This window comes from Rattus norvegicus, chromosome 6, assembly GCF_021556685.1.
Source record: "Rattus norvegicus strain SHRSP/BbbUtx chromosome 6, alternate assembly SHRSP_T2T, whole genome shotgun sequence".
NCBI lineage: Eukaryota > Metazoa > Chordata > Mammalia > Rodentia > Muridae > Rattus > Rattus norvegicus.
Window position 1 is genome coordinate 97,049,622 of NC_141539.1, and position 259,469 is coordinate 97,309,090.

The 259,469-nt window shown below is 43.8% G+C and overlaps 1 protein-coding gene, 1 long non-coding RNA gene and 2 pseudogenes across 3 annotated transcripts; 1 reads left to right on the forward strand and 3 right to left on the reverse strand.

The window, feature by feature from the left end:
* Window positions 1-14,629: 14,629 nt before the first annotated feature.
* Rtn1 (reticulon 1) lies at window positions 14,630-234,941 on the reverse strand. Of its 2 annotated transcripts, NM_053865.2 has the most exon segments (9): window positions 14,632-15,435; window positions 22,109-22,167; window positions 22,253-22,299; window positions 22,765-22,834; window positions 25,160-25,298; window positions 29,641-29,848; window positions 117,544-118,302; window positions 123,476-124,249; window positions 234,297-234,941. In NM_053865.2, coding segments are annotated over 9 exon segments (2,340 nt in total). In that variant the 5' UTR covers window positions 234,538-234,941; the 3' UTR covers window positions 14,632-15,392.
* On the forward strand, window positions 43,519-46,983 carry LOC148005306 (uncharacterized). Its single transcript, XR_015623114.1, has 4 exons — window positions 43,519-43,579; window positions 44,353-44,427; window positions 44,596-44,684; window positions 45,078-46,983. It is a non-coding gene; the product is annotated as an uncharacterized LOC148005306 (long non-coding RNA).
* Window positions 68,511-106,688, reverse strand: Ppid-ps7 (peptidylprolyl isomerase D, pseudogene 7; annotated as a pseudogene).
* A 21,115-nt stretch (window positions 234,942-256,056) lies between the features above and the next one.
* On the reverse strand, window positions 256,057-256,449 carry Rpl36a-ps20 (ribosomal protein L36A, pseudogene 20; annotated as a pseudogene).
* Between the last annotated feature and the right edge of the window lie 3,020 nt (window positions 256,450-259,469).

The following is a 259,469-nucleotide window of genomic DNA, read 5'->3' on the forward strand; positions in this document are numbered from 1 at the left end:
AGTTGTTTTTATAAGAGTTGCCTTGATCACAGTGTCTGTTCACAGCAGTAAAACCCTAACTAAGACACACTCCTTTATATATATGATAAACAAGCTGAAAAGAAATTAGGGAAACAATATCTTTTACAATAGTCACAGATAATATACAATATCTTGGTGTGACTCTAACTAAGCAAGTGAAAGACCTATATGACAAGAACTTCAAGTCTCTGAGGAAAGAAATTGAAGAAGACCTCAGAAAATGGAAAAATCTCCCATGCTCACAGATTGGTAGGATTAACATAATAAAAATGGCCATCTTACCAACAGCAATCTACAGATTCAATGTAGTTCCTATAAAATTACAACACAATTCTTTACAGACCTTGAAAAAACAATTTTCAACTTCATATGGAAAAACAAAAACTCAGGATGTCTAAAACAATCCTGAAAAATAAAAGAACTTCTTGGGGAATCAACCTCTCTGACCTCAAGCTGTACTACAGAGCAATAGTGATAAAAGAAACTTCACAGTATTGGTATAGGAACAGACAATTTGATCAATGGAGTCAAAATGAAGACTGAAATAAACTCTCACACCTATGGACTCTTGGCTTTTGACAAAGAAGCCAAAACAACATAATGGAAAAAAGAAAGCATTTTCAACTAAGGATGCTGGACTAACTGAATGTCTGCATGTAGAAGAATGCAAATGGATCCATATTTATCACTCTGTAAAGAACTCAAGTCTAAGTGTATAAAATAACTCAAATCAAGACCAGATACAATAAATTTAATAAAAATGTAAATAACCTTGAAGTCATTGGTACAGGAAGTAATTTCTTGAACAGAACACCAATGGCTCAGGCTCTAAGGTCACCATAAATGATAAATGGGAGCTCATGAAACTGCAAAGCTTCTGTAAGGCAGAGGACATCAACAATAGGACAAAACTGCAGCCTAAAGACTGGGAAAGGATCTTCACCAACCCTACTTTTAACAGAAGGCTAATATCCAAAATGTTTTAAGAACTCAAGGAGTTAGACACCAACAATTCAAACATGCTCTGTAGGGTACAGAGCTAAGCAAAAATTTTGACAGAGGAATCTCGAATGGCCAAGAGTCACTTAAAGAAACGTTCAGTGCCCTTAGTTACCATGGAAATGCAAATCAAAATGACCCTGAGATTCCTTCTGACACCCATCAGAATGGCTAAGTTCAAACTCTCGAGTGAGAGCACATACTTGTGAGGATGGAGCAAGGGGGCACTTCCCTTTGCTGGTCAGAGTGCAAACTTGTACCACCACTCTGGAAATCAATTTGGCAGCTTCTTAGAAAACTTGGAATAGCTCCACCTTAAGACCCATCTATACCACTCCTGGGCATATACCTAAAATATGCCCCCACTATACCATGGGGCATTTGCTCAACTATGTTCATAGTAGCTCTATTCCTAAGCTGGAAACAGCCTAGATATCCCTTAAATGAAGAATGGATAAAGAAAATGTGGTACATCTACAGAATGGAATATTATTCAGATATTAAAAACAAAGGCATCATGGATTTTGCAGGCAGATTGATGGAACTGGAGAAGATCATCCTGAGTGAGGTAACCCAAAGACACATATGGTATGTACTTACTTATAAGTGGGCAGTAGTCATAAAGTGCAGGACAACCATGCTACAATCCACAGACTCAAAGAAACTGGGTAATAAGGGGGTCCCAAGGGAGGAGGCCTAACTCTCACTCGGAAGGGAAACTAAATAGTTATCAGAGGTGGATGGGGAGAGGGAACTGGGTAAGAGGGGGGTAGGAGAGGAATGGAGATGGTGATCAGTGTTCAGAGCATTGGAGAAGGTTGGGAATGAGAATGGAAATTGACAGAGGGGGCTTCTTTGGTGATTAGATGGAGGTCTGGGAGCGAGAGGATATGGGAAGATTATGGGGGTGACCCTAGCTAAGATTCCTACTAGAGAGTGATATGGAGGCTGAAGTGGACACCTCCTAAAGCTAGGCAGGACTTCAGATGAAGAAGGGGGCAGGGCATCTGTCCACCCACAAAACCCTCAACTCAAAATTTGTCTTGTCGACAGGCTGTGCATGGATAAAGATGGAGCAAAGACTGAGGGGACGGCCAACCAATGCTCGCCCCAACCTGAGACCCATGCCGTGTGGGAGAGCCAACCCCGACACTGTTAATGATACTCTGCTGTGTTTGCTGATTGGAACCTAACATAACTGTCTCCTGAGAGGCTTCATTCAACAGCAGACAGAAGCAGATTCAGAGACCCACAGTCAAACATCGGGTGGAGCTTGGGGAGTCGTGGGGAAGACTGGAGGATAGAAGTGAGTACACTGGAGGGGTCAGGGACGTCACAAGAAGACCCAGAGTCAACTGACCTAGGACCATAGGGGTGCACACAGGCTGGGCCACCGATCAGGGAACATGTAGGAGTTGGACCCTGACCCCTACACACTTACAGCAAATGTGCTGGTTGGACTTCATGTGGGTCCCCTCACAAATAGAGTAGAGGCACTGCCTATCTGGTTGGGCCTCAGTGAAAGAGGATCTGGCTAGTCCTACTGGCACTGGATGCTTCAGGGTGGGGTGGTCCCCAGGGAGGAGCTCCCCTTCTCTGAACAGGAGAGAAAGAGACAACGGAGGGAGGGATTTGTAAGAGTGAGACTGTGAGGAGAAAAAGGAGATGTAAAATGAACCAAAAAAGAAAGAAAGAAAAAGAAAGAAAGAAACTCTCATTTATTTCATGAAATTCCAAAATTAGCTCATTTTCTGTCATCTCTATCAAAGAAAATATGTTCAAACTAACTCAAGCACATCCTTAATTATTGGTCTTTATGTAATATACTAAGTAGACACATTTGAACAATTCGAGAGACAATTTAGTCAGGAAAAAAAAAGGCAAGGCTCTTTCCATAATCACACAACAAACTTTTGTTAAATTAAACTTAGAATCTTAAATTTAAAAAGCTTTAAACAAGGGTCTGGGGAGATAGCGCAGATAGCAAAGTGCTTGCTGAAAAGGTGTAAGGATCCATATTCAATTCCTAGAACCCATACTTAAAGCCAGTCATGGTGGTGTAAATCTCTGGGGCTCGCTGGCTGGCTAGTCTAGCCGAATCGGTATGCCACAGGTCCCCAAAACACGGTAGATGGCTCCAAAAGAACCAAGGTTATCCTTTGGTTTCTACATACACGTGCATACAAACACCTCCTCCCACCCCCGCACAAACAAACAAACATATGCATGTACACGCACAGGGGCACTGACCAACTAAACATGTTAAAATGCAGGACACAATAGAGGTTAAAGCTTACCTGCATACGCAAATAAAATGGGAACAGCAAGTAGCAAGAAAACAACCGAAAGCACACAATGCAGCTGCACACTCATTGTGCTGGTGTGGAATTTATTGACACTGCCCTTGGAACCTGTTTCCTTGCATAGACCTGGCACCTCTAAGCCAAGCCGAAACTTCTTGTGTATTTCCAAACCGTAGACTAGACCAAGCCAAGGTAGATGCACCAACATCTCACATATACACAATGATTGTCGGCTTCAGTTCTTTGGGTTGTTTCTCTGGATTCACGATGACCCAGTGCCGGACCAGGCTCAGGTCTTCATGGGAAGATAGACTTGAAGCAAACTGAGTCTCGGCCATGCTCACTCCAATCTCTGCAAGTCTAGCATCGTTCCCTATTCCAACTAGTGTTCAGCCACTACAGTCCTTTTATCTTTCTGTTCTACCACCTTTAACTTGTTGTCTCATCCTCACAGTCACTAATGGCTGTGCAGCCCCAGATATTCTTGCACAAAGCATGAAAAACAGAAAATTCTCGAGTGTGAAAGTTCCACATCCCTTTCTTTAAGGAAGGAACTATACTTACCACCTCACGTTTCCTAGTCTTGGTGGCCAGAACGGAATCGCAAGGCTACCACAAAGGGACATTAGAACAGTGACAGTCTGCACTGTCATCTCTGTGGAATGCAGGAAATAAGAAACTTGATTTATCTATACAAAACTTCAAAACTAATGAGACTCTAGCAGATGTTTGCCTCTTAACAAAACTGTGCTAACGTGTGATATAAGGATTGTTGTTTTAAACTTTTTAATGAACCTGTGGAGTTTGTGATGTGTTTGTAAAAAGATAAAGAGAGGGGGGACATGTTCTTTGGAAGTACAGTAAGGTATGACCTCAGCATGAGCCACATGATGGTATAGTTTATTCAGGGCATGGGGAGGGGAGTTCAGAGGGTAGTAAAGGCAGAGAGAGGGAGAGAGAGAGAGAGAGAGAGAGAGAGAGAGAGAGAGAGAGAGAGAGAGAGAGAGAGAGGGAGGAGAGGGCAAGCAGCCCCTTTTATAGTGTCAGGCATACCTCGCTGTTGCCAGGTAACTGTGGGGCAGAGATTAGACAGAATGCTAACAACTAGTGACAGATAATGAGTGTCTAATTAGATAACTAGTCTTAATGGAAACACATATAAACATTTCTGCTGGAACTTCTTATTCAATTTGTGATTTAAATTTATGTTTTGAACTTGTCATGAATTTCTTTAAGAAAAAAGGATCAAATAGAATATCATGTGATCATGTATCCTGAGAAAATATAAGAACTAAGAATGGAAATAGATGGATAGGTTTTTTTTTTTCTTAACACAGGCTTCTCTCATTCAACCAAACAAAATAACTCCTCCTCTTTCTTTCTCTCATAAGTAAAAAATCTGAGCTTCTTTTAAAAGTAAGTGCTTCTTTCTGGGAGTTTTCTTTTTCTTTTTTTTTTAATTATTTTTTCTAGGATATTCGTCTAGTATTTACATTTCAAATGTTATCCTTTTTCTCCTCTTCTCCCATATCCCCTCTACCTGCTTCTATGAAGACGCTCCCACTCCCACCCAACACCTTGACATTCCCCTACACTGGGGAAACAAGCCTTCACAGGACCAAGAGCTTTTCCTCCTATAGTGCTGGACAATGCCATCCTCTGTCACATACGTGGCTGGAGTCAGGGGTCCTTCCATGTATACTCATTGGTTGGTGGTTTAGTCCCTGGGAGCTCTGGTGGGGTTTGGTTGGTTGATATTGTTGTTCTTCCTATGGTGTTGCAAACCCCTTCAGCTCCTTCAGTTTTTTTTCTCTAACTCCTCCATTGGTGTCTCCTTTTCAGTCCAATGATTAGCTGCAACCATCCTCATCTGTATCTGTAGGGCTCTCAGAGCCTCTCAGGAGACACCCATATCAGGCTCCTGTCAACAAGCACTTCTTGGCATCAGCAATAGTGACTGGGTTTGGTGGCAGAATATGGGATGGATCCCCAGGTGGGGCAGTCTCTGGATGACCTTTTCATCAGTCCCTGCTCCACTCTGTCCCTGTATTTCCTCCCATGAAAATTTTGATCTTCCTTTTTCTTGAGCTTCATATGATCTGTGAATTTTTTTCTTAGGTATTCCAAGCTTTTGGGCTATTATCCACTTATCAGTGAGTGCATACCCTGTGTGTTCTTTTGTGACTGGGTTACCTTATTCAGTATGATATTTTCTAGTTCCATCCATTTGCCTAAGAATTTCATACAGTCATTGTTTTTAATAGCTGAGTAGCCTCCATTGGGTAAATACATTTTCTGTACCCATTCCTCTGTTGAAGGACATCTGGGTTGGTTCTGTAAGGCAAAGGACACTGTCAATAGGACAAAATGGCAACCAACAGATTGGGAAAAGGTCTTTAACAATCCTACATGTGATATAGGGCTAATATCTAACATATATAAAGAACTCAAGAAGTTAGACTCCAGAGAATCAAATAATCATATTGAGAAATGGGGTACAGAGCAAAACAAAGAAGTCTCAACTGAGGAATACCGAATAGCCAAGAAGGACCTAAAGAAATGTTCAACATCTGTAGTCATCAGGGAAATGCAAATCAAAACAACCCTGAGATTCCACCTCACACCAGTCAGAATGGCTAAGATCAAAAACTCAGGGTATGACAGATGCTGGCGAGGATGTAGAGAAAGAGGAACACTCCTCCATTGTTGGTGGGATTGCAAGCTGGTACAACCACTCTAGAAATTAGTCTGGGGGTTCCTCAGAAAACTGGACATAGTACTACTGGAGTCTCAGCTGTACTACTCCTGGGCATATACCCAAAAGATGCTCCAACATATAACAAGGACACATGCTCCATTATGTTCATAGCAGCCTTATTTATAATAGCCAGAAGCTGGAAAGAACTCTGGGAGGTTTTTTTTTTTTTTTTTTTTTTTTTTTCCAGCTGAGACTTTCTCTAGCTGAGGAGAAGCAGTGAAGTACCTGCCGGAAAAGAACAGAACAGTCTTTACTTAATCCCCTGCTGTTAAACCACAGGTATTAACCACCAAACCCAGCGGGGTTTTCAGCCACAGAATAAGTAAGAGAGTATTAAGTCTCTGGAAGCCATCAGCTTCCAGTATCCAGTACAGTTAGAGAGTTAAAAGGTCAGAGATCATCAGTCCTTTGGCTGTGGTCCAGCTCTGTGTCTCACTTCAGACCTGCGTTTTCCTCAAGCTGGAGCAGGTCTCCTCTGGTGGTTATTTAGCAAGTGTGATGTGTGCGAACAGCTGCAGTAACAAAGCTGGGGAATTCGGTTATGTCCATGCCATATCTCCCTGGTGGTGGGGACTGCCTGCAGGGTTCTGAGACAGAATCTCAGGACAGACTGACAATAGGCCGCTCTGTTATCACGTGCAGGCTTGGCTGCACGTGAGCCACCACCAGGCTGATTTAGATACTCACTGTGTGTCGGCAAGGCTGGATGTTGTGTCTAGGACAGAGCATATATGTCAAGGAAGACCTATAGATGGTGCCAGGGATGGGTCAGACCGGAGTGCAGAGTCAGGTGGAGGAAAAATATGAGTAAGATGAGGGGGGACCTGGAGCTGTCAACTGTCTGTCCTCAGAGGTCCCTCTTTCCTAGAGACCTCCCCATTCCAGGGACTGAGGGTTGAAGAACTTGACGTTCCCTAAAAGTTCACTTCTCACACAGTCAGATGTGTTGGGTTTTTACTGTACACAAAATATTCTGCCTCTTTGAGTAAACACATGGGTAAGATTCAGTTCCTGTTACTGAGAAAATGGCCTTGAAGTGAGGAAAAGACCTTTCAACTACCGTACCTCCCTACAAGCAGGGTAGCGGAAGTACCCTGGAAAACACTCATGCCTGCAGGAACTCACACTCTCCAAAAACAACACACACACACACACCAAAAACAAACAAACAAGCAACAGTGGCCTCTGTGACTTCATCATAGCTCTGTGGGGTTACTTATAATTATCTTTTTTAAAAGGAAAATTTCATTTAAATTTGTCATGTGTCTAGTGAGAGGTGAAGCAGGATTCCAGCCAGAGCTGTGAGAGGGTCATAATAAACTCACTGGGAAGGGTCTTCCTTGAATTCAAACCAAGAAGGCGGGTTTAAAGCTGCAGGCAGAGCTGCCCTGTCTGAATGCAGCCAGGGACAGAGGAAGTCGCTCCCTGCGGCATCTGCTTATTTCTGGTAGAGGTGCGGACAGGATAGAGCATCAGTTGCAGGGATAAGGACCCTTGTCAAGTGAGCTCTTGCAGACTAATCAGAAAGTAAACTGGGACAGAAACAGCCAGTGCTGCAGTTAGCAAGGCTCCCTCACCTCAGCCATCTGAGATCCCTCGAGATCAGGCTGCTCCCTCAATGAGAAAGGTAGTGAGAAGTATTTTAAAAACGTCCCTACCATTTCACGGATGTTTCTAACCCTTGGACTCTTTAAATATAAGGGCTATCAGTTTTAAAAGTCATTTCCATTTAATACTTATCCTTGAAACGTGTACCAGATTAGATTATCCTTTTGAAGGTGGTTCAGTAGTTATAAACTTCCTACCTGAGGGGACACAGGATGACCTCCGTGTGTGGATGCAGTTGATTGCTCCTGGAGCTCACTCCTGTCTGCCATGGCTGCCTCTCACCTCATGCCTAGTTTGCTCTTATGACATCTATGCCGCCCCTTCCCTTCCTCACCAAATACTGTCGTTTGCATGGTCTTAACTCCAGGGAGTCGCTGGCAGATGTTCGCTCTCTGAGTGGTAGAAACGAAGTGGTGAATTGTTAAAAAGTGGGGCCTCTGGCAAGGTGATGAGAGGGCCCCTCCCTTCCTTCTGGCTTCCTGGTAATGAGACTTTCCTTTCCTGTGCTCCTGTCATGATAAGGACTTGGCTATGATGTATCTAGCCAAGAACAGCCTCGGCAAGACGGAAACTGTGCTGTGTGGACTCTGGGCCTCTGAAAATGACCTCTTTCGCCATGAATGTCATGCACAGAGGCGTAGAGGTCAGAGGTTAACACTGTATCAGTCGAGTCTCTCTTGCACTTAGTTTTTGAATCGGGGTTTCTCACTGAACCTGGAGCTTATCTGTTCAGCAAGCCTTAGGGAAACCCGTCCATCTCCCACACACTGGAGTGTAAGTGTGTGTCACTAGCCTGGCTTTTCTACACAGGTGCTGGGGATCAGACTGTATGTAATAGATGCTTGTATTAGGGTTCTCTAGAGGAACAGATCCAATAAAATGAATATGCAAATATATGTATGTATACAATTTATTATATCAGTTTTTGTAGAAATAGTAACAGCTGAATCACACTGAAGAGTCTGAGGAACCTGTAGTTGCTCAGTCCTGGAGGTCAGGTACCTCTGCAGTTCCAATCTGGTGCAGAAAACCTGGAGGGTTCCAAGAGAACTGCCAGTCCTCAGGCGCTGATGGAAGGACAGAAATGCTGGTTCTAGGGAGGCAGCAGCAATAGCATGATAATCACCATCATCATCATCACCATCACTACCACCACCACCATCACCATCACCACCACCACCATCATCACCATCATCATCACCATCACATCATTACCATCATCATCACCATCATCACCACCACCACCATCATCATCACATCAGCCCCACAATGCCACCATCATCACCATGACCATCACCATCACCACCACCATTACCATCACCATCATCACCATTACCATCACCAACACATTGTCACCATCATCACCATGACAACATCACCACTACCACCATCTTCATCATGTCATCACCTTCACCATCATCACCATCACCATCATCACCACTACCATCACCATCACTATTACATGATCACCATCATCATCACCACCACCATCACATCACATTGTCACCATCATCACCATGACATCATCACCATCACCATCACCATCACCATCACCATCACCATCACCATCACCATCACCATCACCATCACCAGCAGGAGGACCAGCAGGGACCAGAGCAACATCAGTGACAACAGTAGTAGCAGGGGCAGTGGTGAGTTAACTCAGCTGTGATAGGGATCCACACGAGGAAAGGGTGGTAATCTCCCTTCTGACCTTTCCTTTTCTATTTGAGCTGCAACCCAAAGGTGCTGTCTACATTTGGGGTGAGCCTTCCCCCATCAATTAAGACATTTAAGTTCCTCAGTGGAAGATCCCTACTGGGCTGGTTCTAACTTGTGTTAAGCCAGTTACCACAATGCCTAAAATACTGTTGAAGAAATGACAGAAAAATTAATGTCTTTGTAAATTTTTAAAACATAGAGTTCAAAGTCTGCAGTTTAGACTTTATTAGAAGGGGAAAAAGACACGGGGAAAGGAATCTCTTCACAATCTACAACACTAACTTCATAGGTCAGCCAACGTCCTACTTAGGGTCACTGTTGCTGCGATGAGGCACCATGACAGGAACAATTCAGGAAGGAAAGGTTTTATTGGTTCATGCTTCCAGATTGCAGTTCACCACTGAAGGAAGTCGGGACAGGAACCCAAAGGGTGCAGGGAACCAAAGGCAGGAGCTTTAGCTTGTGTCAGGTGGACGTGAAATTATGCAACACAGAACATATGGAGGTCAAAAGTGAGGTATTACAACTGTAATCCCAACACTTGGGAGGCTGAGACAGCAGGAGGCCAGCCTGGGCTACAGAGTAAAGTCCAGTCTCCAAAAGTGTCATTATAACCATCAATTAAAAAAAACACTAAGTAGGCAAAAGCTGACATTCTGCCGATCTTTATGAGACACCCCCAATGCTTACGATTTGAGTCTGTGACCTTAATCTTTGCCAAGATTATTATGCCGTGAGCACGTGTAAGAGGATAACTCAGTCAGCCTGTTTTCCGGTTATGAGTTTGTCTCAGCTCTGTGGGGTGATGAGCTTCTGGGATTAATGAATGATGTCACCATGTTTTCTCTGCTCTGTCTTCTTTTCCTGTCGCAGTGTGGATGCGTGTTCTAGATTGGGGGGACTGTGCATATAAAATTAAACCATTACGTAAAACCCCTTAAGATTTGTGCTTTCTCTCCTGACTCACAGCAGAACTATTATGTAACAACTGCGTTCATCCCTCTCTAGTTGTGAAGGTCCGAATGAGAAAGGTGTCTGTTAAAATTCCCTTACATTCTTCCCATAAATATCCCCTGATGGTTCATATATGTTGCCAGGTTTCTACTGACAGAAATCAAAGAATCTTGCTGAGGAAACATGGTTCTTAAGATGCAGAGACTGTAGCAGACTAGAGGAAAGGCTTCGTGTACACAGCTCAACTTATAAACCAGAAAGGCAGACCTCCTAGTCCTTAATTTGGCTTCCACCAGCCGGGCAAACATTGCTCCAAGTTTAGCATCCAGAGAGTAATATAGAACCTTTAATCTTGAAGGATTTTGAAATTTTAGTTAGATATGTTTATGAGAAACTCATTCTACACCGTGCCTGGCTGTAAGAGACTATATCAGTCCTACAAATGTTCACCTCGATAGTCTTAAAACAGCCTTGCTACCTAAGAAAGTATGTCGCTTAACTAATAATTTAGATGTATCATGTATAATGCCCAATTTAGAGATTAAAGAATAAAACTTAAAAACAGGTCCTGTTTCCGCCCCTGAAAACAGAAAACAGGAGAGACCTTTTGATCAACATACATACATACATACATACATACATACATACATACATACATACATACATACATATATACATGCACACACACACACACACACACACACACACACACACACACACACACACACCCTGTTAGAGAGGCCAGGAGGAAACACTTGGTCCAGCATGGTCTGCCCTGTGACAGGTAAAGGTCCTACTTAAGTTGGGACTCAGCTGGGACAGCTCAGAGAGCCTACACAGTGTGCCTATCTCAGAGTGGGCAATGGCGTCCTTGGACAGCTGCATTTTTGCTGGGGACACATTGTGTGCTCTCACACGCAATGGCTGCTCTTTCCTAACCAGGGAAATGAGAAAAGCACAAGCCACAGAGTGAAGAAAGGAAAGGAAGACAAGACAAATGTGTCCTGGTGATACTGTCTTGCGGCAATCCTCCTGTGACTTCGGGGCACTTGGACGTTGGCATTGACAGACTGTGCACTGCAGAGTTTCTAGGAAGTTTGATGGACGCCACCTGAGAAAATGACCTCCTATGGCTTCACTGTAGAGCAGTGGTCCTCACCCTTCCTAATGCCGTGACCCTTCAATACAGTTCCCCATGTTGTGGTGACCCCAACCATAAAATTATTTTCATTGCTACTTTGTAAGTGTAATTGGCTTTGTTATGAATCACAATGTAAATAATTGTACTTACTGATGGTCTTAGGCGACCTCTGTGAAAGGGGCGTGGAACCCACAGGTTGAGAACCACTACTTTAGAGACGTCACATACAGTGGTAATTTGTGATTATGGGAATTCATATGCTAAGGCTCCACTTTTGCCCTTGTGTTTCAGAAATAAGAGAAAGGTGAACCAGAAGCTCTGATAAGCTGGCGCCCAGGGAGAGGAAAGGAAACACCACCAAATTCAGCTGAAGCACTTAAACTTCAATTTTTCTAAGTGATCCCTGGAGTACCTGAAATGATTTTTCATGATAGTTCAGAAAACGGTGAAAGTTGCACATGCTGGACTTCCTCCCTAACCTTCCTGGCTCCTTCCTCTGATGAGGAAGCTCCCTTTGGCACTGGGTGGGGGGAAATCATAGCAAGCTTTACTCTGCTGTGGTCAAGGAAAACCATCAGTATAAAAATGCCCAAGTGATCTTTATTCAAATGGTACATTTCTCAGTTGAATTATAACTTAATTGGGATGTAGGTGTGATTGAATAGTCTCAAATACCCCCTCATTTAAATAAGAGCATAGAAAGAGCAAAAGATGTGTCATATCCCACCACCTCTATTGCTGGAGTGCTCCACGAGGCATACAGCACCTTCTCATGTATCTACCTCCGCCCACTCACCTCCTTTCAGAAGCAGCCAAGGTTTTATGGTTCACAGCTGGAGCCGTCTCATTTCCTCTGGGCTTCCAGAAGCTCTCCTTGCTGCCCTCTTCCTACCTGCCCACTGGGTCTCCAAACTATTTCTGCTGTATCCACTATCACATTAGCCAATGTTCGCTATATATGACACGTGACATGCCCAAAGTCCTATCAAACCTTACATTCACGTCAGTCATTTCTTTTCTTTTCTTTTCTTTTCTTTTTTTTTTTTTTTTTTTTTTTTTTGGAGCTGGGGACTGAACCCAGGGCCTTGCGCTTGCTAGGCAAGCGCTCTACCACTGAGCTAAATCCCCAACCCCACGTCAGTCATCTCTGTGAGCCTGATCTTTCCTCTCAGGCATCTTCTCCACCACTGCTGCTAAATGAGGTGCCTAACTAGATCCTCTCAAAGAGGTGGGAATGGGATTCTAGACCAACTGGAAAAATGAAATCCTGTGACCAGTGACACTGATGGTCAGTTCTGTACAATAAAACCACCTAGATTCTAGGTCCTGAAAGAAGAAACTGAGTGCTCAAAGGCTTGAGATTGGAAACCTACAGAAAGACTAAACCCATTTATTGATGAATAAATTCTGTTTTATTTTTCCCTTTGGGTGTTGGAGATTGAAGCCAGGTCCTCACACAGGTAGATATGCTCTGTGACTCAGCTATACAAGCTTAGCCCAAGAAATCGTCTGTATTATTAAACATTAAAAAATAATCAGTCACCAATTTAGGCTTATTATCTTCCCTCCCTCAGTCCAGCTCTTCCGGGCTCTCCAGCTGGAAAATGCTTTATTTTTTTTTTTGTTCTGCTGGCCTGATAAAGCTCTGGGGTTAGAGAGAGGGCAGTGAATTAATTACCTAGGGTGTGAATACAAGCAGGCAGCCATTCTCAAGGTAAACTTTGGTCTTGAAACTCTACATCAAATCAATCACCAGCTTCTGTCCAATCATCCTCTGCATTATCTCTTAGGTACACCCCTACCATGTCGGTGATTGACATGCTAGTCAGGAGAAAGGCGAATGCTGAATGCCTCCTTTCCTTTGTCATCACAGCTCCACTGATCCCTGTTTGTGTTAGAGTCCTGTCACAGTGATCTCCTATATCAATCTCCAGTGTCGGGGACTAGTTTTAAAGGCCTGGAATCCTCCATTACTGCCAGTGAAAGAATGCACTTGGCCTTGCCATTCCTACAACCCCACCCACCAGCTTGGCTTACTGCTGTTTTCTACATACGCCAAATTCTTCCTTGTCATGATTCCTTCTCTATGTTCTTGCCTAATCCTGTTGAAGTTCAGAACCTGGCCACACAGATGCTCCCTGAGCATCCTTCTCTGGGCTGGAGCTTGAATGGCAGCTCTGGTTTCATGGTATCTGTTGTCAAGTTAGTGCTTGCACGTAAGCACTGTCCTTCTTCCCCCAACTGAGGTGCCAGCTTCATGGCTCTTTCCACGATGTCAAGACACCCTTGTTGTCTTTATGTCACTTTGCTAAATAAGTAAGCAATTAGACCCACTTGTAATGCCTGAGGGAAGATTTTTCCCAATGTCTCCTCCCATTGATAGTCATTTCAACCGGTGCTTTCCCATCTCTTCCTCTTGGACTTCAGAGGCTAGCCAGGAAACAGGGCGTGTGAAAGAAAGGCTGAGGATGAAGCCCAGGAGAGTGCTTGCCTAGCATGCATGGGCTCTGCTTCCCAGTAAACCAGTCACAGTGTCACTCACCTGGAATCTGAGTAGTTGGAAGGTAGAGGCCAAAGGATCAGGAGTTCAAGCTCATGTCTGGCTACATAATAGAGGAAGGCTAGCCTGGACTACATGGATCCCTGTCCCCACCCTCTCAAAACTTCGAATGATTTTTTTTTTACAAGAGGTCAGTCACTGGAAAATTTAGCGGGTGGGTACAGGAACTATGGACTTTGACCCAGTGCCCTACTTATTATGTTCTCTACACAGCAGGATCTCAAAGGGCACTTGGCAACAGGATGAGTTCATGACCTCTGCAAAGGCTTTATGTCAGTGTTGTGCTTTACGAGATGATGAATGTTTATGTAAGGCTTGTAGAAACTGCAAAGTATCCACACTGACCCATCAGAGCACAATATAAATAACTTTTCCGTGGCGATTTCTAATATTAACACAATGAAGCTGTGACCCAAGCTGGGGCTGGACCCTGAGGTTCTGGAGATGGGAGCAAGTTGAACACCTGATCTCAGTCCCCCTGGCTCCTCCTCAAGTGACTTCCTCTTTATGACTTTTCTGGCTTTTTCATTTTCCAGTAAGATCATCAAAGACAGGGAGAAGTGTTTACATTGAGTCACATTTATTGATGCATTCAGTATCAAGTACATAAGTGCAAATACCCAGAGTCTGTGATTGAGTCCGTTAGGAACTACAGAGGAAGAAATACAAATCGTAATAAAGTCAACATGCTGGCACTTTAGTTACCATACATGTAAATCAGCCCAGGCATCCCATACAATAAAAGTACTGTGCGTTCATTTTTGGATTTATTCTTTAATTCGATCATTCTTAGTTATACAAAACGGATCACCATATACACGGTCAACTGTTTTATATTAATTTTTATGTTCTGTGTGGGGGGGGGTAAAATGCTAAAACATTGGCCTATGATTCTATATAGTGTTATTAGAGATGAATCCAACCAGCAACCCAAGGACATGATAAGCGACCCACTATGTGTCAGCGCACTTGGCAAGAAGGGCCTAGCCACAGGGACAGTAGAAGCCACAGAAGCATTGCAGGGGGAGGACAGCAAGGGACGAAGGAGAACGTGAGCTCTCACCATCATGCACTTTTTTTTTTTTTAGCAACACAAAATTAAAAACCACATCTAACACACTCTATACTTTAGTGCTTGACAAGGGGCGGGGGGGACTCAAATATCCTAAGAGTACAGGAAAAGACTGAAAACACCTGTCTCGAAGTTTGCCTCTAAGATTATGGTACTGGGGAAGGGAAACAATCAATTCGCAGTAACGAGGAAGGAGAGAGCTGTTACCACTCCAGACACCCCCATTCATGTCCGGCTTCTCCTGGGGCAACCATCTACTCAGCATGCCTCTTGGCGCCGGGGATTTTAGCCTGGATCCTACAAAGGCACAAATCAAAGGATTACATCGCAAATGGTATCCATGAAACTACTTCGTGTATTCACTAAGTGGCTTTCCTCTCTGAGTAGTTAAATAGCAAGATTACTCGAGAAAACATAGTGTTCTACATGGGTCTCCAGAAACACTTACAAAGCTAAGCAAAGGAACTGAAAGTTGAATGGTGCCAGACGAGAGAGCTGCATTCTCTAGCCCAGCTACTTCATAGATTGAATGGCCGACTTGCTTCTTTCACAGATACAGAAGTTGTGATAGTTATCACTGGCTACTTAGTTCTGGGCAGTTCTGAAAGATGAGGAGGGCATAATGGCGACACCAGGAAGACGAAGAAAAACTGAGAGGGGTCCTGGCAAAGGAATCTCTTTACCACCCTTTCACAAAATACCCAGAACTGGAACTAAGCCTGGGCCCTAGCCAGATACTGCTACTCATTCATTGAATGAACCTTCCTCACAGCTTAGAGCCTCCATCCCCCCTTGCTCTCTCTCTCTCTCTCTCTCTCTCTCTCTCTCTCTCTCTGTGTACATACATGTGTGGTATATATGTGAGTGGGGATGTGTGCTGAGACAAGAGGCCAATTTCTGGTGACGTTCTTCAGTTGCTTTCCACCTTGTCTTTTGAGACAGGTTCTGCCACTGGCCTGAGGTGTTCCATTAGGCTGGGTTGGCTGTCGAATCCCAGGAATGGGCCCGGCTTTGCCTCACCAGCACCGGGATTATAAGAGCTCACTACCATGCCTGATTTACCTTAACCTGGCTCTTATGCTTGGGCAGCAAAGAACTTACTGAGTTCTCTCCCTGGAAAACTCTTTAGCATGTGGGTGACCAGATATTGTCAAGGCTCCTAAAATTCTGTACTGCAGCCATTGTTCTGGTGTGTCCGTTATCATTTTAGGATTCTAGAAAGGCTTTGTTTATTGATTTGAAGCCTATGAGTTCAATTTGCAGACCTGGCTTGTCACCTCCCTCGTCACCTCATCAAGGGACTTCCGTGGAGCTTTCCTTCTCATCGAGATTGGAGAGAGTGAAATAAACTAGGGGACAGGACGTTCAGATGGTGACAAATGCTATGAAACAATACAAGACAACGTGATAGGAAGTGAGGGGGAGTTGTGGGGAAGTGGGTGGAGCCCACTTTAGAAATAATGATCTAAGAAACAGATGCCCAAAACACAAGCAGGAGCCAGCCGGCAACGATCTGCAGGCTTGGGGCAGAGAAAGCAGAGTACAGAGACCTTGAAGGAGCTTAGAGGTTGAGGGGGCAGGTCTGAAAAGCAGGCAGTGACCCAGTTGTGTTAGAACTTAGGGAGTATGGTAAAGGGTTTAAACTCTATTCTGGGTGATGGGAAGCCATTGACAAACCAGGAAAAGTGCTGATGCTGCCTGATTCATGTTCTGTAAAGAATCACAATGATCTCTGTGTGGAAAATAAACAGGGAGATGGGAGCAGAAACAATCCTGGGAGGACAAGCTACGGAAGTAAGGTGTCAGATGGTGACTGCCAGGACCACGTGGTAGACACGGGATAGGCATGGAATAGGTGAGGTGTGAGTTGGAGATGGGGATGGACAGCTCTGTTGATGGACCGGACACTGAACGGGCAGGACAAAGAGAGCCAATGGGGTAGACCTTATGGGCTGAGTAACAATGAGCATGATAATGGCGTTCATCAAGATGGCGGGGACAGAAGGCAAGAGGGCTCTGAGCTCTAACAGCACGATACTTGGCCATGTGGGTCTGAGATGTCTGTGGCTATGTCTAATAAGTGGGAAGGAAAGGTGAGTCTCAGCACAGGAGGTCAGGTGAAGACACAAGGATGGAGCCCTTGGTCTGGAGGCAACATGTGAGGCTATGGGTCCAGTTGAGAGGCTGGTGGGAAGAAGGGGATCGGAGGGAGCACAATGACGGTGGCCCACTGACTTCTGCTTGGATACTTGACTGTCAAGGAGATCAGCACTCCATGAGGCGGCAATTTCCTTGCTAAGCCACTTTATAATTATTGCTACTTTCCCTCCTGTGTCACACAAATCTAGAAGCTGGAATTTTCACTTACTGTTCCAGGGAGGGAAGGAGGGAAGGGGGGAAGGAAGGAAGGAAGGAAACTCATTCCTTCATAGAGCCAGACTTCCAGATTCCTGAAGATGGCTATTGTATCCTTTCAAGAGTAAACGTCTGTAGTGAGTGATGTTGGGTCTCCTGCCAGACTGCCAACACCTCCGTACCCCACTCATCTTTGTGGCGTTACTCTGTCATGTCAGTGAATGTTTTAAAATGTTGAATTCTGCCACACATGGTGGTGTGGCTATTCAAGAGGCTGAGGCAGAGACGTGTTCAAGGCTAGCCTCTGCAATTTAAGAGTCTGTCTCAAAATCAGGGTAAAAGGCATGAGGCTGTAGCTCAGTGGTAGAGCGCTTATACTAGTGAGCCTGGGGATCAAGCCGTCGGTATGCAAATGAGTCCAGTCCTGAAGTCTGTGGAGCCCAGACATGGAGTGGGGGATAGAGTAAGCATGGTCTGTTCAGATTTGGGAGTCAGTCTTGCATCAGTAGCATCTAAACTTGCACCCACTTTAGGAGTTGCCACAGCATATCACTAACCCATACTTGGCTGGGACTGATGAACCAATTCAAACTTCATCTCTGTGTCTCAGCCCCTCCACACCTACTCTGTCCTCTATTAGGAAAGCTGGCCCTGGGGAATCTAAACACGGGGCTCTTCTTCCCCTGATGCCTCATTTTTCTCACTCTGGTTTAGGATTGTAACTTAGTCAAGATCTCTGGGTTTGTTTTGAATCTCGGGCTAGCCCATGTCTGGAACTGCTTTTACTCCGAGCTTTGTGCCAGCCACCGAGAGCTTTGGTGTTCATCACTGATTTCTCTCTGCACAGTCGTGAGAAGTGAGGCCTAAGGTGACAGATGGGCACACGGCAGGCAGATGTGATAGGGAAATGGATGTCTTTTTCCATTCACTGTTTGCTATTTCAGCCTTCTTGGGGTCTACAAATGGCGTGATTGACCTTACTATATGGGTCTGTTTTCTACACAAGAATGAGAAACCTTGACCTGTGAAATTAGAACAGCTATGGCCAGAGGAATCCATAGCCTCGCTCCACTTAGGGACAACATTCTGAGTGCATACATTTTACTAGAAACTAGGCTCTCAATTCTTCCTTTTTATTTGAAAACTAGGACACCTCATGCTTAGTTTTGTTATTCAGGGAGCTCTAGTCATGGAATTACTAATAACACCCAGAGATGTTGGGCAAAAAATGTGAGCACTTGTAGCTGCTTAGGCTGAAATTCATGTAACTGTATAGGGGTCTGTAACCCACCTGGTTCTATAGGGTTCTGTAACCCACCTGGTTCTATAAGGGGCTGTAACCCACCTGGTTCTATAGAGGGCTGTAACCCACTTGCCTCTATAGGGAGCTGTAACCCACCTGACTTTCTATAGGGGGCTGTAACCCACCTGACTCTATAGGGAGCTGTAACCCACCTGACTCTATAGGGGGCTGTAACCCACCTGGTTCTATAGGGGAGCTGTAACCCACCTGGTTCTATAGGGGGCTGTAACCCACCTGACTCTATAGGGAGCTATAACCCACCTGACTCTCTATAGGGGGCTGTAACCCACCTGGTTCTATAGGGGGCTGTAATCCACCTGAATCTATAGGGGGCTGTAACCCACCTTGTTCTATAGGAGGGCTGTAACCCACCTGGCTCTATAGGGAGCTATAACCCATCTGACTCTCTATAGGGGGCTGTAACCCACCTGGTTCTATAGGGGGATATAATCCACCTGACTCTCTATAGGGACTGTAACCCACCTGGTTCTATAAGGGGCTATAACCCACCTGACTCTATAGGGGGCTGTATTTTCTTAAGATTTCTAGAGCTCTCACACCTTTCATTTCTTTTGTAATACTTACTTAGAGCCTTGTAATTGGAGACTTCTCACTGCCCCTCTCACTTTCCAAACTCTAAGTCTTAGTAAGCCTTAGCCCCTGTGGTGGTTTGGGTGTGATATTGCTCCCGTAGACTCACATTGAATGTTTGGTCTCCACCTGATTAGCCATTTGGGAAGGCTATGGAATCTTTCAGAGATGGAGCCTTGTTGAAGGAAGTGTATCATTAGGGTGCAGGCTTAAAGGTCTATAACCTGGCCCTCGCTTCCCGGCTTCTCTCTCATATAGGGATGAAAATGTGATCAGTCGGCCTCCTGTGTGTCTGTGGCTTCTCTGACTATCTCTATGTCTTCCCCACTACGATGGACCCTATATCTCTGGAACCTAAAGCCAAAGCAAACTCATTCCTCCTCCAAGCAGCTTTCAGAGACCATAAAGCTCCCCGAGAGCAGTGCAAACTCCTTTTCTGGAGTTACTCTAACAGGCAATTAGACTTTCAGAGGGTGAAGAGGCCTAAGCAGCAGGATCCTAAGGAATTTTTCTCAGTCTTCAGTGCTGGGCATCACAGGCTATTGGTGAACGCTTGTTTTTTCCTTTCTGATGAGAACTATATAGCTTATCCAGTTTCCCTTTTTGCTTTGGCTACCAGGAAATGCAGCCAACCTAATCTAATTTCACGTATAGAAGCCCTATTCTCATGGGTCGCATGCTTTCAGAGCTTTGATTTTCAACTATAATCTAACAATTAAACTACATGCGTATGCATATGCATATTTATCTTGAATGGTGATAGCCTCTGAGTTGACACCAAGGGCCATTCCGAGTGTGCTCATCTCCTGGCCTTAGCCTTTCTGTACTTTTGCCTCTCATTTAAGCTGCAGGACAGTGGCCAACTCACCCGCTGAGCATGATCAACATTTCTGTGTTTTTCTATGTGCTTAGACCATTTCTTCTTGCAGTGTCTTTCTCCTTACTATCCTCTGTGTGGATGCTTATTCCCACTTCAGGGCCTGAAATGGTGCTCGACCTTAGGGCTTTCCAGTATCCACTCTCAGAGCTGCTGTGTTCTCATCGCTCTGACTTTAGAATTACACACGGCTCTTTGTAGCATTTACATTGCCTCGTGCTTATTCCTTTATAACTTCATTTACACCAACAGCCCGAGGACTCCTGTTGAGTTGGACTCAACCATTTTCATGCCTTCTGTGTCACCACAGCAACACAGGCAATTGTCTCTTTGGAACTAAGTATCCAACCTTCACCCCACCCCCACCCTCAGCAACAAAATGAGTAGATAGAATTTCCTCAAGACCATCTAACAGAAAGAATATCATACAATTTTAGCCCAAAACTTCTAGTTCCAGCTGCCAAATTCCCACTCGGGTTTTCTGTGTGCTATAATTTTTAAGCATAGTTCTAGCTTCCCAAGAGTTACCTAGGGACTTCACTGAAACATAAATTATAGGTCGTCAACTCTAGAAATTCTAATACTGTAGGCTTGTTTTGGGTCTCGGGAGTCTCTTGCCTTTGAACTGACTCGACTTGAGTGCTAGCACTTCTCATGCTATGCCATCCTGCCATTTCGTCTCATTGAACGATGGCTGTTTCATTCGTCATCTATTTTTTTCATTATGCTGGTGACACATGGGTCCCAGGAGGGTGTTTTCAGGCATCCCCTGAAATTATGAATTGGGCTGAGAATGCCACATCTCCAAACTGTGCATGGAACCCCAACATAGCTCTGCATGACTTTAAGGAAGAGAGTATAAAATAAACACGTGGGGAAGCGGTGCTCAGGAAAAGTCAAAATGTTCTGTACAAGGAGAGAGGATGACAGCTGCAGGCCTGAGCTACGATAACAGGGCAGAAGGACACAGAAGTAACGACTCTCCCTGTGGTTTTGTTGTCATATAGCGTTGATGTCTGAAGCGCCTAGGTCTGATCACCATCTAGGCTTAGCCGTATTTATCTGATTACTAAATGGAGTTAATGTCGATGGAGTCTGATCCTTCGGTAAAGTGAGTCTGTAGCTGAAGGAGAGTCCAACATTTAGGTTAAAAGATCCTAACAAGGCACTTGTCACAGCAGGCGGCAACAGGCCTTAAAACGTGAAGGTGAGAGCTGTGGAAATCAGTAAGCTAAATGACTGCATTAGCTGTGGGCATAGGAACCTGACATTTTCATCTCTGAGTATCTTACAGGCAGCTCCACAGAGCAGGGTCTGTTAGAGGCAGAAGGCACAAAACAAATACAAACTCATGCCATTAAAAGAGTGTAGCAAAAAATATTTAGGTAAATTATTCATGTATTCTAAAGCTTTAAGGTGACTTTACGGATTTAAAATTGGTAGGGTTCACTGTTCAAAAGACTGCAGGTGTTTATTAAGTGTTTTTATTTCAATGTGACTGTTCATTTAACATTTTCTGAATTACGGTTCTTTTCTTCCCTCCTCCATCTCGGTCTTGATCATGGGCCAGCCCTTGAGGGGAGTTCAGTATAACTAAACTTGTTAAAATAGATTCATTATGATCTCTGAAATAAGCTACTGAAGGTTTATTTTAATTGAGGGTTTGAAAGTTATACTTATTTTTTGAAAAATTTTAATTTCGATGAGGGTGAATGTATGACTCAAAGGAGTAAAGCACAACTCAAGCCTGTTCTTTCTCTACCTCTTCGTTACATCTAACCAATCCACTCCCAGGCTTGCTTCAGACCACGATTCCTTTTCATGAACTGCAACATGTAACTTACTTTGCCACAACGGTGTTTATGTGAGTCCTCACAAGTCCCAGATATTGGTCAACCTGTGCCTACAAAGAGAAAGAAATCATGAGCACACCCAAAGACCACGAGGGCAAAATTTCACAAGAGTGTCTGACCCCACATACAACTTACCTGGTGCTTAACATATACCACAGGTAGAGTAAACATCGAAACCACAGCTGGAGTGAAAAAAAAAAAAAAGGAAAAGAAAAAACCATTAGAACCATCATACCATTAGAGCTTTGAGAAATATCAACAGGGCAAGCTTACAGATTCATTCTGCATAGTCATGAGACTGCAGCATTACTTGGGAAAAAATTGGCATTGTAGATCAAAGATGGCAGGGCATAAGAAAACCAAATATAATGTTATATCTATAGATAATGAGGGTGCCCTGTGCCCTTTCAAGGTAACAGTTGATCCATCCATAGCTGCCACCGAAGATGTATATATCCCAGAGGCAAATTTTGTGATGTGATTGGAGGAAAAATAAAACATTGAAAAGTCCATTGTTAAATGGCCTACAAGATACTCTCGACTTGGGGGGAGTCTGATGCTTATTCCTAGCAATCCACCGAGAAGCTGGAAGCTGACAGCTATGGAAGCATCGCACCTGGCAGTCCATGGAACCCAGGAGCCCTTACCCATAAGCAGCAGGGTCAGGCCATTGAAGAGTGCGCCAACGTAGGTCAGGAGCCACATGAGGACTGCAAACTGAAGAATGAAAGCCCGTCAGAGAGCCCACCACGACCCCTCTCAAACGGGAGCCGTGTCTTTTCTGAGGTAGGATCTGAATTGTTCTAGCTAACATTTCAACTTTGACCCCTTCAGACTAGAATGAGCCACAACAGGCAATGGATTCTTGGGAAATGATTTTTGACAGGAAGTAAGAGTGCAGAAAGGTGTCTAAAGCTCACCATCCTGGTCCCTTGGAGACCTGGGATCATGCTGCTGTTAAGGGACCCAGTGAAATCAGAGGTTAAGCTAGGCATTTGGCAAGCTGCAGCTCTTGGCTGCTTTACAAGGGCCCAGGGTTTAAGAAGGGTTTTTACATCTTTAAATGGTCAAATTAAATGATAAATGTATTCAATGATTTGTAAGCTTACATTAACTTTAATTTCTAGTGTTCATCAATAAAGTTTTGTTGACACAGTCATAGCCCTTCACTGACGGGCTATCTTTTGCTGTTTTTGTGCTGTAGTTGCCTAAGCTGTGTAGAATAACACCGTCTAAAGCCACAGATGTGCAGGGTAAGAGATGCTGCCAGAAGCTGCAGATATGAGTTGACCTTTACAGAAGCGGTTTGCTGACCTCTGTTCTGGCCCACAATTATTACAAATACAAGCACAGCCGGCAATTGTCATCTCCTGACATGTCTCAGTATTTGTCAATATCCTCTTCCTGGGATGCAGCTTGTAGGTCAGGCCTGCACCCCGCACTTCTTCCTCTGAATCACCATAAACAATTATTCGTCGGTCCCCTGCACGAAGCACTCCTTAAGGACAGGACACTCACACCCACCTCCCCTCCTGCCCCCCCCACTCTGCTCATGGGCTTGCTGAGTTCTGTTTCAGTGACTCGGATTTTTACCAGGAAGTCACAGGGAGGTCCATGCAACCTGTTTAAAGAAACCCAGGAGGTCAGTGTTTCTCAACCTGTGGGTCTCAACCCCCAAGACCATTGGAAAACACAGATTTTTACATTGTGACTCATAACAGTAGCAAAATTACAGTTATGAAATAAAAACAAAAATAATTTTATGGTTGTGGATTACCACAGCGTGAGGATAAAGGGGCACAGCTGTAGGAGGAGTGAAAACCACTACCCTAGAGGGAGTGAGACTACCTGGAATAAAGCCTGTGTGTGTGCGTGCGTGTGTGCGTGTGTGCGTGTGTGTGCGCGTGTGTGTGCGTGTGTGTGTGGGTCTGTGTGTGTGTGTTTGTGTGTGTGGGTGTGTGTGCGTGGGTCTGTGTGTGTATGTGTGTGTGTGTGCGTGCGTGCGTGTGTGTATGTGGGTGTGTGTGTGTGCGTGTGTGTATGTGTGGGTCTGTGTGTGTGTGTGTGGTGTGTCTATCTGTGTGTGTGTGTGTGTGTGCATGTGTGTGTGTGGGTCTGTGTGTGTGGGGGGTCTGTGTGTGTGGTGTGTCTATCTGTGTGTGTGTGCGTGTGTGTGCGTGTGTGTGTGTGTGTGGGTCTGTGTGTGTGTGTGTGTGCCTATCTGTGTGTGTGTGCATGTGTGTGTGCATGTGGTGTATCTGTCTGTTTGCGCACGCATGCGCGCGCGCGCGTGTGTGTGTGTGTCTGTCTGTCTCTCTGTGTCTGTCTGTCTGTGTGTGTCTGTGTGTATGTATATCTGTGTGTCTGCCTGTGTATGTCTGTGTGTCTATGTCTGTGTGTGTCTGGCTGTGTGTGTGTGCGTCTGTGTGTTTGTCTGTGTTTGTTGTGTTTGTGTGTGTCAGTGTGTGTCTGTGTGTGTCTGTGTGTGTCTGTGTGTCTGTATGTATGTGTATGTCTGTGTGTGTGTCTGTATGGGTGTGTTTCTATGTTTGTGTTCATATCTGTGTGTGTGTGTGTATGTGTGTGTGTGTGTGCCTGTGCCTGTGCCTGTGCCTGTGTGTGATGTTCTGTGCTGGGCACGGATCTTCCAATAGATGCTTAACCTGAGTAGTTCTGGGGGGGCTTACTATTAGAATTCTCCAGAGAGCATACATGTTCCTTGAATATTCCTAAACATGATTAATTAGGAGATTGAATCTACATCCTCCCATGTAAAATGTCCAGAATGATCTAACCTAGGTTTGATCCTGGTTCTTCCAAATATAGCTGGGGGACCCTGGATAAATGCCTAAATGTCTCTTCTCGGAGCCAGTTTAGTCCTGTCATCGAGGCGACTACCCTGGATGAGGTTCATGACCCCACACACCTGGAGACGCTCGGACCCTGACTAAAACTTGCTTGGTTGGCTCTGAGCTGTAGCTGCCTACTGTAGTCTTCCCTGAGGGGACCTGGGCTGTAAGGCCAGAGGAGGAAGCACCATACTTTTAAGGAATCCACCAGGTCCTGGACCAGGAAGAGCCTCCGTAGCTCCTTCAGAGTGCTGTTCACGTATAGCTGCAGGCAGTCTGTGTACTTCTGGATCTGCTCCTGGGACAGGGTGATCTCCAGCTCCAGGTAGGCCCTGTCAACAAACCATCCCAAGAGAACGCCATTAGAGGGTTGAACACAGGCTGCTGCACCCCAGGGCCAAGAGAGTGCTAGTCACACTGGGAGGACTGTGGCTGGGTCGCCTCTGAAGGTTATGACTGTTGGCTGTGGGACAACATTCACACGGGCCTTCTGTACACCGGGAGTGCAGGCTTTCTGACCCTCTGGGGGCTTCGTGATTCTATCTACAAGACATGGTATTAAAGGATGAACTGGTAACTCAGAAGCCAGGAAGGACCGAGGAACACTGGTGAAGTCCACTCTTCACTGATTTTACCACACTTGACCTACAAAGGAGTGAGTGTCTCCTTTAGATACTGCAGCCACCTGAAAACCCCAGCTGCCAAACTGTTCCTTGACAAACTCTAAGAATTTCTGTTCTAGTTCTGAAGCTGCCTTCCAGATTTCTCTAGAGAACAATGGTAGCTCCAGTGGCCTTATTGAACATTCATTGGCCCTGGTGAATGATGGCTTCAGCAAGGAGGGCTTTGTTTTCATTTGTTCAAGTGGTTAGACTTAACTCAATACTAAATAAAATATAGAATATATTCATAAACTACATAAAAATACAACATATTTGTATAATATACATAAGCTTTCCATGCTTGACCACACTCCCCCACCGAGCTCTGTCTTGTCCCCCCCCCGCCCCCCTATCTGAAGACAGCTCTAGACTGCCTGCCTAGCCTGGATTTCTCAAAGGCAGGTGATGACAGGCAGGGAGCGTTAGGCAGCCTTTGTTCTGCACTGTATGGAGGGTCTGTACTCCTCCAGAACTCTGTGCTGAAATCCTCACTCTTAATGCGGCCGACATTATCAGCCAGGTACTTTGTAAGGTGATTATTTAAGAGGATGAGACCCTCTTGAATGAGACTAGTGGTCATAAGAACCCATTTAATCGTCTTTATTGGAGCCCCAGAGAACTCTTGATGCCTTGTGAGGACCAAACAAAAAGATAACAGTCTGTAATTCGACCACAGAGCACTTTGGTTACAGATTTAGCACAAAAGGGAAAAATGTTGGTTTTTTTAATCATTTAATCCAATGAGTTTATGGTACTTGGTTATAAAAACCTGTACTGGCTGGTGTTGTGTGTCAACGTGACACAAGCTGGAGTTATCACGGAGAAGGAGCCTCAGCTGAGGAAATACTTCCATGAGACCCAGCTGTAAGGCATTTTCTCAATTAGTGATCAAACCGGGAGGGCCCATTGTGGGTGGGGCCGTCCCTGGGCTGGTGGTCTTGAGTTCTATAAGAGAGCAAGCTGAGAAAGCCAGGGGAAGCAAGCCAGTAAGTAATATCCCTCCATGGCCTCTGCATCAGCTCCTGACCTGCTTGAGTTCCAGTCCTGACTTCCTTTGGTGATGAACAGCAATGTGGAAGCTGAATAAACCCTTTCCTCCCCATCTTGCTTCTTGGTCATGATGTTTGTGTAGGAATAGAAACCCCGACTAAGACACAACCTAAACTGACTTGGGAGTTTATATTTAAATATTAAGGCTTTTCTCTCCTTGGAAGAAACACACAAAAAATACTGATTTGTCTGGATAGTGTGATGTGATAAAAAAAAAATACAGAATCAGGTATTGCCTTTGCTCATACAACTGACTAGTCTGAAGGAATTTTAAACTTTAAATCTGCCTGCTAAAGAACGATAAAATAATGAGGCTAAGTGTAGCTCTAGACTATTGTCCCTGTACCTGGGTATGAAAAGAAACAAGCCAAATGGGACCTAAGTCCCCCACAGCTCATCCTTGGGGACAAGTACAGGTCTGTTCCAGAGAGAATGCAGTAGAATGTGGAGGAGCCTGGCTGGCTAAGGACAGAGGCAGAGGCAGAGGAAAGAGTGAATGAAGATGAGGACTTGGGTTGTTGAGAACAAACAAAGGAAATGCATTCTAAGTGCTACCATTTTGTTTTCAGACTCCACTTAATCATAGGGAGAAACTAAATTCAAGGTCCCGGGTCCTAGGGGATCTGACGGCTTCCCTATAGCTGAACAGCTTCTGTTGTAAACAGTTGTCTGAGTCCAGACATCTCAGGGACAACTTCTACATCTTGCCAGCAGGGTCAAACAAGTTCATGTTCCAAGGCCTGGGAATGAACTCCTACCCCACTTCTCCAAATGTTTCCTTGTCTGTTAACTGATAAAGAATATAGAAATTGCTGTTATGGAAAACAAGGTGTATGTTATAAAAATATATAACCAACTGCCTGTTATGCCCTAATTAACTACATGCAGCTGTCCATCTGCTGTCCCCTTATCACTCTGAGCTCTGGGCCTGATGTCTAAGACAATGATTTAAGGACCTTGAAGCCAGGTTCCCGGGATGCAGTCCAGTCTCCAGTGGGTATTCCCTTGCTTGACCCATAGTGTCAAATACAATCGTATACCACTGCAGTGTACTCCAGCTCACTCCTCTTTTCATGCTCGCATCCTTTAAAAATGCTGTACAATCTCCCTTCCGGGATGTGGTTCAGATTCCAAACTGGCTGCCTCCTTGAGCATTCAGAAAATAAAGCTTTCATTTTTTAAGCATCTATCTCCAAAGAGGGTTTTCTCAGCTTCCCCTCCGATCTCAGCATTGGCCATGCTACTACCATTGAAACCTGGATTGTTATGTGTCGCTAGGAACAAAGGCGACCCCTGGGTATGGGGACATGTGAAACCCAGATGGCCCAGTAAGGCGGCATCAGAAGGAAGTCCCACGATTGTACCATGGGAGGACATCATGAAACGCCACCGATGTGCATCCTATCATCGTGTTAGGCACTGAGATCAGGGCCAAGACCATGAGAAGGGCTGTCTGACAAGCAGCCTTCAGGCTGTCCAGTCCACCCCAGTGGACATTTTCTTTGCTGAGGCTCTGCTGCAGCTGAGGTTTTAACTGAGCTGACAGATGGGGCAGAGTAAGGGTTCATGCAGAAGTGGCACTGGTGAACGCTGCAGATTGGCCCGGAGCCCTGCTGCAGTATCCTCTTCATGGCTCACCCAGGTCTCAGCACTGTCCCTCAAACATGAGATGAGCACAGTGTAGTGGAGCCAATGGCCGGTAGGCAGGTGTGTGTGCCACTCGTACTGGATTCTGTGAGCAGCCAGACTCGCCACTGAGGTTGGATGGAGTAGTTTACTCCGGTAGAGTTGGTTGGGTGCCACCTGGTAGTCTAACACTGCTCTCTGTGGATATTTTAAATATCTACACAGTTCATAGGTAGCCCTGAAAAGGTGGGGAGAGGAGACTGAACAGACCGCTTAGCAGTTAAGAGAGCTTTGTGCTCTTACAGAGAAGCAGCGTTCAGTTAGTTCCCAGAACTCACAACCACCTGTAACTCCAGCGGAACCAACGCCTCTGGCCTCTATGGGCACCCGCATGCACGTGCCTGTGTGAACATGGATGCATGCATGTTCATCATGTGCACATGCACACACACACACACACACACACACACACACACACACACACACTCGCAGAGTTAATTAGAAATAAAAATTTTAAAAAGATAAAACAAACTTTTCTCCCTTTCAATATCCATTCTAACTCGATTTTCCCTGCATGCAGATGGGATGGGGGAGAGGCTGTGGTGAGATTTCTAATCAGTCTTGCACCACCCAGAAGGTTGGGGCTTTAAATAAAAACCCCAGCGCCCTGTCCTCATATTGTGGTATTTACTGGCCATGTGACCTTGACTGTGCCATCTCACTTCTTGGAACCACAGTGTTTCCAACTGTAAATAGGGATCACGGTGCCTGCCCTGCCTTCCTTATGAAGGTGGATGGATTAAGCAGTCCTTGAAATTCTCTCTTTAAGTGAAAAGAGAAAAGAAAATAAAAAACACAAGATTGGGAAAGATGGCTCAGAGGTTGAGAGCACTGGTTGCTCTTTCCGAGGACCCGGGCTCCATTCCCAGCACCTACACGGTGGCTATAACCATTTATAGCCCTTGTTCTAGAGGATCCAACAGACACTCACATGGTACACACACATGCAAGTGAAACATTTACACACAGAAAGTAAAATAAATCTAAAAAAATTTTTTTAAAAAAAGCATTACACATAGATAATGGGTGATTATTTTTGGAATGCAGTAGTGTTTTGATAAGAATGACTTTGTTACAGAACCCACCAGCAACCTTAGATAGTAAAACTGGGGGTTCTGGAAAAGTCTAGGAGGTTTCTGGAGTTGCAGCGAACCATGCCCCAGTTTCCTGTGAGCTAGCAATAAGACAGGGGGTGGGATGGGGGTGGGGCAGGAGGCGGGGATCGGGGTTGGGGCCAGAGAGGCAGGGTGAGGGCTAGCCAGACTGGGCCACTCACTTGAAAGGGTGACCCTCATCTGTTTTCTGCACAGCTTGTAGAACGGACTTGTAGATGCGGAAGCTGATGGTGGCAGAGAGGGCAGCCAGGGCCAGGTAGGCGACGACGCTCACAACGCTGAACTGGGTCAGGGAGAAGAGCAGCAGCAGGAAGCTCCCGAACACAATCCCCGTCTGCTTGATGTCCCGCCAGTACAGAAGGTCAATAGCTGTGGAAGGGAACAGAGACACACATAGCACACGACTCTGGCAGGACCCAGGCAAGCGAGGGGTATTTTGCTGCTGCTGCGTGGGCTGCAGTCTCCCACCTGGCGTTTGGATCTCTAGAGGGCCGTGAGGAGAGAGATGGCGACACCATTTGGATTTGGAAGACTCCCCAGTGCCGAGAATAGTTCACAGATTTGCAGCCATGGCCCCAGTGGGCAAGCATATCGCGATGGTGCATCGCTATGCTTCCCCCTGATCACTCTGATTATAAGCATAACTGGATGCTTATATTTGGTCTCAACAGAGGCCGGCAGAGGCACAGATTAGCTGCCACTGAGAAGGCAGCAAGGAAGTAGACTTTGGAAAGGAGGCTGGTGCCTTTGGAAGGAAAGTAGGGGTGACCTCAGCCAATACCACATCCCCATGAACAAAATCAGTTTTCTTCCAAAATCCAGGAGATGCTGAGGTATAGGGCTGTGCAACAAGCCCTGACTTGTCTCAGGGGGCTGCAAGGCAAGCAGCTCCTTCCTCCAGCCTAACGGGTCCCCAGCAACGTGACACCAGAGAGAAAATGCCCTCCTTATCAAACAACTTGTACCATCACTGCAGTCCCTCGATGGCTTCAACACACAGTTGCCAGCAGTCATTTGTTTGAAAACAGAGCGAGTCCCTTTCTCTTATGACACTTCTCTGATACAAGTTGACATTTGCAGACCTGGGGGTTGCACCCAGGGCCTCTCAGGTGTGAGCAAGGCATTTAACCTAACCATTGAGCTATCTCTTAGACCTCTTTAATTTTTTATTTTATTATAATTAAAGGACTGTGCCACCAGCCCCACTGGGATTAAACTTCTGTGGTGGTTGGAATGAGAAAGGCCATCCTAAGTTGGCCTTCATACATTTGGACCCTTGGTTCCTAGTGGTGGAACTGTTTGGGGAGCATTAGGAGGTGTGGCCTTCTTAGAGGAAGTGTGTCACTGGGGGCCGGTTTTGAGGTTTCAAAAGCCCACACCTTTCCCAGTGTCTCCTCCTTTGCCTCCTACTTATGGATAAGGATGTAGCCCTCAGCTACTGCTCCAGCACCATTCCTGCCTTCAGCCATGCTCCCCATTATGACAGTCATGGACAGTAACGCCCTGGAGCCATGAGCATCGTGTGAGTCTAAATGTGAAACCTATTTATGTTTCATATCTAACATGTACACAGTGTGAAGGTCATTTTAGACAGGAAAGCATTTCTGTGTGGGCTACAGAGTTTCATGGTGTGGAATTTACCATTTGTAGCATATCCTGAGTTGTGTATGTTGAAGACGATCAACCTGTGCCATGCCTGCTGACAATCAAGGGCTAATGAGGTGACATGGGAACATTGTACCGCAGAGAGCTAAACCCTCCTCCCAGCAGACTTGTCTCAGGAGGCTGCAAGGGAGGAGGCTCCTTCCTCCAGCCTCACAGGTCCCCAGCAATGTGACACCGGAGAGAAAATGCCCTCCTTATCAATCGACTTGTACCATCCCTGTGGTCCCTGGATGGCTTCAACACACAGTTGTCAGCAGACAACCATTTGTTTGGAAACAGAGCGAGTCCCTTTCTCTTATGACACTTGTCTAATACAAGAGGCAGAGGATATAAGAGGAAAAGCTCAAAAGCATGTTTGGGGAGGGAACACGGATTTTTATTTTCTTTTTAGAAGTAAGGTCAGGGCCCAAGTCCACACCAGAAGCCCTTACTGTGCTAAAGCCTCTTTCTACCTAATCACCTGTCACACTGATTGATTATTAGAAATAATAATAATATTTAATATTAATAGACTTTTGCCTCAAAGTCTATGTCATCATTGTCTTCATGTTTTAAATGCCAGGATGCCAGAACCAGACACATGAAAAGATTTGCTTTTCCTTTACGATGTGGAAGGGAACATAGACACCACAGCACTCACATGATCCACCTAAATAATTTTCCTTTCAGAAGAGGGCCAAAGTACAATGTTTTTAGGTGCAGAAGACCTTTGGGGAGAAATGCTCTGTGAAATCCTGCAGCCCTGAAAACAGGTGACAGAGTGGGAGAGGCCAAGATCTCCACATGGCCCGGCTCCTCTTGGCAGGCCTAGAGGCAATAGGGCCAAGGAGGCCTGGGTGGAGTCTAAACCAGCCAGGCTGAAGGGCTGAGAGTGTGGGGAGCCTCCAACAGCTCCATTCATTGAGCTAGTGCCCCACTGAGGAAGAACCAAACACCAGGCTTTGTGTTGGGAGACAGGGCCACCTGAAGTGTGAAAATGGAGGTTTTACAGTTACAAATACAGTTACAAAAGAGTGAATAATCTCTTTAAGGGTTGGCAGCAAAGTATCATGGGGCAGGCACGTGGTGATAAGGACACCTTGTAAGGAAGCCTGAGTTCTCCTGGAGGACTGGGAGAGAACTGGGGGATGGTGGCTCACACAACCCTGTGGTTGGTGAAGGAGTATGAGAAGGTCTGCAAGAAAAAAAGAGATCGGATTAGCCACTTCGATTTGAATCCCCACTGAATTCGCTAAACACTTGTCAGTATAGGTTCCCCCCTAGAAAAGCCTTCTATACCTTTGGCTACCTGTTAAACAGAGCCAAGAGAGGCTGCACCCACTCTGGGGCAGTCATGGAGGAATCTGTAGGCAGAGAGGTTAACTGAGTCCACGTGTTTGGTGACCAGCCAGTTGCTCTGCCCCTTGATTTAAAATTATAAGAAGCTTCTATTTAGGTACTAAAGCAGAACCACTTCATGATTAAATTTGATACTTTCTCTCAAACAAAACAGTTTTTTCACTTTCTGATAAATGATGCCTTAATTCATGCAAAATTTATTTTGGGCCACATGATTATATTTTAAACAGATTTAACAAGTGGCTATTTAGATGGGTTGTTTTTCTTTTAGTGGAATAAAGTCCTTATCATATCTTTTGATCACTGGTTTTCTAATAAGCACAGGAATCAAGCAAAATGTTCTTTCTGCATTTTACAGGATGCAAAGGTCTAGCAGGGAAGACTGGACAGTCTCTTGAACAAACCCAACACGAGGTCAGTTCTGTCTGTGTTGCAGGAGGAGCTCTGAGTGGAGTCTGAGGTTGTGGTAGTCCTGGAGTGGATGAAGGAAGAAGTGGGGGGGGTGCTTGATGAATTTGGGGCACAGTTTGTTATAGGCGTGGGGTGGATAAAGGGAACTTTATGCAGGATTAGAGTTAATGAGAGAGGAGACTCTGCAGGGAGAAGGGAGGAGTTACAGATGAGAGCACCACTTTAAAATCCAGTGAGAGAGAGAGGTGAGCATCACTAATAAAAAGAGGAATAATAAGACGATGCTTGTTTAAGCCCCTAGAGTCTGACACAAGATTTGGAGGTAGAGCTGCGGCCTTGGGCATGATGAGACCGGAATCACAGAAAAATATGACAATCGTACGCAAAGCTAATTGTTTTTTAAAAGCTTGAAAGTTTAATGCTCTTTTACGGTTCTGTCACAGTGGCCTCAGGTTAACATGGCATTTGATGTCATATATGCAGAGTTATTCAGGTGTCTGTCTACACACAGCGGGTAGTTGGAAACTTGATAAGCTGGCAGAACTGAAATTTGATAAATAGAATAGATCATTTGACATAGAGTGCATTGGGAATAGAACAAAACAGTTGAGGGCCTGGGAGTGGTGGAAATCTCTGAGAAGTAGGAGGCTAAGGAACTCAAAAGGATGAAGCAATATGGCAGAAGTGCGGCTACAAAGAGTCCTGGGGACTGGAAGAGGTAGACAGCACTGTAGATCTCAGTGTCTGTGAAGACAGAAGCTTCTGGGCATTCCCTGGGAACTAGGGAAGATCCATGAAGGGAGTGAGGACTGGGAAAAAGCTTCTGGGTCTGGAGACTAGAAGGTCGTGTGGTGCTGTGAAGGGGTCTGGGCAGGAGCAGCCAGGCAGAGTAGTAAGGGGCTAGGGAAGTGGAAATCCAGACGAACAGAGAGTATGGCCTTCCAAGCAGTGGGGGCCATGTGCACTGCTCAGCCTTCTGATTGAGAAAGAGCTGGGATTCTAGTAAAATGGATGGGCAAAGAAACAACAGGTGGTGGAACAAGGACTCAGGGAAGATGGGATGAATTAGGCATCACCTTTCTTCTCAAGGAAAGAAAGGGACAAGAGACTTTTGGAAAAGAAGCAGAAACTTTAAATGTGTTCTACATGTGGCTGACATGATATTTCCATTGGATGGTTCTGCTATATAGCAAGGACTCCAAAAGGGATGAATGAAAAGATTGACAAAGGGTAGAGGGCAAGGACTCTGGTTGATGCGGGCAACAGGGTTCCATTTGAGATGCTATGGTCAGAAGCTACAGGGCTGACCCTGTCTGTCATACAGTACACAGGGAGGACACTGAAACTTAGGGGTCAGAATTGAACGTGGTCATAGCTGGGGTCCAGGCTTACAGCTGGAGACAGGTGAACTGGGAGAGTAGCAGTGGCCATGTAAGGCCAGAGTGGGGCCAATGGTTCTGTGTTTGGAGGATGGCGGAGATGATGGGTGGGTGGCGATGAAGCTGAATCTCAGAAGAGAACACCTGTGCTCTATTTTCCAAATGCCAACTTTGCAGATTTGATTTTTGAGGGGAATGATGTGAATTTCTTAGCAAGCTTCATAGTATCTGCTATGGCTTTAATATAGCTTTTCCCCCCTGAGATTCACTTTAGAACTGAATCCCCATTGTGAAGTTTAAGAGGGTAAAAACCTTAATCCAACTACAGGATTTAGAAGTGGAGGAATAGAGAAGGGATTAGGATAAAATTAAATAAGCCCTCAGAGGGGAGCCACCAGTGGCTTTATGAGACAGGAGAGACCAAGACACACATGCACCAGTATGTCTCCTTTCTCATCGCTGACACCCTTGTAGCACCTCAGGGCTCTGCCAGCAAGAAGGCCATTGGTAGGTCAACTGTGACCTGTAGAATTGTATGCGCACACAAGCTTTCCTTTACAAGTTACCGGGACCGTGCTCCTGGGTTATGAACAGCACAAAGGAGAGTATGCCACAGTGGGTCCAGATTTGTTGGTCCTTGAATAAAGTTCCCCTAGCAATCCTACAACTGCAGTGACCTCAAGTTCCTTGGGTACAGCAAAGCAGAGATAGTTTCCCTCTTTTAATATTTGCGTGCAGAAAAATGGATGGGGGAGTTAAACAAGTGGAGCACACATTCTCTGAGCATGCTCACAAGGACAGGGACGTGACTACGTCACTTTGACAATTCTAATAATTAAGGCTACTTTACTGAAAACCAGGAGGCAACACACTGGATTTGAAAGGACGACTCAGTGGGTTCTGTCGTCAGTTTGATAAAGGGCTAGGTTTGGTAGTCACATCTTCTGCCTTATACCACAGGCATGGTGGTGCACAGCCACCGGGGACTAAGAACCAATGCTGTCAAAGACGAAACAAAAGATCTGAAGAATCTCAATATCAAACATCAAACCGGTGAGCCAATACCTTCTAGAATCTCACGAAAATCAAACCAAACCAAAACCTGGAAAGACAGTGAGAGTAGCGTTCCATGATTACAATGATGGGAACTTAAACTCTATGTCAGTTTTTCTTGAGAGGAAGCCCTTTACTGTGGTCTAAATACTTTTGGCTTGGAAATATTTTAGATGCACACAGTTTTATGATCCCAGTAGTGGCTGTGGTATTCAGAAAGTTTATTAAAAATGTATAAGCAAAGAAAACAGTAGTGCAACCATCCATATTTTATTTATAAAGCAGAATGTGGCATAAGTAAATATAAAGTGGCAATAAATTAAACAATTGCCTGCACCATTGATCCATTTCTGTAGCCAAGGCTGACCTTGAACTCACTAAGTAGGCAAGGCTGGCCTTGGATGCCTGCTCCTCCTGCCGCTGCCTCCCAGTGCATACACTATCATCCCCAGCTGCCACCCCAGTCCAGAAAAGATCATGGGCACCATTGAATCACAAGCCAATGCTACTTTATATAAGGCCAACTAGAAGTGTGAGAAAGAAACATTGTAGAAGCATCAGTATTTCAAACAGAATCCCTAACAAAAATCTGATATTGATGGTTACCAACTTCCTCATGAGAGCTGGCGGAAGGCTACACAAGCCTAGGTTCCCTCCAAGCCAGTGTTCAAAGAAATGATGGGAGAGCCAGTTTCTGACTAATGTTCATTAGGCCAGCAATACATTACCATTGAGTGTGGCACAGAGACACTAAATAACTTTCCCCCTCAATCCCTCCACTTCACTTTAAACAGGAGAATCGTAATAGAAGTGTGGCTGAGTACTTAACACTCAAACTCAGACCTTCAAAGGTGACGCCTTTTAGTGGAATAAACAGTGAATTTCAGGGAACTCCAGGAGCCCCTAGCCCAGCTGGGAAGCTGCTGGCAGAACTCCTGATACTTTTCTTCATTCCACCTAAGCAAAGCCAAGCTAGCTGTCAAGAAAAAATGCCAACACATTTCTAGATGTTTCAGTAACCCTGTGGATGATCTGAGAGGGAAGGTATGGGAAACTCAGCACTTCCTACACACGGTCAAAGGGCCCAGTATTTAATCCACTCTAAATGAACTTTGGAGGAACAATGGAAAATAAAGGCTTTCATTGTCAAAGCCACAGCCAACAGCAATGTCTGGTACCTTTCTTCCGTGGATGAAGACAGCTATGGTATGATTCCCACTTGCTGCTTCTTGGCTTGGGAGGAAGGAACTACTAGACGTTTAAGAAGGCCCTACCATTTCCCCGAGGGTGATCCTGACTCTTGTCTGCCAGCTGGAATCAATACTTCCTGTCTCACCTTCCTATGGGGGGAGCTTGATCCAGGACAACTAGGTCCAGGGTCTCCATGAAAGGACCTGGCCAGAAAGTGAAGCCCTGTGGGATGCACACATCAAAACAAGCCAGCCAGCGTCACTTCCTTCTATATCTTCAGTCAAGTCAAGGCAAAGACTGTGTGAAGGAAGCATGGTGGCTGAGGCGGTAGGAGGAGGCTCCAAGGCTCAGAGTATTGAGTGTCTTTCGACTTTTTGACTAGATCAAAATGTAAAACTTTGTTCATCCGGTATGTTGCTCATCAACCACAATTAGTCACAAGATCTTAAAGCTATTCCACCAGAAAGACAGCAGAAACTATTCCTTGAACTAAAACTAAAAAGTATGAAGAGGGATTATTTCTCATCATATTTGGTCCCATTTGTTAAATTACTGTGCTCATATTTTACCTCTCTCCTTCAAGAATCTATTTAACAAACTACAGAGCCGTAACCCTCGAATCTGGTGATAGCTGACACTTGATTGATGCTAGCTGTTGCCTAGTCAGATAATATCTTTATTTGTTTTGTTTATTTTGATATATGCTATTACTTTGGTTGGCCTAGAACTCGCTATGGAGCCATGGTAGCCTCAAAGTCATGGACCTTCTCCTGCCTCCATTCTGAGTGCTAGGATTGTAGGTGTGAGCCATGGTGTTAGGCCCAGAATACATGTTTTAGAGAATCATTAGCATCAAGTTTTCAGCCTTGTTTTGGGAGTTGAATTAGAAGGAAGCCATGTTTTCCAAAATGGCTGCTGGAGTTTCAAAGTAGCTTCAAGAAGAATGGTATGAAAGTCCAGGTGGGAGGCAAAGGCATGCGTCCTGGAGGCTGGGAGAGGGGGAATTGTGGTTCATGCGTGCGTGCACATGTGTGTGTGTGTGTGTGTGTGTGTGTGTGTGTGTGTGTGTGTATGTGTGTGTATGTGTGTGTGTGTGTGTGTGTGTGTGTGTGTGTGTGTGTGTAGTGTGTGTAACTCTTTTTCAAGGGGACGATATCCTGGAAACCATACACTCAAGGTCTTATGCTTTTTTTTTCCTTGCTGGGTTCTGTGGATTTTAAAACTTAATATTATAAACTAATTTAAAACATTACTCCACACTTGTGTACCAAGAAAGACGTTCTAAAAATAAAGAAGGCCCGATACCAGGCCCTCTATTATATACACTCTTCATGCCTCAGGCATAGCACAGGGCTGCCATTTTTAATGGAGTAAGCAGTAACTGAGGAAAATCTGAGAACTAGAACAGACAAGAAGACAAAGAGATCAGCATTTCCGTCAAAAAATCTTATCCATTTAAAATAATTATTTTAAAAATAGATATTGTAGGAAGTCCATCTGGGAAGCTTAAACTGAAACATGATTTTAAAAGATTCTAACTTGTAAATATTTATCATGGTATTATTCATAATTCTAGGAATAGCTCGTGCTGTAAAAGAACATATATCTGAAGTTCCTAATTCTTTCAGTCCCATGTCAGTTTCTTACGTCAAATCATTTTAAATTGTTTTTGAGCTGGGCATGGTGGCATACACCTTTGATCCAAGCACTCAGGAAGCGGATGGATATGTGAGTTGGAGGCCATCTTGGTCTGAAAAGCAAGTTCTAGGACAGACAGGGCTACACAGAGAAACCCTATCTCAGACAAAAAATATTTTTGAGATCTCTATATTTCATTTTATAAAACCCCCTTTTCTCTGTATGCCTAGCCTTTACTTCATGTTTACGATGTACATACCTGGAGGCATTTGCAGAGGCAGCTAGACAGCTACATTAGACAATACGCAGCAAGCATTCACACTGATTAACTCTGGGAGGTAGGAATTGGGGGATTTGTGGCTTTTATTGAAGTCTTTTGGCAAAAGTAAAAATTCATAGTGTACATGCATCTCTGTCAAAGAAAGAAACAAGAGCCATTTCTGTCTCAAACCCTACCTCCTTACAAAGTTTCTCTTGACAATGATGGGATACTGTAAAAAAGAGAACATCTGTTTTTTCAGTGGATCCGACTGCCTGGATAATACACATTTGAAATATTATCTGAGTACCTAGAGTTTTCCTTTACTAAGGAGCGTCTCAGCGCCAACCCAGCAGTGCCCATGGGATCTCATTAGAAGCTGCCCCAGGGAGGAGTTTGCTGTACAGAGCTGTGCTGTAGTATTTGGCACATGCTAATAATGAGTCTAAGTACAAAGCCGCCTTCAGACCGGCCTGCCTCTATGTGTAAATGCAAAACTGTCTCCTATTGATGTGTGGGTTCTTACATGTGCACAGGTGCCTGCATGTGTGTCCTGGTGTGGAGGCTGGAGCGCAATCTCTGGTCTTGCTCCTTTGGCACCGGCCATCTCATTTTTTTGAGACAAGGTCTTTCACTGGGAACTGCAGTTCATTGAGTAGGTTGGTCTGGCTGGCCAGTAATCTTTGGGGACCCGCTTGTCTCCACCTCCCCAACGCTGCAGTTACGAGATGACACTGAGCTTTTTAACATAACTTGGGAGATCATTCTTGCTTATGCTCATGCTTACGGCGGCAGCAAACACCTTATCAGTTATTTCTCCAGCCTTTAAATGCAATTTAAAGAAATGACTTTCAGTTTCTGTGGCTACAATATGTGTCTGCCTGTATTGTGGGATGCTTGGGTCTTTAATAAAGGTTTTGGCTACCAACATTTAGATCGGACAATCCTGAAGCATTTCCATAGAGCACTGTAGGCCACCCCAGAGCATTCAAAATGACTTCACTTTGAAAGAATAACTAAATACGTCATTTAAAAGGTTGCATGTTGGTGGAGCCATCGCACAACAAAGGAGGTGAGCCTTTGCACCAAGGCACATAACAGATCGCCAAAACACACGCCACTACAGATGCTACCCATTCGATTTGTTGAACACAGTGAAGTCTAGAGCAGGGAGATGGGCAGGGGTCTTCAGAGTGCAGGCAGATTCCACGGGCGAGTGTTACTCGTTAGTCTCTGTCTCCCTGGCATGGGATCATTGGGATTTAAGCCATGTGGTTAAATACCAATATAAGGCAAATTACTGATCCTCTCAGTCTTAAGGCCTGAATTCCCTGCCCAACACAAAGAGAGGAGTGTCATGGAGGCTTAGGACCAAGAGGTACAGCCACTGACAAGTTGCTAACATTTATAAGTATTTAGAAGGGTCCATCTGTGATGGTGGGGACAATGATATGAGCGGAGCACGGGCCCTGTGTGACTGCTGGATGTCGCTCTGTCTGTGAGGAAGGGCCCATGTGAACATATCTCAGCGAGGTGGACGGCAGCTCACCTTCTGCCACTCAGCATCCGTGAGGGGGTGGTGAGTGTTGGGAGGTGAAGTGCTTGGATGACAGACAGAGAGAGCCCCATTAATATTGAATTTACTGCTTCTCATGGGATCCTGGGTAAGCTTGATTTAACTTCTTAGAGTCTCCCACTGTCCAAGAGTCAACCAGAAATCTGAAGGAGGATGCTAGGCAAAATGGAAACGTGTGCCTATGAGGAGCGCTCACCATTAGACAGGCAGCTCGTCTGTAGATAAATCAGGGAGGAAAGCATGCTCTGCCTCAGAGGCAGATGGCAGAACAGTGGGAAGCATGGCTCGGGGCTGTTGCCAGCTGTGCACCTGACAGAAGCCTCATCTATCACCTCCAAGATGAAAATGTGAAAACCCTTACACCCAGGGCTTGAGATCATCTGACCAAATCAGTAAAACAGCCTCATAAACATCGAGATTGTTGGAAATTATAAGATTGTTGGAAATTATAAGATTAGCTCTGTTAGGAAACTGAACCTAAATCCTGTAAATTTTAGATTTTTAAATTTTTTGTTTGTTTTTATTTTGTTTTGTGTTTTGAGATAGGGTCTCACGGGCTAGCCTTGACCTCACTGTGTGAGCATAGCTTCCTTGAACCCCTGTCTCTATATATCCTAATGCTGGGATGGCAATGTCTGACATAGTCTCTTCTGTGAGCACTGTTGCTGTTTGTGACACAGTCCAGGGCGAGCTTTACCCTATTGTCTTCGTGCTTCTATCTCTTCACTGATGGCATTATAGGCATGAGCTGCCATTCATGACTGTCTTTCACTGCCATCATATATGCCATACACAGACAGACAGACAGACATACACACACACACACAACTCATGCACTCTAGTTTTATAATACTTTTCAGTGAAATAATTCAGTAGTGTAATTCATAGATGAAAATTATTGTAAGGATACAGAGGGAAATTGTAATGATGCAGAGGAAGCCTTAAAGATCATGTGTTTCCTGTCTAGGCAAAGCTTCTCTCAACATTTCCAGAGGACATCTGGACATTTTCAGCAGTGTCTACTCTCTTCTACCCATGTGGCAGCCACTCCTAGGTCACACCCATGCCGTTTGTATACTGAGTTCTGCTGGCCTAAGAGTTGGGCACACTAAGAATTCCAGTACACCAGTGGCTTCAACCCCACATACATATTATGCTCAGCTCTAGGGGAGGGGCCCAGCATCCTTTGTGAAGTGTCTTGGTGCAGCTGGGGATTAGAAGAATTTGCTTTAAATGATAGGGGACTGGAGTGAAGATGTGTTTAGAATCTACTGTGGCTTAGTCTATGATGAAAGTTCCCACAGGGGGACCCGACAAAGGAGTAATTCATTCTTAGCGCCACGGCTGTTTGGTGTCGCTGAACTCTCTATCTAGCCATTAGTCAATTTTCAAGTTAATGGCTTTGTTCTATTTGAGGAAAGGAAATCAATGAATCTAATGACAATCAAAGGTCACTGGGAATAAAGACTCTTCGGTAACTCAGAATTAATCTCCACGAGTAGCTGTATGGTTGGAAAGAGACACAATTGCCTTCAGAGGGCAAGTTATTGGATTTTATGCCGATTCCTGATTATTAAAAAATCCATTTTAAAATTTAAAGTAAGCCCTTTAATTTAAATGCAAAACCCTTAGGGCTGTGCTGCTATAACATTCTCTACAAATAAAACACACCACCTGCCATCTTTCCACGTCTACCTCTGTTAAAAATAGAAGACACTCGGAGTCAAACCCTAATTACCAGTCTTCCCATCCATCTACACTTGGTATCCTATGGCGGCACAGTTGTAGAGTGTGTGCATCCAGCTGATGGGTCTAAGCACATGCTCCCCGAAGGAAATGACACAATGCATCTTCACAGCCCCTGCTCCTGTTCAATGTGTGCTATTCCATGTGGCTGCCATCATTTTCTGAAATTGCATCCCCTGACTGCGTATTTCTTATTTATTGGCGTTTAAATTTATGGCCCACCTATTTCCTTTTGACAGTCATATTTCTAATAGCCCCACATGATTTGAAGTAGACTACTGTATTTCATGCCACCGACATCCAGTTCAACAAACAAGAGCCAAGCTACCGTGCATTTAATTCTGAGATTTGCGTTTTTGTCTTTTCTGAAGAAAAAAGAAAAGAAAAAACCCTACACAACTATTAAAGATGAAAGGAACATTTTTTTCCGACTAAAAGAAGAAGAAGAAGAAAAGAGAAACGAAGAAAGAAGGAAGGTATAAAAAGCCACCACTCTTGAGTGCTCTTGGTCCCCAAGGATGCTGCAAACGCCTGCAGGTTCCATCAACGTGCCTTCTTCAGGACCGTATTTGTTAAATAGCAAAAGGCATTGGATCTGACCAACCCCTGACTTCACCCCATACAACTCATTCTAGTAAATTCTCCCTCCTTCTCATGCATGGTGAGCAAGGTGAGGGAGAAAATCTTAATGTAACAAAGGAGAGACCGATGTGTGAGACAGGAGGCTGAATAAAAATGGCTGAAAAGCAAGCAAGGCTGGAGGGCGGCCACACCCAGTGCTAATATGGACCGTTTCTAAACAGATCTGTTAGACCCCAGGGCAGCTGCCACCTCTTTGTTACTCCCCTCCATTTATTTCACTGAAAGCCATTGTTAATAAATAAATGGTATAGGATATTCCAATGACAGTTGCAAACACAGAAATATTTCAAAGTGATCCACCCTAATAAGTGGCTACGCCATCACAGTTTCAGGATTTGGAGAGCTAGTCTGCATTTCCAGCTTCCTTTGTGTGAGCACAAATAACGAGCCTGGAATGGGTGTGTCCCTCCTCAGGATGCCCTCTCGGTTAATGGCTCTGATCTCAACCTTTGGGCAGAAATAAATGCACTGGTATACAGAAAAAATAAGGAGGCACTTTAGCTCCGCGGCTGAGAGATTAAACAAGTCCTGAATGATCAGGCCAGGAAAGCTCCCGGAGGAGGCAAATGATGCATTATTTACAATACCACAATACACAAGAAAACAAAGGGGTGAACTGGGAGGGGATAAAGGCGGGGGGGGGGCAAATACCATACATGTCGATTTTGCAAGAACAGGTTTACTCCCCCCCACCCCCCCCCGCAGAAAGCTCCTGGGTGTAAAGCATGCATAGGTCCCACAGGTGAAATGATGCACAATGGCCGTGTCCACATCGCGGTTCCGCGTGCGCCGCAGGCATGCACTACCGAAATAAAGAGAATACCCTGACTTTTCCAGTTGCTCCACACACAGTCCATCTTGGTGGAATCGGCAGTGGCCTGCATGGTGCGGGCTTGGCGGGCTCGCCGTGGCTCTCCTCCAGTCGCTGAGCTTGCACTCTGCGTCGCTGCCCGGCTGCGGCGGCGGTGGGCTCTGGTGGCCGCGCGGCTGCAGACTGAAGCTGCCCCGGGCGCGCGCGCAAGGGGCGGGCGGGCACGAGCGCCGCAGAGCGCGACAGCGAATCAGCGCGGTCCCGGAACCGCCGGCGCGCGCGCGCTGCTGCTGCTGCGGCTGCTCAACCGGACCGCGGCGCGGGCTGGGCAGCCTTGAGAGGGCTGCCCCCAGGATGGTAGAGCAGGCGAAGAGGCGCGAGCACAGGCTAGGTGTGGGGGCGGATGGCGGAAGGAGGGGAGAAGGGAGGAAGCAAAGGAACGCCTGCGTGGAGATGGCAGCTAAGGAGACCAGGGCTATTCCTAACCAGTGTGATGCATATTCTAGAAATTTCTTAGAAACATGAAACCTGTTGGCCAAGACGTGTGACGGTACAGATGCCAAGCTTACTGCATAATGCCCACTAGTCCTCACTGTTAGCTCGCCTCTGCTGTCCCCAATTCTAAAAATGTTGGCCCCAGATTGCTGCCCGAGTCTTCCAAAGGAATGGCAAATTCTTTTTGTTTGGAATATTGCACAATTATCTAAAACCTTGTGACTAAGATTGTGGCTACCATCCTGCTATTGTCCAAGCAACGATCACTGGGTAGAATCTTACTGTAGTCCCAAAGGACTGTAATTCTCCACTACTTGTAGACTGAATGAATGAATATTAGAATGTGGGGCTTGGAAGCTCCAGGTTGAAGCCCATAAGTGCTGCCACATCACATAGATAGGGTCATTGGTAATTGGCAGGGTTCATCAGTGTGGGGGACATTCAAATAGAACTCATAGAAGCAGAGGACTTTCTGTCAACGATGTTACCCTTTGTGGTCGATCACTGTAAGGGAGGGGTCTGGAGGTGTGTATAATTTGACAGATAAAGTTGATTTCCAAGAACAGCTAGCCAGAGATTTCAGGAGTCCCAATCCAAATGTATGTGTAGAAGAAAGAGAACGCTGGTCAGCGTAACTAACTGGATTTGTGACACGGCATGCTTCCACAGTAAATTCTTTATCAGAATATACGAAAAGATCTTGGGAATCTGAATCGGACAGAGAAATGTTTTGATGAGGAAAAGGTAAGACAGCATGAATAGGAATGGGATGTGGCTCTGTTTGGAATGGGGGTCCATTCAGGGACAAGGCAAACTGAAGACAGAGATGTTCTGCCCTGTGGGCCATGGAACAGTATCAGAGGAAGAGTTCTTAGCCACCAAAGCTACATGTCCTGTTCTGTTTTCCCACAGCACGGTCTTTCCTGTCTCGAACACTTCTCTCTCCCTCCTGAAGGAGTGGACCCTTCTAGATGCCTCTCCAGCTCTCCAAGGAAGTCTAGGTAGACTCAACTTAACATTTGCATAGCCTGTATTGGCAAAGGGCTAAGGTGGGTTGTGCTTATAGACACAATTTCTTCTTCATGTTTAGGAGGATGTGGTCTTTAAAATGAGATCTTCGGGATGATACGTATTCTTCTCAGAATACAAGGTTCCAAAGTGACCAGCTGGGTCCCTCTGTCTATGACTGTAGCATCTGAAGCTATGCCCGAGGAAGCTTAGTAATTTTGGGTGTCATTCCTGGGCAGCTGACCTCTCCCACCAGGGATGAGTATGGGGCTTCTACAGAACTGATGACACGTTACGACAAAGCCCTTTTCAGAATTCACCTCTAGAGGTGTGGTGGCCTTGTTTTATGTCTCCATCTTCATCCTATTTCTTTCTTCATTCCACAGCCAGCCATTGTTGGGAATTCAGTCAGCAGGTTCCTGGAAAGTCTGCTAACCCTGAGCTCATCAGCACCAAAGTCTCCTTGTCCGATGCAGACTCAGAATGGAGAGGGCTGGACAGGAGTTGCCAGGAGTCTGTTGATGCCCCAGCCACTCCTCAGTCTTTGGACCCTGGGCCACTAGGAGGCACTGCCAGTTCAACAACAGCCTCAGGATTGCTTCTAGGTGAAGTTGCCAGTGGTACCTTCCCTCTAGTAGAGGGACAGTAGAGAAATAGCCAAGTTCTCAGTGTTCTCACACATTCCTGGCAAATCTGTATTTTGCTAATCAGACTGAATAGTGTGCATTGCTAAGCTCAGCAGGAAAGATGAGTTCAGAACATCCCTAGCAGAGAACAGATGTCAGGGCAAGCCTTTCTCAACCAGAGGACGTCATGTCAGAATCCTTGGGCCACACTTTTTTTTTATTGGAAAGTTGGAGCAGTCACAAACCTGACTTAGAAACATCGGTTTAGCTGAACGACCACGTTTTTCTCAGTCGTGTCAACTCTGAGGACAGCAGTTTGATGGTTTGTGGAAGTAAGGTTGTCTGGTTGTTGAAGGTTAGCGAAGAAAGACTTCCAATTGCTACCAGTGGTACAAGAAGTGAGACACTTCAGACTGAGACACAGGAAATAGAGAGACAGAAATAAACTTAAGGGGAGATCACTGGACTCAGACTCTTTGACCCACAAATTCCTTAAATCCACATGAACTGCATGTCAGCATTGGGCATCTCTGGACTCCTGCAGTACACATGAAGCTCTAGCTTTACATGTTTGCCACTATGAAGTAAGACCTACTTCCCACAAACGTGGCAAACAAATGCTTTCTCTGCTTGCATCCACACAGAATTGATGGGCAGCTCTTGCCAAGTTCGAAGCAATAAAACGGGTACAAAAGATATGTAAATTTCCTTAAGAGGTGAAAGCAAACCAGGAAGCAGAGAAAGCTTGTTAGAGGCAGGCAGGAACTGCCACAGCCTTCGAGCCGGCAGGGAACAGAAGGGCTTTTTCCACAGCCAGCTCAGAACTCTCTCGGGTTAGGTGCCTGCCAGGAAAGGAAGTGATTTCTTTAGTTTTCAAGATGAAATCGTGCGTTACGCAGTCTGTTTTGAAGAAAAGGAAAACAGTCGGATTCTGTAATCTCATCCCAGATTCAGATAAACGCTGGGGGCTGCTGTGCCTACAGTGACTGTGTGCTGTCTGTCTCCCAGTGCTCCAGCATTTTACTGCTGGAAAACAGCACCACCTACACTGATAGATTTATTCAACAAATATTTATCTGAGCACTTACGGCGTGGTCAACACTGTTCTGGACACAGAACAGAACTCTCAACTCTCAAAATTCCCTGTGCTATGGTATGGACAAGACAGATGACAATGGAAATGCTAAATCCACAACAGGCGCTTGTAGACAAATGTATCAGAAAATAAAGCAGGTCCAAAGGAGAGAGAATGGGGGTGTGGATGTCTGTTATGTTATAAGGAGGGTCAGCAAGGGCCTATCTCATAAGGGAAAGCTGGAGCAGGCACTTCAAGAATAGGAAAAGGCCCTGTTGTGTCAATCCTGGAACTTGGGAAGCTTAGGCAAGACAGTGAGTGTGAGGCCAGCTGGGGCTACATAGCGAGAGCTTGTTTCAGGAAAAACAGGAAGGACAAATAAGAGAAAAAAAAGGGAGGGAAAGAGGGAAAAGGGAGGGAAGAAAGGAGAGGGAGGGAGGAAAAGAAAGCAAAAGAGCAGAAGAGATGATTAAGATGAGGGGAAGGATATTCAGAGATGAGGTTTTGTGCCAGTATGAATAACTGTCAGCCCATATCAACCACTCTCCTAGAACATCTTGATTTTTTTTTGATGCTCTCAAAATCTTGCAATTGGAAGTAAAGACACAGAAGTAAAAATAAACTTCATTATGATCAAAGAACACTGAGGATTTGGCTATATTCGGCTATACGAAATAAGATTTAAAGAGACCTCCAGACTGGTCCTTAACTGCTGTAACAAGGTAGTGCACGAATTGATATTGTATAGACTGAGGCGATGATTAGCACTTGTAATTCGGGAAACGTGTTTCCATGTATTCTGGGTTACATCATCCCTGGGGCGGTGGCGGAGAACGTGACTTTGATTTCTGGATTTGTTCTTTCACCCATTCATTTGATCTACAGATATTTGTAGAGGCCATACTAAGCATGTGTTTCTAACTACAAAGGGAGCTACTCACTGGGAGGATATGAGGTAGCTGCTTGAAGAGGGGGAGTGGATGCACAGGCCAGAGGGGTGGGGAGAGGAGCTTTCAGGACGCATCTGAGTGTAGGGGACGACTCTGCTGAGTGCTGGGGAGAACTAGCACCACCACTTTGAATGATGGGAGTTTTCCTGGCAGACAAATATGAAATTATAACTACAGGCATGTGGAAGGGTCATGTTACCAGGGAAGGAGGAAAAGACTCTGGAGTTTTAAGTAGGAGACTCACTGAAGAGGATGAGTAATGGGCCCACATAAGACCTCACAGATGAAGGACCTCAATTCTAGGACCTATGATGATCACTCAACTCCTCAGCGGGACAATCAATACCATGACCCATGACGTACTGAGACTGAAAGATTCAAGCCAAGGCGACGGAGGGAGAGCTCACTCAGCAGGAGTGAGTGGGGTTAGCATCTCAATTCTGGGGCCCTACCTTAAAGGGGGTGCTAGAAGGGGCCCATGGGACACATGGTTCTCATCAAAACTGGGAGAAAGATGAAGCATAAGTAGGAGGCAGATTATTCTCTAAAACTACTCTGCCTACAGGTGGTCTCTCACAGAATGAGAACAGATTGACATTACTGTTCACACGTGTCGAGGAGCCAGAGTTGTTATTCAGAACTCTGCATCCAGCAAAGCTCAGGATAAAGTTTCAAGTATCCAGGGAATGAGAACGGCTGGCCCTCAGACACCAGAAGATAAACGTACCGAAGCGGTGACTTCATTCGAACAGGAAGAAATGAGGTCATGGGAATGCTAGTCGGCATAGCAATGAGATAGTAGTGGCTTCACTCCTTACCCTAACCCTGTCTAACCCTAACCCTAACCCTAACCCTAACCCTGTCTAACCCTAACCCTGTCTAACCCTAACCCTGTCTAACCCTAACCCTTACCCTAACCCTGTCTAACCCTAACCCTTACCCTAACCCTGTCTAACCCTAACCCTTACCCTAACCCTGTCTAACCCTAACCCTAACCCTAACCCTAACCCTAACCCTAACCCTAACCCTGTCTAACTCTTACCCTTACCTTAACCCTGTCTAAACCTAACCCTAACCCTAACCCTATCTAACCCTAACTCTAACCCTAACCCTAATCCTTACCCTAACCCTGTCTAACCCTAACCCTAACCCCTAACTCCAACCCTAGCCCCAACCCTAACCTATGACATGTCTAGCCTCAGGTTCTTGGCCCAATGGTACCAATTATGGGTTTCACTTGTGCTGTAGGACTTAGGTCCGAGCAGAAAGTGGTAGATCTCTTCACTATTGTGCCACTGCTATACCAATGAGATATCTTGCCAGGCCAGTCATTGCTGTAGCTTACAGGGCTCAGGACCGATGACCCTGACAGTTTCTTCTCTCCAGTAGCATTCGTGTCTAGTACTGTTAAAGCTATTTAGTAAAGACAAAGCTTCCAGGTCACTTCCATGTTCTAGGACTCAGGAAGGTGGTGTCTTTTAGCAAGAAGGTCTCACCATCAAGTTCTAGGGGATATAATTATATATATATATATAATATATATTATATAATATATATGTGTGTATGTATGTTTATGTATGTGTATATATACACACACACACACAAATGCACATACTTACAAACACATTCTCTCTCTCTCTCTCTCTCTCTCTCTCTCTCTCTCTCTCTCTCTGGCTCAGGGCTCAACTGTGGAAGAAGGAGTGTAGGAGCCAGAGATGGTAAATACATACAAGGAAGCAGTGTTCTCGGGACACAATAGGGTGGCTGCACATATGGACTTACAGAAGCTATGGCATCATGCACAATGCTCAAGCCAGAACAAATCTGAGAGAGGGCAGAGGGTGGGGAGTCGTACACATGAAGCCTGTCCCTAATGGAGTCAATTAGCAATTGGTATCTACTGGGAAAGGAGTTGGTTTTCTTTAAGAGCAGGGAAATCATTCTCCCATGGGAGGCCACACAGTTATGAATATATGGGTATCGCAGACTCAAATGAAAGAAAGAACAGAAAGGGGGGGCTGGGGAGGAGGAGAATGTGGTATAAAATTCTCAAAAATTAATTTAAAAAATGATTGGGGGCTTGGAAAATGGCTCTGTGTGCTTAAGAGCATTTGCTGCTCTTGCTGAGGTCCTAAGTCCCCAGTCTTGAACACAACGGCTAGTGACTGTCCGGGAGTCCTGACATCCTCCTTCGGCCTCTGTGGGGCACTACAGCATTGCTCACAGGTGCTATTCACATCGACCTGCAGATGTGTGATACCCACGGAGAAAAATTGTTGGTGGTTAGTCTGGAGGAGTCTTTAAAAGAAGGGGAGAACTAAAACAGAAAGTGAAAGCAGGAAAGCAGTTGAGGAAAGCTGCTACAGTACTTGATTTGCTAGGGGGAATATTAACTCTAGACTCTGATGAGTCAGATTTGTGCATTTAGTATCTATGAACCAAACCTATAAGAAAACCGCCATTATGACATAACTTCATATGAAAGAGGTGGATGGATAACAGAATCAAGTCAGTCGAATACACAGAGACAGAAAGGGTCTTCCAGGATGGAAAGCAGAAATATAAGTTATTAAAAAGGCATTGGAATATGCCTGGGCAGAGCCTGCTAAGAAACCAGAGGCTATCAAGTCGATTAAAACGAAATGAGCTGAAGGATGCTTAATGAAGAAAAGTCGGGTGCATTATTTAAATAAAGAGTCAGAAATGGAACTGGCAAAGGCTGCAGCAAGTTCGAGAGTCTTCACAAGTGATTTTCCCAAGTTTGTTTGACTTGTGCTGTTTGGAGACTCCTGAGTTTTTTATATCACTGTCATGTCCCTTTTCGAATATAAAAGCTCTATCATTTCTCCTCTCTTTATATTTGTATTTTTCTATGTGTTTATTTACTTACCAATGTGTGCATGTGCATGCACGGGCACATGTGGGCAGGTGTGTCCGTGTTGACAGAGGACATCCCAGCTCTCGTTGCTCAAAAGCCATCCACTTTGTTTTCTGAGACGGGGGCCTTTAACTGGCTAGAAGCTAGCTGACTGCTAGCAAGCCTCAGGGATCTCTCCAGTGGGGGGAACCACAAGGCACCACACAGCTGGCTTTTAAAATGGGTTCTGGGGGTTGAACACAGGGTCATTCCCTGTGCTGTCTTCTCAGCCCGTACCCTGTCTTACTAAACTGGCTACAGCTTGCACAGAAACAATGACTAGAAATGGGAATGGACTTTGTCTTTCTTCTGAATTACAGGGTAGACATGTTCAAACCGAGTGTGGCGTTGGCTTTAAATATTTTGCTCAGATTTATGGGAGTAAGGAAATGTCACTCTAGTTCTGACTTTCTGAACTCATGATACATTTTAGCAAACATCCTTTCTGTAGCTACTGAAATGAATATATGTGTTTCTCTGGTATTATATAATGTAGACATTGATAAAATGTTTATTCCTAGACTCAACTTTATTGAGTCTTAAATGTGATACCCTTTACTATACTGCTCAATTAAGGTTTGATTTGGTAAACTTTCTTGTGCAATTGTTGTATTTGTACTATGTACACTACCAGAGCCACCACCCCTTGTCCTCCTCCTCCTCTTCCTTGTGTTCTTTTGGAAATATATGTCTTTTTAGTTTGATTAGAGTCACACTAGCGTCAGTAGTCAAGTTGGGAAATGTTACTTTTTGGAAGTGCTTGTGTAAAACAGAGGTCCCTAGTGTAATATTGCAAAGAATTCATCACTTAGCCCACCTGGGTCTAGCTGACTCAGTAATTCTTCAATAAGGCACGAGATGATCCTGTATTCCAGTTTCTGATTATGGTAATTTTGGTTGGTTTTATCCAAGTAAATTTATATATTAAAAAATACTGTTGAACTGGGAATATAGCACAGTGATAAGGAGGCTGCTTAGTGTGTGTGTGTGTGTGTGTGTGTGTGTGTGTGTGTGTGTGTACGTGGATGTGTGCGTGTGCCTGTGTGTGTATTCACAAGTTCAAGTCCTAGCATTTCAAAAGAAAAATATCATTAAGTTTATTGGCATAAATGACTCATAACCCACTTCTAACATTTTCAGTAATCTGAAAGTGCTTCTATCCTGTCTGCCCTTCGACTGTGATGCTGTCTCATCATCTCTGCTCCCTTCTTGATCATCTGGTTAGGAATTTCTCAATATTGTAAATTTATTTTAAAGAATTATATTCCTACCTGTTGTTTTTCCTTTGTATATTTGCTTTGCATTTTATTTAATTACTATTATTTTTAATTTGCTTCAGTTTTACCAGCCCCTTCAAATGAAAGCATATCGTTTTCAGCTTTTTTAAAAACCTAGTTGTGTTTATTTAAAACTGCACAGTTTGAGGCTGGAAAGATGGGCCTGCAGTTAAGAACATTTCTCTCTTCTAGAGAAAGAAATTCTGTTCCCAGCAATGGGTAGCTAAAAACTGCCTATAATTCCAGCTCCAGGGGATCTTACGCCCTCTTCAGGCCTCTATTGGTACTGCATGCATGTGCACAGACCCACACAAAGACACACATAGTGAAAAATATATATTTTTAAAAGGACCCATAAAATTTAAAACTATACATTTTCCCCCCAAGCACAATTTTAGCCACATCCGTAAACTGTAATATATTGTGTTGATGTTACAGGGAGTTCATAATATTTTCTATTACTCATTGCAATTTTTTCCTTTGGCCCATCAATAATGTAATATTATAAACAATTGAACATTTTTCTATCTCTCTTGCTGATTTTATGCTAATTAATTTGCAGTTGATAAATAAATTCTATAGAGCTATAACCCACTGAAACTTTTTACAGCTTTATGTCCTTGAATGTGATCAACTATGAAACCTACGATTCCTTCTTCCTGCCTGTCACCACACCCACTCCATTTCTCTCTCTCTCTCTCTCTCTCTCTCTCTTTCTTTCTTTCCTCCTTCCTTCCTTCCTTCCTTCCTTCCTTCCTTCCTTTCTTTCCCAGCTTTAAAGAGCATCAAATGTATTTCGTTCATTTCTTCTCCTCTAATGGCTTTATAATTCTATCTTTTAATCTTTATTTTAATTTATTATTTGTATGTGTGTGTGCGTGAACGCCTGTGTGCATGTCCGAGTGTGTGTATGAACTTGCACGCTTACTTGCAGAAGTGGTTGTCCTGTCCTTAGGAGCTGAGGTCACAGGCAGTTGTGAGATGCTGGGTGACGATGCTGAACTCAGGCCCCTGCAAGAGCAGCAAGTGCTCTTATCTGCTGCTGGACCATTTTCAAGCCCCAGTACCTAGCTCAACACTTCAGTGATTGTCACAGAAACTGTGATGTTCACTCCTAGCTTGTTACAGTCCATCTTGAATATGTAGCTGCATTTTCCTGTACAATATAAAACTCTTAGGCAGCAAACTGCATGTGATGCCTGCTGCCCTTCAACTATTATGTATGTTATAAACAAGAAGTCCTATAATTTTGTGCCCTCAAGAAAAACTTTAACAGTATTTCTTCCAACTACACTATCAGATTTCCACCTAAAATTGTTTGCTGTGTGTCTTTGTTATGTATTTGTTGTGTGTCTTTGTTGTCATGTGTTTGCTGTGTGTCTTTGTTATGTCATATGTTTGTTGTGTGTCTTTGTTATGTTGTGTGTTTCTGCTATGTGTTATGTGTTTTATGTGTTATCTTTCATTTTCAAGGCTAAAGAATTTTATTTATTACTTCTCTTAATTTGGGTCATGAAAATCACTTAGCTCAGATTTTGTCTGATATCTTCATTTGACCTCCATTTTTAAATTGTAGTTTCACTGGGCAAAGAGCTTTGAATCAGCACAGTTTTTACAGGACCCCCAAAGTGAGTCCAGTTCCAGAGTATGCACACAGCACACATACATAAATGCAGGCAAAATAATTTTGCATAGAACAAAATGAATAGAAAAAAGTTTAAAATTTCATCCTGCCAGCATCTGGTCTTTGTACTTCCAGTTGAAAAGTCAAGTGCATTTTCTTGTTGCTTCTGGTGGACTATATCTTCTGGCCTTTAAAAAAGATTTTATTTTCAGCTTTTTTTTCCAGTTTGATTATGATAATCTTAAGATTTTCTAAGGTTCTATTGAGTTTCAGATCTGTAAATAAATAATTTTTACCTATTTTGGAGGAAAAAGTCTTAATGTTGGAATGAACAATCTTGGTTGTTAACGTGTCAGGACTGACAGTCACCATGCAAACAACCTCTAGATGTGTCTGCAAGAGACTTTTCTAGATTAGGTTAATTGGGGGAGGGGACAAGCCCTCCCTAAATGTGGGCAGTTCCAGCTCGTGGGTTAGGATCTGTGACTGAATCGGAAACAGAAATGGAGCTGAGCCGCTGTATTGAGCGTCTCTCGGCGTCCTGACTGGGGACACACTGTGACTGTGACCAGCTTCTTCAAGCTCCAGCCACTGTCTCTTCCCTGCAGTCGTGGACTGTGTTCTCCAACTGTGAGTAAGCCCCTCCTTTCCTAAGTTGCCTTGGTCACTTAGCAAAGGAGCAAGCAACTGATAATGTGCGTGCCTTCTTCACTCCTTCTGAGCCATTGTCTTTTCTCCTCTAAACCCAGTGACTGAAACTGTTTCAAACACAGCCTCTACTTCATTTCGGTTTTCGTGCTTTTATTGCTTCTATTCACTACTTCGGACAATCACTGTCTCCGAGTTCACAGGTTCTGACCTCTGTTGTTCAACATCTTGTTAAACGTTATAAGTTGTGAAGTCAGAAATTTTGTTACTCCTAGGAATTTAACGTTTGTAGATGGAAATTTCCAACTTTTTCTACCTTCTTTCACATATCTATAAAAGTTCTTTTTAAAGCCTTCTGTTTGCTGTCTGCAGTATGTGTCTCATCTGTGTGTCTGCTTATTCTCTCTCTCTCTCTCTCTCTCTCTCTCTCTCATTGCCTGTATGTTTTTGCCTCTTACATGCCCACACATACTTTATAGAATAAAGAACAAGGTGTGTATAAGACAGTCATGAAGACTGACAGTTGATGCTATTTGCCTCCAGAAAAACTTTACCCTTTCTTTACTACTCAACAGAAAACATTGTTGTTCAAGGTCAGAGACTGAACTGAGCCCTGGTGAGTTGGTTTGAGATGGGGTCTCAGCAGGTATCCTAGACTGGCCTCCAAAATTTCTTTGTCACTAAGTGGCCAAGTGTCTGAGTTAGGGTTTCTATTTCTGTGACCAGACACTACAACCAAAGCAACTCTTATAAAGGAAACTATTTAATTCAGGGCTTGCTTGGAGCTTCAGAAGTGAGCCCATTATCACCACAGCCAGAAATGCAGAGGCAGGCGAGCATGGAGCTGGGACAGCAGTTGAGAGCTTTACACACTGATCCGTAGGTGCAGGCAGGGAGAGAGAGACTGGGCCTGGTGTGGGGGATTCTGAAACCTCAAAGCTCACTCACTCACAGTGACATACCTCTTCCAACAAGGCCAGTACCTTCTGATCCACCCTAAGTAGGTCACTGCCCGAAAACCAAGCCTTCAGATATATGAGGCTACTCTCACTCAATCCACCACACCAAGGATGAGTTGAAACTTTTGATTCTCTTGTTTCTCAGAGTTTCAGCTTTAAATGGATGCTACCTATCTCTGATTTCAATTGCCTTGTGGATGGCTTTGTGCTATGCCATCATTGTAGCAACATGGAAACGTTTGCTTCTGACCCACAGTAAACAGAAGCTGTTGGTCTTGTATGCCACCCCAGTACTTTGCAGAGCTCCTCAAGTTTCCTATGTGCTGTGGTATCAAGATGTAACACACAGAAGATTCATAAGGTCTATCTCACTTAGCATAGTCCTACCTATAGGCCACCATATTAGTTACTTCTCTGTTGCTGAGAGCAAACACCATACCCAAGGCAACTGTAATGGCTTGTATGTGCTTGGCCCACAGAGTGGCACTATTAAGAGGTGTGGCCCTGTTGGAGTAGGTGTGTCACTGTGGGTGTGGACTTTAAGACCCTCATCCTAGCTGCCTGGAAGTCAGTATTTTCCTAGCAGACTTCAGATGAAGATGTAGAACTCTCAGCCCCTCCTGCATCATGCCTGCCTGGATGCTGCCACGCTCCTGCCTTGATGATAATGGACTGAACCTCTGAACTTGTAAGCCAGCCCCAATTAAATGTTGTCCTTATAAGAGCTGCCACAGTCATGGTGTCTGTTCACAGCAGTATAACCCTAAGTAAGACAGCAACTTTTAGAAGAGTATATTTGGGCTTATGGTTTCAGGGAAGTGCATCAGAGGTAGCAGGCATGCTACTGGGGCAGGAAGCTGAGAGCTCCCATCCTCACCTGCAAATACAAAGCAGAGGAAGCAAGCTGGAAGCGGCCTGAGGACTTTCATCTCAAAGCCTGTCCCCACTGACATACTTCCTTCAGCAAAGTTGCAGCACCAAAACCTCTCCCAGAGAGTACCATTGACTGGGAACTAAATGTTCCATGTCTGAGACTATGGGGACATTTCTCATTCAAACCACCACAGCCACAGCTGATACTTGGTGCCTTAGTTTGATATCTGCTTCTACAGAAGAACACACATGTCTACCTGCGTGCAGCTGCCTTATCTGTTAAATATTAAAACTTAACAGTGGCTCATAACTTTAACTTGAGCTATTGTTCCTTGTCCTGACCAAAAAAAAAACTTGTTGTACTTTGTCAAGGGCCTCAGGGACTCTGGAGATCCCTTAGCCTCCTTGCTTCTAGTCCCAGCCTATCAGCTTAAAGGTCAGACAGCACTGCTTTGACTAGATAGCCTATACGTTGTAAATGTTACAAATATACTTGTCTGTTCTTTTTTAAGATTTATTTATTATATACACTATAGCTGTCTTCAGACACACCAGAAGAGGGCATCAGATCCCATTACAGATGATTGTGAGCCACCATGTGGTTGCTGGGATTTGAACTCAGGATCTCTGGAAGAGCTATCAGTGCTCTTAACCACTAAGTCATCTCTCCAGCCCCTGCCGTTTTTCCCATATAAAAACCTGGTTCTGAGGACTGCCCAGGGTTGCAGTTTTGGATCCCAACTCCTGGCTGCATTCCTGGTGAGTCAGTCTTGGAGTGTGTGTTCAATAAACCTTACTGAGACTGGTGTCTGAGTGGTTTGTGTGGCTCTTCCTGGACCCTAACATTGTCTATTGAACTTCAGTTGGTCTCGGTCATTAACCCTCACACCACCTCACACTTCACAGACGTGACTGTGCCTCCATCTGACCATTTCCCTAGCAGCTAGAGAAGAAAGGACGACACACTGCTCCTCACCCCTCCTGGAGATAAGAAGTCTACGTTTAAGACATTTAAAACACCAAGTAATAAGCATTCAAAAAATTACTTGATTAAGGAAAACTGTATTGGAATTAAAAATTTTTTAGAAAGCATTGAAATGCCACACACATGTCACACAGAATAAAACTGAAGGGACATTTTGTTAGCCATTATGTCGTCGAATGCATGCATCAGAGAAGAAAGCAGATAGGAAATTAATGTAGAGCATTAGACGTAGAAGAGGTAAGTGTGCATGATGGATGCGGGAGGAAATCAGAAAGACAATAACAGCACTCTAGGAAGCAGTGCTAGAATCTCAGAGACCGCTCTCCTACTGCCCTGCAGAACGCTGGACAGACCAGCACCAGCAGCTCTTCTCGTGTCCGTGATCAAACTCCAGCAAGTGATGCTCTCTACACTGGACAAGCTGATGGGAAATCTTAAAATCCAAAATGAAGTAACATAATAACAAACCAAAGTCTACAAAATAAGTCCCAAATCCCCGAGGCAGATGGCAAACACACACACACACACACACACACACACACACACACACACACACACACAGAGAGAGAGAGAGAGAGAGAGAGAGAGAGAGAGAGAGAGAGAGAGAGTTTCCTCTGTGTTCCCACAGAAGGATATTCTAAAGTAGAATAGTATTACTACAGACCTGTAGAATGTCAGAACAAAGCTCTGACATCATCAAATGCTGGCTAAGATGTGTTTAGCTGGGACTCCCATTTGCCCTTGAAAGCACAACATGGTGCAGATGCTTTGGGAGACGGTCAGCAGTGTCCCGTCAGAGCACCTCCCTGTACAGTCAGCAGTTGTGATCTCTGACATTTACCTCAGGATGAAGTGACGCACACTCCACACCCTGCACACACGTATTCAGAGTGGTTTCATTTATTCTTCACTAGAAGGATAGGGAAACGAGGTATTATTCAACACTACTTCTGAAAAGAACCATCTCTTACATCATCAAAGGACATGGAGGTTAATTGTCTTATCACCAAGCTAAAGAAGCCGATCTTTATGCTGTATGATTCTAACTGCATGGTGTTTTCAATGCCAAAACACAACGAAACAGTCAATGATCAGTGGCTGCCAGATACATGAGGCAGAAAGGATAAATAGATGGTGCATCGAGTACTGTCTATGGAGCTATAATGTCATACAGCATCACTGTAACTTCGTCCCAAACTGCAGAATGCACAACACGAGAGGGACCGCCTGTGTAAACTGTGGGCTCCGGGTGATTATGAAGAGCCAGCATGCGTTCAACACAACAAATGTGCCTCCCTCTCAGGCAGGGGCTGTTGCTAATGGGAAGGCTATGTGTGCACCAGACAGGATACATAGAGGAACTGGCTGTATTTTATTTGTGTGTGTGTTGGCAGAGAACCTAAAATAGCTTGTTTTTAAAAAGTCTAGGGCTAGGGAGATGGCTCAGCTGTCACAGAGCCTGCCTTGAAAACACAAATGGCTGAGCTTGAGCCCCGGAAGCAATGTTAAAGGTCTGGCCTGGTGAACCATGCTTGTGAATCAGCGCTGGCAAGACAGACACGGGTGGATTCCTGGACCTCACTGGCTTCCTTGGTGAGAGACAGCTGAGTAAAAGACTGTTCTGATTGGGAAAAAAGGGCAGGGGAATGGCATCTACATGTGAGGAATGGCCCCTGAGGTTGTCTTCTGGCCTCCATAGGCACAGGCATACCACAGGCAAACATCTACAAATTCTAGTAATAAAAACCAGAAAATTACAATAAACCAACAGCTGAAAATAAAATACGAAGACTAAGGCCATGGAAAAAGAGAAATATTTTTCAGCATGAAAAGGATTATGTCTTTGCATATAACTTTTAAACTGTAGGAATGTACCCTTACATACTTGGTAATAAAATAGACAATTTAGACATAATGTATGTTTTACTAAAAATTTAACTTACCAAAACAAACTCAAGAAGAACTTAAAATCAAATATGGACATTGTCATGGCTTCTAAATAAAAAGCAATTGCTTTGTAAGGCTGAGAAGACAAAGTGATATAGATTATGTTTGTGATAAGGGGCCTTTATTGAGAATATACAAATAACTTTTTTTTTTGGTTCTTTTTTTCGGAGCTGGGGACCGAACCGAGGGCCTTGCGCTTCCTAGGCAAGCGCTCTACCACTGAGCTAAATCCCCAACCCCGAGAATATACAAATAACTTTTACACGTAATCGGTTAAGACAGGTTCAGTTACAAATGGACAGTGACACTTCTCCAAGGAAGATGACTAAGTGTCACCTGAAAAGATACTTTGTCAGCCCCGTCAGCCCGTGAGCCAGCACTTGGCACTCATCTCAGTGTGAGTCAGCAAAGGAAAGTGCCAAGTGTTGACAAGGGCAAGGAGCAACTGGAACGTTTGCACCTGGTGGCGGGAATGTGGAGTTGCACAGTCACTCTGTAAAACCGCCTGGCAGGTCCTCAGTTACAGTGACCCAGTGTTTCCACTGGGGCATTTATATCCAACAGCACTGAAAACATGCACGCACAAGATGCATGAGTAATCAGTCAGAGCTGCTCTGTTTACCACAGTCAACATCAGCCAAACTATCACCCATCAGTCATGGGCTGAGCCAATCCGTGTATGCAGACTATGGAACACTTCTCAGCCAGAACTTAGCTGCCCAATGTTGTTGGGCCCTACCTTGGTGTTTCCCTCCCCCCTCGCTGAGCCTTTTTAGCCTGCTATAGCAAGAAATTGTTTACACCCTTGGCAGCTGCTCTTAGCCCCTGATTTGGGGCTGGGATTCTCCATGGCACCCTTCCTCCCCACCAAGCCTTCCTGCTTGTTGTTAAGCAGTTGTTTATGCCCTTGATTGGGCCGGAACTTTTACCACACAGACTTTTCCTGTTTTCCTGGTTGGGGATTTTCACCTGGTATATAAGGAGATCTCAGTAAAGCCTTGCTGGCACTCGCTGAAAACTGGTGATCCGTGTACTTGATTTATTTCAATCCCACAGACCTATGCCCAATATTCATACACTGGCGGCACAGGCATTGACATCTGGAGGTTCCACCGAGATCGGGAAAGAGAGGACCAATTGACCGGATCGTTCCAAAAGGCCGGCCGGCAAGGAAGCGGAATGTATTGGGGACAAGCGGCGACCACGGGGCAAAACTGGAAGTAGTGCTACAAAGGTTTTGTCTTAGCCATGGGAACTACAAGTTCCTTGTTATTGGTCGTAGATCAGCTTGTAAGTTTACTCAAACAACAAGGTACTGGTGTTAAGGTAAAGACAGCCCAAGATTTTGTTAAAACTATAGAACAAGTCAGTCCTTGGTTTATAGCTAGTGGCGGTTTGAATATTCCAGATTGGAAACAGGTTAAAAGGGATTTACAGAAGGCCCTCCAAGATGGGGGATCAGAGAGCATTCCAATTGCTACCTTTTCCTTATGGAGGTTAGTGAAGGACGCTTTACTTAGTGAAAATGCGAGGGTCAAAGAACAGATGATGGAAATTGAAAGGACATTTGGGACTGCACAGGATGAACATACTAAAGAGTCAATTTGTAGGGACAGCAGTGACTCTGATTCAACTTCCTGTGAGTCTGATACAGATGAGGAGATAACATTGGAGAGGGAGATTGAGAAATTGAGGGGGAAATTGAGAAAATGTCGGAATCAAAGAAAAAAGGGAAGAGAGGAGTTATTCCCTCCACTGGGGCCCTCGCCAACCCCCGCTTATGATGATTATCTCTTTGATGAGGAACGGAGAATTGTATCTTCTGAATCTCCACTTAGGGGAGTAATATTCCGACCCTCAAGAAGTAAAAATATTTATCCAGTCATGGAGGTCCCTAATCCTGGCCATCCAGATCAGATGGTTCGACAGCACATTGCACTCTCATTTAAGGAGTTGAAGGCCCTTAAAGAAGCAGTATCGTCCTATGGGGCCCTAGCTCCCTTCACTATGGCCATGCTCGAGTCCTACACCAATTCCAACTTGACACCTAGTGATTGGCAACAGCTTTGCCGCGCAGTTCTCAGCGGTGGGGATTATCTTTTGTGGAGGAGTGAATATCAAGAACAATGTCTTGCCACTGCCAGGCTTAATGCCCAGGCTGGCCATGGCAATAGAAATTTGGAAATGTTAACTGGCACAGGTCAATATGTTGCTTTACATATACAGATTAACTGTGATCCCGCTGTATATCTTCAAATTGCCACAGCGGCCATCAGAGCTTGGAAGTCCCTTCCCAATAAGGCAACAGGAGATCAGCTGTCAAGGGTTATTCAGGGGCCATCAGAACCTTTCCAAGAATTTGTAGACAGATTGTTACAATTGGCAGGGAAGCTCTTTGGGGATGCAGATACTGCTATGCCTGTAGTGAAACAATTGGCTTTTGAGAATGCTAATAAGTGTTGTAAGGAGGCTATCCGGCCTCATAGATCTAAAAGCCTAAATGATTATATCAAGGTTTGCAAGGAAATTGACGGAGTTTATCATGTGGGCCAGGTGATGGCAGCTGCCATTCAAAAGGGGGACCACAGAAGCAAGACATGTTTCTCCTATGGGCAGGTGGGGCACTTTAGAAGAGAATGTCCTAAGAATAAGGTTATTAATGGACCAGGATTGTGCCCGCGATGCCGTAAAGGTCATCATTGGAGGAACGAATGCTGCTCCAAGATGGATGTTGAGGGGCGCCCTCTCCCACTGTCGGGAAACGGGCAACAGGGCCTGCTCCGGGGTCCCCAAACCAGAGCCATGAATACTGCCACCTCACATCCAATTCATTTCCCCCCTCAAAACAACCCCTTTATGTCCAAGACCTTATCAGAGGCACCCCAGGAAGTGAGGGATTAGACTTCTGTTCCTCCAGCAGGGCAGTGTTAACACCTCAAATGGGTCCGCAAGCCTTAGGGAAGAGGGTATATGGGCCGCTGCCTTTTGGCAGTTTGGGCCTTCTTTTAGGACGCAGTAGTGCCCTCTTGAAGGGAATCAGAATACTGCCCGGGGTCGTCGATGCCGATTACACAGGAGAAATTAAAATCATGGTCTCTGTCGATAGGGGTGTGATAGTTCTCCCCCAGGGAGACCATATAGCTCAGCTTATATTATTCCCTCAATTCAACACTGATAATCCAGTAAGGAAATTCAGCAGAGGGAATCAAGGATTTGGCTCCACTGGTATTAGCGCCTTTTGGGCTTCCTCTTTGGCAGAGCGGCCCATACTGACCTTGTGGATTGAATGCAAGGCCTTCAAGGGAATATTAGATACTGGAGCAGACTCCACAGTCATTTCTAAGAGTTTCTGGCCTAAGGCATGGCCACTGGACACTATGCAGTTACTACTGCAGGGAATTGGCACTGCTTCAGCCCCCTTTAGGAGTAGTAAAATACTTAAATGGAAAGATGAGGAAGGACATATGGGATATTTTCAACCCTTTGTCATCGATAATATTCCTGTTACTCTATGGGGAAGGGATGTTCTTCATGATATGGGAGCTGTCTTGACTACACAACCTGCTCAAACAATGATGAAAAGTATTGGGAGGAGCCCAGGTAGGGGACTGGAAAAAAATTTTTTACAGGAAAAATCCTACAGTATTAATGAGGAAAAACAGATTATACACCATCCTTGGGACAAGAGTAGCCTGGGAAATTTATCTTAAGGGCCACTGCTAAACAGCCTCCAAGCATTCGACCTTTACCCACTGCATGGAATTCTAATAAACCAGTGTGGGTCAGGCAGTGGTCCTTATCCAAGGGAACTGGAGGCAGCTCATCTTTAGTGCAGGAACAACTTGAAGCAGGACATATAGTTCCATCTACATCTCCCTGGAAGACTCCTATCTTTGTGATCAAGAAAAAATCAGGAAAATGGCGTCTTTTGCAAGATCTTAGAGAAGTCAATAAGACTATGGAACCTATGGGGGCCACACAACCTGGCCTTCCCTTCCCTGTAGCAATTTCTAAATCTTGGTTCATGTTAATTATTGATTTAAAAGATTGCTTTTTTTACTATCCCTTTGTACCCTAAAGATTGTAAAAGATTTGCCTTCAGTGAGCCTTCAACTAATTTCAAGGAACCGGCCCATCGCTTTCATTGGGTAGTTTTACCTCAGGGTATGGCTAATAGCCCCACCCTTTTCAAATTTATGTTGCTGCTGCCCTAAGGCCCCTTAGGGATAGATGTCCTCAGTTGTATATTGTTCATACATGGATGATATCTTACTGTCAGGGCCCAGTAAAACTGAGGTACTAGAGGCCTTTGCAGACCTTCGGGAGGATTTGCAATCAGCGGGATTGGTCCTTGCCCCTGAGAAAATACAACAGAATTTCCCTTATCAATATTTAGGACATCACTTACTGCAAAAGGGAATAAAACCATTACGATTACAAATTAGATTAGATAAATTGAAAACCTTAAATGATTTCCAAAAATTACTAGGAGATATAAATTGACTTCGCCCCTCATTACATCTTGGTACAGCACAGCTAAAACTGTTATTTGAAATTTTGAAGGGAGAACCTTTTCCAACTTCCTTAAGAACTTTAACACCTGAAGGCCATAAGTGTTTAGAGCTAGTACAAGATGCTTTGGAGAAAGCTCATCTTAATTATATTGATTAAAACAAGCCCTTTTCCTTGATTATTTTTGCATCCTCACATTCCCCAACTGGACTTTTTTGGCAGGATGGTCCCCTATTATGGGTCCATTCTCAGGTCTCTCCAGCCAAGGTGGTGATGGCCTATTACCAGGCAGTGGTGCAATTACTTTTTTTTTTCTTTTTTCTTTTTTTCGGAGCTGGGGACTGAACCCAGGGCCTTGCGCTTGCTAGGCAAGCGCTCTATCACTGAGCTAAATCCCCAACCCCGTGCAATTACTTTTTAAGGCTCAAAAAATGAATATTCAGGTCTTTGGGGTAGAGCCTAAATTTATTATTCTACCTTACAATCAAGAACAGGTAAATAATTTGATTAGAACTTTTGATGATTGGTCTATTTTTTCATGTTCCACTACTAGTCAATTTGATAACCATTATCCTGAAAATAAAATTTGTCAGTTTTTTAAGTTTCATCCTGTGATCTTTCCCTCTACAGTCAAAAATCAGCCTTTAAGTAAAGCTAGATTAGTTTTCACTGATGGTTCTTCTAAGGGATACGCTGTGGTTCTTTCAGAGGGCAAAGTGGAGGAAATGATGCTTGATTCCACCTCAGCACAATTGGCCGAATTAAAGGCCCTTCTTTTGGCACTATCCTTGTTTCCTGAAGAGCCGTGCAATATTTATACCGATAGTGTTTATGTATTTAATATTATTTTACCTTTGGAAACTGCTGCAAATGTTGCTCCTGTGTCTCCTACTTGCTCTTGTCCTTAGCAAGTGCAGGCATTATTGTGGTGATGCAGAGAGCCTATTTATGTAGGGCATATCAGAGGTCATTCTGGATCGGCTGGCCCCTTGGCAGAAGGTAATGCTGCTGCTGATCTGTACACTAGGCCACAATTTGTAGCTGTAACCCTTGATTCTTATGATTTGGCCCTTCATGTACATAGAAAATTTCATATAAATTCGCAATCTTTAAAACATCGGACAGGCTGCACCAAGGAGCAAGCTGTTCAGATAGTTACTCAGTGTCCTTCGTGTGCTCCGTTAATGCCTTCACTCATTCTGGGCGTCACTCCTAGGGGATTGATGGCCAATGACATTTGGCAAATGGATGTCACACATGTACCTTCTTTTGGGAAATTGAAATATGGCCATGTGTCCATAGACATCTATTCAGGATTGATCTTTGCTTCTGCTCACAGTGGAGAAAAGATCAAAGATGTGAAAGGCCATTGTTTATAAGCCTTTGCCTTTATGAATGTGCCTAGGCAAATAAAAACTGATAATGGACCAGCATATACCAGCAAAACATTTCAACAATTTTGTGCTTATTTCGATGTCCTTCATAAAACCGGTACCCCTTACAATTCTCAAGGTCAAGCAATTGTAGAGCGAGCCCATTTAACCATAAAAAACCAACTTGGAAGACTAAAAGAGGGAGAGTATACAGCCCTCCTACTAAATTATCAACTATTTTTTATATCTTAAATTTTTTAATTGTGGACAAGACTGGTCTCTCAGCGGCTGACAGGCACTGGAAGAAGGACAGAGCACATAATGGTTTAGTTAAATGGAAAGATCTGGCTTCAGGAGCCTGGAAGGGGCCTGACCCCATCTTAGTCAGCGTGAGAGGATCAGCTTGAATCTTTCCCAAGAATGCTGAGGCTCCTGTTTGGGTCCCTGAGCGTTGTGTGAGTCCGGTGGATGACAGTCCACCTAGGGATATACTAAAACTTCATGAAGAATCTCCTGATCCTGATGCCAGTGGGAATGCATAACAGAACACAGCCCGCTGTTACCACAACAGACCACACATCAGGCAAAATGGCAGCTCGCACAAGGGTAAAACGAATGATTCTCAACCTTACTTTTATCTTAAAGGATAGTCTATGTTTTGTTAAGATTTTTATAAAGCCTCGTTAAATAGCTCCTTTTTTCATTCATGTTTACTTTTGGTAATGTTTCCATAGCTGATTTAAGTATTACTGTTACCAATGCTAGTGTTAATAGGTTTGAGAGATGTTTTGTACCCCATTAGTCTTGTTAGAAATGGTAGTTATCTGCCTCCTAGACCAGCACATAGGTGCTGGCCTAAAACCTCTAAGTACTGCCTCTTGAAGTGTATCTGAATTTTTGAAACCTCACATTTTTGCCCAAATGAGAAGAGTAAACATTTTCTAAAATCTGTGCCATGTGTGTTGGCACCCCTTTTTCCTTTTTGGTTTGGAATGGGGCTGGGACAATGTAAAGGGAGGAGATTCTCAATTGTTCTTCCAGGTCCATTCCTACCGACCAGTTGCTGGTAACAAAAGGATTCTACATGGATTGTTCGAGTTCCTGGTGTGATCCCCGTACCTCTGGATAAAGGTTGATTCCAGTGGTACTTTACAGGCATAAAAGAGACTTTGGCATTACTGTGACAGTCATTGCTACCATCACCATTTCAGCCACTGCTGCTACAGTGGCTGGTGTGGCCATATATCAATTGGCAGCTGTCGTTGGGACTGTGGGACTATGGATACATTCTGGAGAAGTCGTCACGGCATTGACTATAGCATTAATATTCAGATTCAGTTGGTCATTCTTCATCTCAACCAACAAACTGTTCTCAAGTGGACTTCCTCTGTGAAACCCATGTTATATCTTGTTCTGACTTTTACCATTTTACGTGTGTAACCCCTGTTAAGGTCCTTAATAGCAGCAAGGCTGTTGGGGATGAATGCTTATCTTGATTGCTCGCTCTTAACAGCTGCCCTTGGGCTGTTTTAGAGTACCAACAGATCCCGTCTCAGGCTGAAACCAAACAGGTTTGGTTTTCATTGGCCGGGAATAATCCATTGGCTCAAATTAGGCTCAGTTTGTATGACAAGTAGTTAGCCAAAGACGGTCAACCTTCTGGGACCATACTCTCCTAAGACAGAAAATCCAGAGGCAGGCAGGATTTTCAGAGACGGGAAAGAGTTTTGGAACCCCAGATTGATCCTAAGACAGGTGCTACTTAAAAAAATAAAAGAGGGAGAATTGTTGGGCCCTACCTTGGTGTTTCCCTCCCCCCTCGCTGAGCCTCTTTAGCCTGCTATAGCAAGAAATTGTTTACACCCTTGGCAGCTGCTCTTAGCCCCTGATTTGGGGCTGGGATTCTCCATGGCACCCTTCCTCCCCACCAAGCCTTCCTGCTTGTTGTTAAGCAGTTGTTTATGCCCTTGATTGGGCCGGAACTTTTACCACACAGACTTCCTGTTTTCCTGGTGGGGCCGGATTTTCACCTCACAGACTTTTCCTGTTTTCCTGGTTGGGGATTTTCACCTGGTATATAAGGAGATCTCAGTAAAGCCTTGCTGGCACTCGCTGAAAACTGGTGATCCATGTACTGGATTTATTTCAATCCCGCAGACCTATGCCCAATATTCATACACTGGCGGCGCAGGCGTCGACACAACGTAACTCCATTCTGTCCTGGTTTTAGCTAATTACCTAACTGCCCCAGCCTGGGCCAAGCACATCCATGTGGCCGTACAGGCAGCTTGGGGAGGCAGCTTGTTTCACAATGGGAAATAAATTTGTTTAATAAACCGAACTGAATCTTTCGAAACGTCTCCCCCTGGTGGGATGTGATTGTGTGTTTGGGCTTTATCAATTCCTACCCTGCCTGCACCAGGGGCTGAGAGATCTCTGGGGAAGCCTCTTCTGATTGGAGACTTGGCTCTATAAGAAGGAAGCACTGTGGGAGCTAAAAGGTGGACAAGTCTTGAAGATGTAAGAGTGGGAGCCAGCACCATCGAGGTTGCTTCAGCAATTCTGTGTACATGAAATCCTCAGGTGAGGCAGGCAGGATAGGAAGTAGACTGGGCCAAGGATGGGAAATGAAATGTGACGGCTGACAGACAGGGTTTCTTTTGAGGAAAATGAACTGCTTTGAAATTGGATGGTCACGTAACTTTGTGACTAGACCGAATATAGATCATTTACATTCTGTTAAAAATGGGTGTTTTGGGGTCTGTGAAACAGTTCTCATAAGACAAAATCAGAAACAAGGAGGGAAAAATGAAAAAAGAGCCATCTCTAGGAGGCTTCAGCCATGTACCTAGAACAGTACAGGCTACAATCCAGCTTCATTTGCCAACCTGCTGGGCACGATCTGCCAGGGGCAGCCTGGCAGCATTAAAGAGCAGCCTGGATTTCTGCTTAACTCAGTCCCAGGCTGGCTTTGTTCTCCAGCCCAGTCGCTAACAGCACACAGCTTCTGGCACAGGGGGCGATGCCTTTCCTAAGCCCCTGGGCACCCCCAGCTTCCAGCTCTCCTGTTCCTGGCCTCCTTCCGGGCACCCCTCTAAGAAACCCCCCACTGGGCTTCCCAGGTTCATAACTGGGGTTGGTTTCTGAGGTCCGCAGGTCCCACCAATCATTCCTCATCGATGGCTCACACCACATCCCTGCCCTCTGCCCAGGGGGATGCCTGACATTTGCCAGTCACTGGTTGGTTCACAGGAAAGAGCACAGTCTTTGCTTTGTTTTTGTTCTTCTTTCAAGCACAGATAAAATATGTTATGGGCGATGTGGTTGGAAAGAGGGAAGAAGGTGAGAAGCGACAAAAAGTTTCCAAAATATCCATTCCAAAATACAATACAGTAGGACAAAACATGTGTAAGAAGGCTAATGTCAGTTTGCAACCCCATAGAAAGAACATCAATATTGGTCCAGACCTGCCTCTCCCCAAGCTCCCAGAGAGTAAACCACCAATCAATGAGTACACACGGAGGGACCCACGGCTCCAGCTCCATATGCAGTAGAGGTTGGCATTGTCTGGCATCAATAGGAAAAGAAGCCCTTGGTCCTATGAAAGCTCATTTCCCCAGTGTAGGGGAAGGTCAGAACATTGAAGTGGGAGGGGTTGAATAGGAGTGAGAGCATCTTCTTGGAAGCTGTGAGGAGGAGAGGGGAGATGAGAGAGAGGGTAAATGGGAATACACTTGAACTGTAAATACATAAAATATCCAATAAAAATAATAAAAAAGAAAAGAAAAAAAAGAAGGCTAATGTCAGTTATATTGATGGGACTGGACAAACAGCACTCTGATAAGCCAAATGAATATCAGACTATTAAAACCTTATCATATGCTAATCATTCTTATTTTCTTCATCGTGTATTTTGATATCTTTTTTTTTACTATACACCTCCTCTGTGCACATTAGCTATTCACTTTTCTTGTCTTTTCTTTTCTTTTTTTAATTCGTAACACTTTATTAAGAAGGAACCGGTCAGCACTGCTATGTAAACAACGACAAAGATCAAGGGAAACACATCAGGGATCATGTAGACAGTAATATACATTGTCCTTTATATTATCAATGTATAATAGTTAAGGAAACTTTAATCCTTATTAAGCAAACATTTTTGCATACCCTGCCTTCTCTTTATCTTTCTGTGCCTTTATCATTTGTTTGACTTTAAGCAATTCTGCCTGGATAGCTTTATCTCCTGGGGCTATTTCCTGTGCCTTCTTAAGATCAGCTTAATCATATGCTTGATCATATTCTTTCAATCCTTGCTATCCTTGCGCTTTTCCTTATGGTGCTTTAGTGTTTGAAGGGTCCATTTCAAGAGCCTCCAAGCGACTGTCAATTGCCCCCTGCTAATTTGACATCTTCAATTTGCAAGCGCCAACATTCAGCACACAACTTAAGGTTAGAGGTTGCAGTCTGGATAGATCTGCTTTCTCAATAACAGCCTTTGAACAATCCATGTACCTTAAAACCTTTAATAATTTTTTAATAGCCATCTCCCAGTTCTGAGACTTGAAAAAAAGTATTTCCAATGTTTTTTCAAGTCTTCAGATATTAATAAAATTTAATCTACATCTTCTAAATCTGTATCTGCATCCTTGGGGAAATCTGGCTGATTATCCCAGAGCCATCTTTGGGGAATATTCCCTAGTCATCCCCTTCCTTCAATTCTCCACATTCTGCAATAACAGAGTTTGGCAGGTTTTCCACCATTCACTTCTACGTTTTTAAGCATCCTTGCCACACCTAGTCCTTTTATTACTTGACCAAATACCACACGTTTCCCATCCACATGAGGAGTTGGACCTGTTGTGATAAAGAACTGAAGACCATTTGTATTGGGGCCTCCATTTGCCATGCTCAGCAAACCCTCCCAATCATGTTTATAATGAAGATTCTCATCTTCAAATTTTTCACCATAAATACTTTCTCCACCTGTCCCATTCTGATTTGAGAAGTCTCCACCCTGAATCACAAATTTCTTAATAATTTTGTGGAAAGGACATCCTTTAAAATGCAGAGGTTTCCCAGCTGTCGATCCAGTGTCCTTTTCTCCTGTACACTGTGCACAAAAATTTTCTGCAGTTTTAGGAACAATATCTGCAAACAATTCTAAAACAATTCATCCAACTCGCTCCCTGCCGATGTCCACATCAAAGAAGACTCGTGGGTTCTTGGAATTGCAAGGCTGCTGGGGATGATGGGTGGGACATCTTCACTGCTGGCGTTGGAAAGCGGGACACAAGTGCCTCGTGCGCAAGAGGAGCTCAAACTCTACCGCATGTCTCTCATGTTTCTCCTAATAATCTTCATTTAGCTACATGCCTTTTAAGTTAGAAGTCTGATTGCATATATCAATTGGACACAGTAGTGGGGTGTGTTCTGGATTATGCACATATAGCAGGCCCTGACTAAATGCAGCCCCCTTCTCTCCTCTGCCTTTAGCAATGACCATTCCGTATCAGTTCAACGTCTTGTTACATTTGTCATCAGCTTCCACCTGCGGGAGAGAACATGTCAGACCCAGTTTCCTGTCCTTAGGCTCCATCCATTTCATGGCAAATAACATGATTTTATTCATCTTGGTGACTGAATAAAATTCTATGGTGCATCTATATGCTGCATTATATATAATACATATTATAGATGTTAATAATTGTGTATAGTATAGGGTAAATATTATATATACCATATATGCAGTATATATATGCAGCAAACCCAGTCATCCCGAATCTCTTTGCTCTGCTGGTTTTGCTCCCATTGGAACCATTCAGAACTGGTGTTGTTGCATTCTATGCTGATCTAATTTTAGAGTTTTAGGCACTTCGCCCTGTTCTCCACCATGACTGCAGTCATTTGCTTTCCTACTGGTGGTGTATAGCTCCCTTTGCTCAGCTGGTTTGTTTGTTTGTAACAACCACTCTAACCAGCGTGTGATGATTACGGAAGAGAATGCTCTTCCCAATGGCTGGCTAATTTCTTAAGAGTAAAATTACTTCCTTGCAAACAGAATTCATATACACAAGCTAAACTCACACACCTAGACAATATTTCTTCTCCCTATATTTCCCCATGCCTAGGTATGACTCAGTCAAAGCTCACCATTGTCCAAAACCCTCTAGAATACTTTACAATAACTAGTCCTAAGCTGCTCCCTCTGCTGGGCTTCCCCTCCCAATGCCTTTTCCTTGTTGGTTCTGTCTCTTGATCAAAACAAAATGCATTCCTATGGCCCTATGTGATGAGGTATGTCCCTTTCCCTAGGTCTTGTTAGTCTAATTCTTCTAATGCCATCAATCTCTTATCAGTGAGTTCCCTCTACAACTTTAAACACTAATCACACATGTGACCTCATGTTTCTGAGCCACTCGTGTGATTAAAACATTCTCTGGTCAACTCTGTCTGCTATGGTTTGATTCTGAAATCCCCACCCCTCTTACAGGCTTACGTTTTGAGTGCTTGGGTCCTGGATTGTGTGTAGGATGATTCTGTGGAGTCTGTAGGAAGTGGGGCCTGGGTGGCTGAATTGAAACAGTAGGGACAGGCCTGGCCTACTATGACAGACTGAGTCACTGGAAGTCTTGAGCTAAAATAAACCATTTGCCCTTAGTTGCTTGCCAAGTCTCTGGTCACAGTGATAAGTAACACACTATGAACTAGATTCAATTGTGGAGATTAGGAGACAGCCTTTATCAATGCATTATTGATATCTTTCAAAATGTAGTGTCCTAACATTCATAAGAAAAAGCTTAATTTAAAAATTCTTCTGCTGACAGTTCTTGGATGGTGTATTCTGTGTCTGGGTTATGGATGTAAACATTGCTCAGCTCAGGGGTGGTTCTATAGTTCACACTGATACTGACTGATTCTTCTCTCATCTGCCAGCCCAAGCTTTCCTAGTAATAGACATACTGGGTAAGCATCAGGGTGGCCTGGTTGAACATTTTTCCTTGTGTCCTTGGCACAGGGAGGAGCAACACCTCCTCCTAGCTATGGATGAGTTAGGAATGCTCTGTGAAGGCCATCACTGACCATCTTGACAGAGTGCAACAGCCACCAGAATAACCGAATGGGTGCTTACTATGAAAAATTGCTTTGTACATCAATGTAAGCTAAACATTTTCAATAAATCATCTCAGAAGGGAGAGGCTGATTTTGAAGCAGCGTCCCGCTGCATAAAGTCATCAAAAGGGTCTCTTTTGCTGAACGTGCATTAATGAACAAAGACTGGAAACTAGATTGAAAATAATGATCTCATTAAACATTAACAGCGCAGTGGTAGAGTTTTGCAGACAGTTGCAACTTTGCAAACTTCCCCTAATCTAGGGAGTTCTTCTAATTTTTTTTAAAGTAATAATCTTAAAGTTTGGGAAGCTACCCAAGCAGCAGTGAATTTTTTTTTTCCCCTCAGAGAACGCACGAATTCACAAAGCCAACCTCACTATTTAAGGCGAAGAACTTCAGGAGTGCATTTGTGTTAGGAAAAAAAGTAAGAAGACAAAAATGGTGGATTATTGCAAAAGTGCTGTGGGCAAGCCCACTCTAAAATCCAGTAGCACGCACCCCAGGAGCTCAAAAGGAACAGAAGCAGTAAGATTGTGTGGGTTTGCCTCCTGAAGATGAGCATGCACACACCAAGCACCACACACACACACACACACACACACACACACACACACACACACATTTAATAATTGCTCAGTGTCTGTGTTCAGGAGATAGACTGATCTAGAAGTTTCAGAAGTCAGAAATGCATTTCTTCTTTCATAATAGTGGAAATAGCATGTCCTAGCTCATGTTGAGTGACTCAAAGATGTTTACAAGCAAGTTCCTTAAGTCTTGAACGTAAAAAACCATGACCAGATGATATTCGTTCAGCAAAACTTAGTCTTCTCTGCTAGTGTGTTTTCCTCAAAGATAGCGACATCCAAAGGCAGTAATATGCAGTAACTTTTGGAGGTGATCTGAGAGTCACTTCAGAATGCATTTAGTAAGAAATGGCTTCCTTGAAATGCTTTCAAAGCAACTCTCACTAAAATACTGATGAATTTGGAAAGTTCCGCACACATGACATTCTTTTAAAAACTTTCAGTTCTAAGCTACCTCACATGCCTGGAGGCGGTGTCCTTACTGACCAACACACCGAGCACAGCCGTCACACAATCTCCTCACTTTTAAGTGGCTGCAGTGTTGACTCACTATTCTGGTCACTGTACAGGGGTGCAGAAATGCATACATAGCAGGAGAAAGGGCTGTTATCTAAGATTTGAAAAGGCATTTGTCTTTCAAACTTATGAAAAGGCCACACTTCTGAGAAAATGCCAAGAGTCACTGCCCTTTTCTTTACCTTCTCACTGTATTTGAGGAGGAGGATTTCAGATCTAAGTTTGTCTGGCTTCAGAGCTCCTTGTGGCCCCAGGCTGCATTACCATCTACTGACATTTCCTAACCACCACACACTCTCTGTGCCCGGGAGGTCAGAGTGCAGACAAGAGTCTGCAGAATTGATCCCAGGGAGGCCCGGGTCCAGACTGGGGAACAGCACCAAGGCTATTCCCTCAGCATGTCATGGAGCTGGTCATGGAGCAGCTCGCCTGGACTCAGGGGGAACTGATGTGTGGTTGTACTTCAGCTGCTCCTACACACTGAACAGGAACCTCGCGTACTGTACTTCTGACATCCGAGTCCGATTCCTGCCTTTTCCTTTCTTGAAATAGGCACCATGTAGCTACAACCTATTATCACCGGGATGGCAGAGTGGTCTTTACAAGTCTCTCAAGTCGGCCTTCCTTCTCTCTGGGCTTTGGAATGGAATCTAGTTTGGGCAAATGCAGCAGTGAGTTGGACAGAGTCCTGACACGACTACTTACCAGCATCACTATTTACATCCTCTGCCTTTTCTGACCCTAGCTAGGTTCATCACTAGGAAACGGGAGGTATAGCACACATAGATAAATGACAGAAATTTAAATGTAGATTTACCAGAGGATGACTGACAGCCAGGAAAATACTATGCTACTGTAGCTCGAACCAGGGCAGGGAAGTTCTAAGAGGGACTGGGAGTTTAGCTCAGTCAGTAAACTATGAGAACCCGAGCTGGATCCTCAGAACTCACATTAAAAAAAAAGCCTGCGTGGTACTTATTAATCCCACCAGTGGTACCCACCAGTGAAGAATAGGACTGTTGTTTTTTAACAAAATCTCAATCTTTCGGTTTTACCAATGAAGCCTCAGGAGCCAGATGCTGGGGTGAAAGCTTAGTAGCTCAGAGAGGCAGAGAAAGCACTCAATTGACCAGCCTCCTCAGCCTACATCCCGACAGGAATGCCCTTCTTTCACAGTCTCGCGACCTCCTTGACAAGGAGTGTCCCTGCCCTTCTACTTCCTGTTCCTCTCTAGATCCCTCCTCCTGACTTCCTCTTACTCTCTATGGTTTTGTCTTACTAATCCTAGGTTCACTTCTTGTCAACTGGTTGCTTGCTCTGCTTCTTGACCTGTGGTTGGCTTTATTCAATCCTGTCTACACTATTCAAGCAGAAAGCTCTTGGATTAAAGGTGTGTTCTAGGGCTGAGCCACACCACAACCAAAACAGATTTTTCCGCAGTACGATCAAATATCACGGAACATGAGGCACGGGCAGATCTCTGGAGCTCACTGTTTGGCAAGCCTAGTCTGTTACTGAGTGAACCCCAGACCAGTGAGAGACTGCTGGAAAAAATAATGTTACGTTTGAAAAAACTGAGCTTGTCACCAGGCTTCCACATATACACAGGTGTGTGCATACTTGTGTACCAGCATGTACACGAGTGCTCACACACATGAATAAAAACACTTACAGTTCTAAGGGGAATTACTATATTGTTTCTTTACATCATATGAACACACCATGGGGAAAATAATTTTATAATTGATATTCAAGTTAAGTGTTGACTTGCTTAAGCTGTATATTTTATTAGATAATGATGCTTACTTTATTCATTATATATTGAATGGATATTAAATAATACAAAACTTTTCTTTTTTGTCTTAACTGCTTTTCTTAAGAAAGAAGCTTAAAGTAAATTTTGACATAAAATTAGAGAATGTACTCTAACTGAATCCCTTTTCCTTTTGTGATTTGCATTCTCTGTCTTCTTAACTTTCACTTTTGAAATTGTAGCATTTACTGAAAAACTTGTAATTGTAAGAAATAACACAAAGATACCCTTCCCACATGTTATGCAGTTTCTTTCAGCCAGTGCTGACATTTTGCAAAATCAACTATTTTGACTTACAGTGACAAAATGCCTCACAGAAAGTTTGCCTTCTCGTTTCAGAAGTTTCTGGCATAGTTGCTTGGTTTTCATACACTCGGCTAAACACCATGAGTGGGGCATGGGGCGGTATAGATGGCTGTCTGCATCAAGGGAGACCAGGAAGCAGAGAGAACTAGGAAGTAGCTGGGTGGAGTGTTCTACCAAGAACACACCTCTAGTGACCTATTTCCTTCAGAAGACCTCTCAAGGTCTCCAGAAACTCTCAAAATAGTGTCACCAAATAGGGTACAAGTCTTCAAAACATAGACTGTGGGGGAACATTTCAGATTCAAATGACAATTGAACAATAATCTCATAACTGGGGCATGGATAGTGAATCAGTTCCCAGTTGAGATTCAGTTTTTCTAGCCTTGTATCCTTGTACTCAACCCTCCCACCCCGTGTGTGTGTGTGTGTGTGTGTGTGTCTGTGTGTGTGTCTGTGTGTGTGTGTGAGTGTGTGTGAGTGTGTGTGAGTGTGTGTGAGTCTGAGTGTGTGAGTGTGAGTGTGTGTGTATGAGTGTGTGTGTAAGTGTGTGCATATGTGTGCATGAGTGTGTGTGTGAGTGTGTGTGTATGGGTGTGAGTGTAAGAGTGTGTGTGTGTGAGCATATGTCTGTGTGTTAAATTCTCTACCACATTATTGTCTATAGAGCTATCACCTATTCAGTTTCCATCAGGTAAGCAAAGTTCCCAAATGGTTCCCACACCACAAGATCTCTGCCTTTATAGAACCACACCCATTTTATCCCCATCCTCCTGTGTGTCTTGTTTTCTGCACGAGTTGGAAGTTCACAAGAGAGGGATTTGCTGTTTTAGAGAAAATGTTATATCTTCATCATACTTTCTGGTTGTGTCAGTTAACCTGGCCAGAGAGCTACCTGCGTGAGGCTTTCCAAGCTGTGGCAAACGTGTTTGTGCTCTGCACATGTTCTGAGTTTTAACTGAGCCAGGAGCTGAGGAATGTGTCATGCTCTTGTCACGTGCTAAGAGCAGCAGCAATGAGGGTGAATACAGACAGGTGTTCTACAATTGGGTGGTGGAATGTAAAGGGGCGAATGGCACACATCGGTTTATTCTAAATGTCTGGGTTCCAGTTGGTATTAAGGGACACAGCTGGAAGAGATGATTTAAAGGCAGTGAAAGGTGGCCACTTTCTAAAACATCTTGAGCTCAAGCCAGGTGAGGATATATAAAAAGGACATCCAAAAGAAAGCCAAGCGTAAAAGCTGTGTGTGTGTGTGTGTGTGTGTGTGTGTGTGTGTGTGTGTGTGTATGTGTGTGTGTGTGTGTGAATACAGGTGTGCATTATGTGTACTTACAGGTGCGTATGCAAGCTTGCACATGCCTGTTAAGGCCTAAGCTTGACGTCTGTAATCTTCCTCGGCCACTCTGCCTCTTTTTGTCATTTTGTATTGATAGACATTGTTTTGCATGTGTGTAGGTACACATATCTGCATGTGTGTATTCATGAGTCTGTGCTCTCAGAAGAATCACCCTCCACTGCTCTTACACTTTATGCACTGAGGCAGGGTCTCTTGGTGAAACCCAGAGCTAGCTATAACTAGTCTCATTAGCCAGCTTGCTTTGGGAATACCTTGACTCAACCTCCCAAGGCTTTGGTGGTTTGCATGAAAATGGCCCCCATAGACCCACAGGGAGTGGCACTATTGAGAGGCGTGGCCTTGTTGGAGAAAATGAGTTGCTAAGGGTGGGCTTTGAGGTTTCTGATGCTCAAATCAGGTCTAGTGTCACTCTTTCTTTCTGATGCCTGCTGATCCAGATGTAGAGCTCTCAGCTACCTCTCCAGCACCTGCCTGCATGCCACCGTGCTCCCCATCGTGACAATAATGAAGTAAACCTCTGAACTGCAAGCCAGCCCCGATGAAATATTTTCCTTCATAAGAGTTGCCATGATCATGGTATCTGTTCACAGCAGTAAAGCCCCAAGACAAAGGCATAACACCATGTACTCAGCATTTACATAGGTTCCTGGGCATCCCAATGCCAATCTGCCCATGCTCGCCCTTGCATAGCATGGCTTGGCTTTTGTCATAGGTGCCTTAGATTGCTCACGACAGTTTCTTCAGACAGTTGCTATCCTTTGGAGATTAAAAACAATAAAGACACAAGAAATGGCCAAGTTTGCTTTCTAGGAGACACAAGAGAGATTTAAGAGTGGAATAATGCATTAAGTAGATAAGATTAAGAACTGTAGAGAAACTAAAGAAAATAAAGTGAAAAGATTGATTGTACTTTTTGTTTTTTGTTTTATTTTTTGTTTTGTTATTTTTTTGGAGACAGAGGTCTCCTGTATCCAGGCTGGCCTCGAACTCACTATATAGCCAAAGACAGTCTGAACTTCTCATCTTCTTCTGTTTCCTGAGTGCTGAGATTACAGGTGTGCAGCATTCAGCCCAGTTTCTGTGGTGCTGGAGAGCAATTCTAGAACTTCATGAATCTTGGGTAAGCACTCTGCCAGCTGAGCTACATCCTCAGCCTAAGATGAGAGATCACTAATCACAAAACAAAGCTAATAAACAAACAAGAACCCGACCTTAAGGAGGAAGACGATAGAAGGACAAAGGATGGGGCATTGTTATTTTGGCAAAGAAAGCTGTGGCCCTGGGTCATACAGGAAATGGGGGTGGGAGGGAGACACACACCTGTCCTTCTCTTGAGTCTGCTAAACACTTGCTCATTGCTCACCTATGCCTGGCTTCAGGAGGTCACTGAATCAGAAAGCATGACCCCGTTCAAGACCAAGGGAGCAGTGACCAGCTATCCCCCTCAGGAAAAGTAGAAACATTGGTTTTAGTTTTTGCTTGGAAATTTCCTAGCAAAACCTAACAGCCCATTTCTGTCTCTTGGTGTTCAGTGTCCCCTAAAATAGTATTTCTTACAAAAATAACACACTTTCCCCACTCTGAGCATCTTGGCGTCTAAATGCTATTCTAAGCATTTTAGAAGGATAAATTAGTCAATGCTATTTACAACAATGACTGCCATGCTGTGGGCCGAGATAGCTTCGCTCGGATTGCCAAGAAGAGAACAAGGCTGCCTTACAAATGCTGGAAAGCAAGCCGAGGGGATAAGTCCAGCTTGGAGAAGATGTGGAAGGCAGCCAGTGCTAGTGGTGGAGAGGGCTGCAACGGAAGTATGAAAAGGGTCTTCCCTGACGTTTTATCTAAAGATTACATGCTACTGATAAAGCCTCTCGGTGCCATCATTTTAGCTACTCCTTCCTGACCTTCTGAGAACAAATAGAAAACCCAAACTTTCCCTTGCTTCAAGAGCGTGGGACTAGTCTTTGTTCAGTGTATGTCTTAGTTCTACAGTGTGAGAAATAAAAGTGGATTTCCACACCTGGATCATTGCTGATAAGACACACTGGCTCAGACAAAAACACAGCGAAGGGCAGGCTTTTCTGTATCCTTTAGCTCCTCCTTTGTCAATGCTGAAGGCTGCTTTCCCCATGCTGGGGCCTCAGAGCTGAAGGCTCTGTGCTGGGCGACCAGGCACTGAGGCAGGAATCTCATTGTCTCCACTGTGTTTGGGACTGCAGACATGGGAAAGGCTAGTGTGCTGCTCCCTCAGATCAACAGTTTCAAAAGCATCAGAGGCCATTAGTAAAATGACTGATTCTGGATGGCTTACGAAATCAGAAGTGGGGACTGGAAATCTGCCATTCACAGGGCTCCTGGGTCCTCCTTTGCACATGTAACTTTAAAGATCACGGTCAGAGGCACATGGACTACGTATATAAATCTTTCTCAATCCTTGAGTTCAAAGGTGAATTCTAAGAATCAGTAGAGGGCATCTGAATCATGTTGGCTCCCAGAGTTTGAAGAGAGAGATCGGATTGCAAGGCAAAACGGTATTTGGAAAAGATGCACTAACATGGTCAGAATTAACATTGGTCTGACTAATGAGACATAAACTGTGTCATTAAAGTCTGGGGCTTGCCTAGGGACTTGAGTAATTCACACTGCAAATGTTACCTATTGCCAAAGGCATTGGAAGCTCCAGGTATCCCGAATATGATACAGTTTTCTGTAGATTCCACATAGATATTGGACTGAATATTGTAACCTTTTCTTATTTTTGTTTTGGGTATGTTAGGTTTGCTTGTTTGTTGCACATGTGTGCAGGCAGTTATACAAACAGAGAGAAGAAAAAAGGAAGGAAGGAAGAAGGAAAAGAATGAAAGAAAGAAAAGAAAGAGAGAAAGAGGAAGGAATGAAGGAAGGAAGGAAGGAAAGAAGGAAGGAAGGAAGGAAGAGGAAAGAACACAGCTAGAGCTGCTGGGCTGGCAAGATGTTTCATAGGGTGAAGGCAATTGCTTTCAAGCCTGACAACCTGAGTTCAATCCCTGGAACTCACACGGTACAAGCAGAAAAATGACTCCTATAAACTGTAAGCCTTCTGCCTTCTATGGGAATATTGTGTCATATGCATACAGGTACTTTCACCCCAATAAGCAAACAAATATTTAAAACAAACCCTAGATCCACAGAGTCTAAACTAAGGCTTGCATACTGTAAATCTCACAGTGTTGTACAATCTCCACAGAGTAGCAAGAGTGCAATTCTCCCCCAACTGCTGCATACCCAGAATCCTCTGGGATGCATCTGACAAAGCATGGCTGTCTCCATGGTACCTGTCACCATGGCAGCTGAGAGCACTCCTGATGGAACCACCAAGTCACTAAGAAAGCTCTTGGCTATGCCTCCTAGCAGCTTTGCTCCTGGATACATGGAACACTTTTTGTTGTTTGTGTTTCGAGGTAGTCACAAAAGTCTTCCAAAGTAGATAACTGCTGCTAAATGTGCTTAATTGCTGTTGTGCAAAATCCAAAATAACAAAACCCCTTTTAATACCAGTCAGAGATGTATCTCTCTCTCTCTCTCTCTCTCTCTCTCTCTCTCTCTCTCTCTCTCTCTCCCTCCCTCTCTCTCTCTCAATCTCTCTCTCTGTGTGTGTGTATATGTGTGCTCACAGACACCCACAGGCCCTCGGGTCCTCCTCTGCATATGTAACAGAGGCACATGGACTATGTATCTAAATCTATCTCAGTCCTTGAGCTCAATGGTGAATTCTAAGAAGTATCTGAATCATGTTGGCTTTCAGAGTTTGGACAGGGAGAGATGGGGTTGCAAGGATAATATATGCATGCATGGAGTGGATGTGTGAGTGCAGGAGTGTGCATGCCATTGAGTGCATATGCAGTATAAATGCAGGAGTGGGCATGCCATTGTGTGCATATGGAGGTGTGAGTGCAGGAGTGTGCATGACATTGTGTGTATATGGAGGTGTGAGTGCAGGAGTGTGCACTCCACCGTGTGTATATGCAGGTGAGAGACAATTTTGTAAAGCCATTTCTCTCTTTCTGCCTTAATGTGGGTTCTAGGGATCAAATTTGTGCAGCCGGACTTGTATAGCAAGTCCTGGCACCAGCTCAGTCACCTGACCACTCTCTTGCTTCCTTTCAGAAGAGCAATTCCAAAGTAACTCATATAAACCCTGTATTAAGGTTCTTTGAATAAAGATTGGATATGGACAGAGACAGAAGTTACCATTTATAGGAAAGCTACTTTAACATTAACTTTAAATGATCGATATGTTTATGCAATACATACAGGGGTAGTTCTAATTCTCCAGGGCCCTAGGTACAGGGTTTATAATGTGCTTCATATTTAGCGTTAGAATAGAGACAGTAACGAAGGGGAAATTTCTGGTTTCTTTGGAGACTCAGTTGTGTGAGGTGATTTTTCTGGAGACTCTTATGAAAGGATGTTTTGCTGAGGCAGACACGTGGTGTTTTAAAGGCAGTTGCCTGGAAAAGGAGCATGTGACTCCTCCAGCAGACTCTAGAGAGGACACGTGCTGTTTGGCACGGGTGTGAGTGTAACCCAACAGGCAGTGGATGGTGCGGTGGCATTGGTTTGCCTCGCTTTCTCTGCTGACTTTGTAGAGATAAAGGCACCAAAGAACTTCCCATGATACTCCATCGGCTTCTTGCCACTTCTGCGGACTTGGGATGATTGACAGAATCTCACAGTTTCTTCTGGGTTGACCTGATGTTGCTGATTCATGAAAGGTGTTTACAAGTGAATAGAGCTAACCCTGCCGATTCCTGGGAACTGAACCACTGATATCCTGCCGACAAAGATCGGAATCACCGAAAAGAACTCTTTCTAAACAGGTCCACATCCTCCTTTGCCCTATTAACCTTTCCTCTCCACTACCTCTGGTGGGTGGTGGTCTAAAAGGGAGGTTAGAGTGTTTAAGAACCCTTCTTAAAGTAGGCTTTGAAAAATCTAAGCCTATACAGAAACAGGACTGAAGGTTACCCCGAGCGACTGCATTATAGATGACAATTCTATTTATATATTTTATATTTATAGTGTATACCTAATGCTATCCTTTTATTTTCTCTGCCTCTCTTTTTATCCTCAGTATCCATAACTCTAACAAGAGATCAAGGACTTAGCGTTTCAGTTTTTCCTTTCTTCTTTTGCTGTTTTGTTTTTTGACACAGGGTCTTATGTAACCGAGGCAGGCCTTGAACTCCTCCTGGGTCTTTCTCTCAAGTGCTGGGATTTCAGGCATGTGTCCATGCCTGACCCTCATTGTTTCTCATGTGACCTTTGTTTCCTTTATGATTTACAGTCCCTCAAGATTTAGGAATTGGATTTGCCATAAGAGAGAATCACAACAGTTTGTTTCTGTGGAACAATGTTTTCCTAGAACCCAAAAATCAGAAGTCCCTAAAACATATATGCTTCGTACATGGTGCTGAAAATACAAAGGGGTTGAACAGAGGTGGCCAGACGGCTCAGTGGGTAAGCACACTGGCTGCTCTTGCAGAGGACCCAGGTACAGGCTCCAGTACGCACATGGTGGCTCGCAACCATCTGCAACCCCAGTTCCAGGGATCCAGTGCCCTCTTCTGGCCCCTTTGAGCACTGCATGCATGTGGTGCACAGACATTCATGCAGGCAAAACACCGATATGCATAAAATAATGAAATGGAAATGGACAGAAGTTCTGGGAACGTGCTGAAATGTGGGAGAGAAGAGTGGATCCTGTCTCAGTTCCTCAAGGGCCCTGTGGTTAAAGTGATAGGCCAAGGAGTCCGCTGCAGTCCATGCGATCTGCAGTCGCCCCCAACCCCCGGACCTTTTACCTAATAGAACCTTCTTTACTCAGCACTTAAGATACAGGCAATGGGAGGGAGGAGCAGAACAATGAGGCTTTGGTTCTGAGAGTGGCAGAGCTTGTTTCTGTAGAAGAGACAGGAAGTCAAGTGACTCAAAATACTCGGGATACACACTGGTTGAAATATAACCCGGCCAACTCAGCCCCCTTCTCCGGGCATCTCTCAGTTTACACTGTGACGCCTCCCAAATGTAATCCTGCATTCTTTCCATGGGAAATGGCTAGCTGGCACGTCTCTTCTTCCCCCTGAATGATTACGCTAATCTGTTTAAACGTGTACAAAGGTGGCATTAACTTTTATAAATTAACAGCCACCGCTCTTTTTAAATCTACTTCCGACTCAGCCTTAGATAAGGAACATGGAAATAGAGCATTTGTGGTCTGAGTGATGAGGAAAAGCAAACTCTGCCGTTTTGAAAAGATGAGGTCAGCACAAATGCTGTTTATTAAGTATCCGGAGCTAGGATTTCCTTTTCTTCTTTTTCTTTTTTGAATATATATATTTCAATATATAATTATATATTTTTATATGCATCATATTTTTTAATATATATTATATAATTTATTATATTACTTATATTATTATTATTTATATAAACTTGAAAGATGTTTACTTAGGCTACACTTTCTGGCCAGTCCTGAGACACTTTCCTGAGATGTAGCTGCCGTGGGAGTAGATGTCACAGTGAGTTTTAACCGCAACTCCTGAAAACGTTCTTTGTTCCCCTGCCAGGTGAGGCAGTTGCTGACCTGCTTGTTTGGTCCAACTTCCTGCAGGGGTAGGTGCCCAGCCCTGTGGTCGCCTCTCTAAAGGCTCCTCTCTTCTCTAATTCCCTGACCTCAGTCTCAGGTAGTCGAGTTTATTAAAAGTGCTCTTGGCTTTCGTCTGGAATTAAAAAGACCGATTAACTATCTAATTTCCTCTTGGGCTTTCGGTTCCCATCGTTAGGAAGACTATCCCTGTGTTTTGTTAGTCTTTGTGCAGTCCTTATTATCAGGGACTATGTTTTGAATTATTTGCTTATGGTTTTGGTGACTGAAATTCTGAGGGCTCTAAATATACAATAAATGACTGCCTTGCAAAGGTATGGTTACACACCAGAAGAAGAACGCAAGCCTCCCCTCCACCACCACCACCACCACCACCACCACCTCCACCACCACCACCACCACCACCACCACCACCTCCACCACCACCTCCACCACCACCACCACCTCCACCACCACCACCACCTCCACCACCACCATCACCACCACCACCATCACCACCACCACCACCTCCACCACCACCACCACCACCACCACCTCCACCACCACCACCACCACCACCACCTCCACCACCACCATCACCACCACCACCACCACCATCACCACCACCACCACCACCACCACCACCTCCACCACCACCTCCACCACCACTGTCTTCCACCCTCCTCCTTACTTTCTGTTTTTCACTTATAGTTATTAGTTTTCATTAAATGATCTGTTTCGCAACTATTTACAGATTTGTTCATTTTGTTTAATAACTTTTGTATAAAAAGTATAAAACTAAGGCATGAATTTGAGAGTGAGGGGACACTAGAGGAGTCAGCGTGGAGAGGGTGGAAGTGATGTGAACACAGGACACTTCGAATCAATGGAAAGGTCACAGTTCAGACTTTGAAGTTGGATTGCACTGAATGCCTCTTGCGCCTGCAGCTCTGTTAAGCTGACTGACTGTCAGTGACTCAGAAATCATCTGTACGATAAAGTTGAAAACCCTAAAGCACTTTTACCACTGCTCATTTTCTTTCTAGGACTGGCTTTACCCATCAATTCTGGTGTCTAGATTTATAAGATTCCAGGAGCCACAATGAAGGCTTCTCTGGTTTATCCATTGGGTGATTTTAAAGCTTATATTTACAGAATTAGAGAATAACTAAATAATAATCTGAGGTATTATATTATCCACATATCACTGCATGACAAACAAGATTCAGAATGGTATATAGTAAATCCCCTATTGCAGTATAACATAGTCTTATCTCTTAGACCATATTTACCAAACCAGGATGTTTAGACTCATGGAAGAGAGGAACCTCTGCTTGCTCCAACAGAAGACAACTTTCCACATCTGTTGGGTCATCCTAGACTTGCTTCAGTGTTTTTAAGTGGATGCCTGGATGTGGAGACACATGCATCTGTGTGCATACGTGCTCTCACATGAGTGTCTGTGTACTTGTGTAGAGGTGTGTCTTCCTCCATGGGTTTCCACCTTGTGTCTAAGGGCAGGGTCTCTTGCTGAACTCAGAGCTGCTCGTTGGCTCTTCTGGGTAGCCATCTTGTCTGGGATTCCATAGCTTCACCTCCTGGAGGTTGAGATAAAACATGGGCAGCCACATGCACATTGTAGGTTGGGGCTGGGATCCAAACTGTAACTTTTGTCTACAAGCGCCTTACCTTGCGGGCTGTCCCCTCAAGGGATATAAGCCATCCTCTCACAGGGCTTTTAACGATAAATCTCAGCTACCACTTCTCTTCATGTTTTATTCTAATTTCCTTGATTTTTTTTCTTAACAAGATGGCTTTCTTCATAATTTATTTTTTTCTGAGGTATAGGTGACTTAAAATATCAGACTGTATGTCATATGGATTTTGCATATATAAACATTGGTCTGGGCAGGTATAGAAGTCTGGGTTTAAGGACATTTCTCCACACAAATCTGAGATCTTCTGCAATGGCTTCCCACACACAGAGTTGCTGCTGAGATGGTGTTATGGATCCTCATTTGTTACTCTCCTTACTGCAGAGTCTCCTATAACAGATCTCTCTCTCTCTCTCTCTCTCTCTCTCTCTCTCTCTCCTTTTTCTTTTTTGTTCTTTTTTCTTTTCTTTTATTGGATATTTTCTTTACTTACATTTCAAATGTTATCCCATTTCCCAGTTTCCCCTCCGGAAACCCCCACTCCAACCCCCCTCCTCTGCCTCTATGAGGGTGCTCCCCTACCCACCCCCTCTACCCTCCCCTCCCTGACATTCCCCTACACTGGGGCAAGGAGCCTTCACAGGACCAAGGGCCTCTCCTTCCATCGATGCCTGACAATGCCATCTTCTGCTACATATGTAGCTGGAGCCATGTGTCTCCCATGTGTACTCTTTGGTTGGTGGTTTAGTCCCTGGGAGCTCTGAGGGGTCTCGTCTGTTAATATTGTTGTTCTTATGGGATTGCAAACCCCTTTAGCTACTTCAGTCCTTTCTCTAATTCCTCCATTGAGGACCCTGTGCTCAGTTCAATGGTTGACTGTGAAAATCCCTGTTAGGAGCCATAACAGGACAAGCTAATAACTAGTGGGTGATCATCCTGAGATGGCCAGCCTCCGATTATTATATAGTCTGCGACTGGTTCACCCTTATTAAGCAAGGCTGTAAGGTATTCATTTTAGAAAAGATTCCTGCTATTAAAATGATTTTCCTGTTGTTATTATTACACATATATATCAATCATTAAGTAATAGCACACCCCTTAGAGCAGATCTCTGCAAATCTTCGGAGATGTACTGTCTCGTAGTGATGCTATATAGACAAATAAATGACTTCTTTAGTCTTAATGATGATCCTGTAAGAATTCCTAAATTATATCAATGATTATTAAGCTCTTTTATAGTGGGACTGCTATTAAGTCTCTTTCTGTAGTCAAAACTGCAGTGAGAACTCTGCCAGTCTCCCAGGTGTCACCAGTCAATTGTTCTTAGATGGTAACCTGACTTTCTCCTACTCAGAAAACATTCCAAGAGTTTGTAAAACAATTAACCAAAGGTCATAAAAAAGGAACTAACGATTTATTATAGGTGCCAGGACAGGGGATAAAATGTTGACTGGGTTTATCTATACAAAACTTCACTTATAACTTAGTTGTGATTCTAAACCTTCAGTGAACCTGTGGAGCTGTGACAGGTGATGGATGGTTAGCCAGACAATTACTCCTGATGGATATGCATGTAAACATTCTCTGTTGTAAACTTCTATTTCAATTTATGATTTAATCTTTCATGTGAACTTGTGATGAACTTCGTAACACATGATCATGTATTCTGAAAGATGTTTAAGTGCTGAGGACAAAGAGAAGAGACAGAAGGAGAAAGACAGAAGGACAGAGAGTGAAGGACTGAGCTGGAGGGGACAGAACACAGAAGGACTGAGCTGGAGAGGGACTGAACTGAAGAGTCATGTTTGAGCTAAGGAGAACTGGGCTAAGTAGAACTAAACTGAAAAGATCTGGGCTGAGAAGAAATGCAGAGAAGAATAACTTAGAGACTATAGGTAACATAAGAGAGCAATGTGTAGAATGCAGAGGAAAAGAGTAAAAAAGAAGCTGGAGAGAACAGAAGGTGCAGGCAGGTTTTTCCTTACCATGGGACAGAACAGGTCATTTCTCAATAGCAACGTAGGCTTAGTCTTATTAAAAGGAACAAGCCTTTTCTCTTACAAACTTGGGTTTAATTCACTTAGCATTAAAAGGGTAGAAGCTATGTAATAAAGATTGGAGCTCATCTTATCCAGAATGAATGAGTTCTTTCTGCACTGGTGCTTGGTCTTTTGCTCCATATGCATATGTAAGTATGAATGTGTATGTAAGTATGTAATTATGAGAATGTATGCATATGTGTGTGTAAGAATGTAATTGTGATAATGTATGCAAGCTGGACCCAACTGATCTGGTGGAAATGTATTGATGCACACTTATAAATCTATGTATGAAATTATATGTTTATGCATATTTGGCTATGTAGAAGCTTTTCCTTCTGCAAGTGCTATTCACTTCTCTTGGTTCAATAGAAGTCTGTTGCTCCAAACTTCCCCCTAGCCTGACAAGCAAGAGGCATAGGGACAAAAGGTAAAAGGCTCCAGCAAGTAATCCTCTACTTTATCTCCTGCTGTTTTAGAATGAGGTGCTAAATGCCAGAGACTGCAGTTTCTGGCCTCAGATAAACACAGAAGGCAGGTCAGTTACAATAGCAGAGACTAGTGACTTAGACATAGATAAGTAGATCAGCTACAGTAACATAGTAACTTAGACTTAGATAAGTAAACTCATTATTACACAGCAACCCTAAGTATCTCGTAAGACAAAGTCTTACCCTCCGCCGATGCTCTTTTCCCTGCACTGCCTCAAGAAGAACCAACATGAGAAAGAAGACCTTCGTTGGGGCAGCACATCCCCATCTTTATTTGTCAGGTTCTGGATGAGCCTCTCAGGTGACAGCTATATCAGGCTCCTGTCAACAAGCACTTCTGGTATCTGCAATAGTGTCTGGGTTTTGTGATTGTATATGGGCAGGATCCCCAGGTGGAGCAGTCTCTGGATGGCCATTCCTTCAGTCTCTCATACACACTTTGTCTCTGTTTCTTCCTATGAGTATTTTGTTCCCCAGAGCTCTCTATAGACTAAAATCTCATTGCACTATGTCTGGTATGGTGTATGCCTCTTTCCATAAACTTTTCTAACATAGGTTTCCACATGAAGGAAGTGGTTGTCAATGTCAGCTACACCTGCACATGTCATCTCTCATGTTTTTTTATTGATCTGTGATGATCTGATAGATCTATGATCTATCATCAACTATGATCAGGTCCCAATCTAAGCTAACTGAATCAGCAGAAGAATCACGGTGAATGGTGTCTGGCTTCCAATGACGTTACAACTTGTTAAACCCAGCATTATTTGAAATACATTATGTCGAGAGTGTATTAGCACACCTACCCTACTGACATGCTAGCTCATCAATACAGGATACAAACTGCTGTCCTCGTGGTCACACAGCTGACTTGGGAAGGCAACTTGCTCTACCCTTTAGAGCCCAGAGGATGTGACCACAAGCTGCCTGCCCAGGAACAAATCTGATTCAATGGTTTCTTGCTTTTGCACCACCTTAAAGTTAATGGTCCTGACATTGGGAGGCTATCTGTGTTGCCTTAAAGCTCCTTAGGTGAGCTACATGTAGTCATGTTGAGAAACACAGCTGGGTGGAACAATTGCAAGGGGTAGTTTCCCTTTTACCAGAGCAAAGGGGGAAGTGTTTGGAAAGAGTTTAGAATATCCTATTTCTGGAGCGGAATGTTTCCTGTCTTTTCATCTCTCTTCACTACCTGCTATGGAGAATTCTCTCCATCACCACTGTCACTGCTTCCCAGAGGAGGCAGTTCCCCTACTAATATCCTCTCTGGTAGGACAAACACCTTTCGCAAGAAAGAATTCTCTGTAGTTAGCTAAAGAACTCATGTTTCACTACCTGGGGGTGAGGGTAGCTTTGAACCTTCTTTTCCCGGGTTCACTAGGACTGTGGGGAGCTTCTGCCGGCATGTTTTGTTACAGTTTGCATCAAGCAGGAGTCTCTCTGCCCTTTAGGATGACCTGTAGTTATGGCTGCTGCCCTGGCTTGGCTCCCACTGATGTTCTGCTACTCAGCTTTACCTGTTACCTGCTGTTTGGTGTTCTGGACTTCACCACTGAGTTTACTACTTCCTATTTCCAGTATTTACAGAAATTTATTGTCTGAACTAGTGGTTCTCCACCTTCCTAATGTTGCAACCCATTAATACAGTTCCTCAGATTGTAGTGACCCCTCGACCATAAAATTATTTTTTGTTACTTCATATCTGTAATTTGGCTACTATTATGAATTGTATTGTAAATATATGATAGACCCTATCATCAGGATCGCCACCCACAGATTGAGCACCACTGGTCTAAAGTTTATTTCTACCACCTCAATGAGTAGATGGAAGGAGTGCCTGAATTTCCTGTTTTGTTATCCTGAGCCAAGATTCCCACAAGCCTCTGTGTGGTTTCATTAATACATATCTGCTCCTGGCTTTCCTACAAATTAATTTTAATATTGGGCAAACCATTTTAACATCCTTGTCTTAACTTCAATTTTTGAAGTGAATTTTTTCCCCTAGTATCCCTGCTTAAGGATTCTACCATTTTCTTTAGTGTCATAAGACTTCTTCCTTATCTGGGAACAGGGAATTCTGCATAAAATGCCCAAATATTGCCTTAGTACAGAAGAGCAGCATCTACATCTAAGAGCAGCAGACATCATCCTATTAGAAGCCTGAAGGCTCTCTGCCTTTTTGTCCAAGGATGAGTGAGTGGTGGCCAGGGCAGCCCTCCAGCAGATGCACACTTGTTAATAAGCAGACTCCCCACTGAAAGTAGCTGAAAGAGGCTAATGGTCAGGTCACAACCCTGGTGAGCTAGTGATGGACACAGGATTTGGTGGCCACATGGGTCCTGTTAGAGGACTCTTAATCTGAGAACAGAATACCAAGTCAAAGCTGTGAAAAGATGGGGATGTAGCTTAGTGGTAGAACACTTGCCTAGCACAGCACGGAGTGTGGTTCCAGTGTGGTTGGTAAGAATGGCCAGAGAATGGACTAATAAGAGCCCCACCCCCACACTGTGCAAAAGGAGCCCTGGGGTTGGAATAACTGTGTGCTAGAGACCCAGGAGGCCCGTGTCAGGGCAGAGTGGTGGAGAAGAAGTGAGGTGGGGCCACACTCAGTTGGGAGTTTGGGTTTTGTTCCTACAGCACTGGGTGGACAACACAGGCTTTCAAACTGGCTGCTGAGGTCTCAGTGGCACTCATCTAGTAGGGGACCTGAGCAGAAGCAGGCAGGTCACTAAGAGATAATGAGTGGCCCTTTAGAAGAAGGTATTTGGTTCTGAGTGAAGGTATATGCTCCCTATTCATATGCTGAGATCCTAATGTCTGAAATTACAATATTAACAGGTAAGGCCTTGGCATGTAAGTGGGTGTTAAGGGGAGAGGACTGTGAATGGGTTTGGTGCCTTTATAAACAATGCAAGGGCTTCCTCAGCTCTGACATGTGACCAGCTGCAAACCAGTAAACAAATCTCACTACACACCAGTTCTCCTGGCACCTTGCTTTTGACTGTCTCAGCCTCCAGGTCTGTGAGAAACAAATCTCTGTGGCCCAAGGCACCCAGCCTATGATACTTCGCCCCCGGGGACTGATACGGCAAAGACGGCATTGTTAAGAGCAAAGGCAAATGTTTGCACAGTTCATCTTTCCAGCATCTGCTAGAATATTTGTGAGCAGTTCTCTGCTTATTTAATCCACTTGGCTCCTGGCTTTCACTTCCCAGTGTGAAACAGTAACTCCTGACTCCAGGCTCCATTCAATACTCTGGCGTGTTGCTATCCAGAGCTGGTCCCCCACTACACACACCCCTCCCTGTGGCTTACTTTCCCCTATGATGCTCCAGACAATGTTACCATAGAAAATTGCACAGGACAAAAGACCCTGAGTGTCCACAGGGAGCTGTGTATAGCACAGCAGGTCACTGAGTTCAGCCAAACAGGAAGTGTGATGCACCATGGCGATGCAGCCAAAGATGACTTTGTTCCAATGGAATCTGCTCAGGAACAGACTGATTCTAAATTCCCTTTCTGTTGTCCACACTCTTACTTGGTTAAAAGTGGGCGTGTCGGAAAGAAAATGGTCTACTGGAGACCTGAAACTTTCTTCCTTTCTTTCTCTTTTTCTTTCTTTTTTGGCCGAGAATGTTTTGTCTTTTCATACAATATATTCTGACCACAGTCTCTCCTTCCCCACTCCCCTAGGTCCTTCCCATCCACACAATTCCATGACTTCTTCCTCTCTCTCTCTGTAGAAAACAAACAGGCAAGCAAACTCATAATAACAATAATAAAAACCAGAGAAAAATAACAAAAAGAATGCACAAGAAACTCCCCCTGAAAAAACCCAAAACCCATAAAAACACAGAATTGGAAAACCATAATATATAAGTAGAAGGTCTTTAAGATTGACACTTTAATTCTAAATATCATTTTTCTGTATGGAGTCCCACCGTCCTTTGCCTCCTTACCCAGACATTGTAGGACTCTTCTGTCATTCTCCTATTAGATACTCACTATTTCTTTTTAAAAATAATGGTATTTTTGCTTTGCTTTGCTTTTATTATAGTCCATTCTTAGGGAAAGTAATTCTAGCAAGGCAGTTAACAACAGTTGATCTCGATCAGGGCTGGGGAGACTGCTCAGCCAGTAAAGGGATTTCCCTACAAGCACAAAGAACTGAGATCCATTCCTAGAATCCATCTCAAAACAAAGCCAGGAGGCTGGACATGGAGGTACGTGTTTACAGTCCCAAAGCTGGTGAGATGGCTATTGTGGTTTGAATAAAAGTGACCCTCATAGGCCCATAGGGAGATGTGGCCTTATTGGAGTAGGTGTGGCCTTGTTGAAGGAAGTATGTTACTAAGGGCAGGCTTTGAGGTGTCAGATGGTCAAGCCGGGCCCAGTGTGGCAACCTCTTCCTGCTGCCTACAGATCCAGATGTAGAACCCTCAGTTTCTTCTCTAGTGCCACATCTGCCTGCATGCTGCCATCCTTCCAGCTATGATGATAATGGACTAAACCTCTGAACTGTAAGCCACCCCCAATGAAGTGTTTTCCTTTATAAGAGTTGCTGTGGTTGTGACATCTCTTCACAGCAATAAAACCCTACCTAAGACACTGGCGTTGGCAAGTCCCAGGTCATTCAAATACTCTGACTCTGGGGAGGGAGGAGGGAGATGGGCTGGGTGTGATGGAACACACCTCTATACTCCCAGCAGAAGTGGACCTCTTTGAATTCAAAGCCAGCCTGGTCTATTTAGCCAGTTCTAGACTAGGTAAGGCTACAGAGTGAGACCCTGTCCAAAACAAACAAACAAACAAACAAACAAACAAAACACCAAAAAACAAAATCGTTGGATAGCTCCTGAGGAATGACATCAAAGGTGGTTCTCTGGCTTCCATATTCATACATGTGCACACACACTCCTTGACATGTATGCACCATAACATACACAGAGGGAGGGAGGGAGAGGGAGAGGTAGAAGAGGAGAGAGAGAGAGAGAGAGAGAGAGAGAGAGAGAGAGAGAGAGAGAGAGAGAGAGAGAATGCTCAGGAGTTGGCTTATCTGGAAACAAGAACATCATTGATTGAGACAGGTGGGAGGAAGGGGCAAATTATTCCAGTGGATGGAAAAGTTTAGCAAATACCGTAGAAATGGAAGGGAGAAACAGCCGCCATGAGTGTAAACACATGATGGATTAATTTACGCTCACAGCACTTCTGGTTGGAAAGTCAAACTCCCATCACAACATATTTCATATGACAAAGGGCACTTAAATATCTTCTCAGGAAACACTAATTGCAGGCTTCTGCGAATACTGCTAGAGATGTGCATGTTGCAAACCCATTGAAACACAGCAATTAAAGCTGAGAAAATGCTGCATGGTGTCTTAATAATTTCAAAGCTTCAGATTGAAAATAAAATTCCTATGGTTTCCTTATATCTTCTCTGCCACTTAAAATTGATTGCTAAGCATTCAACATGATGGATTAATTTATAGTTAGGATAATTTTCTGGCCACTTAGCTCAACAGAACCTGACAACACTGTAAACTTATACCAGCTGCTAGGTCCCACCCAGGAATCAGCCCAGGGGATGCCACAGAAAGGCAAAGGAGGCTGGGAAATCTCAGAAGCTCATCTATAAACGGGGGAAGTCTTTCAGGAGAGTGGTTGAAGTCTGAGGTGGACAGCAAACATCAGTCTAGAGTTAAAGAGTGGGGAATGACCAGCATGCAACTTTCTCCCCCCAACCCCCCACACTTCTATGTCCCCCTTTTTTTTTATAGAAAAAAAGCAACACCAACCTCCCAGGGCAACACCAGAGCATTCCTTCTCTGTCCAAGACAAAGACATAGAGAGGTCCATAGAGAGGCAGAGACAGTCAGTGGTACCACAAATGGGCGACAGTGGAGGTGACCAGTATGAGGCCATGTGAAGGTCAACGTTAGCCCCATAACAGCAGAAGCCTCTCTTGGGTGAGAGCATTTGTTCAATCCTTCCATAGGTTTACTATGTGGGGATGGACGTTAGTCTCTCAAGGTTGATAAAGATCTAACTGATGAAACCATGAGATAAAAGAGATCAATCAAAAATTGAACTTGGAAATTTAAAGCCTGCACTGACTCTCGGGTCAAACGCATTAAATTAGTGAATACAATTTAAATATCACTATAGACTCAAATTAAGGAAAAAAACTTTATGCCCAACAGGTAGCAGACACTTCATTTTCTTCAGGCATGCAGGAAGAGAAAACACCTGAGTCTGAATGGTGGCGAAAATGAGTGTTGAACTGTGTGTGAGTTTTAATTACACCTGTGAGGAAATAGGAAAGGGTAACAAATGTTCTGTGCTTCCTACTCAAGTGTTACAAAAGCATCGATGACATCCGTGTATGAAGAACCCAATGGCACAAGGGGACAGCAAGAGAAGAGGAAGAACATTGGAGGCTGAGCTGTGGTTTTGTTTTTGAAAGAAACAAAGTGCTGTATGGAAGCCAAATAGGGAACTGTGGATACAATAGAGGTCCCGGGTCTCAGTGTGCGCAACTCTAGGCTGATAGTTAGAAACCAGATAAACAAATACATTTGGTAAAATAAATGTATATATATTATATATAATATTTTAATATATAATATATATAACATGTATATAGTATATATTAAAATACTAAAATTTGTACAGAAGTGACATTGAAGTGTTACATGGAACAATGGCCATTGGGAATGACATTGTCACGGTAACAGAGACTTCCTCTATGAAGGAGACCCATAGATTCAGGTAGTTTCACGATTCGGTTCTACCATGCTGTCAAAGATCAGATATTCTTTTACACAAGTTGCTCCAAAAGCAGACAAAGAGGGAAAACGACCCAGGTCAGTCTATCCTATAGGTACAGTCTTGGTTCCAAAATGGGAGGCCAGTACAAGAAAGAGTAACTGTAGATTTCAGTCACTGACACACAGTGTAAGGCAAAAAGCTGCCAGGGGCAGGCCCAGGGGAGCCAGACTGCAGCAAGGGGACACCATGAATGCTAGAAGCATGATCAAATTCAGTGTACATGGCTGTCATAAGGCTTAGGTGACTTAACACACACCATGTCCTTGGCTAATGTTTGATATGGGGCAAATGTTCTATAATTATAACTAATCCTGATGTGGATGTCAAAATAACAAAAAAAATCTTAGTGAATAACAGAATGTATGGAAGCAAATTAATGCTTTATTTCAAAAAGGCAAAATGGGTTAATGTTAGGAAATCTGCCAGTGTAATTCAGAGCATCGATTAGCCAAAACATGATCGCATGGCTATAGGAATAGATCAGACAGAGTGCCTAAAGCTAAACATGTATCTGGGACTAAAAATAGCATGGTGGTAGAAATATAGAAAATGTCTTTGATAAAGACTATCAGTCAAATTATTCACATAGTATTTAGTGGAGAAACTTTGAATGTATTTCTTTTATTGCAAGAAATAAAAGAAGTGTTGAACCACATACATTCAGTGTAATACTGGAGGTCATAGTCAATGCAATCAGACAAGAATAAGAAACAGTATATAATCATATATAAATATAGCATTACTATTATAGTAATGTCTGTTCCCTCCAGGTAAGGAGAGATTAAACATCATCACTGAGTATATGTTATAATCATGTACAGAAATCTTCAAAGGTTCAGAAGATGAACACTTAGACTACTTTGGCAAATATGAGGTACAGATGTCCATGCATATGTGTGTGTGCACGCATGTGCACACATACGCACGCGCGTGCGCACACACACGCGCGCACACACACACACACACACACACACACACACACACCATTCTTCTTTACTGAGAATATCCAGTGAGAATTTTGATGCATTTACACAGTGACTGAGATTAGTGAAATTAATCTGACTAGGCATAAAGACTTTACATAAGCAAACTTGAACTCCACTAAGTGCCCGTCACCCCAAGACTCAAAAGCAGGGATATAAGGCATGCATGAACAAGAAACTTAACTATGTAATAATGTCCATCCCCTCCAGGGAAATGTTCAGGGCAACAATCTACAAACTGTACTTTAAAATTTACAGTAAAAAGAAAGAACCATGTAATATGTAGCCAGTTACAGAAAGGGGAAGACAGTAGACTTTGGCAAGTATTGAGACAAACAGCAATAATAAACATAAATGTGGTTCTGATACAGGAGCCACACACCAAGGAAAGAGAATTAGGTGTTCATAAGTGGGATCATAGGAATAGGCGCTTGAGAGCTGACAGAGGTGCTTCTACAGTTCAGTGTGGGAACAGTCGGCCGTCCCACAGAGTCTGTGGAGAGAACCCAATATGCAAAGAAAAGAATAGAGAATTCACCTTCTGCTATGCTCAAAGCTTCAACTGCACAGGCATTACTGAATCAAATCTGAAGGCAGTGGTTCTCAACCTTCATAATGCCGTGACCCCCTAAAACAGTTCCTCAATCATAAAATTACCTCAGTTACTCCTTCACAACTGGAATTTTGCTGCTGTTGTAAATCGTAATGAAAATAGCTGTATTTTCAGATGGTCTTAGGTGACCCCTGTGAATGGGTTATTTGACTGCCAAAGGGGTCACGACCCACAGGTTGAGAACTGCTGGCCTAGCTGTTAAAAGAAACTGCAAAAAGAAATGGAAATGACTTCTGGGCTTTGAAACTTTCTCCAAACCAAAAAGAACAAACCACAGAGTGAAGAATTTCTGTTCAACAAATGGCTTAATGGAGTTAACAAGCAGGCGTCAAACTAGAAGGTCTAAACCAATAATAATGATAATAATAATAATAATAATAATAATAATAATAATAATAATAATAGAAGAGAATGAGCAGGAACCCCCTGGCTGATAGGGAAGGAAAGTGGAAAGCCTGAGTGTAATTAGCCAGCTGAAGTACAATTAGCCCAGTGAAGGAGCAAATGTGTGAAGAGATGCTCATGTTCCTTAGTAACTAAGGGGGCCCGGGGGCGGGGAGAGAAAGGGAGGGAGAAATACTCCTGCTTCTATTAGAGCAACAGAAGTCTGAAATTCAAATATCAACTGCTGACAAGAATGTTTCCTTGCTGGTGTGGATATAAATGGAACCTGGCAATCTGATGAGGTAAATTCGGCAGTTTGAGGGTAAATCGTGTATATAAGCCACTAATGAGGTAGCGATTCATTGTGTGTAATATGGTGTACATGAATTCTGCTGTAGTTTATATAACATTTGTATAAAATACCTTTAAGTTATTTTTTATTTGAAAATTTATGTAATCAATTTTGGTCATACTCTTTCCTTTCCCCCAACTCCTCCCAGACCCCAACTTCATGCTTTTTCTCCTTCTCTCAAAGAAAGGAAAAGAAGAAAAACAAAACAAAAAACCCAAGATATCAAAATAAACAAACTATTAAAAAATAGCTCTAAGCAAGCAAAAACAATAAAGCAAGGTAAAACCAATGGGGTCTTTTTTTTTTTTTTTTTTTTTTTTTTGTCCAACTACCTCTGGGCATGAGCCCTGCCCTGGGTGTGGTAGGATAGGCCTAGTACTCCTCCGTTGGGGAAAATTTCCCTTTCCCAGAAGGTATCAGTTACATGTAGCTTCTTTGTTAGGCTGAGACTTCGTTTCCACCTTCCCTTCTCAGTGCTGGGCTTTCTTTGCTAGTTTGCCTGGGCTATTTATAGCACTGTCGCGTGGGTGGTGCTGAGCAGCTGGAAGCCACCTGGGAACCTACAGTAACATCTAATGGCTGCACAGGAAGAGACCTTACACAATTCTCAAGACAAAGACAAGTAACAAAATAACAAACAAACTACTGTGGTAAACCTATGTATTCAAGAAGAAATATTTATCTTCGTTACAATTGAAAACATATCCTACCTCCTCCCTGCTTTCTTTTGCTGAGGCAAGGTCTTGCCATGTAGCAGGCTGACCTTGAACAATCCTTCCTCCAGTCCCCATGTGGGTTACAGGTATGTGCCACCACACCAGGCACTCAAACCTATTTCTTAAAAACAACAACAAAAATCCACCTTGTATACTTATAAAACATAACCAACCCTATCATTTGGATCAGCAAGAACTGAGCAGATTAGCCTCCAACTGGTCTTCCTGACAGAGCGATGCCATGTTATAAATGTCTCAGTAATGTGGAACACTGAAGATTAGGACAGAGTTAGCAAGTAGCTTTGTGGAAGTCAGAATAAACTGTTCAGCTAGGTTTCTAACAACTCTGTTTAGCTTTGAACTTTCTACTGCTAAGTGTAATTTAGTGCCTGCATTTACCTGCCAACTGGTAGTCAAGGTCGTGTAGCTTTATGCTGACACAGCAGGGCACACTTTCCAAAGCTACAGGGTCATTGCTAAATGCCATAAACACCCCAGACAGAATGAATAGCTTGCTCCACACCTTTGCGTCTTCAGATGGCTTACTGCCCAAGGCACTCACTCATTCTTCACTAAGCCAAGGCACCACAGTAAAGATTAGTATTACAATGTAATAAAAGAACAAATGCTTGTGTGTTCTCAGATTTTTGTTGGGAGAGAAGGAAGACAATTTGTTGTTGTCTTTTTTATAAAGGACTAAAATCTTTTGCAGATTGACTGTGTGTATAGAAACACAAAATGGAAACTATCACTCACTAAAGCTGCATGAGTTGATTCCTGGGGGCAGGCCTGCAGGCCCATGGCAAACTCACAAGTGTGAGTTACAGATCTCTAGCAGGCTGTGGAGCCCACTGTGACTGCCAGGATGCTAAAGGACCCAATCTAGACAGGAGCTCTTCCTCCTACACAAAAGACTTCCCCATAAAGCAAGAAAGACAGGCTACCAAGAAGGAGGCCTCCAGGATTTTCTGCTTTGGACCCCTAATCCTAAGGATCTCTTTTGAGAGTTTCCTAGTCACTCCTGCAGAGGGAAAAACATGAAGACACAAGGCACAGAAAAATCGAAAGGGGCCCTGACGTAGCTCAGTGAGCAGAGTGCTTGTTTGGTGTGCACAAAGCCTGGGGTCTGACCCCGAGTGTCTCGAAGAATCTAACTGTGTTTGATGCTGTACACCTGCAAGGAGACTGGAAGTTCAGGGCTGACCTCATCTACGTGAGTTTAAAGGCAACTTGGAATACACGAGACCCATGTCTCAAAACAAAATAAAACAAAACACCCAAACAGAAAGAATAGAAGAAAGGAAGAAAGGGAGGGGGAGAGGAGGAGAGGGAGGAAGGGAGGGAGGAAGGAAGGAAAAAGAAGCAAAAGCAAAAAGTTAAATAGATTACCCCTTTCTGGAAAACGAGATTGCTGTCATGTTACAACTTAACCAAGTACAGGTCTGCCAACTGAACATATTAATTATAAAGTCTCGAGATTCTGGTTCACTTGTTCTTTAAGGGGTAAGAAATTAGGAAAATGACACTTTGATTTCCCAGGAATCTCACTGATTCTCCTTCTATTCCTCTTAAAAGTGTCTTTTCTTTCAAAGGTTGACTCAAATATCATCTCAGCTGGTTGGCACCACTGACCACCTCAGGTATATCCTGGCCTCTCTGTGCTTCCTGTCCAAACATACTCTACTGTACTTGTGCCATTTGATGGGTATCTTGCTTCCTCTGTAGAGTGGTGATCCCAGAATCCCACCTCTGAATTCATCCCATTGCAAAGTATGTGCTGACTATGTTTACAGAGTTAGTTTTAAGTTTGAGGAAAAGTTTCTAGGAGCTACAGTAGGGTTTCAGTTCTACAGTGTGTATATGTGGTGTGATCATGTGTGTGAAACTATATGTGCATACGTGGATGCTGTAGGGAAGAGAGGGCAGTCAGAGTTCTTCAGATGCTCCCCCACCTTACCCCTTTGAGGCAGAATCTCTCACAGGCCAAGAATGCACTAAGTAGGTTAGACTGGCTCTCCCGTGAATCCGAGATTGACTTATACTCTGGTTCCTCAGTGCTGAGATTGCAAGCATGGGTCCCACACTTGGTCTATGGTTTCTTTCTTTTTACAAAAAACAAAACAACCATTCTGAGGCTTGAACTACTGTTCTCATGCTTGCAAGGCAAGAACCGTACTAGCTCAGGTCTATTCCCAGCCTGGATTTGAGTTCTTAGGAAGTCTTATAGAGGTGGCAGGGACAGCAATTGCATTGAGACTCCTAAATATTTTTAAATGACACTGATGAGATAAAGTAGAGCAGTGAACAAGTGCAAGGTCCAGTGGTTCTTTACCCACTGTTTTTCTTAAAGGTGGAGGACCTGGAACTGGATTTAGGAACTTGTACACTGTAGGCAAGTACTCTGCCACTGGGCTATGCTCTCCGCTCAACATTTTATTAACTTGTTTTCCATTTTTGAAGCAGAAGCTCACTAAGTTGACAGGCTGGCCTTGAACTTGCGATCTTTCCTAAGCTTTTCAAGTTTCTGTGGATTAGTAGGTTCTAATACTTCTTAGAAACATTTTCTGTTTGGGGCATCTCATAATTCAGAGGCTGAAAAGAACTAGAGGACATGAAAGGGATATACAAAAGGTAATTAATGCTAAGTGAATCTGACTTGAAGCCATGAGAAAGTGAAAACATAATTCACAGAATAAGAGAAAACATCTGATTGATCCAGAATATGTAAAAAGTTCTTGTAGTTCAACGACGGTATTAACCCCATTTGAAAATGGCCAAACATGAGTGAATTCTACAAAGAAATGTAAACAGCTGAAGAGTACATGAGAAAATGTTCAGAAACCATAAGTCATGAGCAAAATGCAAATCAAAACCCCTAACATGAGTCGTCTATGTATTTGTGTGTATATGTACATGTGTACATATAATCTGTCTGTGAGGATGCAGACAAACTAGACTCCTGGTACATTGTAAAATAGTGAAGCTACCTTGTTTCTTTCCATGTTTCACTTCCTGAAAAGCTGTAATAAATGATATTAAATAAGGACAGATGTGCAAATCAGAAGAAAGAAACAAAACCTGAAGAGCCTACATTTACATTGTGTTAAATATAGTTTCCTCGGGATCCAGGAGTGTAACAGGCCCACTGCTAGATTAAGTACATGAAATCATGTATCCTCACAGTTATTGAAAATAGTAAAAAAAATGGGAAAATTCCATTCAAATGATGGGGTAAGTACAGCATGTTACTCTAATGGAGTGATAGTCAACTATAAGAGTGTTGTATTGATACCTGCTACAAATGATGGTTAAGAGGAACAAATTAGATATGAATGAGCACATCTTATTTGACTCCATCTATCTGAAATACACACATGAGGGGCCACTATGAAGAACTAGAAGGTAGATTAGTGATTTGTGGGCCCTATGTGAGAGGAGGAAGGGGAATAGGAGCTAAAGGGCAGAGAGCTTCTGTCAGCAATACTGGAAATGCTCTCAGGCTGCACTGTGGTGACAGTAATGTAAGTGAAGAAACAGCCCGAGGACTATGGATGTCAGAATGGTGGATTCTCCAGTTTGTGAATTGTGTCTGAATAGAGCTGTTACAAAACTTCACCAGCTGTGGTCTGCTGGTCCCGACTGGTTCCAGTTCAGACATAGCTGCCTGTTCTCTCACTCAGTTCATGTGTGGACTCACCAGAGCGGATTCAATGTTTTCGAAGATAATTTTCAGGAGAAAAAAACCTCCCTCTTTGAAAAGATGTACTTTTCACATGGATCGTAGAGTTCCAGAAAGAGTTGTCAGCAGCGAGAGGATTTGCATCAACACTTCTGCTTGGACAAGAGCACTACTGAATTTTACAAGAGTGTAACAGACCCAACAGAGCCGAGACCTTAGCACAAATGAGGGAAGTACCATTCAGACCATAAGACTCAACTTGTGGACAGCACCACCCGCCAAAAACAAACACACAAAAAAACACACAAAAAAACCGAGAACACAGACCTAATCCATCAAAGCCCACAGGTCTGGGGAAGCCTAATGGACTAACCTTGCTCTTTGGCTTCTGTAGTTCTCCTTCTGACTAACTGATCTCGCTAACTGAAGTATGTCAACTCCGGGTGTTTTTTGTGCCTAAAGGCTCATCGTGAGAGAAAAGACTACACTAGGATTCCAGATACCCGGTGCAGCCACTGGCCAGCCAATAAAGACTGTCTTTTGGGTTGAAACTATGTCTGACTGGTCTTCTCTGGTGGATACCACACAACAGAATGACAATGGAGGTTATCAAGAATTCTTGTGGAAAGGTGTTTATGAGTAAATGAGAGAACTTAACTGTTCCTTCCAGTGGGCACTGTACTGTCCCTGAAGCCTATATAAGAGAAAAAAAAAAACCCTTGTCAGTAAGTCTTACTAAAGTGGGGTTGTTTTTCTTTGAGGGTTTCTCAGTCATTTCCATCTACTGTAAATAGTATTCTCTCCAGTGTTTGAGACCTAATTATTCACCTAAAACATTTAAAGAATGTCAACACATTTTTCCTACCAAATTGGGCTAAATTCAGCCTTTTGGTAATCATTCTTGTGGTAACTTTATGCAGTCTCGGAGTTTTAGATAACATTTTCTGAGGCTGTTCAAGCCAAAGCACAGGGAGTCACTACTTGTTCTTTCCCAATCATCAAGGCGTGTTACCAGCTCTACCCTCATCACATCTCCGAGATTAGACTGTGGTTTCCCTTCTCCACTGCTGCCCACGCTGACCGCCATCCCCTCGAGGATCCTGGAAATATCTACTGAGTATCTCCCCGGTTTTGCCCTTATCCCTCCTCAGTGTGCTCGCTGCACAGTGACCAGACAGCCCAGCGAAATCTACAGCTGCAAGTCCTTCAGAAATGTGTGGTCCCAGCATAAGACCTCTGATCATGGATCTTCACTTCAGGAATCTATGCCCGCAAGAAAAGTCAGACCTCTGCCAGATTTAAAGATCTACTGAAAGACTGCAAAACTGCAAAACCCCATGCAGTGTTTAACAGCATTTGGTGTGGGTAAGCTCTTCTTTCTGTCTCTGGGACGATGGAATGAATGGGCACTTAGGGTTTATCGTCAGGGGAAGGGGAAACAGAAATGCTCAAAGTTTGAAACTTGCCAACACCAGAAGGCCGGAGTTCTTGAGGCTTCAGAAGCCCAGTTACTAGGTCCTGAATGGTAGCACACATCTCCACTGCAGAGACTGTGCAGTGAACTGAACGCTGACTTCTTGGTTTTAGTTCAGTGTTGTCTGCACAGGCAGTAGAGATGTGATGGATCTTGGGGATGCCATCTAACTGCCAGCCACTGAGAGAAATGCCAGTGGGGCAGCCAGAGACACGTCGTGCTGGCCCTGGAGGCTGCTGTTGCTGTTGGCTAACACCACGATTGGTAGGAAAGCCTACCTCTCTGGAAAGTTGTGCCTCCAATCAAGCGCAGTGTTTGCTGCCAACGGTGCCCACTGAGCTGGGGGTAATCGGAAAACCAGGTCCTCATCATAAGTTCTCAGTGAGATGAAGTTTTTGCAGCTTTTATTGGCCAAACAAATATTTTTCTGGCTCTAAGAAGTGGTATAAAATGAGAGAAAGTGCTCTGCGTAGTCAGAAGAGTAGGACTGACTTAAACCTCCTTTGTGTCTGGAGTTATCGTATTAAAAACATTCCCAAGAGCAGGTGATAAGAGGACATGAACACTTCCCCCTGATCCCCAAACTCAATTTGACTTTGGCTTTTGCGCAGGTCACTACAGGTTCCTGGACTGAGGCTGTGGAGTCTGTACAATCCAACAAGAACACACGGCTTCCTCCAGCCCCCCCCCCCCACCCCACTTTGTACCTGTCGCCTGATGGCCTCTGTGGAGGTTAAGTGTTTAGTTTCAATCATACAGAGGTCTGTTGCATTTCTCAAGCTGTGCAGTAACTCCAAATGTACCCCATAGTGGGGAGAAACCAGGTAGAAAACACATTTGCCCCACCCTAGTAGTGTGTTATCATTTCAGCATCTGAAACTGGGACTCCGGCTATTGAAGCAATGATTCTTTCTGTGTTCATAACCCCTCCCCAGTAAGCCTAACAAACACTGTTATTATTTTTGGACAACCTAATCTCTTCCTTTGAAGTAAAGGGAACAGGAAGAAAGATGGGATCAATATTCCATTCCTAATCCTCCCTGCCCCCAGATTTTGGAAGCTGTGGCTAGTAAGTACAGTAAGAGGACAGGACAGATACATCTCAGTGTTGTACTGTAAGTCAGCCGCACAGACAGGGCTGGGGTAAGTGTGGCCTTCAGTGTGCCTGTAAAGTTTTGTGACATCATTTTTAGGTGCATGTCTCTGCCAGTGTCTTGTTGCAAGGACTGTGTCTTGTTCATCTCGGTTTCCTCAGCTCCCACCCAGTAATTCATACATACTTGATTCTGGAGTCCATGAAAGCGTGGGCATATACATCCATAGGCAAACACATACAGTCACATAAATAAAGATGAGCCTGCGTGACCTGCTTATGATTCTGATTGCTTGACCCTAGAACTTCCTACCTAATGATAGAAATATTAGTTTTCTCATGGTGTTCAATGTTCAACCCAACTTGACTCAAAAGCTAGCAAGAGAAATGAACCATACTGCTTATACCTCTGAAATCCAGTAGCCATTAAAACGGAAACCCCTGGTAATGGGAAACGGTCAAAATGGTGTGTGACATAATTATAGGGATGTCCTGCAGTGGGTTGAGAACTGGTGAAACATCGCACGAGCAGCAGCTCCTGCAGAGTGTGTTGTGGAGAGCTCTGAAGTGAATGCAGCAAGGACTTAGGCGGACACAGGCAGGCAGACACCTCTGTGTGTAGCGATGGGTGAAGTCCAGTTCACCCATTTCAGGGGACAATGAAAATGTGTGGATTTGAATGACCGGCTTGGTTTCCTGTCTGTGTGATGTTCCTGGAAGACGCTGAAATACAGTTACAGAGCTCGCAACGGGATGTGTCTGTATCGACCAAGAACCTCAAGACAGGCTTGTTGAACAACACACGGGTTGTCCTTCTTAACAATCTTTACACTGGAGATGTGCATTCCAGTATTTTAACTTTATTGTCTGTTGGGTCTTCTTTAACTACCCTATTTAAAACAGTCCCCTTGGGCCTATTTACTTTTTAAAAGATAGAGTGTCACTTTGTCACTGAAGCCTATGCCTAACCTGTCATCCTTCCTGTGCTAGCTCTACAGGTGACGCCCACCGTGCCTGGATCTATTCTAATTCACACTGCCCTTGACCACTTTGTCCTGAGTTCTATGGGTTCATTTGTGTGTATACATTACTCTCCTCCATTGATAGACCATCAAGGCAGCGGGGTGTCTCTCTGTTCCCCACTCCCTCCACTCTAATGTCTTCTAAAAAGCCCGGTGTGCACTCCGTTCTTACTAACTGGCAAATGTTCACTCACTGAGAGTCAGACTGCTATTTCAGATAAAGCAAAGGGGCTGAGGGATGCACTGACTGCTTAGTTATGTCACACGCACGCACATCCTTCCTGCAGCTGAAGCACAAGTCTCTGGGAAAGGTATGCCGAGAGCCAAGAGAACGTGTTCTTTGGACAGCAGCCCCAGGCAGTGAGGAGTGTGGAAGGCTTGGGAAAAGACTGCTGTGTTCTACTGAGATGGAGTTGCTGCAAGGAAGCCAGATGGGCTTGAATGCCATGGAACTTACAGCAGATGGCACTCAAATATTAAGCTAGCGTTTGCTTATGCTCCAAGATGAGCTATCTGAAGCCGGTTACATGTCTATTTAGAAACAAGCAGATAGAAAAATAAATCTGGTATCGCTAAAGTTTTCTGCTAAAAGCAAACCTAAGAGCTATCACCCAATGTACTTTCCTTACAAAGGAAATGTTGATATTATTCAGGTTGGGTTAAGTCTAACAAAACCACCCAGAATAGGACAGGAGGAACCCACTCTCCCCGGAACCTGTTCAGAAACTGGCTCAGTGTGATGACGCCGTGGAAACCTGCTCCTGTGAGTTCCATGGTAACAGTGGCAGTCCTCAGACAAACACTTCACTAAACAGCTTTGTTTTTCTCCTTTCTAACTACCTTTGTGTGATATTTTTGGACAATGTTGAAATACAAACAGCACTGAGTAAGCTGTAAACACGCTGTTCCAAACGCCTCAGCTTCAGATCGGGTGTTTGTCAGTGTCTCACTAACCCATGGTGGTGACTCCGCTGGTAACCCGGAAGCATCCAGCTCTCTGGGGGATGCCCCAGGATCTCTTGTCAGCTGAAAGTTAGACTCAGTGACATAAACTGCAGGAGCCACCCAGCTGGAGGAGAAGATACTCTCAAGACTTATAAGCAGGGTGAAGTCACAAGCCCAGTGGCCAGCTACTCTGCATATTTAAGGCTTCTTCCCCAGACAGGAGTCGTGGAATATTCTCTGACTTTCTCATTGAATCAGATGTATAAAGACTGTAAAATCTTGGTCACCAAAAAGTCAAGGGTAGAAATAATAAGGGGGTCATACGACCGCGGGGATAGTGAAGAATCTCACCAGCTATCCTGTATGTATGAAAATTTTCTTGATAAAAGTATTTGTCACGGACAACGGAGCCCCATCTAATAGTTGAGTAGCGCAGCGAGCATCCTCGTGTTTTCTGTTGTTATTTAAGACACATTTGCCCACATGCTAATTAAAAATAGATCAACTGAGAGGGGAAATCGGATGACTATTGGAGAAATATAACCTATTTATCCAGTAGTTCTGAGGTTATGCAGGAAAAATGTTTCTGGTTTTGGGTGTGCCCATTGAAACATTGAGGAGGAGACATTTCCATAACAGCAACTTAATCTTAAAATTCTTCCACCAAAACCAACACAACCAACGTGACAGGATCCTACTGTTAAATTTTGCTGACTTATAAATGAAAATTCATTCTGTTATTCTAATCTGTGAGTGAGATTTTGCTTGGGGATCTGTTTTAAGTATCTCAGCATATAGATTGCAGAGACTCATTCCAAATCGTAAGCCAGGGTCAGGTATTGGAAGGGTCAGACTTTACCTGCCACCAAAATATCGTGTTGTTAATGGGTGGCAGTTCCTTGTCAGTGCATCTCAGATCCTGTCATGGTTTTGAAAAGGTGTGATGTGGGTTAAGAGGAAACATCAAATAATCAAGTCCTTCCTATAGTAACATCTCCTCACCCCACCACTGAGACAAGAAGTTCTGTGTGCAGTCTATTTCCTACTTGCTACATCGCACCATCCAAAGATTTCCCAGAACTGGAAGCACAAGCAAGTTCATTTTCTATTTAAGATAACCGAAAGGGGTTTCCTGTGCAGTTTTTATGAATGGAGTAGCAGTTTTATGTGACAAACTCTTATCTAAAGGAGTTATTCCGCATGTGTTATTGTGAGAACACTAAATCCTGCCTCAGTATTAGCCAAATGTCTCTGGAATACCTGTTTACCAGAGGGTAGCATTCCTGAAAGACAATGCAGAACAGTTCTTTGTGTTCGAAACTGCTTATTTGGGGGTGAGGTTGGGAGGGAAGCACCCTGCCACGTGTCACACTGGATTCAATCAAGTCATCAAAGGGAGATCGTGATGTCCTGTCTGTAAAGTTTCTACTGCCTTACAGCTGTCTGGCCACAGCTGGTAAAAACAGAGTAAGGGCTCAGGCTAAAAGCTAAGCCCAAGTAGGCAGCTGTGCCGGGTGGGTTTCACCAGATCCTGACACAGTGGTTAGTTCATACCTCTCATCGTTTGGGGGAATAGGAATGAGGAGGGTGTCAAAGGGCAGGCTGCTGAGTGGCGTGGCGGCTGTGAGTGTGGCTACCATGGCAGTATTCTGTAGCATCAAGTCAGCCTCGGGAGCACTTGGCCAGAAGGCTCATCCACCAAGGACAGCCCCCTTGCAACTTCACAGCCTCCTGTGTCCTTAAACAGCCTGTGACCTGAGCATGTAGCATTTTAGCTAGTACAGAAAACACAGCCCAATTAAAAAATGGGAGCGTAATTGCTGTGATTTATGATGTTCCAGTTCTATCAACCTGACTACTTCAAAGGCATCACTCTGCTTAATCTCATTACTATTCCAGAGAAGACAAGCATTTGCCATCTTTTATACATGGCTTTGGAAGTTTTGGGCCAGTAAGTGATAGATGGGGATTCACAGCCAACTCTGTCTTAGTCTAGAATCACTACGTCATACACCAAATCTCTATAATCACCTCAATAACAAACTTGGCTTTTCGTAAGGTTCTTCTGTATTCAGAATACCAAAAACAATTCATTGAGAGAGTTTTCCATTGTATGGAGGGTATAAAACTTCAGGAGGTTACCCTTGTACACAAATGTTCTCCAGGTTCAGTTCAGCAAAGAAAAGGTTAAATGTTGGCCCACAGTGATGCCACCTTGGCTTGTTCCCTTGCCCTTTCCAGAGCTGATCACCCTGGAGGAATACAGCCAAGAGGCAAAGTCCTTCTCTGGTAACAGCAGGTGATCCCCACACAGTGTTCTCTTCTTAATTGGCCCATTGTCCTTTAAACTTTCACTGGATGCAACTGCATTTAAATGGGCTTAGCAGAGAGAACAAAAGCTACAAAGCACACAGGCATTCAGTAAGGATCCACAGCACACATCAGTCTACAGCACACATCAGTCTACAGCACACATCAGCAACTACACCTCCATTCCAGGGTGATTATTTCCATTTCATTTGCTTGTCAAATGTTTGAGAAGCCACTCCCTAGGAGGCTCCATTACAGAAGGCAGGGATAGCACAGTGAATAAAGGATTGATTTTAGAGTTTAAAGACACAAGCAGTAAGCAGTCAAGCAGACCACTGGGTGAAAAGCGTTGGGGAAGCTCAAGCAAGAGATCAATGCACCAGAAGAAGTGCTGGCTTCCTGTGGGAGCTCTGTATTATGGTGAGTCTGGTTGCTGCTGATTCTGGCAGGCAAACCATGCTCTCGGTCCATTTCTGTTGCTACGATTAAGTACCCTAGCCACCAGCAACTTTGGGGAGGAAGGACTTGTTTGACTTATGGTTCCATTCCATTGTTCAGGGACATCAAGGTATAAACCCAAAGCATCACCCATAGTCAGAGAAATGGTGTTGCCCACTATGGGTGTGGGTCTTCCTTCATTGAGATAAGGAACAAATTGAAGATCACAAGAACTTACACAGCATAGATTAGATTAACTTGGTGATTGTGAACTCTAACTAGACAAATACTGGCCTATGGAGGTTGGTCAGAGAAAAATTAGAAGGTGGATATTTCCATTACAACCACTGGATGGCAACAGACATTAGCAGTCTGTTAACCTACACACACACACACACACACACACACACACACACACACACACACACACACCCCAATTCTGCTTTAATTGACTTCCTCTGGAATTTTTGATGGAGAATAGAATCTCCTAGAGTTCTCAGGGACAGGTAAATAACAGTGAATTCAAAGGTCAACGAGTTTGGTTTTCAAACACATATATTTTGTTTTTGCAACGTTTCATATTCGAGGAAATCTCCTACAAGATCTCAGTACTCAGCCAAGAGTTTTTGTAAAGCGGTAGTGCCTGCTCGAGTGGAAGCTTTAAGCCAGAAAGCCGTATTTACGAGAATACGCAGTTTTGAACTGGATTATTCGTTAGTGGTGGTGAGGTCTCTGACTGATAATAAAATCATCTTTTCTACTTACAACTTATCCCTCAGCAAAACCCTACCCTCAAACACTAGCTGTGATTAAGAAGAGACCAGCATTATTGAGGCAAACTCTTCTGAGCGTATTTCCTCGGGGTCAGCGCACCATGACTATGGTTCCCAGGAAGCTGAGGCTGCCCCTCACACTGGCACTCAAAGGTGGCACTGGCTCTGAAGCCATGAGGGGCCATGGAGAACATCTGAGGCTCAGCTCCAGGACAGGTCAGGAGAGGCCATGGGTGCACGTGCTGCCTCAGTTGAACTAAAAGTCACAGGATTGAAAGAGCCATGAAGAGGAACTGAGGCTTTGTGCCATGTACCTGACTGAGAGTCCCTGAAGAGAGCCCAGCAGGGGGTACTGAGGAAAGCGCAGCTCAGCTGTAACAGAGACCCCAGCGCTGCGAAGTCAGTCTCATAGGAAGACCAGCACAGGCAGCAGCAGCTGCAGAGTGGAGCTGGCCTCAGCCTACGAGGCAAGCCATGCTCGGTAGCAAGACCTTCCGGGCCTTGGAGATGGTGACACCCAGAAGACTAATGCAGACTTGCACTGCTGTGCTTTGGTTTTGTCTGATTTGAATGTAACGAGACCCTGGCTTTTCCTTCTTGGAGTAAGAAAGTAGTGTCTAACATGGTTTTGTTTTAGAGTTCAGAGATATGGAACTTTGAGGAGAGACTGTGGATAATAGACTGTCTACTTTATAGAGGGGTTTTAACTTTAAAAAAGACTTTGGATGTTTTCAAGAGACTGAACTTTTAAGGTGTTTGAAAAATTAAAGACTGTGGGACGTTTAAAAGTTGAAATGTTTTGAATTTCAATACTGATATTAATATGAGATCTTGTGAATGCACAAGAAAGAAAAGGTTATAGGGGATTACGTGATTCGTTTGTGTGTTGAGTCGACAAGGGGTCAATTGTGCTGGCTGCATTTTGTCAGCTTGACACAAATGTAGGCACACCTGCAAAGAGGGAATCTTCGTTGACGAATGCTTCCATAAGACTGGCTTGTAGGCCAGTCTGGATGGGGTGGGGGATTTCTAGATTAATGATCGATGTGGGAGGGCCCAGTGCATTGTGGGCAGGTTGTCCTGGATGACACAAGGAAGCAGGTAGAACAAGTCATGAAGGGCAAGCCAAACAGTAGCATTTTTCCACTGACTGGGCTTCAGGTCCGGCCTCCAGGTTCCAGTCTTCAGTTCCTGCCCTGAAACTTCCCTCAGCAATGAACTAGGACTCCGAGAATTGTAAGTTAAAATAAACCCCTTTGTCCCCCAAGTTGCTTTTGGTCATAGTGTTTTATTTATTTATTTTATTTATTGTAGCAATAGACACCCTAAGATATTGTTAGGTATAACTTTTACTTATATCAGAACTGTACTTTAGATATTCTGGAGCCTGGTAGTTTCCTGGCCCTACACAAGCTTGTATAAAACTCTTAAAAAAAACTTAGCTATCTATAATCCTTCATGGTGTGCCACATTTAAACTCCAAAGGGCCAAATATGGCCCTTGTTCTAGCTTTAGTGTGAGTCACCAAAATAACAAAGTCACCTAAATGCAATACCCGCCGCTGACTGACACACACACACACACACACACACACACACACACACACACACACACACGAGGGTCAGATGGCTACAGCAGTAACACACCTAACTTTAGAGGCATTTCTTCTGTATAACTGTGTTTGCATCTGTAACCACTGTGTTAGCAAACTCTGAAATATCATTTAGGAGATTTTAGGGATCAAATCTCTTCCCCTGATGCAAAGTAAGTCCTGTTCATTAATGTCCCAAAGGGCTCCAACCCATTCGCTCCTCCCTGCTCATTGCTGTTCCTTCCTCTCATCTACCACCATCTTGCTCTGGCAATAGCTTCTCATTATCTTCTATCTTCCAACTTGTCTTTCCCCAAACCTTCCTCCCTAACATCACCAATACGTAAAAGGCTAAGAAAGTCATTTCCTAGTTTGAACTCTTCCACATATGCTGAGAAGGCTTGGGAAAGACACAACTCTGCACACAATGTGAGCAAGGAAGAGCACCACAGCCAACCAACCTTTTCTGGACACTGCCTTGCCTGCGTACCCTGCTTTATCATTTCTTCTTAGCTTCTACAATATGCCCAGAACGTTTCTGCCTTTGGCCTTTTCACTTTCTGCCTTTAACCAGCTCTTGCCATAATCAATTCTTCTGTTGCCTCATCTCTACAATCTTCTCTGACTTCCATATCAATCACTGGATGCCACCCTGGCCAGGCGCTCTCTTATATAACTCTGAAGATTCTTTCTTTTTCAAGGTCTGCCCTTCTCAGACATTAACCCAAACCAAACAAAGGATCTACTCACATCTGCCTTGGTTGTTGCTACACTGGTTGTGTTACACCTGTAGTAGCCATATTGTTTGAGTCAAAGGAAGGATGAGAAAAATGAAGGCCTTCCTTTGGAATGGCTGGCATATCTTTGAATGAAATGTATGCTGTCTGAATTTCAAGAGTGTTTTGTGTGCTCACAAAGGTGAACCTTAGAGGTGGGCCTATTGGTATCTTGATTTTAGCATAAAAGGAGGCAAATATTCCAAAGGGATGGGAGAATCCCCTGGAACCTCATTTGACTCTGAAAATTAGAAGTATGTCCTCTTAGCCCTGTAAGTGAAGATAATGTATACAAAGGACAAAGAGGCATTATTCATTGGAGGAACCAAAATGTTTGCTATTTGTGAACTATTTCCATGGACACGTTCCAGACTGACTTGTATCCATCTTAGTAGCTAGCCCATTCCTTTCCATGCCCAGACAAGATTTATTAATGAGTTGGGGCTTGTTATAGCTCAAGATTTGACAGTGAAATATTACAGCATACAAGAACCATACCCTGAGGAGGAAGTGTCAAGACTGTCCTATAATTAATAAATGTCAGAGGCTACCACAGTTTGGAGAAATTTTATCCATCTCTGAGAAGGACATCTCCCCCAGTCCCCTGGGGCCAACGTTTTAAAAATATCGATCCACATGCAATTTGAGCAATGTTAACCTTGTGTCTACTTTATGAAGAAAAGCCAGCAAATGGAAGCCAACAGATAGAGCTGGCTACTGCCAGTCTCATTCCAGGGATATTCAGAGGAGGGCCCCTTCTATCACTGGGAAAAGCCACATGAATTAGCTTAGGTACTCCAAATGGTCTAGGTTGGGAAACCTGATGTCTCTAGGTATTTGTATGTCTGCAATAAGCATCACGGATCTTGACGTGATTGGCTCTGGGTGAATGAACTAAGAGACTCTCCTGGGTGGGCCTGGGAAAACATTTCTGGGAAAGACTGAGTTAGGAAAACTCCCTATCAGAGAAAGCAGCATCTTCCAGTGGCAACCTAGTCACGAAGAATCCCAAGGACGAGCAAGGCATCTTGCTTCTGCTTCTTGCTGTTGGGTGTTTGTCCTGTTACTGTCATCAGAATCCAGCTTCTTTAGCCTTCCCATGTGAGCTGAAGAAAGCGGCTCCCTAGTAAACCTCTCTATGTTCAGTGCCAGATCGGGGCAACTGAGGCACACAGGCTCTTGACTTCCTTGGTGTGCAGACAGCCACTGTGAGGCCACTCAGTGCCTAGTCTATGAGTCACTCTAGTAAGTCACCTTATGTAATACATATTCATTGTATTGTTCTTCCCCTCTGGAGAACCCTGGCTGATATACTTGCTCACACTGACACAACAGCCAGGCTGCATCAGGGAATTGCTGCTCCATCTCGATGAAAACTGACAGGAAGTAGCCACTGTAGAACAGTGTCAGACCTCCGGCTGGTGCTGAAATTTCTACCGTGAAAGGAAGAGATTTTCCAAGAATCTTTAGGGCCAGATTTGCTAACGCAATTCCACAGAAGCTAGTAAGTATGATGACTTGGTTTTAGAATTACCAGTAGAAGAAGAGACGGGTCGTGCTGACTTTGGTTCTCTCCCAGATATTGTGGGACAGACACCATCAAAGACCTCATCTGTGTGAGGAGACCCCACCTGGCAGCCTTCCTGTGAACACTACCTTTCCTGCCATAGTTTCCTTCCAAACTCAGGCTGTGCGGCTGGATGCCATAGAGGGGAAGAGGCTGCAGACGGAGGCCTGCTGCACCCCTCTTCCTGGGGTACAGGGCAGGCGCTGCTCTATCCAGAAGAGAGAACCATCCGAGAGCCTCTGGTAGCTCTCTAGAAACACATGTGCCAGAGGCATCCTCCTTGTAATGCGTGTTGCTGTCCCGCCCCGCTGCTGAGCTTGCTGGGGAAATAAAACAATTCTCAAGCTCTAGTGTATCCATTTTAAGTTCGTATTTAGGTCTTTGCTCATTCTCATTCTGTAATTTCAGCGTAGAGACAGGGCAGGAACATGAACTTTTAACAACACTGCAGGCGTCAGGCAACCATGAAGGAACAGCTGGCAGAAGGCAGTGTTTCTCAAACCACATGACTGGGTGCACTCTTGACCGTTCTATAGTGGTGGTTGTTATATTGTGGATGGCTATTTTGATGGCGTTTTCAGATATTAGGGACATTCTGGATCACTCGGGGGGATAGTTTTATAGACAAACACTGTGCAGACACCAATGTGTTTACATTTGGGTCAGCAGAGAGTGGTTCCAGCTTTACCTCAAGATGAATCCCTGATATCACCCCCTCGAACCCCACTACATCTTCATCCCCCTGTGGGTGGAAATGTTCCTCGAACGACTTTTATTATTACCAACAATGCTTTATGAAGGATACTTACATGTGTATCCAATATCACACACACACACACACACACACACACACACACACACACACACACACAGAGCTGCCTGCAGTCGGATTTAAGACAGCAATAGCTATTATCAAGTATCCTCATAAGATCTTCTTTTCAGCAGGGCTAAATAGGACCCAGGGCCTTATGAATGTCAGACAAGCTCTCTACCACTGAGTTGCAAACCCGGCCCTAAACCAGTGTTTCAAATGTGAGAGTTGTAATCGTGAGGAATGAGTAGAACTTATATAACATCACTTTATTTGCTCCAGAATGAAAAAAAAAAAGGCAGAAAGGAGAGATTTGGACAAATAATATGGATTAATTGAATTCAGGAAGTCCTACCAGTTATCCAACCACAGGGAGGAAATAGACTTGGAGCTCAAAAGAGAAGATGTCTTCAAAGCAAGAAACTGGGAATTTACCACTAAAAGCCCAGAAGGGAGGTTAACCTGGGATCGAGGGCCCGAAGGAGGAAAAGAGGTAAGGACAGAACACTGGAACGCCTCCAGGGTGACTGAATAGGGCAAAAAAGATGGGAAAGAGGTTGAGAAGATAGGAGTGAGGAAGGAGAAGCACCAGGGCAATGAGAAAGGAAATCCTGAGGAGTGGGGGGGGGATGATCTCCCTTTACCTAACTGTTCCATGGGATGGTATAAAGCTCAGCCTGGTAGCACAGACCTGTAATCAAATGCTTGGGTGCGTGAAGCAGAATTGTGAGTTCAGAGTCTGCCTGGATTGCAGAGTCGTTTTAAGCCCAGCCTGGGCAAATTGGTGAGACCCTGCCTCAGAAAAAGTAATAAAAGTAATTAAACTTTATCAAATAATATACTCAATATTACATTATTTGTATGAAAATCAATGCAAAATTACTCATTATTTTCTTAACCAATATTTTGCTTCTTATAACTAAATTTTTAAGTGTGCGTGTGAGTGTGTGTGTGTATGTGTATGTGTGAGTGTGTGTGTGTCTGTGTGTGTGAGTGTGTGTGTGAGTGTGTGTGTGAGTGTGTGTGTCTGTGAGTGTGTGTGTGAGTGTGTGTGTATGTGTATGTGTGTGTGTCTGTGAGTATGTGTGTCTGTGTATGTGTGAGTGTGTGTGTGAGTGTGTGTGTGTATGTGTATGTGTGTGTGTCTGTGAGTGTGTGTCTGTGTATGTGTGAGTGTGTATGTGTGTGTCTGTGTGTGTGAGTGTGTGTGTCTGTGTGTGTGTGAATGTGTGTGTATGTGTGTGTATGTGTGTGTGTCTGTGTGTGTATGTATGTGTGTATGTGTGTGTATGTATGTGTGTGTGTGTATGTGTGTGTGTCTGTGTGTGTGTGTCTGTGTGTGTATGTCTGTGTGTATGTGTGTGTGTGTGTGTGTGTGTGTGTGTGTGTGTGTGTGTGTGACTTCATTGCCCTTGGAGGCCAGAAGAGGGATGCCTGGAGCTGGAGATACATACGGGAGCTTGTAAGCCACCCAACCTAGGGGCTGGAAACTGAGCAATAAACACTCTTATCCACTGCACCGTCTTTCCAGCCCCATAACCAGTATTGTTTTTCTGCTTGCTTGCTTGCTTTTAATTGAAAGTATTTTTTCCATACACCATTTTAATAAGATAGATCAGGACTGCACTGTTATATTTCCAGAGGGGACAAGAAAACTTAGCCAGAAAAGTGGCAATGGGTTTGACAATCTGTGAGTCAGTCTGGTTTGCAGTAGAACAGGCTTAGGTGGCACTGTGACAACCGACTGCCCTAGCCCAGCACTAACCTATCCCCATAAGTCATGGTTGCTGCTAAATGATTGACCAAGGATTTTTAAAATTAGCCTTTCATTTGCACATTCCTGAGAGTCCAGACAACCTTGCAGGGATGAAAACTCATCTCCCCACTTCATAGTCTGAGGGCACTAACAGACTGTTCTTGAGGAGCGGAGGACGAGAACACAGCACAGGAGGGCAGGCTTGCACAGGAGGGAAATGGAACACAAAGAAAAATATTTTCTCTCCAGTTCTATGGCTGCAGAGGGCTCTGAAGGGTGAGAAAGCTCCTAATCAGACCTGGGACCAGTAAACCTGGTGCCCTGTGTCTTATACCATGATGCCATTGGGTGGCTGAGTCTTAGTCTAAATGTTTCAAAGCCCTGGGATGCAGAGTCGGCACCCATGAGTCTAGTCTGAAGCCTGAGACGCACAAACCCAAATACATCTGCTACTGAGGCTTCATTGGACACAACCTGGAAACCAAGAAGCAGACTTTACTTCACAGTTAAGGGCAGTCATGCTTCCTTAAGCACCGACCTGCTGGCCGGCGGCACTGGTTAAGAACAGCCTAGGGGCAGCTCTGCAGCAGGAGACTTTCTGGACTGCTGAAATGGAGCTGCACAGACCAAAGGGAACCTCAAAGCTCCAATAGCCCTCTGCTGGTACTGCGTCATCCACAAGGGGCCTCCAGGGCTTGGCTTCCCCAGAGTGGGGAGCAGCTGTGCATTACAGTGGAAGACTAGATTTCAAAAGACCCCTCAGGGAAGGAGCGAGCCGAGGTTATTCACCCTGAGACCCCCTCAATCTTTTGAAAAGACTACGACTACCTCCTCGCCAGTGTCTACATTTAGCAACAGACGGTAAGCTATATGGGGCAACTTGCACAGAGAGCTGAGTTGTGCCAAATTGGTCATAAAAGGCGCACTCAGGCCCTTGCATCTAGAACTCCAGCTTTACTGATCTTCAGCAGATGTCTGCTAACAGCCCCAGATGTTGTGCTTGTCTCTCGGATTTGAGAAGGAAATGGGCCCGCAAATGTCCCCTTTCTCTTCAGTCCTCAGATTAATTTATTTATCTTGAAGATAAACGTGTTTGATTAGCATTGTGAACATAGTGACTGTCTCAGGAACATTAGGGGCTAAAGTGAAGACATGCCCGTCACATGTTACATGACATGAACACAGGCAGGCATGACTCTAGCTCTACCATTGCAGGCTTTCATGCCAGTGCTGTTACACTGCACTGCAAACCCCAGGACTCCTCCCTATGCCAGTCTGAGTGGTCACAAAATAACTTAAATTAGTTCAACAGCCGCCAAACAAACACGCACTCTTACTCTTAAGTTGACTCCAAGTGTCTTCCCATCGCGTGCACGTAGTGTGGAAGTAATTATTTGGATAATTAAGAGTCAACAGGCTGGGGATGTTGCTCAGTGGCCTGGGTTGATCCACAAACTGGGGTGGGGCCAAGTTATCTTGGCCTCTACAGCCATTTAATGAGGTAATCTTGTGATTTCATTCTTCCGGATCCTTCTATTCCAGCATGATCATCTCAATGTTTTGTGTGTTGGTTTTGTAATAAGAAAAAGGCTATTCTCTATTTTTGTACGAGACACTAAAGGTTAGCAAAGGCTAAACCCAAGAGGGTATACCTATGAAGTCATTTATAGTCAAAGGGCAAAAGAATTGTCAAGAAACCAAGAGTGGAGAAGACGGATGGCAGAGACCCTGGGGCAAAGGTGTGCTCTGAGGGTGAGCAGCGCCTCAGCTAGTCACCTGGTTCTTCTCTCTCTGAAGTCCATTCAGAGTCTGTAACCAGGTGTGGTGGGCAACTCGAGATACTTAAAAATCTCCTTTCTACCCACAGATTCTAGATGATAAAACACTGACTTCTTTCATTTGAAGACTTTCTCAGAGAGAGAACCTAACGACTAAAGTAAAATAATTCTAAATCATAAGCAACTTTAAAAACTACTGGGTGTTATTAGGTGCCGCTGGGGGACAGAAGAAACTGTGTAAGCAATTTTGGTGGCTGTCTTTCCTGATTATCTAGAACTCAAAAGTCAAAATGCTCCCTCCTTGGGTATGCCGAGCTGCACATGGCCCATTTGGGCAAAACTGAGCTAAAGGCGGGTTTAGGCATGAAGGGACCTTGCCACCCCTCATCTTTAAATAGGTAGAAACTGGAAACAAGCCTGGACAGTTCCAAGCAGAGCTTCGATTTTCCACAGAGATTGCCAGCCCTGGAGTGGCAGAAAGGATGGGGTCTCCGATTCAGGTCCCAGGGAACACATAAACCTCTTGTGCTCAGGGCATGGAAAGAGAAAAGATGCTTGACCCACAGGGAAACAGACTACAATGGCCATGGGCTACCGATCCCAGACCCCTATCACGGTGACAGATACCTCAGGGCAACCAGGGAGGACTCTGGCGGGACAACCCTGCTTGGACCAGAAAAGCTGCCCCCCTTTACCTTTTTGCTTGTTGAAGAAAGGCAGAGGGGGCACGAGGTCAGAACCAAGTGGTCCAGGAATTTCGGTGGCCGCGGGACTTTGGCTGGAACTCACAGCTTCCTCTTCAGGCTTCTGCTGCTGTGACTTGGGCGGCTCTGGGACCGGGGCTCCATCACCTGATGATGGCTCTGGGCGGGACTGGAGGGTGACAGGGGTGAAGCTGAGCATCGGGTCAGGTTCCACAGGGCCTTGGTGGCTGGGCGCTCGCTCTTCGGTGGCCCGAGAGCTTGTCTCTTCGCGGATGGCATCCAGGACGCCCGGTTTCATCGGGGGCGAGTCCTGCTCGCGCTTGGGGCTCTCCTCTGAGGCCGAGGAGGCATCGCAGGACTCGATGATGAGCTCGCTGTCCAGCTCGGCCTCCCGCTCCTCCCGCAGGATGCTGTACTGGATAGATGGAGAGGCAGGAGAGGGAGGCGGGCCCGACACGTGGCCGAAGCTCACATAGCCAGAGGGTAGCGCATCCTCAGAGGCCATGGGGTCCTCTGACACCAGTTCAATTTCTGAGTCTCCGGACTCCGCACTGCTGGCCTCCTGGTCCAGGGAGCTGGGGATTGTGGGCAGCCCGGACCTGGCCTTGACTTTGGGTCTGTCGGCCGCCTGGCCCACTGGCCTTGGACTCTCGGTTGTTTCATATGATAACCCCTTTGCTTCTTTAATGGCAGCAATCAACTCATCCTCGGAGACGCTGCCTTTCCCCTGGGACTCTGCAGCAGATGGTTCTGTACTCCCACAGAGCGAAGAAGAGCCAGAGAGGCACACACACGGACAGACAGATGGACACAGAGAAAAGAAATAAAACAAAATTCCATTAGGGGAGATGTTTTGTCGTTGCTTGAGAAACACACATCTCATTAGTACAGAAATAGTCTGTTTCCAGGGCTTGGCTGAAAGACAAGCCACCTAAACTAAGGCTAATTACTGTTGCGGCCCAATTAATTCACATACCTATTCGTCTTAATCTAGCTGTTTTAAAAAGTGACCCTGCCACTTAGCAACAGAATCTTGGCTGTTTTGTTGCACCAAAGATACTAGAAGTCATTTTAATTTCTGATTCATTCCCTCGAGGGAGTTTCTCAGCTTCATGGACTTCATCAGATAATCAAATGTACATGTATCCCTAATCGAGTCCGCCAACATCAAGAGATCTGAAAGTTGACCCTCCCCCATGCCCATGGCTGCCCACTCCTTCTCCATTAAGAGAGGACAGGCTCCGGCTAGACTTCTGAGCTTTACATTTCTCGTGAGAAGGTTTTTATTTTTAAAGCCTAAAACTCAAAGGTTTTGCCACACGCACCCCCCCCCCCCCAGAGATTTACCAGCTCTACCATCTCATGGGACTGCAGCTGTGGTGGCCCAGCCCACTGCTCTGCTTTGCCCACCCCCTCTTGAGAAGACACCAACTCAGAGTCACCTCAGTCCCCAGGGCAAATGTCTGCCTTCTGCCTGATGTTCCTCCAGATGGCCTGGAGGCCACACTGCCAACCCTGCTGAGCTTGGCTGTTGGATCACCATGGCAACAGGGTTCGGGAGTTTGGTACTATTTTGCTATAGAGCAGGCAGGGCCATTCTTCTGGGTACCTTACACATCATCTTTGGGCCTTGTGTGGCAAGAACTGACCAACCAAAGCTTCCTGCAGAATATTAGGGTCGCTGTGGGGTTCTAGGGAGGTGAGATGATCATATTATATTGTTCATGGCTACCTCATCTGTGGCTGTAGGATTCTAGAGTTTTAGAATTCTCTACAAAGCAAGACCAACTTTACCCTATGCATCACCCATCTGTTAAGCGGAGTCGAAAGTTCAATGGCAAGGGGTCCCTTCACACAGTAGGTTGTGTAACAAGTGCATGGAGGGTGATGGCAAGTGCCAGGCGGGGAAAGCAGAGTAGGTAAGGGATGAGGCTTCAGCTTTAAGTGAGTCAGAGGGGCTTCTGTGAGAGGCGGGCCTAGATTTAACCCTTCATTTCCAAAGGAAAAATGTGCTGAGCAGTGTGAAACCCTGCAGGTGGTAGTCGCAATGATCTATCAATACCAAAAGGAGGTCATGGTGTCTGGAAGGACTTATAAATACGGGGGTATGGTAGAAGAGGTGGAGACAGTGTGGGCATGTCAGTCATGAGGTTTTTCTCTCATGGAACTAGCAATCACCAGAGTAGAGAAATAATATGCTCTGTTTGAAGTGTCTTAAAACAACTGTTTCCCCTGAATACATATATACAAGTAACGGTATATGGACCAAACAGCTTATATTTAGGAATATATATGTGGAGAGATATATATGCATGCATTAACAATTAGTGGGAAAGGTATGAATTGGAAGTAGAGCTGGAAGGGGCACAAGGGAGACCTTGGAGGGAGGAAAGGGATGGGAGAAGTGTGACTGTATTATTATCCCAAAAATAAAACTCAAAAAGCAAAGCAACTGCTTCGACCTCTCAAACTTTTTGACAGTTGTCATTGTACTACCTCAAATCGCTTTTGTCATAGTTCACTGTCTTTAGTGAGCCATGTGCTTAAGTCCTTGCTATGGTTCCAAACAAAATAGTAGTGTAGAAGTTACATGAGGTTATGTTTACATGGTGAGCTAAGGGTGAGGAGGGAGGGAGGGGGACTGAGGGCACCAATGGAGACATGGTCTATGTCTTCAGAGTATGGTGTTGCTACGAGCCACCACCATAGCTCCACCTGTGAGTATCCGCTGGGTGACAGGCACTTAATATACTGTGCTTACAACCTTGGGGCAATGGCTTGTGCCACTGTGTAATAACATTCCACTAGCACGTCTCTCTCTTTGGTCCAGTCCTATCATTTTGCATGTATTCTGCACTTCGTCCAAGATCCCTCAACCCTGGTTCAGTCAATAGGAAAAGCTGAAGGAAGGAGATGCTGCGGTGTTCATAGCTCCCTGTATCCTTTGAAGTTCTAGCTCTTAATGAGTTTCTGAGTCACTTCCTCCTACTCTGCTTGCTCCAGGGATATTAATGACTCCTTAGCATTAAGGTCTTGCTGTTGCCTATTGGTTCTCTTAACCATCTCCACACCCATGTAAATGGCCCAGTCTCAGTCTCTTCAGTTACAGCCTCTGAGTGTATTGCTGGTGTCCTGGCAGAAATGACTTGCCTTGAATCTAAATGTGTGTCATTCTGTTTCAAACTCTTTTGTTGTTTCATGTGCCCCAAGTTTTCCCTGTTTTAAGGAAGCACAGGTCTGAGATGGGACCGGTCATAGTTTGAAAATGAAGAGAGGAAAAGTGGTTGGTTAATCATATGCAAAAGGATGAAGCCAGTTCCCTCCCTCGTGCACCTGGAAACCTTCAGATGAAATGGTGACCTAAATAAGAGATGGTAACAACACCAGTACCCCTTAACTAATAAGTGGATAGATTAAATATGATATGGCCTTACGGTGGAATATTGTTTGGCCATAAAAGGGAGGGAGGCAGTGAAATACTGGGGCATGACAAAACATACCTCGTGCTACTGTGCTAAGTGAAAAGAGTCATGGTGAGCTGCAATATTGTAATATTATGTTTATATAATGGTTTAGAATAAGCAAATGCATAGAGAGAGAATGTGGATGGATGGCTTCAGAGAATGGGAGAGCTGGAAGGTGATGTTGCTGTTGGGCATCAATCTCTGTGCATGATGATGCAGGGCGGCTTCTCACTGGAACCTAGAGCTTGCCAGCTCAGCTAGTCCAGCTAGTGTATACTAATTCCCTGCCCCCATTCCTCAAACACTGTGATTATGGTGCTGTAGGCTGACATGCCCTCCCAGCCAGCATCTATGTGGGTGGGAGGGCTCTTCCTCACTGAACCATCTCCCCAGTGCGGAACCATGGTCTTTCACCACAGCTCATATCTGAGCTCTGCAGCTCAGGGTTGCCTTCAGACATTTTAAGTAAATAGGAGAAGGTCTGAGCAGACCTCAGACATTGACTCCTGTAACTGTGCATGTGACACTAACAGTTGAATGGATGGTTCTCCCAGATTGGCTGGTCGGTTTAGCAAGTAAAAATACAGGCCATTGCCTTCGGTTGCCTCCTAGAATGTAAGGGCTATGTCTGGAGATATCATATATTTCTGACCAGGAAGAGGGAGTGGCCCAGAAGCTGCTTCATAATATCCAAAGGTGCTCTGTAACCCAACAAGGAACAAAGCAATCAATGGTTCCCCACTGCTTTAAGGCTGCAAACCACAACATTGACCTGCACAGCAAAATGCCCTCAGAGGTGCAGTGGTGCTATTTCTGTCTTGGAGGTAACCAAAAGCTATCTAACTGAACTTAAGGTCTGCTCAGAAGGAGGGAAAACATATGCCTGGAAGCCCAGCCAACTAATTGCCTGTAGCTAAAAAGGTCATAGACCCTAGAGGTCAAGCCTCTCTTTCTTGAATATACCTAGTTCGAAGGCTGCCGCTGATATCTTCCTACATTAATATAGTTTCTAACTGTATTCCACATTCTTTTCTTTATACCCACAGTTAAGTGTAGCACTCACTGCTCACCAAAGAAGCAAATGGAGGCTTGCACAGAAGTCCACAACTGGTCCAAAATACAGGGAACAAATTACCATGGGGATCCAAGTTCCATTTAGTATGTCTGCAATCCATCCCTACACCTAAGGCTCGGGGAACATCATGGAAGATTCAGCAGAAACATAACCGCCAAGGGAACAGGATGTCTTTTTTGAGACACTTATGAAATTTCAGTTACACAGCTGCCTAGACAAGACCTGCACTATGACAGCACCAGGTAACATACCAGCATGGACTAGGGGATTTCAAAAGTTCCCAACCCTAGATAAAAAGCTACAAACAGCTGGCACAGTGTGGTCTCCTAGGAATGCTGAATATGCAGGAGCTTAGCTGGGTTAAGTTTTCTCTCCCTCTCTCTCTCTTTCACGTACGCACGCATGCACGCTCCTGCTCTCTCATCTATATCCCCTTCTCTCATCTCTCTCATCTCTCAATCCCTTCCTCTTCCCCCTCCCTGTGAGTACAGATTGCATAACTCTGTGCGTGTGTGTGTGTGTGTGTGTGTGTGTGTGTGTGTGTGTGTGTGTGTAGTGTGCAGAGTCTAGGGTACAACCTCAGGTGTTGTTTCTCAGAAGTCATCCACTTTATTTTGTTTTACCCTGAGATAAGTTTCTTGCTGAGACTTGGGGCTGCCAGTTCAGCAGGACTGGCTGATCAGCAGCTCTGGGATCCTCCTGTCTCAGCTTCTCTAGAGCTAGGATTCCAAGAATATGACATCATGCCTATCTTTTTTTTTTTTTTTTTTTTTGTCTAGGTGCTAGGGGGTTGGACTCGGGTCCTCATGCTAATGTTCAGGTACTTTTACTTACTAAGCTCTCGTCCCAAACCCGAGAATTTCCTCTTTTGATCAAAGCTATTTCTCAGATTCATATATGCAATGATATATTCAAGAACTAAAGGGAGTAATGTAACAGTGCTGGGATTGAAGGGAGCAGGGAGGATCATCTGTCTCTGAGGTTTTCTTTTCTTGCCTCTACCACCCCAAAGGAGCCTGATCCCTTCTTACTCCAACTTTCTGTTACACAGATTCAGAGCCTGTGTTGGGCATATTACATGTCCTGGACAAGGTAGCCCAGTCAAGGTGCTCTCCCTACAATGCCTCCAAAAGACCTAGTGGACCATGGGAGAAGTGCTAATCTCTAAACAGTGGAACCTCCCGGCTCTGAAATTCGTGAAATCCTTACCACCACCAGCCCACCCCTCAAATAAAGAAGAGACATGTTATAAAGAATACCCAACAGGACTTTAAGGGAAGGCAAGCATTTTCTATGCAAGTCTTCATTCCTTCATGCTTGGGAACTTCAGCCTGCCACAGACTGGGGTTTCCCAAAGTGAAGAATTACCAATGCCTTTCTTTACCTGTTCCAGAAGATGGAGGAGTGACAGATCCTGGGCTGTCATCTTCAGGCTCTGAGACAGTCACAGTGGGAACTGTGTCAGGACTTGGCTTTAGACACAGGTCTTGCTTCTCGGGGATTGTCTCATGTGTGGCAGTCATGACAGGAGGTCCGATTTCCGTCAGTGTGATCTTGACAGGGGCAGTGACCAGAGACATCCTGTGTTGCTCATCAGAAAGCTCATCTATGTAAGGAGCAAAGGTAGATTCTTCAAATAAGTTGTCCTTGATGAGCTTCCCCTCCACAGGAGATGGCTGGTTAGGTGCATGGACCCCTTCTGGTTTTGTGGAGACTTCAGAGTCCTTGTCTTTAAAGTCCAAGTCTTTGTCTTCTAGCCCAGGGGATTGCTCCTCCTGGCCTTTTGCCTCCTGTGGCCTGGTTATGTCAATATATTTACAGGCCTCTGCTTTCATCTGGTCTAGGGGGTCAGCTAGGATCTTGTTCACCTCAGTGGACTCAGCAGGAGTCATCTCTATTCCAGAATCAGAACTCAATAAGCCATGTGGCTCCGTCCCAGGCACTTCTGGTAAAGAGGGTCCGGGGGTCCCCAGCTCCTCAGGACTCTCGGAAGTGGTGATGTGACCATTTTCTTTCTGAAGAATTCCAGTAAAGTATGCAGAGTCCTCTCGAGGTGGATAACAGATGTCAGAAATCAGGGATGTGTAACATGCCCCTTCCCCATCTTTTAGTGTTGGAGAGGAAGAGTGATCGAGGGCATCAGGAACAGCTGCCACACCTGTCAATCAAAGTAACAGCAGACCATGAGGAAACTCCTGGCTAGAGGTTTCTCTCCTGCCTAATCCACCAGGACCCCACCATCACCACCACTGAGAAAACACAACATCCTTCATCAAGACAGTGGGACACCTGCATGCTAATTTTCCTTGTGTACCCGATAGTCTCCAACTCTGGTATTTTTCAGGCAACAGACACCAGCATGTCACTGTATTTCAACAACTGGTACCTTAATATATTCTAACTTCATTGAATTAGTTTTAACAAAACAGAAACTCCTCACATCTATATTCTTAATAATAGGCCCTGAAGCAGGGTACAAACGGAAGTGACTATGAGTTTATGAACTGATCAATGGTGTAGACAGCTGGGAAGGGTCTGCTCACAGGGGCTCACACATCTGTGCTTCAAAGGACTCTGGGGTCTGCTCTTGTACTTAGGGCTCCTGCTGACTTCAGAGTAAGCCCATCCGTTGTCTACAGGGAAATGGTACTCCTAGTTTGGAGCCTCATCCCAAAGCGTGCTTCCCTCAGTAGCCTGCTTCTGTATTCCTCCAGTTCCCCCTCAATGGCTTCTCCGTGTTTGTTCCAGTGAGCTCATTAGCCTCTACGAACACCAACGCATCACACTGGGAATTCCTTCCTTCCACTGGTGTTAAGGAGGAAACAAGTTGGTAGATTTGACTTTCCAGACTGTTTCCCTCGGGTCTTCTTTCCTACCCACCACTCACTCCCACCCCCAACAAGGCATCAATTATTAGGAGAAGAGGCCAGTGAGGTGGCTTAGCAAGTAAAGTCACTTGCCACCAAGCTCAATGACCCGAATTCTATCTGCAGGAACCAGACAGTGAAAGAAGAGAACAACCTCCCACAAGTTGTCCTCTGAGGTCCACAGCAATGTGTAACTCCCAACATAATAAAATCATCCCATCATCATCATCATCACAATCATCACCACCACCACCACCACCACCACCATCATCACCATCATCATCATTATCACCATCATCACCACCACCACCACCACCATCATCATCACCATCATCATCATCACCACCATCATCACCATCATCATCATCACCACCATCATCACCATCATCATCATTATCACCATCATCATCATTATCACCATCATCATCACCACCACCACCACCATCATCATCACCACCACCACCACCATCATCATCATCATTTTTATTTTGAGGAGGAGGGAAAAGCTTCTACATTTTGCTGCAAAACACTGCAAATAGAAGCAAATAAATGTCAATAAACATTTATATGCCAGGCAATGGGGTGTTGACCCGATTCTTTCTTACAACAGTTTTATATATTAAACCTGAGTCTCAATGTCTACACATAAATAAACTATACACATGTGTAAACACACACACACACACACACACACACACACACACACACACACACACACATAGCATGTATAATATGAAAATCCTAGGCACACCCAAAGAATAGAGCAGACAAAGTCACCATCTTCTGTGACAGTGACCATTGGGGAATACCTGTAAAATACCTCACACTACCATGAAAAATAAGTCAGAAACAAGCAGTGTCTCACATGGTGAATGTCTGGCCTGTGGGGCAGGCGGTAGCAAGCTTGATGAAGTTAGGGCCTGAAGCACATCCATGGGAAGTTTGGCAGCTGCTTTCAAGTGCCCAATACTGAAAGCTACCTTTAGTTAGAGCATGCAACTTCCCACACCCCACAGCGAGCCCTCTGGTTGTAGAAGGAACAATGCAAAGACCAACACAGGAAGCACAATGCCATAGAGGTTCTGCTCTCATTAGATGACACCAACCTGGGTAGACCGAGAAAGTCAAGCACATAGATGTGGAAGCAGTCTCTGACCGGTGCACTGGTGAGTGACTGCAAAGAAAGGCGCACTCTGCAATATCTAATTTCAAATTTGTATTTTTTCACCATGCCCTCTCTGTGTCTCTGTGTATCTCTATGTCTCTTTCTCTGTCTCTCTTTCTGTCTCTCTGTGTCTGTCTCTCTGTCTCTCTGTGTCTGTCTCTGTCTCTCTGTGTCTATGTCTCTCTGTCTGTCTGTCTCTCTGTCTCTGTCTCTGTCTCTCTCTTTAAGCAAGCTTCCCCAAAGAACCCTTGCTTTTGCTTCTGAAGTGCTGGGAATATTTCAAATTGTGTGATGAGTTTCTTTAGCCTTTGGTGGTTTCTGTGCACCTTTAGAGGGGTGTCATCTCCCTTCCCTTTTGTGTCTTTTTCTATTCACTCACCCTACTCTATTTTCTCTATTGCTCTAATACTTATGCCGAGTCTTACTCCTTTCAATCCTACCCTTACTCAGCCCCTCCTCCTTCCCCGATCCTGTTCGTCTTTCCAGAAAGCCCACTGTGTGCTTTCATGTCTGTATTTGTAATAATCCAATGAGTTTCACTAGAATTGCTTATAGGATCATGGGTAAGAGGTGTTTACACTTACATAGGCACCTAGCCAGTGAACTGTACCTGAAACCCTCATATGGTGGGAAGTAAGGATGGGTGGATCCCAATTGCTCTTAGGTTACCCTGCCTTGCCTAGCGAGGGGTACTGACCCTCATGAGCTACGCTGCCATCACATTGGTTATAGCTTTAACATATAAATGTTGGGTGTATGAACATTCACACCATAGCATTAATGGCGCCCACAGAACCTTCTATGGTTCTTCCTCCTCATTCTTATACCACGGTGTTTATAGTGATCACACGGTATGGCTTACCCTTACACAAGGCCATGATACCTTGTAGACTAGTCTGCTCCTGGAGTTGGAGGCTCACGACTGGCATATTGTATTATATGGTAGACATCTATATAAATGAATAAATAAATGGATAGGCCAACCAATAAATCAATGACTAGAGTAAGTTACAAAGAGTAGATTTTAGTCTTGTGTGTGGAAACCCGTGAATGGCTGTGAGTTATCCAGCAATGGAGCAAGTGTGATCCCAGTAGGTAGTCTGACAAAGAGAGGAACCTCGACTTTGTGAAGAGTTGCATGGGACAACCATGCTGAGCCCCTTGGACTTCTTGTGAATTTTGTACTAAATGATGCTCACCATACCCTGACATGACGTCCTTCCTCCATCCGTTCCCCTAGAACAGAGTCAGTTGTCCTGGCTGCATGTTAAAAGAAGGAACAGAGTCTAAAATCGGCAGGCAGGATTTAAGAGAGCATGTAAACAAAATCAACAATGGGGAGAACTTTCTGAGCCAGCCAGCCTGATCTTACTCCAAGGCTCTTAATCTTAATTAGGAGAGCATTTGCACCACTGAAAATACAACCAGCCCTAGGAGCAGGAAGGGTAATAGTCACTGTGAGAAGTCCAATGCTTGTAAAACTTACAAAACTTATTATAGTCCCAAATACCAACAATGCAACAGAGACAGAAAGAAACTCAATCCAGAATCCTAAAGAGTTAAGAAGGCTGAAATCGTAAACAAATTCCCACCAATTCCCACTGAAACAGAAACAGTCCTACATGAGGGTTGAGAGCTGAGTGGCTGGGAAGGAAGCCGGGTTATTTCCTGCCACACATGGAATGGTTGTGCATGGACACCTGCTAATGCTTTTTTTTTTTATCTTTATTAACTTGGGCATTTCTTATTTATATTTCTATTGTCATTCCCTTTCCCTGTTTCCCGGCCAACATGCCCTTAACCCCTCCCCACTTCTCTGTGGGTGTTCCTCTCTCCATCCTTCCCCCATTACTGCCCTCCCCCCACCAATCATGTTCACTGGGGGTTCAGTCTTGGCAGGACCAAGGGCCTCCCCTTCCACCGGTGCTCTTACTAGGCTATTCATTGCTACCTACGAGGTTGAAGCCCAGGGTCAGTCCATGTATAGTCTTTGGGTAGTGGCTTAGTCCCTGGAAGCTCTGGTTGGTTGGCATTGTTGTTCATATGGAGTCTCAAGCCCCTTTAAGCTCCTTCAGTCCTTTCTCTGATTCCTTCAACGGGGGTCCCGTTCTCAGTTCAGTGGTTTGCTGCTGGCATTCGCCTAGGTATTTGCTGTATTCTGGCTGTGTCTCTCAGGACAGATCTACATTCAGTTCCTGTCGGCCTGCACTTCTTTGCTTTATCCATCTTATCTAGTTTGGTGGCTGTATATGTATGGGCCACATGTGAAGCATTTGCATTTTGGTCATCCTTCTTGAGTTTCATGGTTCTGTGCATCTAGGGTAATTCGAGCATTTGGGTTAATATCCACTTATCAAAGAGAGCATAAATGTGTGTTTTCAGAAAATTGGACATTAAACTACCTGAGGACCCAGCTATACCTCTCTTGGGCATATACCCAAAAGATGCCCCAACATATAACAAAGACACATATTCCACTATGTTCATAGCAGCCTTATTTATAATAGCCAGAAGCTGGAAAGAACCCAGATGCCCTTCAACAGAGGAATGGATACAGAAAATGTGGTACATCTACACAATGGAATATTACTCAGCTATTAAAAACAACGACTTTATGAAATTCGTAGGCAAATGGATGGAACTGCTAATGCTTTTTGTTTGCTTTGTTTTCTGGAGTTTTTTTTTTTTATGACTGAGAAAGTTTCCAGGAAAATTTAAGTGTGTATCTCAGCGGAATAGATCTCCCCCACAGAAAATAAATGCAAAATCTCTGAGGAGAGACATGCTCTACCCCACGAAAACAAAAAGCAACAATAGAGATTTGTTGTGATGTACGGAATCAAAATATCATTCTAGGTTATAACGTAAGCTGCTGAGGAGAACACTGCTGTATAATAGCCTATAATCTATTGCTGGAATACACTTTTTCATGGGTTGAATTTTGTAATTTTTCCAATATTTCAAATTGTTAGCACACATGTTTTAATTTGTTATACCACATATTTCAACTTCACATCAGTTCCAAAAATCATTGGTATAAATAAATTGTGTTCATATGCACGGAGAGTTCTTTCATTTTCTAGTCTTAGAGAAGCTCATCTGTGAGAGTATAATGACGCCATTTCAACCTCTCCCCTTCTAACGCCTCTGTGTCCCTCCATTCAAATCCATGAATTTGATTTGAATCGTCAAATTATTACAATTTCTCAATTATTCTCAGTTCAATTATTACAAATACATGTGTATGTTACATAATATACAGAATGTTATATAACACATAAAATATCAGGTAAAGCACACACCTGAGTTTGTGTGCGTGTGTGTGCGTGCGTGTGTGCCTGTGTGAGTTTGTGTGTGTGTGTGTGTGCATGCATGTGTGCGTGTGTGTGTGTGTGCGTGTGTCCTCTCGCTGTTGCTCATATGTACATGCTTAAGGATGGCTGCTTGGGATAAGCTGCCATGGTTTGTCTCTGGAGAAACTGATTCTCTCTCAGCATCCATAAATTTCACAAGGCTGTTATTATGTAGGGGTGTGGCCCTGTGAGATACACCCCCTCCATATTAACATGTCATCTGGGGCCTTGTCATTGTGTAGGTCCTGCTGGGGGCCAGTGTTGAGATTTCACGGGTGCAGCTTGCCTGTGATATGCAGAAGACACTGTTTCATGCCAGATACCCTTCTCCTCTGGCTCTTGCTGTCTTTCTGCCCCCCTTTCCATGATATTCCCTGAGCCTCACTGATGGGGACTGTGGTAGATGTACCAGCTCGGGCCGGACGCTCAACCTCGGTGGTTTTCTCCATTTGACCACATGGATGTCTATGGATTTGTGTAATGGTTTCCATCTGCGGCAGAAAGAAACTCCTTTGGTTCAGGGCAAGAATTACACGTACTTGTGGCTATAAGGGTAAGTATTTAGAATGCAGTTAGGAATTATACCAGTGTAAGAAAGTAGCAGTAGCAGGTTCTCCTCTAGGGCCCATGACCTCTCCAGCCAGGAGCAATTAGCTGGGTTTGCAATACCAGACATGAATTCCATCCTATTGAGCAAGCCTTGAGGCCAATGAGATGGCTGTTGGCTACCCACTACCCTAATCCCATGATATAAATGGCACTATTGCACTCTTGGGAATATCCTGTCATCCTAGTCATTGTTGTGGTTTGAAGGCTTTGGGGAGAACTATTGGTCCTTGGTCTCCCTTGGGCGGCTTGCATAGGAGCCTTAGAAACTATGAGAGTCAGTCCTGAGGGAGGAAGCTTTCAGGTCAGTTCCAGTTTGATTCCTCCAGCATTAGAGTCTAACCCTTCAAGTTCCGGGAAGCAACTAAAGCAAACAGCCTATACTTTTTGGGGATTCTCCCTCTGTATTGTCCCCTTAGCCTCTTTCCTGTTAGCTTTTTTCCAGGTCACTATTTTCCAGGTCCCCTTCACTGCACCTGTGCCCTCTCTAGAGCTCCCCCCAGCCTGTTGTCACTCCAGAGTCAGTCCTCAATACCTAAAGGTTGTTAGCTAAGAATCACAATAAGAGAGAACATACAGGTTGGTCTTTTGGTGTCAATACATCATTTTCTCATTCTACTCATTAACCGGAAAATCTCATGCTTTCATTTTTCTTTCCAGCAGAGAATGCGATTTGTGAGTATAGCACTCTTTCATTATCTGTTTATCAGCTGAAGGCTGTTTCTGTTGTTTCCCTTTTGAGGCTATTGTAAGCAGAGTAGCACTGAACTTGGTTGAGCGAGCACCAGTGGAGGAGACTATCGAGTCCTTTAGGATATGCCAAGAAGTGGCATGGTAGGGAGATACAAATTAAAACTCCTTCAGGAGTTCTTCTCACCCCAGACAGAAGGGCTAAGGTAAGGAAAACATCTGAAATCAAGTGCTGGTGGGAATGGGGGTCAGAAACTCTCACTCACTATTGTGAGATTACAAAGTGCAGGGGAAGCCACTACAGAAAGTGATGTGGAGAAGATTCAAAATGCTAAAGCCAGACCCCATTGTATAAAGAGTTTGCAGTTAGCTTGAATGAGTAGTTTTACTTTTTTAAATTGGATATTTTATATATTTACATTTCAAATGTTATCCCCTTTCTCCCTCTCCCATCTCTCTACCCCCTTCTTCTAGGAAGATGTTGCCACTCCCACCTCAACACCCTGGTATTCTCCTACACTGGGAAAACAAGCTTTCACAGGACCAAGGACCTCTCCTCCAATTGATGCTAGACAATGCCATCCTCTGCAACATATGCTGCTGGAGCCATGGGTCCCTCCTTGTGTACTCTTTGGTTGGTGGGTTAGTCCCTGGGAGCTCTGGGAGCTCTGGTTGGTTGATATTGTTGTTCTTTATATGGGGTTGCAAACCCCTTCGGCTCTTTCAGTCCTTTCTCTAACTCCTCCATTGGGGACCCTGTGCTAACTCTGATGGCTAGCAAGTATCCTCATCTGTATCAGTAAGGCTCTGGCAGAGCCTCTCAGAAGACAACCATATCAGGCTCCTGTCAGCATGCACTTCTTGGCATCCACAATAGTGTCTGGGTTTGGTGGCTGCATGTGTGATGGATCCCCAGGTGGGGCAGTCATGGGATGGAAGGAAAGGATGACCTTTCCTTCAGTCTCTGTATTTCCTCCTGTAAGTATTTTGTTCCCCATTCTAAGAAGAACTGAAGAATTCACATTTTGGTCTTCCTTCTTCTTGAGCTTCATGTGGTCTGTGAATTGTATCTTCGATATTCCGAGCTTTGGAGCTAATATCCACTTATCAGTGGGTGTTCTTCTGTGATAGGATTGCCTCACTCAGGATGATATTCTCTAGTTCCACCCATTTGCCTGAAAGTTCATGAAGTCATTGTTTTTGATGGCTGAGTAATATTCCATTGTGTAGATGTACCACATTTTCTGTATCCATTCCTCTGTTGAAGGGCATCTGGGTTCTTTCCAGCTTCTGGCTATTATAAATAAGGCTGCTATGAACATAGTGGAATATGTGTCCTTGTTATATGTTGGAGAATCTTTCAGATATATGCCCGGGAGTGGTATAGCTGGGTCTTCAGGTTGTACTATGCCCAATTTTCTGAGGAACTGACAGACTAATTTCCAGAGTGGTTGTACCAGCTTGCAAACCCACTTACAATGGAGGAGTGTTCCTCTTTCTCCACATCCTCATCAGCATCGCCTGAGTTTTTGATCTTAGCCATATCTGACTGGTGTGAGGTGGAATCTCAGGGTTGTTTGATTTGCATTTCCCTGATGATTAAGGATGTTGAACATTTCTTTAGGTGCTTCTCAGCCATTCGGCATTCCTCAGCTGAGAATAGCTCTGTACCTCATCTTTTGATATGGTTATTTGAATCTCTGGAGTCTAACTTCCTGAGTTCTTTGTATATTTTGAATATTTGCCCTCTATCTGATGTAGGATTGGTAAAGGTCTTTTCTCAATCTATTGGTTCCCATTTTATCCTATTGACAGTGTCTACCTTACAGAAGCTTTGCAGTTTTATGATGTCCCATTTGTCGATTCTTGATCTTAGAGCATACGTCATTGGTGTTCTTTTCAGGAAATCTTCCCCTGTGCCCATGTGTTCAAGACTCTTCCCCACTTTTTCCTCTATTAGTTTCAGTGTATCTGGTTTTATGTGGAGGTCTTTGATCCACTTGAGTTTTGTACAAGGAGATAAGAATGGGTCAATTTGCATTCTTCTACATGCTGACCTCCAGTTGAACTAGCACCATTTGTTGAAAATGCTGCCTTTTTCCATTGGATGGTTTTAGCTCCTTTTTCAAAGATCAAGTGACCATAGGTGTGTGGGTTCATTTCTGGGTCTTCAATTCTATTCCACTGGTCTATCTGCCTGTCTCTGTACCAATACCATGCAGTTTTTATCACTATTGCTCTGTAATACTGCTTGAGGTCAGGAATGGTGATTCCCTCAGAAGTTCTTTTATTGATGAGAATAGTTTTTGCTATCCTGGGTTTTTTTTTCTGTTATTCTTCATAGAGTTCTTTGTAACTCTATGAAGAATTGAGTTGGAATTTTGATGAGGATTTCATTGAAAATGGATGGATGGATGTTTTGTGTATATGGATGTCTGTTCACCACGTCTGCTTTGCCCATAAAGGCCAGAAGAGAGTGCAAGATCTCTTGAACCATAGTTAGAGATGGCTGTGAGCCACCATGTGGGTGCAGAGAATCATACCCAGAAGCCCCTGGAGAGCAACAAGCATGCTCTTAACCACCAAGTCAGCCCCAGTCTTAAGCATTTGAATGATCCATGTGGTAGAGCTTCCTCACCTCAGGCCACTGACACTCATGCAAACTAATCTATCACAATATATGTATATAAATGTGTACATATGTATGTGTGTGAATGCATGACACTAATATAGACATATGTAGTAGGCTAGATAAGAAAATCACCTTTATTTGGTAAATTTGTATTTAACAGCATGTCTGCATTGGTCCCCAGTTAGTAGTGCTGTTTGGAGAGGTTCAGGAGGTGTGGCCTTGTTGTAGGAAATGAGTCAGTGGGTGTTGGATTGAGAGCTTAGAGACTCCAGTCATTTTGATTTAACTCTCTTTACTTCCTATGGGGTTCAAGATGTAAGCCCTCACCTGCCTGCTCCTGCCCCATGCCTTTACTAGGCATCATGGGCTCTATGCTCTGGAATCATAAACCCAAATAAACCCTTTCTTCTATAAGTTGCCTTGGCCATGCTGTTTTATCATAGCAACAGAAAAGTCACTAACACAGAATTCTAATTCAATTTATGCTTATCTTTGTGGCTGTTCAGTTTGACTCTGTGAGCATCCATTATCTGGGTTGGCTAGGACATGAAAATCCTGAAGCACCCTTATAATTGAAAAGAAGTCCTTTCTGTTCATCTGCACTTTCAAAAGATAAAGTATCTTGAGATGTCTGTACCTTAGGTACCTGTACACACAAGGTCAAAAGGGAGCTTTCCTGTAACAATATCTCAGAAGACCACCTTTAAAAAGCTGGGTGAAAACATTCACCAACAAAGTAACATGCATTTCTGTAGCTTGCTTTTTTGCCCTGTTCCATCAGGGATACATTTGTCTGCCCCTAACTTTTGTTTCCTGACTGCTCTCACTGCTGTTCTCAGGTGCTTGTTTGCATGGGTGTGGACTGCCGTCATGTCTTACTGTGTAAAGTAGGATATAAGGCCTCACAAATACATCTCTTTTAAAAATATAAGATGGCAGCTCAGATCTCTGCATAAATGCCTTTTAAAGAAATTTTAGAATGTGGTAAGGCATTATGCTCTGCTAGCAAAGTGGTGGTGGTGGATTCTTTTCTAAGTCTGTAGCCTCACTAGCTCTAGGAAGCTGGCTAGGTCTCCAGTACCAGGGGTGGGTCCCCCTATCAAGTGGGTGTTACATCTAACTGGACAGTTGTTGGTTGTCATTGACGTGTGAGTGCTCCTTATTGTGCCCTTATGCACATGTCACCACGTTAGTTATTGTCATCGTTCATGGGTGCTGCAGCTGGGCTGAACTGTCTAACAGCTTTCCTCTCTTAGCAGCTCATGCAGCATTTTCTGGAAGCTATGCAACAAGGAGGAGGCTTTCAGGTTAGATCCAGTTCAAATCATCTTAAATCCTGTGCCCTAACCTAAGTGTACAGTGTCTTCAGTAATAGGGGCCCACCCTCAACCCCTGAGGCCATCAAGGGCTATATCTATAATGTGTTTTGTTTGGAGAGTCGCTTGATCAACTGTGATCTGTCAGAAATTGGATTACTCATACCTGGTACTGGGAATTCTGTTAGTTTGTTCTTGTGGGGAGCACGTTCAGCCCAAGTGGCTTCACTTCCTTATAATTTTAGTAAATATAAAATAATATATCCTTAGGGGCTTTGTTAACGTGGAAAGGATAGAACTTCATGTAGTCGCAATCTTAGATAAAGAACTAGAGACAGCTTGGACGGTCTATCTGGGAGATGCGTCTCCTTATTGGTTAGCATCAGCTCTGACACCATAAACACCCCAACAATAAAAACACACAGCAGGGTGTCTGTATGCATCTCTGTGTATGCGTATGTATGTGTGTTTGTGTGTTAACAATAATAATCAAAGAAAAAGGAGTTATCATCTTGAGAGTAGATGGGGAAATAGGGGTTTGAGGGAGGGTGACTGGAAGGAGAACAGGGAGAGAACAGTGATTTAACTCCATTTCAATTTAAAGAACATTTAAAAAGTTAAATATCTGATGGCAAATGAATGGGTAAAAAAGAATGGATAAAAAATGTGGTGCATTTACACAATAAAATATTGCCCAGCTGTTAAAAAGAAACAGAATCATGAAGTTTGCAGGTAAATTTAGGGAGCTAGAAAAAAATAATCCCAAGTGAGTTCACCCTGACTTAAAAAGACAAATATACTATGTATTCGCTTACATATGAATGTTAGCTCTGAGGTGTTTCATATGCAGGGTACAGTCCACACAACCACAGAAGTCAGGCATGGAGTAAGGGACTGGGGGTGGGGGAAGGATTTCCAGAGGAAGAAGAAACAGAATAGACATTTATGAGGAGGCAGAGTGGGGACTAGAATGGGAAGGTTCCATGGAGGGGAGAGAAAGGGGGAGTAACGCTGAAACTAAGGACCGTTGAGGGGTTATACAGAGGACTAATACAGGGGGAGCTTCTGAAATATACACGTATGAAGGTGACCTACATGAGATTGCAAATTAGAGGAACAGTCGAGCCTTAACTAGTGCCTCTCTCCACTGAATGAACCTCCGGTGGCAGGAATGCATTACATTTCACTGATTTTTTATTTTTATTTTTGGCCAAAAGGGGCCCATGGAAACCTCCCAAACAGACGAGGCTATTGGTCGCTCTCCACAAACTGATGGTAAGACCCTATTGCTGAAGGTAACATTTGTGTAACTCATTGAACACAAAGAATTTGGGCTGGTGGCTACCTAGACTCTTCATCCTGACTGACCATCAGTGCTCATGGCCCTGGGAGGTACTCGGCACCCTGCAAGAGAAGAAAGGTGAACACCAGTCTAGCTACAAACCCTTCGTTCTACCATGGTGACCTGCCTGCGAGATGTGCTGGTGCAGCAGTGGCACGGAAGTTATGGGAGTAACCAACCATTATCTGATTGGATTTAAGGCCCACTCCATAGATATAACCCATGGTTGACACTGCTCAGATGGCCTAGATCCTGAGACTAGACAGAACATGGACCTATGGGGACAGCCACATTCTACTGTCCTGCCAAAGGAATACAGCAATAAAGTGGCTCCTAACGACATTTTGCTATACTCGTAGATCAGTGCCTTGCTCAGCCATCATCAGAGAAGCTTCCTCCTGCAGAAGACAGAACAAACACAGAGACCCACAACTGGACAATGGGCAGAGAATGAGAGACTTTGGAACACTTAGTCCTAAATGGGACAGCTCCATTCAGGGAACTCTGTGGAAGAGAGGCAGAAAGACAGTAAGAATGAGCATGGATTAAAGATACCAAGGAAACAAGGCCTTTCTAGACACAGCAGGACTAATGCACACATGAACTCACAGAGACTGTCCCAGCACTCACAGGGCCTAAATAGGTCTAAGCCACACAGAGAGAGTGGATACAAGTCTCCATTCCAACCAAGAAGCTATCTCTAATGGACAACTGCTAAGAGCAGGGAAGTGGTTTTCTCCAGTGGCATCTTACTGGGTATGCGAATGGCATGTAAGGGCAGGCCCCATGCCCAGCAGGAGATGGCTGCTACAATGAATTCAGTGGCATTTTGGAGGGTTTCTGTCTTGTAATGTTTTGTGGAGGTTTTTATTTTCCTATAGGGCTTTTGCTTATATTTATGGTTTTCAGTTTTGCGTTTTTATGGAACCTCTCTGTGTGCAAACATGTGCACCTCTGCATGTGTGTGTTTCTCCTGTTTCTTGGGCTCTTTCTGTTTGTTTTACTTGTCTGTTTTCTAATGAGAGAAAGAAAGAAAGGGTGTGGCTTTGGGTGGGAAGAAAGGCGGTGAGGATCTGGGAGGAGTTGGGGGGAGGGGAAACTATGATGAGAACATAATGAATGAAAAAAAAAACTACTTCCAATGAAAAGTAAAATTACAAATAAAAAGCTCACTGTTTCCATAAAGAGAATAAATTGGAATAATATTTTTCTATGTGACATGTAATTGATTTAATTCTTTCTTTAGGATAATTTGTAAAACTATACTAGTAAAATTTTAAAATACATAATTCCAGTGCATACTTACATGCATATATTATATAATTATCAGAATCTAATGTGTTTAAGTTTGAAATCGTGATACGGATAAGAAGGAGAGAAAGGAGAATCAAAGAAGTAAATTTTGTTTGAAAATGCCCACCCCCTCACCCCCAAAGCTTAACACGCCACTTCCTAGTCTTTCAGCAAATTTCTATAAATCTAAAGAACTAAAACAGACATTAGTATAAAATCATTTTATCTAATACACAAATAAATTTTTCTGCATATTTCAAATTTGAAAGTTATCTAGACACCCCTAACAATTAAATTATATTTTTAGACTGATATTATGAAGGTTTTTATTTTTCTGTATTTCATGTTTCAAGAAGTTCTTCAACGCTCTGGATTATGGCATTTAGAACTGTCATTTAGAATTGTCATTTAGAAATATTGCCCAAGCTGTGTAAAGCACATTCTTTATTCTTTTCATGTTTTTCATATGTTTTAGAAAGGGCCGGGCTAGAATCACAAGAAGAATGCTGACGGAGCCAAGCACGCACTTTGCATGTAGCCATGTCTTATTTCCTCTGAGCAAATGCCCTGGAATTTTCTCCATTCTTGAATCTGGGATTTTTAAGTATTATGCGGTGCCTATTCGATGGGACTCTTTCAAACAGAACACTCTCTGGACAGCAAATTATGAGCCAGCAGAGTCCTGTGGGGATTGTTGGCACAGAGCAGGAGAACTGAGCCTTGAGGCTCTGGAAAGCCAATTAATTCTTGTCAGTGCTTCCCGCAGAGCTGGCAGATGTGGGCACTGAGGTATCCAGCTCGAGCATCTGCCCAGGTAGGATTCTGTCCTGTTACACTCTTAAATACAAATCTGTGTGATAAAGGTGCTTTTCCTATCCGGCCTACTATATGTGCATACATTACTGTTATATATGCACGCACATACATGTATACATATAATATGAGGGAGCTTCTAGGAGATTAGTGTGTGCAAGTCGCCATGGGCCAGGTAGGGAAGATCTAGCACAAAGAAAATGAACGTGAACGTGTCTGAGGGACCATGCACTAATGGGACACGGTGGGGGAGGGGGGTGAAATTAATCTGAGATGCAAGATGTCACAATCGTTAGTGGCTCCCACATGGGCCTGCTGGGAGGACTGCCTCTGTGAACCTCCTGTAACTCTCCTGTAGCTCGCTTTTCTCTGTGTTGTGTTTGAGGGTTTTGTGTTATATTTACAAATTTCCTTGCCCCTTAGTGGTTCTTTCATCTTGCTCCTGACCCCCACATTCTAGATAAACCCCTTAAAGAAAAATATTTTCCATGTACAGAGATTCCTCCAAACATCTGAGCTCAGCATCTCCTTTGCGGAATTTAGAAACCTAGTTTATGCAGAGGCCGATCGATCTCCATCAGAGTAAGTGTGTGAACAGACGCCCCTGCAGATGGAAGCCAGGCAGAAGGGCCAAGAAAATTCTGTGACCTGAAAGCATTTGGAATGACAATTTCCAAATTTTCATTTTACAATTTTAGAGAAGTGCTTCTAACAGACATAGAAAGATCCACAGGTCACAATTTTTAGTCAAAGAATGAAAACAAACTGAATCATTTGCTACCTCCCCATCCCCCCAACCTCTCTCTCTCTCTCTCTCTCTCTCTCTCTCTCTCTCTCTCTCTCTCTCTCTCTGTGTGTGTGTGTGTGTGTGTGTGTGTGTATGTGTGTACAGACAGGCAAGCACAGAGGATGGGTATTTGACTTAGTCCTATTCCATGTTTAATTCTCTAGCTGCAGAAGAATAGGACAAAGGTGACTTCCTGAACCAATTGTGCTTTCCCCACCTTGCTCCCAGTCTCAAACCTTTAGTCCTAAATCCACAGCTCCATGCTGAATCCTCTTGAAATGGAGCTAAATTCCAATGGGTAGCCACTGGAATTTAGACACCGCTTAGACAATTTGAATTCCAGCGGTGACAATCTGGGCAATTTGTCTTCTTAGAGCTTCAATTAATCAGTCTTTAAAACGGGAAGAGTAGTAATAGTGTCACCTTTCTGAGCTACTATTGGAATTAAATGAGATATGATACTTTAGCTCTTTCAGACACATAGTATACACTCAATAAATCAGAACTATTGATTTTATTATCTGTTTTGCAGGAAGGACATTAGGCATCTGCAGCACACTAATGCCCATTGGCTAGTTGCTTTATCTCTAATAATATGCTCTCGGGGTAGCTTGTACCAGAAGGTGATCCTTGCTTGTTGCTCTCTGGCATCTGCCTTGGATGCTAAATTCCCCGGAGGACAAAGCCACACTGCTCTGCATGACTGCCTGGGCTAGAAATGACAGGGGCATGGGCTCTGTTACCAACATACAGATGATTGTGTTGAACAGGACAACTTGAAAATTACCAAGAATTTGGTAAGGTACAGGGAAGGAATGTGGGTGTTCGACAGTAAGATTTCTCCATTCTGAGCAGAGTCCATTCTCCTCACAGGAGCTGAGAAGTGGGGCCCAAGGTTTATGGTGATAGTTCAGTAACTCTGTACAGTCCCATGTCACTCAGAGACATAGAGAATGCTGGCAAAGAGAGGCTAATGACACCAGAAGGTTCACTAGAGAAGCATCTGTAACACCTTTCTCCCGAAGTTACAAAAATAGACGGCCAAGAGTGCCGGGAAGAATGGAAGCACTGTTAATGGGCATAAACTGACACACAGGTTAAAAACATGGCTGAAGGGCGAGAGTGTGTGATTGGGGTGAGCATGCACTCATTTCCCAGGCTCCGCTGCCTTAGGCCTCCAGGTGATGGAAGGCTGTGCCTTCTCCAGGGTCAGGCAGAGGCACTGGGTCTGAGCACTCCCTAGTCTTGGAGCAAAGGACAGTGGGATACGGAGGTTGACAGAGCCCTCTGTGAAGGATGGGTCAGCCAGAGAAGCCTCTATGTCGTCTACCCAACGTTCTCTCGTAATTCAGCATCTTGTGGCTTAACCTGACAAGGGGCACTGAGAACCCTAGGCACATTCGCTCTCTGCTAGCTTTACTATGGGACAAATAAACAGAACAACATGGTTTTTCTTTTTACCAAGCCTGCCTGAGACTCCAAGCCAAGACCAACAACATTCTTGGGAGGTTAAGGGTGAGCACCTTTCTTCTTTCTCTCCATAGCTCATGGCTTTCTTTAAGGCTTGTCTGCTAGTCCCATACAACTGGTTTAGCTCTGGGGATTATAAAATTCATGTTCAATAAAAACTGACTTGAAAGATTTCTTTTTATTCCTGTGAAACACCAGTGAGTTTTTTGTTTGTTTGTTTCTGTTTTTGTATTTTTTTGCATGGAAAGTTTTCAATTTAGGAAAAAATAATATCTGTCTGAGGAAAAACTCAGCCTAACAGTCAGCTCACACCCAGTGTCTTGGAGTTCTCAGTGAGACAGAGAGCTGCCCAGAGCTGAGTACAGTAGAAGAGGTCCTGGGGGCTTGAAAGGTGGGTGCATTTGTTTATTGTTGGGGTTCCCTTGTTCAATACTTTTTGCCTGCTATTTAAACATGGGAATGTGATTCCATGACCCTCTATGATAGATATCATTATTTTGGAGGTGGTAGTGGAAATCAATATATATATAAATTTATTTAGATCTCAAGAAAGGTCCCCTACAACTCTCATAGACTTTCCATTGATATTACAAATCCACTTACTCACAGGATGCAGTTGAGCACAGTTTTAAATGTTCAGAGTTATGTGACCACTCTACTCCCTTCTAATTTATCCTGCTTCTGTGTTTTCAATATATAGAGAGTACTAAGTTATCTCTACCATAGAAAGAACTGTCTATCACCTTTTGGGGCAAAAATAAAGGCAGTTAATAACCATCTAAGTGGACTTAAGGCTCACTCAACAGGAGAGAAATCATGTCTGGTACTGGAAACCTAGCCAGATTCCCAGGGCTAGTGAGATCATGGACTTTAGAAAAAAATCTGCAGCCACTTTGCTAGGCCAGCATAATTCCATAGTACATTCTAAATCTCAATCTTACATCACAGATAAATGTAGTTATCTCTCCTCATCAAAAAAGCCTCTCTTTACAGCAAATGGAGACCATCACAGTAAACCACTGGACACAATACAGAGATAAGAGATCATGTGAAGGCTAGCCTGAACAGATACAGTTACATCACAGTCCTACATGTATGGCTCAGGGGATGTGTTAATGTACAAGAGGGAGATTTTCATAGGGTCCCACCCCTAGGAAAAAAAATTCACAAACAACTCCTGTTGAGAGAAGTAGAATTAGCTTCTCCAAGTGATTGATGAACTCCCCTCTTATTGTTTGTTCAATGTTTGGTGGAATCACGTACATACAAACAGCACTAACAGGACCAGTATTTATGCTTGTAACACACACACACACACACACACACACACACACACTAATGATAATTAAAGAAAACAGAAGATATCAACTTAACTTGAGAGTGGGTGGGGACAGGGGACAGGTTTGAAGGAGGGCTGGGGAAGGCTGAAAGAAGGAAAGGGAGTAGAAAAATAATTTTATTTGAATTAAAAAAAACATTTGTGTGACAAGGCAGGACATGTTGTCTGATACAGAGTGGCATGGTGAGAGGTGCGGTGTTGTGTACTTTGGGTTGTGACAACCTGTTGCTGAAACTTCACAGGTGACAGAAGATTTGACTGGAGATGGGTCCCCATCGAATCACTGTGCTCCAACGAGGCATTAAGCCCTCAGGAAGAGCCCAGGATGCTCACGTGCAATGGGAGGTAGCAGTAACTCTGTGCTTGCTATGTGCTACATGAGACACTTAACTGGGTCACCTCATTCCCTCCTTAGCTATCTGCAGAGATTACAGGCTGTACCACCACGCCTGGAGGAGGCGTTCCGAGGCAGTCAGGTCCAGCCCGTCTCTGAAATAACTGGAGCCTGGAGCATTTAGTGAACTTGCTTGATGAACACAGCCCAATGTGCAAACCCAGAACTCAAGGTTCTGGGCCATTGGCCCAGAGCTGATGCTAACAGCACTGTCCTTCGGAACTTCTGTGGATCATTGGTGGCAGCTTCTTAAGCAAAGCCAAATGGCTCTGGATTTAGAATCACACCCCAGCTAATGACGGCAGTCGTGAAGGACTCAGACTTTGCTAGTCAATGTCCCATGCTTAGGAGAACTTGTCATTCCAACAGGAAAACGTACTGCAGGATTCATGCACATTAAAGTGGATTTCAAAAGCTCATAGGCTGAACACCTTCATGAGCTACCTCTACAGGAAGACAGCTTTGTTTTTAAACCGAGTTACTGTCAGTTTCACCACTCTGCCCTGGTACAGCAAATGCTTTTTTCCTAGAGTTTTCAGAATCTAACTCTCATGCTCTGCTAGTCATGAGACACTTGAAAAATTGACTTGGGGCTTTAAGCATTCCTCATTTTAAACATGACTTTGTGTTGGAATACAGGTTATAAAAGTAGAAATGGGTGAATGACATCTTGGGACAAATTTGCATGAACCTAGAATTCAGGATGCACAGTACTTGTTTTTTTGTTTTTTGTTTGTGTTTTTTTTTTTGGTTCTTTTTTTCGGAGCTGGGGACCGAACACACACACACACACACACACACACACACACACACTAAAACTAAAGTTAGGAGGGAATGTCGCTTAGTGGCCAGGTACTTGCCTAACACATGGAAGGCTGTGGGCTCATCACGGTGCTTTAAAAAGAATATATTCATTATATAATATATAATTTATTCTATAAATACATATAAACATATGCTAAAGAATTTTTTAGCTATATAAATTATAAATTCATTTATATAAATAAAATTACATATAATTTTAAAATTATAACATTATAAGCATACATCATATAGTATATATGCATATAATTTATTCTAATATGTGGATAGAAAATGGAGTCTGGTCTAAACAAAGCCATACTAATCAAGGAAAATTGAGATGATTCATGCCCTCTACCAACAGCATCATTCATTTTACTCCTCTGAGCTATCTGGTACAGGCCAAGGTAAACTGCGTGTCTATAACAGGACAATAACTCAGCCATTGTTGTGGCCTGAGCTCAGAACTATTGATCCAAGTGGCTCTCAGTGCTCAGGAGATCCTCCTACTTTCTTTTATCTTGAGGAATGCTAGGGTGGTGAGTTACAAAAGCAGGCCTCCAAACACACATCCTTTCTCACAATAATGCAAAATTTCTACTTCAATCAGCTACACATTTCAAAGTAGTCACTGAAATGCTGCCTACTGATGTGAGCTACTTGGCAGTCAACAAGAATACAGTGCGATTTTAGGGATTTTAGGGACAGGGATGAAGGTGGCTGTTGTGACGAATGTGAGACCTGTAGTGGATCTCACAAAAGATGATTCTGGGTAGTAGAGGGAATCTGCAACAGCCATTTGAGGAGCAGAACCAATAGCAAAGACAGAGACAACAGTACATGGTGCCCAGGGAGGAATCTCGATTTAATAGGAGAGCCGGAGAAGTGGTGGGAACCGCGGCCAAGAGCAGAGGCCAGGAGCATGGGCTGGCCTGAGAACGGCAGTGCAGGTCAGGGACCCGAGATCGATTTAGAACCCAAATGCGATGCAACTGGACAATCCAAAAATAAATCACCTTCATGGGAGGGCTAAGAATCAGCGTTGGGTGTCTTGACAAATAAACTTGCGGGTTTTAATTCTTTTTCACATGACACACATAATTCTCTTTTGTGTATTGTGTGCCACGGTGTCTGTGTGGAGGACAGTGTTCGACCTTGGATGCTGTCCTTGTTTGAGGGAGGAGCTCTTCATTAAGCCACCGTGTACAGCTGAGCTAGCCGCCTCGTAAGTGTCCCCGCTCCATTGCCCTGTGTCTGCCTCTCATCTTGCCACGGGAGCCCCGGATAGCAGGCGCTCATTGTACCGCACCTGGACTGGTGTGCGCGCCGAGGATTCGGCTCCACGTCTTCATACTTAACGGTAGTCACTCTCTTTACAGAGTCACCTCCCCAGCTCATTGTTTAAATGTACATGGAAGCACGTAAGCTGAAAAATGAAGTCCCCATCCCTACCTTCATCCCTCAGAAATAACAAACACACTGTCTGCATCATTAAAAACATCTTATTTGAGCGCAAGGCCCTGGGTTCGGTCCCCAGCTCCGAAAAAAAGAACCAAAAAAAAAAAATATAGAAATCTGCCTTACATGTTCAGAAGTCCCTACCCCATGAAAAGGATGGTCTCCGATTTTTTTTTAACTTTGTAATTATATTTATGTACAGAAAACTTAGTGTACATTTAACCCAGCTTAGTGGCGAGTTCTTTAGCCTTTGCCTTTTCCAGCTTGGCAATGCGAGCCACAGACTTAGGACCCAGGACGTTGCCTCCCCAGTGGTGACAGATCTCATCATATCTGTCATTATAATTGGTCCTAACAGCTTACACCAGCTTAGTCAGAGCACCCTTGTCTTCCGAGTTCACCTGTGTGAAGGCAACAGTGGTGCACGTCTTCCTGTGGACCAGGCGCCCCAGCCTGGCCTTTCCCTTGATGATGCAGTAGGGCACCCCCATCTTTCGACAAAGGGCAGGCAGGAAAACCACCAGCTCTATGGGGTCTACATCATGGGCAATCACCACCAGCTGAGCCTTCTTGTTCTCCACCAAGGTGGTGACTGTTTTGATCCCTGGTGAGGACAGGTGGTTGGGACGTCCCCTTTGCCAGCAGCTTTCTTCTCAGCGCGGGCCAGCAGCCTCTGCTTCTTCTCCTGCTTTGTCTCTGGCCTGTACTTGTGGGCAAGCTTAAGCAGCTGAGTCACTGTTTGCCTGACCAGGGCCTGGGTGAGCTGGTTAATGGCAGGAGGTACTGTGAGCCGCTTATAGAGGATGGCTCTTTGCCGCTGCAGCCTGTAGCGGGGTCATTTGACGAAGCACATGAGATCTCTTTTGGGCTGGATGTCCTGCCCAATGCCGAAGTTCTTAGGCCTTTTCTCAAACAAAGGATTGACCACCTTTTTGGCCTCTTGTTTCTTGACCACAGTGGGGGCCGGGGCCACCTTCTTCCCCTTGGCCTTCTTTCCTTTGGGCATCTTACTCGGCTGGAGGAGAGAGCTGTCTCCAATTGTTGTAAGCACCTCTACTTCTATTGGACACTCACAAATGTTGACACTAGTTGTCCTACTGTGATGCGTAACAACTCAGTGAGCCTCTTTGGACATTCAGAAAGAACATCTGACTTTCTACTCTCCTACTCCACACGGCTTGTCAACGCCTCCTCTTTGCACTATAGTTGTATTTTAAAAGCACCTCCTCTTTTTGTTACACTTTGTACTTGAAGGAAAACAAAACAGCAAAAACTAGGATTCAACAAGGCTTTGAGAAAACAGCAGTTCAAGTAGATACAATGGACAGGTGCTGACTGCCCACCAGGGCTTGCTTTTCAGTACAAACTGGAGCTGGACTCAAGGGAGAGGATTCATTCTCAGACTAGAGAAAGAGCCAGCCCAGCCTTTCCCCCCCCCCCCAGGGGGGGGGGGCTGGGAACATGTGCCTGGTTAGAAACTGTCAAAAGAACTCTTTTTTTTTGTCGTTGTTGCTTCGGTTTTTGAGGCAGAGTTTCTTTACATAGCTCAGGTTAGCCTCCGGCTCTCAATTCTCCACCTCAGCGCCTGGGATGATAAAACTACAGTCATGTGTCACCACTCCGGCTTGAGCTCAGTCTTGGGGGATGTGGAGGGTTTCTGGACCTTCTGGGTAAGTGGTGACTTTCTAAGGACAAAGTACTGACGCTTGTTCAGCACATGCATTCAGGTGACCCTCTGAATGTCAACATTTTACATCTCGACTTTGGGCACCAAACTCAGCCGTCTCTTCTGAGAAGTCTGAAGGGAGTCTGTCCTGTCTGAGCGCACACACAAAGGTTATAAACAAGCCAGTGTGTGTGTGAATGATTTCAGTGTCCTAGGTAAAACCATGAATGAGCGAGAACACACAAAGCAAACCATTGTTCCTTGTCCTGGGAGATCTCACAAAATGTAGGCAGAAAAACAAAGCCAAAGGGGTCCTGGAAAGGATCCAGTGAGCTGACATATTTGTCAGTAACGCAATACTGGTGTTGCATGCACATGGGATTTTCTTTAAAGTCCTTAAAAAATCTCAGGGGGCCATTATCTCCCGTGTCTGATATTACAAATCCTCTGTTCCTAACTCCTAACAATGGGCTTTGTCCCAGTCCCAGACTTAAACAGATTACAAACAAAATTCAGTTCCGTTTTAAATTTTTCTTATTTTATTTACAGTTAGCTCAACTTTTATCTGTTTATCAACACAGACCGATTTTTGACCGACATCCAAGGACACATATTACCGTAGTTTTATCACTGCAGGAGCAGAGGCAGGAAAATTAACAGCTGGGGGCTAACAGCCGGAGTGGAAAGGGGAAAGGCAAAAGGGGAAAGGCAGCTGATCCACTTTTTCTCTGAAAGGGTAAACACAGGCCCTAGTTGATGTGTATCTTTTTGTTGCCCTTTTTACCTTGGACTCACACAGGTTCTTCACAATGCACGTTTTTTATCTCCCTGCAAGTTCGTAAGGTCAGTGTCCCCAAGTTTTGGAAAGAAAGAAAGAAAAGCAATCTGCTTGCTTCTTAACTGCCTGTCCTTGTTTGCCAAGAAACCCCAGGGCGACGTGAGGTTTAAAATGATACAGACATTTGTGGAAAGTTAACTTGAGTTTCTTCTCTGCAAGATGACCATATATCATTTATTCTTATAGATTTGTGTCATACTTAAGGCTGTTTCCTGGCTGGGAAGAAGAAAGACAGCTTTTTCTGGTACTTGCAGCAGACTTCTCTGTGCTGAGTACTTGGAGTCTGGGGATGGCAACCAGCAAAGGGTGGAAATGCCAAAGACTGTGAACAGTGTGACGTTATTTGTGCTGCCAGTGTTTGGATTTTTAACTTAAGTCATGCAGTAGTTTATCAAGAGGCATCAGGTATCTGCATGCGAGCTACTTACAGCCAAGTTTCTGGGTTGTTACAGCAAATTAAGTAGATAATATTTAGACCCATTTAAACAAAGGCAGAATAAGCAGACATAGCAGACCCTTTAATTGCCTCTCTCCCACCCTGTCCTTCTTCCCAGTAATAACAGTGCTCCCCCCACCTCGTCCACACCAAGAACTTTGAGCATAGGGCTACCTGGCTTAGGATCGCACACCAGTGATGGCTTCATTGTCAACTTGACCCAATCTAAGGACAGCTGGGAAGAGAATCTCCGAAGGGCTGTCTGGATCAGGCTGCCCTGGAGCGGTGACTGCCATAATTAAGTTGATTGGTGTGGGCAGGGCCAGCATCATTCCCTAAGCCCAGGGTCTTGGGCTGTCTGGAAGTAAGACACTGAGCTAAGCACAAGCAAACAAGGGAGCTGGTGTGCATCATTCGCTTCTCTCTCCTCTTCATTGTAGATAGTGTGAGTGTAGTGTGACTAACTTGGAAGTTCCTCTCTTCCCCACAACGATGGGCTTTAACCTGAAATTATACGATGAAGCAAACCCCTCTCTCCTCTGAGATGCAGGGCGGTTTATCACAACAACAGAAATAAAGCTACAACAACTCAGCTTTCTCCGATCAGTGCATATGACTGGTGTGAACGCAAGTGGTGTGTGCTGCTTTTGAATGGAATCGTTAAAGAAGAGAGTGGCTGCTATTGTGGTCTTCAGTCTAGCTGCTAGGTCATGAGTGTGGCCCTGTGGAGCTAGCTATGACATCACAGTTAAAGTACCTCATGTGATGAGCAATCAGTCAGGAAGAGTATGGAGCCCTGGGTGACGTCATATGGCAGAGTTGCACACACACACACACACACACACACACACACACACACACACACATACACACACCATACACATCACATATATACACACCACATATATACACACACATACACCACACACATACACACACACCACATTTATACACACACAAATACACATACATACACCACACACATACATACACATACCACATATATACACACAAATATACGTACACACACCATATACATTACATATACACACACACAAGTACACATACACATACCACACATACACACACCATACACATCACATATATACTACCACATATATACACACACAAATACACATACATACACCACACACATATACACACATTTATACACACACAAATACACATACACACACCACACACATATACACACACATTTATACACACACAAATACACATACACACACCATACACATCACATATACAGACACACACAAGTACACATACACATACCAGACACACACATCACATATATATATATATATACACACACCACACACATACACACACACATCCCACACCACACCACTCATCTGCACCTCTGGATTGAGAAATAAAAAAGTTCTAGCTGCTTAGCCAATATCCTAGGAGATACAAGAATATATAAAAATAAAGACAATTGTAGTAAGTGCTCTGAAGGAAGCAAGCCAGGAGATAAGAGAAAGAACAAAGAGGTTATCGGCAGGGAGGGTGGATTACTTCAGAGAAGGAATCCTGTCTTGGGGCTGGAGAGATAGTGAACAGTTGTTGTTCTTGCACGGGTCCAGGGTTTCAGGCCCAGTATTCACATGGCTGCTCACAGCCAAGGTATCTGACACCCTCTTATGACCCCACAGACACCAGGCACATACATCTCATGGTACACACACACCCATGAAGACAAAACACTAATACATATGAAGTAAAATAAATAAATTAACAAATAAATAAATAAAAATTAAAGCCATTTCTTTTCTAAGGAGGTGACATTTAAGATGAGATCTAAGGGCTGGGTATGCTGGTGTATATCTTTAGTCTCAGTGCTGGGGGTGGAGAGGAGACAGGCTATCTGTGAGTTCAAGGCCAGTCTGGTCTCTACCCTGAACTCTGTCTGCAGCACAGGGGCTGGGCTGCGCTCCCCCAGACATTTTGTTTACCTGCCCCCTTTTCTACCTTTGGGCATCCTGGCTGCTGTGTCCTGGTTCCCCTGCCTCCCCTCTGCCTTCCTCTCCCCATGCTCCTCACATGGCTCACAGGGTCATATCCACCCTGGATTCTCCCAGATGTATCTGCCTCTGGTTGTTCTCTCCTTTTTATCTGCAACAAACTTTCTCCTCCAGCATACCTACGAGCATTCATACCCCTTCCCTTCTCTCCTCCCCTGCCCTCCTATCTTCTCCCCTCCTCTTCTCTCCCCTTCCCTCCCCTTCCCTTTCTTTATTTCTCCCCACTCATATATGACTTGGTTTTCCCCTACACATTCATTAGTAAAGGAAGGGAAGACCTCTCTTGGGTACCAGTGAGCATTCAATGAAAACATCACTAGCCAGAAAGCCTTTTAACGGGAGACCACACCCACCTGCTCTGCACTACAATCTTCTCAGTGTTTCTTAGAACACAATTAGCAGATGCACGGTGAGAAGATGCTTTTTGCAGTGCTCTCTGGATGAAGTCGGGAGTGATGTGCAGTGAGCATTCCTGCCCGTATTAACAGGAAGATGAATATGAAGAAATTCATTACCAAGCCTCGTTAAAAATGGAATACATTTTTTAATGGATGCTACCTCTTGGCAATAAGTCATACGACCTCTAGTAATATGGAGTTGATTTTTAAAAAACCTGCTGGAATTCTCAAAGAGACACCCTTTCCCCCTGCAGGATCCTCCCATAAGGTTGTGGCTGAGCAGAAAGCTAGAATGCTGACACAGGTTCTCGTAAGAGCTGCTCACTCGGGAGACTTTGCTTAGCATTGACAGGGGAACGGAACAAAGACAAAAGGTTCACTTCTTGCTCCTTTTATTAGGCAAAGTCTGTGCATACCCTGGCAATGTCCAACCTAGGCACAAGGGTCTCTCAGCTGCCTCAAGGGACAAAGGTGCGGATATTCATTACATGGTCACTGAGAACCCATCTGTGGACCATAGCTTGGCACACACTTGGTAACTCCCAGGTGACTAAGGCAGTCAGTCCTTTGCCCTCCGAGCATTTACAGCACATGGGTAGCAGCTACTGGGAAGGAACATGAAGACGCAGGATGAGGAGGGCACTGTGGGAGCAGGAGGTAAGGAGGGGGCTTCTGGTTGTGGGACATGGAGTGGTTTCTCAGATCTGGGATTTCAACAGCAGCAGCACAAAGAAGCCCCATCTTCCCCAGACAGAGGGTAGGGTTTCAGCAAACCTGCGGGAAATCTATTGTCTTCAAAAGAAGTCTAGCTAAAGTATTTGACATTACAGGAAGGAACCCCACAAAATAACAGACCAAACCCCCACTATTTATGACTGAGTCCATTTTGTTTGGCAGTCTGGGCTTTGAGAAGTCATCTTTGTCAGTTCAGTATACACTTGGACTCTCCTCACTTCGATGGTTCAGAATTTAGCACATGCCGTGGAGAACCTTACTTGTATGGTAAGGTTTTGTGTGAATATGTATCTCTGAACTGTTTTTGTAACTTGGAGTCTCAATTAATTGAAATTAGGGTTGATCAGACCAATTTATTCTATGTAAAAACACAATTTTTCAGCCTGGCTTATTTCCTCGGAGATTTTCCACCTTTGAGTGTTTGAAAAAGAATATAGCAACTTTCCTTCCTTGATCGCTATTATCCAATACCAACCTGACCTGTATTTTTAATTACCTCCCTCATGGCTGTGATGGATGTGTGACAACCCGTATACACTCTCAACCCTCATCTGGCATCTTGGTCCATACTTACAAAGTGGTTGGGCAAGAGAACAGGGAACCACCTGTGGCTGTGAACGGGTGAAAAATAATCCGGAGTTTCTGATAAGCCCTTGTCTGAACTTCCTGTAGGAAGCTCAGACACTGCTTTGTAAGGTGCCAAGCTGGCTCCTTACCTTCTACAAAACCAAAAACCCAAATGCGTCTGCGAGCACCACAGAGGTACGTGAATCATAAGCACGGAGAAAATGTCATGCCTAAATTAGGTCTTATCATCAAATAGTATTTATTAAACACCCACATCCCATGTACACATGGCAGTGTGTGAGGGATGGTGGCGGCAGAATATGGAATCTTCAGCTGCAAAAATACTTCATAATAAAATACCAACCAGCTGCTGGAGGTCATAAAGATAGTCTTCACTGCAAATATACCCACCAGAAATTTACAGCAAGCCGCGTGATGGGGTAGCGTCTCCCATATGGTGAAGCCTCTGATGAAGTGCTTCATGTCTGGGTACCCTTGTCAGTAAATAAAAGGCTTATAGATAATTCCAGCTATGCGTCTTCTGGATATGATATGACTTTCCCAGAAGAAGTACTCATGTGTACTTCATGGCATTTTATACCATGCTTTTGAAAATTATGAGACAATTAGACACACCATTAGAAATAACATCTCCATGTACGTTACCAAAGTCCCATTTTATTTTAGAATCTCCATTGCACTATTAAATATTTACTGCTATTGTGTTTTATAATTACTTGTGAGGATATGTGCACTAAAAGAATTCATAAAAGCTGAACAAATTGTACGTTTGAAAACAATAGCACTGGAATCACTTTTTATAGCGAAAGGCTTAAAGTACACACAAGTGAAAACTAAAACTGTTCCCCACAACTGGTGCGCTGTCATCTACAGCACAGCAGAACAAAATCTGTTTGGCTCATGCCATGCATCTAACTTTCAAAAGATTAACTGTATGAATCAATCTTTTAGACAGATCCTGAGCTGTTTTTAAATCTGAATGAGTGTGACATTCTTCCTGAATTTTGGGCCCTTTAAGCTCATTTTACAAATGCATTTATTAGGTGTCGATTCCGTTGATCAGTGTATCTGCATATACATTCACCTGCTTTTAATGTGCTGGGTGCCTTGATGAGTGATGTGACAGTGACAGAGGGATTAGAAGGAAAGTAGCCAGATCTCGTCCTGTGTCATTAGAGTCTTTGGTTCTTTTACTGGTACAACCCATTAAGAGCATCTTGAACAATCAACTAAGGACCCCACTTGGCCATTTTAAAGAAGGAAACTTTGAATCTCAGAAAGAATGCGACTAGGTAACACAGAGGAGACCTCAGGCCACCCTCCTGTGATCTCTTTGTGAACACAAGCTGAATGTAAAGGCCCAGCCTGTAAGTAGAGTGCTTTTCTATAGCGTTTACTTAGACAAGGGGCCTGATCTACCCCATTTTGTACAGCATCTGCTAGTGAGCAGCAAGCACAACTGTAAAACAGCAGAGCCACTGACTAGGTGATTTGTTGTATATTAATACCATGGCAACATTTTTAACCAAGGATGCCGTTCTTCACTTTAAAATATTCCATATCAGTCCTTGGTTGTATTACCAGCTCCTTAAGTGTTTATTTAAAGGAGCTTCTCACATAAGCATATCAGGAAAGGAAGTCCAAATCTACATATGTCTTCTTAGTTCAGAACTACGGCAGTTTCTATTTGATTGCAGAAAAAAAACAAACTTTGTTTTTTTGTTTTTTTTTGGTTTTTTTTTGTTTTGTTTTTTTTTTTTTTTTTTTTTTTTAGAAAACATTGCCTTGTCAAGCTTAAGAAAACAAAACCTAAAGCTACTTTCATACCATGTGGTCTCTGGCTATGGCTCCAGAGCAAGTGCCAGAATATTCCCTGAACGCTGCATGCCCTCCGCTTTTGGGAGCTAATTTCTAATAATCAAGCAGACTCAAAAAGAGAGGGTTCCTTAAAGCCTGAGCAATGTTTGTTTACAGATAACAAATGCCCATGTGGAATTAAGTCTTCTACTCTGATGGTTTGTAGCTTGGTGGAGGAAGTGGCACTACTAAGAGGTATGGTCCTGTTGGAGTAGGTGTGTCACTGTGGATGTGGGCTTAAGACCCTCATCCTAGCTGCCTTCAAGTCAGTATTCTGCTAGCAACCTTCAGGTGAAGATGTAGAACTCTCAGCTCTGCCTGCACCATGCCTGCCTGGATGTTGCCATGCTCTACCTTGATGACAATGGACTGACCCTCTGAACCTGTAATCCAGCCCCAACTAAATGTTGTCTTTTATAAGACTTGCCTTGGTCATGGTGTCTGTCCACAGCAGTAAAACCCTAACTAAGACATCTACTATCACACAAACTCACTTTCCCAACAATTTGCACACACATTTTTCCATTGGTTGACAGTCTCTAGAAGATAGTAGTCCACCTAAGTTAGCAATTCCTGCTGCTTTGTCTCAGACCCAAGGAGGGTTGAGATGACAGAGTTCACAGCCTATAGAACACAACCACTTCTCAGTTCCTTAAGGGCTGCTTTCTCCTAGCTTCCCCTTCTTTGTTATACCCCACGTCCGACAGCCTCAGAAACTGTCTTACCCAAGAGGAGATGGAGAAAAAGATAAGAGACAAAGAAAGAGAGGCTTCATCCACCCTCTAGTATTCATTTCCAGAAAGAGGTATCTAGATGGACAATGGCTACAGCGACAGAATGACTTCAGATTATCTGGGTATTGTGTTCAGATCTGCCTTTCTTCCTCTCTCCTGTATGAATAAGGAGTTACTGGTATCCCTCTAGGACTACATGATTAACACAAGAGTGCATTGTGCTTACTAGAAAGCAACTTGTGCTTTCAAATCTTGGGACAGGCAGCCATACTGGTAAAGTTCTACTTACATAAGTTATGGATGCTCCAGATGCCAGAGTTGAAACCCAAAGCAACTGCTCAGTTAATAAAGACACGATGGGGGTCTGCTTTGCTATTGAAAAACAGAAGTGTGTTCCTTACGAAGCTGACTTTAAAAGCCTGTGGACTCCCCATCTCAAAACAAAAGTCTGTATCTCTCTTTAGACTGTGGGATGAATTCTGAATAAAGAGGTGCATAAGGTGGCCCCCAGACTATAAAACACTGCCGATGATTACAGTTGGCTCTGAAGAGCTGGTTTCTCACAACCTCTGCAGTGTCTGCTCTTGCCCTGCTGTTTTAGGCTGTTTTAGCTGTGTTGATGTGGGCAAAATTGAGAGTCCAAGTAATGAGGAAGATAATTCAAGCCGAAAAGTATGGCTGAGAAAGAAGCCATCTGGCCGCCTTACTCTACACAATTAATGTTGGTTTGTAATCGCCCAGTTCTATGTTGTCTTTTTGTTTCTCCCCAAAGGCCTCAGATGAAAACCTGTGATGTAATGAGATTCAAATCAAGTCCACAGAGAACTTCCTATTCATATGTTCTCTCGATGCTCTCTCCTGAATAGACTATGGTCAAGTTGGATAAACCTGACCACAACCACGCACCGTCACAGTGTTGAGACCTGAGGAGCAGCATGGCAGTACCAGCCAAGACAAGTTCACAAAATGGCTTCAGACTTTTCCACAAGTGGAAGCCACCCCTGAAAGGTGTCCCTTGATAATCAAAGCATCATCTTTTTCTTAAGTATGGAAATGGCGAAGATTGCAATCAACTTCTTCATTGGTTAGAACTTATACCTCAGGGAGGAATTGCTGCAGTCACAAATAAAACCTCCTTTGAGTCAGCAGAGACAGCTGGCTGTCCACCTACCATGCTGTACACCTTCCCATATGCTGAAGTGTGTCAGAACATTGCAAAGCAAACATTTCTCTGCTGCCATTTTTCTTGCTTCCTCAGTTTTGACAAGGTCCATAAATAAAATAGGACCTTCCTGTCTTCTGGAGGGGGTGGGGGACAGCAACTTCTTCTATGGTCTCATTTCCTCTTGCACAGAAGATGCTGAGCCAAGCTATCTATTTATTGGGTTATAGCCTCTACATTAGAAGCCATCCTACGACCATTATTGATAGACTGTATTTAGTGAGTGAACGTTTAATATGAGTTTGTGTGCACCCCACTTAGGAAGACTAACATGTCAACACCATCATATGGATTCTTCAGGATGGGAGCCTCAGTAATGGAATTTGGTCCTAATTTGCAGGAGCATGTAGACCCTTTCTAGTAATCCCCTCTGAAAGCATGCAAGATCTTGGAGGAAAAAAGAAATGGCAGGCCTGTGACCCACTGTTTGCTCTTGGCTTAAAGGCATGCTCTAAGATTTTTGGGACACTGTGTTTGTTTTACCCAGTGTGCTGGTTTGTTTTTGTTGCTGTTGCTTGTCAGCTTGACATAAGGTGGAGTCATCTGGAAAGAGGAAGCCTGAGTTTCAGAACTGTCTCCATCAGCCTGGGCTATGGGCAAGTCTGTGGGGGCATGTATATGTTTGATAACTGATGTGAGTGAGTGGTGTCATCCCAGGGCAGATGGTCCTTGGTTATATAAGAAATGACTCAAGTAGCCACAGAGAGCAAGCCAGTCAGCAGGGTTCCTCCATGGTCTCTGCTTCAGTTCCTGCCGACAGGTTCCTGCCTTGAGCTCCTCCTGCCCTGATTTCCCTTCATGCAAACTGTAAGTTGAATGCTGAAATAAATCTCTTCTCCCCAAGTTACTTCTGGTCATAATGTTTATCACTGCAATGGAAGGCAATCCAGGATAACCGTCCTTCACACTGATCTAGACATCCCCACAGAACTTGCCTGCTCTCATAGCCAGGGGTACTCACAAATGGGAACTAGAAGACATTGTACTTGCTATAACCATAACGCCATGACCACATGTTATTTTAACAGTATCTCTGTTGAAGTTCATGCCACCCTCTGGCTTTGTAGTCTAATTGCTATAGCAACTGGTACAGACTTTTGGTCATCTCTTCCCTTTGGTCTTTACCAGGGTGTCACTCTTCGAAGCCATCTCATTGTGGAACAAAAATTGAAGTCTCCTTTCAGATGAAAAAAGTTTCAGCAGTGGGCTCTGGTTCAATGGTTCTTTGTTCCCATAAAGGAGGGCACAGAGGACTAGACTGATGTCTTTCCTGGGGGAAGGGAGTGAACGATGAAGGGCCTGACACATTCCTTTAGTAAAATGCCATTGCTTCCCCTTCCCTCTGTGCAGCTCTTTCTCTGTAATTCTAAGATAGAGGCAGGCAAGACAAGGAAAGCCAACACTTTGCATCTTTCCTTTGCAGGCAGGCAGCCTCTGCTTGTCTCTCCTGCTCCCTGCTGCTCCTTGTCTGATCTCTGACCCCAGGCACTGGCTTTCCTTCAGGTTCTTGAAATGCTGGCTTCTGATGGATTTTTGCTCACTCAATCCCCTGTGGGGAAAATATGACTTTAATCCTTTTACATAAGGGAGTTTTCCCAACCTCCATTGCCTCCAGAGAGGTTCTGACTTCTCTGATCTTGCCCCTAGAGGCTGTGCTTTAAAGTGACCACAGTCACCATTTTATGTTTCTGTGGTTATTTGTGTTTTTCTTTAGGTAGACTATGTGCTGACATCTCAGAGAGTCATGTCTGGTTGTGCTCACCATGGTATTGTCAGTTCTGTGTTGAATCAATAAATAACATTGGTTAATTTCCAGAAAGTCCCTTGCTACGTTTTTTGAAGCTCAGTTTCTTTAAAATGTGGCACTACGTGTTGTGGTGTGATAAGTGATTTGTCTAGGTTATGGAGTGGTTAACTTTAACTGTATTTGTTAACATGGAGGGCATTAGAGGAGCACACCTCTGGAGAAGAACACAGGCTGAGTGCCAGCATTCCTTCAAGATGTGACCATATGTGAGGGAGTAGCCTCAGGTTCCTGCCTCCACAGGTGACAGCTACTCCCACTGTCATGTAAGGATTTCAGTTGTGACACGCCAGACCTTCAAACCAAGAAACAAAGTAAGCCCTTCCACCTAAGTTGCTTCCATCAGAGTGGGCAGTAAGTAAAGCACAGTAAGAGATAGCACCCGAGAGCACATTTGTCATACATTCCTCTAATATTTAGGGAGCATAGAGCATGCTTTGCTCTGTGTAAGACATAAGAATAAAACTGCAAATAAGGCACTGTGCTTTCAGGGACATCTGGTCGACCCAAGTGGAGAGGTGTACAAACAAATCCATTAAGCAGACTATTGAACAGTTTGGGATGTCTGTCCAGTACATAGCAGACAAATGGAGAAGGCTGGCATCTTTATTGAAGGGCAAGGAATCCTGATAATAAGCACAAACCCCTCAGTGATGAAGCCATCAAAGGGACCTGTCAAGGGAAGGTGCAAAGGACAGGGAACGAGGCTCCTGTCACACAGCACACAGCTCAGAGGTATGAGATCAGAGGTAAGGAGGTGGGGAAGAAGTGGGCTTGGTCAGAGGGAGAGGACTCCATGCATCACAGAAGGAACACGGATAATGTGGGACTCACTGAAGGGACTTAAGCAAAGAAAAGGTTCTGATCAGATTTCAGAGCGGTTACTCTTGGAAGTAGGAGGTAATAGGCAGATTGGGGACCATCTACAAGATTGACTGATAGAAAGAGCAGCAGGTACAGCAGTGGAGACAGAGGAGCAACAATGAGAACCAGGAGGAGGACATCTGTGCTGCGGATAGAGAGAAGGGGAGCCAGACATTGCTAGGGGAAGAGAGATGGATGGATTTCACAGCGATTAGGTGAGAAAGCAGACAGTGGCGAAGATTCTGGGAGACCTCCAAGGTTTTGGTATAGCCAGTTAGGAAGATGGCAACACATCCTGCTCTCACACAAAGGGGAGAGTTTTGAGATGACAAAAAATAAATTTCCCCGGGACCCATATTGTTCTGAGTGCTTGAGAATCCTACCAGAGTTGCCCACTGGGCTGGCCAAGTGTTGGTAGGTGGGGTTACAGCTGTGAATCAGGTCAAGAGGAGACACTGCAGAGAGGATGGAGGAACTCCCCAGGAACCAAACCTACATTTTTGGTAAACACATTTTAGACTCAGAAGCTAAAGCCAACCAAGGAGACAGTTTCCCACTATTTTTCTTCTAAGTAATAAGGCATGGAAAGCAGTGCCTACCAGGAAAAGAAAATCTTTCTACTCCCAGTAAATTGCATTGTCATGGCATTTTGCACATGTACCATAAGCAGGCAGTCCAGTGATAATGAGAATTCACCCAACCTCCTATGAGAACTGGCTTCAACTCCAGGCATAGGCGCTTAAATTGCCTGTAGGTTGCTAAGTTTTTCAACAATTGCTCAAGACTTTCTCCATTGCCTTTCTTCCTCCACTGGCCTCCTTCTGTAGTATCGAAGGAGAACATTAAGGTGAAGATGCTAAATGATTTGGCAAGGATGACATCATAAATCAGTAGCAGGGCAGACTCGTCAAGTTGCCTCTCCTACTCTTAAGCTCCTCTGAGACTTAAAAAGAAACACCCAGCTATAACTCTGTACTAATTGGTATTTCCTGTCCATTCTGGGCCTTGATCCTTCATTCAATACTCTATGGCAGGCACTGTGTGGGCCCTAAGGATGAAAGATGAAACACATGATCCTTGTGCTTGAAGTGGTGGGAGGCTGGACTAGCAGCCAATTAAGAGACACTCTTAGTGCCATGAATGAAATGCTATGGCTACCACCAATGACAGAGAAGGATGCTAAACTCTACCCCAAAGTCCGGAAAGGAGGCTTGAGACCAACAGGGTTTGTGCCAAAGTCTAGTTTTGTCTTAACATGCAAATCCATAAAGGCAAAGAAATTCAGATTAGTAAAAACGTATGTGGTTAATGTTCACAAGGACAACTTGTTATTTAAAGGCAACTCCGTTTCAGTTCAGTTCTTCTCATTGCTTTTCACAAACAAAGGGCTGAGAAAGCTGCAGGTTGCAAATTAATAGGATGCAAGGGATAGGGACATGGAGCCTCTTATACTCAGGTTGCACCTCCCCTCGCTCATGCAGCACCATTACCGGATGCTGCACCAGGACTTGACAGCGTCATGGAAGGTATTTATGATATAGGCTTAATCAGCATATAATAATGCATACCACAAACATTCCATTGCTGTTCTGACTCTCCCAGAACTTGAAGTCTATACAGAGTCTGCAACTGAGGCAACAGTGTCTGGACTGGGTCTCATAAATTATGGGTTAGGAGCTAGGACTCTGATCTTTCTGAGGTCAAACCCCATGGCCCTGACTTGGTCTATTTTGGTTTGCTCTAAAAGAGTACTACAGCTGGCCATGGTGGTACGGACCTTAAATTCCATCATTTTGGAGGCTGAGATGTGAGGAACATGGGTTTAAGGTCAGAGTCTCAGAGACCCAATCTTGGGGGGGGGCAAACTCATGAGGAAATACCTCCATTCTGGGGGCAAGGAGTGTAAACTGAAGGGCTCTACATGGTGAGAGTCTTCTAGCTGCCTTAATCATCAGAGAGCAAAGGAGAGGGGATGTGCAAGTTCAGGTCTCTCTTTGTGAAACCATTAATCCCAACACGGGCAAGCATGGTCATGACCACATCTAACCCTGATTTCCCCTGAAAGGCGTCATCTTCAAACATCATCAACATATAAATTTGGGGACTATGTCCCCAGCACAGGAACTTAGGTGCATATACTTGAAGCAACCCAGTCTCCCCTCACTTAGCTGCCTCCATTCTACCTGTTCACCCGACAAAGATCAGAGCAGACTTGAACTATGTTCATACCCTGTTGCTGGAGGCAACACCTACAGGACTCACTAGACCTGGACATACCAAGCTGGAGCATACACAGAGCTGTCTGTCATTCCTATGAGCTAGCATCTTTGGCACAGGAAGGTACTCCGTAGGCTACCCAAGGAGAAAGGAAACACCAGGCCAGCTATAAACCCTTTGAACCACAATGGTGTCCTGCCTGCAAGTTAGGCTAAGGCAATGGTAGCACAAGGTTTATGAGAATAACCAACTTGGATTCTTCCAGCAACACTGATTTCAGTTCTTCCTTCTTAAGTCTCATTTTTCCATCATGTGAGTTAATTTTAGTGCCTAATCACAGAAGCTCATTGCTAACACCCATAAGACAAATTATAACAAAAGCGAAACCCTTCAGATCTGGATGCCAAGATAAATGTTGTCATCTGGTATTCTGTCTCTACCTAAATACATTTGTTTCTTTCCCATCTGTTTGGAAACTTATTTAAGCAAATTAACATTTCTCTCAAAATTAATCTGGCTTGCATATCAAATGGAAAATATTTTTATTTGAAGAAACCTACTTTTCCTTGTCACTTACCTTCCCTTATACCTCTGCTCAGACCACTGTTATGCCCAGTACCCAGAGAAACATATATTTATTTGCAAGTTTTTTTAAGTTAATTTTATAAAAAACAAACAAACAAACAAACAAACAAATAAAAAAAAACCCGAGGCTCAGAAGGCAGCGTTAACTTGCTTAAAGTCGTGAAGTTAGTGCCGCTGTAATGTGACTGGAATTTCATTCCTCAGAGGCAGGGCAGACTCCACTTACCCCTTTCGTTCACCCATAAAGGTCAAAACAATATTGCTATTTGGCTCTGGCCCCAGGATTAGAGTCATTGGTGGTCTTTTTTACTAAATGATATCTCAGGGTAATTTGAGAACCCCAGTACTCCCTGGGTATGGGAAATACTCGATAGGCCGTCCATGAACACAGATTATTTCTTTCTAAAAGTCTCTTTACACTTCATCTTTCTGGTCAGGAAGAACAGAGACTCCCCTTGATGCCCTCTGATCAGTAAGCAAGATGGTATAGCCAATAGTTCCCTACCTTGCCACTTAGAACGCAGACTCCTAGCGCTTAGGGACTTCAGAAAGTGTGTGAAAACTTCAAAGCCAGCCTGAGCTGACTAGAGAATTCTAAGCCAGTCTGAGCTATGAGATTCTGTGTTTTTGAAAAGTTGAAAGAAAAGCCCATCATCAGAGGCTAACATGCCATGAGGAACCACAGGCAGCACAAGACGGAAAAAGTCAGCACCTGGTAAGGGATCTCCCCCTCCATTAGTCTAAGCTAATCCAGTTGGAATCCTGTCCCAAGCAGAAGGTCAGGGAAAATGGAGAGGGCTGGTCCCTACCACACCTCGTGCCATGACTATTGTTATTCCTATTATACATTGCCAGCTACCATACATAAGGAAAATGATAGTGAAAATTAAAATACTTCAGATCTGGATGGCCCAGCAACTTTTGTTGTTTGATACAAGGCAGTTTTGTATCCTGGGAAGATAGAAAAGGATACAAAAGAATAAATCTTACTTGCTACTCTGTAACTTTGGGAGCATTCTTTGAGAGACATAGGACCAGAATGACTGGCTTTGGGAAGGTATTCTGTGGGTTTAGGATGGGGGGCAGGTGGGTGGGGTCAGGAATAGTTAATGAGAAAACATGAGTGTGCAGAGGGGAGGAGAGGATGGAGGGGGAAAAACCAAAAGACTAAAGCTCACAATGTATGGAAAATTTGCCTTTAATTTCTGCCCAGAGTCTGAATATGTAAAACGTACATCAGCGTGAATTCTCCTTTTATGAGAATTTATAAAACTCATGAGAGGGTTTCCTGAGAGGAACAAAAGGAAGGGATGGGGAGACTTGCCTGGAGCTGCATTGTAGCTGTGAGAGTTGCCCTGTCAGAATAGCAATAAGATGATCAACACTGAAAATCACCTTTGAAGTACTGAAAATAGCCTGGGTATTGACTACAAAAGCAGGCGATTAGAAATTCTTTAGGAAAAGTAAGGACAGGGCAGGGCAGCGCTTAGGGGAGCCTTGGCTGCCTGTGTCTCACTGAGGACAGTTACTTCAGGTAGCCCTCTGCTAACAAGAGAGTTCTGCCCCCACCCCACAAAGTAAACCAACCAACCAACAAACAAAATGTGTCTGGGAACCCAAAAAACATACCCCATCAAGAAAAATCAGTTACAGATGATGAGCTCTCCTTGGCCTACTGTTATGGCTTTGCTATTGGCTTGCATGTTTCAGCAGTTGATCCTGAGATGCTGGTGCTGTGTGGAAGGTTGTAGAACTTTGGGGAGCATGGGCTAGTTACTTAGTGCGTTTCCGTGTGTGGGCCTCGAAAGTGAATATCCATGTATGGTTCTAACTAGAGCTCTCTGCTTCCTAAGACAATGCAAAGTGTGGAGCCCCAGTCCAAAGCTCTTGCCCACACGGACTGACCCACTCCCATAACTAGGAGCGCCCTGATTGGTGGACTGACACTCGATGAAAGAGTGAGTCAGAATAAACCCATCTTCCCTTAAGTCAGGTACTTGACCTCAGTAACGTAAAGGACTCAGCACGCGGGGCGTTGGGCTTTCCTGGGAAGGTGTTGGGAGCTTGGGTCAAAGCTGCAGAGGCTCCACAGCTGGTGCTGGGGGTCTGGAGTCAGAGCCTTCCACCTACTCAGAGGTCCTGGGCAAGAAACCACAGCCCTGTAGTCCTCAGTTTGCTCTTTGATCTGGTTTGTAATGGTTGTGTATGTAGCACCAGTGTCATAGGTCCATAGGGGGAATAATGAAGACTGTGGGCATTAGGTAGTCAGCATAGCTTCCCCTGACCCATGGGCCAGCACTTGGCAGATACATTAACTACTACTGGGCAGCTTTGCCCGTCAGGGTGAGTCCAGGACTAAAGAAAAGGCCATGGGAGTGGTATACTTGTCCTCTCCCAATTGGGGGGAAGTAGATGGAGACTTTGTGGGGAAAGTAGACAGAACTGCAGTTTGGGGAGGTGAGGAAGGGGACAGTGGCAGGCCTGTGAGCCTGAAGTTCCATGTAGACTGAGAGATTTGTTGATCCCTGCACATACACAAGATAAAAAGGCCTCTACACGCACACTGAATTAGCGTCCGTCATGCTACTGTGGGCACAGTGCAAGATGGGGCAAATTAAGGCAAGAAAGGTTTGTTTGGGCCATTATTTTAGAAGACCCCAGTGAATTATGAGATGGAAGGCATAGTAGTGTTCTTGGGAGTGGGGGTTTTCAACAAGGGACTTGCTCACGTAGTGGCAGACCAGGAAGCGGAGAGTGTCCAGAACTAAAAACCATGTTAATACTTTCCCTTCTCCTACAGCCCTAACTCTGCCTACTAGGCCAGACCTCAAGTGTTCCTCAGCCTTGCAAAATATTTCCACCCATTAAAGATCAAGTGTCCAGACACCGGCGGATCCCGGACCGCAGCAGCTCTCTGCTCCCAAACCCCGTGGGAGAGAGACCTCACCGCCTGATCAGGTGGGCACTCCTGAGGCTGCAGAGCGGAGGAGACCACCAACACTGCCCACCCCTGCCCACATCCCTGGCCCAAGAGGCAACTGTATAAGGCCTCTGGGTTCCCATAGGGGAGGGCCCGGGAGCGGCAGGACCCCTGCGTCTGAGACACTGCCGGAACCTGAAGGAAACAGACCGGATAAACAGTTCTCTGCAACCAAATCCCGTGGGAGGGAGAGCTGAACCTTCAGACAGGCGGACACGCCTGGGAAACCAGAAGAGACTGCACTCTGTGCACATCCAGGCGCCAGAGGAAAACACCAAACGTCATCTGAAACCCTGGTGCACAGAGGCTCCCGGAAGGAGCGGCACAGATTTTCCCGGTTGCTGCCACAGCGGAGAGGACTTAGGCAGTACCCCACGAGCAAACTTGAGCCTTGGAACCACAGGTAGGACCAACTTTTCCCCTGCAAGAAACCTGCCTGGTGAACTCAAGACACAGGCCCACAGGAACAGCTGAAGACCTGTAGAGAGGAAAAACTACACGCCCGAAAGCAGAACACTCTGTCCCCATAACTGGCTGAAAGAAAACAGGAAAACAGGTCTACAGCACTCCTGACACACAGGTTATAGGACAGTCTAGCCACTGTCAGAAATAGCAGAACAAAGTAACACTAGAGATAATCTGATGGCGAGAGGCAAGCGCAGGAACCCAAGCAACAGAAACCAAGACTACATGGCATCATCGGAGCAAAATTCTCCCACCAAAGCAAACACGGAATATCCAAACACACCAGAAAAGCAAGACCTAGTTTCAAAATCATATTTGATCATGATGCTGGAGGACTTCAAGAAAGACATAAAGAACTCCCTTAGAGAACAAGTAGAAGCCTACAGAGAGGAATCGCAAAAATCCCTGAAAGAATTCCAGGAAAACACAATCAAACAGTTGAAGGAATTAAAAATGGAAATAGAAGCAATCAAGAAAGAACACATGGAAACAACCCTGGACATAGAAAATCAAAAGAAAAGACAAGGAGCTGTAGATACAAGCTTCACCAACAGAATTCAAGAGATGGAAGAGAGAATCTCGGGAGCAGAAGATTCCATAGAAATCATTGACTCAACTGTCAAAGATAATGTAAAGCGGAAAAAGCTACTGGTCCAAAACATACAGGAAATCCAGGACTCAATGAGAAGATCAAACCTAAGGATAATAGGTATAGAAGAGAGTGAAGACTCCCAGCTCAAAGGACCAGTAAATATCTTCAACAAAATCATAGAAGAAAACTTCCCTAACCTAAAAAAAGAGATACCCATAGGCATACAAGAAGCCTACAGAACTCCAAATAGATTGGACCAGAAAAGAAACACCTCCCGTCACATAATTGTCAAAACACCAAACGCACAAAATAAAGAAAGAATATTAAAAGCAGTAAGGGAAAAAGGTCAAGTAACATATAAAGGCAGACCTATCAGAATCACACCAGACTTTTCACCAGAAACTATGAAGGCCAGAAGATCCTGGACAGATGTCATACAGACCCTAAGAGAACACAAATGCCAGCCCAGGTTACCGTATCCTGCAAAACTCTCAATGAACATAGATGGAGAAACCAAGATATTCCATGACAAAACCAAATTTACACAATATCTTTCTACAAGTCCAGCACTACAAAGGATAATAAAGGGTAAAGCCCAACATAAGGAGGCAAGCTATACCCTAGAAGCAAGAAACTAATCATCTTGGCAACAAAACAAAGAGAATGAAAGCACACAAACATAACCTCACTTCCAAATATGAATATAACGGGAAGCAATAATCACTATTCCTTAATATCTCTCAATATCAATGGCCTCAACTCCCCAATAAAAAGACATAGATTAACAAACTGGATACGCAACGAGGACCCTGCATTCTGCTGCCTACAGGAAACACACCTCAGAGACAAAGACAGACATTACCTCAGAGTGAAAGGCTGGAAAACAATTTTCCAAGCAAATGGTCAGAAGAAGCAAGCTGGAGTAGCCATTCTAATATCAAATAAAATCAATTTTCAACTAAAAGTCATCAAAAAAGATAAGGAAGGACACTTCATATTCATCAAAGGAAAAATCCACCAAGATGAACTCTCAATCCTAAATATCTATGCCCCAAATACAAGGGCACCTACATATGTAAAAGAAACCTTACTAAAGCTCAAAACACACATTGCACCTCACACAATAATAGTGGGAGATTTCAACACCCCACTCTCATCAATGGACAGATCATGGAAACAGAAATTAAACAGAGATGTAGACAGACTAAGAGAAGTCATGAGCCAAATGGACTTAACGGATATTTATAGAACATTCTATCCTAAAGCAAAAGGATATACCTTCTTCTCAGCTCCTCATGGTACTTTCTCCAAAATTGACCATATAATTGGTCAAAAAACGGGCCTCAACAGGTACAGAAAGATAGAAATAATCCCATGCGTGCTATCGGACCACCACGGCCTAAAACTGGTCTTCAATAACAATAAGGGAAGAATGCCCACATATACGTGGAAATTGAACAATGCTCTACTCAATGATAACCTGGTCAAGGAAGAAATAAAGAAAGAAATTAAAAACTTTTTAGAATTTAATGAAAATGAAGGTACAACATACCCAAACTTATGGGACACAATGAAAGCTGTGCTAAGAGGAAAACTCATAGCGCTGAGTGCCTGCAGAAAGAAACAGGAAAGAGCATATGTCAGCAGCTTGACAGCACACCTAAAAGCTCTAGAACAAAAAGAAGCAAATACACCCAGGAGGAGTAGAAGGCAGGAAATAATCAAACTCAGAGCTGAAATCAACCAAGTAGAAACAAAAAGGACCATAGAAAGAATCAACAGAACCAAAAGTTGGTTCTTTGAGAAAATCAACAAGATAGATAAACCCTTAGCCAGACTAACGAGAGGACAAAGAGAGTGCGTCCAAATCAACAAAATCAGAAATGAAAAGGGAGACATAACTACAGATTCAGAGGAAATTCAAAAAATCATCAGATCTTACTATAAAAACCTATATTCAACAAAACTTGAAAATCTTCAGGAAATGGACAATTTCCTAGACAGATACCAGGTATCGAAGTTAAACCAGGAACAGATAAACCAGTTAAACAACCCCATAACTCCTAAGGAAATAGAAGCAGTCATTAAAGGTCTCCCAACCAAAAAGAGCCCAGGTCCAGACGGGTTTAGTGCAGAATTCTATCAAACCTTCATAGAAGACCTTATACCAATATTATCCAAACTATTCCACAAAATTGAAACAGATGGAGCCCTACCGAATTCCTTCTATGAAGCCACAATTACTCTTATACCTAAACCACACAAAGACCCAACAAAGAAAGAGAACTTCAGACCAATTTCCCTTATGAATATCGACGCAAAAATACTCAATAAAATTCTGGCAAACCGAATTCAAGAGCACATCAAAACAATCATCCACCATGATCAAGTAGGCTTCATCCCAGGCATGCAGGGATGGTTTAATATAAGGAAAACCATCAACGTGATCCATCATATAAACAAACTGAAAGAACAGAACCACATGATCATTTCATTAGATGCTGAGAAAGCATTTGACAAAATTCAACACCCCTTCATGATAAAAGTCCTGGAAAGAATAGGTATTCAAGGCCCATACCTAAACATAGTAAAAGCCATATACAGCAAACCAGTTGCTAACATTAAACTAAATGGAGAGAAACTTGAAGCAATCCCACTAAAATCAGGGACTAGACAAGGCTGCCCACTCTCTCCCTACTTATTCAATATAGTTCTTGAAGTTCTAGCCAGAGCAATCAGACAACAAAAGGAGATCAAGGGGATACAGATCGGAAAAGAAGAGGTCAAAATATCACTATTTGCAGACGACATGATAGTATATTTAAGTGATCCCAAAAGTTCCACCAGAGAACTACTAAAGCTGATAAACAACTTCAGCAAAGTGGCTGGGTATAAAATTAACTCAAATAAATCAGTTGCCTTCCTCTATACAAAAGAGAAACAAGCCGAGAAAGAAATTAGGGAAACGACACCCTTCATAATAGACCCAAATAATATAAAGTACCTCGGTGTGACTTTAACCAAGCAAGTAAAAGATCTGTACAATAAGAACTTCAAGACACTGAGGAAAGAAATTGAAGAAGACCTCAGAAGATGGAAAGATCTCCCATGCTCATGGATTGGCAGGATTAATATAGTAAAAATGGCCATTTTACCAAAAGCAATCTACAGATTCAATGCAATCCCCATCAAAATACCAATCCAATTCTTCAAAGAGTTAGACAGAACAATTTGCAAATTCATCTGGAATAACAAAAAACCCAGGATAGCTAAAGCTATCCTCAACAATAAGAGGACTTCAGGGGGAATCACTATCCCTGAACTCAAGCAGTATTACAGAGCAATAGTGATAAAAACTGCATGGTATTGGTACAGAGACAGACAGATAGACCAATGGAATAGAATTGAAGACCCAGAAATGAACCCACACACCTATGGTCACTTGATTTTTGACAAAGGAGCCAAAACCATCCAATGGAAAAAAGATAACATTTTCAGCAAATGGTGCTGGTTCAACTGGAGGGCAACATGTAGAAGAATGCAGATCGATCCATGCTTATCACCCTGTACAAAGCTTAAGTCCAAGTGGATCAAGGACCTCCACATCAAACCAGACACACTCAAACTAATAGAAGAAAAACTAGGGAAGCATCTGGAACACATGGGCACTGGAAAAAATTTCCTGAACAAAACACCAATGGCTTATGCTCTAAGATCAAGAATCGACAAATGGGATCTCATAAAACTGCAAAGCTTCTGTAAGGCAAAGGACACTGTGGTTAGGACAAAACGACAACCAACAGATTGGGAAAAGATCTTTACCAATCCTATAACAGATAGAGGCCTTATATCCAAAATATACAAAGAACTCAAGAAGTTAGACCGCAGGGAAACAAATAACCCTATTAAAAATGGGGTTCAGAGCTGAACAAAGAATTCACAGCTGAGGAATGCCGAATGGCTGAGAAACACCTAAAGAAATGTTCAACATCTTTAGTCATAAGGGAAATGCAAATCAAAACAACCCTGAGATTTCACCTCACACCAGTGAGAATGGCTAAGATCAAAAACTCAGGTGACAGCAGATGCTGGCGAGGATGTGGAGAAAGAGGAACACTCCTCCATTGTTGGTGGGATTGCAGACTGGTAAAACCATTCTGGAAATCAGTCTGGAGGTTCCTCAGAAAATTGGACATTGAACTGCCTGAGGATCCAGCCATACCTCTCTTGGGCATATACCCAAAAGATGCCTCAACATATAAAAGAGACACGTGCTCCACTATGTTCATCGCAGCCTTATTTATAATAGCCAGAAACTGGAAAGAACCCAGATGCCCTTCAACAGAGGAATGGATACAGAAAATGTGGTACATCTACACAATGGAATATTACTCAGCTATCAAAAACAACGAGTTTATGAAATTCGTAGGCAAATGGTTAGAACTGGAAAATATCATCCTGAGTGAGCTAACCCACTCACAGAAAGACATACATGGTATGCACTCATTGATAAGTGGCTATTAGCCCAAATGCTTGAATTACCCTAGATCCCTAGAACAAACGAAACTCAAGACGGATGATCAAAATGTGAATGCTTCACTCCTTCTTTAAATGAGGAAAAAGAATACCCTTGGCAGGGAAGGGAGAGGCAAAGATTAAAACAGAGACTGAAGGAACACCCATTCAGAGCCTGCCCCACAGGTGGCCCATACATATACAGCCACCCAATTAGACAAGATGGATGAAGCAAAGAAGTGCAGACCGACAGGAGCCGGATGTAGATCGCTCCTGAGAGACACAGCCAGAATACAGCAAATACAGAGGCGAATGCCAGCAGCAAACCACTGAACTGAGAATAGGTCCCCCGTTGAAGGAATCAGAGAAAGAACTGGAAGAGCTTGAAGGTGCTCGAGACCCCAAAAGTACAACAATGTCAAGCAACCAGAGCTTCCAGGGACTAAGCCACTACCTAAAGACTATACATGGACTGACCCTGGACTCTGTCCCCATAGGTAGCAATGAATATCCTAGTAAGAGCACCAGTGGAAGGGGAAGCCCTGGGTCCTGCTAAGACTGAACCCCCAGTGAACTAGACTATGCGGGGAGGGTGGCAATGGGGGGAGGTTTGGGAGGGGAACACCCACAAGGAAGGGGAGGGGGGAGGGTGATGTCTGTCCGGAAACCGGGAAAGGGAATAACACTTGAAATGTATATAAGAAATACTCAAGATAATAAAAAAAAAAAAAAAAAAAAGATCAAGTGTCCAGAACATATACCTGTGGGAGACAGTTCATATTCAACCATAGGGTTTCTCTCGTGGCTCCCATAGGCCCTTGGTCATTTCATAACACAAAATGCCTTCAATATAACATCAAGAGACCCGCTCGGGTCCACTTCACTACATGCCTATAGCTTTTTGCAGCAGACAGCTCATGTTTCTGGAATGTCCTACAGTCTAGGGTCTCCACTGAAAGCCAGATCCCACTCGGAGAGTCTTTGTGAAGAACCTGGCACTGCTCTGCCTTCCCTGGCTTTTGTCTGCAGCTTTGGTACAGGCTCTGTGTAAGTCCTCTCTCTCGGATGGCAGCAAAACCAGCACCGTATGGATGATGCTCATGTCCTCTGGGGCTCTTCACTTTTGAGTCTTTTAAAATATATATTTCTTATACTTTAACCTATCTGTCTTTGTCTTTAACCAATGCTGTGTATGGATAGTCCTGATGTATTGAACTGGATTTTCTCCTTTGTAAGGTGATCTGTCTTGTGTGTAAATGACTCCTAAGGGTCTCACTCTTTACCTTCAGAGCTTAATCACACATTGAAATTTCTTATTTTCTCCCTGTTTGATAGATACCTCTTGTTTCCCATTTCCCACACTTTAAAGTTACGTGTAGCTGAAAGCAACCATTGAGGTAATATACTTCCTTGTCGTGACTAGTCTTTGGCTTGAATCGATGCCTTGGAACAAGCTGTGGTCAGTTTGCTTTTCTGCATTGTAGGTGATCTATGTGTAAGATACCGGAAGAATTAATTCTCTACCTCCAAAGCACAGTCTCCTTCTCTCCTTGGCATTCTCTGCCTTTCTTTTTATTGCATTTTAGAAACCTTCCTACTTGTTGTTGTCGTGTATGTGTGCATGTGTGCGTGCGTGCGTGTGTGTGTGTGTGTGTGTGTGTGTGTGTGTGTATGTGTGTGTGTGTGTGCGTGCGGGTTTCCTACTTGCTCCCAGTTAGCCTGAACATATCTGCCAAGACCCAGTAATTGCCCTTGGTTCTCCTTATCTTTTTCTTATTTTGTTTGTTTTCTGTTATGTTTGTTGATTTGAAGCTGGGTCTCACTATGTAGCACAGTCTGGCTTCTAATTCCCAGGAATCTTCCGATCTTCCTTCAGATGTCAGCATTCCAGTCATGTACACTATGCCTGGCACTTCTTCACCCTTTATTTCCAGTCTGAAGGTTGAGATTTCAAGATTTATCCTAGGACAACTCTGCTTACAGTCTGGGCAGTCATAACTAGTAGAACTGATCTTTACATTCCTCTATGTGTCCTCAAAGACAGACTGTGCATTGGACCAATTGGGATTGGCCACTCTAAGTCATCCTAGGCCAAGGGACATTAGCCTCACTGTGGTACTCCTGAACAAATCCAGGAATGCATTATCAAGAAGGGGTGTTATTTCTATTTTCCCTTCCTGTCTACTAGGGCCTACCCCACTCTCTCCCTTAATAGGAGGCCAAATGGAATCTTTGGTACAATAAGATGTGTGCTTGATCTCATTGACACCTCCCTGTGGTCTAACAATCAAACCACTTATTGGCCTCCTTCACCAGGCCTTCCTCTCCTCAGGCACTTTGTTCTAGCTCCTGTCTCTACCAAGCTCAGTCCTGAAAATGGTTTCAAAACCTACTGCATTGAGGTTCCTTTGTATTTCCTGTCACTTAAGTTTCATCAGAAAAACCAAGGTGTAGTCAGTGCGCGCGCGCACACACACACACACACACACACACACACACACACACACACACACACACACACACACACACACACACTGGCTATCCTGGAACTCTGTAGACCAGGCTGGCCTTGAACTCATTGATCTGCCTGCCTCTGCCTCTATGCTAGGATTAAAGGCATGCACAGCCTAAATGATCAGCTGTCAATATATTTTTGACACAGATACAATGATTGCCATCATGTACTCAAAACCTCAAAAGCAGGACACTTTCTTCGGAAGCTTTCCAGGAAATAGCAGGAGGTAGCAAGAAATGGTTCTTTTTCAGACTTCATGGGAGTCCCAAGAAATATTTTTCTGTCTCTCCAAGGAAAGTTAAAGGGGAACTTGCTTCTGCAATCCCTAGAATGAACACAAGTTATTTTCTAATTCTGTATGGTATCAAGATCATGATACTAACTATTCCCACTGTTTTACTCCAGTCAAAAAGTTCCTCCACAGGCTGCAAGAGCCCCAGGTTATATGTGTAAAGTCCTAATCTTGTCTTTCCAACATTACCCCAGTAACTGACCCTGTTAACTCTGCACACAGAGTTGCCAAAGTACAAAGCATTCTCCACACCCCTGTGCCTGGGAAGCTCTGTGTTCCCAGGGCTGCTTGTTTTCAGTACTAGACATTGTTGAGATACTTCCTAGCACTTCTTTCCCACTGAGGAGTGGTCAGGAACCTTGAGCTAGATTGATGACTCCCACTAGTCCCACTCAGGGTGTTACCATTCCCTTGACAATGGTTGCTGATACACGAAAACAAGGCAATAAGTACAGTGAGTGATTTGGGTATTGGTAGTTAATTCAAATATGAGTTAGCATGACCTAAACTCATACCAGCCATAGTGAACTCAACTGCTTTGCTAAATAATCATTGAACAACTGTTCTGTCTCTACTGATGCTAAGAAAATTCATGTAGCTTCAGGAGCAAGCTACTTATTACTAGCAGTGTCTTGCAACTTAGGCAAGTAATATAATGATGGTAGGAGTCATAGCAGCCATAAAGGTAGGCTACACCATGGATCAAGTTACCCCTAAAGCCTGCCCTCTCTAGACTTCCTAGTTTTAACAGCTGTAAGCTTCCTTATTGTTTTGACCATTCTGAATTCAGTTTCTATTGTTTGCAACACAGAAATACTTGACTAGCACATCTCTCTTCTGTCTCCTTCTTATCCTGAAATAAAGTTTTAGACCATGTAATAAAGATCCAAAAGATCAGTGCTAATATGTTAGTTTCATGATGTTAGACCTGAGTTTTCTTGTGTGCCCTAACACCTAATATGTTAGTACTGTACAACTGAGGCAGCTAGGAACTAAGTCTGAAAGATACAGACAGGAACAAAGACGGCATTCCATTTTCTCTTTTAAAAGGCACCATTCAGAAGTCACCTAGAGTCTTATTCGGTTGACCTGTTGATTGGTGTTTGGCCACATTTAGCTGCCAGAAAGGTTATTGTTCTAGAGCTCTCTGGAATAAGCTCTCCGACGCCAATCAGAACAGAATACAAGAGATGTCACCCATGGACCAAAGTCAGGAAAGTTCCCGAAAGGCTTCAATGCCAGGTCCGGCTTATATTCTCACTTTATTCTCTAAAACCACAAGGTGGGGTGGGCAAGCAAGTGAGATCTTACAGCTGAGTAAGCGGCAGTGAGCAGGTTGTTAAGGGCAACGGTCCATTGTTTCAGCAGTTTCTCTAGGTCACTCCGTTCCAGGTAACAAGTGAAGTCATCCTTGGCAAACAGGAAGTACAAGCAGTGCTAAGTAAACCACTAAGTCAATAAGTCAGTATCTAACAATTGGTCTTTTCTGCCTTATTCTATTTCACTATGATACGCTGTCTTTGTCTGGGCAGCTATCTTTGTCCAGCTTAAAAATTCTCTACTGTAAAAGAAGATCGGGTGCTGGGAGACCTCTATTCTCTTAATCAGTGACAAGGGTTCTGTTTTTACTAATGCTAAGAAAATCCATGTAGCAGCGTTACCCACCTCCTATGACCGACCAAATCCTTTCCATGTGTTCTTTTAATCTGAGATTGTGTCTCTTTCAACTTAGCAACTGTCAATCCAAAGTACTGAGTTCTACATAAATTTAATTCCATAGTGCACGTCTGTTTGTGTGTGCCATGGTTAAACTTCAAACACTGGCTTATGTTGGTAAACTGCAATTAAGACAAGTTGCTGTCACTTGCTGCACTGAAGACAAAATGGATAGTGATATAACTAGGGTCACCCTCTTTCCCAAGGCTGGAGAAGGTGCATTGGTCTTCAGCCGTTTTGGAGAACTGTGCCAATATTAACTACAGGGACAATCAACAATGCTAGCAGATGTTCAGTAAAACATAATGGGTCAACCTTAACACTGATGCTTGTTGCAGATGTAGCATATAGGAATCTGGGTTAACATTAAATGCACACAGTAGTAACTTGCTGATGGATATCAAAGGACCAAGCTCTTCTAGTCCCCATATCCAATATAGGCCTGCTCATGGATACAATATACTTTAGGGATAAGGAAAATATGAGAATTGGGTTAATAACAAATCATTAAAATAATCTATAGGAACCCAAAAGTTATATTAACAGCTAAATGTATTCTACACATTCTTGGGTAGAACAAGGGCAGATGAAAATGACAAAACACGTTCCCTATCCCATGCCATGCAATCTGATGTTATAGGCTGTACAGAACCTTTAATAACGTTTTATTCTTATTTGTGTGAGTGCGCATGTGTGTGCACGTTGGGATGCCACATGAATGCAGGGACTCACGAGGCCAGAAGAAGGCATCCAATACCCTGAAGTTGCTACAGGTCATGTGAGCCACCCAAAGTGAATGATGGGAAGCAAAGTCTGGATCTCCCAGAAGAGAGGCAAGTGCTCTTAAGCCCTGGGACATCCTCTAGCTTTGTTCATAGCATTTTAGTTTATTTAAAGCATTCAGTGACCCCATTGTGAACAGGGAAATAGCCCTACTTCTTAGCAGGGCATATAGTAGTTACATCAATTCTACACAAGCTCGGACTCCACTAGCATATTCCCAGACTGCATTACTCCCATCACTCCACTACTTGGCACATGAACCATCTGTTTTGTCTCACATATTCATGCCACTCTGTAAAATCCTGTCTTGGCCAGGAATTGTCTCCTGGGATAATGAATCCCTATTCAGACTTCAAAGTTCAGCTCAGTATACCCACCATTGTAAAGACAGTTTTCCTCTATTTAATATTAAATATCTCTTATAGTTCTCCCATCAACTTCAGTGTTTTACTTTGTCCTATTGACAGTGTCTAGCACAGTGCTTTGCACAAATTAGTTCACTAAAGGTTTGCTGTTGATCAGATGTGCTAAGTTTATACAGGAACTCAGTGTATCTATCGCTTACAAATTCTATCACTTACAAATAACACCTCCAAATTCTAAAAGAGTCACTTGGATTCTGCGAGCCCTTTCTCTGATGTTTGAATTAATGTGAGTTCATAATCCACTGAGGATTCTTTAGAAAGCTTTATTATTTACTGTCCATGAAACTGTTTGAACTTCTTATTCCAGGTAACAAATGACTGAGAAATACAAAACAAATCTTTATTGCTGCCATTCACACCATTTTATGAGTGAATCCTATAATCATACAGAAAAAGAAAACCCCCCAGCAACTGTCTTGGGATCCCAGTTCCACTGGTAATGTAACTTTCTTTACCTGGGAAAATCAACACTGATCCCTAAACAGGGAGCCTGTGTATTCTACTAAGAAAAGGCAGTATGAATCTGACAATCTCGAAGCTAGAGTCCTTTTTCTGGAGGTCTTCAGAGGTCCAGCAACCAGAACCTAAGATTTAGTGCTCAGACAATGCTCCCCGGCACAGGCAGAGGCAGGTCCCTGGAGGTGTTTCAGGCTAATTAACTGCCCTCACTCAGTCTCTGACTCTGGGGCTGAAAGCTTATTATTAGAGTTCTTTATCTGGCTAAAAGGCATTGTGTTCATTTGTTCCTTGCAGAGAAGATAGAGCATAAAATCTTATTTAAAATGCAACCCTTTCAGTTTACTTATTGTTGCCCAATGGAGCAGGGTTCTAAAATGACAAGGAGCAGAGACTTGAAGATGTGTGTTCCTGAGTCCAGAGCAAGTCACTGACTTGCTGCATGCTTTGGGTGGCTAGTTTTCTAAGCTTCAGTTACGCTGCGAAATGGGAATATGAAGAATGCTTCCAGGGGATGAGAGATGGCTCCGTGGTTAAGAGTCCTTGCTCTTGCAAAGGATCCTCTCAGGTTTGATTCCCAGCACCCACATGGTGGCTCACAGCCATCCATAACTTTGGTCACAGAAAATCCACCTCCCTCTTCTGAATTCTGAGGGCGCCAGGCATACATGCAAGCAAGCACTCATCAATTTAAAAAAAGCAAATCTTTAAGAAAGAAGAATGTGTCTAAAATTATGAGGATTATATAAGGAAAATATAAACCTTTAGCATACATGGCTCATAGCAAATAGAAAATAATGTTATTGTGTTATTGCTATGACCAAGAAAGGGCTTTGCTTTGAAAAGGCACCAACATCTTCTCCATGAAGTCTAAAATAAAATACTAAACACTAAACCATAAACATGTGAAATATGTTCCTTCCTATAAAGATTGAGTGTCATTGTATTTTCATGATAAAACCATGCAATATAGCACACCCCTGGAATAAAGGGGGCTATATCTATTGGCCCAGCAGAAGAGGCCAAGAATCATGACTGCTTCTCCCATCAAAATATATACAATGCCTTTTTTTTTAAATCGCAGCACAAAATCCACTAGGCAGCTCCAGTCATTACAAAGAAGCAAAGGGAGGCTCACCAGAGGAGTCTCACATGAATGAAAGCCTTTCTCTGAGGCTACACTCACCTGTTTGCTAAGCAGGCAAACTAGGTCTTAGTCCCTGAAATTTTATATGAATTTCATATTGCCATTGTAACAACATGTGAAAATGTGGTGGCTTAAATGACAAGCATAATTATGGAGCTCAGAAGCCCTACGATCAAGCTGTGGGCAAGACTGGGGTCTTCCTAGTGGTGCTGGGTCACACTCCACTCTTCTCTTCCCTGTGTTCTGAAGCTGGCTGCCTCCTCCTGTCTCGTGGCCATACACTGCCCTTATAGTTAACACCATAGGAGTGTCTAGTCTCCCTAACTAGGGTCTCTGTTTCCATCCTCACATCTCTTGCTGTCACTGGTCCTCCTCCCTTCCTCTCTCAAGAATTCCTGTGATTATGTTGGATCCTCCTGGGAATTTCCATGTTTTAGTGTCTTGAATACAAACTACGAAGTCTTTGTTGTCACATCAAGCAGGTTTCACAGATTAGGGTTTGGATTCCTTTGGGGGGATGGCACTTGCCCATCTACTTCATAATGATAATTCATGGGTAAAACCTTTCAAAAACCAGGGACCTAAAAAGTCAGATAAACTATTGAACCAGCAATGGTGAAGAATTTTGACCCCCTTAGTAGTAGATATCTGCTGAGCTCATTCACAGTTCTCAGATTTGTCAAGCAATTGGACATCTCATTGTCTAAAAAAAATGTATGAATTAATTTCTCTCTGCTGTAATCAAATTGATTATGTCTTGACTGCATACATACACAGTCCTAATCATGTGAGTTTTTCCTAATGGAAGGTAGAGTATCTTTTTGTGGTTTCAGATGTAAAGAAAAGAATATGAAACGGTCTTCAAAATGAGTTTTAAAATGAAGCTAAAATGATGTAGTTATTCTGAATTGAAACATGTTTTCTGAAATCAGCCATACTCGGCAAAGTTCTCTTGTACATATTATCCCTTCTGGGAAGAATTCTTACCACGTAGAGAGCACCGAGAGAACATGGTTCATGTTTAAGCGTCAAAGACAGATCTGGGTCATCTGCAAAATCATAAATTTTCTCAAAACTGTAAGACAGTCCGGGTTATAAAGCAACCAAGGAAATTGAATTTCAAAGCCAAAGCCCACAAAGAGAGAGTGGGATGTATGAGCCTGCTCATCTGTGACAGAGCATGGGAGGAAGAGACAGCCACCACACAAAAAGGGTAAATCATCTGGAGGCTTAACAAATTTGAATACAAGCTGGCGCATCATTTCAGAACTGGGGCCCCAGGCACACAGAGTTCTCATTCTTCTCCATCAACCCATACTGGATGCTCATGGGGAAGATCCAGAAAAGGAAAGAAGAGTAGAGAAAGCCTTTGGTGGCCAAGTGGTGAGCTCCTGGGGTGGGTTGGGAAGGCCTATGTGAAATACAGCCCCATTTCTTCTCTCCCAGGGTGGAGGGGATGAGCTCTTAAAGTGCTGAGGGACAGGACAAGACACCTTCCCCCACTGTCAGGATTCAAGGGGGGAAAAACTATCTTGTCTGTGGAAAGTACAGAAATTAGGTTCTTGTGCTCAGAGGGAGAGAAAGTTCTTTCAGGACTAGCATCCTACATCCAAACAGGTCTGCTCTCTAGGGCAGTGCTGAGGGCATGTGGGAGAGGGTCCTTAGCTTCTCCTAGCCTGCCAAATGCTACAAGGCAGATTTTGGTAGCCAAAAGTAGAGGGGCAGGAACCTTAAGAAAGAGTTTCCTTTAAATTCTAGCTTAGAGAACTTGACTAAAGCTAAAGTTGGAACGGAAGAACCTTACATCCACCCCCAACAAGTTGATACCAAGTCAAAAGCAAAAGGAATTCTGCCAGTAGGGGAGGACTGAGGATGTGGGACAGGCATGCAGACCCTGCTGGAACCTTGTGTCAGTAGATGACCATGGGACACAGTGGGACACAGGGGACAACAGAACTCAGGGAAGTCTGGGAGTCAGGGGTGGTAACTATGGAAACAGAACCCAAGCTTAGTCCAAGCACCAGGATTGACTCAACTCTTCACACAAGAGAAACACAGTCATTTCTGGGCAGGACTCCATATTTACTTCTTTCTCTGTATTTCTTCTTTATATTTTGCATTTATTCAAAACTTAAAGAAAAGAAAAAACACAATTTTAAGTAGTTGAAAATAAACCATGAGTAAGGCATCGAAGGGAACAGACTTGGTAGCAGCACAAAATGTCAGAATAAGAGAACTTTGCCGAGATCAGTGTAACAAAAGATCTAGTGGGAAAGGCTGAACGGAGGAAATTTGGACAGAGAGGTGGGAAATGTTAACAGTACTTAAAATGTAAATGATAGAAGTCAAAGATGCTTAAAGGGGCTGCAAGGTGGCTCAGCTGCTGAGAGCAGGCATTGCTGTAGCAGAGGACCTGAATTCCTGGTACCCCATAGTTGGCAGCTTACAGCCACCTGTAACTACAGGTCCAGAGGATCAGACAGGCCCTCTCTGGGAATCCACATACCGAACAAATCCATACATATATGCACATAACTAAAAGCAAATATTTTTAAAGTGCGTTTGTAAACCTTTATCAAGTTCACCAGCTTCCTAGACACAACTGAGGAACAAAAACGGATGTGAACTGGAAGTAGGGAAGCAGAAGTTACTCAAGTTGACATATAGTCACTAACAGTGGTGGGACAGATAGACAGGACATCCAAGATCTGTGAGACAATGTAAAAGATAGTTGATACAGAAGGAGAAAAAAAGAGTATGAAGAGAGAAGGAAGGCATCTGGAAAGATAATAGCTGGAAAATTTTCAACCTCAATAAAGACAAGCAAACAAAAGATCTCACTTGGCCATGCCACAGTCAGGTGGCTGAGAACAGGACCAAAGTGTGGTCAGCATCTGAGAACAGATAGAGTTGCCGGATCACAGTAGCAAACCTGAGAACCATGGTGACCTCCACAGCAGACACGGGACATCCACCTTTCAGTCCGAAAAGAAGGAAAAGAGTCCAAACTTCTAAATTCAAGACAAATGGAGGCAAAACACCCTGACCCCCACCCCCACCCCCACCCCCACCCCCAGCCGACACTGCCCCTGGCAACCTACACCCATAAGAACTCAGTTATAGCAGATAAGTAACCAAAGGTACCCAGAGTTCTCCAGGAGGGAGATAAAGTATGAAAATTCAGAATGCAAATTCAGATGTTCCCTAGAAAGATCCCTAGAAATGGTCAAAGTGAGAGTAAACAACAATCTTGAGAGTCATTTTAAAGCAGCGATTTGAAACCTGTGAGTCTCCACCCCTCTGGGGGTCAAATGACCCTTTAACAGGGTCACCTATGGCCACCGGAAAACAAAGACATTTATATTACGATTCATAACAGTAGCAAAATTACAGTTATGAAGTAGCAACAGAAATGATTATATTGTGGTTCACAACATGAAGAACTGTTTTAAAGGTTGCAGCATTAGGAAGGCTGAGAACCATTGTTTTAAAGGATAACTGTCTAAAACAGGAACAAGGACTGACTCTTCAAGATCGCAGCAGACGTGTCCGGTCAGTGGGAATGTACTGTTCTTGCAAGGAGTGGAACACGTGTATTCACGTGTATGCACTTTGTGTATGCACATTGAGGGTTGTGTTGTTGCAGGAGTTTGTGCATCTGTGTGGAGGCCAGAGGCTGATGTCAGATGTTTTCTCGGATCACCCTGGCTTCCTTTTTGAGACAGGATCTCTCACCGAACCCCAAGCTTACCAGATCACCAAGGTTAGCTGGTCAGTGAGCTTCTGTAACTCTCCATGCCACACCTAGGTGCTGAAGAGCCAAACCGAGTCCTAATGCTTGGATGGCAAACACTTGTCCAGTAACTGACCCATCTCTTGGGAAATAGAATCTCAACCAGTTGACGGCATGTTGTATCTGAAGAGATCCAATATTATTATAGGGCAGACTGTGTGATATTAGAGAAAGTTCCAGGGTTTTTAGTCTCACGTAGCTCTGTAAGAAAATAGCAGTCCATGGGGGAAATACATAAACAGAAGCATCCACAAACCAAATGCATTTGTGGTCAGACAGAACTTAGCAAACCCCTCAGACCTACTAATGCCCATTCTGTCTTGGGCAGCGCTTCCCAAGGATAGTTGCATATGGGAGCCTCTAACTACTCACCTGGGCTTCTGTGTTCTGAGGGATGTGGGCTTGGGACTGATGCTTGCACAGACACACTATGGACAGCTTGAAGTTGATGAAGCAACTGCTGTAGTGACTGCGTAAAGTTGAGCGTATTTTGCTCTTTAACTCCAGTTACTCAAAACTGAAGTTTTTAAAAACCGTGACTGAATAACATTTTTATAAACAGGATTATGGCTTCTCCAGAGGTAGGGCCCAGGACACTGCTGTTTGGAGGGTGGGGCCCCACACAGACTGGCAGCATCACTTAGAACCTAGTAGGATGTGGTCATCCTGATCCTACCTCTGTGGCACTCCATTCCACTTCGGCAGGGTGGAATGCGACTTCGCTTTTGTTTAGAGATGACTTCAGTTTCTCTAAATCTGTATCTCCATCTTAGCTCTGAGTATATCTGGGTTTATGTTTGTTTCGGTGTTTGATGGAAAGCTTTTGGCCAAGTTTGGCTGTTAGTGTACTCTATTCACACTTGATGCCTGTATTTAACTTGATACAGATCAGCATGGGGTTGTTAGTGGTGCACTTAATATTCATAGATGTCATGTTAAAGACTTTTTTTTTAGTTGCCATTTTCAACATCCAAGTGACTACAGTAAAGGCGAAGTCGTCTGTGTCAGCCAAGAACTCTACTACTCGGGGAAGCTTCCTGGGCCTTGACTTCCTGGTACATGCTTAAAAAACAAAGAAAAATCAGACTCGCCAGAACAGGCAGAAGATCTGATTATACTAGGGAGTTGTTTCTCCCCAACCAAAATCACGTGATAATCTTGCTAAATAAACCAGAACCATGTGCCACTTTTGGCCTGTCTAGAAGTAATACATAGCTATTTATGGAAGAACTCATACCCACATGGAGGAGAAACGCTAGGTGCTTTACAGGTGACATTTAGCTCTCCTCGGCTTTCACTGCTCCACAAAGAGAGCCCATGCAACAATCCACCATGCCCCTGGTGAGAGCAACGAACAAAACATGTCATTTGCTCTCAGAGTAACGCACAGGCCCAAGCAGGAAATAGCTAGCTATCTAAATGAAATCATGAAGACAGGATGTCTCCTTCTCTCCTTTGACTAAACGCAGCTGGAGCCAGGACACCTGTAACCAGAGTCCCCAGAACTGCTACTGTGGCTGGCTCTCCGAATTGTCTGTTAAGGAGACAAAATGGGAGTCTCTCCCGCACAAGTTGGCCTACGAGCCTTGAAGCTACTCTGAGGCGTGTGCTGCCTTTCCCAGATAGTAATCTGATCCACCTGTACAAAGGATTCCAACGTGTTGAGGACATTTTCATCCCTCAGGAAGGGAGCTAGCGTCTCGGAATGAATGGCCTACTTCCCTCAGAAGCCAGGTCTTCACAGTCAGAGTGAAGAATTAGGGCAATGATACAGATTAATTCAGGCCACCCAAATCCACATTGGCCTGAATTATTGCAGTTAAGAAGCGCCATTCTTTGCAGGGTCTGGTCCCTGTGTGGCTCAGCGGGACTGAGGTACCCAGCACTCCTAGCTTGAGAACTCAGCATCATTTACAGCCTCAGACAAACCAAGCAGTGTAAGGAGTAACTCGACCTACTTACATCCTTTCTGCTCGGATTCATTACCTGCTGCTTCCTGTTCTGACTGGCTCTGTCCTCCCTCAGCTTCACACCCTGTCCCCCGAGGGAGCAAGGAAGGAGGAGGTAGGGGTTTTCACCTATTACTTGTGTATTCAGAAATCCGAGGCCCGGTGTCTCAATTGTCTGTGTGTGACTAAGGCTCCTCTCTTACATTGAGAATTTATTTATTTGTGCAACTTTTTTAGAACGGTTTTTGGTTTGCAGAGTTGTAAAGACCAAGCTCTACAACTGGTCTCTCCTAATGTTAACAGGTTGCATTATTAGGCCAAATTTTCTACAATTAGTGAATCAATACTGACATAAAATTTGAACTTAAACCCATAATTTTTCACATTTCCTTTTGGTTCCCTGTGTGTGCACGTGTGCGTGTGTGTGTATGTGTGAGTGTGTGCATGTGTGCATGTGTATGTGTGCATGTGTGTATGTGTGTATATGCGTGTGTATGCGTGTGTGCCTGTGTGTGTGCATGTGTGTGTGAGTGTGTGTGCACACATAAGTGTGTTTGTATATGTAGAGGCCTGAGGTTGATGTTCAGTGTCTTTCTCAGTCACTTCTCATCTCTTTCTTTAGTCTTCCACTGAACCTGGTCTCAGGAAATGGCTAGACTACTTGGTCAGTGGGCTGCAGGGTTGCCTCTCACACCTCTGCAGACTCCACATTTTCCTGCGAGTGCTGCAGATCCAGCTATCAGCCACGATGCTTTGCTTTGCTTGGCTTGGCTTTCAGGCGCTCTACATTCTTAGGCGCTGCAGTTTTGTGATGGCCCCGTCAGTGGACTGCACAACGCCTCCCATTTAGTGCCTGTCTTGTGGTTTTTCTCGTGATCACCCTGGGATTCCAGATGTAGGAATGGATTGCATGGATATGGCGTCAAACTTATACTTAGCTTGATGAATATACTTATTCGTGATACTGAATGGCGTCTCACTGGAGGTAAGACTTGCCAGATGCTTGCACTACACAGATGTGGGCAGAAATCCTTAAGACCATGCTGACAGATCATGAGTCAGATTTCGAGCTACTAATCTATGTAAAATATAATTTAAGAACTAGCCCATTCAAGTAATCATCTTCAAAGGAAGTAGAGAATACTCACCTCCTTGACTACAAACACTTCAGTGTGAACCTGAAAGGCTGTCCACAACCTTATTCCACAGCATTTAAAAATGTGTGTTGCGAGGCCATCAGAATTACTGTATTAAGCAACTAAGAAGTTGAAAGGCAGCCCCCAGTCACACTGACAGAAGGGCTTCCTTCTAGAAATGCAGTGAAGCGCTGTGGGTTTTGATCAGTGTCGTGGAAATACAAGGTGCTTTTGAACCCCTGAAGTCAGGAGAACGTGGCAGGGTGACCACCAACTGGGTTTTGCTGATTACTGAGAAGCATTGAATTTGAAGACATTGTGGCATATGACTGAGGTTTCCTCAGACAGTGATTTTTTTTTCCCAGTGGCTGCCACTAAGGCACAGTAAACAGAGAATTAGGGTGTCAGAAAGGAGCCTCTTACTTGGGAGTCTGGTTCGGGCATCTCATAAGCTGAGAAGCAAGAGTTCCTGTGCAATGGAGAGCATGTGGCATAAAGGTGACCAACACGAGATAATATTCCCTTCCTACAGCAGATCTTATGCTACATATCGATTGACGGCCATCCCTCCACCATTCCTCCTGGGAATCTCAGACGCGGCTGTAAACATTGCTCACAGTGGAGATTGCCTTCCCTCCTGTACTCCTATGATTAATTGATTTGCATTATCAACTGCGGTCTTGCTAGGCACCCTTCAGAAACAACCTGGCACCTCATTTAGGTTTATCAGCAGTCCTTTGAAGATAAAGCTGGACGCTCTACCCTGATCTCCTGTCATAGTAAAAATGAAGTGTCATGCTCTCAGAGGACCCCAAGCACATGCTTTCTGGGGTGTCTTACTTTTCCCTGTGTTCATTCTCTCTCTCTCTCTCTCTCTCTCTCTCTCTCTCTCTCTCTCTCTCTCTCTCTCTCTCTCTCTCTCCCCTCCCTCCCTTATGCCTCTCCCTTCCCCTCTCCTTCCTCTCCCTCCCCTTTTCTCCTCTGCCTCTGCCTCTGCCTCTCCCTCTCTCTCTCCTACTGCTTGAAATCTATACTTTAAATGCCTTTCAACAAATCCCAGCTCTGTTTCATAATGTCTCATCCTGAAACTCTTTTTTTTGCAGTGAAGCAATGAATCCTGGGTTTTCTGAATTAATTTCTCACACTGCAGCAGGTAACTATGGACACATCACTAGCCCCAAGCAGCTCACAAATCAGAGCAATGGCTTCACACAGGGAGGCCACAGGAGTTATCTCCATGGGGGGATTTTCAAATACACTAAACACAATCTTGTCTTACAAACTCAGTGCTTCTCACGAGTGTGGAATGTTCTTTAACAACCTGTTGATATGGTTAAGTGTCTTCCTTCAGGACTCTGTTCAGGGAGCCTTCCGCAGGAAGATCTTTCTAAATCCCCTCTACTGTTGTCTCCTTCGGGTCACCTTCCCTGGAGACTGGAGACTCGATGTCTTTGTTTACTATACTCTCAGTTCCACAGTGAAACCTTCACAACCACCACACCCGTGGATTCTACCCTGCATCCATTCCACAGTACGTGTTAGCAGAGAATTTGGGTTTGTAGGAATAAACAAGTCAAAGTCTTTCCAGCCAGAGAGCATAAGAGATACTGGCTTTGTCTGGCTAGGTCCTCACCTCTAAACATCCCAACGGGTCTCAATACCAACATGGCAGCCCACCTGTCTCCCTCAGGGCCCTGAGAGGAAAACGTTAGAACAGTAACAGTAAACTAAAATCTCTGGTGAGCTCAGTAACTGTGAGCTACATCCACCTTTTCCTCCAAGGCACAGTCTCATAATCCCCCGGTTGCTCGACAGGGGTTAGACCAAAGAATGCTCTCAAACAATTCTTCCATAGAAGTCTGTATTCTATGTCTTACTCAGAAGTCTGTGGCTGGGCAGAAAGCTCCAGGTTTTTACAGTTGAGGGAGGCACTGTGATTTCCACAAAATTAGGTACTGTCCCAAAATTAAATCAAAGAAGACTCGGAAAGGAAACAGCGCAGAACAGAGAAGAATGGCTTTCATCTTGTCTATTGGATTCAGTGCTACTCGTGGGCTTCATAAAGTCAGGGCCAGAAATGTACACAATGGGTGATGTGGATTATAAACATAGTTAATTACGTATTTGGTTTAATAACACTGTAAAACATGGGCTATAAAATTATATTTCTTTCTCTACTCATTATTATGTATCTTTCTTCTCAGCCTCAAGCCGAGGAGATCTCGGTTTTGATCATAATCTAGCAGGGGGAAAAGGGATTGATTGCAAATTGTAATAGATTTTTGCATTTTACTTTTTGATGCTAATTTTTTAAAATGAGATTTCAGATTTGGCTGAGGCTCTAAATGGTTGAAAACAAAAGAATATCGAATTGTCAAAAATTCTAAATGTTTTTTTTTTTAAAAAAGAAGAAAGAAAACACAAAGCAAGGCAAAACAAACAGAAACCAGTTTTGTCATTCTATCCCTAATTCATTCGGTATGACAAAGGTGTTCAAGCTGAAAAGGCTTCAACGTCGTAGGAAGGCACAGGTATGGCTTCCCAGCACCCAGAGGGCTTCTGGGAGAGCTCGGGCATGCCACATATAAATTCCAGCGCGTGGGAGCACTGTGGACCATGAGAGACAGTTCATGGCTACAGAATGGAGAACTGAGTTTTGGGTGAACCCTGAGGGTGTATTCCCTTCTGCTACAGCCAAGGGAAAGTCAACCCACTATCATCTGGGATCCATCCCTGAAGGTCTGAAGGTCACCCTAGAACTGCCTAGAGATTTCGGCAACATCAAGGTAGAGCTGATCTGCAGGGTGTGGGCATCCTGGAGAAGGCGAAGAGCCCGGACCGGAGGACTATAAAGAAGGGCGGAGGCCATAACACTTCCGGAAAGCTTTAAACCTCTGCTGAGGCAGGGAAGCCACTATACTGAAGCCACAGCCTTTCGCAGCAGCTCGCCCTTAAGCCCTTAAGGAAACCACTGGGGTCTGTCCCTGTCTCACGTCCCCTACTTTATGCTGGATGCACAAGCTACCCTAGGCCATGGCAGAACTGACTCTTCCAGCAGCCTGGTCTCTTCCACAACTCTCACGAGGAGGAGCCTGGTGTGGTGGGAACGCTTTGACTTTAGATAAGACTGGACGGAGTGAGATGGCATAGGACCTGTGAACCGCGAGTGTTTGTCACTACAGTGAAGAGAGGAAGTTTTGTTTCCCTAGACCATGGGAAAGTTGTAGGAGCCATTGTAAAATTCATCCACAGAGGAGGAACCAGTCCATTGAGGCAGATGGGAGGGGAGGGGTGACTGGGAAGTTAGAATAAAACCACTTCTGCTTGAACCCTGAGGGTGTATTCTAAGGTACGTTAGTTAGATTTTCTTGGAGTACTTCAAGTATTTTCATCACTAGAAGGATGCTGAGATTTCTACTCATTTTAGACCAGGGAGTAAGGTTCGGGTGGAAAAAAAAAGTCTTTAAGTTTATGTTGCACCAAACACAAGCAATAATTACACAAATGAAAGGCTTGGTGGGATGTGGGGATCCACAGAAGCCTAATTAGTGAATCTGCTAATTGTCCTTCCTTGTAAGGGTAAGTTTTCCATGTTTAGCACAAAAGCTGGAAGGTAGGAGAAGGGACAATATATGCTGACTCGGGGCCTGATCCAGTCACTGCAAACCGGATCTCACCTCAGGGATCTTGCTCACCCCTGGATTGTCAACAGCCAATCGCGGGTGGGAGAGGGGCTCATGGGGCTTTCCCTCTTTCTTTCAGGCTATTGATAACTGGGGGAGTCTGGGGGAGTCATTGCTTTCAATTGTGCACCAATAAGACAGTATCCACAATTTGAGGGGATGCAACTTTTAAAAATACATATCACAAAATAGTAGTCTCTGCTTGATTATTTTGAAGGGAAAATTTCTGAAATGAGCACTTAGATTTCCTCACAGAGAGTATTTTTAAAATATTTCCAGCTGCCTGTAGTCACTTGTCAATAAATATTCACAGCATCCTCACTTCATTCCTTGTTTGGTTCCCAGAGCAGGAAAAGAGTCTCCATGTGCCTCCTGCATTCCCCCAGATCTCCGTAGGTAGATGCTGCCGCTTGCACGAATATTCATCTAGCAAACGGCCTTGAAAGAGGGCCTGGCTCCTAGGCAGGAGGCAGGTTTGCTCCCCAGATGTGATATGAAAGTGTCTCGGTCTGGGGCAAAGTCTGGTCAGGTCTGCTAGTAACCTATTAGAGGATGAGAGGTTTCCTGAGCGTCTAGTTCCCCAGCTGCGAGGCATAACCCCTGTGAGCACAGCATCCACCTGACCTGTATGGCTCTCAGCTCACTCGGCTGGAATAAAATGGTCACAGGGAACTGATAGGAAGAACAAGTTCACGTTGCCAGCTGTGCAGGCCTCGGCCTCTGGCTCAGACGTTACCTGTCTCCTGCCAGCCTGCAGATTAACGTGTGAGCGGGCAAGCAGGGTGGAATCCCAGGCTTCACAGTGTTGACCATTCTGTCTCAAAGAGTCAAAATGAGCAAAAATACAAAAAGATGTGGTATCTGAAGCAATAAAAAGTATGCTTAAGGAGGGACACTGGAGACAGGCTCCCAAATGAGGGTGATATACAAATAGGATATTTTCCCTTGGAAGGAGCCAGCCAGGAGAGGAACGGGGCAAGCACACTCACAGTTACGATAGTAAGAAAATGCAGCGTATATAGGGAAGTGGATGAATCACTGGCTGCATGAACCCAGGTTGACCCCAAACAGGGCTGAAACAACAGCTGGAGTCCAGATCAAAACCCCTTATGTCACACCAGGAGCCTGGATTTTAGTTGTAGCCCAGTAATCTCTAGAAGGAACACACAAAGCCATCCACCACCGCTGCGCTGGAGGAGGTGCCTTAGAATTGCAAGGCAAGTCCTTATTGGAAAATAGCTTTATTAACGTCTGTTGTGTGATTGTGTGGGGAGACGCTAACTGATGCCTACTCACCCGAGATCGGGCACCAAGGATAGGCTAAAGCATCATTCCACCCAAGTCTATCCTGGCTGATGGATGAGTCTACCTACAGAGCAGGGTTATCGACGGGATCCTGGATGACCCCGAAGCATGCACATCACCAAAAAGTCTCATCCCAGCATAGCTACATAGATAGAGCCTCCCCTTCGGTTAGCCTCCTACACTGTACTTTATCTTACCCTCTTCACACTTACTTCTAGATCAGCAGAACCTGTGCAACTTGGGCAGAATTACATACAAGCCAGGGTCATCTGGGAAGACAGAGCCTCAAGTAAGAAAAATGCCTCCATCTAATTGGCCTGTAGGCAAGTCAATGGGGCATTTTCTTGATTAATTGTTGCTGTGGTAGGAACTGGCCCAGTGTGAGTAGTGCTACCCCTGGGCAGATGGCTGTGGATTGTATAAAAAGGCAATCTGAACCAGTCACAGAGAGCAACCCACAAGCAAGAGCCACCCACAAGCGGTGTTCCTCTGCGGCCTCTGTTTCAGTTCTTACTTTCTGGTTCCTGCCTGGAGCTCCTGCTGTAGCTTGAGCCGTGACCTGGAAGCCAAATTGGTCGTAAGCTGAATAAGCCCTCTTTGCCCTAAGTTGCTTTTGGTCATGGTGTTTATCACAGCAGTAGAGAACAAACTTGAATAGTGCTGGGATCTAATCTGTGTGTGACCCATGCACACAGGATGCCTGGTGCATCTCAGACATCATCTCCACAAAGCACACATTATATATAAAAGGTTGCAAAGGTACCCTGGCACTCAGCATCCAGAAAATAAAATCCAAGGAGGTAAATATGAGGAGACTCTCATTGTACATATATCAAGGCAGAAAACAAAGACAACCCCAGAGTGGGCATTAAGAGTTCCCATATTAAATAAGCAGGAAAACTGAATGAGGTAGCTATGTGTGGCCAAGGTAGGGCCCACAGAGATGTCAGACCAGTGTCCTGGGGTCCCATTGTGTCCCTCAATGCAGCTCTACAGCTAGGAGGACAGGCTCTGAAGTCAGAATCTTGCTTCCCCTACAAGAAGCTAATAGAGAGGAAAAACTAAGCAAACAGAGCTCTTAGAGCCCCACTGGCTCTTAAATGGTTTCAACCCATTTACTCATTCTTGCAAACGCCACTGTGTCTGATCATCCGTGGCTTTAACAAGCCAGTGTGGTGCTGACTTCCACACTATCCATTGGGTAAACCCTGATTAGGAACGCTGAAAATTAATCTCTGAATGATCTCATTCAACCAGGAGAGTAAAGCAACCTGAATGGTTTTAGGCTACTCCAGGCAGCCCAAACAAAGAAAGAGAACGTTCACAGCTCAGAAGGACTGCCATGTTCTTGCTGGGGTAATTTTACCCTGATAAGGAGAAGTTGGCCCTGTTTGTGTTCCGCCTGATTTTCTCAGACATGGTATTTCAGGACTTTTGCTCTGTGATTACAAGAATCAGCTACTTTGTGAAAATAGCAGAGCTAGACTCTAAGATTATGCATTGCTCACAGCAGTGTGCACGTGTGCTCGAGCTATTTTATATTGCTCAGGACTCTGCCTTGTGCATTATTCATGGGCTCCGAGCAGGGCCTGTAATAAATCACCACTGAGATGCAATCTCTTGGAAGGAGACAGCTCTTATTTACTCTAAAAAGCCATTTATTCCTAGAGCTTCTCTTTAAGGCCACTGTCCGGGGCACTGGCGACCCTCTGTGTCTATCCTCTATCCTCCTGCACATGGCACTAAGGACAGCTTAGTTCTTCAACTTCAAACACAAGGAGCAGTGCCTCCTTTGGATTTCATACTTTGGAGGTGGTAGTCCTGGAAGGTCTAGCATTTGGGTTCAGAACTGAGTCTCCTGCCAGCTGCAGGGGGCCCTGCCTCTGTCACTTCCTTGGACACTCACTCATCTCCATTTGGATGCTGTGGTCCCAGCAGCACCTTCTTTCTTTGCCAAGATTCTTAGAGGAGAGTTTGTTTACACTGTCTTCACTTCCTCAACTGCTCAACCAATGGCAGGCACATCTGCAAATGGTCTCCATGGAAACCTGCCTTCTATGTGGCCTAGAAGATGCACAGAGCTGGCCTGAGGACGACTCCTTCCTCCTCACAGCTCTTGCAGCCTTTCTCTCATCCCCCACAGAGTTCACACTGCTCCATTCCCCACCCTAGCCCTCTGTTCTGCCTTTTGAAAACCCTCCCTCCCTTCTTTCTTTCTTCATCCTTCCTACAGTGCCAATCCCCAGACCTCGAAGAAGACCTAAGTCTGCAACTGTCTCCAGTAATCCATTATTTCATTAGGGCTTTAGTTGTGTGTGTCCCTCCTGCCACTGCCCAGGGCCCCACTGCTGTTAGCGGTACCTCCTGTCCCTACCTCTGTGACACTCAGGTGCACCTCTGTGCAGTGTTCCCTCAGTAAATCACGATCCATGTAGGGTACTCAGCATCCTGATATACACAGGCAGTTTCTCCCTGACATCAGAATGTCGGGGATTCTTGTCTCTCTTCTGGTTTTATGATTTGCTCTCATTCTTTCTGCCCAAGTCTAGAGAAAAGGGTACGCAAACACCCACACAAACACACTCGGATGCTTAATCACTGCCAATCCGGACCTTTTGTTGTAATGAATAAAATAACCATTTCCTGGGAAGCCCCTGTCTGCTCTGTCCACCCCACTAGCACTTTGTCCAGCTCTCTGTTGCAATAGATCTGACCTGCTGGCAGTACAGCATAATTGTCTGTCTCTCCAGGTTCCAGGGAGCTCCTGGGAAAGGAGAAAGGAGGAATCAAGCTTTCTACTCTATCTCCAGCAATTTGTCTTGTGCCATGCATAGAGACCTTAATCAATATTTATTTCTCATGGAAATTTCGATAGAGGATTCAATCCAAGAAAAGCAGGCTATAATTAATATCAACATAGAACTCAGATGCCAGGGGATAGGATCAATGTACAAAACACCCGTAGCCCAGGGCCTTGCTTTGTATGCATGTGTCTAAAGGCAGCTAATGGCCTGAGGAGGAGTCTGTGGTGAACTGAAGAGAGCGGGGCAAGGCATCTTATGAAATACGTCTGCTTTAAAAGCAGTAGTCAAATATGGATCTCAAGTAGTAGCATAAATATGCCCACTTACTCAAGACATTGCCTCTAAGTGCCTACATATGAGGGCAGAGGGCACTCAGGTTGGGAGAGTGGTGGTCCTGATTTCATTCATAGGGTCCCTTTAGTGATGAATGAAGACACTATTAGTGAGGAGAGGGGGAGCTGGTCTAACTGCAAGCTTCCGTAAGCTCTGTAAAGAAAAGGCGAGGTTGGCAGGATGGCATGAGGCTGGCTGCAGGAGGAACAGGCAACATCATGCTGGATAGGACCATGCATGGCTAGCAGTGGGGGAGTGTGCCTCCTAGGTAGGGTTTTGGTTTGGTTTGGTTGGTTTGTTCTGATGGGGTTCTGGTATACATCCCAGGCTGGCCTCAAATGTGATTCCCCCGACCTTAGCCCTCTGAATGCTACAGATATTTGTCATTTCACCCAGCTGGGCTGGCTTTCTACAAAGTCACCAAGTAACCCTAGGTTCAACTCCAATGTCTGTCAAAACAGCCCTGTATCAAACAAATGCAGCAAAGTGGATCATAAAGAAGATAGCTTCCATGTTTGTTTGCAGAAAACCTTTTAAGGGCCCTGCTTAGTAAATGTGACACGATACCTTTTGATGCATCCTTTTCAATGGAAAACAGCGAATAAACTAACATTTACCTAACGACTTCTCCCACTGACTTCTTAGCCTTGAAGAACAATTCTGAAGAGTTCGCATAGTGTCCCTGTGACCCTTGACCATTCTGGCCTCCCCATCCCCTGCTTACCGGGTCAGCACTGTGCCTGTTGCTCAGGGTGCTGTCAGCTTCACTGTCTGCTGTATTTTTGTTAGGTAAACAGATATTCAGTGGTGCCTAATTCTTGCTTGTTGCAATATTTAACACTTCTGGAAAGCTGATTTAATGTGTTTTCTTCCTGTGTGTCACCTTGAACAGGTTAGTCACCTCCTCTGAGCTAAGGGCTCTTCACATGCCGTGGTGGGGAACAGTTGCAGACCCTGTTTCTGCAGTGCTGTTTAAGAGCAAAATAAAATGATGTTCTCAGAATATTCTGTGTCCGTTAACTCACGCTCAAGTTAGTGCTCCTTCTGTGCCAGCCCTGTCTGAGGTGTGGTTTATCATAGGATCTACTTACATGGAGGACCTAAAAAGGCTGGGTACCGAGTCTGGTTACCAGGACGGGAGGGTAGGGGAGATGCTGATGAGAAAGACAAACTTTCAATTGTAATGTAAGTAAGCTTTGGACGTTTAATGTAGTGTATTACATATTATAGTACATATTCTTTATTAAATAGAACGTATTTGATATAACACATAATACACTATAATGATAGGCTACAGCGTCTGTGGTTAGTAAAAATACTTAGACGCTTGAAATCCTCTGAGCAACTAAATCTTAGGTGTTCTCACTACACTGAAGTCAAATAAATGCAAGTGGCAGCTCTGTAAATGGTGAATGTGCTCGCTGACCTGATTGTATGATGATTTAGCCATATGCCCTTGTGTCACAAAATTTAAATATATTCCATTTTATCTGCCAATTACATTACTATAAACCTGGGAAAATAAAACATGCCACTAAAAATGATCTATTATTGTCAAAATGCATGAACTTTCTGCTTTTGTTGATGAGGTTTGTTCAATAAAAGTTGGCAAAAATTCTTCCAAATTCCTACACGTGGAACTCTCAGCATAAACCATGTCCTAGTCTGACCGCTTGTTTTGACCTCACAGGGAAGACTGAGGAGCCCTCCTCTCTGTTCTCCTGTAATACTCAGGCCATTGTGCTTTGCCTTCCTTAGACAGAGCCTGAAGATTAGGCTGTTTCCTGTACTGCACTGGGGAACTGTTTAACCCTTGGTGTGCTGGCTAGTTTTATGTCAACTTGATACAAGCTAAGATGAGCCTTAATGTGAGATTATTGCCCAGCCCGTTTTGGTGGGTCATCGCTCTGGTCCTGTACTCAATAATAAAGCAGAATGAGAAAGCCACAGGGAGCAAGAAAGTAAGCAGCATCCTCCAAGGCCTCTGCATCAGCTCCTGCCTCCAGATTCCTACCCTGTTCGAGTGCCTGTCCTGACTTCCTTTGATGATGAACAGCACTGTGGATACAGAAGCCAAATAAACCCTCCCCTCCCTCAGGTGCTTCGCTCATGGTGTTCTTTCAAAATAACAGTAACCCTAAGATGCTTAGAATTCTGCAGAGGTCCCCGCAATAAGATGGAAATGATGCCATCAGCCATCCTTAGCTCAAACATCTGTAGTCAGGATCACGTGCAAGAAAGGTGCCAATTTCTCTTTAAACTATTTTATTTTAGTTTTATTATTATCAGTGTGTGAGTGCACACGCAGGCGCACGCTTGCAACAGTACATATAGAAGTCAGAGAACAACTTTCTAGGAGTTGATTCTCCCTTCCCTCCATGGGTTCTGGGTAGCAACCTCAGTCCATAAGAGTTACAAGGCACATACTTTTACCTGCCATCCCAAATACCTATCCCATTTCCTGACTCCAGGTTGAACCCAAACAAAAATCCAGAAAAGGATGCTTCTCAAGGGATGCAGAGGCTCCTGGTTCAGAAAGCGGATGGTACATTACAAGTTTGTCCAAATGTCTGGGCTAAATCCTAGTCCTTGGGTTCCTGAAGCTTGGCCGTCGGCCCTTGCTCCAGGGAACTCTGACCTGCTGAGCACAGTTACGCCCCTAGCTCCTCATATCTGCTCTGTCTCTTTCCTCTGCCTCAGAGTGTCTTGGTCTTGGTATCACTTGGAACAGGTAGTTCTTCATTGTTGAGGGGTCTTATGGGTAGCACAGGATGTTTGGACTCAGCCTTGCAGATGTTTTAGCACCTGAGCTGTATCAATCAACAATGTCTCTAGACAGTATCAAATGTTCCCTGGGGGGGCAAAGGCCCCCAAGTCCCCAGCTTGGAACTTTGACTAGCTCTGATATCTGAGCAATCTGGGACTATGGACTTTACTTGGAGCCCTAATACAGTGAGTGCAATGGTTCAAAGTTGGAGTGCGCCAGACGATACTCTCACTCTGAGTAAGCTGCTAGAAAACATCAAATACTAAAATGTGCCTCCTGATGCTTTTTTAAGCCAGGGTTTGTCTATGTAACTCTGGCTGTCCTGAAACCCACACAATAGACCAGAGATCTGCCTGCCTGTGCCTCTTGAGTGCTGGGATTCCAACCAGAGCTTCCAGGGACTAAGCCACTACCCAAAGACTATACATGAACTGACCCTGGGCTCCAACCTCATAGGTAGCAATGAATAGCCTAGTAAGATAACCAGTGTAAGGGGAAGCCCTTGGTCCTGTTAAGACTGAACCCCCAGTGAACGTGATTGTTGGGGGGAGGGTGGTAATGGGAGGAGGATGTGGAGGGGAACACCCATATAGAAGGGGAAAGGGAGGGATTAGGGGTATGTTGGCCTGGAAACCGGGAAAGGTACTAACAATTGAAATGTAAATAAGAAATACCCAATTTAATAAAGATGGAGAAAAATAAAATAAAAATAAAAAAGTGTATACTATGAACACTTGTTTTCTAATTTTTTTTAAAAGTGTAACTTTTAAATGCAATGAGTATCTGCCTCTGTGTGTGTGTGTGTGTCTGTGTGTGTGCACTACATATGTGTTTACAGCCCTCAGAGGCCAAGAGAGATCATAGGACCCCCTGGAACTGTTGCTACAGTGGTGCTAGGAACTGAGCTGGGCTCCCCTGCCAGTGCTCTTAACCACTGAGCCATCTCTTCAGCCCATCCTCTGGGATTTTAACATTTTGGTAGTGTTTGGTAAGCCACCTTCTGTGGGACTGATATGAAAAGATCCAGCAGTGCCAAGCCCAGGTTCCTGCTCTCCTGGAACACCTTTTCCAAGGTAGCAGCAGGCAATTAAACCCACACAACCCCAGTGGACTGTGTTCCTAATGTTCCTACTGCAACACAAAGTTGTTTGCTTGCCACAGGCCCTCATCTTAGTCTGTTTAGAGAAGGTGAAAAGAGACTTGTGTTAGTGGCAGATCTAAAGTCACTGGGTTCGTCACACACTGAACTCAGACTGGATGCCTGCAACCTTGTCACAGGTCACACATTCCAAGCCAGCTGTAAACAAAAACCTAACGGTCTACAGTTAGGATCCCCAAGAACCTAGTTCACATGTTTCTTGCCTTAGCATTGTCTCCTGTTTGTATGTCCTTCTGAGTTTGGTATTACTAGATGTATCACAGAATACTTGTATTTCCTCAAGAGATACCTTTTATTTTGAAAAGAAGGAGGAGGAGGAGGAGGAGGAGGAGGAGGAGGAGGAGGAGGAGGAGGAGGAGAGGGAGGAGGAGGAAACAAGAATACCAGGACTGAAAACAGAAGGAAAACATCAACCAGAAGAGGGAGTGGGCAGGCGGGGAGGGTGAGGGAGGAAGAAAATGGGAAAGGGAGGAGTTACTGAAGTGGGAATTTGTGATTTCATTGGAGACTCCATTGTGTCGTGATGTTTTTCTGGAAACTGTCTTATGAGACAGTGTTTTGCTGAAGCAGACACATGAGAGGAAGTTGTGCTGAACATCGGAAGCTGCCTGGTGAAGGGCTTGTGAGGTTTTGCTGGATCGGAGGCTTGCGAGGACATGTGATGTTTGGAAAGAGTGTAAGTGTAACCCAACCGACAGTGGACAACACTACTGCATTGTTTTGCCTTGCTGGTCTTAGTGGGGCTTCTCCTTTTACATTGACAGCACTCTAGCATGGGTTTGCCTTGTTGGGCTTCATTGGGCTTCACTTGCATGGGTTTGCCTGGCTTTCTTTGATGATTTTTGCTTGTCATGACCTCATAGAGAGAAGTACACCAAAAAGTATCAGGTGGTGTCCCAGACTTGTATTGATTTCTTCTGGATCGAGCCACTACTGCAGATTCATGTTTGGTGTTTTGCTAGCGGACTGGACTGCAGACAACAAAGATTGGAATCTCCCCAAATAACTACTTCTATACAGGTCCACATCCCCCTTATCCTGTTAGCCATTTTCTTCCCCTACTTTTAAAGGTCAGTGGGCTATAAGGGAGATTGAAGCATTTAAGAACCCTTATTAAAGTAGGTTTTGAAAAACATAAGCCTTTAGTTATTGAGCACAAGCCCCTGTTAATTGGTTCAGTTCTCAACATGGGCCTGTGAACAGCACTGGGGTATTGGCTCCACCCCTACAGCGACCTCTAGTAAGCTTTGTATTTGCTTTATGCATCCGTTCCACCCTGTGCAAAAATGAGAGCTATAATGGAGCTTCCCTGGTAATGTTGCTGTATGGGTCCATGACACGGGGCATAAAAGTCCTCAGTACAGCAGAGTTCTTCAGAACTCACAGTAACACTGATTGCCCGTATATCTGGTCACTCACAGCTGCTTCCCCTCCCTACCAGATTTCCAAACCCAGTCTGGCTACAACTATCCCTTTGGGCATCTGGCTGGAGGTCCCAGACTTCCCTACTTTAGTTCTATGTTTCTGTGAACAGACTGAGAAAGACTGTCTGCCGGGACAACCTCTCTGGTTTATCTCTGCCCCACCCCATACCCACACTTGGATTCCATAAATATTTTTGAGTCAGAAATTCAAACTTCCAAGATGAAGAAATAATGGGGCTCATCCCCAATCAGTACCCAGATTTCACCCAGTCAGTGTTTACTGGCTACCCATTCTATGCCAGGCACCAGGTGCATCATGGGAGAAGGACAGGCTCGTGTTTTCATGATAATTATATCCTGGTAGTAAAGGAAATAAATAAGTGTAAGTTACAACACAGAAACACCAATGATAAGTACAAAGAAAATAAGCTGGGTCCAGTTAGTAGGGAGGGAGAGATGGGAGGGCAGTATGGCATCTGAGTGGGCAGCTAAAGAGAGCCTCTCTGAGGAGGAGGTATTCAAGCTTATCTGAGGATGAGAAGATGTGCCCAGCCAGATGAAGGTGCCGTGACACCAGATGAATCTGTTACTAACTGCTGTCTGGGTGTGCTATTCACTGCACACCATTCATTGCACACCATTCACTGCACACCGTTCACTGCACACCGTCCACTGCACACCATCCACTGCACATTGTTCACTGCACACCGTTCACTGCACACCGTCCACTGCACACCATTCACTGCACACCATCCACTGCACACCATTCACTGCACACCATCCACTGCACACCATTCATTGCACACCATCCACTGCACACCGTCCACTGCACACCGTCCACTGCACACCATCCACTGCACACCATCCACTGCACACCGTCCACTGCACACCGTCCACTGCACACCGTCCACTGCACACCGTCCACTGCACACCGTCCACTGCACACCATCCACTGCACACCATTCACTGCACACCATCCACTGCACACCTTCCACTGCACACCGTCCACTGCACACCGTCCACTGCACACCGTCCACTGCACACCATCCACTGCACACCATCCACTGCACACCATTCACTGCACACCTTCCACTGCACACCATCCACTGCACACCGTCCACTGCACACCGTCCACTGCACACCGTCCACTGCACACCGTCCACTGCACACCATTCACTGCACACCATCCACTGCACACCATCCACTGCACACCGTCCACTGCACACCGTCCACTGCACACCGTCCACTGCACACTGTTCACTGCACACCATCCACTGCACACCATTCACTGCACACCATCCACTGCACACCTTCCACTGCACACCATCCACTGCACACCGTCCACTGCACACCGTCCACTGCACACCGTCCACTGCACACCGTCCACTGCACACCATTCACTGCACACCATCCACTGCACACCATCCACTGCACACCGTCCACTGCACACCGTCCACTGCACACTGTTCACTGCACACCATCCACTGCACACCATTCACTGCACACCATCCACTGCACACCATCCACTGCACATGCCTTCTTTGCATCGCAGGGTGTGACAGCTATTCTTGGTTGTCAACCAACTACTCTGGAATTAACTAAAACCCAAGCAACTGGGCACACCTGGGAGGTATTAATGATTTGAAATGGGAAGATCCACTCTTTTTTTTTTTTTGAATCTTATAATACTTCTTTATTTTTTATTTTGCATATTTGTATGTGATATATTTTGACATGTACATATGTAGTGTAACAATGCGTTTGCCCGTTTCTGAGCTGTATGTATAGCAGCATCTGGAACCCAGCTTTTCAATATGCAGCATTCTATAACGTTTTCCATAATCTTGTTAAGTTTTGCATCGCAGTTACACAGCTGATATTTATAAATAAGTTCCCAGCAGACACTGAAATGCCTTATGACTCACAGGAGATTCAACTGACATTCGAAACAGCATTGCTGAATGGGGAAGATCCACTCTTAATCCTGATCCTTTGAGGTAGGAAGATACTCCTTTAATCTGGGCCACACCCTCTGCTGGCAGACGGGATAAAGGACACAGAAGGAGGAGGCTTGCTCTCTTTTTGCCTGCTTGCTCTTTCTCTCACTGGCAAGTCCATTCCTTTGCTGACAGTAGAGCCTACTTCTTTGGGATCCTGGTGTATACTGAAGACCAACTGAGACATTTAGCCTACTGGATTCTTGAACCAGTATCTGTTAGTAGAAAGCCTTGTTGGACTAGCAAGACCACAGCCTGTGAGCCATTCTAAAAAAATAAAAACAAAAGCAAAAACAAAAACAAAAAACCCTTTTATACTCGTGTGTGTGTGTGTGTGTGTGTGTGTGTGCGTGTGTGTGTGTATGTATGTATAATCACATACATATATACATACATACATACATACATACATACATAAATTCGAAAAGTTCTGTTCCTCTGGAGAACCATGACTAATATACTCTGCTTTATCTGCTCCCTGGACTTGCCCTCCCGTTGGTTGCCATAGCAACCTGGGTAGACCATTTATTTTGCCCACCCAATCACTCATCGGCCCACTCTCAGCATGCACCCAATCCTAGCAACCAGTCATGGAAACCTCATTAGAAAACAATAGGCTGCTGGAGTCTTTGCAGCATCCAAGGACTATGGAGCTATAGATGAAAATCAGTCGGGCAGCCCTCGCCCGGGAGAAACCATCAGGTGTTGCCTGTGCCTCAGACAACAGCTTACCCTTCTCAAGGCCTTTCCCACTTTGCTTTCAACAAAGGGCAAGGGGCAGCTAGCCGGAGTGACCCACCATAGCCTGGCCTGAGACCTCATGGTGCCTTCTCCCCTCTAGTCAAGTTCTTCAGTTTGCACACTGAACATATCTACCCTTGGGGCACATCGTCTGATTTTGAATACGTCTGTGAGATGCACAGGCAGAGGCTGCGGACTCTCTGGGCTTTGTTTCTGCTCACACTGTATCTAATTTAAATTTTCCTGCACAAGAGAAGCTGGACATGTTTGAGTGCTGTGAGCCATGTGGGCCCAGAACAAGTTGCCACTCTTACCTCCTAGGAAATGAGTTTGGGAGGCTCGCTTACTTTAGCTCACCTCGCTTGACAAATGCCACCCTGATTCAGAATCGCTTTGCTTCTCTCTCCATGGAGAACCTGTGGATCTTTAAAATAGCTTCCTGAAGGCATTCAAATATTTGTCTATAGTCTCTACTCTCAGAGGACAGCAGGAGAATTAAATAAATATGCCTGTGCTCGCCCCATAATCCACTCATCCTTCACGTGCTGAGTTAAGTATATGTTATTAGAAAGATGGAGGGGAGAGACTGAGACAGATCACAGTACCTGGGCAGAAGCTGGGAATGTGTTCCGGCTCCTCTACCTCTCCCCAGAGTACTGTGCTCACTTCTAGACTGCCAAAGCCTACCTTAAAAGGATTGTAGCAGTCACAGCAAGAGCATGGAAGGAGGACAAAGGCAGAGGCCTGGAAAAAATCCCCGAGCAAGAACTGGAGTTCTGTGAGCCGGAAGGGATGGTATAGAATGCTTGCCTCGGCCCCGTAGGAATGAGCAGCGAATAACCTTCAGACCAGATGCTGGGCTCCAGTGACTGGAGTTCTTTCTCCAGCACCAGCTCACTATTGATGGGGCTACACAAAGGTCTCCCTTGTAAAGCATCTTGCCAGCTTCTCACTGTTAGGTCACAGTGGGAGACGCCCGAGAACAGAAAGGTATCTGTGAGACTGTAATAGGGGCAGCGGTGCGTTATGGTTTCAGAGTGAATGTACTGACTCTAGAGACACTCGCCCTCGGGCAAATTTTCTTAGGACTCTGAACATCTATGGTTGTAAGTGGCAAAAGGGGAAGCAGGGTGCAAGGTGAAGCATGGGATTCTATGCCCGATGAAATAGAACTATAAAACTCCAAGACAAGCGTCTGATCTGAGATTGCTTCACTTCTGTCAACTGTCTTGTGGTTCCACCTCCCAAGCCTTCTGCCATCCCTGGGAATTCACAGCCCAGCACTGAAGCAGCTGGATAAAGATGAGCGTCAAGAAGTGTGGTCCCCAAGTGAACGTTTCATTCTCTAGTTTTTCCACCTAAGAGGCTGGCAACTACCCAGCTGTCTGACACTCATTCCTTCAGCAAATATTAAGGCGCGTCTTCCAAAGCCATGTGTTGGGGGAGAGTTGGAGATCATTAACCTCTCCTGGTGAGCTTGAGATCTGGCAGAGGGAAAATAAATACGCATATGAACAAGTACAATTTAGGATACACTGTTCTATGCCAAGAGGAGTGGACAATTAAAATATGATGGCAGTTTGTAAGTTTCATGTCTCTTTAATTAAAATTAAAAAACAAAGTAAAACCTCTTATTAGCCAAAATCAAATAGTTAATGTGAAGATACTTCTAAATTTCAGTGAGGTCAAGAAACACTGTATTTTTATGTTCTATCCATGGGACGGGGGATATTGAAAAAGTATATACAAGACTGTAGTTCTTTTTGTAGTGTCATACATTATAGTTACTATAACATTACAAAGTGCATGAGGTGCATCAATGACAGGGTAGTTACTGCGACATGAGAAGTCCAGGGAATAAGCTGGTAGACAGGAGAGGGGGAACCAAATCTGACGCATTTTCTGCTCACGTTCCCTGTTCAAATGGGATGACTGAGAAGCCATGTTCTACCTCACACAGGAAGCCCTACATCGGGACTTCAACAAAGCAGAGGGGCGCAAGCTGAAGAACCTCTTCCATTGTGAAATTCTCCCACATGTTTTATTAGCCAATTCAAATCATATACCACAGTCTTGTATCCTGGGGCTGGGCATGTTCCCAGAACAAAGCTAGAAATAAGCTTCAGAGAGCCCGAATGGCCATTTTGCCCGAGGCCATAAAACACATTCACGACTAGTGGTGCTTGAATTTTTGCCATGGAAAATAATTCCAGGTACTCTTAGAATAGCTCTCATCTTGTTGAATTTTCTTGTGATACCAGAATAGATTCTGAAAAGGTGTTACCTAGAGCACAGCTACACAGCCATCGTGATGAGCTGTAACTGCACGGCCTTGTCTCCGTTCATCAGCTCTCTGCCCACTCACAGCTCAGAGCTGTTACAATGCTTTCGGATGCTGCATGCAGGATCAGCGGGAATAAAGCTGAGTGAAAAGCAATCCCGGGCTACATCGGATGTGAGTCTGAATTTTAAAGTGGCCAAGTCTCTTTAGTGCCAGCACCAAAGATGCTCAGATATTCTGTGCTGACTCTTCAAGTGCATGCTGCAAGAGAATTACCTGAGGGAGCCACAGTGGAACCAACCCGCACCATCACTCACAGTGTCTGCAGCATTAGCATCTTTTCATAATATGCAGGAAGCTTAGGGAGTTTTCCATCCCAGGTTGCAATAGGGGAAGATGATAAATTAATAAATGAACAGGAACTGAGGGGCCTGGGAGAAGGTGAATAAATCAGGACAGCTGCGTAGGGAAGAAGCCATGATGTGGTGCAGGGTACCCGAGGACCAATCCTAGCCCTGCCTCCTGGAGGCTTTGCCCCTCCCAACTTTCCATTGTTCTGTCTTCAACAGCAGAGGGGCCCACTGGATTATATCTGCACTCCTTTCTAATTAAAAGTCCTATTATGCTTGCTTGTTGAATAACAACTCTATCCCTGGCCTTTGGCAAGAAGAACTTAGCATCACCATGCCTCAGTGTCCATATCTGTAAAATGAGAATAGTAGTAGTGGCCTAGCTAATAAAGCAATTACAATTAACATACGAGTTAATACATATATCATACATGGTAAAGCTTAACTAGTTATTGTCAATTACTTTTGTTATTACTGATGTCAGTTATATTAGAAACAACAGAAGCAGGTTCAGGATTCTCCACCCTGAGTCCTATAGCAGTTCACTAAAAAAGTACAAGCATGTTTTAGATCATGCTTGTACCTTTTAGTTTCCCAACACATATAAAGATAAATGTTATAGACATCTATTACAGATCAAAAGCAAAATTATTTAACTACTACTCTGCAAGCTTCTAGGGATCAAAAGCCATTCCTTGTGTCTACACTTGAAAGAAGGAATAATACCTAGCTTGTCTGGGCTTCAGGGTGCCCAGATGTTTACTTAAAAATTCCTCTAGGTATTTCTGAACAGGTGTTTTGGGATCTTATAGACCAAAAATAAGGCAGATTATCATCTCTAATGTAGATGGTTCTTCTGATCAATTGCCGATTCAAATAAAACCAAAAATGCCAACTGTTTCTTTGGAGGACAAAGAATTTCTCTTATCCAACTTCTTTGGTCTGAGTTGTTAGATTTTTTTTCCTGTCTGTAGACTTCAACTGAAATAGAAGTTCCTCTGGGTCTCCAACCTGCCAGGCTTTAGACTGGAGTCAAACTATGGGCTCTCCTGGGTCTCCATCTGCCTTTCTTTGAAAATCCTAGGACTTACTGGGATTCAACACTGTGAAACAAAGAACCTCTTCTTCCTGGCCCCTCTTCCTACATGCATACAAATGTGTGTGTGTGTGTGTGTGTGTGTGTGTGTGTGTGTGTGTGTGTGTGTGTGACACTGTGCATGTTATTTATAAATTCTCAGCCCATACATGGTTGTTGAGTCCACATCATCCCCTTTCTCATTCCCTTAGACTACAAGAAATTAGGGAAAAAACGATGTAAAACATCTTTATAATTTTGGTCTTCAGAATGTTCATGTAAAAGAATGTGGGGAAAACAAAGACACATCTAGCTAACTGTTGAAGCAAAGCTTGAACACACACTTCCTGACACCTAAAGAAATGGAGCCTCAGTCTGAGCATAGCTCAGATTTACCTGAGAATGGCACAGTTACATTTCTCATTATTCACATTCATAAGCCATATAAACATAGAAACAATGAAAAACGATATAATAAACAGCTGTCTCCTGATGACCAACAAACAGCCAAAGTACTAATTAAAAGAGAAACAACAACCCCAATTACAAGAAAACAGTAAACAACACTTAAGAGGCTAAGCTGTGATTTATATACTAATGTTAGAGACTGTGCATTCTTTATTTCGTTCAGTTGGATCACAAATAAAGAAAATCAGAGATCCAGACATGTTACTAGTGATCTTTCTGGTTTGAAAGTCTTAAAATTAATCAGCAATTCAGAATTTCCCCTGAACCAGAAACTCCTTTCATTGCGGAGAACGTGCTGGAGAACGGCCCTGTCAGATCTTGAAGCAAACAAAGCTACAGTTATCAGTTAAACAGCCTCAGGCTGAAGACATCCAGGCAGATCAATGGGTCAGAGTGGAGTCTATAAAAGAACTCCCACACGGGCATATGACTGATTTTCAACAAAGGTGATTCAGGTGAGAAAACAGTCTTTCCATCAAAATGTGCTGAGAAGTGGGTATCGACTCGCGTGAAAGAGAGAGCAATGAATTTCTACCCAATGTTTCACATCATACAGCAGTTAAGTGAAAATGGACTGCAGATACATGCGCAAGATCAGAGTACATAAAATTTATGGAAGGAAAAAGGAGAAACCCTTTTGTTGGTTTGGATTACTTGAAGATTCTGTAAGGTACAGCATCCCCAAAACAATCTACAAAGGATGAATGATAAATTAGAGTTGATCCAAAAGGGAAAACAATTGTTCTTTGAAACACAATGGAGACATGAGCTACAGCCTGGAAAAATGAGTCTACTACAGGATACATACATGCTTAATACATGGAGATTATGTAAAGTTCTCAAAGCTCAGTGATAGGAACACAGAAGACCTGATCATGACAGAAGCCACAGATTTGAGCACATACTTCATGAAGGGAAGCATCTGACTGACTGACTGACTGACTGACTGACTGACTGACTGACTGACTGACGCATAAGCACAGAGACAAATCAACACCATGAGCCCTTTGGGAAATCCAAGCTACATCCACAATGGGGTAGAGTATGCTTGCTCTGGGTTTGATCCTGGCACTGAAAAATAAACAGAGAAACAAAACAAAGCTCTCTAAGGAGAGCTTTCTAACACTAGCCTGTTAGAAAGGTAGAGCTACAAAGACTGACAGCAGTCTTAAGACAGAGAGTCTTAGGATTTGGAGGAATGGCACTTTTCTGTATAGGTGGAAATGTAAAGGATCAATATCACTTCAGAAAATGAGCACTTCCTTAAAAAGCTAAGAGGGCAACAATGCCATAATCCAGGCATTCTATTCTCAAGTGTGAATCCAAGAAAACAAATATATGTGTCCATAAAGTGTATGTGCATAGCAGTGTCACATGAATGCATACGTGTGGGGTGTTAGATCCACACCATGGATATAACTAAGAAACAAGAATGAAATGCTGGTACATACAACAATAGCATGAATGGCTATCAAGGTACTAATAGCAAATAAAAGAAGCTGACAAAAAAGAACACATTTTATGACTCCATTTATCAAAAATATGAGAAAATAGAAATTAATAAATAGTGACAGAAGAAACAGAAGTAGGAGCAGGAAGGCCTAAAGAAGCTGTGTGGGTGATAGAAATGTGCGTTAACTGTAGCTGTGGTCTCAACATTCTACATGGAGGTCAAAAGTTACTGTATGGCCAATATGTGTACACTATTGTATTCCAATTATGCCTTAATGAAACTTCCCTTTAAAATAATCACCTCATTGATTTATGTCCTCCATCCAGGCACTGGTATGGGCTCAGGGATGGAACAGCGACCAAGTCAGACAAAGCTCCATCTGTAGTTTCTTCAAGATAAAAAGTGCTGTATGCATTTTCATATATAAAGCTACTTGCTTAAAACCAGAACAAAACAATTAGAAGTGACAAGGGCAAAAACAGGTCCATATCTATTGAAGGGTCCATAGGGCAAGAGGAAAATGGAAGTCCCATGGGCAATACCTGGTACATGAAGGTGACCAAGATATGGAGCTCACACTTCCTCCTGGGCCCTACAAATCAGGGGCTTTACAGCTATAATTCCCAGGCCAACCCACCACACACGTGCTAAAGAGACACATGAAAACACTGAGATGAGATGGAAGCTGGTAGCCTCAGAGTGTCTAAATATACCAGAAACTATACTGCCTGATCAGAGTGTAGTATAGAAATATAACCATCTGGATATCTGGTCTACCGGGCTCCCTTGCTGCCTGGGATTTTTTTCTATCCTCTAAGAGATTTTTGTTGTTCTTTGTTTTAATGTTAGAATGGTGGTGTTTATTACATGGGTTACGTACATGTGTTTGTATGTGGAGACCAAAGATCTACATTGGGTATCTTCCTAAAAGATTTTAAAAGAATGAGCAAATAAGAATGGCCAAGTTATGCTAAATAAAGGAGAAATGATACCACTTGGTAACAAATCATGTCATAGAATTATAATAATTAGAACAGGGTGGACAGACTAAGAAACAGACCAATATACCAACAGGAAGTTTCATATGAAGACAATTCAGATGAGAAGATGAACTTCTAGAAAACAGTGCTGAGGTGATTCATCAACTTGGAAATGAATGAGGCCTTCTGCAACCATTAACCAAAACAAGTACAACTCGTAAATGATCAGATGTGGGAAAAGAAGAGAAAATGCCAAAAGAAATTGAGAAAACACATGAGTTATTTTATAAACTCAAGGTGAGGGAACCATTCTGAAACAAAGGATAAAAGAGAAAGGAAACTGATAATAGATCTGAGCATGTACCAACATATCTTGTGTCAACACAATTATAAACAGTAAACAGCAAATTGAAAAACATTGATACGTGTGTGTAATGGGAAAATTGCTATCTTAAACTTTAAAAACAAAAACTTAAAAAATATATAAAGAGTTTTCACGAGAAATATAGTCCAACAGAAATCCAAATCGACAATGGGAAGAAAAAATCCACAAGTAGATCCAAACACAGCAAACATAACAAAAGTCTGACTTCATTATAACCAGGTTTAAACAAGATCAGTCAGGTTGTGGTAGCATGGCCTAGACAAGAACCCACTAATTTAATAATAAGACCAGAGTTGTTTTTTAAGAGATAAATACTTTAGGAAATGTATTAAACCAGAGGAAAATGCTTTTTCCTGGCTAGATCAAATTCTTCATCATAAATCAAACAGAAAGACTAAATATGATCATTTTTGGGTTATCAAGTGAATTCACTTGAATATATAATCTTTTTTCTTTGCTTGCTTTCTTTTTTCCTATATTTTCATATATGTCTGTATCTGTGTTTATGTGTATATGTATGTGTTTGTGTATGTGTATATGTCTGTGTGTATTTGTGTGTGACTGTGTCTGTGTGTATGTCTGTGTGTCTGTGTATCTATATGCCAGAAGTCTACTTTACAGTCTTCCTTCATTGTTCTCTATCTTATTTCTTGGGACAGTCCCCAAACATGGAGCTCACTGGCTCAGGGTGGCCAGCCAGTCAGTTCTGTTGGTCAGTACTTGCCCCTTGCTGGAATTACACAAGTGCTGTCAGACCTGCTTTTCACATGGGTACTGAAGATCTACACTCAGATCCCCATGACTGTGTGACGGGCATCTACTAGCTGAACCACCTCCCCAGACATCCTTTTTTTGTTTTCTGACAAATATGTGCAAATATAAGTTTACTCAAAGTTTTGTGCATCCTACTACTTCAACAATACCTTATGGGTCCAAAAACCTATTCTACCCCTGTACAAAGCACACATGAGCTTACCTTCAGCATCAATTATTATTAATGTGTTTATTGTTTTAATCAGCTATTTCAAAGTAATGCCCATGGCTCAGAGAAAAGAAAAGATTACTAATCCTCCCCTGGCCCAGATCTCACTCTCCTGAGCAGTGAGGCCAACTGGCTGTTGCCCTTTAGCATCCACTAAGCCACTTGCTCAATGTTGGTTATATAAATGCAAAAAATAAAGCACAGCCCATTAACAGAATTTACTGTGGTATCTACACAGATTTTTGCATCCATCCATATTTTTTTATACTCAGTAGAAGTAACACAAACATGGTCCAAAGTATTACCAGAAAATCTTCCCAAAACTTAAGATTTAAAAAAACAAGCAAAACCAAATGATACAAGTAGAAGCATAGTGCTCTCTCCTCATATTTAATTCATTCTTGATAATGAAATCCTTTGTATAATTATCATTCATACAGCGAATAATTAAGAATCTGGTTTTGGCAATAAATATGTGGAATTAAAGACATTTGTATTGTCTCTCTCTCTTTTTTGGCCTTGGAAACCTAACCTTTCCTCTTTATTTTAAAATTATTTAAATTCTTGATGTTCTGTGATATATATTTTCCAATTTAGCCTATTTTCTTTCTAGCTCTAAATGTCTAAAAGTAGGTTTCCAGAAATGTTTCACACTCTTCCATTCTCAGCCTCTGTACTGCAGTGTCTGCCCTGCACTCATTCCTTTTATGCTTCCTGTGCTTCTGTTCTACTCCAGAATAGGTCTCCTCTGCCCACTGGAGGAGGCAGGAGCTCTACAAATGGCTATTTTAGGAAAAAAGTTGCAATATGTAAAAAGTCTGTGTTACCCATTATGTGATTACAATTGTTAACGTTCTTGATTTTATAACCTATTAGTTGTGTTTGGTTAAACAGACAGAGAGTCCAACTGTATTTATGTTTAGATCCATAGACTAGTAGTATTCTTAGCCTGACCAGAGAAGCCTCTTTCTGCAGTGGGGATGCTTGATAAACAGACTGAAATAAGGGTCTGTTGAGTAGCCAGCCCCAAATGGGACTCAGAGAACACTGCAGAGCAGCAAGCAGAGAGGCTGTAAGGGCTGGAGGATGGGGAAGAGGCTGTGAGAAGTGGTCCCCTTGGTGTACACAGGCCACTGCAATCATGAGTATGCAGCAGCTGTGGCAACTGCACAAGACCTGCACACAGAGGCAGACAAACAGGAGGGGGATCAGCTGAGAAAGGGGGATCAGCAGAAATAGGGACTGGATAGGAAAAGTTGATAGACGTGAACAGTAACAACATAGTGTATGCACGTATCAAAAATTAAATTAAAATACAAGATTCTCTCCAAGAGCCAAAGTCTAACTAATCAAGACCACAACATATAGCCTATTGCTATTGCCTATGGTTACTCCACAGCAGTAGAAAGTAAGTCCCCATAACTGAAGACACCATGTCCTTCAGCAACAGAGACTTATGAGCTCAAACTTAACCAGAATGCTCCCTTCTGGAGGACTAGCTTTCATGGGACCAAAGGTACCAGGGGAGCTCCCAAAGAAGGGACACAAACATAGACCTAACCAGCTATGATGCCTACGGATCATCACATTATGGTCAACATGGTATGATAACCCTAAGGTGGAATAGTGGCACATGTATCTTGACTTTAACCAACAGCTCTCCAGTTTACTTGGTGTCCACTCAACAAGAGGGACACCATGCCTGGTACCGGAAACCTATCTCATTACTCAGTGAAATCGTGGTTATTGGAGAAGGAACAACCACTAATTTACTAAGCCAGCACGATCCCTAACGACAATCTATAAACATTTGCCACAATAACCACAGATAAGTGTGATCTTCGCCCCTCATCAAAGAACCTTCTCTTTGCAACAGGCAGAGACCACTACAGAAAACTACAACCAATCAATATGCAGAGTTATGGAGCCAATCCTAATGGATACAACTACAAAACACTCCGGAATCTAAAAGTCAAGGAACTGTAGGAGAGAATGGTGGAAAGACTAAGAACCGAAGAATCATGGAACTTGCTGTGAGAGTGTGTGTCTCCCAGTGATATCAGAAACTACACCTGCAAAGTCTCACCAGCATGGCTTCCCAAACATGACCTGAAGAAGGAGGACACCAATGAATACAGGAGAAGGTCCAGGAGTCCTCAACCCTACACGAAGAATTGCAGGAAACTAAGGACAGCCAGGTGTGAGAGAGAAGATCCTCTCAAGGGAAGATCATAGCCCAGTCCTGACTGTCAGCTCTGAAAGCACACATACAGATAGCATGTCTGGACAAAGCAGGCTGTGAAGAATATATATATATATATATATATATATATATATATATATATATGTATGTATGTATGTATATATATGTATATATATGTATGTGTGTGTATATATATATATATATATATATAAATCATTCAATAACAACGAAAAAGGAGGTTGTGAATTTGAGGGACAGTGGGGAGGGGGTGTGGGAGGGTTGGAAGGAAGGAGGAAAGGGGGTGGGAAGGGAAATGCAATTAAATTACAATTTCAAAAATAAACAACAGCCAGAAGGGATTTAGCTATATAGCTGTAGATCAAATCACAGAATTTGGGGTTGGGGATTTAGCTCAGTGGCAGAGTGCTTGCCTAGCAAGCGCAAGGCCCTGGGTTCGGTCCCCAGTTCCGAAAAAAAGAAAAAAAAATCACAGAATTTGTCTGACAGGCAAATGAATTTTGAGAGATTAAAACTATAATGGCTACTCATACTAAATAACTGTTACAAGCACAAGCCAGTGTAGCCACGTGTGATTGGGGGGGAAAGTCAGCTGAGTCCGAAGTGAGTGGAGGTACAAGTCCACCTTCCCAAAAGTGAGACCCTGGAGAGAGAGAGAGACAATGCCAAGCCTGTGTTCTACATGCAGCTAGATGTGCCCTATGAAGTGGCCACACATCCCTGAGAGGTGGAGTTTCGTCACCAGCAACCTCTGCAGCCCAAGCTTCACTTCAGAAAGCAATGATTACACCACAGACCTTTGCATCAACACTTAGAAAAGCATTGGAGAAAAGAAGAGACTTATTTTAAGAAAATAAATGGGTTAAGATTTAGGTCAAAAAATCCCAAAATGATTTGTTTGTCCTTAATTTGCTCCATGAAGAAGGCTGCTTTGAGAATCTCAGCACCCTCTTGGGGCCTCACTGGCTCTCCACACGAATACAGGCTGGCTGAACAGTAGAGCCAGTCCTTCTGGGCAAAAGAAGAGAACGTGGTGGGGCAGGTGATGCAGTCAGCTATTCAGTCTTATAAACCAACCTTGGAATGCAAGGTGACAAAACAAGACTGTCCAAGCTGCCTGTGACTTATGAAGAAAGAGTATGGTAATCATGCAAGGGCAATTTTTGAAATGTAAAATGACAAAAGTGAAAAGTACAAGACACTGAAGAAGCACTGAAATCTATACATAATTTGTATGTGCGCACACACAGACACACACATACATGCATGTATACTCTCACACACATACATGTGGGTAACATGAACATCACAGCCCAGATCTGGAGGTCTCGGGACAACTTTTGAGAGTCCATTCTCTCCTTCCCCCATGTTGAGGCAAGATCTCTCCAGCTTATGCTGCACACTGATATATACTGTAGGCTAGCTGGCCCAGTAGCTTCCAGGAGATTCTCTTGACCCCATACCCCATCTCTCTGTAGATGCTGGGGTAACCAATATGTACCAGCACATCCAGGTTTTTAATATGGGTTCTGAGAATCGAACACAGGTAGCCAGACTTGCATAGTGTCCAGCCCCCCTCCCAAGGTATTCTGTGTTAAATGTTCATTTATTCATCCTCTGACTCAAGAGTCAGTGAACACTTTTAGGCCAGGTGTTGTTCTAGACAGCAGCAGTACCAAGAGTGAGAAAGGAAGAAATTTCCTCAACATAAGATGAAATCTCTTAAAATAAAAAAGAAGAAATCGGGTCTTCATAGATGAGCTGTTAACTCAGGTTTCTGAACATAGAGGTGTTTATAATATTCTTCCTTTCCATATTATACCAATCAGAAAAGACCAGAAGGTAAAGATTCCATCCTTAGGAAGAGAAAAACCTTCCGAATTTAGTCTGTGAGCATGCGGCGAGGAGAGGTTGTAACAGGGTGTGAAGGGACTGGACTGGATCTTTTAACAAGAGCTGTCAGTTTCTCTGAAGAGGATAAGGGGTTCAGGAGTCTGCCTGGTGTAAATAGGGGGTGTTCCTGGGGAACCACATCCCCAGAAACCTTCCCCTCAAAGTCTGTGGTTCTGGGGAAGAAACTGGGTAATGAGCACGGCAGGCAGCAGACTCATTTCTTTTACATGGTGCACAGTGTGTTCAGAGTCTGAGTCGCCATTCTGAAGCCACCAGAACTCACCTATTTGCATGATCAAACTAAGGAAGTACATTGGCCTGAAGTAGAACCATTTTACATCCCTCTCCAGCAAATTTTTAAAAACACCAGGGCGAATGCTCAAAGTGCCCCACAGTCGAGATTGGAGCATGCACCTGGTCAACTTCAAACTGGCCAAAAGAGGTTTCAGGTACGACAGCGCACCTGGGAAATTACAACCGCCGGTGCTGTCCAAACACAAATGACGGATGAGGCTCTGGTCTAAGTGACCTTCCAATTAGGGACTCATGGAACCTTTGTAAATCTACCAGATGGGTTCCACTGACTCACAAATGTGGACTCCACAGTCTGTCCAGGTTTGCACAACTGGGAAGGAAGCTGGGCTAGAATTCAAATTTGAACATAGCTACTCCAGATGTTGAATTGTCAAACCCTGCTCTTGTTCAGGGCCACCTATCAGAAAACAGCAGATGCAGTTAGCTCCAACCTGGAGGGGCAGCATTACAGTGGCTAGCCCAAATGTACCAACGCCCTGCCTTCTCCTCACATCCAGTGTGTTAAAACCTGTGCACAGTTATCCTGGCACTGTGATGGGTCACATATCGGCAAACACGGAGAACCCTAAAAACTTCCTTATTGTTTTCTATTTATCTCTCTATCTCTCTCTTTCTCTGCTTGACAAATAACGAACTCTTCTGAGGTAGTCAAGTTCATAGAGACAAGGAGCAAAATGGTGATTAACTTGTCAGGGAGAGGGGAATAGAGAGGGGGTGTCGTATGATGCAAGGTGGATTCTGAGGTTGGATGAGGGTGACGTCTGAACAACACTGCACATGGGATTAACCATCCTGAACTACCTATTCATAGCCAAGATGGGAAATATTAAGTGTATTTTATCATAATTATAATACGTATTGTAAGAAGGTAACTGGTTGGGAAAGACCATTAGTCTCCCTATTGTTTTATTCAGCAAACTGCCAAGTGAGTAAATGCACAGTCAGGACTCTTTCTGATCTTGCTGGGCCTGGCAAGCCTTATCTTCCTCTCGAGTAAAGACAAAAGTTTCACTTAATATTTGTGATCTTTGATGGGGTCTAAGGATGGAACTGTGGAACCTGCTTAAAATGAATTGGCAGGATCCGTTAAGATCTCGTGTATCGGGGCTGGGGATTTAGCTCAGTGGTAGAGCGCTTACCTAGGAAGCGCAAGGCCCTGGGTTCAGTCCCCAGCTCCGAAAAAAAGAACCAAAAAAAAAAAAAAAAAAAAAAAAAGAAAAGAAAAGATCTCGTGTATCAGAAAGTGATAAGGAAGTTAAAAAACAGAAGCTACGGTTAAAGTCATATCATCCACCATCTTACAAGTGAGTTTGATATTATACATTCTCTGCACCGTTTAAAAATTAAAGTTAAGGAGACTCGCAGTCAGCATCTTTAGCACAAAGGCATTATATCAAGCATGGCTTTGTGCTTCTAATAGTTTCTCTACATCTGTATAAGCCAAAACTATAGACACCCATTCCCTTAATGTGCAGGGAAGCTCAATATTAATAGATTGCATTTGCAGTGGAGTGCTATCATCTTGGAGTGTTTTTCCATTGATTTTTCTCTTCCTGTATCCGCATCTCACTTAACAGCAGCAGCATCCGCCCACAAGACTGAGCCAGAAACTTAAATAATTCTTCTCTTCTTCAAGTTCTAGCTGCTGTGTTTCATAACAGCCTCAGCCCCTCTTGTTTGGCCTCACTCTCCCATTTGGATGCCCAGGAAGGTTCTTAACGAGCCCTCAGAGCTACCATGCTCCACCCATCCCCCACACTTCATGGTGCTTTCCTAGGAGGGTTCCAAGAGGGCTACTGAGCAGAGAAGAACATCTCAAATGACCCTTTCCTGTAAACAAAGAAAAACTCGAGGGTTCTCAGGACAGGTTGTCCATCAGTACCAGGCTCTTCTCTGGGACACACAGAGAATTCCTTGCTAACATGTGATCATGCCAGTCTTATAGCTCTGGTCATGTACTCTCACAGGTACTTCTCTATGTAAATTCCCACCACTGGGGGGATTAGGACATGGTTATGATGGTGGAGTGTTTGCCAAACAAGCATGAAGCCCAGAACACATAAAACTAGTGGCTGATGGCACACTGTAATCCCAGCTGATGGGCGGTAGAGGCAGGAAGAGCAGGAGTTCATGGTCATCTCCAGAATGCAGGCCATACTGGACTACAGGAAATCTTCTCTCCAAAATAAAATAAGTCCTCACTACTTCTGTAATTTTACAGTGCAGGAGAGGGAGATGATTCAAGGAGAAGGGGAAGCTATCTCCAGCCACTGCCACAGACAGTTCCACAGAGGATGTGGTACATGAAAAAGGGAACTCTCTCAAATTGCAGCATCACACATGACTGCAAAACAGTACAGGGTCTGACTGACTACTGGTGGCCTGGGCACACAATTGACGGAGGTTCCATATTTTAACATATAAATTTGGGGTGACTACAGAAAAACAGAATTTTCTATTTTTATCAGGTGTAATAACACCCCTGATGCCTGTAAGCAGCCACCCAAGAGTGGGGCATTCTGGGATATGAATAAGGTTAGGGTATTTGAGGTCAGTAATACTGCTAAGTAAGGTTGAGGTCAGAAGAGAATACTGCTGGCACTAATAGCGTCTTCCTTACTGACTCCTTGCTACGATTGCTGGATTCTGGATGAAAAGCTTTTCCTCAGATTTCCCTCATAGTAAGTGCCCCTCATTGGCCCCCAAACTCTTTTCTAAGCATTCTTCTCATCCCCAGATTCCTGCCTGTGGTCATGCCCACAGACCAGAGTGGCTGTGTGGACAGGTGGGTGTACATAGCCCCTGTGTGCTCCACACACACATTTCCCAGTCCGCTTGTTCCCGAGTACTCATCCCAAAGTGCCCAGACACTTCCTGTCCAGGCTTTCTTAGCAGTCTGTCACTAAGTTAGCGTAACAGACAAAGAAGAGATGGACATTTCAAAGGCCTTAAGAGATGTAACCAGGGCCCATGAAGCAGGGAGATAATTAAAGTCTTACATTTAAAAACTGCACGTGATTTCACTCCGTAATTCATCCACTTGTCCTAAAAATAGTTTTCTGAACGGCTTACTGCAGGAGAAAATTGCCCTTTTTCTAGTCTGGTTCTGAGTGGTCTTGGCTCTTAGCCAGGTGTCAGCAAACCTGTGTGAGGTGCACAGTGAGCCCAGCTCTGAGAGCCATATGCACTCTCAGAGAAGCAGCCACCAGGAGGAGACCAATTTTGTTTGTGACATAGGAATAGTATGGAGGCCTAAAGACAAACAGGAACAAAGAGAGCCCTGAGCTCCATCACCGATGTTGTAGAACCACAGCCAGCTTGAGAGACAAACAGAAGGAAAGTCAATAGGCACGCAAACAGGAAAAGACACAGATAGGAAAAACATGGCCCCTGGAGGAGGGGCTCTCCCTCAAGTCACCTCCAGGCCTCGTCCTGCTAATTCTCATCCCAAAAGCTCCGCTCAGTAACCACTTCTCACTGCTCCTTCTGTTGTATGCATTGTGGAGCAGCCTGTGTAAATAGCTGTCAGATTTCTTCACGTTAATAATTTGCTCATCTTTAGTATTCCTACTAGCCTACTTTATGAACTATTTTGTCTGTAAATTAATTTGAAACATTTAATTATTGATTATACATTTATTTTATTAATCAAACCTGTCTTGATGTAGCGTGCCTATGAATATAACAAATTGAAAAGTGCTTCCAAGTGTTGGTATTGCTTGTTAATTTAGACTGCTGCTATTTCGGTCTTAGGGGTCAAATGGGTCATACCGTCAGCTTAAGGTGTAAAACCTCAGTGTAGGAAAAATCCAAAATCTCCAACACTGAATATCAACCTGGCATACCCCCACGTGGAAAATCCCATACCACAAAGCTTTGTTTCACACACAAAATATTCAGAGCGCTGCACAAACCACCTCCAGCCTTGTGCATAAGGAGTCTGTGAGATGGGAGTGAGTTTGTGTTCACACTGGGGTGCCCTCCTCTGAATATGCATGTGTATGCAAGTTTTGCAAGTCTTTAAAAACAAATCCCAAATCTAGAACACTTCTGTTCCCTAGTGCTTTGGATAAGGGACACTTGACTTGTACTGAAAAGACTTTCAAAGTCAGTGACCAGGACGTAGTGAGTAGAAATTCTAAATCTTAACACTCAGAAGGCAGAGGAAGGTGGATCTCTGTGAGTTTGAGGCCTGCCTGGTCTACGTAGTAAGTTCCATGACAGCCAGAGCTACAAAGTGAGACCTTGTCTCAAAAAAACCACACAAACAAAAACTAACTAAATAATAAAGACAAAACCACAAAATCCAACAGGGAAATGCCCTATAATTTCAGCACATGGGTTGGAAAAGCTGGACTATCAGAAGGTCAAAACCACCCTCGGCCATATAATGACTTCAAGGCTAGCCTGGGATACATGAAACTGCAGTCTCAAGTCAAAATAATTTGAGATTAAGAAGTTCAAAGTAGGCAGGTAATGGCAGCACATGCCTTTAATCCCAGCACTTAGGAGGCAGAGGCAGGGGGAACTCTGTTAGGTTGAGGCTAGCCCAGTCTATAGAGAGAATTTCCACTTTAAAAGTAATCCTCTTTTGAAAGATTTCTCATGGGTAACCCTAAAGTCTCTGCTTGACCTATGGAGTGATGGAGTAAGTTTTATTTTAGTCCTTTAATTACTTAAGCAATTATTTGCCCCAAATTTTTAGAATTTATATAAAATGATAACTCTCTTAGTCAGGGTTTTTATTCCTGCACAAACATCATGACCAAGAAGCAAGTTAGGGAGGAAAGAATTTATTTGGCTTACACTTCCACATTGCTGTTCATCACCAAAGGAAGTCAGGACTGGAACTCAAGCAGGTCAGGAAGCAGGAGCTGATGCATAGGCCATGGAGGGATGTTACTTACTGGCTTGCTTCCCCTGGCTTGCTCAGCTTGCTTTCTTATAGAACCCAGGACAACTAGTCCAGGGACGGCCCCACCCACAATGGGCTGGGTCCTCCCCACTTGATCACTAATTGAGAAAATGACTTACAGCTGGGTGGCATAGAGGCATTTTCTCAAGGGATGCTCCTTTCTGTGTGATAACTCCAGCTTGTGTCAAGTTGTCACATAAAACCAGCCAGTACAGTAGCCTAACTTGTATTGGCCCCCACCCCAGTGCAGGACCCCCTTTTGACTTGACCCCCACCCCAGTGCAGCACCCCCTTCCAAGGGTGGAGCTGCCAAGTGAGCAGCAGGAGCTGTGGAGGAAGAGCTGTTAAAGGCCACTTTGTCAAGGGAATCTCAGCTCACAACGCCGCTATCATGGACATCCATTCACTCTGTTTGAAAAGCATTAACAAAACTCCATCATCAAATGGCTCTCATCACATCTGTCAAAACTGTGCTGCTGTTCTTGTTGGTAGCCTGTTGTTTTTTCAAGACACGCAAAGTGGAAACTTTCTGCTGATTATTGTTACAGGTACAAATGGGAATATGAATTGAAACTGTACTTTATTTAAGATTAGTCACATGAACTTTTTATGAAATTCGACTTCCAAGTCCCTTGAACGGTCATGGACTCTACAGACGTTGAAGGCTTTTTAAAGATGTTCTATGATCCAAATATGAGGTTAGAACCATTTTGTGTAGCCAATGAAAAGGACAAAAGAAGGCATGGAATTACAGGACTCTGACACACAGGGAGCACACACATTGGACCTCTGCTATAGAATATTGGGATTTCTGGAAATAGAACCTCTGCTCGTAGAGTCCGTGAGCTGGCTTGAGGAGAAAGAAGCATTCGTTCCTTTGATGCAACATGAACAAGCATATGAACCCAAATCATCATCGAAGAAAGGATGGGTAAGACCCCCAACTCATACCTGGCCAGAGGAACACTGTGCCTTAAACAAGCATTCCTGAAAGTGCGTGTTCGTCACTGGCTAAAACTTGAACGCCACTGTCTGGTTTAAGGGACACTCCAACTGACCCAGTGAGACCTCACTAGAAGAGTCCTCTTTTGTGTGTAGTCTAAGATCCTGACTTGGACACAAGGGGAATTGTGCCAGTCCCCTGTAACTCTTACTCAGATTAACCAGATGATAGGCCACGCCTCTGCTAATCTCCATTGATCACCGACCAGAAGGCTAATGTATGGAGTTTATGGAGCACTCCTCACCGATGCCTGCCAGGTACCAGGTACCAAACAGATGCCCAGTTCTTTTTCCTCTCTTTTCCAGCCACTCTTTGTTTCCCAAAGTAAAGACTACATTTTTTTCTTTTTTTATATTTAAACATGATAAAAGAAAAGCCAATTAAATCCTTGCACTTACTACCCAAACACTGCAGTGCAATCCAGGGCTGTGCAGAAGGGGGAGGTGTATAAATAGTCCCACATATCTGAGGGAAAACCCTGAGCTAAATTCTCCTTCATTTAGATAAGTTAATGTGAATTCTTTGGAAAATCCCCAGGGCGAGGAAAGAACATTGCAGCCTACAGACCTGACTCAGCTCCCTGCTCGATTTCATTGAGCCTGGGGCTGAGGAAGCTCAGGGCGGCTGTCTACAGAACCCCGGAATCTTCCCATGTGCCTCTGGGGCTGCTGGGGTCACCCCCATTTAGGAAAGTCTTGGACAGCTTAAGAACCTAAAGCGGATCTAAAGGCGTGAAGTCTGATTTCTGAGAGAACTGAAGGGAAAGGCTCCCTGTTACTCTGGATTCTAGAATATAGAGCAGCTTTTCTCCCTACCTCTCCATTCTCGCTGTAATCCCGCCCCTTTTAAATAACATGCTTCCTCAACAAATTTCCTTCCCTCTCTGCACACCTCTCCTCTAGAACGCTTTCCCTTGTTCCCTTGCTGTCTCCCTCCACCTCCTCGTCCTTTCTGTCTGTGGTCATTCCAGGATTAAACCAATGCACCTTCCCCTCTTCAGATGCCCCATCTCCGTGCCAGCTTCTCATTCGCTGTCTTCCCTAGCACCTCTCCCTCTGAGACTCCGCCTATTGCTTTGTTCCCTGCTTGCAAGATGAGGCTGAACCCCAAAGCCTGGCTTTGCTGTCCTCTGGTACAGTTTTGTTTGTTCTTGGGTTGTATTTCAAAGGCTAATGTGGTACAATGAAAAGCACCTTACCCTTTGGAGCCTGAGTCATGGCTTTAGCTTTGCTCAGTCTACAGGGAGTAAGAGACTGAGTTTGAATCCCCTGTCTGGCAGATTGGTGGAGATTTTTCATTTCTAATAAATTTTGATGAAAATTGTTCAGAAATTATGATAGTTCCCATAAGCTCATAGGCAGTGGCACTATTAAAAGGTGTGGCCTTGTTAGAGGAAATATGTCACTGGGGGTGGGCTTTGAGGTTTCAAACATTCAAGCCAGGCCCAGTCTCAGTCTCTCTCTCTCTCTCTCTCTCTCTCTCTCTCTCTCTCTCTCTCTCTCTCTCTCTCTCTCTCTCTCCCTCCCTCCCTCTTCCCTCTCCTCCCTCCCCTCTTCCCTCTCCCCTCTCCTCCTTCCCTTTTCCCCTTTCTCTGTCTTTCTCTCTCTGTTTCTGTGTCTCTGTCTTTCTGCCCCCTCCCCTCCCATCCCCCCTCTCTCCCTCCCCACCCTCCCCTTCTGCCTTCCAATCTGGCTGTAGCAATCTCACTTACTTCTCTAAAACCATGTCTGTCTGCCTGCCACCATGTTTTCCACCATGAGGATAATGAACTAAAATTCTGAACTGTAAGCCAATCTCAACTAAATGCCTTCCTTCGTAAAAGTTGCTGTGGTCCTGGTGTCTCTTCACAGCAATAGAAGCCCTAGCTAAAACAGGACTCAATGTTCCTGGGCATTGTCATTGCGATTTAATAAGAGCTGAGCGCAGAGTAAATCACTGTCCTTAAAAAAGAAATGACACAAATGGCCTTGTGGCCCTACTCCTAATGCATAACACCATTAAGAGGGGAATTTTTATGGGGCTTATTTTAAAAGTATAGTATCTCCCTTTTTAAAATACATTTTAATTCCTCCATATCATTTACAGAAAGAAATAAATCAACTCTTATTTTTGAGACTCTGGATGTACAAACATGACCAATAAGAAAAGTTTAGCTTTAAAAGTTGTGCAATTTCTAGGAAATATATCTCCATTCATTTTCATGTTATTTTAGTAAGATTCTTGAAGCTGGGTAAGATATAGAGAAGAAAGATTCATTTGGCCCACAGGTCTGGTGAATGGAAAGCCCAAGTAGCAAGGTGCTCCTTGGGTGAGCACTCCCTAGATGATGGTGCTCCTTGGGTGAGCTCTCCCTAGATGATGATGCTCCTTGGGGGAGCACTCCCTAGATGATGGTGCTCCTCGGGTGAGCTCTCCCTAGATGATGGTGCTCCTTGGGGGAGCACTCCCTAGATGATGGTGCTCCTCAGGTGAGCTCTTCCTAGATGATGGTGCTCCTTGGGTGAACTCTCCCTAGATGAAGATGCTCCTCAGGTGAGCTCTCCCTAGATGATGGTGCTCCTCGGGTGAGCTCTCCCTGGATGAAGATGCTCCTCGGGTGAGCTCTCCCTAGATGATGATGCTCCTTGGGGGAGCACTCCCTAGATGATGGTGCTCCTCGGGTGGGCTCTCCCTAGATGATGGTGCTCCTCGGGTGAGCTCTCCCTGGATGAAGATGCTCCTCGGGTGAGCTCTCCCTAGATGATGATGCTCCTTGGGGGAGCACTCCCTAGATGATGATGCTCCTCGGGTGAGCTCTCCCTAGATGATGATGCTCCTCGGGGGAGCACTTTCTAGATGATGGTGCTCCTCGGGGGAGCACTCCCTAGATGATAGTGCTCCTCGGGGGAGCACTCCCTGGATGATGAAGCTCCTCGGGGAGCACTCCCTAGATGATGGTGCTCCTCGGGGGAGCACTCCCTGGATGATGGAGCTCCTCGGGGGAGCACTCCCTGGATGATGGAGCTCCTCGGGGGAGCACTCCCTAGATGATGGTGCTCCTCGGGGGAGCACTCCCCAGATGATGGTGCTCCTCGGGGAGCACTCCCTAGATGATGGTGCTCCTTGGGGGAGCACTCCCTAGATGCATCAGAGCACAAGAGAAAGCTAAATGGAAATAAGCATGAGCATGAACAAAATAGATCCAAAAACACAGTACAATAATGCAGATTTGTTCTTTCTCCCACTCTCATAAAATAAAATAGAAACAGCTCTTTAGGACCATGAATTCAATTTATAAAATAAATAAATAAACTCATATAAGTTTACTCCTGGTAATTCAAACATGCTGGGCTGCAATTTACTCTTCAATTATGTAGAATAAAAAGCCTTAGTAAACAAATTAATGGTGTGATAAGCAGTGGCAACTCCCACCTTTCTATAAGTACGGCCCTTAGAAGCTACCTTCTGGTCAGAGGCAAAGTTAGCTAACTTGCTCTCAAGCAGAATGGGAGCAGGAGGCATCTCATGTTATGGTTAAAGTAGAGCTTTCCAAGTAAGGCAGACATTGTGCAGCTGAGACCTCATTGCCTGCACAGCCCTCCCTCATAGCCTGACATTCCCCTGCTCCCGCACAGCCCTCCCTCATAGCCTGCCATCCTCCTGCTCCCGCACAGCCCTCCCTCATAACCTGCCATCCTCCGGCCATCCGCATTTATCTGTATGTCACCTATTCAACGCCATACCCTGTGTGTGTGGTTAGTGCCTAGCCAAGTGTTTGCTGGACAAACAAATGAATGGTTCAGTAAAATTGGACTGGATTATGAAGCCATGGCTGCTAGGTAAACAGTGATCTACTTGAAAGTGTCTGGGGTCATCGAATTCTAAAGAGTTAGAAAGTTGTTATTTATAACCATAGAAGGCCAGGGGGTGGGGCACAAATATGTGTACAAAGTGGCGTTAGTCTACCCCTGGGAAAAGATGGCAAAGCTCGCATCACATTCTCAACAATCGTTAGAATCACTGATCTAACGTATCTCCTCTCTTCTGACCTTTGTCACAGAACCAACCAACACCGCTCCGATTACATAGCTCCAGTAACAGGCATTTCCTCAGCTGGACAATGTCAACTACTCCTGCACTTTATAATTCTGGTACCATTGAACCCCAGTCCTTTCCCAGGAGCCTCTGAGTAGCTGCAATGGCCATGCTCTGGAGTCACCCAAACACCCTGCCTAGTGCCTAAGCCATCTGACCACACTTTGTGGGTTTTTGACAGCTGTCATAACGTACTCTGTCTTTCTTATATCCAGGCTGTAAGTCTCCAGCTCTTCCTACTGCACTTAAGATTTCTCCTCCTGTGCCTGTGCGGGGGGCTCTGCTGGGCCCTGCATGGCCCTCCTGTGTTTTGGTGTGCACTGAACCTAACACTTCATCCTTTTAAGGGTGCCCTGTGGCCCTACTGACTTAGCATCAGCAGGTAACAAAGTCCTTGTATTTTTTTTCTGTATGAGCGCCATAATTCTGCACCCGTGGCCCTCTTGACTTTATTGAAGCAGATAGTCCGAGGATTCTTAACAGGGCTTTGCTAGTATCTTTATCAGATTCCTGCCGAAATGCAGCTAGTCACTGCTTTGGGCTGAGGCTCGTGTGTAAGTTCTGCTAAGTTCTATCTACCTGGCTTTAGCCACCACCCTCCCCCAAACATTTCATAATTGCTCTAATTTAGATTTCATGCAGATTAACATTCCACTTAATATCCAACTTTTACTGCCCAAATTATAAACTGGATGTTGCACAAGAAAAGTCCAGTAGAGATGCAGGGTGAGGAGGAAGGAAAGAAGAGAGATCCAGAATCTGGGTTTGAGGCGGCCTTGGGTTGCCACTTTCTAGCTATGGGACTTCAGACATGTCACATAATCTACTGCATTCTCTCCACTCTCCACTTGGTGGTCATTTCTCTCAGATACTGCACTTGTCAAATGAAACTTTTCCGACTGAGTTATTTCTTATAGGTTTGTAGCTGTTGTTTAATTTCATTTGATTTGATTTTATTGAAACAGGGTCATCTCATGTTGACCAGACTGGCCCAGTTCATAATCCTGCTGTCTCAACATTCCCAAGACTACAAAGACAGCCTTTGCCTTCATGACTGATTCTTTATAGCTTTTACTTCTTTGAGCTTTTCTATTTCACTTCATTGTTTTGGGATTACTCATTAAACTATCTTTGTTTCAGTTCCTTCAAAATCCCTGCCAGGCGATCTCTAATTTTTATGTTGGAATAGCTGTTTGTCTTTCTGGCTACTGTTGGTTCTTGAAATAACAATTGAGCTGCTTTTTTTTCAGATTCATGGTTATTTTTATTTTATGTGCACGAGTGTATATATATGTACCACATAGGTGCCTGTTGTCCAAGGAGGCCACAAGAGGACATTAGATCTCCTGGAATTGGAGCTACAGATAGTTAGAAGCTGCCATGTGAGTGCTGGGACCCAAACCTAAGTTCTCTGTAAGAGCAGTCAATGCTTTTCGCCATTGACGAGTCTCTCCAGCTCCCTAACGGTCATTTTCCAACTGTTAGCTGGACCTGTGAGACTCCAGGCCTGACTCACATGCTCTGATGCCTGGATGAAGAAGGACACCTGTCTGGAGGCTTCTGGGAAGATATGGAGTGAGCTTTTCCACTGAGCATCCTTGCTACTGTGCAGTGGAACCCTCCACTCTCCACTTGGCTCTCTGTAATACTTCACTGACTAGCCACCAGGTTAAGCTTGTCCCCTTATGGGCCTTTAACAGTTTAAGGCAGTGTTCTCAACTTTCCTAATGTTATGACCCTTTAAAATACAGTTCTTCATGTTGTGGTGACCCCCAACTATAAAATTATTTTTGTTGCTACTTCGTAGCTGCAATTTTGCTACTGTCATGAATTATAATGTAAAAATCTGTGTTTCCTAATGGTCTTAAGTGACCCCTGTGGAAGGATCTTTCTACCCCGAGGGGGTCACAACTGACAGGTTGAGAACCACTGGCCTAAAGGGTAAAGGCTCAGCTTTTCAGTTGGAATGGGGCCTCCATTTATTTCATGGTGGTTCCCAGGCAGCTTGCTGAGTGCTTCTTTCCTGAGAGGAAGGTCTGGCTTCGGGTGGATGTTTTTGTTCATGGTCTTTGGTGTCTTCTTGTTGCTAGTTTTCCCAGGATCTAGTCTGAGATATATTAAGAAAAAGAAAACCTAGAGAGTATGTTGCTATGTCCAACTTCACATCACAAGGCTCCTAGAAAGTCTGACTTCTCTCCACATTTCAGTCTTTTTATATTTATCGTATATATAACACGGAGGGTTTCTTGGCTTTCTGTTATTCAGGAAAGAAAAGAGAAGTCTGTGCTCTCCCTCTTCCAGAGCATTGTCTATACTAGGCTTTAACCTGATAAAACTTGCAGATTCCACAAGGCCACGGGATGGGCAAGTGTAGGATTCCTTCCACATCACTATTACACAGGCTGCCTCTTCCAAGCCAACCCCTGCATATCCCTGAGACTGCCTCTGTCTGCTCCTGTTCTGTCTGTCCTTCATTCATGACACTGCACCCTTTAAGGGACCATGTTTTTTGAGCCTGTGCAGTCAATTCTTGATAGACATGAAGTTTGTACTGTTCGTTTAAGTGCTGGTGGTACCCTGCCCTCAGCTTTTCCTTTTGTATGTGTTAGTCATTCCTCCCAGCTAGAGAATAATACTCTCTGGAGGAAATGAGCAAAAAATATAACTCATACCCCTCTGTTCCCTCAATTTCTAGCACAATACCAGGATTAATGGGGTGGCTCTATACATTGGTATGCTGTTTTGAATGAAAATGGTCCCTATAGGTTCATATGCTTGAATGCTCCCCCCACTACTTAGTGGAACTGTCTAGGAAGGATTAGAAAGTGGGGCATTGTTGGAGGGGGTGTGGCCCTGTTAGAGGAGGTGTGTCTCTGGGGTGGGGTTTGAGATTCAAAAGACCATAGCAGGCTCAGGGTCACTCCTTTGCCTGCTGCCTTCAGATCAAGATGTTCAGCACCCACCATGCCTGCCTGCCTCCTGCCGTGATCTCCATTATGATCATCATGGACTAACCCTCTGAAACTGCAAACAAATCCCCAATTAAATGCTTCCTTTTGTAGATTGCCTTGCCATGTTTCATCACAACAATAGAACAGTGACTATGATAATTGGTGTTTCTTATAGCTTTAACTTGCATTTGATGATGTTGCTCCCCCAATTGGAGGACCGTGGATACCTACATGTGAGCAAGACATCTGTAGACTTCTTGCAGAAGTACTAACTTTTCAGAGTTAAAAAAATCCATGTCAAAGATTGAGGTGACCTTGGCTTTTGTTTCTTATTTCTGTCAACTAGATCTGCAATAGCTCAAATGCGATTTCTTACTGTCCAAGAGTCTGTCTTTAATGGAGTGAGCAAAACAAAGTTCAAAGTACTTTGAAATATATACAATATTCAAAACTCCCCTGCACTGAAGATAAAGTCTTTGGTCTATAACTGATTTTATAATAATTTTATTTAGTGAACATATTAGCAAATTCATGTCAGACAGAAAGAGCTGTTCGAGATGAAAATATACATCAGAAGGCAATGAGCAAACATGGGCTTATATGAATAAGTAATATGCCACAAATACACACCTAGTGAGACAGGGGGATGAAGAATAAACCTGATGGGACTTTTAACATCACAGAACTAGTTAATGAATTCCCAAAATATTTTAGAAATTTTACGTTGAGTATTTACGGAGCTAGATCTGGCACTGAAAGAAAAAAGGAAGAGAGTTAAAAATAAATATTAAGAATATTTGCAGATCATATGTTTAATATGTAGGATACTGACCCAAGATTGGACACGAGGACAAAGTTCTTAAGTGTTACACTGGGGAATTTTCTTATCCATGGAGAAGTAGAAAGGGTTTTTAAAGCTATGGTTTTGTGGAGAATGCACGATAGATCACTGGTTTTTTTAGGTAAACTATGGTTTTAACAATGAATACTCTCCATGGTTTTATTAAGTGGCTTCTGAATTTGCTTTCGAGAAACATGTAGAAAGAAACACAGTAAGCACAGTGTCCAGTGATAAGGACAGGAAGCATCACTCTTCCCGGAGACACGGAGATCAGACATCACAAATTACCTTCCTTTCTGAAGTTCCCTAACAAATTGACGACCTCACTTTTGCTTAAACATCAGTAACTGAGAGAGAACTCTGTCCGGCCTTGTTTAATTACTAGAACACCATTCTTCACTCAGTAGAAGTCCACTTCTCTGAATCATTCATCTCAGTTTGGTCCTGGGAAGTCTGCTGGGCCTTGCCACCTTCTTTCCCTTCATCAAATTGATGTTAAGTATTCACTCTCATGGGATTCCTTCTTCCTGTTAATGAATACCTTCTTCCAGCAATTTCTCAGATGGTCTGTTTTTCAAGAGCATTGTTACTTCACAGTTGTCCTTGCCATGCCTACCTCATCAATGCTCAGAACATGTCACTCACTCTTGCCTATGACAGACAGAGGCCTATTTCCTCTTCCTGTGTCCACCAGGGACTCTCTATGAATACTACTTGGGATTACAGAAAAGGTTTTCATAACGTCACCGTACCACTAGCTCATACTTATTAATTACAACCCTTGGTGTTCTCAAATTCAATCATGAACTATTTAAGTTTCACTGCCTACGTTCTGCACATGTTAAACATATTTTTATGAACCTGTACTCAGGATTTTATATTTATGGTTTCATGGACCACTACTCTTGTCTCCTCCTTAAATCCCATAGACTGGAGCTTAGGACATTATATTCTTTCCTGAAGGTGTCAACTACCGTGTCATTCACTGCCACTCTCAGTGTCAGCCCTGGGTCTGTGTTATTAGCAATCATCTAGGTGCTCCCTCACCTCACCACCATCCTCACCATCCTGGTATCGGCTCTCCAACAAGCTGTCCTCTCCTCTTTCGGATACCCATCTCCTTCCCAATCTCTATCCTAAACACCTCAGCTCTCCAACTGATGCCTCTTATTCTTTGAGCTCTCTTACTCTAAACTCCTTCCTCCGGCAGAGCCTAAACCCTGTTTGTCACCTTTGTCTGTGCCTTCCCATCAGATCTGATGATAATATATGGATTCACCACCTCGCACATGACCTCAAATCTACAGCAATAGGTACTGTAAAATAAAACCAGAAATCCCCTAACCATTTACCTACTCTAAACCAAAGTTTGGCTGAATGTGGCTGGGGAAAAAAAAGAGGAGGAAAGATCAAGAAAGGGAGGAGAAGACAAGGAGGTTATAGTGTGTATGGTAACTTTATTACAGTATATATGGTGACTTTATACAGTATATATGGTGACTTTTCTCACATATGCTTAAGACCACAAATTCCAAGGGAATCCCAAAAGCTGGGGTTTTTTTTACTCCATTCACCTAGACCATAATATCCTCACTCCCCACTCAATATCCCAGCAACTGTGGAATAAGGCACTTAACTTGCTGTTAAGACATCTGGATACCCAAGTATGTCAGAAATCCTTGACTGTGAAAACCGACTCCCTTGCGAACTTATCTCTCTGCCCATGACTACCAAGTGTCTACTGCTAGTCTAGCCCACAGTCCATCCCCACTGGACACTGAAAACTTGACATCTCCACTTGGGCATCTGGTACTTCAAAATCAACAATTCTGAAAGCTAACTCCTTGTTTGACCCTTAAACCTGCTCTCTAAAACCTTCCTAATCCAAGTCAGCAACCCAATTACATTTGCTCAAGTCAAGTTCCATGGCACAACTGAATGTTCTTTTCCTCTCACATACCATCTATAATCCAATGAGATGTCACCTTCAGAATATACATTATGATTGTATCTAGAATCTGACTACTTTTCGTCTCCTTTGAGGTTATCTCTCTGGTTCATGCCATCATGTTCTTCTAACTGCTCATTCTTCCTCCAAATCTACCACCATCGTTCCTGTGTTAGATTCTTGACATGATGAGCAAAGTGAGCTGCATAAACTTGGTTCCCTGCTATGGGCAAAGACCTTTGACCTTTTAACTCAGAGTAACAGCCCAAGTGGCGACATGGCGGAAAGACTCAATCTTACCTTTTGGCCTTGGCTTGTCTACTGTTCTTCCCAGGCTCACTTTGCTATCCTTTTCGGGGTTTCTGAATGTTCCAGAAATGCACATAGTAGATGTTGTGCCCAACGTCTGAAATGATCTCTCGGGCATCTCACCTCCTGCAAGTTCTTGGATTGGTGCCACCTTATCAAAGATTTCTCTCTGATTACTTCTCCAGCTCCCATTCCTCAGTTTGGACCTTCTCTGTGGTGCTTTAGAACCCTTCCAGGTATCCTTTCTGGTTGCAGTCTTCTCTTTCTCCTTCCCAACCCCAGCCCTCCAAATATACTTTTGGGCAAACAGATTCTTTTCTCTTTCTGCTTTAGCATATCCCAATGCTTACAACATCTGGTATATATCAGGGATTCACTAAACTATAGTAGAATTGCGAATCAAATGCTATCTTATTGAAACGTAAATCAGGAATGTTATTTGTTTTCCTATCTTAAATTATAAAACTCTCTAACACATATTTTCTCCCTATATAAAAATTTAAATTAAGACAAAAGATATTTTAAGGAAGAGTTCATCTTGCTGTTTTTGGATAAACACTAAAATATATTTTTCCTCCTTTAAAACAGTAAGATTAGTGCAATTAAAGAACATACTTTCTACTCCTTTTACAAGTTGAGTTCTTGGATATAATCAGTGCTGTGTATATGATGGTAATTCCAAAAAGAAATGGTGATTCAAGTGGTAAATCTGAAAACAGAATGATTATATTATGTGGTCTGTATTTTAGGGAGCCATGAATTTCTGGAGATTAACATAATCCTTGTTTTGAAAGGATTGACCAGAATTATAAAGATTTTCCTTCCAGGATTTGAGAATGGATTGCTTTGTTTTTCTGTCTTTGAGGAAGTGCCTATTTTAACTCTCAGGCCTTATTCATCTTCTCAAGAGCTACTTGGAATCAAGTCGAATAAAGTCATTCAGCACTATGAGCTATAAGGCAGGTGCATCTGAGGAACGGGCCTCATCACAGCCACGGCTGGGTTTTACTTGTGGTGAGTTCCCGGCCCTGTGTGCTTGAGCCTTCCCAGTCTGTTCATTTACACTGCTCGACAATCATGAAATGGGAAGCTCCCTTTCCTCACACACTAGCATCACAGCATCCTGACAAACAGCAGGCTCTCTAGTTGATGATCTTCTCAGCGTTCTCTTCAACTTCAAATAGTGTTTAAAGAATCAAACACCCAGCTTGGGTTTTTTTCTTTTCTTTTTTTTAAACCATGTTCTTTCTGGTGACTTCTGTGGAGAGTGTTCATGTATTGGTTCATGTATTGATAACATCAGGCTCCTGAAAACATGCCCTCTATATTCTTTGCCCTCTAAGTTCTCCAGTACATTTTTCTAAGCTCCCTTGGTCACTATTGAAATTTAAATATAGAATCATAAGGCACTGTGCTTGTGTCCAAAAGGTGGAGACAACCAATGACCCTACCCAGCTATGACACTGATGAACCACATCAACACCAGCACGGCATGATAACCATAAGGGTGAAACAGTGGCACATGTATTTTAGCCATAACCAACATCTCTAATTATATTTAACATTTACTCAGCATGAGGAAGACCATGGCTGGTACTGGAAACCTACCTAACGCTTCAGTGCTAGTAAAATCATGGTTATTGGAGAACCAACAGCTACCTATTCGCTAAACCAGCACAGTACCTAACAACAACCTATAAACAATTGTCTTTATACCCACAGATCAGTGTAGTCTTCCCCTCATCAAGGAAACTTTCTTTGCAACAGAAAACCACAACTCACCAAAAAGTAAAATTCTGGAGCCCAGCCCCAATGCATGCATTCATGAAACACATTCTTTTCCATAGCTATGTATTCAAAGCAAGCTACACTCATATTTATGTATCTTGTGTTGACCTTGCTTCTGTGACGGGGGATAGTGGTGATGGCTTTCCAGTCAAGCCCTCGGCAAAGATTTGAGAATGAAAATGATGAAAACTGACACAAAGGAAGTGTTTGGCTAAACTGAACACGGATGTGAGACAAAGTGCAGCATGTTCTAGGAGTCCTTGACCTGTGATCAGCAGAAGCATGTAGTAACTATTCACCAGGGTGAACTGAGAAGTTTCTCACTTTACAGATACAATAATTAATAATCCTTGCTACCTAGGATGGACAGTTACATGGGCAATAATCCACACCTTGCCTCCAAAACCTCAGTACCAGAAGTTCATATGCAACCTAGAAAAAGAACAGAAACAGGTCTATCTGTGGCTGGTGGGGGAGGGGCCAGAGGAACAGCAGAGTGAGTTTCCAGAATGGTGACTTCAAAAACATCAAGAAAGTCCTAATGATATCCATTTTCAATGTGTTTTTAAAGTATAGAAGTATTTCTAAGTGTTAATGTAACCTATCCTATTGCCTCTGTAGGAGGCAACCTATCTATTTCAGAGATGTGTATCATATTTAACTGCCAGAAATGTTAGATCAGCAGTTTTCAACCTGTGGATCGAGATCTCTTAGGAGGTCAAACAACCCTTTCTCAGGGGTCACACATCAGATAGCCTACATATCAGATATTTACATCATGATTCTTAACAGTAGCAAAATAACAGTTAAGAAGTAGCAACAAGAGTAATTTTATGGTTGGGGATCACCACAACATGAGGAACTGTATTAAAGGTCTGCAGCATTAGGAAGGTTGAGAACCACTGGGCTAGACTGTGTCTAAAGGCTCTGTCTAAAGAAACAAAGTGCATTAGGTTTCCAGACTATTTTACTCTTTCTGTAGACGGCAAAAGCAGAGTGTAGTGTTGCTTCTTGTTTCAGTATCACTCTCAACCTATGAAAGACTGGAAGAGCACTGTAGTTTTCTAGATGAGGTGCATAAAAAAATTCCTAATAAATCATGATAGATGGAAACAGAAGTATCATATTTGACTTTTTAAAAAATGTACCTATGAACTCCACAGTCCAAGGAATGTCTACTGAAGAAGACTCTTCCTTTTCTTTCGGCAATTATCTAAAAAACAATGTCAAATTTATCCAGAGAAAGGTACAGCTGAGGCCGTCCATTCTGGCCTGGCTTCTCCTGGCCATTCTCTGTCCTGGCCTCCACATGGCTTTCACACAGCCAACAAAGTGGGTGATGAGTTCACCTCTTACTATTTCAATTTGCTCAGACGTCCTTTCTTTAAAAAAAGAAAAATTCTTTCTGTAAACAAAGGGCCATTCTTCTCTCCCTTTGTTTTTGTGTAGTCCTTTTGACGAGTTCCCAGGAATAAAATAACCAATCGTGGAGGGGGAGATGCGAGAGAGAGAGAGAGAGAGAGAGAGAGAGAGAGAGAGAGAGAGAGAGAGAGAGAGAGAGCAGTTGCTCTTAGCAGCCTTTGTATAAAACTGTGAGAAGCTGGCGACGCCCCACGGTTAGCATCCCTGACACTCTGTTGCTTCCACATGGCTCTTTGAATGTTCCTTGGCCAAAGACATCATCATCGCACATGCCCACTAGCAATTTTAGAAGAGAAAGATTATAGTGAAAGGAGAAACTGTTGTTTTTTGACGTGGTTTGGAAGTTTCCCATCCTACACAAGTGTCAGAAGCAGTGGGGATAGCTGAAAATCCACTGAGTATAACAGGTTTTTACAGCTTGCTTGAATGATTTTATACACACACACACACACACACACACACACACACACACACACACACACACACACACACACGCATATCCTAGAAGTTGACTGAGAAATATTTTTTGGAACTATTTCTTGGGGGAATTTAATTACCATCAATGTATAAAAATAAACAGCAGAATTTCTGCCCAGATGGCATGATCAATGGTTCTTTTTCAGAAAAAAATGTTTTTAAAGCATCCATATCTGTCTATATATGAAAACGAAGCCTCCTGTTTACCCTGCTTCATGCTTAAGTTTCCATTGAAGTTGAGGCCTAAAGCATTCTCTTTCAAAAGAAAAAAAGTTACGAAGTAGCCTTCTTGCTTGGAGGACACAGTGAGAAAACAACTGGGGGCCCGGGAGGCAGAACCACAGCAAACACAGACTCTGAGATGCCTTGAGCTCAAACTTCCCCCGCCTTTAGGACATCAGGAAAGGTGGTTTCTATTTATAAAGCAAAATATAAAACTGCAAAGTCAAGCAAGGTGCCCCACAGTCTTCCCCCTGGGTTTGTGACCAGTACACTATTTTTTTTTCTTACTCTAAAAAAAAAAAAATATAGCATATAAGGTTGGTCCTGCTTTTATTGGAATTTTCCAATAAATGTCTACTTACTTGGCTGTCATTTTCCCACACCCATGTCTTATACCTCAGCCTATCTTGTCTATGAGTAGGGAGCTTGGAGATGTAACACATAAGCCAGACAACAACCATCTGGGAAATCTGTCCTAACAACCAATGACAGCATTTCTATACAAATATGTACGCCTGCATCCCTTCCACCTCCTCTCACCCAAACTTAGAACCTGTTTGCTTTTATTAGTTTATTTGATGCTGAGGAAACCTCTGAATTGTTTGAAATATCTTCATAATAAAGATGCTAGACGTGGAAGATGCTATTTTGTCTAGTACCAGGGCATTGCATCTGTGTAGCTCACAGAGTAGATTTGTAAATGTTTTCACCATTAAAAAGACATGATCACGGTTTGTATTAATCAGCTCGATTTTAATCATTCCACAATATATACTATCGAAACATTGTATTGCATAATATGTGTGTGCATATTTCATCCATTTGATGCATTTTAGTGCATGCAACCTAACATGAAATTTCTTTTTCTTGCTCGCTTGTCTTCAGTGACCCTAGCAGGAGGTAGGTAAACCTTATATACGAAGAATTTACTCTGAGTATGGCAGATAAAGGTTCTGACCTGTGAGCCGCCCTCAGCAAGGAAGGCTACATGCACAATGGTTTTAGGTTCATCATTTGTGTTTTGCTCTTGCGGTTACGTGTCTTAATTTCTCTTCATTTGGACACAAGAAGTTGTAAGGGCGACCAGGAAACTATTATTTGGTTTAAATCCTATAACCCGTTATAATTAATATATGACAAATCGGGTTGTCAACCTTTGGGTCTTTTCACATTTAAGTCTTCCCTTCCCTTCCTCCCTCCCCTTCCTTGCCCCAACCTCCTCTTTCCCCTCCTCTTGCCCTGCCCTTTGTTTCTCTTTTTATTTCTTGGACCCTACTTTTTTTCCTCTCAGTATCCAAGACATTCTCCGAATCTCCTCAACTGACTTAAATCATGTTTGTTCTGGAGCAGAGTTTAGACAACCCGAGGCACTCCACACAACCCTCGAGAGGGGTTGGCTTAAGAAAGGGGTTTCCCTAAATCAGCTGCCAGGAACACACATGCCAGTCCCACCCTCGTCCCGTCCTCCAGTAACACCCACTACCCAGGCCTCACACTACATTACCAAAACTATACAACTCCCACTCCAGCACAGCAGAGCCTCTCAGACCACAGCACAACACACCACCCCCTACAGTATTTCTTCTGAAAACAGCAATAACCAGGTAGCCAACCCCTCCCCCTGGTGCCTGTCTGTCTCTAGCTTCCAACAGCCAGGACAAGCCAAGGCCCTAGGGTTGATTCCACCAGGCAAGGATTTGCAGTGAAGGGCAAGTCAGGGGGAAGAGAGGCCAAACCACTGGCAGTTTTTCAAATGCAAAGACGAGTTCAGACTGCTGGGTAAACGTGCCTGGATCTCTGGCCACAACCCCAGCACTCCAAATCTACAGCTAGGACCTTCACATTTATGGATTCCAAGTTTCAATACTCTGATAGATTCAGGTAAAGAGCAGCTAGGACATAAAGAAGGAAGGCTACAACCAACTCCCAACCTCCTAACAATGTTGTCCCTCCGGAATTAAGCCTGGGACTCATGGGGGTTTGTTTTCTGCGCGGGAGAAAGAGCTGAGCAGGAGAAGAACTGGAAAGGAGTAGGGTGTGGTGATTCCTTGAGGGAAAAGAAAGGGAAAATTAAAGTCACTGCAGTACTCCGCTGCCCTAACCCAGCGGGAGGGTCCTGAGGCGGTGGGCCCACCCGCTGCTCAGTTGTCTACGCCCCTGGAGCACTCTGCGCGCAAACACGCCCCAGAAAACCATCACAACCTGTCACTCCCGCCCTGAGGCCCCTGACAAGAAGGAAAAACTTGTTCCGGGGCGCAGCAGAAGCCAGGCTAGCCAACGAGGACAATGTCTATGTCTGAAACTAGAGAAATAATGAAATAACTGGACCAACAGCTTTCTTCCTCCTGGCCGCTGTTTTCCACCAGTACGCTTCCACCCTGCTGTTTTCCACCAGTACGCTAATATTTACAGTCGCCCCAGACGAACCTCTGCTGGGTCCCCCCTCCCCCGCCCCCAGGTAAACAGGCCAGGAAGACATAGAGGAAAGCTGTAGTCTAGGGGACTCACAAAAAACACGTCCCGGCCTCTATTTGTGGGGTCCCGGTGCCGGCCGGCTTACCTGTGGATGCAGTTTCCATGGCGACGGGAGGCGACCGGGCGGGGCCGGAGCACAGTTCCCGCGACGACACTACCCCAGCTCCAGCGCCGGACCCCCAAGCGGGCTCCCCATCCTGCTGCGCTGGTCTGGCCCCCTTCGGCGTCGCTTCTTCGTCTTCCCCCTCCCCCCGGCCCCCGAACAACTGGGACCCGGGGTTAGCCGGAGACAGTGGCTCATCTTGCAGATCCGGCGGTGCGGCCATGACTGGCTATGCCCCAGGCTGGGCGACTGTAGCTTGGCAAGGCCCGGGTGCGGTGGCTAGGGACGCGGACGCTCCCTGCTGCTGTCCCTACCGGGACTCCGGGCTCCAGGAGGCTGCAGAGTCTCCGCGCCACCGTCGCTGCTTTTTCTGCAACTCAGGCCGAGACGCTGCTGCTGTTCTGGGCGCTTCGGCTCCTCCTTCTCCCCCTCCTCTTCCTCCGGGGCCCCGGGGCGGCTGCCGCCTGCGCTCCTCCCCTGCTCCAGAGGCAGCTCGCTGTGCCTGCGCTGCTTCGCTACTCCCAAGCCTGTTATTACGCAGGTGAAAATGGCCTGCTTGGTCCGAGTCCTCCCTAAAGCACGTCAGCCCCGGGCCTGCTAATGGCAGGCTCTGATTAAGGGATGTGCCAAACCCACTTGATTTTACCCTTTATCTGGGGAAGAATACACAGAGAGGACGAGCAGGTACTGGCTGCAGCTTGACTAGATAAGAAGTTAAAGCCAGATTGGAGTCCTGGTACTCTAGGACAGCAAGCGAGACTAATGAATCTCAAGACAACCGTTCTGAGGGTTAGCTGCAGAAAGGACACTGGCCTGAGCCGTAACCTGGTGATCTGCAACGTGGAGGATAAATCCTTTATCCTCAAGTTCCCAGAACCCGTACAAACAAACAAACAAAAACAGTAACAACAAAACAGCGTACTGGAATGGGCCCTCAGATGGTACTCGCAAAAATGCTTTCCAGACCTGTCCCACGTAGCACTGAAAGCAAACAACAACAAAAACAAACAAACAAACAAACAAAAACCAGAAAACAAAACACACACACACACACACACACACACACACACACACACACACACACACACACACACAAACTTGGCTGTGCCTCTTCTTGGAAACATTAAGCCGAAAGCCACATAAAGGACAGGCTGATGGGCAGTCTGTTTTATTTGAGAAGTGGATGTTCACAGAAATGTCTTCTTCCCATCACCCTACCCCCACCCCTTACTGTGCTCCCCGATATAATGGAAAATCCTTGTTGAGGGTGAAGGTGACTCACCTGCATGCGCTATTCCCAATTTTAGACCTTTCTTTTCAAACACGCCGTCTTACTGGTTCCTGAACTGTAAAATGATGTGCGTGCCTTTCTTTTAAGTCTTGGCTTAAGTCTAGTATCAGTGTAGAAGAGTAACAGTTACCTGTTAGTCCTACTCTACGAAAGGGGAGGCATCTGTGCTGCTGTATGCAGAGAGGTTGTGTAGGTTTCTCAGCTGCCATTCGCATATTAGGAGAGTCACAACTAGCTGTAAATTCAAAGGCCAGAGTCAACAACATTTGGATGCTCTTAAAAATTATGAAAATGGAAAAGTCTTTATTCAGTGTAATCTTTTTTCTAGTAGTACAACACTGTTCAAAAGGTAACAATAAATTGGAGGAAAATGTGTGTGATCTCACGGTCACCAAACTTTTCAGTATTAATATATTAAAAATTATTTCCTGAGTCCAGAGAAACAGCTTAGCGTTTAAGAGTGATTGCTGCTTTTCCAGGGGGCCTGAGTTTGGTTCTCATCACCCACATCCAACAGCTCACACCTGCCTGTAACTCCAATTCCTCTCTCTCTCTCTCTCTCTCTCTCTCTCTCTCTCTCTCTCTCTCACACACACACACACACACACACACACACACACACACACCACTTTTAAAAAATTTAATTTCTATGGAATATGTTCATTATCTTCATGGTGACGATGGCATCACAGTTGTATGCATGTGACAAAAATCAAGTCATGTGTGTGTGATTCAATGTGTGTCAGTTATTGTAATAAAGCTATAAAAATTATCTTAGTTATCCTGAATCATCATAACTTTTTTTAACTTACGAGAAAATAAACACCTACTTAGTTAGGTCTCTTGAAAGGCTTATTTCATTGCTGTTTTCCGTGGATCTTAATGGGAAGGTTATTGAATGTATTGTTCCAATATCCTGTTTAGAATGCCTTAATATACCAAGAATGCCAGGTAGGAACTTTCTCACCGTTTCATTATTAATATGCCAAGAACACTGGAATCTCAAATGATATATTTACATGGCTAATAAGGAGTACTGAGTTTGAGGCACTATGATGAGAGGGACAGATACTTTGTTTCTCTGAGAAACACTAAGGAATCAAATCACTGGAAAACTTGATTGACTGCAAACGTCTTTGTATCCTTATGGTTAAGTAGACATAGGGATATGGCTGTAATGTTCATCATTAAATGGATCTGACCCATTTCATCAGCTACCAATCAATACTCTCATCTGAGACTATGTAGAGAAAATAGCTAGTTAAATCTATTTATACTTTACTCATTGTAGGAAACAGACAATTTCATTTTGATAGATTATTCTGAAAAGAGAGCTGGTGTGCTGGTGGTGTGCCTCGGAAGTATAGAACTGAGCTAGGATGTGTGAGGCTCTGGGGTGGATCCCCAGTGTGAGAGAGACAGCATGACAGAGAGACAAAAGCAGTGAACTGGATTCTTCAAAAGGGTGTGCATCATGTTCCAGTGGAGTGTCCTTCACAATTATCTTCACCTACAGGCTCAATGTGTGAAGTTTTAGAAGTTATCTTCTATGGGAAAAAAGCATTCAAGTTTATGTTGTGATTTAAGAAGATTCATAGGCTGTCATGTCACCTGCTCATCCCTCTGATCTTATGAAGTCGCTGACTTGAGGATTTATGGAGAGAGCATGTCACTGGTGATAGGCTTCCAGGACTAGCATAGTTACTACAAGTTACAAGTTGTTCTAAAATGCTTTTGAGAGAAAGAAAACAGGGCCGGAGCATTTAAGGCCTTCTCCGAATGTTGAGATGATTCAGAAGAGTTGAGTCTTTGGGTTTTTGTTGTTGTTGTTGTTTGTTCATTTGTTTGTTTTGTGTCCAATAAAAGGAATCTGATGAGGAGCGAAATAGCTTGTTTCAGAAGTAGACAACAGGATCCACTGGTTATTATGTGATGGCCATTGGAAGTGCTGTGTAGAGAAAGCATTGTGGGCCATATTCATATCCTGTAGGAGAGGGGTTCTAGAAAAACTAAACATAGCTACAGCCAGGCAAGGAAGGCAATGGCGGCCATGTATTTCCTTCTCTGTTTACGCTTACCCTCAGAATCGCTCACATCACAGGCCGCTTTAAATGCAATGGTGAAGCCACCCTCACTGACTTAGTGAGGCGTTTGTCTCACATGACACTTAGTCTAGTGCCTCAATGCATCAAAAAGCCATTGTGAATTGTGTTGACTCAGAACCTAATTTGTCTAGGTAGCACCCAGATTATTTTGGGAGTGTGCTTTTCACTTTTGGATAATGTAGAAGCTACTGGAGTTGCTGGAAAGGATTCTCCACTTATGATTGCAGTAAAACAATACTTAGGTTGACACTATAAAGTTGTCCAGGAGACACCCCCAGCACTTAGCAGATTCACCAGCACTTTTGGAACAAACATAGAAGGAGTGGCTGCTGGTATATTTCATCTGTCACCCAAAGGTATGAAATGTGGATATTTCTAGTGACCTCCAGCAGGAATTAGACAAGGAGAGCTTACTGCTTTCCATCAAATCTAGCTTTAGTTAGTACTCTTAAGCAAAAACATAAAGTTCCTTTCATTTGCAATACTTACAAAAGGGGCATCTCTGAAGCAACAAGTCTGTATTTCATTCCATTTTCATTGCTTAATATTACTCCATTATATAGATATATCTTAATTTATGACCCACTTATCAGATTAATCCCATTTTTGAGTTATAACAGAGATAGTGCTTCTAAGAATGTTTGTGTACACATTTTTGGTATGTCTTTACTCACCCAAGGTATAGAACAGTCTTTTAAGCAAGAATGGGAAATTGGAGGGTCTTTTTTTTTTTCATGCTCTGAAGAGAATAAAAGAATTTTTAAGGCATGCTGAGCTTGAGAAGCAGCCAGAACACACCTGACAGAGGTAAGTTGCCTTTGGTTAACTCTTCATTCTTTATACTCACATAGATCTCATTTAATATTCACACACATGCTTTTATTTTTAGTTTCAGGAAAAAGATATACTAATACTGATTTTACCTTTTAAATTATTTGACAACTTAGTAGATCAGGTTTTCTATGAACCTCACAGTAACTTGTTTGCTTCTGTTTTATGGACATTTAACTCACTAAAAGAAATACTTCAGTATTTGATTCAGTGATTTTTAGAGTCTTCATAGAATTTTATAGCCACCACCACAAGCAATTTAAAATATGTCAGCAGCCCATACAGAAACTCCATATACATTAGCGGCCATTCCCCCATCCCACCTGACACCAACATCAGTCCCAGGCAATCGTCAAGTATACTCTGTTTCCTAGATTTACTACTTCTGAGAGGTTCATATAAATGAACTCAGACAACATGTGGCCCTTTGTGGCCGATTTTTTTTCTTTTCATAACATTTTTTGTGTTCGCTCACATGTGGCGCATCCATATTTCATTTGTTTCTTATCGATCAGTAGATTACAGAGATGTGTATATGCCTCTGTTCCCTCACTCATATCAGTCAGATAACTTGGGTAATTTCCACGTTGGAGTTATTGCAAATGACATTTCTAAAAACTCTATAACAAAAAAGAAGAAATCACACCCACTAGGGATTTGATGGCAAGAAATAATCAAACTCCAGACTGAAATTAATAAAATAGAAACAAAAAGAGCAACACAAAACAAGCTGTGTTTCTGTATTTTCAATTGTTAATTCTGTGCCCACAGAGAACTAAATGTTGTCAGGATTTTGGTACTGTTATTTCTATGGCCCATCACTGGGGTTTTCTATTTGTAAATATCCATCCTTTCTCATTTGTCTAAAGGTGATCTAGAGTTGTATCAGAGGTTGTCTTACTTCTGATGGCCATTGGGGTAGCACAACTTCTGGGACGCAAGAGTGACAAAGTGGAAGAAAATGACACAACAGATTTGAGTGGTGTATGAAGTGGCACAGACCGAGACTGCAGCAGAGTAGAGAGGTACAGAGGTAGCTGTGTGGCAGGTCATAGGCTCGAACTGTCATAGATGAGCTAGCTGGAGACTGTCCCAGCATAAGGCCTGAACTTTACACTATTATAGAGTCTCCATGCCCGTATTTATACTCCTGACAGATCCACAGAAAGTTGTGCTATAAGAATCAATGAAACAGGGGGTTGGGGATTTAGTTCAGTAGTAGAGCGCTCACCTAGCAAGTACAAGGCCCTGGGTTCAGTCCCCAGCTCCAAAAACACAAAAACAAAAACAATGAAACAAAGAGCTCTTTGAAAAGAAATCAATAAGATTGACAAACCCTTTCCAAATTAACTTAAAGGCAAATGAATATCTAAATTAAATAAATTAGAAACAAAAAAGGAAACATAGCAACAGACACCAAGGAAATCCAGAGAATAATAAAGGCATCCTTTAAAAACCTTTACTCTACAAAATTGAAAAATCTAAAAGAAATGGATAATTTTCTTGAATTTAAGATTCTAACTCATAATGAAATAGAAGCAATTATTAAAAGTCTTGAAACCAAAAACTCCAGGACCAGATGGATTAGAAGCATAGAATTCTACCAGATTTTTAAAGAAGAATTAAACATCAATACTTATCAAATTAATCTACAAAATATAAACAGAAGAAACATTGATCAATTTATTGTATGAGGCCATACTTGCCTGTAGGGAGCAGTTTGATGCTAAGGTCCTGTTCCCCAATTGGTTCTTGACCTGTCAGTAAAAAAGCCATCAGCCAATTACTGAGTAGAAGGTAGAGGCAGAATTTCCAGGTTCCTGGAGGTAGGGGATGAAAGGGAGTAAAAGGAGTTTGCCAAGTGTTGGAGACAGGAGAACCAGGAAACCATGTAAGATTTCAAAATGGAGTGGCCACACAGGCTGCTCCCACAGGCAGGTGGTCAGGAGAGTTTAGCAACTGAAGTTTAAGGCAGGTGGGAGAGACTGAGATAGGAAACTGGTAAGGGCAAGATTTTCCATCAGGTAGATAGCAGTAGCAGCAATTGTGCCCAGAAGGCAAATAGAAAAGGAGCAAGTGTGTGTGTTAATTCAAGGGAAGCTGGGAGGAACTGGTAGTGCAGTCACCTCCAGGAGCTCAAGGCAGATCGAGCGTAGAAATACATGCAACAGTTTCCCTGATACTCAGACCCCATAAAGAATCAATTTTTTTCAAAAAAATTACAAACCAATTTCTCTTATGAACATAAAAACACATCAAAAAGATCACTTTCTATGATCAAGTAGGCTTCATCTCAGAGATGAAAGGATAGTTCAACATATGTAAATCAATAAATGTGCTTCACCATATAAACAAACAAAAAATGAGTGCATGATCATCTCATTAGATGCAAACAAACAAAAAAGAAACAATCCTTTGACAAAATCCAGCAGCATTTATGATAAAAGTCCTGATATATATACACATATATATGTATATATATGTATATATATATATATATCCCTAAAAATTCCACCAAGAAATTCCTACAGCTGATAAACACTTTCAACAAAGTATCTAGGAAAAAAAACTAGCTCACAAAGATCAGTAGACAACATATATTCAAATGTCAAACACATTAAGAAAGAAATCAGGGCAACACCACCTTTCACAATAGCCTCAAATAATATAAAATATCTTAGGTTATTCTAACCAAGCAAGCAAAAAGACACGTGTGATAAAAATTTCAAGTCATTAAAGAAAGAAATTGAGGAAGATATCAGAAGATAAAAAGACCTCTTATGGTAGGATTAATATAGTAAAAATAGCCATCTTATCAAAAACAATCTATAGAGTCAATGGAATCCTCTTAAAAAATCCAACACAGTTCTTCACAGACCTTGAAAGGACAATTTCAGCTCCATATAGAAACACAAGAAAGCAGTATAGCTAAGTCAATCCTTAATAATAAAAGAACTGCTAAAGGTATTACCATCCCTGACTTCAAATTGTATTACAGGGCTATAGTAATAAAAACAGCATGGTATTGGCACTAAAACAGGCATAAAGTGAACTTATTCAAATTGCTGACCTAGACATAAATCCACACACCTCTGGATACATGAATTTTCGGAGGCCAGAAACACATAGTGTAAAAAAGGCAGCATCTTCAACAAATGGTGCCCGTTAAACTGGATGGCTTTGTGTAGAGGCATCCAAGTAGATTCATACTTATCACCCTGCAGAAAATACAACTCCAAATAATTGGAAGACCTCAACATAAAAGCACATATTGAACCTGACACAAGAGAGAGCGGGGAATAGACTGCACAAGAAAAGACTTTCTGAACAGAACATCATTAGCACAGGCACTAATATCAACAATCAATAAATGGCACCTCACAAAACTGAAAAGCTTCTACATGGCAAAAGACACCATCACTTGGACCATGTAGAAGCCTACAAAAATGGAAACAATTTTCACCAGCTTCAAACATCACAGAGGACTACTATCCAAAATATATAAAGAATTCAAGAAACCGAATTTCAAGATAAGAGCCTAATTGAAAAATAGGGTCCAGACCCAAGCAGAGCATTATCAAAAGAGGAAACAAATGGCTGAGAAACACTTAAGGAAATGCTCAACATCATTAGTCAACGGGGAAATGCAAATCAAAACCACTTTGAGGTTTCATCTTATACCCATCAGAAGGCCAAGATCAATAATATAAGTGGCAGCTCATGCTGGGGAGGATTAGAAGGAGGGGAGCACTCATTCACTGCTGGTGGGAGTGCAAATTGTGTACAGCCACCTTGGAAATCAATATGCCTTCTCAGAAAATTGGGTATTGATCTACCTCAAGATCCAGCTATACCACTCTTGGGCATATGTCCAAAAGATGCTTCATCCTACCACAGAGACACTTGCTCAACCATGTTTATTGCTGCTCTATTCATAATAGCCAGAAATCTCAAATGACATAGATGTCCCTCAACAGAAGAATGGATAAAGAAAATGTGGTACATTTACACAATGGGGTATAACTCATTATACTGAAAAATGAAATTTTCAGGTAATGGATGGAACTAAAAACAGTCATCCTGGGTGTGATAGCCCACATCCAGAAAGACAAATATGGTATGCATTCGATTATATGTGGATACCAAATGTTAGGTCAATAATAACAAAACCACAATCCATAGAACCACAGGGGTTAGGTATAGAGTGAGGGACTGGGGTGACAGAGCTCATTAGGGGAGGGAAATAGGATATGTGTAGATGGATGAGGCGGCTGAAACAGTTGGATCAAGTGAGGAGGAGAAAGGAGAGAGGGAATCAGGGGAGGGAACATGGGGAAAGACAGCTTAACTTAAGGGCTGTTTGAGGAAAAGTACAGTAGAAGCTTTCTAAACTATATACACATATAAAGGCAATCTACAATCACCAAATAATGGAGGAGAAAGAATCCCAGTTGGTCATCCCTTGTCACCAAATGAAGTTTCTAGTACCAGGGCTGGCTTCCATGTAGTTGAGATTTTGGCCAAAAGGGTTCCCTGGGAATCCTCAAACAATCAGACTATCTCCAGTACTATAGGTTGTGCCCCACAAACTGAAGGCAAGGCCCTATTCCTAAAGACAATGTCTATATAACTCACGGATCATGATAAAGTCAACCTGACTACATAGAGCCTTCACCCTACATGCTAGTGTCTTTGGTATAGGAAGGTCCTCTCCAAGTTTTGCCCAAATCTGATACTTTAGTTTTGGCGTATAGTATAGTATGGTATGGTATGGTATGGTATGGTATGGTATGGTATGGTATGATATGGTATGGTATAGTATAGTACAGTACTGTACTGTATAGTGTATTATTATCCCTTAAAAGCCTATTTGCTTTCTAATCAAACAGAGAGAACAGGAGTAGGTGCAGGTGGGAGGTGTCTTAGCTTGGGTTTCATTGCTGTGAAGAGACACCATGACTATAGCAACTCTAAGAAAAGAAAGCATTTCACTGAGGCTGGCTTACATTTTCAGAGGTTCGGGCCATTGTCATCATTGTGGGAAGCATGGCAGCATCCAGGTAGACATGGTGCTGGGGAAGGAGCCCATCTTGATCCAAAGAAGAGACACCACAGCTATAACAACTTTTATAAAGGAAAACATTAAATTGGAGCTGGCTTAAAACTCAGAGGTTAGGTCATTATCTTCATGACAGGAAGTATGGTGGCATGCAGACAGACAAGCATGGTGTTACTCAGGCAGATATGGTGCTGGAGAAAGAGCCAACTGTCCTACATCTAGATCAGCAGGCAGCAGGAATAGAGAGAGTGACACTGGGCCTGGTTGGAGCATTTGAAAGCTCAAAGCCCACGCCCAGTGGCACACTTCCCCCAAGAAAGCCACACCTACTTAAAGAAGGCCTAATAGTGCCATTAGTGCCTATGAACATATGGGGGAAAGGTATTCAAATCACTACACGAGGGAAGGTGGGGAGGAATTGGGATGAGTAGAGGGAGGAGAAAACTATTATCAGGCTATATTATATAAGGACAAATTTTATATTCAATAAAGGGAAAATCATTGCTGGGCCAGAGGGATGGCTCAGTGATTAAGGGCACTTGCTGATTGGACAAAGATCCTGGGTTTTGTTTCCAGGGTAGGGTGCCTTTCAGTCACCTGTGTGTAATTCCAGCTTTGGGGAGATTGGCACCCTCTTCTGGGCTCTGAGGACACCTACACACAGGCCGTCACTCACACACATAAATATAAAACTAAATCTTTTAAAGAAACAAATAGGATGAAAACCAAAGGGGTCATTCCTGTTCAAAAACCAAGAGATTATTAAATTGAAAGACAATGTTTGATGGCAAAGTTAAAAGAAAACTGACAAAAGACCAAGAATGGAAAGAATGGGAAATCGTTATTTGAAACTGACCAGCACCTGGACACACTGCTGGGTCTTCATCCCAAGAAAGGACTGACACAATGGTGAAGAATCAAAGACATTCTAGACAACCCCTGCTGATCTAGGGTCAAGGGATTTCCGTCATGGTGGACCTCCACAGCATCTGTGGCTATGAAGTTCTTGAATTTCACTTCTTCTAGATATCAAATAATAATCATAAAAGTGTTCTTTTGATACATTCCATCAGTGTGCTTAAAAACACTCCCTACACATCGCCAAAAATACACAACCCTATTGGTAGTGTGTGAAGGTTGCAATTTCTTCACATTCTTCATATTTCATTTTAAAATTGCAACCATTTCAATGAGTATGGAGTAGTCATAGTCATTCTCTTTTCTCCATCTTTATTAAATTGTGTATTTATTATTTACATTTCAAACGTTATTCCCTTTCCCGGTTTCCAGGTCAACATCTCCCTAACCCCTCCCCTTCCCCTTCTACATGGGTGTTCCCCTCCCCATCCTCTTCCCATTACCATCCTCCCCCCAAGAATCCTGTTCACTGGGGATCCAGCCTTGGCAGGACCAAAGGATTCCCCTTTCACTGGTGCCCTTACCAGGCTATTCATTGCTACCTATGAGGTTGGAGCCCAGAAGCTCTGGTTGGTTGGCATTGTTGTTCATATGGGGTCTAAAGCCCCTTCAGCTCTTTCAGTCCTTTCTCTGATTCCTTCAACAGGGGTACCGTTCTCAGTTCAGTGATGTGCTGCAGGCATTCGCCTCTGTATTTGCTGTATTCTGGCTGTGTCTCTCGGGAGAGATCTACATCCGGTTCCTGTCAGCCTGCACTTCTTTGCTTCATACATCTTATCTAGTTTGGTGACTGTATATGTATGGGCCACATGTGGGGCAGGCTCTGAATGGGTGTTCCTTCTGCCTCTGTTCTAAACTTTTCCTATCCTCTCCTAAGGGTATTCTTATTCCCCTTTTAAAGAAGGAGTGACGCATCCTCAGTTTGGTCATCTTTCTTGAGTTTCATGTATTCTATGCATCTAATGTAATTCATGTATTTGTGCTAATATCCACTTATCAATGAGTGCATACCATGTGTGTTTTTCTGTGATTGGGTTATTTCACTCAGGATGATATTTTCCAGTTCCATTCATTTGCCTATGAATTTCATAAAGTCATTGTTTTTGATAGCTGAGTAATATTCCATTGTGTAGATGTACCACATTTTCTGTATCCATTCGTCTGTTGAAGGGCATCTGGTTTCTTTCCAGCTTCTGGCTATTATAAATAAGGCTGCTATGAACACAGTGGAGCATGTGTCTTTGTTATATGTTGGAGCATCTTTTGGGTATATGCCCAAGAGAGGTATAGCTGGGTCCTCAGGTGTGCAATGTCCAATTTTCTGAGGAACCTCCAGACTGATTTCCAGAATGGTTGTTCCAGTCTGCAATCCCACCAACAATGGAGGAGTGTTCTTTCTCCACATCCTCACCAGCATCTGTTATCGCTGGAGTTTGGTCTTAGCCATTCTGACTGGTGTGAGGTGGAATCTCAAGGTTGTTTTGATTTGCATTTCCCTTATGACTAAAGATGTTGAACATTTCTTTAGATGCTTCTCAGCCATTTGACATTCCTCAGCTGTGAATTCTTTGTTTAGCTCTGAACCCCATTTTTAATAGGGTTATTTGTCTCCCTGCAGTCTAACTTCATGAGTTCTTTGTTTATTTTGGATATAAGCCCTCTATCAGCTGTAGGATTGGTAAAGATCTTTTCCCAATCTGTTGGTTGCCATTTTGTCCTAACAACAATGTCTTTTGCATTACAGAAACTGTAGTTTTATGAGATCCCATTTGACCTGTATGTTGTGGGCCAGTAGCTTTTTCTGTTTTACATTATCTTTGCTAGTTGTGTTGATAATTTCTATGGAATCTTCTGCTCCTGAGGTTCTCTCTTCTATCTCTTGTATTCTGTTGGTGATGCTTGTATCTATGGCTTTGTCTTTTCCTTTGATTTTCTGTATCCAGGGTTGTCTCCCTTTGTGCTTTCTTTATTGTTTCTATTTCCGTTTTCAATTCCTTCACCTGTTTGATTGTGTTTTCCTGTAATTCTTTCAGGGATTTTTGTGTTTCCTCTCTAAGGGCTTCAACCTGTTTACTTGTGTTTTCCTGCATTTCTCTAAGGGAGTTCTTTATGTCTTTCTTAAAGTCCTCCATCATCATGATCAAATGTGATTTTAAATCTAGACCTTGCTTTTCTGGTGTGTTTGGATATTCTGTGTTTGCTTTGGTATGAGAATTGGGCTCTGATGATGCCATGTAGTCTTGGTTTCTGTTGCTTGGGTTCCTGCATTTGCCTCTTGCTATCAGGTTGTCTCTGGTGTTACCTTGTTCTGCTATTTCTGACAGTGGCTTGACTGTCCTATAGGTCTGTGTTTCAGGAGTGCTCTAGACCTGTTTTCTTTCACCCAGTTATGGGAACAGAGTGTTCTGCTTTCAGGCGTGTAGTCATTCCTGTCCACTGACTTTCAGCTGTTCCTGTGGCATGTGTCCTGAGTTCACCAGGCAGGTCACTTGGAGCAGAAAAGTGGGTCTTACCTCTGGACTCAATCCTGAAGTCATTCCTCAGGGCTGGGTTTCAGCTCTCTGTGAGGTCAGCAACCACAAGGGCCTGCCCCTACTTCTGGGTCCCTGTGCACAGGGGACCCTGATAGTGCTAGTTGTTTTCCTCTAGTGTCAGAAATGTGGGCAGAGAGTGCCCCTATCTTCCTGTTCCCAAAGGCCTTATAGAGTTTACTCTGGGACTAGGGATGTGGGCAAAGGTGGACAGAAGTGGTGGTCTCTCCTGCCCAGCAGTCTCAGGATTGCCCACATGTCTGGGTGATGAGCTCTCTCTTCCACAGGGTTTGGGAGCAGGGAGCTGTGGGCCGGGATCAGTGAGGTTCGGGCGCCAGCTAGAAACCAGAAGTATCTGGTCCCAGAGGAATTTTGCCTTTGTGTGTCCTGAGTTCACCCATGCAGGTCACTTGGAGCAGAAAAATTGGTCTTACTGCTGGTCTCAAGCCTGAAGTTGCTTCTCAGGGCTGGGTTTCAGGTCTTTGTGAGGTCAGCAACCAGAATGGCCTGCCCCTCCTTCTCCTGGGTCCCTGTGCACAGGGGACCCAGATGATGCTAGGCATTTTCCTCTAGAGTCAGAAATGTGGGCAGAGAGTAGTCTCCTCTGATTTTCCAGGCATGTCTGCCCCATGAAGGTCTAGCTCTCCCTCCCATGGGATTTGGGTGCAGGGAGCTGTTTGACCAGGTCCATTCAGATCCAGGCGCAGTCTGAACTGCAGGGCTCCTGCAGCTTGACTGCCCCTATCTTCCTATTCCCAGAGGCCCTATACAGTTTCCTCTTGGGCCAGGGATGTGGACAAAGGTGGGCAGAAGTGGCGGTCTCTCCTGCCCTGCAGTCTCAGGATTGTCCACATGTCTGGGCGATGAGCTCTCTCTCCCACGGGGTTTGGGAGCAGGGAACTGTGTGCCAGGATCCAGTCATAGTTATTCTTTTTTTTTTTTTTTTGGTTCATTTTTTCGGAGCTGGGGACCGAACCCAGGGCCTTGCGCTTCCTAGGTAAGCACTCTACCACTGAGCTAAATCCCCAGCCCCAGTCATAGTTATTCTTGATTGTCAACTTGATGGTTTTTAGAATCATCGTGGAAAGAAACCTCTGGCATGTCCGTGGGTGATACACTCCATGGGCTGAGGTCTTGGGCTGTGTAAGAAGGAGATAGGAGAGTGGGGCATGCAGACGTTCATCTTTCTCTGCCTCCTGACTATGGGCACATGTGACCAGTCACCCCCTGCCCTGCTGTCACATCTTCCCTGCCATGACAGTCAGTAACCCTTAGAATGATGTCGGAACAAAGCTTCCTTCCTTACATTGCTTGCACCAGACATTTCAGCACAGTGACGAGGCCAATGATGAAAACAGAACTCTTATCACATTGTGGTTCTGACTGCCTTTCCCTGGCAGTTGATGTTGAGCATCTTTTCATGTGTTCATTAGCCATTTGCATATTTTCTTTGGCAAAATGTCTGTGCAGAATCGCTGCCTGTTCTTGAGTTGGGTTGTCCTTTTATTATTGAATTACAAGAGATGTTATATGTTTTGAATATAAATCCTTTTTAAGATCCATGTTTTTTTTTTTTTATTTTCCTCCTGTTTTCGGGATTTTTAAAATTTTCTTGATGGTGTTCATTGTAGCACAAAAGTGTTTATTGTTTTTAACATAAATGTTCAATTTTCCTTTCTTTTTTGTTTAAATTATTTGGGGCCATATTAGCCATTGTTGCATAAGTGTAGGCCATAAGACCATAATATGCACTTATGTTTCTTTATAAGATTTTCACAGTTTAAGATCTAGATTTAGGTTTAGGTAAGATTTAGTACTTTGTCCCATTTTAGTCTATTTGCATATGTGATGTGGGTAATTTTTCTTTCTATGATTGCCTTCCAGTCTTGTGCTTACTATTTTTCCTTCATAACATTTTTGCTGATTATTTTTTAATTTCACACCATAAACCCCAAGCAAACTCTCCTCCAAGTCTTCCCAGGTTCACCTCCAACCCTTGAGACTCACCCCAAAATAAGAAGAGAATGAAGAGGAAAAGGAGGAGGAGGAGGGAGAGGAGGAAGAGGATGAGGAGGTGGAGGAGGAAGAGAGAAAAGAAAACAATTTGACTTTGCATCACTCATATGCTCTCTCACTGGAGCATGGTCAAACTCCCAGTGGCCAGCCGCATAAAAAAAACTGAGTCCTTCGCCATCTGCACCCCTGTCAGAAGCCATCAGTTGTGAAGAGCTACACTCCAGATTCCTTACTACAAGTTTTAAGATTTCTTTCCAATGACTTTCTAAGTTATCTAAGCTGTTACTTTCAGAAGAGGGGGTTTGGGATTGTCACATAGGCCTTCTGTGTTCTTCAACAGTCAACAACACCACAGCAAAAGTGGCTTCCTTGACCTTTACAATCATCAGGAGTATGGATCATGGACTTCTCCATGGTTTCTGGAGACAAAACAGACTACAGACATTCAGATGGTCTCTGGTAGCAGTTCAGATCATAGACATCGACATGACCCTCCACTACAGCAGCAACACAGACCCAGACATGGTCCTCAGTAGCAGTGTGGACCCAGACATCACCATGGCCTCAGTTGGCAGTGAAGGCCGCTGAGATCAATGTGGGCCCCAACAACAGCAGCATGGCCCCCAGTGGCAGCACAGCCCATGGACATCAATATGGCTTCAGAGTTAGATCACCATAGTCATCTGCATGTTGCCATCCTTTGATGGTAACATGGGCTGTAGACATTAATACAGATCCCAGTTGCAATAGGATCATGGATCCAGACATCACCATGGCCTTAGGCAGCAATTCAGGCCATTGACATCAGCATGGAGTCAGACAGCAGCATGGCTTCAGGTGGTGGCCCAGTCCAAGGACATATGTGTGGCTTTCAATAGTAGCTGAAACTAGGGACATTAACACAGCTCCTGGCTGCTGTAGTACCAGGAACATCCACATAAACCTTGTGCTTCATTGTGGTCTGGGACAGTGGACCATGGATGCTCCAAGGGTAGCATAGAGGTTTTTTGAGGAGGTCCAATCCAGAAAATGATCTGTTATTCATCTTGGACATCCCATTGTTGCTCAGAACAAGAGTGATCATGTGGCTGGGAATTGTGTTTGAGGGCTGAGTCAGAGTGCAAGTTCCATGCTGTGCCACACCACCTGTCAACCCTACTTGACAATGACATGGTCCCCTGTCCATTGCAGACTTCTTTCACACCTGTCACTACCAACATGTGTCTGGTTCCACCTTTCTTCACTGCTCCCTCACTACTCTATTCCTCTACTTTCCCACCTCTCCACTGAATACTTGTTCATCATAGTGGCATCATGTGTCACACATATACTTGCCAGAGGGATATTGCATGCAGGTATTCATTGCAATGAACTGTTGGCCTGGTTCAAGGTTTCTGGTTTCTGAAGCACCATAAATACTGGACCATTGCTGAGACTCATTTCAAATTGCCTGCTGTTGCCAGGGTCATGGTGATCCTGCAGCTCTGGTTCTCCAGGACGAGCTCCTTTACATGTTCCAGCAGTTCACAGATGGGGTAGATGTTGGAGTGAACTCACTTAAAGCACTGAATCTGGGTGTAGATGCAGCCATTATGGTCCAGTCTGGCTTCCACTGTGCCACCCCACCCCCATGCTTACTTTGAAGACAGGGATTTTCCCCTCACATGTTTCAGAATTTGTGCTGTATTTCCATCATTTCCACATCTTATTGTCCAAGGAGGGCAAGAAAACCAGATTTCTGAAAAATTCAAAGACTTCTTTAAAGTTACATGCCTAAGGCAGATGCCACTAAGGTCTATGTCATATACCTGACCCTATGCTTAGTGATCCCCTCCCATATAAGTCTTGAGACCATAGAATTGATTTTCTGGTAAGATACTGTATTCTATTGACAGAAATCTGGATCAATAAAGATAAAGGTGAGCTAAAAATGTCTTCCAGGATCAATGATCACAAACTATATCCAAAGAATTCAGCGTCTAATGCAATATGCTATGTGAAGACTAAGGTCAAGAAAGAGAATGCAGTGCTGTGTACAGGTCAGAACCCTGGACAGCTCACAGAGTCGCAAGAACTCCTTTTCTTCCTAACTTAAAACTGCAATTATGGAAGCCCTGGATGACTGGTTAATGGACTTTATATGACTAATCTCAGTCAAAGGGATTCTCGTGGTTTGTTTTTTTTCATATGGACCCAGGAGAGGCTGCTCCTGGGTCCCCCATCTTCCAAGAGAGTAGATTATTTTTTAAACTGTAGGGCCTCATTGTCAGATCTCACAAGCACATTAGGAAATTTTGTACCACTGGGGCTTTGGTGAAGTAGGCTAGCCCAAAGAGGAATTTCTTCCTTTCTCTTCTTTCCATCCAAATTTAGTCTGTAGACACGTCTAACCCAGAGACTGAAATGACCTAGCAGGAGCCTGAGAACACGGTGCCAGTTGGTGAACATATTGCTATAAGGCTCAGAGGTGGGCTGTATTTATAATTCCACATGCTTCATAATAATTACAGAATATATTCAATTTAATGACTGCTATCAAAGAGCACATAGGACCATACCAAAATCTGTGAATTTTATGTGCTAGAAGCTTCAATGAATAGTTGTCTGTTCTACTGGTTACCTCTGGGGGTTTTTGTTGTTTTTGGTTTTGTTTTGTTTTGTTTTTTTGTCAACTTGACACAAGCTAAAGTTACTTGAAAGAAGGGAACTTCAACTGAGAAAATGGCTTCATCAGACTGGCCTATATAGACAAGTCTATGGGGCATTTTCTTCATTACTGATTGATGTGGTTGGGCCCAGTCTACTGTGGGCAGTGTCACACCTTAGTAAGTGAACCTGGACTGTAAAAGAAAACAAGCTGAGTGAGCCACAAGAAGCAAGCCAGCCTCGTGTTCCTCCATGGCCTCTACTTCAGTCCCTGCCTCCAAGTTCTTGCCTTGGGTCCTCACCTTGACTTTCCTTCATGATGGAGTGTAGCTCTAAGATGAGATAAAGCCTTTCTCCTGGCTTGTTTTTGGTCACTGTGTTCACTACAGTAATTGAGGATAAGTATCTGTCTTGGAGATGCCCTATTCGGCTACAGATAAAAGTCAGTGACAGCCTTCTCAAAGCCTTAGATTCTAACACTATCTACAACGACAGCAGCCTGTTACAGATTATTTGTAACATAGACCTCTTAGGACAGTTATGAAGGCAACACAAGATAATTCACAGGGATGCTCGAATTTAGGTACTAGCTCTGAGTCCAGGCATGTGCTTGTGCTTCAGAGTCTCATTTCAAAACCAGAATAATGTGTTCTCCACGAGACTGTTGAGGGCTGAGTGAGGTAATAAGACAAAGCCCACAGCCTGTCTGAGCATTTAGCAAATATTTCTAATGTTACGTAATATATCAGCGCAATGCTTCACACACAGTCTACATACTTGATTGATAGCTCTAAATCATCCTAAGTGTAAAATAATCAGTATCTCATCACAATATTCAATATTGCATTGTGAGGGTAGCACAGTAGATAAAACTCTTGCCACACAAGCACGTGGACCCGAGTCTAGATCTCCAGAACCCATGTAAAGCCAGATGTGGCAGCATGCATCTGGAACCGCAGAAACCCTAGAGAAAATTGGGAAGACAGGAGAGAGTCTGGAGGCTCACAGGCTGTGTAGGCATTGCTCACACTGGCGGATGACAAAGAGATCCTGTCTCAAAAAGGGTTGAAGGTGAGAACTTATGTCTAAGTGATCCTTCAACCTTCATATACGTGGTGTAGCATATAGATACCCACACTCACACAGATGAATGCACACTCACAAATACACACATCACACACACACACACACACACACACACACACACGTACACACACACACACACACTGAATTATTGGTTTACCTAAAAGCTGAATTGGCAATTCCAACCACCCTGCAAGGCATTTTCATTGAGTTGCAGAAAGTTGAGCTGCTGAGAGCTAAATCATCTGAGAAGTAATCACAGCTGAGCATGACACATAAGGATGAATGGCTGTAAGGTTTCAAGAGCAACTCTGACATGAACAAAAATGCAAAATAATTGTAAGCTGAACAGATAAATATCAAACGAATCAATGCCCAGGAATCCACAGACAGTGAATCCCCTGAGTTGGCTACAAAGTGCTAAGAAAGTAGCATGGGGCAGGAGAAGCACACCCTGTTGTAAAGGGATTGCTATCTACATGTTGGCTGCTATTTTGGCCTATTTGACCTATTTATATTAACTGCTTTTCACACTACCGATACAATACCAGTCAAGAAACAATTCCAGGAAGAAAGCGTTTGCTCCGGCTTAGAGTTGAAAAGGATCCATTCCATCGTGGTTTGGAATCATGAGGCTGGCTGGTCATGATGTATCTGCAGTCTGGAAACCAACAAAACAAGAAAGCTTGGTCAGGACATAAAATGTCACCCCAGTGACCCATGTTCTCCATCGAAGTTCATCCTCCTAAAGATCTTACAACCTTACAGAGAGCAGCATCACCAGCTGGAACTAAGTGTTCAAACACTTATGGGAGATACACCATGTACAATCTGGGGATTCAAACTACCATGTTGTCTTATAATTTGCATTCATATTACACAGAGGTGACTGGAATACAGAAAGTGCTTAACATATGAAAACTGAATTTATGAGAAGAGACTGACCCCTCCCCAAGAAGAAGATACTAAGCAGTCACATCAGAATCCTCAGCCTACCTCCTTTGAAGGATGCCCTGAGATAAAGTCAAGATTTCCTCAGGAACTTCTGAGTTTTGAGATATCCTTGGTCTTGGTTAGAACTATACTTTTTCCTATAAAATAAGTGGTTCTGATTCAGCTCTCTAACCTTACTTATCCTTGTTTTTTCCTCAAATATGGCATCACTGATTGTGACTTGTTCTTCTAATTCAGACTCCTTTTACTTCTAAGTCTTCCTCACACTTCTCAGATACCTACATCACTTTCTGTCCATATTCTGGCCTCTCTCTCTCTCTCTCTCTCTCTCTCTCTCTCTCTCTCTCTCTCCCTCCCTCCCTCCCTCCCTCTCTCTCTCTCTCTCTCTCTCTCTCTCTCTCTCTCTCTCTCTCTCTCTCTCTGTCCATCACCATGAAACAGAAGCTCTTACACAATGGTGGTGTCTACAGTCTCTGAGATAAGTCTCACTGATCCATGTTATCAGTGCAGGCATGCTGGGCACCACAAGACAATGTTACTCAGTATCTTAGTATCTCCTGTTGCTGTGGGTTAAAAATATACCTTGACAAAAACAATGTAAGAGAAAGGTTCTTCTAGCTGATAGTCTGAGGGTGTAGTCCACCATGCTGCTGCTCTGCTTCCTTTCTCTACTTTCAGAGTCCAGAATCCCAGCCATGGGATGAAGATGCCAGCAATGGCCAGGTCTGCTCATCTCAACTAATATAAACAAGATAACCTCCTCCTACAGACATGCACAGAGGACTATCTCCTCCTACAGACATGTGCAGAGGTCTACCTCCTCCTACAGACATGCACAGAGGTCTACCTCCTCCTACAGACATGCACAGAGGACTACCTCCTAGACGAATCTAGGTTGTCATGCTGGTAATTAACACTAACCATCTTCAGTCATGCCACTGTCACAAATTAGAAGCTGGAAGGTGCCGATAGCTGGATCTGAATAAGGAGAGGTGGGCACATTCCACCATGACACCCACAGAACTCAAGTCCTGGATGTCTTGGCTGTTCTAGCCATCTCAGATAAGCTTAGCTTAAATGCTAGATCCTGAACAGAGTCTATGATAGCTACAAGCCTTTCTAGAGGAGTAAAGGTCAAATTTGAGGCAGACTACAAATTCTGAGAAATATAGTGGGAGCTATAGGATGTATGTTATCCTCAGTATGACTTTGTAAAAATGAATCTTTCTTGCCGTGGCTGGTTTTAAGGTTGATAATTGGTGATTCTCAGGCCAGTGAGGTGGGCACGTTTGCTGCAATCTGTACCCTCAGAGGGTAGCTCACACAGCATGCAGTGGCCATAGAATATTTCCCCCTTAGGAAAACATTGAGTAAAGCAAGGAGAGAGAGAGACAGAGAGAGAGAGAGAGGGAAAGAGAGAGAGAGAGAGAGAGACAGAGACAGAGAGAGACAGAGAGAGACAGAGAGAGAGACAGAGAGAGAGACAGAGAGAGAGAGACAGAGAGAGACAGAGAGAGAGACAGAGACACAGAGACACAGAGACAGAGAGACAGAGACAGAGAGAAACAGAGAGACAGAGACAGACAGAGAGACAGACAGAGACATGGTTATATGTCACCTGCTCAAGTTGTTTGGGTTGTTGCAACTTTGTATGGTGACAGATTCAGGTAACTTCAAAACTAGTCCTATATTAGACTAGCTGCTCATTCTCAGCCATCTCCAGGGACCTCAAAATCAACCAAAGATTATTATTTTTCTTCTACTCCTTTCCTGTTAGGACCTCCACATGACAGAAATAAAGCCTCAACTTAAGAAGAAAATGGGATTTCTAACTCAGGCCACAGCAACTTTCCTACAGCACAGGCCTGGGGCCCAGCTGGATGGAACTGTTCAGTGGGGGTTGGGATTCATTTTATCTTCAGACAGTTACGTACCTTTCAGCGAGGCAACCGCCATTGGCTGTTCACAACATCCATCCCTCTGACTTAGCCCAGCTGAGAAGCCCCCTCACACAGGGCGGGGTGACCATCTCATCTTAGCTCACCAGGAATTTGTCCAGCTTTAAAACAGAGTGCCAGAGAAACGCCCAATTACAGACCAGACAAGAAGTTGGTCACTCAGGGGAGATGACCTACAGAAAAAAACAAACAAACAAAAAAACACTTTTGTTATAAGAGGAAGAGGGTTAAAGGGGGCTCAAGAAGAGGGGAACACTCTTTTTATCCTGGCTCGACGCACTTATTGTGAACGAGGTCCCCATCCCATTGTGCAGATTATTTTTTTTTTAATCATTAACAATGACTTTATTCTCTAGCAGGTCATTTTTCTACTGCTTCAGTATTTTCCTCTAAGAAAACACAAGTTTTAGAACTGGATCACTTGACCCTTTCTCTTCTTGTCGCCTCCCAGTTCAAAATGCTTGCATCTCTTAATGGCCAGCATCCTCTTAGATCTGCAGTTGGTCCCAACACACTCAAGCCTGAGCACAATCTTCTTTGTGGTTTTGGCCTTCTTTAGGAAAAATTGGCTTTGTCTGCCCGCCGTAGCCACTCTGCTTCCGGTCGTAGCGCCGCTTTCCTTGGGCATACAGGGAATCCTTGCCCTTCTTATTCTGGGTCACTTTGTGAGGCTGGTGCTTGCCACATTTCTTACAGAGAGTCCTTCCGGTTTTAGGTACGTTGACCATCTTTGCAGCAGAAGTGTCTGCGATGAAAATGATCCCCGCCTCAACCGCACACGGCGAACAGGAAAGGGACGAACCACAGATTATGTTTCAAGGTTAGGTCTATGTTATCGGTCTAAGCCATCACTTTGTTGTGTTTCGTCATCATTGAGCTCAATCAGAGCCTGGGTTTCTCTGCAGGACCGATACACTATCCAGGCCTTGGCCTGGCTCTTCTCTGTAGTCACACTGTGACTGTTTGGCTTTAATTCCTGTGCTCGCCTTTGTTTGCTTCTGTGTGTCTTAATCTCATGTTTGCTCTGGTTTTCCCGGCTACCACTGCGCTGGGATCTAGCCTGAAGTTCTCTCCCTCCGGTCTTAAGTGCAGCCACCGGAAGCAGAGATTTTTGCCAGCTTCCCTGTTCACACAGCCCACCACTGCCCCCACCTGTTCTCGGGTGGAATTCACTAGCTATTACTATTGGAGCAGAATGTGGGAGTGCTCACAGGAGTGAAGCAATTTCCCCAGATTTACAAAAGTAGTCAATTCTAAAATTGGATAGAACTCAAAACTTTGAACTCTTCCTACTAAACATGCTAATTCTATCTACCGTGGTGGGGGCATAGTAAATGTGCAACTGACAAGTTCTAAGGATTTCCCCCTCTTTCACTCTCTCCACCTATCTTTGTTATCAGCACTCAGGAAGATCAAGCACATACAAAGGTACTCGTCAGAATTTTAAAAATGAATCTCTACTTCTAAAACATAAACCAAAATATTTATTGAATTTTTGCCTGCACATATGCATGTGTACCGTCTGTGTGCCCCTTGAGGTCAGAATCCCCTGAGATTGCAGTGGCTGACATCGTAAGGGCCCTGAGTCAAAGCTGATTCATGTTTATGTTAAGATATATTAACTGCAAATGCAGTTTGATAAACCATGGTCTCTTTTAAGTCAACTCTCTCAAATAAAAATTAATTCATATGCATGTATTAAAAAAGAATTATTTCAGAACTGTAAAACAAATGTGTTCTCACTAAAGTTTCCTTTTAGCCAATATGATATTTTATGCAAATACATTATTTATATTGACATGTATGGTATTTTTTATAGATCTTGCTTTAGCCTCCAGAGTAGTTTAATAGAAGCTTTTGTACTTTTTAATTTTCCAAATTTTAAATAAAATCTCTCAGTAATTTTTAAAAGTAAGAAGGAGATTCAAATGTTCAATAATAATTGTTATAATTAGAAATCCTTGCCAGGCATGATGGCATACACCTTTAATCTTGGCACTCAGGAGACAGAGGCAGGTGGCTCTCTGTGAAGTCAAGCTCAACCTGATCTATATAGTTAATGAGTTCCACGACAACCAGAGGTACTTAGTGAGATCCTTCTAAAAAACAACAAAAAAAAAAAGTTCCCTCTATGTGGTACCAGGGGATAAAACTTAGGTCCTTCAGAATGCTAAGCAAGCACTTAGGGACATCCTGGTTAAATTCTAAATTAAAAACTAATGAATGTTGTTCACTGTTCTATAGAGAAGAAAACAAAACTATATCAGCGTCAACTTCAAAAATCAATAAACTCTTACTTTGAAGCAGGTTTTTACAGTTCACCCTTGAGTCTGTGTGACTTGAGCTTAGGGCTCAAACAGCATGAGCACTGGGGTAGCAACTTACTTAAGCTAAGAGCAAGAGGTAATGGAAGGAAAATCTATGATTAAATCAAGCGCCAATATTTTAAAAGTCTGCCAGGACGAGCATTAACTGTACTGTCGGAGGTTCTTAATGACATGGAACATTCAAAATAGAGGCATTCAAAACGAAGGCTGCAGACAAATTACATAAGCACTAGGGCTGAATTAAGAAACACCAAAAGTACTAAGAACTAAGGAAAGAACATACCAGGGACTGTACCGTGGGGCTGTCATACACGCCTTCCGTCAGGAATGACAGGAAAAACTATTAAGAGATAGGACGAAGGGCCTGGAGGTGCCACTCAGTCCTCAGGGCTGTTTTGACAATACCGTGCTGCTCTTCCTAGGTGAAGCTATTGCTAAGAAGAAGGAGGCAGTGCCCGAGCTCAACACATCCCTGTGAGACGGGATTTCTGGTCATGAGCCGTCTTCTACTTGATCACAACTGTGATGCAGTGGGAGCCATTTGATTGGCAGACGCTGGGAGTTAGAGGAAATCAATCTAGACTAATGTAGAAGAGAGTTCTAATCCCCTTTGCCTGTTTCATTAAGAACAGCACACATATTAAAGCACATATATTAGCTACAAATTCTTAATGAAACTGGTGTTTGTGGAAAGAGGAACTGTGAAAGACGTGATTGGAGCCCAAATCACAACCCAGCAGTGGTCTGCTTTGTAGCCATGGACTCTGGTCTTTTAGAACTTCTCTCTCTCTCTCTCTCTCTCTCTCTCTCTCTCTCTCTCTCTCTCTCTCTCTCTCTCTCCTAAATCCCATCGAGAGTCTAGTGTGGTAAACCTTGTCTGGGCTTACCTCTGACTCAACTACATCAATCTAAGCCTCTCCTATGCAAGATCTTAGGTTGGTAGAAATCCAGATGGGCCCATATTTTTCTCATTGCCATGAAACACACCCGACAAATGAACTTAGAAAAGAAGCACTGGGGTAAGCTGGCTGGTCAAATCAGATCCACAGTCAAATGGGAAGCCCTCATCTCTTGGTCTGGGACTCCCCAATCCAAGAAAACGTATTTCCCATATTCAAGGTGAGATCTTCCCTTCTCATGAAACCTTTTTGGGACACCAGTTCATAGACATGCCCAGAAGTGTGTTTCCATAGTGATTCAAAGCCCAGAAAAGTTTAGCAGTAGGACCTGCACTGGTCCCACCGGTGCGCAGTCGAACAGTCCTCTGAGGGGGAAGTGAGGATGATCATAGGAAGGATGGAAAAGAAGACTCAGAGACAAAGGTCCAGTCAATACTGTGGCAGCCTCGAGTTTAATTCTCTTGGGTCTTATATACGCTATAGTATCATGGGAAACAAAGCCACAAGCTAGCAGAAACAATTTGCTAAAGTATTTGT

Coding starts and splice junctions, on each gene's coding strand:
- Rtn1 (XM_087552081.1), bottom strand. CDS start 43,261: ATGCAGGCCACTGCCGATTCCACCAAGATGGACTGTGTGTGGAGCAAC. Junction 29,849..43,200: donor GAGCAACTGGAAAAGTCAGG/GTATTCTCTTTA, acceptor TCCCTTCCACAG/CTATTGACCTTCTGTACTGG. Junction 22,835..25,159: donor ACCTGGTGGATTCCTTAAAA/GTATGGTGCTTC, acceptor TTCATTCTTCAG/TTTGCAGTCCTCATGTGGCT.